We start from the raw sequence: 288,358 nt of genomic DNA, 5'->3' as shown, positions 1-288,358 counted from the left end.
AAGATACAAAAACTGGTTATTTTTAAGTTGTACTGAAATTTGAAATCAAGGTCTTTCACTAGCTAAGTGCTTTGTCACTTGAACAATGTCCCCCAAAAGACCTAGTCTTGAATCTTGAAAAGTTGTCTCTTCACAGAGAGAAATAGGACACCTTCAAAACAAAAGACAAACTTCACTGGGGGTAAAGCATTTACCAGAGGCAAAGCAAATGCAATTTATGATAACACGATTAGAAATCAATGATGAGAAGCAATTTTGACCTGGACTCCAATAGATAAGTGCAAATCAGAAAAGAAGAAATGTAGAACCTGTCCTTATACCCCAACAATGAGCTGCAGTGATGGCTTTACAGGACTATAAAAGAAGACTAGTTGTCATCGTACAAGACTAACCCATTTTCCAGGCCACCCAGAGCAAACTGGAAGGGTTGTGACTCTCATATTTCATAGGAATGTTGGGTAGTCGCAATGTCACACCTCAGAAAAAGTACTCCTTCATGTCCCTAATCAAAAGCATCAAAACTCACACTCATCTAAGAGTGTAAAAAGCACATGATTCAAATACGGTCCCTGCCCTCGAAGAGATGACAATCTAAAACCAGCAAGCTTGATTGTAATGAGCAGGTAGGATAATTAACACAGCTAAGGGTGAAGAATGCACTTTCTGCAAGCCTGCTGCCATCCGACAGAAAAATTTGTAATCATCACTGTTCTGAACTGAATTCAAATTGGTGACCCAAAGGCTTCACTGTCTGGGTGTTATTTTCAATCTTCTTAGCTATCTAATCTCCAGAAGTTTCATTTTTCATTCTTACTGTGCAGTCATCATCAACTACCAAAGGGAAAGACTGCAATCCAGACACACTAAAAATAGCATTCTTGCCTCCTAAAAGCCAGACTCAGATTTATGACAGTTTTAAAATTTGGTTCTTCGTCTTAAAAGTTCTACATTCTATAAGAACTGTGCCAAGCAAAACCTACCTGGTCTTTAGAGCATGAAACACCACAACTTGATACAGTGAAAGATCAGGACTTTATGTAATCCATTTACATCAGGGAGAGATAGCATTTTCTTCTGCCTGACAGGTTGACAGGCCTTCATGTGTTTTCCACTTAATCAGCAGAATCATTAAAGCACTGAGGGCTTTGATGGTCTCAATAAAAAGCATCTATTTCTGTAGAACCTATCCCTATAAATAATTTAACAAACATACCCCCCAAAAGACGATAAAAAAAGTAAGAATTATTTTTTCATACTTAAATCACAGACCATTCTGAAGTGAAGTCAAAGGGAGTACAGGTTTAAAGTAAGTGCAGAACAATGTCCAATAATAAATCCAAGAGCTAAATGAAAAGCAGGTTACCTAGAAATAGAATCCAAATTCTGTTTTAAATATGTGAGTATATATACACACATACATATTTGTATTTACACTATAATTTAAAAGTTCTAGGACACATAGATCAATATAAATGGTAAATCAACATTATTTACCCAAGGGGAAGTACTTTAATATCTTCTAACTTTTAAAAATAATTTTGTAATAATGGTATTTTCATTTAATAAATATGCACATTGTATGGGCTCTACACAGATACACAAATTTATACCAGTGTAAATCAACAAGGATTTCACATTTCCTCCTACCTATGAAGATCCAAAGAGTTTACTGTCAGGAATGGAGTAACATTATTCTAGGAACTTATGCTAAGGAATTAATCTCATTCTAGAAGGCAGAGGAAACTGGCTGAACTTAGAGCTTAAAAAGAATCCTTCTGGTTTTGAGATGAGTCCCCACATGTGTGGCCTGAAGTCTACACAACAGTGTCCAAGGAAGAGCTGATAACTGCTGCATCATACTTATGGGCTGAAATTTAGCATTGGTATGTGGCAATGATATGCCCCAGTTTCTAGATGCACAGCAGCATCTTGCTTTTGGAGTGAGTAGGAGAGGCATCCTCAGGTTGAAATAGAACCGTAGTGAGCTAGGGAGAGAGAGTAAGCAAGGTAGCAAGTCTAGCCCTGAGCAAAGAGTTGATCTTTAGGTAAGGCTCTCGTTTTAGTAGAGAATTAGATAGGATCCTCACGAAGCTTGGAAAAGGTAGGTGATGGAGATGAGTAAGGAGGCTGCAGTTAGGTTACACCTCCCAGCAAGGTCCACAGGATCAATTTTGGTTCCATATATTGGTACCAGTAGGGCAGATGCCTTGCAATCTCCAAGCTTAGTGCTCTTTAGTTTACAAACTGGGCTTTGGTCTTAATATCTAAATTAGTGGGCTACTGGCTAGGCAAAATACTACGACCAAGTAAGCAGTTTTTCTCACCAAGTTGAGATCTCTATTTCTTCTGTCATTAGTTGGAATGCAGGTCCATGAGAAGGTTTTCTGAAAGTTTATAGAATATTCTGTTGCCAAGTACAAGATTTCCCATTCAGCAGCTGAAGTACTAAATCTACTTTTTTAAAAAAAGACAGAAGCTGGGTATCAGTGACTCACATCTTTAATTCAAGCTACTCAGGAGGCTGAGATCTAAGGATCACAGTTCAGAGCCAGCCTGAGCACAATAGTCTGTAAGACTCTTATCTCCTATTTACCATTGAACAAAGAGCTGACATTCAGTTGGCAGTGCAAAAGAGCTCAGGTATAATTCCTGGGCCAAGAGTTTAAGACCCAGGACTGGCACATGCACACATACCCACATACATATGAAAAGACAAGACAAACAGAAGTCTGTTCCAAAGACTTAGGTGTTGTTACACCACAACATACACACACACACACACACACACACACACACACACACACACACACACACACACTATGAAAAGAGAGACAGAAGTCTGTTCCACAGGCTTAGAAGATGTTGTTAACTCTACAACATCCATCTGGAAATCAAGGTAACTGGCATGTAGTCTTTCTAGTCACTTTGAAAATTCAGACACCCAGAATAAGGATGATAAGAGATGAGAGTGTGGCCTAGTGGTAGAGTGCTTGTCTAGCATGCATTAAGCCCTGGGTTTGATTCCTCAGTATCACATACACAGAAAAAGCCAGAAGTGCTGCTATGGCTCAAGTGGTAGCCTTGAGAAAACTCAAGGACAGTTCCCTGAGTTCAAGCCCCAGGACTGGCAAAACAAACAAAAAAAAGAATAAGGACGGTAAATGACAGAGGTAAAATTGTTTCACCTAGTAAGTGGCCTGGTTTGTTCAAGGTTTGTCCCTCCCTCCTTTCTTTCCCCTCAAAGGCTCTTAGCATTTTTGTCTCTGCCTTTATCAGAATCAAGAAATCAAATTCATTGCGAATTAACAGACTAAAAATACATTAAGTAATGGAAAATGGAAGGGAAATTATTGTAAGTCTACAAGCACCCAGGGACTCATCACCAACTCATGCGTCAATCTCTTCTTGAAACACTCTTACAGACACACCCTGAACAATGCTTTCCCAGTTATCTAGATATCCGCTGGTCCTGTCAAGTCGATACCTAAAATTAATCATGGTACTGCCATAACTCTGAAAAGCCGTCGGTATCCTGCATAGACAAAATTCATACAACTGCATGAAACATCTAAAATAACTGAAGAAATGTGCCAAGAAAGCCAGGAACATGCTGGTCACCTGGGAATCTGAAGCAGCCAGTGACTGGAATCTTCTCTCTGTGAAATAGCTTGTGAGAATGGAACACAATCTTGATTCCATTCTAACAAAATACAAATATAGCAGGTATCCTAGAATGAAGGAAGTCAGTTTCCCTCACTGTCAATTGTGAGATGGAGAGCCTCATTAGACTTATAATGTTTAAATTTCAACTTGGATTGGCAAAAGTATTTAGTCAAATGCTATTGTAGATGTTTCTAAGCACATTTGAATTCACACACACATTTTGAGTTCACTAAATGTTCACAGTTTCCCAAGCCAATTTCCTAATATCTCTCTCTCTCTCTCTCTCTCTCTCTCTCTCTCTCTCTCTCTCTCTCTCTCTCTCTCTCTCTCACACACACACACACACACACACACACACACACACAGTTATGTGTGTAAATGTATAGTCTAAATGTTATTTTTCTCTGGAAAACCTGACTATATGAGAATCATCAATAAAATCACATTTACAGAAGGGAAATAGAAAGGGGAGTTAAGACATCTTGGTTAAACAAAACAAATTTAAAAAAAAAAAGACATCTTTGAAGAGAAATTTTATCTTGCTCTGAGTCCCAGCTCCCCTTCAGAGGAAGAGTTTGAAGTGTAGTCTCCTACTTCAAGTGAAGGTTTCCCATGGCATTCTCAATCAGCACTGAAATGTCTTCTCCGACTCAACCTGGCACCTACCTTTGATAAAGCTGATGTGGATGATACACTTGCATCTGGAACCTGATTCCTTTCCTCGGGGAAATTTAGGGAAAAGAAGAGCTGACTGAACAACAGCTTCCATGGTGGTCCTTGGAGAGGCTTTTGGATGTATAGAATAGGGTTGATCTATCCGAGTTTGTGTAGCATGGGAGGAGTGATGGTTCTCTATGGGATAAATGCAGACAGGAAGTAAAGAGCCTGCTTTGTATCCAGTAGGGACACCAAAAAAAGACTAGCAACTTAGCACTACATGTCAGGTGATGATATAAGAGTCACAAGAAATCCCTGAAAGGAAAGACCCTTCTTTCTTGAGTAAAGAGAATTAGAAGAGAGAAAACCCAGTAGGACTCCTCTGAGGATCCCAGAGGAGAAAGAAATTGGTACTGATCATCTGTTAGAAATGTCACATTAAATACCATCTAGGCCCACCAATTTTGGAGACAGTCAAGAAAGAATCTTATTATGCTGTGTCTTCCTTAGCTTTAGTTCTTTGGCAGAAAATGGTGGCTGGGACCAGGGAGAGTGGGGAGGCGAGGAACATCACGTAGAAAGGAAATAAATACATCAGGAGTTTTGATCACACTAACACAGCCCTTTAAGTTACTTAAAGCAACCTCTTACAGTTACTTAAGCTAACCATAAGGTTATCTATTATTTAAGAGTGAGTAGAAGAAATTTGGGTAGCTTCAACCAAGATTACATGAAGATTATTCCCCACTGGGAAAAAAAAAGTTTAACAAAGCAGTAGGAGGGAAAAAGTAAGTTGAATTATGATGAAAATCCACACACTGTGCTCCTGCAGCCTGCCAGCCCCATTTGCTTGCCCAGCTGGTGTAACTCTTAGAACAACCAGCCTCAGATCTCATCCTGTGTGAATGACAAGTGATTGAGATGAGTGCTTTTGCTTTTGGATATTCCCCAAAGAGGAAAATGCTACCCATTTGGTTTAGAGAGCAGAAACTTGGTCTAATACTAAAACAGAACCTAGTCTAATAGCAGAGGGAAGGAACTCCAGGCTTCATTTCATATTCTTTTCATTCTTTGCTGACTTAAACCAACACCAAATCATATTATAGTCATAAATGAGACACAATTTTTCTATGGATGAGCAAATTCGATTTGCCCATTTTATAACATTTCTTGTACCCTTCTCCTCTGTATTTTAGCACAGGATCTGTACTGGTGAGGAACAGAGCATTTGAGACTCTCAAAACAAAAAGAGCCTGAGAATCATGCTAAAAAGCAGGTAGATGATTGGGTGCGGCAAGAAAGAAGACGAAAGGGAAATGGTAGCAAGCCCAGTGGGAAAGAAGAAGGAAAAATAAGAGAGAAAAAAAATTCCTTTTACTTATTAGGTTTTTTCTTTTTTCTTTGTGTGTGGGGCTGAGGAAAAGGGGAGAGAAGGTCATGGCTTGCAGTCAAGGCCTGGGCATTGTCCCTGAGTGTTTCTGCTCAAAGCTAGCACTCCACCACTTTGAAATACAATCTCACTTTGGCCTTTCTGGTAGTTAATTGAAAATGAGAGTTTCACTGACTTTCTGTGCATGCTGGCCTTGATCTACAACCCTCAGATCTCAGCCTCCTGAATACTAGGAATTTAGGTGTGAGCTATAGTGCCCAGAGGAGGGGTCCCCCAAAGAAAACCACCAAGATCGAGGCATCCAAAATGCAACAGCAAGGTTTATTAGGGAATACAAGCCAGGCAGGGAACTCATCCGCAGGCACTCTTCTCACTGAGGCTGGGAGGAGTTGCTAGTCAGGTTCTACACAGTCTATTTAAAGGCAAAAAACACAAACAGTTGGTAGGAAAGTTGGGGGGGGGGCCATTCTACAGTTGTGAAAACCACAAACAATTGTTAATTATGGTCCAGATGGTCCTTTCAGATAAGCTGACTTATTAACTGCTCTTTCCTGTTTGTGTAGCCTCTGGGTTCTCAGAAACTTCTCTTCGAAACTCCTATCTATAAGTCAAGCTGAGTTTCTATTCCGCTTACTGGAAAGGGGAATAATTCTGAGTCTGGGGGTAATTGTTTTTCATCCCTCATGAGTCACCAGCACAAGGCAAGAAAAAGTTAAGGGGCTTACCACAGGCCACTTGTCACTCCACTTTGGATCCTGAAGTGAAGACCCTGTGTAACCTGAAGCTCTTTTTCCAAAGCAAAGTCTAGTCAGTAAGTTAAAACATTTAGAAGGGTGATTCTGTGATGAGTGGAGTCCAATTCTAGAGATGCCCTTAATTTTTATTATCCCAGTGCAAAGTATTTGGTTTCTTTTTAATGATTCTCTCTCTCTCTCTCTCTCTCTCTCTCTCTCTCTCTCTCTCTCTCTCTCTCTCTCTCTCTCTCATCTCTCTCTTTCTCTCTCTCTCTCCCTCCCTCCCTCCCTCCCTCCCTCCCTCCCTCCCTCCCTCCCTCCCTCCCTCCCTCCCTCCCTCTCTCTCTCTCTCTCTCTCTCTCTCTCTCTCTCTCTCTCTCTCTCTCTCTCTCTCTCTCCTCTCTCTCTTTCCTCAGTCATGGGGCTTGAACTCTGGGCCTGGATGCTGTTCCCAAGCTCTTTAGTTCAAGCTTAATGCTCTAACACTTGAGCCACAGCTCCACTTCCAGTTTTCTAGTGGTTAATGGGAGATAAGGATCTCACAGACTTTCATGCTCAGACTGGCTCTGAACCACAGTCCTCAGATATCAGCCTCCTGATTAGTTGGGATTACAAGCATGAGCCACTGCACCCAGCTCTAATTGTCTTTATCACACATGTCCTTCTTGTTGGTAATTTTAAATGTGTTTCTTTTCTAACCAGAGTGTACCTTTTTTTTTTTCATCAAATCTTTCTGTTATGGAACTGAAAGTGGTGGCATACAACTACAATCTACTCAGCAAGTGGAGCTTGGAGAATTTCAGCCCAAGATTTGCTCAGATGTAAACCTGAGACCGGAAGGAAGGAAGGAAGGAAGGAAGGAAGGAAGGAAGGAAGGAAGGAAGGAAGGAAGGAAGGAAGGAAGGAAGGAAAGGAAGGAAGGAAGGAAGGAAGGAAGGAAGGAAGGAAGGAAGGAAGGAAGAAAGTTAAATAGAACATTTGTCAAGAAAGCATGAAGCGCTAAGTTCATCCTCAGTACCTCAAAAAAATAATTATATTTTCCCCTCTACTTTGTGCTCTCAATTCTCAATGAACACCTAGCTAAACACAGCCAGCAGTGTTCATGCTACCAACCAGATGTTATGCTGTCTTGATATTTCTTCTGCTAAATTCATTAACCCATTACTTTTAAATTCAAACTCACTCAAAGTCTCAGAACACATGCAAAATACAGACAAACTTTTTCCAGAATGTGAGAGGAATATCTCTCATCCATTTCCAGAAGCTTCATTTCCACCTGCAATCTTACGAACACAGTTTTTACTATTTGCATTGTGATTCTATTTCATTTTCTGAGCCCACATCTATATTAAGCTCTGCTTAAAGAATATGAAGCTTCTCCAAACATTAAATTTTCTCCCATAAACTGGTCCCATGGCTTAATAAAACATGGTCAGATTTGTTCATAGCAAAGACTGTTATATTCTATTAATCAGACTTTGAATTTCTATGTCCAAATTCCTGATAGACAACATAAGGGAGAGAGGATTTATCTGGGCTTGTTATTTCAGGTGGGTCAGTTGGTGTGCTTGGACAGAAGAACGTCATGGTTGGACATGATGTAACAGAAGACCCTGAGTACATTTTGTCTATCCTACTTCCTACAGTCCCATTACCTCCCAAAAATAGTCCCATAGATGATGACCAATGTCCCACAGCTGAGCCAGTGGAGGACATTTTATATTCAAACCATAACACCATCCCTGACTTTATTACCTATACTCAAGATAGAGTAAAACAGCAATGCCCTGTAACCTAAATCACTTTACTGAAATTGGCAATAAGATAAGCTTTATTTCAGTAACAAAAAAAATATCCATCTGGTTAAGTCATTATACTATATTCTGATCAGGGCCACTTTACATGTATACATGAACACTTTTTGCTTAAGGTATTATTTAATAAAGCCTAAATTGAAATTGAAAGCACAATGAGGTAGTTTTCTTTTTTTCCCAAGTATTTATCTTATGTTCCTGACTGAAAGATAAATTTAGTACTTGTTTCTCAGGTAACTAAACTTTGCTGTCTGACAGGTTTTTTTTATGTATTTAATTTGCCTTTCAACCTGGATTCTGTGCAAAGTTCTATAACTGCTTTAAAATATGGGCTTTATAGGAAATGTGAAAACTAAGAATACAGTAATATTTTCCTCTTATTAACTCATCACACACTTCTCCAATGTGTGATGTCCATACCTAAGTACAACAGGGACAACTCTGAAAATGGTGCTCATTAGAAAAAATGTGGAAAACAACATTTACTGTATAAGATTATATGAGAGAAAGTGGGTACCTAGTATCTAGGTTGAGCCCTATAAATCCCAGAGTCTTCCACTTTCTTCAGGATCATGTACTGGATCGTATAGTTGTCTCCTCATACTTAACAAAGAGGTGCTGAGGAGCTGAACAGGGCAGTTCATTAGCACTCATCCTAGAGTTCATGCTGTCTATATTCTTTGCTCTAGTGCTTTGAACTGTGCTACACTTCACTACACCCCCTGCTGAAACCCTCCAAATGCTGAGAGCCAGCAACTACCATAATGAGAAGCTAATAGACACCACACCTCCCTTTCCAAAGACACCTTTCTCAAAATAGATAGCTGATAGATACATAGAGATAGCTGTTAGACAGATAAATAGATGATAGGTGATAGATAGATAGCTGCTGTAATGTCTTGAAATCCTCAAAAAACCAACTAATAAACAGAATATGACAAAATGCAAAACTTAATGAAACTCACATATTGGGCTGGGTGATAGCAACTCATACCCATTGCTCATAGAATGCTTCCAGGCAGTGACTTAGTACCACTAGTAGCTCCTGAGACACAGGACCCTTGAAATGGTTGCCATTGGGTAGAGACCACACTTGTACCTTGCTGAGCCTGCTGTCAGCTAATCTCACACATCACCATCTTTCCCTTTTCCATCTGGTGGTTCTCTCAGCCTTTCATCAGCTCAAGTTCCATTTTCTCTCACTTGAACATTTCTCCTCATAAAATGTTTGTATATTTAATCCAGTTTTAGTGTCTACTTCTCTGAAGACCAGGCCAATGCAATTATATTTGCTTCTTGTCCTTATTTCCCTACATAATGTATGCAAGTAGTTTTTACTCTACCATTATCAGCATTTAATAGCCTAAAAATATTTGCCTCCTTGAAAAAAGAAGAGAGACCTGAATGTCAGTGGCTCATGACTATAATCCTAGCTACTCAGGTGGTTGAAATCTAAAGATTGAGATTTGAAGGCAGCCCAGGCCAAAAAAAAACAAAAAACAAAAAAACTGCAGACTGTATCTATCTCCAAATAAACAGGCAAAGGGGCTAGACTGGATGCATGGTTTAAGAGAAAGACTTAACTGTTGTTGAAAAAAAAAAAGCTGAAAGATATTTTATGCCCTGAGTTCAAACCCCAGTACTACCACCAAAAGAAAAAAGAGTAAGCCACCTGGCTTGTAATCATAGAAATTGAGATCTGAGGATTGCAGTTCAAAGCCAGCCCAGGCACAAAAGTCCGTGAGACTCTTATCACCAATTAACCACCAGAAAATCGGAAGAAGGGCTATGGCTCAGGTGTTAGAGTGTTAGGTTTGAGCTGAAGAGTTCAGGGACAATGCCCAGGCCCAGAGTTCAAGTCCCACATACAACAATAAAAAAAAGGAAGACAACTAGTTTCCTATAATTTGCGATTTTTAACTTATTATTTGCCACATTTGGGCTTAAACTCAGGGCCTTATGCTTTCTCGGTTCACACATAGCTGACATTCTATCAGTTGTACTATGCCTCTAGCCCAGGTTTTTACTGCTTACTTAGGAGATAGAGTCTCATGAACATTTCTGCCCAGATCCTCCAGGTCTCATCTTCCTGAATAGCTAGAATTACAGGTATGAGCCACTAGTACTTGGCTAAAATCTCTATAGATAGACCAGGCTAGACTTGAACCTACTATTTTCCTGCTTCAACCTCACAAGTGCTAGGAGTAGAGGCATGTGTCAACCACTGGGTGAGGTGATTTTTTTATTTTTATTGTAAAGGTGATCTATAGAGGAGTTACATTTACGTGGTCAGGTAATGAGTGTTTCCTTTTGAACCGTGTCATCCATTCCCTTGTTTTTCCCCAGTTTTCTCCTCCCATCTCTCAGCCTCACAAGCTGTATACCCAGTTCATTTCCAACATACTAGTGATTATCACCATTTAACTGACTCACCCTTTGTCCCTCCATTTCTGTGTCTCCTCTTCCCTGCCCCAATTCAGAGAGACTCATATACAAAGAAGAATACATAAATCAAATACAGGGATAAAGGGGAATAAACCAAAGAAAAATGGGGGCGGGGTAAGAATAGAAACCAGAACAGAAAAAAAGTTTTTTAAACTTGTTTTCAGCATAACCATGTTCATTGCAACCTTGTTTACCATGGCTGTGATCAATCCAGATGCCCCTCAATAGACAAATGGATCAAGAAAATGCAACATATATGCATACACTCAATGGAATTCTGGGCTTCCATCAGAAAGACTGACATTGCCCTATTCCTAAGGAAATGGAAAGACTTGGAAAAAATTTATACTAAGCAAAGCAAGTCAGATCAAAAGAAACAGGCTGCATGGTTTCCCTCATTTGTAATAATTAGAATGTGCCTATAAATCTACAAGTAAACCCAATGATAGTATAAGACAAATAGTTACTCATAGTTACTCTTGGACATGATTAATTAAACAGCACTTTAAACATTCACACATTAAGACCAAAGGAGGATATTCTTTTTTTATTTTTTTATTTTTTTTTATTTTTTGCCAGTTGTGGGGCTTGAACTCAGGGCCTGAACACTATCCTTAGACTTTTCTCAGGGCTACAGCTCTACCACTTGAGCCACAGCACCACTTCCAGCTTTTTTATATGTATATGGTACTGAGGAATTGAACCCGGATCTTCATGCATGCTAGGCAAGCACTCTACTACTAGGCCAAACTCCCAGCCTAAAGGAGGATATTCTTAGGAGAGAATCACAAGAGCTCAATAGCTATGTGCATATGACCAAACAAAATGATGCTTATCAGAATGAACTCCAAGAGCTGATAATTTTTTAACTGATTAACAGAACTGAGTTCTGCTGGACTTCATTGCAAGTCTAGTATTCAAAGAAGTATTCAATATCTTGATCTGGAAATGTTTCCCAGAGTTGTACATATTTGGGGAAAAATACACCAAATGTGTATTTAGAGAAAAGGCATTTCACATACTATTAGAAGAATTTCGATCTGAATAAAGAGGAAGAAAAATAAATCAACTTCATTGTAATCATAATAAATAATAATAAAAGTCAAAGGACAGAGTTGCTCAAAGTGAGGCTCTGCAATTCCAAGTGCCTCTCTTTATGACAACTCTGCAATATAGGAATACCTACTTACAGAGACTAACTGGCCATCGAGAATATCCTGTGACCAAAGGTATGGCTCAAGTAATAGTACATTGCCTAAAAAGCATAAAACTCTTAAGTACAAACCCAATAGCACTAAATGAAAAAACTTTCTTGTGAAAAGCCAAGGAATCCATGAACCTTTCTCTTCCTTTACTTTTGTCTTTCCCCCATCCCTAACTTTCCATGGGCTCTTTTCTCCCTTCAGCTATATTCTCAACTCCTGTTCCTAGTCTAGACCTGTTATTGTCCCTGGTACTATTCATTATGGATCGAAATAACTTGATACCAGTCACTACTATTGCCAATGTGCTTTCAGGGAACTTGCTAGGATCCACTTGTCCTCTGCTTTATCATTTTAAAAAGATCTTATTTGCCAATCCTGGAGTTTGAACTCAGGGCCTGGGCACTGACCTTGGGCTTTCTCGAAGCTAGCACTCTACCACTTGAGCCACAGCACCACTTCCACCTTTTTCTGTGTATGTGGTACCAAGGAATCAAACCTATAGCTTTGTGCATGCTAGGCAAGCACTCTACCACTAGGCCACATTCCAAGCCCCTTCAAAAAGATTTTTAATCCAGAAAATACTTGGGTGACATCGGATCTTTTCCCTCCAATAAATACAAGCACATCATACGCTGACTCTTCCTTTCTATTCAAATAAATGCTGCAATCTGTCACTTGTTACATAACATTCACCCCTGACAGATGATGAAGTGAATTTTGAACTCAAATGAAAACGAAATTTCATCCGACTATGGTGTGTGTACTCTGGCCCGCGTCTGGACAAAATACAATTCTAGATGCAGATATGTAGCATGTGTAACTTAGAAACAACCTATAATTTTGAATAACCAACTCGTAAATGAAGGTTAACATTCATTTGAGAGGGTGGTGGCAGTTTTTCTGCCCCGATCTTAACGAATGCATCCAACAAATATCTATTTGGCAAGTATCCATGGTTAGCAAATATTGAATTACTGCTCAATGCCCATTCTTTCTTCTCTCCATACAGAACCTTTATTTTATTCTAGTTTGCAGTCTGCCTACACTCAAACAATAAATGAGCCATTTCATTTGCCATATACTAAATAACCCAATCTTCCTTTGCAGCCAAGATTGGCTATGGGATCTAGTTATGGCTGGGTAGATGTTTTCAAAGGCTTTATTTCTCTAATAAAAGAGAAAACTACAACTAGCATCATATCATTTCCTTTTTTTCATTAGTGCATATATGCTGTGTGGGGCTGCAGCAGTAATCTCTAAGACAATGAGGCAACTAGTGGGCAGTTCGTTGAACATGACACAGAAAGTGCAGATCACTTTCTCAGATGAGAAGCACAAGATTCAATTAGTAATATCAGAAGCATCCAGCAGCTGGCAGTGTTAATTGGACAGTAAAATAGAGAACCGAGGAAAAACGAATATGAGGAATTCTCAGGTGTACTGAGAAATCTGACAAGACTAGTGTTCATTTGGTACATAACTGCACCCTTTTTCAAATTTGGTAACAGTGTAAATTGCTGCAATTTGAGGAGGGCAACTTGGCAATCTCTATCAGCATTTACAACGCACAGACTCTTTAAACTAGCAATTCCACTGCTGGGAAATAATCTTATAGAAAAACACAGGTGCAAAAAGATACACACATAAGGTTGTTTATTGGAGCATTGTTTGAACTAGCAAAAGAAAAATTAGAAGCAATCTGAATACGAAATTGGAGAAATAAATTAAAATACATGCACACATACAATAAAATACTATGCGGCTATTTTTAAAACAATGAGGCAGAATACAAATAATGGCATGGAAATATGCCCAGGAGATTTGCTTTGGAAGAAAATACAACTAGTATGATTCTATTTTTTTCAAGGTATCAGGAATGAAAAACAGACATTGAAAATGCCAGACATAGGGACTAGGAGTTTGGCCTAGTGGTAGATTGAAGACCATGGTTTGATTCCTTGGTACCACATACATAGAAAAAAGCTGGAAGTGGTGTTGTGGCTCAAGTAGTAGAGCTCTTGCCTTGAGAAAACCCAAGGATAGTGCTCAGGCCTTGAGCCCAAGCCCAGGACTGACAAAAATAAAAAATAATAAAATGCTAGATGTAAATATTAATAAAGAGATTTCAAAGAATCCAGGGGGGAAAGTGCCAAAAAGATCAAATGGACACGGTGTGTTTTGTTCCTAGCAATTACAATTGGTGCAGAGAACAGGAATAACTCAGATTAACTGAGATTAAACATGAGACCAGGGAATAGAAATCTATGGACTTGAAGTAGCTCCCAAATAACAAACTTCTCAACAAAGTTTTGATAAGAGAAAGAAGTAATAATAACACATAATAAATACTAAAAGACAGGACCAATATAAAGAACAGGCCCTGGAATCATACTCTGCATCTACGGAAGATAGAAATACTCAGGACATTGTGCTGGGGAAGAAGAGAGAAAGCTCTGAGTTTATTTCTCCTAGCTCTGGTTGGTAGGAGCATGAGTGATGACATTACAGTCTTCCCCAAATGAACATGGCAAGCTACGTATGCCTTTGAACTTGAGTCTAGTTTCCTGTTCAGCCTGCTAATGTTCATTTCATTTCCATCATCCTTTAAATCTGTTTCACTCCTTGGCTGCTATGTTCTGTTTCCTCTTAGTCCTTTCCAGTCTGTTCTCCACACAGCAACCAAGATGACTCTTATAATACAGATCAAATTATCTTACACTTCTCAAATTGCAGTGGATTATCTTCCTGCTCAGATTAAAATCAAAATCAGTGCTATGAACTCCAAGACCCTGTAGCCTCTGACATTAGCTCCTCCCATCCTCCTCCCTTAGATTTCATTCCCATCACTCCAGCCATCTACTCCCTCTTCTGGTCATAGTTGCATCTGTCCTATTACCCTAACACACTAAGCACATTCCTGCTACATATGCATACATGCATATAAATATTCACATATACTTATATAATATACATAGAAGTATATATATATATATATATACACACACACACACACATATCTGATTCATTTGAAAGAAACTGCATACAGTATGACACTCCTGAACACTTCGGCATGAATCTCCTAAAAATAAAAACCTTCCAGATGACCACAATGCCAATACCATATTATCTGTTCCTCATACCATCTGAGCCCAATCAGGAGACAGAAACTACATCATTATTTAAAGCAGGAGACATTTTGCAGGAACTCTGAAAATTAATGCTAGAAAGAAGGAGTGCAGATGTCAGAATTCCTTTGCAGATCCCAGGTCTGAAGCAAACAGTGCCATTTTTTAGTGTCACATTCCAAGTGGTCTTGGGAGTGGTAGATTGAGCCTACAAGGTCAACAAGACACTGTGGCTCTGGGCATTCAGCTGACGAAGTTGCCACCAGATGTCCCCAGACTTATGCATGGCTTTCTGATTTGGACAGCTGAAGCAAATAAAATGAAGAAGCACCCTCTAAAACCAGAAGGAAAAGCCCTCTTCCTCCTGCAATGTCCCTCCTGCGCCCTCTATTGACAAAGTTGTGCATCACACTTAGTATGGAAGAGAAACGTTTGCAGAATCTGTCCAGCCAGTTATTGTTGAGCTTTGGAACTGAAAAGAATTGGAACGGAAGCATTAAGTGTGTGATCAATTGTTATGCAATTGTTACCAAAAAAATTCATAGTACCTCTCTGGAAATGACTAATTCCATCCATCCACAGATTTGTCCAGGTTCCTTGAAAGTATCGCACACCATTTGGTTTTCTGTTTTGTTTTTTTAATCAAGAGACAATTATTGTTTCTCTGGCAGTCATTTTCAGTATTTTCATTCTCATAGAATTGATCTGGAAAGGACTTAAGTCAACAGAGTCACTTTTTAGATTGTATCACTTTCTAGATTTGTCTAATTGTCTCTTGTGACCTGAAAGTTGAATCTGCAGTTTGACTAAAGTCAAGTGTAAAGTGTTTAAAGAATACTCGATTATATTGCAACTCATGCTACATTTCACTAGTGTCCTTCTGTGGAGGCACTAAACTCAAGTACTGGGGGCTAGAAGTCCTTGTTATAAAGATAATGAAAGAGTAATATGAGAATTCGTTTAGAATTTTAAGGGCTTCTGAATTTAGAAGTCCAGCTTGTCACAGGTGGGTGGACATTTTCTAATTGAGTCATTCCTTCTGTGTGTGTTTTTGTTTTTGTTTTTGCTGGCATTCTTCTGTAGAAAGCTGTGGTTGTTTGTTTGTTTTTTCAATCAGCTTGGTGAAAAGAAGAAATGTATGAGTTTCTATTTCCAGAGTAAAGAAAAGTGTTTGGATTGTCAGGGGGTGGGGAAAGTCACTTTGGAGGAGAGCCCAGGTTTGGGAGTGTGTCCAAGAATGGCAAAGGAGGCCAGCTTCCTCTGAAAGGAAGATAAGCTGTCACTTTTTCACTTTGCCTGAAAGGACCTGGAGTGGGGACCCCATGTTTTCATTCTGTATCTTAGCAGTCATTTCTAACATATTAGCTACAGACTGTTGTTGAACTTCAGAGAAGTGAACATTATAATGGTTTCAGAATCACCCAGGACAGGCAGGCTACCTGGAGTATTGAGTGTGAAAGTGCTCAGAAAAAGGACCAATAACAAACACATCTGAAACATTATTATGTGTTTCATTTATTTGAATAGTTGCTTCCTCGAGTACTTGACTGGAAAGAGATTTAAAGAGAAAGTTTTAAAACTACTATCTTACTTAAAATTTGAGGTCTTCAACTAAAAGCCAAAGAATCTGGAATTTTAATAGCAATTTCTTTGATGCTGGTGTATCTTCTACAAGGTTACCTTACTCACATTTATCTAAGAAAGCATGATGGTATGTAAGAGAACATTGGCTGACTTAGAATTTGAATTCTGGTACTAGCCTAAGAATAGACAGCCCTAAATTACTTAACCTCTTTCAGAATCACTTCCTCCATCTCTAAATCAAAGGTAAGGATTCTCTGCTGTTGTGAATGAAAGCATGGATTTGAGAAGCAAAATAATCTAATTTTGTAGCCTTAGCTTCCTTCCTTTTTGGTATGATACTGATTTAAAAACTAAACTTTAGAGATCTTCAACTAACGTTTATTTGCTTAAGCTTTATTTTAAAGTGTTTTTAGAAAATATGAGGAAGTACCTTTTTCCCACCCAAAAAATTCAAACATATAAGCTCATTCATTCATTTTATTTTATTTTTACTTTGATCTTGTTTTGTTTTTGTCAGCACTAAGGCTTAAACTCAAAGACAAGGCACTCTCCCTTAACTTTTCTTATTGTTGGGCTTTTTTTCCCCAGTACTCAGGCTTGAACTCAAGACCTATGCAGTATCTCTTAGTTTGAAACACAGCTCTATTTCCAGCTGACCAGGATTCTCAGATCTCTGCCTACTGTATAACTAGGATTACAAAGGTGAACAACAAAGCCAGCTAGCTCATCCATTTTAAATGAACAGCCATTCTAAAAGAGTAGACTATTCTTACCTTCTAAACATGAACACAGTCCTCAGAGTGCCAGGATGTGTGACATTGTTTCATCTATCACGATTTTTAGCTCAATTGCTTCACGTAGGAGAAGGGAGAGATAAAATTAGGTGGCCCGTCAGAAGCAAAACCATTCTCAAACGTAACTCTCCATATTTTCCAGTCAAGATGATACTGAGTTTTTCTTTGCTGGCTTTCTATATGTTTCCCCAATGTTCTCTATGGTGCCTTTTGACTTATTTCACAAAGGTGATTTTTTTTTTCTTATGCCAGTTCCAGGGCTTGAACTCAGGGTCTGAGTGCTGTCCTTGGCCTTTCTCAAGGCTAGAGCTCTACCACTTGAGCCACAGCACCATTTCTGGCTTTTTCTATGTATGTGGTACCAAGGAATCGAACCCAGGTCTTCGTGCTTGCTAAGCAGGCATTCTACCACTAGGCCAAACTCCTGGCCCCACAAAGGTGAATTTAAAAAAAAAAACAAAACATTTCTGTGAATATAGCATGATCTTGAGATATGACCTCTGGTATCTAAACACACTGGCTCCTATGTGCTTGAAATTTTTATTTTAAATTTTAATATTTGCATATTTCTTATTGTTGAGATAATGTATAGAGGTGTTAGTTACATTAGTCAGGTAGTAAGCGTATTACTTCTCACACATTCATACCTCCTCTCATATTTTTGTCCCCATTTCCCTGCCCCACCCCCTCCCAATCATCTTGTTTTCCCCCCTTCCCTTTCCTATACAAATAAACGTATATATGATATGCCAGGTAACAAAGTCAGGTACACTAACAAGATTAACCATAAGGGCAAAAAAAGAGAAGAGAAATAAAATAGTACATTAAGAACAACAATCACACAAGATAAAGCTTGTTTCCATAGCCTAGAGTTCCTTTCATTTAGTCTCATCCTATATGACCTTATGTATCTAGCTTTTGAGCTATTGTAATCCTCTGCTAAGAGAGTCCTAGATGTATACTAATTATTACAATTGAGGGAGATCTTTGGGTCTGATTTATTTCACTTTATATAATTTTTCCCACGTCTCTCCATTTCCTTACAAATGGAGCAATGTCATTCTTTCTGATGGCAGCATAGAATTCCATTGTGTATAAGTACCACATCTTCTTAATCCAATCATCTACTGAGGGGCAACTGGTTTGGTTCCATGTTTTCACTTTGGTAAATAGTGCTGCAATGAACATCTTTGTGCTAGTGGATTTAGTATGTCCTTGCTTCTGGACATTCGGGTAAATGTCGAGGAGTGGGATTGCTGGATCATAGGGGAGATGTATGTTTAGTCACTTGAGGAAGCTCCATACTCTTTCCAGAGTGGTTGAACAAGTTTACACTCCCATTAACAGTAAAGTAGCAATCCCTTCTGGCCATGTCCTTGCTAGTATCTGTTGTTACTAGATTTCTTGATCGTGTCAATTCTAACTGGAGTGAGGTAAAATCTCAAAGTTGTTTTGATTTGCATTTCTTTTATGGCCAGAGATGTTAAGCATTTCTTCATGTGTCTATAGGCCATTTTTATTTCCTCTTCAAAGAAGTCTTGCTTTAATCTTTAGCCCACCTTTTAATGGGATAGTTGTTTCTTTGAAGATTTATTTTGGAGAGATGCATTTTTTTTTAGCTGTAGGTATATTTTAGATATGAGGCCTTTGTCTGTTGTATGGCTAGTGCAGATCTTCTCCCACTCTGTGAACTTTCTATCTAACTTGCTAGCTATGTCCTTTGCCATACAGAAGCTCTGCAGTTTAATGCAGTCCCACTTTTCCAAACTTTTTTTAATTTGTTGTATTCCTGGGTTTTAATTAAGAAAGTTTTAACCTGTGCCATGGAGATCTAGTATATCTCCTAATCCTTCTTGTAAAGTTTTCAGGGTATCTGCTTTTACCTCAAGGTCTTTGATCCATTTGGAATTAATTCTGGTACAGGGTGACACAGAAGGATCCAACTTTAGCTTTCTGCGGGTGCTTAACTAGTTCTGCCAGCACCACTTGTTGAAGAGGCTGTCTTTCTTCCATCCTATTTTTTTTGGCTCTCTTATCAAAGATTAGGTGGCCATAGTAATTGAACTTTTGATGAAACTATCCATGGGTATTTGTAGATTTGACACCAAAAGAAGATAGAAGAAAAAGAACTCAAAGAAATCCAACAGCCCTCCAGTTGCAGGTGGCCTGTTCCCAGACATGTTTCATCAGGCCAGATAATCTGCATAAGGCAGTCTGACTCTTGGCTGAGCTGGTGTTCGACATAGATTCCAAACATGTCATCAAAGCCTCAAATCAGAAAAAGGAAAAAATATCATGCTAAGCCCTCTGTACACACCAGAGATATCCAAACGGTTTCAAATGAAGACCAACGATTTCATCACATTTGCTATGTGCAAATTACCGCCAAACAAGTGATTTAAAATTAGGGTGAACATTTCTTGCTCTCAGTTTCTGTGGGTCATCTCAGCAGCATGATTTGTAGTGACTGATGTCTCCAGAGGTTGAATTCAGTCATCAGCCACAGCTACAGTGGTTCCCTGAAGGCGGGGCCTGGGCTGAAGACCACACTTCTGCTGGACTCCCATTCCTCCAAAGCTGAAAGGCCATCAAAGCTCACTCAGCAATGATTTGAATGAGTTCCCTGGAAGCCATCCACTGCAGCACTCTCCAGAAACAAATTACTGAATTTATTCAGTAATGTGAAATAAATGTGGGATGAATCGGCTTCACAACTGAAAAGAAGCAATGTCAATTTAAGGACTTTAAAAAAAGAAATCATGGCAAAAAAATCATGTAGTGTAAGTTTTTTTTTACTCCTTTGAAGTGCAGTGTTCAAAAGTGCTAAGCATAATCACAGTGTTGTGCAATGGAAACCCATCTTACAAACCCTACACATGTATATAATGTCTTTTTACCCTCAGCCATTCTCTGCCAACTACCTTTCCACAACCTGTCTATAAATTTGACTACTTTAGATGTCTCATGTAGGTGGAAGTTACAATGTTTTCCCTTTTTATATTTTCACTTAACATATTGTCTTCAAGAAATGAGGCAGGATTTCCTTTCTATTTAAAAGCTCAGTGTAATTTTGATTTGCATCTCTTAATGACTACTGATGTTGAACATTTTTTTCATGTTTGCTAGCCATCTGCACATCATCTTTGGTAAAATGTCTATTCCAGCTCTTTGCCCAATTTTTTCATCAGATTTCATTGGTTACTGTTCAGAACACCTTATCTTGAAAGTGGTTGTGAGGGCCAGGAATTTGGCCTAGTGGTAGCGTGCTTGCCTAGCATGCATGAAGACCTGGGTTCAATTCCTCAGTACCACATACATAGAAAAAAAGCTAGAAGTGGTACTGTGGCTTAAGTGATAGAACTTTAGCCTTGAGAAAGCCCAAAGACAGTGCTGAGGCCCTGAGTTCAAGCCCCAGGACAGGGAAAGAAAGAAAGAAAGAGAGAGAGAAAGAAAGAAAGAAAGAAAGAAAGAAAGAAAGAAAGAAAGAAAGAAAGAAAGAAAGAAAGAAAGGAAGAAAGAAAGGAAGGAAGAAAAGAAAGAGGTTGTTAGCCACTCAGGAGGCTGAGATCTGAGGATTTCCGTTCAAAGCCAGCCTGGGTACTAAAGAATGTGAGGCTCTTATCTCCAATTAATCACTAGAAAATGGGAAGTAGGGCGATGGCTCAAGGGGTAGAGCTGAACAGCTCAGGGACAGCGCCCAGGCCCAGAGTTCAACCCTATGACCCACAAAAAAAAAGTGGTTGTGAAAACCCATTCATAAATTTCAATCACATTAATCATCACATAATGGTCATTCAAATATTAATTGACTTTTCATGTTTGTATAGTTAAATGATATTATGTGAATATGAACTCTCATGGTCGTATGTTAAATATTATGTTAATAATATGTATAGGGCCATTTGAAAAATTACAAGATGCAGCCAGATGCCAGTGGCTCATACCTATCATCTAGTTAAACAGGATTCTGAGATCTGAGGATCTAAGTGCAAAGCCAGCCTTTGCAGGAAAGTCTAAGAGACTCTTATCTCCAGTTAACTACCAAAACAAAGCCCTAAGTGGAGCTGTGCCTCAAATGGTAGAATACTAGCCTGGAGTCAAAAAGCTCAAGGATGATGCCCAAGCCCCAAGTTTAATGAAGTACAATGCAAATGTGAATTCATATTACAAATCCGTATGCAAAATTCTTTAACATTTTTCCCTTAGAATTTTTATGATTAAATGTCTTTCTTCTTTAAACTTCATTCTATGCCTTTTTATTTTTCAAGTTTTATCAGGGAAAAAAATAGCAGCCAAAACAAATGGGCAAAGAAGTAGAAACATAATTTTCCTAAAGGAGAGTCAGAAAAAGATTATTTAAAAATAAAATAAAGTACAAAGAAAAGCTGCAATGGATTACACTACTGAAAAAAATCCTTGGAGAACGAGAGCCACTATTCCTTCAGAGAATATGAGTGATGTTGAAAGATTAATAACGTTTGGATAACATTAATTACAGTGATGTTATAAACTCTGGTATTCCAGTTGCCATAACAACCTGCTATATGTTGGTTTTCTAATGACATTTTGAACAAGTGCTGTGGGGAACTGCATCATTTCAGGACTTAGATTGCTGTCACTCAATGATTTTTAAATTGAATTGTTTTGTTCTTAAAGAGTCAGAATATGTCACTGCCTTCAAAAATATTCTCAAAATTATAGAGAGGAAATGATATACATTGCTCTGCAATTACAGAGTATTCAAGAAAAAGAAATCTTTTTTGTTTTTAATACAAAATTAACAGATTTTCATAGGGAATAGAAAGAGAGAGGGGGGAGGAGAGAGAAAGAAGAGAGGCAGAAATAGAGATACAGAGAGGAGAGAGAAAAAGGGAGAGGGGAGACAGGGGGAAAGAGAGAGAGGAGAGAGAAGAAAGATCATGCTTCCCTAAAAGATGTAATACCCTCAGGGAACTACTTGACAATAAAATTCCTTCTGGAAGAGGTTACTTTCTCTTCCCCCCATTTTCTTTTTACTTCCCTTATTCTTGCTTCCAATGAATTCTTAGAAACTGTGATTTTATTCCATATCTTGAAGTGAAAGGAGTTCATTTCCTTACCAAAGCCTGATTTCTCTTTTCCCTACTGACCAGCCAGCCTACTCTCATCTTTCAGGCACAGCTCAATGGATGTAATGGAAGAAAGAGCACTGGCCGCTGTCTTCTAGTCTGCTGGATTGTAGGATTCCTTGGAGAATACGTAAATACCCACCCACCCACTAACAGGAAGCAAAGCATGGTTATAAGGGGCATACTTCTAAGTTCTCACTCTGCTGTCGGTGTAGCACCTGTCTCCAACCTCACAAACACAAACCCTTAAGTCAATCAGAGGTGAGCACCAAGACCAACTCGCCCAAGCAATTATATTCTCTCTCTCTCTCTCTCTCTCTCTCTCTCTCTCTCTCTCTCTCTCTCTCTCTCTCTCTCTCTCTCTCTCTCTCTCTCTCATCAGTCGTGGGGCTTGAACTCTGGGCCTGGGCACTGTCCCTGAGCTCTTCAGCTCAAGGCCACTGCTCTACCACTTGAGCCACTCCTGGTTTTCTGGTGGTTAACTGGAGATAAGAGTCTCATGGATTTTCATGCCCGGGCTGGCTTTAAACCTCCACCATCAGATCTTAGCCTCCTGAGTAGCTAGGATTACAGACATGAGCCACTGGCACCCAGCTTCTCTCTCTTTTTTTATTTCCCCTCTCTCTCTCCCTTATTCTCTCTGTCCCCTTCCCGCTCCCTTCCTCTTTTCATTCCCTTCTTCCTCTCCCTTCCACCTCTCTCTCTCTCTCACCTTCTCCAAAGTAAGCTAAAAGGAAGGCTGGCCATTTGCAATGATATGTAAAGCAGAGCAGTGGTGTTACGTAGCAAAGTTATACCTCTCGTGAGTTATGAATTCCCAGCCTCATGTTCCATTCCCTCCTACTCAGAGTCCCAGCAGCCTCTCAGTCTGCACAGAGTCCTTCCCAGTGGAGATGGCAAACTTCCCTCTGAAGCACATCCCATGCACTAGAAATCATGGGCCTGGGACAATTCATACCATCTTAAGATTTCTCTTACCCTCTCTCAAAACCACTGCTTCTGAAGAGAGGATTTCTGACAAGTGGACATTAACTTTAGCCACAAATTACATTCTATTCCCGAATAAACACAGAACTCTCAATATACCTTCCTCACCTTTAACTTCCTTGCAAAAACCCCTGCTTGCACCTCAAAACTCTACTTAGGCTTTAGTTGCTGGTGAAGCCTTTGCTGAGTTTACCCTTCTGGTCACCTTCCCTCTTGCCTCTCCAGCACCACTTCAGTTAAACTTTTCCATGGCCAGGGTCTGAGTCAGGACTCTGGTGATTCCGGTGACTGCATAGTTAGAAAGCAATAACGAGGCCCATGCACGTGGCTGAGCAGCTCCCCAGTCCGGCATCTCAGCGCCCTGGAGCATATTGCAGGGAACAGGAGGGAACAGGAGCTTCCTCTGAGAAAGACCGTTGGTCCTTCCTCCTGCGGTAGTGCCATGCTCACAACCCCTAACTTTGCCCTGCTACTCTGTTCACTTTTATTTCTTCCAACTCTACTCTGCTTCTACAATTTTCTGAGATTCTCACACTGGCAGCTGCCTATGAGATGCACTGAATCATTGAGTCACCTCCTCTCCTGGGCAGGACACCTACACCAATGTAGATAACTACATTATTCATGACTTTGCTCCAAACTCAGTGTGTATATACTTCCATTGCAGCACCTATTACAATATAGTATAATTATTCCTCCCTAGCCTAGTCCTCTACGAGGTAATAGCTCCTCCATGAGTCAGTAATGGTGTCTTAGCCTCTCCAGTACCCACATGGTACCTGATACATAATAGACTCTCTGTAAAGGTCTCTGTAAATTGAAAGAAAGGTCATCAGAAACACTGAATTGGAATTTTAGTATTACTTTCTATTTGATCTAGGATAACTTGATCTTTCTGGAGCTCCTTTTTCTCCTGAGTAAAAGTAGATACTAGGAAATATGCGATCCGATGTAGACATAAGCACCCTGTTTGTTTATACCACTGCTATACAATATTATGGCCAGATACATACCTTTTCGTCCAGCCAGAGAAAGGACAGGAAAAGGTCCCAACCTTACACACCCTAGCACTCACATCAAAAGCTCCAAATACTATAGATATTTTATATGAATAAATGATGTGGAGGGCCAACAAATTTAGTTACGATATATGCTTAAAATCTTTTTGTGTTGTGTTAGTACTGGGATTTGAACTTAGGGACTCAAGCTTTTGTGCTTGCTTAGCTTGTTCTCTATCACTTGAGCCACCTTTGTATTCTGGCTTTTTTTTTTTTTCTGATTATTTTGAAGATGGAATCTCACAGAATTTTCTCCCCAGAATGGTTTCAAATAGCCATCCTCTAGCTCTCAGCCTCCTGAGTAGCTAGAATTATAGAATCACTGGCTCCTAGCTATATCTTTATTTCTGCTCATTGGTCAGGACTTAAAAGTCAAGAAGAAAATATGAAGTATTCCATATACATTATATAAATAAACTTGTTTCAATAACTCTCGGTGCCTCACAATTCTCCTAGAGCCAAATGAAAGCAAAGTTGACTATGCTTCAGTTTTCCAGTGTGTGTCTCCACCTACTGTATTTATTGGAAAGCAGCTCACATACTGCTTCAGTGTAAATGCTCCTAGTGCTGTGGCCTGAACAATCTAAGTCCCACCTTGGAGCTGGAATACAAGGACATGGCCACCAGCACCACTAGAGGGCAGCCTAACGTCTACTTCAGGGCACTTCCCTGCAAAGCCAGCAAGTCTTGAGAAAAGACGTAAACCTGCTGCTTAGGTTTGTTTCTAAATGGAAAAATACATGTGGGCATGTCCAGATTTGCATTTTGTTTTCCTTTTATTAGTCATTCGATCTTTCAGCTCATCTTTCCTTTTATTTTCTATTTCCTCCTTCCGGATCTTTCTCTTTTGGATTGAGACAAATAAGCCCTTTCTTTTCTGTCAGAGGTTTAACCCACAAAAATAAATCAAGGTGAGATAACACAAATAAGCACTGCATACATAATAAAGTTGGTGAAGGTTTGATAGCTGAGATTTCATTTGGATTTATTTTTGAATAAAAGTTTTTTTTTTAAGGCTCATTTTCCAGCTTGCCAAGATGAAAAGAAGGGAAAATTTTGTGGAAAGAAGAAAACAGAAGACTGGAAAACAAAAGAGGAAGGAAGCAAAGGTGGGGACTAAATGACAGGGAGGTAGCAGAAAGAAATTTGCCTCTGGGAACTAGTGGGCCACAGTGAGTGGTCCTGGGCTCTGGCTCCAGCTGGACAGCTGCCAGTGTAGATAACCTCAGTTCTACTATTCTGTTCACAGCTCCTTTTCCTCATCCACAAGAACAATGATGTGAACTCGATGGTCTCTGATTCAAACATGAGCCTGTGCTGAATGAAAGACTGCATGGGAATAGTGTGCTAATGCTTCTATTCTGAGAATGATAAGCAGAAACAAGCAAGCCAGCAAATCTAAACTATGAAGCTGGGAGCTTTGGCAATCCACTGGGCTGTAGAAATTATATGTTTAGGTAGATTCCCCTTTGGACTATCTTCTCCTGTAGCCAGGGATGTCATACACTGGGCTGCCCACCTTGGCCTTCTGGAAAGTCCAGAGTCACAGAAGAAACACAGAGGCATTGGGAATGAGATGAGTGCAACCCAACGGACAAACTCATAAAATTCTGATAAGAACCTTCTAGCCTAGTTAGAGATACAAAAGAAGTGTGTACCTCTGGGACCTTGACACCTTCTGTCATGGCTGGTGTAAGCCTGGCTGGGTAACTCAAGGCTGGCTTTTGGAAAGGGCCATTGTCTTTCCATTTTTGCTCCAAGCTTATCTCAAAATGAGTATCACCTGGGCTGTGAGTTCAAAGCTATTACTGTTCTCCAGCTCTGTAATAGCATATGGATTACTAGTCACAAAGTTTTTGTTTAATATTTTTATGTTAGTATCTGAAATCAGGGCCCTGAATTTGTTTGACTTGCTTGATTACTCACAGTTGGTACACTACCACTTGAGCCACAGCTCTAGATTGGGTTATTGCTGGTTAGTTTTGGAAATAAAGTCTCAAGAACTTTTCTGCCCTCCTGGCCCATTGCCAGATTTCTCAGAGGTTAGAGAAAAACTTCAATTTTTTTTTGCCAGTCCTGGGGCTTGAACTCAGGACCTGGGCACTTTCCTTGGGTTTTTCTCAAGACTAGGACTTTACCACTTAAGCCTCCGCATCACTTCCAGCTTTTTTCTGTGTATGTGTTACCAAGGAAGAAAACCTGGGGCTTTGCGCATGCTAGGCAAGCACTCTACTACTTCTGGCCCCTTCAATTGTTTTTATATGATACTTTTGAGTTTTCCCAGAAATCACTGGAGAGAGAGTTTCCACCTCATAGTGGCTGTTCCCTTCAAATTTCCCCTACTTAACCAGATCTGTAAAACAGTATTATTTTACCTATGACATGCCTATGGAGAATTAAAGGTACACATTATATCTGTAGTTTCAAACTTCCACCACTAGAGGTGCTGCTCAATACTTTAAAATTCATTCTCAGTTTTGTTTCCTTGAAAGGGCTGTTTAGGTTTTTAGTTCTTTTCAACCTATTTGTTTTTTAGGAATGCAATTCTGCCAGATGCCAGTGACTCACACCTGTAATCCCATTACTCTGAGGCTGAGATCTGAGAATTATGGTTCAAAGCCAGCCCAGTCAGGAAAGTGAGTGACACTCTTCTCTCCAATTAATCACAGAAGAAACAGGAAGCAATGCTGTGGCTCAAGTAGTAGAGCACTTAGGAGCAAAAGGAGCTTGGGGAAAGCACCCAGCCAAGAATTTAAGCCCCAGGGCCACCAAAAAAAGAAAAAAAAAAGTGGGGCCAGGAGTTTAGCCTAGTGGGTAGAGTGCTTGCTTAGCATGCATGAAGACCCAAGTTCGATTCCTTGGTACCATATGCATAGAAAAAAGCCAGAAACGGTGCTGTGGCTCAAGAGCTAGAGTTCTAGCTTTGAGGAAGCCCAAGGACAGTGCTCAGGCCCTGAGTTCAAGGACCAGGAATGGCAAAAAAAAAAAAAGCAATTCTTCCTCTTACAAGGGAATATTAGGATCATTTCACAAAAACATCAGTTTTAGGTCTAAAACCACAGGCTCAGACTCAGACTCTTCTGAGTAAGAGATTGGAAAAGCTGTCTTTTCAATCAATCTCACCAGCTTTGAGACAAGCTGAGAGACAAGCTGATTGAGACAAAAATCAACTAAATCAATATAAACAATATCAACTAAAAGTTTTATAAATGATGTAAGTGCCCTGGATCTTGCCACAAAAGAAACAACTCTCAAAATAAAATCCAGATTTCTTTCAATCCCTATGAGAACATGCTCAGTCAGCATGCCTAGAGTCCTCAACCCTCTGGTTTAATGTCTTTAAGGAGACCTGAGGGCCTTTGAGCAAACTGTTCCACAGAAATTTCCAGAATTTGGGGCTGACTCCCTTGTTTCTTCTTTTAGATGTTGGTTCTCATGTCCCCTCATCTCCTTACTACCTATCACCAGCCCGTTTCAAGAAATCTAGTAATAACAGATGCTGGAGGGGATGTGGCCAGAGAGTATCACTACTACACTGTTGGTGGGAATGTAAACTCTTCTAAACACTCTGGAAAGCAGCATGGCAGTTTCTCAAAATACTAAACATAGAGCTCCCCTATGACCCAGCAATCCCACTCCTTGGCATTTACCCAAATGTTCAGAAAGAAGGCCATACTAAAGCTACTAGCACAATGATGTTCATTGCAGCATTATTTACCATAGCTAAGATAAGATTCTCTTAGCAAAGGATCACAATAGCTCAAAACCTATGTACATATAGTCATACAGAATGAGATTAAACAAAATGAACTCTAGGATATGGAAACAAGACAAAATTTTTTTAAGTCACTAATTGTGGAGGTCATGCAGCTAAGCCCCATGTTATTAGCTTCCCAGTAGCTTTGATGTAGATAAGCCTTGGATATTATGATAATGGTTGCCTAGGTTATTTGGGGGGGGACTTGAATGCCACTTTTGTTACAGTCAGTCACATACTCAAATTTGTATAGGTGTCTTGTGGATGGTCTTTTAATATCAAAGGGCCAAAAACTCAACTCCCAGATTGTTTCAATTTAGCCATTTTCTGAATATCTTTCCTGTGAAAAGCCATGACTGCGGAGGCCTGCAAATACCAGCAATCACTGCCAATCATCTTTCCTTATGTCTCAACCACCCCACTTCTTTTCTTCTGTCTCTGTAGTCCTATTCCAGAAGGCTTCTTTTGAATGATCAACATATCTTAAGTGACTACGTTTTAACCTTTTCTTTTCATTAGCTTCCCTTCTCATTCCCCTCAATTCCTGAGCTGCCGTCAACAGCAACTTCCAAAATGCTGACTTGCACCTTGGCTGCAGACAGTATTTCTTGAAAGACTTAGTAATCTTTATTTAAAAAGTCTTGGCTTTTTCTTTCAGCCTGGTCATATTTTAAGTATATGGTGCTTTATAAAAGAATCTGCTACCAAATATTCCTTAAAATGACTCTGGCACCGCACCTGTCACCCTGTTTATTCTCAGCATCCTAGGAGCAACACTGCTTTAGGCAAGGCTAGTCGTGTATTTAACCAACAAATATCAGCAACTGGGTAGCCCATAAATAGCAACAGGAAGGACAAACAGGATGAGTCATAAGCCCTCTGAGTCACATTGGCACAGACTGGCCTTCCTTCTTAATTATGGGCCACTAAACCTATCATCTCTGAAGTCATCTCTCTTACGAAAAAAATATCTTCCATCTAGTTTCTTTTGTAAATGTGCAATTTTCCTCCTCCCTACCAGCATTAAAAATTGCAGTGCCTGGGCAGACAGGACTCTTATAAGCTAACAATCTCTATCCTCAGCAATTAGCCCCTTTCTCTGTCTGATGAGGGTTCCTGTTAGCTGGTTTCAGTCTTGGTTTGGGCATGTTCAATCTATGAGACCAAACACATCATCTCAGCTCACTGCACTTATCTTCTTTATCATGAGAACAATCAAACTTGTCTAGCTACAAGTTTGTCATGAAATGTATGAAATCAATTTAGCCAACTACATGACATTCTGGAATAGGACGACAGAGACAGAAGTGGGATTGGGGAGGGGGAGATCAAAGTTTATGAGTGAGTGAATGGAGCCAGAGTATTTTTCAGGATGCTAGAAATCTTCTGTATGATTCTTTAACAGCAGATATGTGAACTATAACATATGTCAAAGCCCACAGAATGGTGCAACAGAACAAACCCTAAAGTAGACTGGAGTTTACATTTATCTAATCATAACACATCAGTATTGGGTCAATTGTTACCAATTTAACATTTTATTAGGAGGCAGAGAGAAAAAGATTAATTAATGTGAAACTCCGTAGTTACTGTGCAATTTTTCTACAAACCAAAAATTGTTTTAGAAAACAAATTCTCCCTTAGGAAAACAGTTGGTATAAGATGTGTGAAAGATCTTTTAAACTCAAAGAGCTAAATGAATAATAAGGTATAACATTCAATGATCCTAAAGAACTTAATTTTTCAAAGTTTATTCAGAAGTTTGTTGAGTCTGCTCTGCATCATAGGAAAAGGGCACAAATCAAACTCTTCTTTTTCTATCATGATTTGCAAAGGCTTCAACTGTTCATTTCTCACTACTACCAACTTATATGTTAAGTACCAGCTTAAATCTCACCCAGGTTTTTCAGATTTGACCTCTTTATTGCTAACTGAAAAGATTTCTGCAAAACAGAATCCATGGCATAAAGGTTTTACCTTCATACAATTACTGCCTGCTTAAAAAAAACTGCCCAAGAAATGCTAATATACAATACCCCTCAGCACTTTCCTTGTCATACTCTGCCACCTCCCTCTCACCCTGGGCAATATTTCACAGTTCTGTTGGGCTAACGTGGCTGTTTTCAGAGGTGAAAAAGCTATGAGAAGATTTAGGTCAGGATTAAAGTCTTCTCTTTATTTAAGTCAGACAATGTCTGAAATAGAGAAGGCTTCTTACAGTATTTTCCTGGGAGACAAAATGATGGGAAGGTGGCTGTGTCTGATGACCACTCAGCAAAGTTCTAGAAGTTACAGGGCCAGAAAAAGAATCAGTAGGGTCTGACATTTGCTACAGTCACAGGTTAACGACAAAACAGAGATTCAAACTGAAAACAGAAGAAGCTGGAGGCTGTTCCTCTGGTCTTGCCAAGTGAGATTAACTAGCTAATTTCAGCCAATTTATTCTTGGATAATGGTGGTCAATTGCATTCCTCCTGGATAATATACATACTTTTGACAAGAATCTTCAAAGCTTTTGACAAAGACCTTCAGTGTTTCCTGCCCTGTGTAGGAACTCTGTACCAGGAGCTATTAATAAATTGTGACAAACAGAAAAGGTTCTGTGGTCAAATACTAGGAAATGCCCATGATGAGACCCTTTGTGAGCAACTGGAATGCAGAAGAGAATGTGGAAGGCTCTGGGCAGTCTGCCACTAAAAAAATTACTTAGCTTCATTTAACACAACATGCCTCCAAATTTATTTGAGCACTGAGCACTTCGCACCATATGTTTATTAACATTTCTTTTAATACTGGCATGGGAAACTACCACCTCATACAGGTAAATACATCATAGCAGAAGACAGGTGCTGTGACATGATTCTAGAGGAAGTGATTTCATGTCATCACCTTTAACATCTATCAGGTAAATATGGCTTTCTCTTTAGGTCATGACAAGAAACACATTTGTCTACATTCTATGCTTGCCAATTCTCTTACAATTCCATGGTAGAGTTATTATCAATTAAATATGGAAAATACTCATAGGGGGTCCTGGCCTAGTGGTGCATCCTACAATCCCAGCTACTTGGGAAATAGATGTAGGAGACAAAGAGAAAGTCCCATCAGAGGCAAAGCAAATAGCACAAGGCCCTGTCTGAGGAACAAACCTAAAGCAAAAGGACTGAGGGCATAACTCTAGTGGTAAAGTGCTTGCCCAGGCCCAGAGATAAATCCTCAGTCCTGCCAAGACAAACAAACAAACAAAAAATCACTGTTAGCCAAGAAGCACATAGAGGTTAGAGGCTAATTCTGAGCTAATTCTAGACTGGTAAAGAAAAAGAATCAGGTATCTGAAAAGAAAATTAGAGTGTCAGGAAATGAAGAAAAACAAGCTGTGAATCTGACATCTCTTCCCTCCTCCCACTCACTATCTGAATATGTAGACAGAAGCATCTATGTATTTATAGAGATCAACATCTCAAATGAATGGCACTTAGAATTTAAGTCATTTAAAATACTAATCTGGACACAGGGTGTTTGCACAGAGGAAGAGAGAAAACATGAGAAAGCTATCTCTGCTACATATAACTATACGTGACTGTGGAAGCTACCATCTTTGGTGTGTAATAGCTGAGGTCAACTTTTAAAGCCAACTCAATTTTAAGATACAGAATGTCTTAGTTACATCCAAACATTTAGCTAAGGAATGCGACTAAAGCAGGAAAGTAGCCTTTGGGTTGTCCACCAGATGAGAGCATGTCCTATGTGGGGAAATTCATGCTCTTCTGCAGGTGCCTTGCAGCTGTCCCGGCTTGGTGCTGGCCTGTGGAGGCGCAGAGCCAGAAGGGAGCCTGCTATGAGTAGAATGAGGCTGGGCTGCCACTCCCTCAGAGCCTAAATGAGGATGAAGAATTTCTGAAGCAACCAGAGGCCTAAACCCATCCAAGAATAGAACCAGAGATGTGTAAGTTCCTCTATAGCAATCTAGATCCAAATACTGTTCCTAAGGATGCTATCATCTCCCAGGAAACATCCAGTTCCAAGACTTTTTTGCCCAAAGAGACTTCCAATAATATCAGTTGTGAGAATATTAAGTCTGAATGTTGAGGAAGAATAATTGACTCTCCCCAAACATAGATTGTCACAGGAGAAAGAGGTATTGGGAAGCCAGAGATGCCTCGAAGGATGTAGATTACCCAGAAAGAACAAAGCTCATAAAGGAAGTTCATTCTGCTCAGTGGTTGGGAACATGGGCTGCATATGATAAAACTGAGCAAGAATAGCCTCGCAACTTCTTAGCGTTGTGCTCTGGAACAAATCAATAAAGCTTGCTGAGCCTGAGTGGAAACTGAAGCTTGAAATCTCTTACATGGAAATTAAATGCAATGATACATATAACAAACCTAGTATTGTGCCTCACAATAAATAAACTCTCAATATATTATAGCCATTGTCGAGGTCAAATTTCTCTCCAGTTCCTGGTTAGGAGAGAAGAATAAACAAGCTCATAGAAGAAGTAATAATGGGAAAAATCAAAGCTTCCTATGACTTCATAGAATGTTCATGGGGAGCTGGAGCTCGAGTTCTATGGTAGAACTTTTGCTTGAGTTGAGGCCCTTTAATCCCTAGAGCATCCTATTTTTTTTTAAAGTATGGAAAAAGACAGACTAATGTTCCCAAAACGTTAAAGTTTGTCCTTAACATGACCCGAAACCAAAAGAATCAGAAAATGCTTGGGAGATATAAAGATGATGTGAGATTCAATTTGGTGGGAGTACTTTTGTCACTCTTTTATTAGCATATATTAATTGTACGAAGGAGTTTCAAATTGTGATACATCTCTATATTTGCATATGTTTGACTCAATTTCAGCCCTTTTATTGCTCTCATTAACCACTCTCACTTTTTTTTTTTGCCAGACCTGGGCTTCAGCTCAGGGCATGAGCATTGTCCTTGGGCTTTCTCAAAGTCAGAGCTCTACCACTTGAGCCACAGCACCACTTCTAGTTTTTTCAATGTATGTGGTACTGAGGAATCAAACCAGGGTCTTTGGGTATGCTAGCCAAGCACTCTACCATTAGGCCAGCCCCCCACTCTCCCTCTTTTTATCTGCAATTTCATTATTGTATTTTCATATACACACATTCATCCATGGCCCTATCCTCTCTCTCTCCCCTTCACTTCTTTCAATAGTTTTAGCCCCAACAAATCTAAGTTTATGAAAGAACACATGCATTATTTATTTAACATGATGATCTCCAGTTCCATCCATTTTCCTCAACATTATTTCATTCTTTATTATGACCAAATAATACTCCACTATGCATATTTTACCCCAGTTCATTTATTTCTTGGCTGATGGGTGACTAGGCAGATTCCATAACTTGGCAATGGTGAATAATGCTTCAAATAAACATGGCTGTGCAAATTTATCTGTTGCATGTTGACAACATTCTTTGGCTATGTGCCCAGGATTTGTATCATAAGATCATAAGGTAGTTTTATTTTTATGTTTTTGAGGAAGCACCATATTATTTCCCTAGTGGGAAATACTTTCACTAATTTATATTCCTCCCAAGAGTCTGTAGGGTTTCCTTTTCTCCCTTTTATTCTCATCAGCACTTGTCATTGTTTAGTTTTACGATGATACTCATCCTGATAGGGGTATTTTTGTTTGCATTTCCTTTATAGCTAAAGATGTTGAACATTTCTTCATGTATTAATTTTCCATTTGTACATTTTTGAGAACTGTTTAATCCATTTGTCTATTTAGTAATTGGATTATTTGCTCTTTTAGCATTTACTATTTTGAGCTCTGTATACATTCCCTTTAGTCCTTTGTCTCTCTGTCTCTCTCTGTCTCTGTCTTTGTCTCTGTCTCTCTCTCTCTTTGGTTATTTTTGGTTATAGAGCTAGAACTCAGGGCCTGAGCATTATCCCTGAGCACAAAAGCTCCACTTTGAGCCATAGCTCTACTTCCTATTAATCTTTTCCCAAATGGCAAAAATATTTTTCCAATGCTGTAGGTTGAATGTGGGGTGGATATTTTATTGGAGGAACAGTTTGGATTCTGAATAAGAGTGAAAAACTCATTCTTATCCCTGAAGTTAGTACTTCAAAATCAGCCTTTAGCTTCTAGTAGAGTTTTAAATAATTTCTTGGCAGTCCTACCCTTTACAACATGGTTCTTGGAAATGGAGTCAGAACAAAAGCAGTGAAGTCAAATGGTGTCTCTGTGTGTCTGCTGTGCTCCTAAAAAGGCTTGGATCCCCCTGCAGACAGGGACATTCTTTTTTTGCAATTATTATTTTATTATTAAAGAATTTATTAACATTGATTTTATATCATGTTTTAAATGACAAATTTAACAAACAAGTGTTCAAGGAGGGAATCTATTTACAATCACTGGGACTTAGTATTTAGAACTTAATCAAAATTAGGCTAAGGGTTTGTATGTCATAGAGACATATTAATTTATGAAATGTCATTATGTCTATCGAGTCATAGGTTTTTATGTCTATATAATTATGTTTATATTTCCATTACCATGTCCATAGCTTTGGCTATGCAGTTATTGAGTCCTCGTTCTTGTACTCTTTGGATTTAATAGCCACATATTAAGGATGCCATGTGCCTTTTGTTCCTTAGGTCTTGACTTGTCTCACTCAACATGATTCGCTCTAGATTCATCCACTTCCCTGCGAATGCCGTTGTTTTATCTTGTCTGTTGGCTATGTAGAATTCCATTGTGTATATATATCACATTTTCTGTATCCATTCATCTGCAGTAGGGCATCTGGATTGGTTCCATCGCCTGGCTATTGTGAATAGTGCAGAGATGAACATAGCTGAGCAGGTGTCTTTATCATATCTTGGGTTATGATGTTCAGGGTAGATGCCCAGAAGTGGTATGGCAGGATCGTGGGGAAGGTCTGTTTTCAGTTCTTTAAGAAACCTCCACACTGCTTTCCAGAGTGGCTAAACTGTTTACATTCCCACCAGCAGTGTAGTAGGGTTCCTTTTTCTCCACAACCCCGCCAGCAACTGTCATTGTCTGAGTTCAAAATCTTGGCCATTCTTGTTGGGATAAGGTGGTATCTTAGGGTTGTTTTTATTTGCATTTCCTTTATGACCATGGATGATGAACATTTTCTCATATGCTTTTCTGCCATTTTAATCTCTTCTTCTGATAGGTCTCTCTTTAGTTCCCTTGCCCATTTAGTGAATGGTTTATTGGGTTTGGGGGGGATTAGTTTCTTGAGTTCCCTGTAGATACTGGATATTAAGCATTTGTCAGATGTATTGTTGGTGAATATCTTTTCCCAGTTGTTTGGCTGTCTCTCTACTTTTGCAACTATGTTTTTGTCGAGTCTCTCTCCAATCTGTTGTGACCCTGGGATTCTGTTCAGGAATCTTTTGCCTGTGCCTATGAGTTCCACTGTCTCTCCTACTTTATCATGCAGCAGTTTCACGGTTTCCAGTCTGACGTTGAGGTCTTTGATCCACTTTGAGTTAATGCTTGTGCATGGCAAAAGGCTAGCATCAATTTTTAGTTTTCTGCATGTGGCTGCCCAGTTTTGCCAGCACCAATAATTGAATAGACTGTGTTTGTTCCACTGTATATCTTTGGCTCCTTTGTCAAATACAAGTTGCCTATAAGTATGTGGTTCTATTTCTGGGTCTTCTATTCTGTTCCACTGATCTTCTGGTCTGTTTTTGTGCCAATACCAAGCAGTTTTTGTTACTATGGCTCTATAGTAGAGTTTGAAGTCTGGTATTGTAATACCACCAGCATTGCTCTTTTTGCCTAGAGTTGTTTTGGCTATTCTAGGTCTTTTCTTGGTCCATATGAATCTTTGGATTGTATCTTCTATTTCCGTAAAGAATGTCTTTGGGATTTTGATGGGGATTGCATTGAATTTGTTTATCAATTTTGGCAGTATAGACATTTTCACTATGTTGGTTCTCCTTGGCCATAAGCATGGGATGTCTTTCCATTTCCTAGTGTCCTCTTTAATTTCTTTCATTAGGCTTTTATAGTTTTCATTGAATAATTCCTTTACATCTTTGGTTAAGTATTTTATTCTTTTGGGGGCTATTGCAAATGGGATTATTTTCTTGATTTGGCCTTCTGTTTGTTTATTGTTGGTGTACAAGAAGGCTACTGACTTCTGAAGGTTAATTTTGTATCCTGCCACTTTGCTAAAGTAGTTTATTAATTCTAGAAGTTTGGGAGTGGAGTTTGTTGGGTCACTCAAGTAGAGGATCATGTCGTCTGCGCATAGGGATAGTTTAATTTCTTCTTTCCCTATGGATCCATTTGATGTCCTTTTCTTGCCTTATTGCTCTGGCTAAGGGTTCCAGCACTATATTGAAGAGAAGTGGAGAGAGTGGGCATCCCTGTCTAGTTCCTGATTTTAAGGTGAATGGTTCCAGTCTTTCACCATTTAGTATAATATTGGCTGTAGGTTTTTCATATATGACTTGAACTATTTTGAGGAATGTACCTCTTATTCCTATTTTTTCTAATGCTTTCAACATGAATGGATGTTGTATTTTGTCAAATGCCTTCTCCACGTCCAGAGAAATTATCATATGATTCTTATCCTTAGCTCTATTGATGTGATGTATTACATTGATTGATTTGTGAATGTTAAACCAGCCTTGCATCTGTGGGATGAAGCCTACTTGATCATAGTGTATGATTTTTTAATTTGTTTCTGGATTCTGTTGGCTAATATTTTATTGAGGAGTTTTGCATCTGTGTTCATTAGAGAGATAGGTCTGTAGTTTTCTTTTTTTTTCATGATTTATTTTTTTATTGTAATTAGTAAAAGGGTTACATGATATTTGCCAGATAGAAGGTGCATTAATTCACATACATTGATACCCTTTCACATGTCTTGGTACCCATTTCCCCCCCCCACACCCCCTAGTTTTCTTTTTTTGTTGGGTATTTCCCTGGTTTGGGGATGAGAGTAATATTAGCTTCATAAAATGAGTTTGGTATTGCTCCTTCTGTTTCTACTTCTCGGAAGAGTTTCAAGAGTATAGGTGTTATTTCATCTTTAAACGTCTTGTAGAATTCCGCAGTGAAACCATCTGGGCCTGGGCTCTTTTTGGTTGGCATTTCCCTGATTGCTTCCACAATTTCATTGTAAGAGATTGGCTTGTTCAATTTGTTTACTTCATCGTTGTTCAGTGTGGGTAGCCTATATTTATTTAATAAATCATCCATTTCTACTAGATTTTCTTGTTTCTTTGAATACAGGCCCTGGTAGTACTTATTCATTATGGACTGAATTTCTTGGAAATCAGTTGTGATTGCTTCCGCGGGGTCTCTAATCTTGTTTATTTGAGTCTCCCCTCTCCTTTTTTGATTAATCTTGCCAGGGGTCTGTCTATTTTGTTGACTCTTTCAAAGAACCAACTTTTTGATTTATCAATTTTGTGTATAGTAGATCTTATTTCAATCTGATATTTCTGATTTTATTTTTGTTATTTCTGTTCTTCTAATTGTTTTAGAATTAACTTTTTCTTGCTCCTCTAGGTGTTTCAGGGTTTTTTTTTTAGTTTATTTACATGCTCTTCTTCTGTCTTTTTAATATGCGTTCCTAGTGCAATAAATTTGCCTCTTAGAGCTGCCTTTGCTGTGTCACATAAGTTCCTTTGTGATGTTTCTTGATTGTCATTACATTCAAGGAGGTTTTTAATTTCTTTTCTGATCTGATCTGTTACCCAGGAGTTATTCAGAAGTGTGTTGTTCAGCTTCCGTGATTGAATGTTTTTTTTTACTTTGACTGCATTGTTCAGAATTAGTCTGACTCCACTGTGGTCTGATAGAATGCATGGGATTATATCAGTCCTCTTGTATCTGCTTAAGTTTTCTGTATGAACTATTATATGATCTATTTTGGAGTGTGTTCCATGTGCTGCTGAGAAAAATGTAAAAAGTTTCGCCCTTGGGTGGAAGACTCTGTGTATGTCTGTTAAGCCCAGCTGGGCTATGGTGTTGTTTAAGTCAATGGCATCTTTGCTTAACTTTTGTTGAGTTGACCTGTCTTTTGTTGAGAGTGGTGTATTGAGGTCTCCCACTAGGATTGTGTTTGAGTCTATCTTGTTCTGTAATTCTAAGAGAGTTTGTTTGACGAATTTGGTGCTCCCATGTTAGGGGAGTAAATGTTTATAACTGTAATATTACGGACATGCATTGTACCCTTTACTAATATATAATGGCCGTCTCTATCTTTATGTACTGATTTTACTGAGAAGTTAATTTTGTCAGAGATTAAGATTGCTACTCCTGCTTTTTTGCATGGTGCATTGGAGTGGAAAATTCATTTCCATCCTTTCACTTGGAATTTGTTTCTATCTTTGGCAGTGAGGTGGGTCTCTTGAAGGCAACATATGCATGGGTGGTGTTTCTTAATCCGGTCTGCTGCTCTGTGTCTTTTGATTGGATTGTTCAGCCCATTCACATTTAGGGAAATTATGGAGAAGTGGTCAGTGTCCATTGTCATTATTTATTTTTACTTCTAAATTTCTTTCTCTTTTTTTCCCCTTTTGTGTTTAGTGAATTATAGATATTTGCTTCTTGATGGGAGTTCTTGATGTTCTACAATTTGTTCTCGATTCATTAATATTTTTTGTAACGCTGGTTTAGTGTGCTCGTATTCATAAAGCTTCTCTTTGGAGTGAAATATTCTTGTTTCTCCCTCAAATGTAAATGCTAGTTTTGATGGATATATCAGTCTGGGTTGGCAGTTGTTGGTCTTCAGGACATCAATGATGTTTTTCCAAGCTTTTTCTTGCATTTAGGATTTGCGTGAAGAGATCTGCTGTAATTCAAATTTTTTCCCATTGTAGTATAGCTCTTTCTTTGTTTTTGCAGCATTTAAGATCAATTCCTTGGTATTTGGGTCTAGTATCTTTACTATGATATGTCTAGATGAGTTCCTTCTAGGATCTTGCCTATTTGGAGTCCTGAAACCTTCAATAATGTGAGTATTTTCCCTTTTGAGATTGGGGAAGTTCTCTGCTATGATTTTGGTGAATAGGGTTGCATTCCTTTGTCCTGAAATTCGGCGCCCTCCTCAATCCCTATTATACGAAGATTAGACTTCTTTGCTGCATCTGTCAGGTTCTGGAGTTCTCTCTGGTGGATTCTGACTAATCTTTCCAAGGTAGTGATTCTCTGTTCCAGCTCTTGTGATTTATCTTTCGTTCCTGATGTTCTATTCTCCATCTCAGTCAATCTGCTACTTAATGCCTCCATTTTTGCTTGAAGTGTGGACACTGAGCTGATCATGTCTGCTGAGAGGGTATTGAACTTTTCTTCCACTTCTCTTTTGAATTCAAAGAGTTCTTTGGAAATTTCTTGCTTGTGTTTTTGGAATTCAGCCTTAATTTCATTAGTCATTTCTAAAATCATCTCCTTGATTGGGGTCATATTTCGTGTCTCTTCAGGTGTCATTTCTTGGGATGGTGGCATCTCTCTCGTCCCTTTGCTCTTGTTTCCTTTTGGGCTTTGTGTGGGACTTTGATTATTTATGTATGTCATAATTCATCTTTGCGCTCTCCTAGGCATCAAGAACTGTTGTTGTAGATTCGCTCTGTGGTCGGTAGGTGGCGGTCTTTACTTGGATTGGGACCGGTGGTTCTGGGAATATGTGAATACCTGTGGTTCTTGGCCAAATTGATTCCTCTGCTGACTATGTCAGAGTTTGCAGTTTTTGCAGGTGTTCAGCCTGTTCCCAGAGGCTGTGTGCTGCTGCACGACTAGCTCTCAGCCCAACCAGTGGCCTCACAGTGGACCGTGGGATGGGTCTGCATGCTTCAGTCTCAGCACACTGGGCGGATGGTTGGTTTTCCTGTGCTGCTTCCAGGGGCGAACCCCCGGCCATGGGTCTGGAGTTTGGGGGTTTCCAGGAGCTCTCAGCTGGACCAGCTGGTTTCTGCTCTGTTCCCGGGGGCAGGGCCCAGCCGAGGACGTGGGCTCCAAGGGCAGAGCTGCACCTTTCTGATTCTCAGAAGGTGAGCTCTACTGGTCTTCCCTTCAGATTCCTGCTGTGTTTCCGCCGCTTTGTCAGAGAGTCTGTGACTGTGGGGGGCCCCTCAGTGCTGTCTTGCTCAGGATTCCCAGCTGGAGGGTGCCCAGCTCAAGATTTGAGGGGGACAGATGCTGGCTCCTTGACTCCCACACACCCCACCCGCTGTTGGAAGGCAGGGTCTCAGCGCCCACCACTCTCCAGACCCACTGGCCTGGGAGAGGAACCTGTTGGGTGGGTGAGCTGGGACTGCTCTGCCCCCTTTGGTGGGGTGCTGGGTCTTAGCGCCAGCCCGCCTGTCAGTCTCCGGTCAATGGCCTGGGAGAGGAACCTATTGGACAGGTGGTAGCAGGGACACCTCCACCTCCCTTGTTGGGGTGCTGCATCTTAGCACCCGCCCGCCTGTCAGTCTCCAGTCAATGGCCTGGGGGAGGGGCTGTAGAGGGAGGGGACAGGATTCTAAATTCCTTGCCCCCCTGCACTTGCCAGTCTTTCTCTGGCGGGGTGGAGGGTATGAGTTAAGTTCTATAGCTCACCACCAGCTCTGCTTTCTTGATGGGTTTGGGGACCCGCTGGGCTACTCACTCCTCTGAGTTTGGCTGTGAGCTGCTCCGCAGTGTTGGGAAATCATTCACTCCCCTCAGATCTCAGCAGCCGCCTGTGATCCGCGTCTGGGTTCCGCTGCTTGCTGGCCGGGTCTATGATGGTTTCTGCTGTGGTCGGGGCTGCCCGGCCTGGCGCCCTCCGCTGTGGCCTTTTTGCAGCTTGAAGCCGGTGGCGAGGGGTGGGGGAGGGGTCCTCTTTGAAAAAGTTGGATGTGAGCTTTATCTGGATTTCTTTTCCGGTTTGAGTCCTTCTCGGTTGCTTCTTGAGTTTGTTGTTGTGGATTTCTTAAGGTAGTTGGCTCATGGGATTCCCTGGTTCTCTCTTTTTGTGGGAGAGAGCTAGGCAGCATCCCCTATTGTCTTGGCACCATCTTCCTCCCTCAACAGGGCCATTCTTAATTTCTCAATTCCCCTCATTCTCAGGTGCCACAGAGGCAGCTCACTACAATAGACTCCGACTGTGGCACACACAGGAAAAACTCAAGGTTATTTTTTATAAAACATGTATAAGATCAATGAAATGCTTTTGAATGCATGTTTGCTAGTAAGAATTTTCTGACAGTGAGATGATAGAGAAATTAGTTCCAATTTCCCTAAACAGATATTTTAAAGAAATTTGAGGCCTCTAAAATGTTCATCCTCCCCCCCACCAAAAAAAAGCATTTCTAAATTCTGAGAAAGAAGCAAAATTTTTGTTAGTTAAGTGCTTAATATTTATTACCACCAATATACTAGTTTTAAAGAAAATCTATGCCAGTGTGGAATTATATTTTCATGTAGTATGATGAGCATGTTTTACCAATCATTAGAGTCTCTGGTAAAAACCAAAATAGTGATACAGTAGTCCCATTTTATAAAAGCTACAGAACAATTTTATTGTTTTAGAACCTTAGATATTCCTGTCTTCCTGCACTGTCTGGAACCAGCCTGAAACATTTGCATAGTCTGTATACAGGAGTTGAGCAGCTAATGATGTGTGATTTCTCAAGTCTCTATCCCAGATCCTGTGGGTCACAACCTCTCTTTTCATAGACAAATATCATTGCCAACCTGACTTTCAAGTAGTGCTCCTACAGAACAATAAAACCAAGCCATGTTCTTAGAGCAGTGGAAATAAATCAGCTCACAAATCTGTTGATGGTGCAGGATTTGTGTGTGTATCAAAATATTTGTCTACTGGTAAATATCTAAGTCACTATCCCCCAATGGATCCCCAAAGCAAGGATGTGCAGAACTTTTCTGCAACATACACATTCATTTAACAACCACATCTCTTCTAAATAATCTAAACCATCCCTTACTTGTAGATCATTTTAATCAGATTTAAGAGTCTTTAGAACACTAAGTGCTTAGACTACTAAGAGCTTCATTATATGTTATCATTATAAAGCATCTTTTATTGCATAGTGTTATCTTATACTTTTATGGTTTCCAATTATATTTCACACTTTTTAAAAGTCCTTTAAGTAAATACAATTTTCCATAGAAATTGATTAAGAAACTTTCTAAGCTAGCAATGTTCTAAAGATCTTGTCTCTCATTTTCAAATGAGGAACTCAAGCCTTAGAGCAATGGCAGCTCTCACACTGGGTCATTGGCTTGTACATAAGTGAAAAAAGCACTCCAGTCACCCATCCTTTCATTCTCTTTCATATGTCAAGTGCTCTTTCTAGCCAGCCAAGTTGCCTCCACTAGCACATATACAGCCTTACAACATATGGTTTGAGATAGACAGGTATAGGCAAACAGAATAGGGATGTAACTTTGTAAATGAGTAGATCTAAAAGGACCAAATAAACATGTAATAACTTACCAAGAGAAAAGAGAATTTTCTGGACTAGAGAGGAGCAATCCCAGCCATACCAACAGATCTGTGGAGGACCAAGGCCTACTAGAGTCAAGATGACCAATACTCAAGATAAATGTACTGATCCAGGTGCCAGAAGCTCAAGCCTATAATACAAGCTACTTGGAAAATGAATTTGAAAGATGATGGTTTGAAGTCAACAAAAGCATACAAAGGCCATTCTCAGTCAATAGCTTGGCATGGTGATCGAGTGCTTCTCACCCTAGCTATATGCAGAGGCTGAGATGTGGGAAGATTGAGTTTCTTGATCAACCCAGGCAGAAAAGTCTCATGCCTCCAACAGAAGAAGCTAAACAAGGTAGCAGGTTCTTATCATCCCAGTTACAGCAGCTAGTAACAATACTTCGCAGTCTACACATGTAAGAAATCAGACACTAGCTCAGATGACTAGAACCTAGAAGTTCAAAATCCTGAGTTCAAACTGTAGTACAGCAAAAAAGACTTTAGAAAATGAGAAATAAAACAGATTAGAAGATTTTCTTTAAAAAAAAAATACACATACACTCACACACAAGACAGAAGGAAAAGATATAAATATTTTAGAGATAAAAGTATTGTATAGACTAGAAATGTTTAATGTTGTTGAACTACACACTTAAAATAGTTAAAATAATCAATTTGGAATCGTACATTTGAGCATGATTTTATAGATTTTTTTAATCCAGAGATAGGTTGGCCTAGTTCTCTGTATCTCAAGCAACTTTTGTTTTAAGTCAACAAAAGTCAAAGTCTACTAAAGCCATACTGTATCTGGAGTGAGTGGAAAAATATACACCTCAAAGGGGACATTTTGTGGATGTTTTGAGCTCTAACAGAATGGAGTACAACTGGTCAGGGGAAAGAGATTAAATGATTTGTGGGTAAATTATGCAAATGAAGAGTTGTCTTTGGAAGGAGGCAAGTGTTGAATTGTCATTCATGTAAGTAAAAAATCAGTTATAATCTGAGCCATGAACCTAACTCTCATTTATACATAAAACACAATGTACCCTGGGAGGTTTAAAATGTGCTTACTTTTCTAGGAATGCAGCTGCCATATAGATGCACGGAAAGTTGGATTTCTCTCATTCAGAACCTAACCCACAGTGGAGATTGTATTTCTAATGGTGCTGCCACTTGTGGTACTTCAGTCATTAGCACAACATTCCAGCATCATCTGCCTCTGTAGCTGTCATCACCAAAATTCATGTAAGCATCTGACTCTAATGCATGTTTACTATAGGGTGCTATTTTTTTCCCTTTAGTTTCTCTTTTCTTGGTGATACTGGTATTTGAACTCCAAGGCTCAAGTTTACTAGGCAGATCCTTAACCACTTGAGCTACATCTCCAGCCATAAAAGATGTTCATTATAAGTTGCTTACATTTCCTTTATGTTATACTTAGCCTACCATCTTTGAAAATGATATGGAGATAGGTTATATTTTTCTACTCAGGTTAAAATAAAAGAGAAGTGTTGAGACTGGTGAGATGTATCTATACTCAACCAAGATGGCTTAGAGTTTTCAGCTACTAGTGATTCTGCCTAGTGGGAGAATCATAAAAATCTATTGTCAGAAAGAGAGAACTGCATTTTATTACTGGCCTCCTATATACCCTTCCTTTCTTTCTCTTTCTTTCTTTCTTTCTTTCTTTCTTTCTTTCTTTCTTTCTTTCTTTCTTTCTCTCTCTCTCTCTTCTTCTCTGTCTCCTCTCTCTCTTCTTCTCTGTCTCCTCTCTGTCTCCTCTCTCTCTCTCTCTCTCTCTCTCTCTCTCTCTCTCTCTCTCTCTCTCTCTCTCTCTCTCTCTCTCTCTTTTCTGGTCCTGGGGCTTGAGCTTGACTTGAGCCACAGAACTACTTTCAGATTTGGTTTGGGTTTTGTTGGGGTTTTTTTTGAGTAGCTTATTGGAGTTTCCTACCTGGGCTGGCTTCAACCAGTGATCCTCAGATCTCAGCCTCAAGAGTAGCTAGACTTACAGGTGTGAGCCACCAGCTCCTGGATCCTACATCCCTTTTCTGATGCAATCAAAACTTGAGACAAATTCTTCCTTTTTTAGGAAAGGAGGATTTCAGATGCTTGCCTCATAGAGGCAGATAAAAGGCAAAGAAAGTAGACAGGAGAATACTAATGGGCAGCAAAAACTCCCAGGAAGAGAACATCACCAGTCAATAAAGGACAGTCTACCTTTCCTCTTTTTAATGGTTGGTTCTAAATTCAGGGGAAAATTTTAAAGATATGCAAAAAATTCATCACACGCAAGCAAAAGGAAGTTGAATGTAACTACAATTGCAATCGTTTACAAGGTTGATCAATTCCCACATCATTTTTGGAGAGCTGTTACCATTTTTTAATGTTGCTTAGGGATATATTGAGAGTCATTAAAGAAAAAGAACTCCATTAGTAAATGTAGACTCTTTCCTTTCTGAAAATAGACTGACTCAACTCAGAGATAATTTCTATGTTACCTTTTTAATAGCTAAATCAATTTCCTTTATAATTATTTCCCGATAATACACATCTGTATCATATATTTCCTCCTACCTGAGAATTAAAGAGCCTTTGAAAACAACCATTCTTTATACAACCATATCATAAAAACAAAGCATGTCCAAACTTGATCCCATAGTCCAAACTGCACTATGAAAAAGTCAAAGGTTAATTAGTCAATTTAAATTTTAATTGCTTCATTGCAGTCTTGTTCTTAGGAGTTAAAAATGGAGACCAATTTAATATCTATAACAGGAATAGTTCAATGAAATATATCACATTCAGAATGGAATTTCTTAAAGTTTTCAAAATGATTTTATAGAATTATTGTTATTGAAACATGCACATGACTTATTCAAACATGAAAGAATTGCCCAAGATCTTAGAAAAATGTGTGTGTGTGTGTGTGTGTGTGTGTATGTGTGTGTGTGTGTGTGCATGTGTAGAAAAATAAAAACTTGGGCCAGAAGCATGGCCTACTGGTAGAATACCTGCCTAGCATGCCTGAAGCCCTGGGTTCAATTCCTCAGTATCACATTCACAGAAAAAGCTAGAAGTTGTGGCTCAAATGGTAGAGAACTAGCCTTGAGAAAGCCCAAGGACAGTGCCCCGGCTCTGAGTTCAAGCCCCAAGACTGGCAAAAAAAAAAAAAGAAAGAAAGAAAGGGGGAGAGAAAGGAAGAAAGAAAGAAAGAAAGAAAGAAAGAAAGAAAGAAAGAAAAGAAGAAAGAAAGGAAGGAAAAAAGAAAGAACCTGAAAGCATATATACCAAAATGTTACAAATCATTGTAAGACTGTGTTTGGATAATAACCGTTCAGGAGACTCATCAACATTAAAAATACTTACATATACTTACCAAAATTAAAAATTTTATTTAAGACCCAGAAATAGAACCACATACCTATAGGCAACTTGTATTTGACAAAGGAGCCAAAGATATACAGTGGAACAAACACAGTCTATTCAATTATTGGTGCTGGCAAAACTGGGCAGCCACATGCAAAAAACTAAAAATTGACGCTAGCCTTTTGCCATGCACAAGCATTAACTCAAAGTGGATCAAAGACCTCAACGTCAGACTGGAAACTGTGAAACTGCTGCATGATAAAGTAGGAGAGACAGTGGAACTCATAGGCACAGGCAAAAGATTCCTGAACAGAATCCCAGGGTCACAACAGATTGGAGAGAGACTCGATAAATGGGACTACCTAAAAATAAAAAGTTTCTGTACAGATAAAAACATAGTCGCAAAAGTAGAGAGACAGCCAAACAACTGGGAAAAGATATTCACCAATAATACATCTGACAAATGCTTAATATCCAGTATCCACAGGGAACTCAAGAAACTAATCCCCCCCAAACCCAATAAACCATTCACTAAATGGGCAAGGGAACTAAAGAGAAACTTATCAGAGAAGAGATTAAAATGGCAGAAAAGCATATGAGAAAATGTTCATCATCTCTGGTCATAAAGGAAATGCAAATAAAAACAACCCTAAGATACCACCTTATCCCAACAAGAATGGCCATGAGTTTGAACTCAGACAATGACAGTTGCTGGCGGGGTTATGGAGAAAAAGGAACCCTACTGCACTGCTGGTGGGAATGTAAACTAGTTTAGCCACTCTGGAAAGCAGTGCGGAGGTTTCTTAAAGAACTGAAAATAGACCTTCCCCATGATCCTGCCATACCACTTCTGGGCATCTACCCTGAACATCATAACCCAAGATATGATAAAGACACCTGCTCAGCTATGTCCATCTCTGCACTATTCACAATAGCCAGGCGATGGAAACAATCCAGATGCCCTACTGCAGATGAATGGATACAGAAAATGTGGTATATATACACAATGGAATTCTATATAGCCAACAGACAAGATAAAACAACGGCATTCGCAGGGAAGTGGATGAATCTAGAGCGAATCATGTTGAGTGAGACAAGTCAAGACCTAAGCATCAAAAGGTGCATGGTATCCTTAATATGTGGCTATTAAATCCAAAGAGTACAAGAACGAGGACTCAATAACTGCATACCCAAAGCTATGGGCATGGTAATGGAAATCTAAACATAACTATATAGACATAAAAACCTATGACTCTATAGACACAATGTTTTATTTCATAAATTAATATGTTTCTATGACATACAAACCCTTAGTCTAATTTTGATTAAGTTCTAAATACTAAGTCCCAGTGGTTATAGAGATTCCCTCCTTGAACACTTGTTTCTTAAATTTGTCATTTAAAATATGATGTAAAAATCAACATTAATAAATTCTTTAGGCTGCAAGTTCCCTGCAGGGAAAGTATCTCTCTCTCTCTCTCTCTCTCTCTCTCTCTCTCTCTCTCTCTCTCTCTCTCTCTCTCTCTCTCTCTCTCTCTCTCTCTCTCTCTCTCGTGCCAGTCCTGGGCTTGAGCTCAGGGCCTGAGCACTGTCCTTGGACTTTCTCAAGGCTAGAGCTCTACCACTTGAGCCTCAGCACCACTTCTGGCTTTTTTCTCTGTATGTGGTACCAAGGAATCGAACCCAGGTCTTCGTGCATGCTAGGCAAGCATTCTACCACTAGGCCAAACTCCCGGCCCCTATCTCTTTTACCTGGACACACACTTGAAAAACCAGACTCTGGAGTCAATTCAGCCTGGGTTAGTTTTACTGCCATTGCTACAAGAAACTTTCAGCAGCAATTCTCTGCTTCCTCATCTTTAAAATGAAAGTAGAATCTATGTGTCCTGTAGTTTGAGCTGTTCTACTAATCAGACCTTGGATATGGGCTCTCAGTTGGGTAAGTTTTTCAATCAGAAGTAACATATTGAACCCAAGGTGTTGAGATTGATAAGCAGTATTTTACCTCTTCAGCCACACCCCCAACCCTCTGTGTTGTTTTTGTTGTTGTTGTTGTTTTGTTTTGAATGTAGTATCTCCTCACCTTTGTCCTGGCTTCCCTTGCATTTAGAATCCTTTGCCCCAGTCTCCCAAAGTAGACAGGGTCACAAACATGCACCACCCTGCTTTCCTAACTACAGTCTTGTAGTTTAACTTCCTAATGCTCATTTTTGTTGTCATTGTTATTTCCCAGTGTTAGACAGTATAATCCATTACTGACTGTCAAAGATGACTTGGTATCCTTCCTGGGATGTTTTTCATATACATCCCTATAATACACATATCACTGATGTCCAAAATACTTTCTAGAGCTCTCTGATCTTTCTCCTAAGGTAACTAACACCTTCCTGGACTCCTTTGCCTTGCAATTCAGCCATTAGAAAAACACAAACAGGAGAGCAATGAGTGGAAGGACAGAGTGGGAGAGAATTACTTTCTCATTGGCCTAGGCCTGGGTGGTTGATTCCTTCCATGACAGTGGCTCTTTGGACAGACCCCTTTTCTACAGCTCAGGCTTTCAACCGGGGTGCACACGAACACCATTCGTTTCTTCCCTTTCCCTTTTCAGGCCCGGTGCCTCTGTATTCTTTTTATTTCACTTATCTAACTAGTCAGTTTATTAAAATCTCTTCAGAATCCCAGTAAGTTGTGTTGTTTTTGTTTTTCTTTTTTTTGTTTCTCTAGCATCTTAACTGAAAGAACAGCTTTCAGGCAGTTGGTGTAACCTTATAAATTATCATCACCCAAACCAGGGCACTTAAGACAGTACAAGAGGTAGCCATTAACAATTAAGCACCACAATAGGTATAAATCCAAACTTTCTGGCAACCTGGAATAAATGAATGTCCCAGGTAAATGAGACACATAGACAGATGATTGTTATAGCGGAGAGAAAAACATTTCTGAAAGAGATAACATTACAGGGTAGGTTAAGCTAAGGGCCAAAGGGTGGAATAGGATTTCAATACTAGTGCCATTCCAAGAGAAGAGAATCATTTCTCCTGGGGGAAGACATCTGAGATCAGCTCAACAGTCCTTCTCCAACTAAATGAAGTCACATAGTCCACGTGCACTTGGCCCATTTTGTAGCTTTTTCTCTAAGAGATGGCATCCTTCTTCTGGTCCTACTTTCTCTTTTTACATCAGCATAACCCTCACCATTATGAATGTCTACTGCCTAGCTCTGGCTTCAAGAAAGCAATTTAATTTTAATTGTAATCAATTTTTCTGTTCAAGAAATATCAAATGTCCTTATGTACTGGCAAATCATTGGATAGCTGATTGTTGTAATTTTTGAGGAGGAGGGTACTGGTACTGGGGCTTGAACTCAAAGCCTAGGTGCTGTCCCTTTGTCTTTTTGCTCAAGGGTGGTACTCTACAACTTGAGTCAGGGCTCTATTTCTGGCTTTTATTGCTGGCTTATTGGAGATAAGAGTCTTGGAGATTTTCTTTCCTACTCAGGCTGGTTTTGACTAGGATTTTTATGACTCTTTAAATCATATTTTAGCTTATTATACAAAGGTTATCTGAGTGAGTTATAAGTTTTATTTGCAAATTCCAATCTGTTTACTAATAATTAAATCAAATATGTATCTAGAAATCGTTCTTATGTCTTTACTTGCAACTTAAACAAAGTGATTGACAACAAATAAGCTAAAGCCTTATTGCACCCATCGGAATGAAGCTAGCCCTATTGCTCCCCAACTTATACTTGGCCAGAAAGTGTTTCAAATTCTCATGTTGCTAATAGAAGCAAGTTGCCATGAACCCGTGTGTGTGACTTTAGGCCTGCCAAATCACTGTGTTTTTCAGGCATTTCATACTCATGAGAATAGTTCACATACCAAAAAAAGAAAAACAGAAACTACCCATTCCCCAGTCCAGGAACAGAAAGCAGTAATGTTGTAGACTGGGTCAGTCGGGGTTTCTCCTTTCCTAATCTCTGGCCAGCTGTACTGGGCAGGATTAGAACAGCGCAGCTGGGTTCACAAAGATTCAGAGATTCAAAAAGGCTCCTAAAGGACCAGACAGACAGCAAAGGAAAGAGTAAGGTGATAAAAAGCAGGGGCAGACCTGCAAATCATACCCTGGAAATGGTACAAATTGAGGCAAATAAGCAGGAGTGAAAAAAAAGGGTGGGGGGAAGAAATAAAAGCAATGACAGTCATGTGGGCAGCCTCTTATTCCAGGCTGGCAAATCTTAAGATCTTCAAGGAACAGTGCAAATGAGCAAGTTAGCAGGATCTGAGTTGGAGGTGATGAGACAAGACAAAGCTGTAGTACGCCTTGCAGAAACAAAAAAATTAGAAAAGACCTAAAAGGTTTTACAAATCTATTCAAATTCTTTTAAGGCATTTTAGGACCCCTGCCAACCAATCACTAGGGGCGATCTCTTGCTGCTGCCCTGATGGATGGAGGAGACTATCTCCTGTCCGTAAATGTATAATGTTCTGTAGGAGGGAAACGAGTACTAGAAACTCCCTGATGAGAATATTCTGGTCTCATATGGAGGGTAACATTTTATCAGCCTGTGAATTTTAAAAACCACCCTTAGGCCCAAAACGAATCCTTCAATTATGGGCCGTTGCCTGCTGTGCTTTGCATGCATTGTGTGAAATGGATTATACTAATTTTTCAAAGTCAACAGATTGTTATTTACCCATATGTTGACAACCAGTTTTCAGAGGCAGTAACTGTGTCTTCTACTCCATGGAATAGTTGCCCTTGCTCAAAAGTTCCCATAAGCAGATCAACACTTAAACATTCCATTAAAATTTTTTTATATTACATATAAAATATAATAGCATCAATAATGTACATGAACACTCTAATAGCACATGCACAGATGTGCTAATATCTATATTGCTGTAGCAATGTATATAATAATGTATAATAAATATAATTGTATGAGAGAGTTACAATGTATTTTATATAATGAAATTTACATAATGATTGCATAATGTACTTAATAAATACCATATGTCACAAAAATATGGAAAACTCATTTTATATTATATAATTTACATATAAATTCATGTTATATTACTTTAAAGTAAAATATAGATGCTGTTTATGTGTGGGTTTGTAAATTGTAATATTGATTTTAAAATTCTGAAAGGTTTTTGCAAAGGATCTACATGGAAAAATGTGTATGTGCATTTTAGTAATATACCATCACAATGGTTCCTTCAAAAGTAATACCATTTTTATATTCCATTTCCCAAATAGATTATGAAGTGTGTTTTCAAGATGTGCTATGCAATATAGCCTGGTACAAACTCTAAGGAGAAGCTTTTAAGGAGTATTGTACATCAATTTGAGAGAGCACGTCCTTTCGCAAAAGGATAAATGCCTTGATGGACAAATGTTTAGGTACCAGGGAAGGGGGTACAATCTGGGAAGCCTTTTCCAGAAGTGAGCTCAGCTGGGGCTCACTTTTGGAAGTTGAGTATGAACTAAAGAGAAAACAAGAAGGAGGAAGGATGTTCATTCAAAGGAAGAGGGACTGGCTTTTTGCTAAGAAAACAGAAGCTGATGTAATTATGACCAGAGCACAAGATAGACACTAAGTTACGAATGACTGACAGTGACACTACAGAGACAAGACACTCATAAGAACAATACATGTTCCGCTGGCAACCACAGGAGTTTTTAAACAGTCACACTGCAACATCAGATAATAAAAAAGAATGAGACTCAAGAGAATGATAAAATGATTCTAGATACCCCAAGTGACCCCAGGAAGAAGGAACCAGGGACAGGGAAAGAAAGGTGGGTTGATATGGGCTATTTAGAAAGGAGAACCTAAGGTCTCAGGATTGCTTCACTATGGAGCATTTGTAAGAGGAATAAATCTGGGCTTCAAGTTAAAATCATAGGGTTAGTAGCAGTGTCATCCATGGATATTTGACCATTGGTGGATAGACAAGTAGCTAATGGTTATTTTCATTTTGGGACATTTGGGGACCAAGTGTGGTGGTAAAAAAAAAACATTCCATTTTTCACACTCTTGAGAATCATAACTTAGGAGCTTAGCAGCAATGACTGGACTATAAATTATAAAACTGAGCATACTCAGTGTGTATACCATGTTGTGTTATTGAGCTTTCCATCGATATAACAAATATCTGAAATAAATCAGGTTTTGCAGAACAGTGGTTTATTTTGGCTAATGATTTCAGAGGTTTCAGTCCATGGTCTCTTGGCCCTGTTGCTTTGAGTGTAGTGTGGCACTGTACTTCATAAGAGGAGTGCATGGCAGAAAAAGTATATTTATCTCATGAGAGTGTCTGGAGTCTTAAGGCCACACTTCCTCCTACTGTACCCATACCCTAAAGTGCACCATGAGCTGTGTGAGGGGGCAAGGCTTCAACACATGGCATTTGGGGGACATTCAAGATCTAAACTATAGCACTTTGTGATTAAAGGCATCTGTGAAAGGGGAGTAATGTATTCATTATCTTACTTATGTAACTGTGTCTCTCCCCCCCATTCATTACCTTTACAATAAAGAGGACAGATAGACAGATATGTATGTGCGCGCACACATGCTTTTGCATACATATAATAAAGAAAATCGCAGAGAAAAAAAGGTAGCCAAGATAAAAGGGCAAAGGCAAAAATCTTAGGGTACAGTGTCATAAGGAAGATAAGAAACACAAACCATAAAGAAGTAACCAGACAGGTAGAAAAAAAAAAGGAGTATCTTTTTTTTTTCATTAAAATGCAACAGGAAACAGTTCAAAGGGAGAATGGCTTTACATTGTGGCCAAGAAAGATAAAAAGGGAGGGAGCCTATTGTTTCAACAATGTAATTTCAGTATGTTGAGAAATGAATTGTTTCTGGTGTATAATTATTCAAATTTTAATGTGGCAATTTAATATTGAAAGTCATGACTGAATTTTAGCTCAACATATATTCTCACACAATGGCTAAAGGTTGTGGTTCTGGAAAGGTAGGACTTCTATACTTGCTTGTGAGAGGCAGGGGATTTTGGCATACATCTATAAGTTCAGCTACTTGTGAAACAGATTAGAAGAGTCACTATCTGAGGCCAACCTGAACAAAAAGTTAGGCTGGCCTCCATTTCAACAAATAAGTCAGGTATGGTGGCAGATGCCTATCATGCTATCTTATGCCCAGAAGCTATGCCTAGCCATACACAGGAAGAGATAAACACTGAAAGGAAGAAGAAATAGACTAGAGCTCAGGGATCAGCTCTGACCCTCCAAATGGTCCATGTCGTATCTGAGCCTTATACCCTTGTCTTAGTCACTGGGGGTGGATTGCATCTAGAGGTGTCCCTCTCTTTAGCTAAAGCCAACCCTGAAAAGATCCTCTTTCAGCTGGGCAACAAGTCCATGCATGAAGGAATTCTGAACAGGGCACACTGTTTCATGTGGCTAGCAGTCAATGTCAAAAATCAGTGTTGAAACAGCAGAGCATCATCTACGAATGAGTACTGGTTGGCAAGGTAGCTAACTAATAGCATCTCTTATCTGTATCCTAAGCCATTTTTCTCTGTCATCAGAAATATGAAATGATTTTTGATGGTAAAAAGATATTAAATTATGGTCCTGTCGAATTGATTATAGGGGTAACAAAATATGGACTAGATAAGAACGTTGTAATTATTTTTGCTAGAAATATTTTACATCTTAAGAAAAAGGGGAAATTGTATTGAGGTATAAAGGAATTAAGTAGTTGAGCTGTTCCAATAGTTTAAAAAAAGTTGTAGTTATATAGCTGAGAGGACCATTATTTAATGATACTTTTTAAAAACTATTCTGTATTTGACCAGCCTTGAGAAAATAGAATGAGGCAATCAAATATGGTTATATGTTGCATTTATGCCATTTGACATCTCCTCCTTTGCAAAACAAATTTCTCTGTGCCAGCTGTAATTAGGTTTCAGATAAAGCTGCCTTAATATTCTGCATATTTGATGAGGGCTGCCAGCAGCTGTCAGATCACTGGCTCTGTTCTCATGTACAATGAAAACATCAAAGACATCTGTGGTTTGCCCTAAAATTAGTGCCAGCATTGGCCTTCTCCCTTTTATTGTATGCTGGCTTTGCTATTTGCATAACTAACCAGGAAACCTGCACAGCTTGTAGCTTGGTCTGTGAAGGAGCTCCACCGAAGGTAGACTTTGGAAAGTGGCTGCAATGTCTTGTCCTGCTTCAGCTCAAGCAGAAGGGGTTTGGAGTCACACAGACCTAGTACTTACTTGTTGTTCAAACTCTGAACCATAAATCTTTGTTGGTAAAATGATGCTGTTAATAGTATTCACTTCATAAAGTTTTGAAGAACAAATAGGAACATATGCAGCCAGGCATGATACAGCATTTGGGAGGACTAAAGCAGAAGGATAAAGAGTGACAGCCTACATAGTGAGTTTCAGGCCAGCCTGGACTACACAGTCTATAGAAGAGAGAAGAGAGAGACAGAGGGAGACTGAGAAAGACAGAGGCAGGCAGACAGACAGACAGAGGAAAAGCACTTAGCATATACCTTTCACTCATTAAATGTAAGCAATCTTTATTTCTTCTTTTAACACCTTTTCTGAGAAAGCAACAACTGCAGTGGATTTAAAACATCCATTTGCCAATAGAGCAAACCTATAGAGCAGACCATTGGGTTTAAAATCTTGAATAAATCACATACAATCACAATTGACTTTGGAATTCCTGAACTATACAAATCTCCTAAAAGTTTTCTGTAACAAACAATAACAGTCTTATTTTTTCGACTGTGCAGATTTTAAGCTTTCATATTCTTAGAACCAAGCATTTACTATGATGTCACTATTCTTCACTTAAAGTAACTCTTCGGAGAAAGTACCAGGTGGTTGGCCTTTAACCATAGGTTAGGAAGCTTGACCAGACTGTGTTAGGCTATAGGTAAGTCTTATATTCTCTAAGAAGCCTTCAGACTACCAGCTCATGGGCTGCAGTCCTGACTCAGAAACTCAGCAAAGAGTAGCAAACTTGTTACTGATTAATTTGTGTATGGTTATGTGAGTCTGTTCTGTAAACTGAGGCTTGAGAAAATAAAGGTTGGCAGGCTTCAAAGGAAGAATTCATGTTAACTCTATGTGGCAGCAATCTCGATGACAAAATCTTCAGGCAGAGGTTGGCAGACCAGAAAGCTTTCTTTGCTGAGTTTTTGAGTCAGGACTGCAGCCTGCTAGTCTGAGGGCTTCTTAGAGGAGATAAGACATGCCCAATGGCCTAATACAGCCTGGACAAGCTTCCTGTCATATAACCCTCCTGCTTCATCCTTCTGATTGCTAGGATTACCTACCTTTCCAAGAACTTTTCCAATAAACCGTTTAAGTTAAACCCAGGTGTTAGAATTAGTCTTCAAAAAAGTGAATATTTATGAACATATGCAAGATTGTGTTTTGTATACTTTAAAAATAAGATCCCTTAAGATCTCTCTAATTACAACATACATTCTATATACACATGACTATCTGCAAATTTTTAGAGGTTACAGGAGCCAGTGAGAGCTTGCTTTGTTGTACAGTAGTAACCTCTAGATTAGTTCCCCAAACAAAGAGAATAGGCCGGAACCAATCATGTCACCTCCCATCTGTGACTCACCTCCAGAAGTTGCTTCACATCCTTCTGAAATCGTACACATCAAATAATGAACTGAGGCTCCATTCACCTTTGCTTTGGCAGACTTATATTCCATTATCTTTCCCTCCCACTCGGGAGCAAGATTTAGTTACTCATTAATTTCGAGGGGATTTCCTAAGAGACACACAGAGTGATTTCCTGGTGATGTGGGCTGACAGCTATGGAAGCACTAACAAAGAAAGTCATACATTTCTTCCTTGGGAATCTTTATGAAAAGCAAACCAAATGGGTCTTGTTGGGAAGTATTAGGAATTGGAAGGGGACTTCAAAGAGGTGAGGTGTCATTTAATTTGTAGTAACAGATTGACTATTAATTTTAAATGAGAAGCAACAGTCAATTAGCAACAGAGCTGGTGATTCCCAAACTCCATGGGTCTTTTAACCATGGATTTATGCTAACTACATAATCACCTTCTTCAGGCTTAATAAGATTTCAACTTGAGATTGGTGTTGTATTCACCATAACCTAAACAAGTTACACTTTTTTGGGGGGGAGGGAGTGGGTCGGGGGCTTCGACTCTGGGCATGAGCGCTGTCCCTAAGCTCTTCAGCTAAAGACAACCACCCTCATGGTAGCCTCCTGTTCTACCATGGCCTCATGGTAGAACATATCCTACAAACACTATTGCTACTGTTATACCCCTTGAGCCACAGTGCCACTTCCAGTTTTCTAGTGGTTACTTGGAGATAAATCTCTTGGTCTTTAGTGTCTGGGCTGGCTTTGAACAGTGATCCTCAGATCTCAGCCTCCTGAATAGCTAGGGTTACAGGGTGAGCCACCACACCCAGCTTGCACATGCTTTTATTACACGATGATAAACTACTTCCCTATTCCCATGTAGTTTCCCTGTTGGATAGCACACAAAGATGTGGGTAGAAGGTGTGATTTGGTACTTTCTTGTCAAGTTTCCTTCTGCTTACTCCCTCTATTTTTCTCATTTAGAAAGAGGATGACCCATCAATATATATTGCCCAGGTCTCTCATTAGATCAGAGTTCAGTCTTGATGTCAATGTTCCCATATTTGAATTTTCCATGCAACCAACTATAGCAATCATATGTTGTAAGCAAACTGTTGCCTTCAATGAACACAGCAACAACCTTCATCCATACCTATGAATTCAAGTATTTTTTTCATTCCTATGTTTTACAGGTTTGATAATGGTAACCCCATCACCATAATATACAAAAATCCATGCAGAACAGTGTATCTATGCTTTCCTGTTAGTAAAGTTGTGATGTAAAGTTCTTGGCTAATGTGGTATGTTAAACAATTTTAAGTAATTCAAATAATAGCAAATATTTTACATTTGACAACTCAAAATCTTGAAAGATTTTGGCTACTTACACATTTAATTATTAGAGTTCTTCAGACTCCTAAAGTATGAAGATAAACATGTCCATCACCCGAAACCCCCAGCTCTTTCTTTTCAATATAGTTATAATCTAACCAACCAGATAGATAAATTTGAAATCTTTAATCCTCATAAGTCCTAAACATAGACAGGCATGTAATTTGATTATTATGACTAGTTTATTAAGCTATAAGTTTGTGGTTTATCGATGTATTGCTCATGTGTTTTCTTGGGGTTATAAATTTGTTTCCCTAAACAGAAATCAAAGTTACCCTTTAAGATCGTGATTCAGGCTATTTGTGGAATATAACCTGGACATCTCTTCTAAGACTGTGTTTGAAATTGAGCCCTAAATTTATGTCCCTCTAGATTAAATAACTACATTAATTTCTATTTCTTATGATTCTGTGATTTTTCCTAAAATATCAGACCTCAAAATGTTGAGGGCTTTCCAAGCCTTCATGTTTTGGTTCCTTTTAACTATATACTGTTTCATTAAGTCCTGGGTAGTAGTGAAAATTAATGAGCCTTCATTGCAGTCAGACTTCAATTTTCCTTGTTCCCTTTATCATTCTCATCAAACAACATCTTCTGGTTATTCTTCCCCTTTCTAACAGTCTTATAAAACTTTCTGTGCTTTCTGTAGCATCTCTTCTCTGGAAGCTAATTTCTAGTCACATCATTTAACATAGCAATTTATGACATTGTAACAAACCTTTCTCATTGCTAGAAATGTTGCAGTGGTATCAGCCTCTGTCCCTGGGAAGTCCTGTCTAGAGTTCCTCATGCAACTCTTACCCATCACAGTGTGGGCAGAACATAAAAATGCCATGAAATATTTCAAAGGTCATTGAAGTGACCCCAAACTCTCTGACCACTGTTTGTGAATATGAAAGGCCTGATCCTTCTGCCTAATTGTTAGAAACCAGCTCTCTTTGAAGTGTTCCCAGTTATTTCTGGCTTTCTCAATCACTGTATTCAGTTGTGCTTGAGAATATATCATTATGTTTGTGCTCTTTTCCTTTCCATCGTTCTACCACCTCAATGATAATGGCCCTTTGGAACTCATAGAGCTTCCTTACCACCAGTCCAGCCTCCAGAGAAGAAGATACCAATTTCATCTTTGTCATTACCTAGTTGCCCACATGTATGTGGAATAAGATGGAAAACAACATAGCAAGATTTTACAGTTTCCTTTAGGAGTGACAGCTACAGACCCTGGGGGGAAGGGGTCCTGCAAATTATTTTCTTATTGATTGCTCACTTCTACCTCCAAGAATTAATCCAAAGCTTTTCACAAATCCAATTCTAGACAAACCTCCAAAATCAAGGATGTAACAAGAATTTCTCTCTTACTTGGACTCAGATAGACTACCTAAACCTTCGTTTTCTGCCATAAATCTGGGCAGGTCTGTAATTGATCTACTCTTTACAAGGAGAACATTGTCTTTACAAATGATCTCCAAAGATACCACAACTACCACTGTCATCATTAGCCCATTCTCACATCAATGTACTCCAGTCCTAACAGAATAGAATCAGACGTACTTACATCAAGCTGTATAATTCTGAGACCTTCCTGTACAATACTGAGACCTTCCTGTATAACACTGAGACCCCTAGGAAGAAGTCAGCCCAAGTATATATCTCCTATAGTTGGGAGGGTTCCACTGCTGGTATCCAAGTGGAGTTACTGGGAAGAAAAAAAATGTATGGCTATATACTACTGCCATAAGAACAAGAAAAAGTAGACAAGCACTAAACTTCCAAACTCAAAGAACATAAACGTTTTAGAAGTATTTTTCTTATACTTATTAAAATACTGATCTGGGCACACCAAACAAGTCCCCATTCTATTAGAACTTTTGTGGCAGGGCCTAGGAAATCCACATAAGCCCATTTGGTAATTTTTCAATATCGATGTTTGAGTTACTTTTCTGAGGGCAGTCCCCCCCCTCCATAACATTTGTAGTGCCCAAGGCAAGAAACTCTGGTCTGCTCAGTTTCTCTTTCTGTCCAGCTCCATCCTACACCTCAAGAGAACTCATCTGTGGCCAGCCAAAGCTAATTACTTAAGCTCTTTCTTTTCACTGCCAATACTAGAATTCATACACTCAGTAAAGAGGCCTCGAAAGACTCAAAGTTCAGGATCAAATATGTTTGGTAAAAAAAAAAATAGTCTTTGATACACAAAACGTAGACAAGAAGTAGAAAAATAGGCTCCTGATAAAGCTTTCAAGCTGGGAGTGATGGAATAAAATGGAAGGTTTCAAAATGGACCCCTAAGTCCCATTTCCAAGGGAAAAAGTGGAAGTTTTCCTATGAGGTGTATTTGCTTACTTCACTACACAGAATCTGTCTCTAAGTTACTCCTCTGCATCATCTCCTCCCCCCTCCAAGAACAATAGAAAAATATAACTTTTTTGCAGGGGAGTTTTTTTCCCCAAAACAAAGGAACTACTAATTAATTGGAGTCTCAGGGTCTTTAGTGCCCAGGCTGGCTTTTAAACCTCAGTCCTTAGATCTCAACCTCCTGAGTAGCTATTATTACAGGCATGGGCTCCGGCTTTTTCTATGTATGTGGCACTGGGGAATTGAACCTGGGTCTTCATGTATGCTAGGCAAGCCCTCTACCACTAGGCAAACATCCTGGCCACAGTTTCTCTTTTTTTTTTTTTTTTTTTGTTGCCAGTCCTAGGTACTGAACTCAGGGCCTGAGCACTGTCCTTGGGCTTTCCTCAGGGCTAGTGCTCTATCACTTGAGCCACAGTGCCACTTCCGGCTTTTTTCTATGTATGTGGTACAGAGGAATCGAACCCAGGTCTTCATACATGTTAGGCAAGCACTCTACCACTAGGCCAAACTCCTAGCCAGTCTCTCTTAATTCTTAAAAAATGGTTTACAGCAGCTTCTCACCTGATGATTCATACCTATAGTTATTCAGGAGGCTGAGAACTGAGGATTATGGTTCAAAACCAGCTCACGCAGGAAAGTCCATGACATTCTTATCTCCAATAAACCGTTTTAAAAAAGCCAGAAGTGAAGCTGTCATTCAAGTGGTAGGCATTAGCTGGAAGCAGAAAAGCTCGGGGACAACACCAAGGCCCTACATTCAAGCGTCAGGATTGGCACAAAACATTTACAGCAGTGAAATAGCACATTTTTCATTCTCACACGGATTCCCCCCAAAACCTGGGCAGTAGATCCTGTTATCTGACAGAATCCTAGTCTGTAAAATTACACCTTCTCTCATCGAGATTTAATTAAAAGAAGCCATGGGAATAAGACAGTATTTTTCTTTGATGATATGAAGATACCTTGTTGATGCCCTGAACAGACATCTACCGAAGACTTCAGAAAAAAAAATGAAATTTGAAATGATTTTCAACTCACCGTTAGTATCCTCGCATTTCCCCCCAAACACCAGATAAACATTTCCAGAGTAAAGGTACTACCATTGCCTGGGACTCCCAGCATTTCCTCTTAGTTAATGGTACCCCAGGAGCCACACATAGGGTATTCTGACCAGACCCTCCTTTCTGGGAGTCTTTTCTTTTCCTTGGAGTGCTTCCAAAAGTCAAGTTTATATTCTATAAGCCAGCATCCTTGGCAACAGTTGCCTGGATTTGGGGCACTGACTCCATCTGGGTCGGCTTGAATGTCTGCACTGGGTATATTTTTATACCAAAGAGAGAGCTGGGACAATTCTAGTATACAATCTCATAAACATGTAATTTATACCTGCTGTGGTAGCTGCCTACAAGCTGCAAGGAGAGAGAATGTTTTTCTATGTAGTTAAACCCAAAGCCTGCAAATTTGGGAGACATAGGTCAGTATTAATTGCTCCTTGTAAGTTGGAAGCTAAGGAAACCAAATGAAACCAATGTTGAGAAGAGAGAGGAAATATTTCCTGTGCTAGACAACAGCTGCATTTCTGACTGTGGATTCTAGGGATCCACAGTTAAGCTTTTTAGGTAAGGCTTAATTTGTAGAGGTTTTTGTTACTTGTAGCTCAACTGTTCTACAAGGAAGGCATCCCTAATAATAACTATCTCCTTTAGGCCTCCATCCAAAAGTTTAAGGTTAATCTTATTTCCTGATGTCTCTTCATTCATCTCCTTCTATTTCTACTGCCATGTCGTAGTTCAAATACAAGCAGAAGCACAATTTGAGTTCAAATCTCCTTCTTGTGATTTATTCTGTGACTCTGAGCAAATTACCAAACATATCTAAAAATGGGGATAAGGCTATTGCCTCATGAGATTGTTGTAAATATCTCCTGTCATTATTGTGCCATAATTTTAAAATTCTGTTCTCTCATTATTAAAGGAAAAAATTCAAACTACTCAAAGTGTAGTTACTCCAGTTTAATTTCCCATACACCCAGTAATATTTCTTTTAGCAGTAGGTATTTATTTTATAACTATGATCATGTACATAAAAGAACTTTTGAGAAAAGGTATTAATGTATGTCAAGTAATGCACCTTCTATCTGGTGAATATAACATAACCCTTCTATTAATTACAATAAAAATATATGAAAAAATAACTTTTGTTTTAGTAGAGTATACCTGGAGTTATTTTAACTTTAAGTTTTTAAAAGGTATGAAAATATTAACGTTTATAGCATATCTAGTATACGCTATAAACTACAGTGTATATATGTATGTGCATTTTACATAATTCTCTTTGAACTTCCAAAAGTTAGTACTCTTTCTGCTTTAATTATAGAGAAACAATGTCTCACAGCATTGATTAACTTATCAAGAAATAGGGAAAAAGGAACAGATCTGGGGTTCAACTTATACAGGCTTTTGACTAACCAACTGAGTTTCTTATTTTTTTGTATACATTTTTATAACAGAAATCTGGGAGAATTGTACTATACATTCTTATAAGTGCCTACTGTGATAGCTCTCCAGAATCATTTTAGTAGTTCTCATCTGAGCATGTCGATGGGTCTGAAATTGTGCATTCTGGTCTCAACTCCCTTCACTCAATCTTGTACACCCTCCTGAAGTGACATTGCTAACCCCCTTGGTGGGTATTCAGGGTTGCTTAACTATAAGTGCGGTATTGAATTTCAATAACAAAAAAGATTCTACCAGCATATTAAATGTTTATTACATAGATGATAGTCTCTAAGACATCTACTTTCACGGTAGTTTTACAATGACCAATTAATATATTTATATTTATATATGTTTATAAATATTTTTGGTAAACATGCTTAGAACATTGAAATATTTTCCACATTTCTTTTTTTTTTTGCCAATCCTGAGCTTGAGCGCAGGGCCTGAGAACTGTCATTGGACTTTCTCAAGGCTAGAACTCTACCACTTGAGCCTCAGCACCATTTCTGGCTTTTTTCTATGTATGTGGTACCGAGGAATCAAACTCTGGGTCTTTGTGCATGCTAGGCAAACACTCTACCACTAGGCCAAACTCCCGGCCCCAGGTTCTTGGTTTTGATTAGAATATATATGTGGATTCTTGAACATAACGCTTTTTTTAAGTGTCCATGTTACAATCCAAGAAATAAAAAAAGAAAAAAATTAAACAAAGTCAAAGCTATTCTAATACAAATTATTTAAATGAAAGAACAAAAACATACTTCTCTTTCTCTTCTGTGAACTTTAAAAAGTATATTAATTGTACAAGTATCTGTAACATTTTAATACATTTATATAAAATACATTGCCATCACTTCTCCCCTCAGAAAACATTTTTTCACTATATCAAACATTTTTAATGCTCTATGACTTATAAAACAAAAACAACAACAAGAAAACGAGTTACACTGCAATGCAAATATTTGCATTGTGAATACAAATTCAAGTGATAGTCAAAAATAATGAAAAATGTGTGCGGGTTATATAAGATAATCAGCATGTTTAATAGTGAGAATTATTTTTTAATTTTATTATTCAGGTGGTGAATGAGATTTAATTATAAAGCTCATTTTATTCTTTAAAAATTTGACTAGTAAGCAAAGCTCTTGGCATTGAAGGAAATATGATTTCTTTTTTATTTTTTGTCGGTCATGGGACTTGAACTCTGGGCTTGGATATTATCCCTGTTTTTTAGCTCAAGGCTACTGCCTTACCATTTGAGCCACAGCGCCACTTCCAGTTTTCTGGTAGTTAATTGGAGAAAAGAGTCTCACAGACCTTTTAGTGCCTGGGATGGCTTTGATCTTGATCCTCAGATCTCAGCCTCCTCTCCCGAGGAGGTAGGATTATAGGCTGGAAGTATACTTTCGTACACACAGAGTTCATTTTGAGTCCTACAGAATGCCTGGGCATCAAAGACTACCATTTGTGTCTTTTTTAAACAGAAAATGTGTTCAAGAGGGCAATTTCATTGTAGTACAAAATAAAGACTTGGGAATATTTTAAAATAGTAAAGCATCTCTGGTTGAGTATGTTGATTATCTTGCTAACCTTATTTCCCCTCCATATGCTTTTTTCAGTGTACATTTTCTGCTAAAGCTGAATCAAAAAAGAATACTTCTGGTTCCTGCTGATAGCTTGAACTCAAAATACCAACCAATGAAGGCTAACATCTGTGAAAACCAAGAATAGTTACTCACTAGTAAGACTTCCAAAATGTTACTTTTACTCTCTGTGGTCTGACCAACCTTTCCTAATAAACATATTCTAATGATCTTGTAGGAAAACAACATTTATAGAAAAATAACTTTTCTAATTGAAGTGGAAGATAAGACACAGTCTACAAAAATTCTTCACTATAGGCATTATCATGAGAGCTAGTCCTTAGTTACTGAATCTAGTCATTGACAGATGTTTAGAACATGAGGATTTTGACCTAATCAATGGATTAATCCATTGGTGGATTTATAATTTGATGGCTATATTGGAAGTGGAAACAAGAAGGTGGCACCTAATTGTCAGAAGTAGGTCTTTAGGGGTATGTCCTTATAAGGTTGTATCTTACCCCTTGCCCCTTCCTGTCTGGATAACTAATTCCTGGCTGCCATGAAGTAAACAGCTTTCCTCAGCCATGCCTTTCCATCCTGATATTTCTGTCTTGCCACAAGCTTCAGAACAATAGTGAGCCAGCACATCTTTTTGGCTAGTTCTAAAAGCATGACTAGAACTCTTGAAACTTTGAGTCAAACTAAACCGTTTTTGTATGTTATTTTGTTACAGTGATTTAAAAAAAAGCCTAAAACTAATACAGGCATCACACAAGGCCTTTTGATTCACTGTATTGATCTTCAGATCTCAGCCTTTTATGTAGCTATGATTGCAGGTTTTAGCCACTGGCCCCCAATGAACATTTTATTTTATGAGTTGAAAAGGAAATCTTATGATTGTATCACACTTTTTAAAAAATATTTTGATAGCTTTGTTTGATATATTTAATTTCCTTTGAGTTATGTATCTTTTATGCATTTACATTATTCTAAGAAGTATCTATGGGCCTTACGAGACTGCCAAAGTGGCTCAGACACAGGAAAAATTTTAGAACCTTTCGATACAAAGTTCTATTATTCCATCTTATTTATATTCATTCATTTAACAAATGCTTATTACAACTTACTGTTTTCTACCGACAGACTTCTAACTCAAAAATTGTAAGAAGCATATAACCCATTAAAGTATTGATTTAAACTATCACAGAAATGTTGTAAAAATAATGAGGTAAGCAAAGCTGTAAATTTAGGGACAAATACATTTGAAAGATTTCTTAGCACTGTGTAATTTCTTACTGTTAAGCTTCAGATTACTATATAATCAGGCTGACAACTGACTAATACTGCACAGGTACAAACAAGTGAATCCTGATTTTGTTTAGGACTTTGACTCCCTTTCCTTTTTGCTAAGTTTCATGGGATTTTAATAGTCCTACCTTCCTTTGAGCTGTCTGTTCTTCTGTATGGCTGACAAATGCTTTGTAATTTTTCTGAATTGAAATACAGAGACTAAATGGAGTAATCACTGAGATGCTAAAGCACATTTACTACATCTATCATTGAATTTGTCTTAAAAAAACTTTATTCACAATAATGATAATGTATCTGAAATGAAATAGAAAATAGGGGAAAAATTAGATCTGCCAAAATTAGTAAGACTCACATTTATGAGTTGATTATTCATTATTAACCAGAAATAGAATTATAATTATAATGGACAGTGAAGCTGATATTAATGAAGTTGGTTGAAAAGATCATTATGTCAAAATCTGAACTTCCAAGTAGAGACCAAATGAATGAATGACAAGACTGCTGATGAGAGCTAGATCTTAATGGAAAGATCAGATGGCATAAATCACATTCCTACAATGTGAGAAGGCCTAGAAGGAAACCAGGAAGAAGTTAATGCAATAGGCAGCAAAGAAAGCTGGCATAGGTTTCCTCCTCAGAAAACCACTATAGGGCACAGACAGGCAAAGAACACTGTTGTTGGTAAGATCATTTTCCTCAGGTTCTAACACTGATTTCTCTAGTCCTATCTGAAAACTAGTATAATATACTAGGAACAATAGATTGCATTGTTAGAATTCAGGGACATTGATGAGGGGAATCCAAGAATATTCTTCCCAGAGCTTTCCCTGCTATCTCTGCTGACTAGAAGTCATTCAGTTGATGGTAACATTCTCAGAGATAATTTCACCCGTCATAATGTTCCTTCCGTTTAAAAACTAGGTCAGTAACATATTCTTTCACACTCTCAGTCAATGGGTTTTTGTTTTCTCTTTTACAATAAAAATATTTGTAATGGCAGTTTATAAGGAGAACATTTACCTTTGTTGCCAACATACATGAAATAAAAGAGTAGGATACATTAAAAAAAAAAAAGAAGGATTTAAACACTGGCATTAAACTTCCAGCTGCTGAAGTCTGTTATCAGCAAATCTACCACTGCTGTCACCAAGATCTTGGAAATGTAGGTGTTAGAAAAACATCTGAATCCTTATTAAAGCTACATAATATAGCTGAAGCTATAATACAGTGTTTCTCTTAATTAAACCTTTTTCATTAGATGTGGCAATGAAGACAATTCTCCTAAACTAACCAGAAAAAATGCTATATTAAAGTGCCTGCAACAGAAGAAATGCTACCCTGTCTCAGACCAAGATTCCAATGAAACATTTTTTTCAAGTGATAATAAGATGCCCACTGATTTTCTATGTCAAACTCTGGAGAGTGTTTATTGTTGAACCTTGAACAACCTTTGCATTTTATTAAGTCATCCTTGTGTTTTAATAAGTCATCCTTTAACTTATCTAATCTTTCATCAAACATACACTTATTGTTTTGTCTACGCAGCAATTATTTTCCAATTGCTTCATCCCATTGCCCAATCTACTCAGCTCAGAGGATTTGCAATATTCCAATCCAGGCTATAAATGCCCAAAGGCATGGCTAATCTGTCTTCAGGTATGTACCTGGAAATAGTGGGCCCCAGTGGTCCTGTCTTAAAACTAAAAAAAACAAGACCAAACAGATCACCTTGCCTACAGAGCTAAGCCACAAGTGCTAATCTGGGAACTATTCCTACAAATAGGAAATTTGGTCTATTTTGTAGCTGATTCTGAGACAGAGCAGAGGTAAGTGTCAAAACAAGCCAGACACTGGTGGCTCACACACATAATCTTAGATAAAATCTGAAGCTTGTGGTTCGAAGCCAGCCTGGTCAGTAAAGTCCATGAGACTATTATTTGCAATTAACTCCCAAAATGCTGGAAGTGAATCTGTGGCTCAACTGGTAGAGCCCTATTAGCCTTGAACAAAAAGCTCAAGGATAGCACCCAGGCACTGAGTTCAAAATCCAGGACTGACTGGGCCCTGTGGCTTACTCCTGTAATCCAAGCTACTCAGAAGTCTGAGATCTGAGGATCGCAGTTCAAAGCTAGCCTGGGCACTAAAGACTGTGAGACACTTATCTCCAATTAACCACTAGAAACCAGAAGTGGTGCTGTGGCTCAAGGGGTAGGGCGGTAGACTTGAGCTGAAGAGCTCAGGGACAGTGGCCAGATCCACGACTGACCAAAAAAAAAAAAAAAGGACTGGTACAAAATAAATAAATAAACAAAAATGCAGACTCCAGAGACCCATCCATCTCCAGAGATTCTGACTTATTAAGTCTTTGACAGTGCCTGATAATAAGCATTTTTAATAGGCTATGTAATGATTCCAGTCAGAGATGATCTAAGGTCACTTTGGAAAGTATCATAGTCTGATGAAGAAGGGTTTCTTCCTGACCCCATACAGAAATTTTTTAAACAAATCAGATGTATGAAGGGATTTCATCGTAATGTTTACATGCATGTACACAATGTAGTTTGATCAAAATTCACCTCCTTTATTACTTTTTCTAAGCCCCCTTTTCAAGAGGAACTCTTGACAAGATCTAAATTTTCCAAAGATCACTCCAGACATAGTATGACAAAATGGATCTGAAGAACATAAACCTGAATATAGAGAAATTTATTATTATAATAGTGATTTAGTGGTAGTAGTGTTCTTGTCTAAGGCAATAAAATAGCAACCAAATTATAGAAGGAAGTAAAACTCAGGGGAGAATATATCCTGGTGATTGGGATTTTCAAGAGACCAAAGAGGACTCATAGTGATTCCTTAACTTTTCCCTGAGTAGGTAAATGATAAGGTAGAAAGCACAGATGACAGAGTCTAAAGTAGTGATGTATTTTAAAATTTGCGTCTGTTAGAATAAATGTTAAATTCAATGTATCTGTAAGACATTTAAGTAGTGATATATAGTATGGTAGGAGTATTTTTTTCTCTTACACCTGTTGTTTCCATAATGGGGGAACTTCTATTAGGACAAAACTTTGGCTCTCATTTTTCTCCTCATTCACTACTTTCCATAGAGGAACCTACTAGATGAATTTGAAAGAATTAGTTCAGGTCTGTATGCCTCAACCCATTATTTCCTACTCCCTTCAGACAAACTGACCAGTAGAGAGTAAATATGAATGTGTGCTACTTACTAGGTACAGAAAACAGAATATTAAAGAAGGCTGAAGGGTGAACACAATAGAAGCTGTAAGGCTTTCTATGACGCAGCTATCTAAAGGAGGTGATAGTCTTCTAGAGATGCAAGTGCTCAGATGGTGTTCCCTTCAAACACCAGAGGGAAACAAGGTGCCACTGAGAAATTCCCAGAGAAAAATCTCACAATCTATAGGGCAGAGGCCATCTTCAGAAGACAAAACTAGACAGAGCCAGAGGGAGACCAGATATACAAGATAACCCCAGACTTCTAATCTAGTGATCTTTACACTCATAAGCCAGAAATGGTAGGTGAGGAAGATCGTAAGAGCTAGCTTTGAAAGTGCTTGGACCATGAAGCAAAACTCAGATAATAGAAAAGTGTAAATGTGATTAATTGAATTCTCTGGCATTTTCAGTCACTGAAAGACTTGACTAAGCTGTAGGATCTGACTAGTAAGGGACTGTTGACAGAGCATAGCTATAGACAAAGATAGAACATTTTTTTTTAGTATTGGGGTTCTGAACTCAGAGCCTCAAGTTTGCTAGGCAAGTGTTCTGCCTCTTAAGCTATGTTCCCCAACCCTTTTCGCATTGGTTATTTTTCAGTCTTGTTCTTTTGCCTTGGTCTGATCTTGAACTTCAATTTTCCTATCTCCATCTCCCAAGTAACTGGAATTACCTATTTGAGCCATCACCTCTGGTCCAACCTGAATGTTTTTACCTGCCATCAAGCTCATTCTGTTGAATAATTGGTAATGTTTACATGGGTATTACATGAGATTGAGGGCCATCATATTTCTAAGGAGTTATATGATCCAACAAAGGCAAATAATGTACTGAAAAGAGAGCAAAAGGAGAAAATGTAGAGCATACTAGCATTAAAAAGTCACAAATGGGAAGAAGAATCAGTAAAAGAAGACTGTCAAAGGAGGGAAGGGATTCAAAAAGAATGTGGTTCTATAGTGATGTATTCTATACACATAAGTGCAACCTAACGGATCCAAAGCCCCACTTGCCTGTGGATAGGCTATGTGATCACATTCTTCTCCAAATATCACAGATTAAACTTCTCATCTGTGAAATTACTGTCACCCTTCTCCTGCAAATCAATTCTTCTTTCCTATGAACCATTCAAGACAGTATTGTTTCTTTGCTGCCTCTTAATGTTCTATTTTCCTGAAGCTAAAAGGATTCAATTTCATTTATTCTTTCACATTCTCTTCTCTACTCAAATGATGACTATAGTAGTAGTGGAACTGAGAGATTTCCTTTAATATCTTTTTGTTTGATAATTCCAGATCTCCAGGAAAGTCTACATGGCTTAGCTTTTCTCAAAGCTATGTATGACCATGGAGCTAGATTCTTACAACAGACTGGGAACAGAAGTAGTGCATACAAGTACCAAGATAATCATTGTGGAGATCAGGCTGTGTTTTGCTCCAAAGTTACTCTATATTGTATGGAACAATATCATTTAGACAATGTTTTTCCCTGAGTGACACTATTTTATAAAACAGTGGTTTGTCCCATCTTGAGTGCAAATATTGAAGCAGAATAACTCTACATCTTGTTTGTGAAAGTAACAACCACCATGTATCCAGGACAAATCATGAAGCAGACTGATAAACAACTTATTAGTGCAGATGAAGGATGATCACTTATGAACTTATAAGGTTGAATCAGGAGCAAATGGATAGATAGGCATTTCAAAGTCAGATCAGAAGCTAGACTCATGAACTTTTCAAATCCACAAGACCAACAAATGGCATGGCCTCCTCATCAGGGCACCTAACACTGGGATATGGTAGCACCTGCCAACTTATCATCAAACTATTGCATATGTCACAGATCAACAGAGAACTGGAAACTGTCAACTTTATCCTCTGGGATTCTGTTAAGCACACTCCCTCTCCAATTATCTCTAGTATCCAGTAAGCCATGAATCAGCTCTGTGACAAGGTCATAATAATAGCTCATCTTTTGAAGGGATTCTCTTTGCATCTGTATCAACTGTCTGCTCTTCATTGTCAGCAAAACTCCTTTAAATTCTATACACATTTTAATTCTTTCTTATATACTCTGTAACCTACTTATTAAATTTGTGTGAATTGTATATGTATGAACTGAGAGTTAATATTAGTAATTAAGTTTGGAACAAAAGGGCCTATTTGCCAGTTGCTCATGGTTATCAGATGAAACAAGTCATACTTGACAAATGAATGCAAACAAAATCAACATAGCTTGGGGTGGGAGTTTAGCCTAGTGGTAGAGTGCTTGCCTAGCATGCATGAAGACCCAGGTTTGATTCCTTGGTACCACATACATAGAAAAAGCCGAAAATGGTGCTGTGGCTCAAGTGGTAGGGTTCTAGCTTTGAGAAAACCCTATCAAGCCTCCTTAATTTCCTTCAGTCTGTTTGATCTTTTTTCCCCCCATAAAGTAAATACTTATTTGCTTTTAATTTACTTCCTGTCTCCTGTAGTAGGATTTTAAGGTACTGAGGACAGTTGATAGTTTTATGTATGGCTGCATTCATATCTTTCAGTAATGCCTGGCCCACATCAAGCATTAAGTGAGTCTTCATTGAATGAAGGAAATGAATAATATTCCAGGAAGAAATTTACAGATATTCATTAATAACGAGCTTCAGTAGCAAAATAGCTTCAAAATAATTCTTTGGTAGCAGATTCACTGTTACATATTTTGTATTACCCAATAACAGCAATAAGATGTATCATGTATTTTGTATTATACATTATGTATTTATTATACTCTGACTCTTTCCTTTATAGTGTAAGATCCTTAACAGATATATACACACACACACATACACTCCCCTCAAAGTCTCTAAGTGTAAGTCTCTAAGTATTAAGATGCCTTACTTCACAGACAGAATCTATGATTTCTATTCTGATGACACATGAAAAGAGTAATTTTGGGCTGGGAGTGTGAGCTAGTGGTAAGGGTGTTTGCCTAGCATGCATGAAGCCCTGGGTTCAATTCCTCAGTACCACACACACAGAAAAGCCAGAAGTGGTGCTATGGCTCTAGTGGCAGAACATTAACCTTGAGAAAGTCCGAGGATAGTGCTTAGGCCCTAAGTTCAAACCCCAGAACTGGCAAAAAAAAAAAAAAAAGACAGAAAAGAGTAATTTTTCCCAGTAGAATAGGAAATTTAGAAAAGGCAAACCTGAAATTCTCAAGTGTAGTGATCCAGGACAGCTTGCTGGGTAACACTGTAGGATACAGTAACTTCTAACAGGAACTATCTGTTCTCAAGTACAATTCATTGCAGCCTAGTTGTTGGAAACTTTGTTTTGCTTCATATTACCAGCTTCTGAAAGAGGTCAGTATTTGTGAGGTTTTAAGATGTTTCCTTTGAAGTCAGTACTCCAGCAAAACCATGAACTAGATCACCCACGGAGTTGGCCCAGGGAGTTTTTCTTGAAGCTATGAATACTCAGGGGACTTTCCTCTCCACAGCAGGTCTTCTCTCATTATTTATTAGTAAAGGTTATGTAAATGGCATTATGTGAATTAGAAAGACAATCATGATAGTATAGTTCAGCATTATTTAAACCAATCATCTTTTTTTAAAAAGCAAAATGATTCCAACATATTTACAAGTTAAAGAAATCATTGGACTGACTACAAACAAAGCATTTATCATTGTGTATTAGCTATTAGTTACTTCTGAGTTGTGGTAAAATACAGATGTTATAGAATTATTTTTAGGCTTTTTGATATGTTAATAACTTCAAGGGGAAAAGGCAGGTAATCCATCACTGATCTTTTCTCACCCTTGCAGCAATATTACTCTCAATTAATCTCCTGTTTACTCAGACAAGTGAACAGAGAACAATTGTAAAACATTAAAAATTAAATTCCATATGGAGTTTGTATTTGGATAACTTTGTGTGTGTGTGTGTGTGTGTGTGTGCACATGTGTGTGTGTGTGTGCACATGTGTGCAGAAATGTTGGTCCTGGGTTTGAACTCAGGCCTATCATTGAGTTATTTTTTTGCTCATGGTTAGCATTCTAGCAGTTGAGCCACAGTGCCACTTCCACCTTTTGTTGGTTAATTGGAGATTAGAATCTCTTGTACTTTTCCTGCCCAACTGGTTTCTAACTGTGATCCTTATATCTCTGTCTCTTGAGCAGCTAGGATTGCATGTGTGAGCCACTGGCAACTGACTTGGACAATTATCTTCATCCCTTTAGTATATTATTCTGCCACAAGTAGAAAAGACTTATTAAGAGGAAGATTATCTTCTTCAAATAAAAAAAAGATGTTTATTAAAAAAAAAAAGATTATCTTCTTCAAAATATATTAATAGGGGCTGGGAGTTTGGCCTAGTGGTAGAATGCTTGCCTAGCATGCATGAAGACCCAGGTTCAATTCCTCAGTACCACATACACAGAAAAGCCAGAAGTGGCGCTGTGGCTTAAGTGGTAGAGCTCTAGCCTTGAGAAAGAACAAGGACCATGCTCAGGCCCTGAGCTAAAAGCCCAGGACTGGCAAAAAAAGAGAAAAAGAAAAAACAAAACAAAACAAAAAACCAAGAAAACAAAATGCATTAATAATATTCAACAAACCTCAATCCATTTTGATTATGTTGGCCTCTTATTGGTTTTCAGTACCATGTAATTCCTGTTATCAAATGGGTAATCAGAAAAATTTCCAGAACGACCCTGGGAATCTTATTTCACAAAGTTATAACTGGTGACTTCAAAATCTCAGAGAAGATTCTTTGGGTTCTTCCATCTACTATCTTCTGGTATCCTTATATTATTTTTTCAAGATCCTTGGCATGTAATATGGATTTTACTTATTCCTTGACCTCAGTAGACTCTTCAATCATGGATCATAAATAATACACTTCTTTCATAAGTTACAAAATGTATTAGCACTTTACCACTTACAAACCAACTTCTGAGGTATTCCTCAGGTGGATATGCACTGCACTGTTTTTCTAGTTTGGGAGTGTGGGCTACTGAGGGCTTACAGCTGAGTTCCTCGTTGGGAATTTCTTCATTCCTCTCTCTGTGAGTCTCCTTGTCCATAAACTGGCCTATGTGCCCGAGTACAATTGTTCCACATCTAAACCTGAGAAAACTTTGAAAGAACATCCTAGCTCTAAAGCTGTCCACGGAACTGGCTCTGGACTTTGTTGTCACTGCACCAAAGTTGAATCACTTGTGTCCAGTTGTATCCAGTCCTATTGATTTTTACTTTCTCATAGGGTTTGATTCCAAGGCCACTTCCCAGTGAATTTCCTGCAAGCGCATCTCCATGTCAGTGTCTTTTCCGAAGGAAGCATGACCTATGAGCTATCTCCTAGTTAGAATAAAATGACAATTTCAATTATCTTTCAAAAATCTAAAATTTTAAAGCCAGGTGTGGTGGTGGACATCTGTAATCACAGATATTGTAAGGCTTAAATAGGAGGATCAGATCTATTTGAAAAATAACTAAGGCAACCAAAGAAGGGTGGAAGTGTAGCTCACTTGGTAGACCACGCTCCTAGCAAATGTAAAGTCCTGAATTCAAACTCCAGTGCTGCCAAAACCTAAACATTTGGTAACAATCTGCATGTTAGTCACAGTAGATTGACTTTTGAAAGACATACTTGCAAAACGTTAATGGCTTTACCATTAAAATTTTGATTCTTAGTCAATCCTATGGTGCCAGAAAAAGGAAAGAGGCAGTATGGTAGAAGGGTGGCTCTGTCTCATCATTGAGGAACCCAGACTCAATCTACCCTTTGGATCCATAATTTTCCTGGAGTCTTATCCATCAGCTGACAGATGAGGAATGAAAATGACAAAAGATATAGATGAAGGGCTTACCTCAACTCTAATAACATTCCATTGACCAGAAGTACTTATTCATAATTACATTAAAGCAAGCAAGGACGCTCATTAGCAGCATCTGCCACATATATAAAATACTTGTGAATTTTGAATTTCTCATTATCTGTGACTTACAACACTCTTACTACCTAACTTGTGATAACTAAAATTCTGTCTTTGTTAAAGATTCAACAAGAGTCACTACAATAGGCATCTTCTTCACTCCAATAAAAGTATCCAGTGTTGGAAGTTTTATTGCTTGTTGTTATTGTTCTTGAGTCTTTTTGTATCTCCACCAAATTCAGCTATAAAGAAACAGAACCACAATGTCATTATTATCATACATAATCAAATTGATGACAATTCCTTCATATGGGTGCATGAAGGAATTCATACAAGTTGCTCTACCTATACCTAGTAAATCCTTTTTTTAAAAAAATTATTTTAATTCCAGGCACTTACTGAGGGCTCTTACATATACTCTCCATATGCTTCTGTTTAATCTTCCTACAATTTTCTGCTTCTATCATGGCATACCTGATAATAAGTAATGTATAAAGATTAGAGTTGAGGGGGGAAGGGAAATGGGGACCATGACATGTGAAAGGGTATCAATGTATGGGAATTAAGGCACCATTTATCTGGCAAATATCATGTAACCTTTCTATTAATTACAATAAAAATATATATATATAAAAGAAAAAAAAGATTAGAGTTGATTTCCGATAGTTCTGGAAGCTGAGAAGTCCAAGAACAGGGGACTAGCATCTGATAAGAGACTTCTTTTCTGAGGGTATTTCATGGCAAGGAAGTATGTTCCTCTTCCAATCTTATCACCAGGGCAAAACCTACAAGACCTCATTAATCCTAGTTAACTCTCAAGGGTCCATCAACATACAAATTTAGAGGGTAAGTTTCTTTTTCTTTTCCTTCCTTCCTTCCTTCCTTCCTTCCTTCCTTCCTTCCTTCCTTCCCTTCCCTTCCCTTCTCTTCCCTCCCTCCCTCCCTCCCTCTCTCCCTCCCTCCCTCCCTCCTTCCCTCTCTTCTCTCTCTCTCTCTCTCTCTCTCTCTCTCTCTCTCTCTCTCTCTCTCTCTCTCTCTCTCTCTCTCTCTTTCTCTCTGTGTGTGTGTGTGTCTCTCTCGCTCTCTGTGTCTCTCTCTCTCCCTCTCTCTCTCTCCCTCTCTCTCTCTCCCTCTCTTTCTTCTTTTCTTTTTTGCCAGTTCTGGGGCTTTAATTCAGGGCCTGGGAATTGTCCTTGAGCTTTCTCAAGACTAGTGGTCTACCACTTGAGCTGCAGCACCACTTTGGGCCTTGTCTGTGTGTGTGGTACCAAGGAATGGAACCTAGAGTCTCATGAATGCTAAGGAAGCACTACCACTAGACCACATTGCTGGACCTGGAGATTAACTTTCTAATACATAAACTTTGGAGGGCACAGTCAAACCATGCTGTTAGGGTTTGAATGTGAAATGTCTCCCACAGGGTCATGAATTCCAAGTTTGGTCCCAGCTAACTGTGCTATTGTGGAGGTACTAGAAACAATGGGAAGGAGGGCATGGCTAGAGATAACTGGTATGTGCCTCTGAAAACTTTTTTGTCCCTGGCCTTTTTACTGTTCTCTTTTCTTTCTTTCCCCTCCCCACCTCTTTCCCCTAACTTCCCATTTTACTGCAAGGCTATTGTGAAGTGAGAAGCTCTGCTCCACTATGTCCTCTTCGTCCTCATGCTCTACTTTAATCTGGGCGCAGCAGTAAGGTGAAGTGACCAAGTGATCTGGCAGGAAATCCTAGAAACTATGATCTTAAATAAGTCTTTCCTTCCTTATGTATTTATCACAATAATACTAAATTGACTAATGCACACAACACACAAACCCATTGATTAGATTTTTAATAAAAATTGATTTGTGATAATAATGCTATATAGTTCAAAATTATAAACCCTCATAGGCTCCTGAAAATCACCTGGTGGCTTATTTGTATTTTCTTCTCTGCATTTAACTGTATTCACTTTAGCCATTACATTGGCTAGCCTCTCAAAAATAGTGAGAAGCAATAAATAAATAAATAAATAATAGGAGCTGTGGTTGAAATGATAGGGCACCAGCCATAAACAAAAAGTCTAACAAGAAGTCTGCATTTAATCCCTGGTACTGGCAAGCAAAGAAATAAAAATATAAAGCCAGGCATTAGTGGCTCAGGAATACGCAAAAGAGCTCAGGGACAGTCCCACAACTGACAAAACAACAACAAAGTAATAAACTAAAAAATGAAATAGCTTCAAAGAACTGGGTTTTGGTTTGCATTCTGTGAGTATGAATTTTTGAAGAAGGTGTTGGTGAAGATAAACTTTATTAAACTTTTGTTACTGGAAAATTAATTTCTTCAGCTAAGAATGAAATGTAATTTCTCATGTTGCTGTGTCATAGTGTTAGCAACCATAATAACTGTTTCCAATAAAATTTTTCTATATAACGTTGTATGCTTGTTCTCAATGTTCTAAATCATTTTTTGATTTCCATGTTGCTTGGTTCTTACTTTCTAACATTTTGTGGTGATGCCAATATAGATTACTTCCTATTCTTCTGCACCCTGGAAAAATTCTAATATCTGCAAATAGTGATTTTAAAACTCAGAGGGCTGCATATACCACTTTTCTTTATCTTTTATATTTCATATCTCCTCAGTTCCCATTTGTGATTGTTGTTACCTTTGTAGGTGTTCTCTTTATTCCTATTACTTCACTATTCGCTCTTCAATAATTTCATGTGGATTTCTCATGATTCTTTTTTTTCCTGATCATCCTGATATAAAACTCTCCTTCCACCTCCTTCCCGCCCTTGGACACTTGTGATGCTTGAACTCAGGTCCTGTGCACTGCCTCTGAACCTCACTGTACTCAAGGCTAGCCCTCTCTCACTTGAGCTATAGTGTCAATCCTGGTTTTTGTGTGGTTCATTGGAGATAAGAGTCTCAGGGACTTTTCTTCCTGGGTTGTCTTCAAAATCACAATCCTCAGACCTCAGCTTCCTGAGTAGCTAGGATTACAGGTGTGAGCCCCTGGTGCGCAGCTTGGTAATTTAAGATCTATATTAATATTATTCCCCAAATTACTGTAGCAACTATTTTCCAAAGAATTTCTTCATGCCAAGACCTTTATTATTCTGACAAATTCTAATTCCCATTTTATAGATGAGAAAATTGAGACTCAGAAAATGTAGTGTGTTGCCCAAGGCCACACACATAACAAGCAGTAAAACTGGTATTGGAAACCAGGTCAGGTGCACTTCAAAGCCTGTGCTTCTTCTACCACATCATGCTGTTCCACGACTTCACTTCATGCCTGTTCTCCAAGGAGTTTTCTGCTGATGCCCCTATCAAGGGCAAGCATCCCTCCTTGGCTTCCAAGGTCTGCTGAATTTATAGTCAATCTAAAGATTTTTCCAGCTAGTTTCAATGGATACAGCTCTCATCAGATTATCTCGCTCCAATCTCCCTTCTGTAAACCAGCCCACATGCATTATATCCTATATTTCTGAGGAAAAGAATCATGACTTTAATAACACTAATTTAAAGGTTGAATAATATAAAGGTAACAAAAATAAGAAATAGAAACCTATCATGTTTGAAGGGAACATTAGAGATGAAATATAGGTTATGGATGTCTGCTTACATATATATTAGTTAAAAAGGAAATGGTGGTCATTATATTTTGACCAAATAGTCTAGCTGGCACCAAAATGGCCACATCAAAGTGGCCATGTAAAAATTCCTTGCTTCAAGTTTTTCTTGCTATGCCTGCTTTCTTTTCTGCACTCTGATTACTTAGATTACAGTCATCTTTCATGGTCCAGTTGAAGCCACAGGAGTAAGGACATCTGGTTAAAAGTGAGCTTTGCTTCTCATTTAAAAAATAATAAAAAAGCTAGAATTTAATACCAAAAATGTCCCCTGACGACTCTAGTTCTCACTGACTTTCTTCTATCTCTAGTTAAAGTCTGTAACGTACAATCAGTATTTAATTACATATTGTTTGTGCTAAATGTATTAAAGTAGGTGACAAGAATGTGGGTGGAATTAGATTATGGGGCTCTGGGATAGGGCGGTGGATTCACAGAAGTGATGGGTAAAAAGGAAGGCAGGGAAGTAGCTAACTCTAGGAAATTAAAGAAAATGCTAATGTGAATTTAGAGCAGAGGTTTGAGGAAAATACTGAGACAGAGTTTATATGTGACAAACAAAGCATGATGTCTAGGTCAATAACCTGGTTAGAGATTATCTTCTTTTGTTTTGTGTTGCTATACCAAAATAACTGAGTCATCGGCTTTACAAAGAAAAGAGGTTATCTTGACATACAAATCAGATGGCTATGAAGTTCAAACAACTTGGTTCTCGATTCTGATAAGTAATCTCCCCTCCCCTCTTCCTTGTGGCAGAAAAGTAAAAGGAAAGCAATGCAGAAGGGGCCAAGCATGGGGGTGAGGGTGGCTCTGTAACCCCTCTATATATTATCCCAACAATAAAATACAATAAAAAAAAGAAACTAATCTAGTAAAACAAAACCCAAGTTACTCTCTGGAGATGGGTATTAATATACCTCCTGAGCATGGAACCATTATAATCCAATCTCCCCAAACTAGGCCTAATCTCAGAGTCTTTACAACCTCTATAAATTACACTGAGGACCAGTCTCTCACATGAAGCATTTGGGGCCAAGCCATACCCAAGCCATAATAGAGAAACATAAATCTACAAGGAATGGCGGAGGATATAGTAGGATATGGACTAATAAAAAACAGATAATGGTGATAATTCTCTGCCTACTTCTAAACGCATATGAAAAATTGTTTTTCAAGCACATAAAATTTTACCAGTTGAATCAAAATGGTCTGAAGTATATGTTAAAGTATATATTCTTAGACTTCAAATTTGATCTACTAAATGATAACCTCTAGTGACAAGACCTAGAATTTGTTCAATAATCTCCCTCAATCTTGTGGACAATCAAGTTTGAGAACAGCTGGATTAGTGGATAATTTCTATGAAATGGAATTTTAAAGGCAAAGAGGATTTTTAAAAAATTCCTTCTTAAAAAATTCCTTTTAGTTTTTATACTATTTTTTAATTTGGTTTTCAGGAGGGGGGCAGTACTAAGTTTTAAATTCAGCTTCAAGTACTTGCTAGGAAATGCCTTGTCACACCTCCACAGCCTTTTTGCTTTAGTTGCTTTTCAGATAACGTCTCCAGTTTTATACTCAAATGGTAATTGCCAATGACTTAAGGTAAGTACTAGGTATTTTGGTTTTTTTTTGGATGAGATCACTTACAAATGTACTATGCTTATAAATATCAAAGTATTATCCCATTTTGTTTCATTTGTCCTCATAAACACTTTGTGACTGGAGAATGGAAGTTATGATTCCAGGTTGATCCAAGGAGTAACTGAGATACCAAAATGTTTAAGAAGTTAAAATTAATAGAAGAAACATGAGTGTCTGCTATATAATCCTAACTGCAGAAGTTGTTCTTAATAGGATTATATGCCTTGGCAATTAGTTCTTGGTCTGGGTACTTGCTAACAGTAGTTCTAGTTAGGATTGTATTTCTTGTTAATGCTTGAAGCAGAATCAGGATGTTGATGTTGCACATTTTATGGTTATACTCTTCTGAAGGTCACTTGTATACAAAGCTCATGATCTATGTTATGATTAAATACATGTGCTGGGCTACATACCTAGGCCTGTTGGATATGACTTATACAGGAAAGGTTTTTCAATTTGTTGGTGTCTCATATATTTTTATGGAGCCGCTGATGTACATATTTCTAAAATTCCTTTGTATATGGATAAAAGGTTAAGACTTCTTAATTATATAACTCAGAGGGTGCAAGGTGTATGTCAGTAATCATAACATACTTTATGAAGCAATTACTTAATAGCTGTATAGCTTGGTTTCTTTGCATTTGTTAAAGAACTTGTAAGCAACTAGATGCCTTCTTAGTCACAGTGACTTAAAAAAAATGAGCGCTTCTACAGAAGCAGCTCATAATTCAGATACAACAATGTCCAGTAAAAGAGTCCAATAAACCCCTCCTGGTTCAAACTTTACTTTGAAAAAGAACTTCAAATGTATAAGAAATGATCATTTCTAGAATAAAAGCCAATCCAGTTTTTTTTTTCCCCTCATAGAAATGCCTACTTTCATATGGATTTAAGAGGCTTTCTTCTTCGACTGGTATTCCACCAATAACTTCAAGTTACAGAGTCTTCTAACAATTTTTTAGGATCCATTTGAAATGAGAAACTCTAGGCACGCACGTATGAATTTTACACACACACACACCCCTCCAGTTCCCACTCTTGAATTATCTTTTTAGTCTTACAGGGAATTAACCATGACTAGGGAAGATGGGTCATGAAATCTATTTCCTCCGTATCAAGCCTCAGGTTTGGGGACTTTTTTTTTTTAGTTAAGATCTTTTATTTCTTCCATAGATTTAGGAACATAAATATCAGAAAATCTCAAGTGTAGATTATTATGAGTTATTGTATATTCCCATTCACAATCCATAATGCAAAAGCAAATTATTTCAGTGGAATTTTTTTTTTTTTGCCGGTGGGGTTTGGGCATTTTTTTAAAAAAATTATTTATTTTTACAGTCTTGCTCCCCACATTGCGATTGCAGTCCGACCAGTCAAGTGACTGCGCAAAAGGCACATCCCTGGTTCAATCTGATGTCTGGACCTCTGTCCTTGAGTCACAGGCGCCGGCCATACTGGACGAGTGAGCCGTGAACCCTACCCGGGTCGACGCCCGCGCCGAGGGTCATAAACCCAGACGGAGGGCGGGGAGGAGGCCCCTGAGAAGTGGGTCTTCCTTCCGACCCCAACGGTTCTTCATCCCCCCTTTTCCAGCACAGGATGAGGAGCCCGAGGCCGAGAGGCACACGGTGGGGGAGAAAAGGGGAGCTGCTGCTGTCCAAGGCAGACACCACGCCGTTTCCCGCGTCTTCCAGGGCGCGCGCTGGAATCAAATGCGCGACGGGCGGGCGCGTCCGGGGTCAGAGTGCGCGCGCGCGCGCGCTCCGCTCCCGCCACCCGCCCGACTGGGGCGCGGGGCGGGGGAGGCGGGAGGGCGGGCGGGCCTGGAGGACGGCGCCGGCCGTGTGTTCTGCGCAGGCGCGCGGCGCCCGTCTCCCAGCGTCGGCTCCCGGGCGGGCGGCGCGCGGGCCCTCCCACTCTCCCCCGCGCCGCCTCACAGCCCCGGCCCTCGCTTCACTCCGACGCCCCGGAGCGCTCGTCCTCTCGTCCGCCTGCAGGTCCTGGGACCTCCTCCCGCTTCACCGCCGCTTCTCCTGGCCGGGGGGCCTCCCCGCTGGTGCTCACGCTGTCTCCCGGGCCGGCGCGGCCGCGGGCCACCGCTCCCCCTCCCGCGCCCACCCCCTCCCCTCCCCGCCTTTTCCGCCCTCTGGTCCCCCTCCCTCGGCCCGCAGCCGCCGCTCCAGATGAGGTGATGGCAGCGGCCAACTTCGGCAAGATCCAGATCGGGATTTACGTGGAGATCAAGCGCAGCGATGGTGAGCCGCGCCGCCGGCCCCGCCCGGCCCCGCCCGCCCCAGGCCCCTGTGCGGTTGCGAGCGAGCGAGCAGCGGGGACGCGGCCGCCAGCCGGCTCGCTGATTGCTCCGCGGGCCGTGGGGGCGGAAGGCGGCGGCCGCGGCGCTTTTGTGTGTGTGGCGTGTGTGCGAGCGAGGCCGGCGTGGGGTCCGCCCGGCGCCGCTGCAGTGCGGGGAGCCGGGCCGCGGGGGAGGCCGGGGCCCCGGCGTCGCGGCGGGACCCTGTGGGGGGCAGGGGAGCCCGCTCCCCTCCCGCGGCCTCCGGCCTCCCGGGTGGACGTCCGGCGGGCCGAGGGCGGGCGTCGTTGGGGGCCGACCCCCGCCGCGCGCGCCTCCGGGCCTGGGCCTGGTACCCGCCGGGTCCCGGCTGGGGGGAGGGAGGAGCCTGGAGACCCGCGGCTGCAGTCTTTAGGGGAACCCCTGGCCCGGCCCAGGCACGGGTGGGGGGGCAGCCCCGCCGGGTGGGGTCGTCCGGCCCCGCGGGATGCGGTTCCCCCGGCACGCCGCTGCTTTTTTTTTTTTTTGGTAATCCCTTCCTGGGGAGAAGGATGTGGAGAATGCGGCGCTCAGCCATGAATAGGGGTGGGGAGCCCGGGAAGAAATGTATCGGATGGGCTTCTCCAAGGTGATGACACTTGAATGGGAAGGAGAAGAGACGAACATAGTCCACGCGAGGGCGGGGGCCGGAGACCGGATGTTGATATTTTCACACATTCTGGAGAGGTAACTGAGGAAAGTGAAAGGGGAGGTAAAGACACATTTTTTTTTTTTTCCTTTTCTTTTAAAGAGCCCTGGGTTCATGTATGTTTTCCGTGGGTTCCTCTTGAGGAAAACGATTTATGTCACTAGCTTGGGGATGCGGACGTCATTTATATTGTAAAGGAGAAAATGTACAGAGGAAGATAGGTACATTTATTTATCCCCATCTTCGTATTGATAGGGATAGACGTGTGCAATACATAGTAATTAATGTTTAGAATACATAGGGCTTGAACATGTTAATGTCTTCATCTCTTCTAGACCCAGTTTAAAAAACTCAGTTTATGACATATTCTTCCTTTAGGCTAGTTAGTAATATGGGTAGCTTCACATCCACATCGTCTTGGTTTCTACCAGGTTTGACCAAGTTATATGAATTGACATGTGCGTTTCCATATTATCTATGAAATTTCAGAAGATCCTATAAAAAATGCTCTTTTTCCTTTATTGTAGTGGAGATAATTGGCGGTAACAGCTAGAAGCAGTGTCTTGTACATGAAAAGATAAATTATACCACTTAGAGCGTTAGAAGTTACCAGTAAGTCTAGCGAAAAGAGGCCTGTCCCTTTACTTGGAGTTTCTTTTTTTGTGCTTCTCTTCAGATAACTGTCTTGAAAGAGTTCTCTTAATGCCATTTTCAAGTGACTACACGCTCCTTGTTTATCAGCAAAAGTTAGATTTTTACTATTTGAAGTATAGTAAAATGTAGATTCTTTGCAATCTTATAAACATTTATGATTTTAGATTTCAACTGAAATCTTAAAATAGTATGATATTCAAAAAGTATATTTAGGGGCTGGCAGTTTGGTCTAATGGTCGACTGCTCTCCTAGCGTGCACGAAGGCCCGGTCCGTTTCCTTGGTACCACATACATAGAAAAATTCAGCAGTGGTACGGTGGCTTAAGTGGTAGAGCTCTAGCCTTGAGAAAGCCCAAGAACAGTGCTCAGGTCCTGAGTTCAAGTTCCAGGACTGGCAAAAAATATATTTATCAATTTTTCTGAGCCAATAGCTTCTATTTAGATGTATTGGACTTAATTTTGGTGTTTCTAACATACAGGCTTCTAATACTCCATCGGCCTATACCTTGAGCCCATCCTAGAATTACCAAACATACAAGAGCTATGTGCCCCAAACTGCATTTCAGAGACAGTTTCTTATAAGAAATAAAGGGAGTTCTTCCAGTGCACTACACTACCAGTGTATGTAATTAAGTAGCTTAGATTCTAAATAAAGCTGTTGAAAGGAAAAAGTAGTAACTTAAAAGGAATAATTGCATTGGATGATAATTGCCTTTCACAGTTAATATTGATGTGTAGGAAGACTCTTCCTCAAGCTCCACCCTTCCCCCCTTAAAGAAGCTGTTCTGCTTCCTCCCATTTTGGTAACAGATTTGTATTGGTTAAAACACTAGTGGCAATTGTAAGAAAAACAAACTTTGTAGTTGAATGAACAGTATGGAGTGTCTTGAGAAACGTAAAGGAGGGGGTAAGGAGTTTGGCCTAATGGTAGATTGCTTGCCTAGCATGCATGAAGACTGAGTTTGATTCCTGGGTATCACATATTTAGAAAAAGCTGGAAATGGTGCTCTGGGTCAAGTGGTAGAGTTCTGGCTTTGAGAAAGCCCAAAGATAGTGCTCAGGCCCTGAGTTCAAACCCCAGGAATGGCCAAAGGGAAAAAAAAAGTAAAGGCTGCTGTTAACTGATGATTTGATGTTTTTCTGCTTGTTTAGTAATGGTGAACTTTGCTCATGATTCAGATTTTCATGCTTCCCCTCTCCCCCAACCGTCGATACTTACGAATAACAATATCAAGGCCAAATGCTAGTGTCTCATGGATGTAATCCTTGCCAGTCAGAAGGCTGAAATCTGAGGATTGTTTTTTGAAGTAAAATCTGTGAGACTTTTTAATCTCTAATTAACTTGCAAAAGTCCAGAAGTGGAGGTGTGGCCCAATTGGTGTAGAGCACCAGCCTCGAGGGAAGAAAGCAAGCAAGAGCATGAGGCCCTGAGTTCAAGCATCATCATTGGCAAACAAGTTCCGCAAACAAAAGGATGAGGCAAAAAAGGCTTACTCATTTCTTTCAAGACCCCGCAGAAATACTTATCCCACTTAGTCCATACTGATTACTAAAACCAGATGAGTAGTAGGTTTCTGAATTCCCTAATCCTCCATTCATATGTATAAATCTTAATATATTATCATACTATACTGGGAGAATGTATGGGATAGAAAATGCCATGGAAGCCCAGCGCGGTGGCTCACACCTGTATAGCACTCAGGTGGCTGAGATCTGAGGGTCAAGGTTCAAACCCCGGGCATAAAAGGACCTGAGACTCTTCAGTTAACCTCTAGAAAATGGGAAGTGGGGCTTGGCTCCAGGGGAGGGTGGTAGCCTTGAGCTGAAGAGCTCAGGGTCAATGTCCAGGCTCAGGGGTAGGGCAGTAGCCTTGCGCTGAAGAGCTCCAGGACCGCGCCCAGGCCAAGTTCAAGCTCTATGACCCACAAAAAGAAAAAAGAAAATGCCATGGAGAAGTGCCTGACTACTGTATTGTTTCAAATAGATTAAGTATGTTATGTGAATAAAGTATTTAATAGGTTCTTACATTGCTTGCATTATTCTATTCCCCTTCACTAATCATATACCTAATAGTTAAGAATTATTCACTATTGAATTTTTGTTTTTTAAGCATTTAAATTAACCATTTAGCTGAAATCTTACTGGAAAGTGATACTGTCCTGACTGATAATTCACCTTCTGATTGTGGACCTCTACTCTGATGGCCTCATAGTTCAGGATCATCCGATAGATTGAATTGTTAAAGCCAGTCTAGCTTTTTTCCTGGTGTTTTAGGAGGAGTTTAATTTGAACTCTATAGGTTATATACAGTCACTAGAGATAAGCTGGTATAAAAATTGGAGTGGTTTCTGGAAAGTCACTTTTCTCCCATGTATTTTGCTATTGGAACCCAGTGACTGTAAAGATTACACTCATAAGATTAAGTAGCTTGATTATCTTTTTTTTTTTTTTTGCCAGTCCTGGGCTTGAGCTCAGGGCCTGAGCACTGTCCTTGGACTTTCTCAAGGCTAGAGCTCTACCACTTGAGCCTCAGCACCACTTCCAGCTTTTTTCTATGTATGTGGTACCGAGGAATCGAACCCGGGTCTTCATGCATGCTAGGCAAGCACTTTAACCACTAGGCCAAACTCCAGGCCCTAGCTTGATTATCTTTGTTTTAGGATTGTTTTTAAAAATCTACACTGTGAAATATACCAGTTACGTGGTAGCTGTGATTATCCTTCGGGACTGAGGGAGGGGCAAAAAATATTGAGTATTTGAAAGCTCCTACTAGTAAGGCATTGGTCTTTGGGATTTTTTAGTCACAATGTTAATATATGTGATCTTCTGAAGGGAATCTTAGACTATTTCAGCCTGGTTTAAAAGAATTTTTTTTATTATCTATTTCTCATTTTTATAAATGTGGAAACTGAGTCCTAAGTCAAAAGAATCTGGCTAGATTTATTTAGCTTGGCAGTAGTGTTCAAGAACTTCCCTTGTATAGTGTAGAAAGCAGCTGTCTATAATTATGACAGGAATTGTCTATTCACAACGATATGCAGTTTTCTACCATCTGATAAAGATGTAGGAAATTGCTTCTCACTCATGGGAAAGGCACCACAGAGCATTATTGTAGAGCCACATTGTAATGATCCCTGATACGTTATAGTTGCTAGAATGTCTCCAAACCTAAAATTGTGGGAGGAAAATATTGCTTCTTAATTGAAGGGGGGGAGCATAATTAAAACATTTGAAAAACTAGAAGAAATTGAAGACTTCAAAGAACCCATCAGGAATTTTGGAAATTATGGAGCGCAATCTTTAGCAAAGATGTAATAGCCTAGCTCTTTGCACACTTTGCCACATTTTTATTCTACTAGTTCATCTTTACATGCTGAATGTAAGCATGTTACCTTTCTAAATGTTAGCAGACGTTTTCTGTTGTTGTATGCTTATACTTTGTATATATACTTGTATATATTCATTTTTGAGATGCACAAGTACCTGTAATAAAATTCTCTCTGCTACTACTGTGGAAAAAACCCAGAAAACTACCAGTTTATACATAGCTTAAATTTGCCAGAGTGGGAAAATCAAATTATTCTGATAGATTTTTTTTTTTTTTTTTTTTTTTTTTTTGCCAGTCCTGGGCTTGAGCTCCAGGCCTGAGCACTGTCCTTGGACTTTCTCAAGGCTAGAGCTCTACCACTTGAGCCTCAGCACCACTTCCGGCTTTTTCTATGTATGTGGTACCGAGGAATTGAAACCAGGTCTTCGTGCATGCTAGGCAAGCACTCTACCACTAGGCCAAACTCCCGGCCCCAGATATATATATATATATACACACACACATATATTATCAGTTATAAAGGTCTTTCAGGAAGGTAAGGCTTTTTGAGAAGCTCTTTTCATTAGCCATTCACTTGTTACTTCAAGTAGTATCACAAAAAGCCAGTAGTCTGTATTCATTGTCTAGCCACTTGATTTCTAGGGAAAGGCTCTGTGTCACTTTTTCCTTTTTTTTTTTTTTAAGCTGTGGCCTGGACTTAGGGCCTAGGCACTGTCCTTGGACACTTTTTTCTCAAGGCTAGCACTCGGTCACTTGAGCCACAGCACCATTTCTGGCTTTTTCTGTGTATGTGGTACCGAGGACAAGAACCCAGGGCTTCTTCATGCATGCTAGGTGAGCAGTCTACCACTTTTTTTTTTACAAGCATAATTTAAAAGTTAAACCTGTGTCTATTTAAATAAAGAAAGGTGTGTGTGTGTGTAAAATCCCTAATAGGATGGAAGACCCAGATCCATTTTCTCTAATATATCTCATATATCATACATGTATGTATACATATAGTAGGGAACAATTAGCATCAGTGTTTCATTCTATTTGACTTCTGACTTTAGAAAGTCAATCAGTTGTTATTTTGGGGTGGGCAGTGCTGGGATTTGAACTAAGGTCTCCTGGATGTTATGCAGGCACTCCACTGCTTAAGACAAGCCTCTAGCCCATATTGCTTTGGTTATTTTTGAGATATGATCAGCTTTTTGTCTTGGCTAGTCTGGACTACAGCCTTCCTTCCAATGTTCTGTCTAGCTGGCATGATAAGCATATATCATCACACTCAGCTTTTTTTTTGAGATGTGGGCTGATGAACTGTTTTTGCAGAGAATGTCTTGGAACTTTGATTCTCCTTGTTTTAGCTTTTTTCATAGTTGAGATGACAGGGGCAAACTACCATACCCAACTGTTAGTTGAGATTTGTCTGACAAACTTTCTCCTGGCTGGCTTTGACTTGTGATTCCTCTGATATAGTTAGGTCCTGAGTAGTTAGGGTTACAGGTGTAAGCCACCATTACCCAGCCGTTGTTGTTCTTGATACCTGAAGAAATTTAAAATGTGTGTTCTTTATAAGTTAGTTGCTTTGCTAAATGTATACAATACATAATGTTTTGATTTTTCATGACACCCTATAAGGTGTCTCTATTTTATAGAAGAGAAACTTTACACAGATTCCAATGTGAGCCAGCATTGTAATTCATTGTTTTAGAAAAAATAGCATCTCTTAGTGGTTGACTTGACAAGACTTCTCATGGAAAATGAATTATAAATAGTGGGAGGAAGATCACCAATGCATCAGTACCTTGAGGGGTAGGTGTGGTACTTGGGCTTGTGGCACAACTTGGAAGGAAGTTGCTAAGCTGCAAATAAAGGCCTGTGAGGTGAAAGTTATAAAAAAGGGTAAGAAGTTGACATACGGAAAACTTGGGGAAGACGGATAATCTTGGTTACCTTGTTAAGACTTGGAAGCAATGGTAATGACCTTGGAATTAATTTGTAGGACACCTGGAAACCACTACAGGACTTAATCCCCTAAAAGCAGTAATAGAAGTTAGCCAGTGATTCATGATAGATTAGAGAGAGAATAGTACACTGAAAGTAGAGTAGATTCCCCTATGACCCAGCAATTCCACTACTTGGCATTTACCTAATCGTCCAGAAACTAGGGCATACTAAATCCACTACCACAACAATGTTCATTGCAGCATTATTCACCATAGCAAAAATATGGAACCAACCTAGATGTCCCTCAGTTGATGAGTGGATCAACAAGTTGTGGTATTTGTACACAATGGAATTCTATGCTACTGTCAGAAAAAACGGCATCGCCCCATTTGTTAGGAAATGGAAAGTCTTAGAAAAAATCATATTGAGTGAAGTAAGCCAGACTAAAAGGAAATTAGGCTCAATGGTTCCCCTCATTTGTCATAATCAGTAGAAACATTGGACTCTACTAGCAGAGATCTGCAATAGAGCAAAACCTTGATACATAAGGCCATATAGTATGAAGCTAATTGAAAAGACCTCCAGGATATTGAAACAAAAGCCATACAATGAATGATTATTGTCCTTAATGTACTATGTTATCTCTCATCTCTTTTGCTGTCCCTTGGTTATCTCATATTGTTACAGTATCTCACGTTGTTATCTGATATATTGGATTTATTTGTATTTGGTTATTTGAAATTGGATAGGGGTGGGGGGTGGAGGGTGGAGGGGAGGGTAATGGGGACCAAGACATGTGAAAGGGTATCAATATATGTGAATTAATGCACCTTCTATCTGGCAAGTATCATGTAACCCTTTTATTAATTACAATAAAAATATAAAAAAAAGAAAATAGAGTAGATTGTGTAAGATTGCTCAGCATAGAGGTGAAAAATAATTAGGAGCAGATGAGATGTTGAACAGTGCAATAGGAGTGGTGTTATATGGCATTGTATCACTTGTGCTGCATAGACGGGCTAACTGTATTCATATCATACCAAAAAGACCATCCAGTTTAGGCTTTTTGCCACTAATATCTTAAAAATAACTTTTAGGTATGAGACACTTGGAATAAAATGTTTACATGTAGCACAAATTTACTAAACTAACTTTTGTCTTAAGACTGAGCCAATAGTCAGAATTCCTGGAACAGAATGGGAAGGAAAAACAGTACTTAAAAGAATCAGGCTTCAGTTCTTTTAAGAGTTGCAATGTTTTGATTCTTGAAATGGAGCTGGGAGCTGAGTGTATAGCTAAAATGGTAGAACATGTGCTTAGCATGTGCCAGACCCTGGGTTATCAATGCCTAGACCTGGTTGCAATTTCCTCATGCCCTCTTCCTCCCAAAGTGCTGCCTTTCCTTTGCTCTTATTTGGGGCCCTTTCCTCCCTTCTCTTGTATATGCTTACTATTCTAAATTTCATTTGGGGTTAGACTCAACTACTATTTGCACTTTATGACTTTGAAAGATAGTTGAAGCATGAATAGGCAGAGCACAGGGAATTTGGAGCCAGTGAATTTCTGTATATAAATTCTATAGATACACATTATCCATTTGCTCAAAGACACAGAAGTGAACCCTAATGTAACCCAAGGACTGTGGGATAATCATGTGTCAGTGTAGCTTTATCAGTGGTAACAAGCATACTTGATAGTGATAGTGGGGGTGACTGTGCTGGTGGGAGGTAGGGAAATCTCTGGATGTGCCACATAATTTTGCTGCGAACTTTAAAAGGAAGGGGAGGATGTTAGTCTGACATTTTTAGACGTTTTAGATGGGGGCTTATATGCTTGCCTAGCATACATGAGGCTCTGAATTCAATCACCATTACCCCCCCAAAACCTAAAAATAATGGACCAATTAATGATAAGAGTTTATAACATATTAAGAATGAAGTTCAGCCATGTAATTAAAAGTAAAATTTTGTTCTCTTATTATTGTCATGTGGAGTTTATTTGCCAATGTAAGAGGTTTTGGTGTGCTTAATATGACTCATTTTTAAAATTTTTGTGCCAACTCATGGATTGAATTAGAACCTCTCACTATCTCTTGGCTTTTCCTGTCAAGACTAGTGCTCTACAACTGGAACCACAAATCTGCGGCAGCTTTTTGATAGTTTAATTAGAGATAAGAGTCTCATGGATTTTTCATGCTGGGATCCTGAGATCTCAGCTTGTGAGTAGCTAGGATTACTGATGTGACCCACTAATGCCTGGCCTAACATGTCCTCTTTCCCTCCCACCCCCCAGTCTTCATGTACTATGGGCTGTTCAGGCTTGGGAAGTCAAATAATTTATTATGTAATACTTTGTTTTTGTGTAAGATAGTTTGTTTTAGGGATTTAAAAAAAATTAATCCAGGTAGTATTTGCTGATGACCATTATGTGCCCTTTCATCTGATGTCTACAAAATACCAAATAGCTGTATTTGTTTTCTATGTCTCCAAAGACACTCTAATGCTAGAGATGTAGCTCATTGATGAGAAGCAGGGTCCTGGGTTTTATTCCCAGCACTACAAGAAAAAACAAATAACAAAGGAAAATGATTGTCTTCTCCAATCATTTATGCCATTATCTTAAGTTTAGGCTCTTCTGCTCACAAGACTTTAGACAAGGAAGATATGTTATCACATGAAAGAATTTTCATGTTACTTGTGCAAGTAGTATTGCTGGGAAAATGTTAAGATTAACTTGGTAAGAGTCTGTTTATGTAATGTATCAGTTTGAGGGCCTCTACATTTAGTGGTTGTGTGTGCTTGTGTACATCCTGTATGTATGTGCATGTGTGCATACATACATATTGCTCACATATGCTGCTAGTTCCACGTTTGAGTTCAGGACCTTTCGTTCTCACTTAGTTTTTTTTACTCTAGGGTAATGCTCTACCACTTAAGCTATACCTTCAGTTCAGTGTTGTATTCTGATTAGTTGGAGATGTCTCAAAGACTTTCCTGGCCATGCTGTCTTCAAACCTAGACCTCCTGAGGAGCTAGGATTATAAGCCTAAACTACTGGCCTTCTGCTGATCTTTGTTTTTTTTTTTAATTAAATTTCTTCTTTTGGGATTATATATGGGTTATGTTTTTACTTCTTTTTTAAAATTTTTTTTATTGTTATTAGTGAAAGGGTTACATGATATTTGCCAGATAGAAGGTGCATTAATTCACATACATTGATACCCTTTCACATGTCTTGGTACCCATTTCCCTCCCCCCCCACACCCCCTGTTTTTACTTCTTCAATAATAGCTTATAATGGAAGTTGACTGCAAATGATAATATACAGATTTTTTTTCTTTATGTTCTATTTGTGTTATAGTCTTATTAAAAGTGACACATTGCTTTTAACTATAGGATTCTAGTAAAAGTAAGTTATGACTGTATTCACAGCTGAAATACTAGTAAGTCTAAAGACTTAGAGACTTCTCTGAAGAGGAAATAAAAGTGGCCAATAGACATATGAAGAAATGCTCTACATCTCTGGCCATAAAAGAAATGCAAATTAAAGCAACTTTGAGATTTCACCTCACCCCAATTAGAATGTAACAAGATTTTTAAAATTAAAGTGCAACAAGTATAGGATAGGGCTAAGCTACCTGGCAAAAACAGTTCTCACAGAATTTGACAGAAAAAAAGGGTCCACTTTGATAAAAAGTAGTACTATTTTGTTATTTGATCCAGACTTACTGAACTTCCTTAGAGCACTCTACTTGGGTAAAGCTGTTTCTCGTTTTGGCCTTTGTTTAGTATTCCATTCTTCCTTGATTCCTAGACTGGGAATCTCCCATATTCTGTCAAAATGAGATGGTAATATCTATCTGTATAGGCTCAAGTTCTACTATATCCTGACTTCCTAGTACAGGGCCCTGTTTATAGGTTTTCTCCTCCCCTTTTCTTTCTGTATATATTTTATTTATTTATTATGAACTAACATTTTACAGTAGATTTTTATTTCCACACATGTCAATACATTTTCAATATATTCCTATGAACCTTGCTCCTTTTTTATCCTTTCTGCATACTTTTCAATTATTTATTTCCTGTTTGTTTCCTGTTAAGAACTAATAGCTTTGTTCTTTTACTCCCCTCTTCAAGTTTTGACTCTCTCTCTCTCTCTCTCTCTCTCTCTCTCTCTCTCTCTCTTTCTCTCTTTCTCTCTTTCTCTCTTTCTCTCTTTCTCTCTTTCTCCTTTCTTTTTATTCTTTTTTTTTTTTTTTTTTTTTTGCCAGTCCTGGGGTTTGAACTCTGGGGTTGGCTGGTGGACACTGTCCTTGAGCTTTTGTGGTCAAGGCTAGCTCTCTGATATTTGAATCACAGCTCTACTTTTCATCTTTTTGTGGTTAATTGGAAGTAAGAATCTCACAGACTTTACTGTCCAGGCTGGCTTTGAACTGTGATCCTCAGATCTCAGCCTCCTGAATAGCTAGGATTGCAGGTTTGAGGTACCAGAGCTTAGCTAAGTTTTGACAGTCTAAAAAAATAATTTGTATAGTTTTATCTCCAGGCATCAGAGAAAATGTGCTCTTACAATGTACTTAAAAAATTTAATAAACTATTTTGAACACTAATAAAACCCCCAGTACTAAGCAGTTATGTAGTAAAAAGCTACACATAACTGAAAAGTCTCATGCCTGTGCTTGCCCATTCCCTAGTCACCAGTTTCTCCTTTCAGGAGACAATTTATTTAAAAAAAAAAAAAAATTGGAACAGAGGCTAGGAGCGTAGCCTTGTGGTAGAGTGCTCACCTAACATGCACGAAGCCCTGGGTTCGATTCCTCAGTACCAAATACAAAGAAAAAGTCAGAAGTGACGCTGTGGCTCAAATGGCATAGTGCTAGCCTTGAGCAAAATGTGTCCAAGGACAATGTCCAAGCCCTGAGTTCAAGCACCAGGACTGGCAAAAAAAAAAAAATTGGAAAAAAATTTCTTTTACTTAAATATGTTTGTCCATGTAGTGTAGATATTTGGAAATATGTACCTCTTTACAGGTATCCTCTGGTGTCTGTTAATCTTAACCTTCTGTCTTTATGAATTTACCTGTTTGAACATTGCATGTAAAGGAAACTAGGAAGTGGAAATAGAATAGCTCTATTGTATTCATGTGTAATTCCCTTTTGAGTAAATTAAAATTTATACTAGGGAGCATTGCTTGATGTATTCAGCAGAACAATTTTGAAAGGCAGTTCTTCAGAACTTGGGGCTCTCAATAATGTGCTGCTTTAAAAACACCAATGTAAAACACTGTGGTATTCTAAACTTATTTAATAATTAATACGAACTTAAATATTATACAAGAAAATATATGTATATGAAAATCTTTTAATTAAACTGTGTTTTAGTCAATAAGCCTTGTGCCATCAATTTTTACTGCTGTGTGTCAGTTTTTACTAGTTCTCTTAGAATCAGTCATTCGCACATAATTTTAGTGGGTTTTTTTTTGAACATTACTTTTTTTTTCTTTTTTTGCCAGTCCTGGGCTTGAGCTCAGGGCCTGAGCACTGTCCTTGGACTTTCTCAAGGCTAGAGCTCTACCACTTGAGCCTCAGTACCACTTCTGGCTTTTTTCTATGTATGTGGTACCAAGGAATCGAACCTGGGTCTTCGTGCATGCCAGGCAAGCACTCAACCAGTAGGCCAAACTCCCGGCCGAGCATTACTTTGACCACTTAAAAACTTTTACTCTTATCCCAACCACTAAATATGAAAATAGTACTATGATAGACTTATTTTTTGCCAGTCCTGGGCTTGAGCTCAGGACCTGAGCACTATCCTTGGACTTTCTCAAGGCTAAGCTCTACCACTTGAACCTCAGTACCATTTCCAACTTTTTTTATGTATGTGATACCGAGGAGTTGAACCCAGGTCTTCGTGCATGCTAGGCCAGCACTCTACCACTAGGCCCAAACTCCTGGCCCTATGATATACTTTTTATTATTATATTTTCTTACTACCTTATGCAAACTCAGAATGGAACTTTAAAAAGCTGTCCAGTGGACTCGATAAATGGGACTACCTAAAAATAAAAAAGTTTCTGTACAGATAAAAACGTAGTCACAAAAGTAGAGAGACAGCCAAACAACTGGGAAAAGATATTCACCAATAATACATCTGACAAATACTTAATATCCAGTATCTACAGGGAACTCAAGAAACTAATCCCCCCAAACCCAACAAACTATTCACTAAATGGGCAAGGGAACTAAAGAGAGACTTATCAGAAGAAGAGATTAAAATGGCAGAAAAGCATATGAGAAAATGTTCATCATCTCTAGTCATAAAGGAAATGTAAATAAAAACAACCCTAAGATACCACCTTATCCCAACAAGAATGGCCAAGATTTTGAACTCAGACAATGACAGTTGCTGGCGGGGTTGTGGAGAAAAGGGAACCCTACTACACTGCTGGTGGGAATGTAAACTAGTTCAGCCACTCTGGAAAGCAGAGTGGAGGTTTCTTAAAGAACTGAAAAAAGACCTTCCCCATGATCCTGCCATACCACTTCTGGGCATCTACCCTGAACATAATAATGCAAGATATGATAAGGACACCTGCTCAGCTATGTTCATCTCTGCACTATTCACAATAGCCAGGCGATGGAACCAATCCAGATGCCCTACTGCAGATGAATGGATACAGAAAATGTGGTATATATATATATATATATATATACACACACACACACACACAATGGAATTCTACATAGCCAACAGACAAGATAAAATAATGGCATTCACAGGGAAGTGGATGAATCTAGAGCGAATCATGTTGAGTGAGACAAGTCAAGACCTAAGGAACAAAAGGCGCATGGTATCCTTAATATGTGGCTATTAAATCCAAAGAGTACAAGAGCGAGGACTCAATATTTTTCATACCCAATGCTATGGACATGGTAATGGGAATATAATTATAACTATAGACATAAAAACCTATGACTCTCTAGACAATGTTTTATTTCATAAATTAATATGTTTCTATGACATACAAACTCTTAGCCTAATTTGGACTAAGTTCTAGAAACTACGTCCCAGTGATTGTATATAGAGATTCCCTTCTTGAACACTTGTTTGTTAAACTTGTCATTTAAAATATGATGTAAAAATCAATGTTAATAAATTCTTTAATAAAAAAAAAGAAGAGGGGCCGGGAGTTTGGCCTAGTGGTAGAGTGCTTGCCTAGTATGCACGAAGACCCGGTTTTGATTCCTCAGTACCACATACATAGAAAAAAGCCAGAAATGGTGCTGAGGCTCAAGTGGTAGTGCGCTAGCCTTGAGAAAGTCCAAGGACAGTGCTCAGGCCCTGAGCCGAAGCCCAGGACTGGTTAAAAAAAAAAAAAAAAAAAAGAAGAAAATCCTTCCACTTGGGAATGCATGGATGGACCTGGAAGATATGATGCTGATTGAAGCATTCCGGGGACAGAAAGAGAATTTTGTGATTGTGACTTTGAAAAAGTGAACGTCATAGATACGGAAAAGAGAATGCCAGTTATCCCGGGACTGGAGAGGGATGTAGGGAAATGAAGGAGATGCTGGTTGAGAGGCACAGACTTTGACTTTTAAAATGAGTCAGTCTAGGGAATCTAAGAAAACACATGATGTCTATTGTTAATGGCACTGGGGCATTGACATGAAATTTGACAAGAAAGGAGATCTTAGGCTCTGTCAGTACAATGTGCTCACACATAGATTGGTAACTGGGTGGTGATGGTAAGTCAATTTACTAGACTATGGTAATTAGTCTGCAATGTATATATATATGTATACACACATATGTGTGTGTGTGTTTATCAAATGAGCCTGTTGATACTTTGAATATATCTAATTTTAACTCGTCAATTAAATATTTTCAAATAAAAATTGCAAAGCCAAAAAAAAAGCTGTCCAGTGAGCTACTGATGATTCTACCTATATTGTTGGTGGATAGTGTGATTCAGTCATCACTAAAAACATCGTATCAGATCGAAAGTTTCCCTGATACCCCAGAGGAATTGAACAGTATTTTTACATTCCTTTTCAATAGATTGAGGATGAGGTAAGAGTGAAAATTTGTATTTGTGTGCAATCTGAATAAAATTTGTCCCATTTTTCAAGTTGTATTTTCTTCATGAACATTTAAACTGTACTCTTCCCTTTTCTCCTCTGGTTTTAAAATTCCACCTTAAGGTCTAAGAAAAAGCTAGAGATTTTAAATTTAATCATAAAAAGTAACATGAAGAATGATGTAAAACAGAAAGGTCTCTAGGTTTGGCAAAGTCACATTCCCCAGGAATTTACTAAATAGCAACAACACTGTAACCAGTGTCAACTGATGTCCTTCTCTAATGGCTCCTTGATATTGAAGGTGTAATTTTTATATAGGCCTCATTAAAGATTCTTTTTATTACTGTTTAGATTAGCTAACAAAACTGGGTATCAGTTTGCCAGCCTGACTTGTGCTGGATCTGCTACTCATCTCAGTTGTATGATCTCTGACAAATCTGTCCTGTTTTACTAGTCTGTGACATCTAGGAATAGAGTTGATATTAGAATACAAAGTATTAATTATCTTGAAGTAATTAATTAAGCCACAATGTGTGTCTGTTAACTGTATAGTCATTCATTTTTTTTTTTAAATTTAAAAAATTGCATTGTGAAGCAGATGTACAGAGGGGTTACAGTTACATAAATCAGGTAATGAGTGCATTTCCTTTTGGATAGTGTCACCCCCTCCCTCATTCTCTTCCTTTTTTCCCCTCCCAACATCCATTTCTGACCTGGTGTGTAGTGATTGTCACTGTTGAATTAGTTCACCCTTTGTTCCACTGTTTCTGTGCTTTCCTTTCTCCCTCCCAAATCTGATAAGCTTACATACATGACTATGGGTACCGAAATTTAAGAAAGTGACAAAAAAGAAAAAAAAAGAAGAAAAAAGAACTGCAAACAGTATAGTAAAAAACCTTTCTATTTCTTGGATTCTTGGAGTTCATTTCTATAAGCATCATTTTAAATGATTGCAGCACATGGCTATTTAGCCCCTGTGATCATCCTAAGAATGTCCTTCTTTGGTCTTATTGTGTGAATGTTTAGACTGTTGCATAATTAATCATAACCATATGTAATTATTTGTCTTTCACTATCCATTGGGTTTATTTGTAGATTTACAGGAACATTGTTGTTATCCTATTTGTCCAGTCTTTGATTTGTTGTTACTGTGATCTTAGGAAGTTTCAACCTGTGCCAAGGAGCCCTAGTATTTCCCCTTTCCCTTGCTGTAATATTTTCAGGATATCTGGTCTTATAGTGGAGTCTTTAATCCATTTGGAGTTTATTCTAGTACAGGGTGATATATAAGAATTGAACTTCAGTTTTCTCTATGTGTTTAGCCAATTCTGCCAGCACCATTTGAAGAGTCTTTCAGCCTGTGTTTTTGTCTCCCTTTTCAATTATTAGATGGCTATAGGTCTGCGGCTTCATTTCTTTTCTTTTCTTTTTTTTTTTTGTAGGGGTCATGGGGGTTGAACTCAGCCTGGACACTGTCCCTGAGCTTTTCAGCTCAAGGCTACTGCTCTACCCCTAGGCCTGGGCATTGTCCTTGAGCTCTTCAGCTCAAGGCTACTGCCCTACTCTGGAGCCAAGACCCACTTCCCATTTTTCTAGAGGTTAATTGGAGATAAAAGTTTCAGGTCCCTTTGTACCTGGCTGGATTTGAACCTTGATCCTCAGATCTCAGCCTCCTGAGTAGCTAGGATTACAGGGAAGAACACTCACCTGGCCGTTTCTGAGTTTTCTACTCTTTATTTCATTGGTCCTCAGGCTTATTCTTTTTTTAAATATATTTTTTGTTGTAATTAATAGAAGGGTTACATGATATTTGCCAGATGGAAGGTGCATTGATTCACATACACTGTTGCCCTTTCACATGTCTTGGTGTTCAGGCTTATTCTTTTGCAAATACCTAGCTGTTCTTATTACTACAGCTTTGAATAGAGTTTAAAGTTTAGTGTTTTTTCCTCCAGCACTGTTATACCATGTGAATTTTTGGATTGCAAGCCTTTCATTATTTAAATAACAGTTTTTGTAATATTTTCTTATGTATTTTCCTTAAAATAATGTTTCATAATCTCTATAGTCCAAAATATCCTCAGTTTCAATCCTTTTGTCTCAGCCCGCCCAGTGCTGGACTTATAAACTTGATTTTTCATGCTTGGCTAGTTGTTTATTCTTATATGCTTTAGTTTTGCAAATTTTTTTATGTTTTTAATACCTTAAAGGTGAAAAGAAAAAACTCTTAGATCTTAAGAGGTACTGGTAAAAATAATGTTCATCATTTAGAAAGATTCTAGTGCCATGTTTCTGGTCCTAACTTTTTGCTGGTTAACTGGAAACAAGACACTGATTTTTTCATTGAACCATATCCCTCAGGTTTTAGACTTTTGAGTAGCTAGGATTATAGCTGTAAGCCATTGATGTTCACCTAGTAGTACATCTAGTTTTTTAAAAAGCCTTTAGTAAACCCTTCAATTTTCAATCAGAAAACAACTTCATAATTTGAAAGGATTTGTGCAGAGAATTCAAGAATTATCCTGATATAATCTAGTTATAGCCTTCTGTACCTATCATGGACTATGAAGAACAGCACACATATATTGCTATTCTAAGAGCAAAAAAGTACATTTTTCTCTTTACTGTTTCATCATCATCATTATATTATTGGTGGTACTAAGGCAAATACTTCACATTTGCCATGCAGGCACTCTTTACCATTAGAACCACACCTTCAGCTCCCAAAGTAAATTTTATTATAAAATTGTGTAATTTTTCTTTTGTCAGTCATGGGGCTTAAACTCTGGGCCTGGGCACTGTCCTTGGATACTTTTTGCTCAAGGCTACTTGAGGCATAGCACCACTTCTGGCTTTTTCTGTGTATGTGGTACCAAGGAATCAAACTCAGGGTTTGTGCATGCTAGGTGAGCCCTCTATCACTATGCTACACTCCTGGCTTATAAAATCCTGTAATTTTATAACTACATATTCAGACCAAGTGCCTGGCATAACAGCTTTGTTTCTAGAGGGTGTGTAGAATACACATGCTTACAAAATAGTTGATAAACAGATACCTGGTCACTTCCTATCGGAAGAGAATCCTGATAAATCACCATAGAACACAATGACCTCAAACTTCTGCCACTTTATATCATGCAATTAAAAACTGGATTAAAAGCTGGGCACTGGTGGCTCACACCTGTAATCCTAGCTAAGATCTGAGAATCAAGGTTCAAAGCCAGCCTGGACATGAAAGTTCATGAGATTCTTTTTTTTTTTTTTTTGCCAGTCCTGGGCTTGAGCTCAGGGCCTGAGCACTGTCCTTGGACTTTCTCAAGGCTAGAGCTCTACCACTTGAGCCTCAGCACCACTTCCGGGTTTTTTCTATGTATGTGGTACCGAGGAATCGAACCCGGGTCTTCATGCATGCTAGGCAAGCACTTTAACCACTAGGCCAAACTCCCGGCCCCATGAGATTCTTATAGTGCAAGAGCACCAGCCTCAGGTAAAAAAGCTGAATGAAACCCTGTGTTAAAGTCCCAGTACCAACCAGCACAAAACAACAACAACAAAATAGATCCACTTGGGAACCTTAGGTTTATTGCTATCTAAATGATATTTGTTCATTACATGGATATATATCAATCACTAATGACATGTTTCAAAGCATGTGTAAAAATGTTACTGAAATACACATCCTGCATGTATGTGTGTATGAATAATTTGTATCTATCTATCTATCTATCTATCTAGTGCTTGTACTAGGTAGGACACCAACTGGGTCTCAAGCTCTGCCTTGATTTCTTTGCTTACAGTTGATACTTGAGTCACACTTCCAGTTCTTGCTTTTAGCTGGTTAATGGGAGATGAGAATCTCTTGAATTTGTTGGCCCCACACCAAGATTTTCGCTTCTCAACTGAATGGCTAGAGTTATAGGTATGCTACTGCTGCCTTCCTTTTTCCCGTATTATTAAATTTAAGATAAAACCAGTAGATTATAACATTTCCCAAAGATTTGGATCTTGTCTCTCTCTCTCTTTCTCTCTCTCTTTCCTTTCTTCCTTTCCTTTGCCAGTACTGGGGCTTGAGCACTGTCCCTGAGCTTCTTTTGCCCAGGGTTAACTAGCAATCCACCACTTGAGCCACAGCAGCACTTCTAGTCTTTTCTCTTTATGTGGTGCTGAGGAATCAAACCCAGGGTTTCGTGCACACTAGCCAAGCACTCTTAATACTAAATTACATTCCTAAACCGCATTCTTTTTTTTTAAACTCTGGGCCTGGGCGCACTGTCCCTGAGCTCTTCAGTTCAACGTTAGTGGTCTACCACTTGAGCCACAGCACTGGAGATAAGAGTCTCACGGGCTTTCATGCCCAGGCTGGTTTTGAGCCACAATCCTCAGATCTCAGCCTCCTGAGTAGCTAGGATTACAGGCATGAGTCACTGGCTTGGCTCCTTCACTGTATTAGAATTAAGAATCTCTATATAACCTAGGCTTGCCTGGAACTCTGTATAGTCCAAAATAGCCTCAATCTCAATCCTTTTGTCTCAGCTCTCCCACTGTTGGGCCTATAAACTTGATTTGTCATGCTTGGCTTAGTTGTTTATTCTTACATGCTTTAGTTTTGCAAATTTTATTATGATTTTAATATCTTAAAAGTGTGAAAAAAATTTCATAGATCTTTAAAAAGGTACTGGTAAAAATAATGTTCACCTTTTAGAAAGACTTATTTGTTTACTCATATCTCTACCCTATAATTAGAGTTTAGAAACAGGAAAAAAACTGAGTTTGTAATCCTGGGTATGTCAGTAACAGCTGCAGTGTTTGAAAAATAACTGCTTGATCTGAAAAGAATTGATTTTTAAAAAATATTTGTCCTAATGTAAAACTGTTCTTTTTGAAGTAAAAATGCATGTATGTGTTAGGTGTTAAATATTCTGATTCTTAATGCAGTTTTATTAGTATTCTTGAGTAGCTTATTTTGGCTTTTTTACATTTGTAGCCAATTATACTTTATATGCTAGAGAAGGTTTATGCCAGCTTAATTGGTTGCTGGCATTTCTTAGCCTCACAGCTGCTGTGAATTCAGCTGTGAACTGGGAAGCATATAATAGGATCCTGTTTTCAGAAACCAAAAAAACAATTGTCATTGTGTAAAACTTGTTTTTGACAGCTCAATAAATATAGAGGTTCTTGCAAATTAAATAATGCTAATATCAATAATAATCATAATTAATTTTGAAGATCATAATTAATTTTAAAGTCCTGAAATACGGAATTCATGTATTTGTTTTCCACTCCTACCCCCCAAACTGGGACAAAGATAGCTTGAATTTTTCTGATCACTTTATTTGTATTTTTCTTTAAAAGGAATTATTTGTCTTACTATTTGTTAAGAGATATGAACTGTTCTTTATTTTTATTGCAAAAAAACCCCATAAGATGTTTAAATGAACTGAATGTAAAATTACATAAAGGCTATGCTTTCAAAATATTTGATTTCATGAATTAAATTTTCTATAATTGACTTATATATTCATAAATTACCTTGACACCTAAATTGGAGATGGCATTTACTTTTCTGTTAACTTGAACCATACGATTTCTTTGTTAAGGTCAGATGGCTTGAGTTTAGACTTGGTGATTTTTATTCCTAGAATTAGAGTGGTTTAAAATATGTAAAAATTGGTTCTCAGCAGAAGCCTATGAGGATTTTGTTTGTAGACAATAAAGTGGTATTTACTTGTAAGCTGTTCCCCAAAATGACTCATTGTGTGTAAAGATGCTTACTGGAAATTTATTGCCTTGATTTAAAATGAGGGGAAAATCAATCTATTAATCATCACTATAGTTCCTGAATCAGTTTCAGAAATGTAAATCTGATAATTGAATAACCTACATAGAAATAAAATATTGTCATATTTAATCGGCTAACAATAAATGAGATCAACTTACATTTAATGAATGTCCTTTGCTCATTATCAGAGATTTCTTCAACATTTTCTTAAATGTTTTAGGAGTCACTCAACAGTTTGCAAAGTAAGAGGCTAATAAGTATATAAGAAATTGTGACAGTACATATAGGGCAATTATATCTTGTCAGAAATAAGCTTGCCTTGAGTATAATTGGTCTGTTGTCAGTTGCTAACCAAATACCTGAGATTGGATAATTTTTTAAAAAGATTCATTTAGGACCAGGAGTTTGTCATAGTGGTAGAATGCTTACACAAAGACCTGAGTTTGATTCCTTGGTACCATATACATAGAAAAAACTGGAAGTGGTGCTTGTCTCAAATGGTAGAGTGCTAGCCTTGAGAAAGCCTATGGACGGTGCCTAGGCTCTGAGTTCAAGCCCTAGGCCTGGCAAATTTAAAAAAAAATCATATCACATTCTGAGTCTGGAAATCCAAGATTGTTATATCTGCATGGCTTCTGCCTAGGGTCTCATGCTGTTCCATACCTGTCAGAAGTAGTAGAGCATGTGGGCTCAAGAAAACTAGAAAGTCTTAACTCTGTATCAACCTGCTGTAGCAATGGCTAAGTCATTTCGCAGGAGACTGTTAGTACCCACTCTTAAAGGTAATACCTTCATGGCCCCAACACCTACTACTAGGTATATACCTTTGAATGCTCTGTATTGAGGAATTAAGCCTCAACATGAGTTTGGAGAGTGGGGGGAAGACAAACTGTACCCAAATATCATAACATTCTAGGCTCCTGACCATTCAAAACTTGTCCTTGTAACATAGTCATTTCATCCCAATAGTCTCTAGCTCTGATCCTTTTACGGTAAAGCAAATCATCTATTCCCAAGACAGAAGGTTGATTCAGTCATTCATAGGATGAACATTCTTAAGAATATGATCAAGTGAGGAGGAGTAATTTGCACAAAGCAAGTCCAAATGCAGCAGGGTAGACAGTCTTAAAATGCAAATAATATTTTACTTCCTGGACATACTGCGTCAGTGGCCATAGGCCTTAAGCAAACCAGCCTCCAAGTTTTGCTGGGTTCTACTTATATGACTGCTTCCTTGGACTGGAGTTGCCTGAAAATGACTGCGGCTCTCCGAGGTGGCCCTACCATTCTTAGGATCCTGGCAAGGGTTTCACTTCCAAGCCTTAGAACCAGTGCCCTAGTGGAGACTCCTTAGTAGTTCTATCCCTATGCCTGGGCTTTCATGCATTTAAAAATAACAATTATGAAAACTGCTGCTGTAGTTCCTGCATAATACATATACTATCAAGGCTTCTAGCCTGTGCCCTTGGGAATGGTAGTCTTAGGTACATGTGGAGCTCCTGATGGAGTTCTGAGAGCACATTGTTGAAGTAGCTTTGGCAAACAGTTCCTTTCTACTCAAAGGCCCAAACATTCTGATCCCATGGAGAGGTGGCGACATAGTTCATCTTTCAAGACTAACAAAAATACACATAAGAACTTAGAAGGTGTTGCTAAAGCAATTCATGAAGAAAATGTGATTTTAATCATGAGAAAAAAAGAGATAAGTTTGAGAGAAAAAGGTAGGGTAGTACACACCAAGAATATCAAGCCCTTGAGAGGTGGAGACAGGAGGATTGCAAATTCAGAGCCAGCCTGGATTACCTAGTAATTCTGAGCTACTTAACCACTGTGTTTGAAAAAAAAGAAGGAAAGGAAAGGAATTAATCCTAAAAATTTAAATGGGAAATCCTAAGCAGAATATGCCCAAAATGAGTTGAAGGAAAATAAAAATAGGAGCAGAATAAATTTTTAGTAGCAAATATTTTAAAAGGAAAACATGTAAACTGGGCAAATCTCTATAAGATTGATCAAGAAAAAAAGTTTAAAAATTGGGAATGATACACATAACATGAACAATTTTATATCAAAAATGTGAAAACATAGGCAATTTCCAGAATAATAGCAGCCTAGTCTAGCCAATAATAGAAACCTACAAATTCTAATTACTAAGAAATTTCTTCTTACATAACATTCCAGGTCAAGATAGTTTTAAGTTGAAAGTACAATTAAAAGCTTAAGATTAGAAAGGGGGAAAATCTGCCATTGAACAATTACTTTATAAAACTAGCATACCAAAATCTACAGATTGTCTAAGAAAAGAAAATTGTGACCAGTACCCTAAGAATATTCCATGCAATTTCAAGCAGACTCTCAATTTGGTATTGTTAATTTTATTTGAAGAGTATGGCAAAGAGATTCTAAAAGGCAAAGAAATTCTTTTAAAGAACTGTGAGAAGGGCCTTTTCTGTCAAACATTAGATTTAATATAAGCAGTGGTTAAGTGTACTTTTTTTTTTTTTTAAGAGGACAAAGACGAAGACTCATATATACTTGTAACAGGTTCTATTAAAGTTACCTTGAAGTTACATAGGTGAAGAAGGGACTTTTCAGGAAATGATACTGAAGAATTTGTTTTCCTAGGGAGGAAAAGGAAGTTGTGTTACCGGAACAAATATCTAAATACTTAATGAATACATGAATATGGTAGGTTTTGTAAAGGTTTACACAAAAAGGCATCATTAAAATATGTATTTAACTACTTTAAAACTAAGTTCATCATCTATGGTCGCAGAAAAAAAAACAAGTTCATCAAAGACTCCATAAATAATAAAAAAGGGCCTGGTGCTGTGGCTCAGTCCTATAATCCTAGCCACACAGGAGGCTGAGATCTGAGGATTGTGGTTCAAAGCCAGCCCAGACACTAAGTCAGTGAGACTCTTAACTCTAGTTAACCACCAGAAAACCAGAAGTGGGCTGTGGCTCAAGTGGTAGAGTGCTAGCCTTGTGCTGAAGAGTTCAGGGACAGTGCCCAGGCCCAGAGTTCAAGCCCTATCTATGGCTGTGTTGCCTACAGTTTTGGAGTGCAGTAGTGATGTTAATATTGAAGCCAACACAGAACTTGCTGCTTTTTTTTTTCCTTCAGTTTTTTTTTCCTTACAGACAAAAAGAATAAAGAAAGAATAAAAAGGTATCCCACAATTTTGAAAAACAATATTTACAGTACATAAAAGATTAATGACAGTACCAGAGATTTTTCTATAGAGAAACAGCAAGAAAATGACAACACATAAAAGGCCTGATTGGCTTATCAAAACAATGATAGATACACCCTTATTAAATCAGAGGATCAGAACCACAATATGACACTAAATCTGCCAAATGCTAGCCATTATGGTGGATGTGAGGTAACTGATTACAAATCAAGTACTGCCACCATGGGAAACAGCATGACACTGCAAAATTTTTGTTATGTGTGTTCACAGTCTATTCTATATTTCTTCTATATATGTTCAGAGAAATTCTTGAACATTTGTGCCAGTATATCTGTGTGTGAGTGCGTGTGTGAATGTTCTTGCACATGAGCACACACTAATGCTTGAACTCAGGGCCTAGGTGCTGTCCCTGAGCATTTTTACTCAAGGCTAGCAGACTTGAGCTACAGCTGCACTTCTGAGATAAGATCCTCAGATCTAAGATTTCTGAGTGGCTAGGATTACAGGTATGAGTTACTGACTACATTATTGTTTTTAATGCAGAAGTTTCAAAATTGATGAAAGAAATTGTCTATTTTTACCTTTGTGATATGATCACATGTCTGAAGGTTCTTTGGGACCATGTTAAAGGGGTTGGGGAGGGAAAAGGCAATATTTTGGTGTATTTATGTCGGAAAGAAAATATGCTATAGTAGTAAAATGAGTTTACATATTGTGTATACAAGTATATACAGCTTAGATGTTAGAAAATCAGTATTGCAAAAGAAACATTTCAAAGTATTATTAATACATTTACATGCAGTTTTAAAAATGATCTTTATGTTTTGTATGGATGTTGTATTTAAAAGTGATACAAAGAAAACCTGAGTATGGTGATCTTGAATGTCAGGGTAGCCGTCCCCTCTGGAGATTCAGTTAGAGAAAGAAGTGGGTAGGTGGGGGGAGAGGATCAGCACACGTGGTTTCAGAAGTATTACTTTCTGCCCGGGTGGTGACACTCTGACTTAAGCATGATAGGATGATTCCTTATGTCTAAGGGTTCCAGGTCGGCCTAGAAACACAGCAAGAATTCATCTCCAAAAAGAAAAAAAATTGTGTGTGTGTGTGTGTGTATATATATATATATATATATATATATATATATATAAATCTTTGTAACTTCGTTGGTGTCGAATATACCAGTGTTTGCAGGCATACACATACAAACATACTCATTGTATAGTTTGGTATGATAAGTCACAATAAAGTAAATGGGAAGTCAGAGTGAAGACAGCACAAAAATTTTCTTAAATGGACCAGAGAAAGTAGGTGGTATTGGAAGGCCATATGGGAACATTTTCTAAACTTTCAAATTCTAATTTGTTTTAAGCTATAGTTCTCCTATTTATTGTAGTTTTATTTATGTTAGTACATGCTTGCTATTTACAACTGAGACTTAGGATAAACATCCCATTGTAATTGAGGCCTGCGCAGGCCCCAGCCTGAACATTGTGGCTAGGGGCTGCTATCTGCCTCATAAAGCAAATGGATGATTGTCTTTAGGGAAGACAAAAATTGTCTCTCCTTTGAAAAGTCTCCTTACATAGTTGAATTTGAAATTGGTCAGAAACAGAAAGAAGATCAGGGATAGAGACCATGTGAATATGGATTTTCACTTGAAATGGAGAGAAGACAGGAATTAATACCATAAAATTTAGAATTGGGTGTAGTTACCTCTTAGGAATTCACCACAGTAAACTCAGTCTGCTCTTTATCATAAAAAGAAGTTCCTTAAGAAAAAAAAAAAAACCCCAGCAACAACAACTATAAAACAAACACAGAAACCTAGTTTACAAAGATGTCCTGTCCTTTCTCCTTGTTCCCCATTCCATTTTCTCCCCTTTTAATATGACCACAAAGAACTTACAGGCATAAAATCATAACCACAGTGTAGAAATAGACAATTTCTTCTGTAAATTTTGAAACTTTGTTTTCCTTAAAATATAGCCTATCTTAACTCTTGGGTGAATCTCTCAGGGAATGACATATCTTCTCTTTAGGCTGTCGATATCTCAGTGCAGCTGAGAAAAACACTCTTGCTTGGAATGGGTCACAGGGGTCCAAATGCTCATTACTATGGCTAAAATACAGAGCCTTATTAAAGGGAAGAAGAGGATTCCAGGTTCGTGGCTGACAAAATGGCTTTCCTCATGCCTCAAGGTCTGCTTTCACATTTCTGGACCTCTAAACCAAAAATTTTGAGCTCTCTCAGATCCACTTTAAAAAAATTATTATAGAGGTCTCCCTTTATTATTCTGAAATAAAATTTATACTATTTAAACATATCTATAACATAAGAAATAAAATGAAAATATTTTGTTAATTTTTTTGGAGGGGAACTTGAACTCAGGTCCTGGGTATTGTTCCTGAGCTTCTTTGTATTCAAGGCAAGTGCTCTGCCACTTGGGCCACAGTGCCACTTCTGGCTTTTTCTGGAGAGTTGATTGGAGATGAGAATCTCACAGACCTTTCTAAATCGGCTTTGAACTGTGATCCTCAGATCTTAGCTTCCTAAGTAGCTAGGATTACAGGTGTGAGTCACTGGTGCCCAGCTTCATTAATTTTAAAGTTATCTCGGTTTGTAGTATCGTCATTTGCCTTGTTATCTAAGCTTGAAACTTTTATCATACCGTAGTTTTTTGGACTCAGATTCCTTTTCTTGGTAATTTGTCTGTTTGCATAATATATTATTGAAAATAGTTTTTATATTAGTGAAATATCCTTTATATGAATTTGTGTTCTATGTTTGATAGTCAAATTTTGACCTCTTGTAAGGAAAAGTTCTAGTGGTTAGAACTGCTTAAATAGTATACAGTTTCAGGCCTTCTGTATCACTTTGACAATTTGTCAAATATACTGGCAAAAAACTTTTTCCCCATCCATACTTTGAGTTCCTAGATTTGACAAATAAATTGATTTTGTCACCCCCATGGACAAAGTTTATGGTTTTATAAACTTAAGTTTTATTCCCACTTAGGCCGAATACACCAAGCAATGGTAACATCTTTAAATGAAGATAATGAAAGTGTAACTGTTGAATGGATAGAAAATGGAGATACAAAAGGCAAAGAGGTATGATGATGGGACTAAAATTTCTAGTGCTTCTATCCAGATTCTAAATGTGAAGCAGCATAGAAAGCTACATAACATTTATATTGTATGTGTGTTCTTTATAATTTTTTGAAAAAAATAACAAAAATGCAGCTCTTACAAATCTTGATTGCCATATATCAGTCCTGTTACTTAGATGAAAATATGCTGTTGTTTTATTTTTTGTTCGGTTGTAGGACTTGAACTCTGGGCCTGGGTGCTGTCCTTGAGCTCTTCAGCTAAAGGCTAGTGCTCTACCACTTGAGCCACAGCACCACTTGTGATTTTCTGGTGGTTAATTGGAGATAAGAGTCTCCTGGACTTTTGTGCCTGGCTGGCTTTGAACTGTGATCCTCAGATCTCAGACTCCTGGGTAGCTAAAATTACAGGTGTCAGGCACGGGGTCCCAGCAAAAAATGTGCTGTTATTTTAACCCAGCTCACAAAACTTGAAAGTTGTTGTAATAGTGAATTCGTCACTCACTGATACTAGCATTTCATGTAATGAAGGGTATGTAATGTTATTTTAAGAGAAAATTTAAAATATAGTGGTTCTAAAATCTTAATTTTGAAAGCAGTGTCATGTCATTCATGAGGTTGAAACTACTTAGAAGTTTTCTCTTTACATTTATTAAGAAAAAATAACCTTAAAAATATATGTGTATTTTTTAAACAGATTGACCTGGAAAGCATCTTTTCACTTAACCCTGACCTGGTACCTGATGAAGAAATTGAACCCAGTCCAGAAATACCTCCACCTACAACATCCTCAGCCAAAGTAAACAAAATTGTAAAGGTTAGTGATGGAAATGTAGAGCAGAGAGCTGTGCATGGTAGTACACACCTGTATGCCCAGCTAAGGAAGCAAGAGGATTGAAAGTTTGACACCAGCTTGACCTACATTTGTCACAGAAACAAAATGTAGAGGACCAGAAGTTTGGCCTACTAGTACAGTGCTTGCCTAGCATGCACAAAGACATGGGTTCGATTCTTCAGTAACACATATATAGAAAAAGCCAGAAGTGGTGCTGTGGCTCAAGTGGTAGAGCTCTATCCTTCAGAAAGTCCAAGGACAGGGCTTAGGCCCTGAGATCAAGCCAGGACTGGAGGTGTGGGGGGGGGGGTTTGGTTTACAATTGGTAAATGAAAGTACATATTAAGTATTGAATAGTTTGCCTTTTTAAAAGAAAGTATTTCTTCCATCTATGTACATGTAAATACAAATTTTTATGGATTCAAGTTGTTTGATTCATAATTATCTAATGATACCTAATTTCTTGGTCATGGAAATTGCTTGCCTAATTAGATTTTCTTGATATAGAAGAAATGAGAGACTTCCTGATGCCAGTAACTCATGCCTGTAATCTTACCCACTCAGGAGGCTGAGATCTGAGGACCTCAATTTGAATCCAGCCCAAGCAGGAAAGAACATGAGAATCTTATGTCCAATTAACCACCCAAAAGCCTGAAGTAAAGCTGTGGCTCCAGTGGTAGAGTGTCAGCATTGAATGAAAAAGACATAGCATGCAGATATACTGAGTTGAAGCCCCATTACCATTACACACAAAAAGGAAAAAAGGGAACTCAACTATTTTCTTGTCCATATTTGTTGAATAAACATATGACACTTGATGGAAATGAAAATGAAATGGCTATTTTAGTTTATAAAAAGCTTGATATTTTGTAGGGAAGACATACATAAACATCCATATATAATAGAGATGACAGTATTAACAAAATCCTGTACTTTGTAAACTATTCATGGACATAAGACAAACTTTCAGTTCCTATGACTTACACTGAGTCACTGTTTGGAGGACATGGTTGTCACTTGTAATGGACTGTTTCTCATATTCATCTTCAAAACCTTGGAAACTTTGCAGTTAGTTTCATTTCTAAAACCTCCATTCTGTGATAAAACTCAGGTCAGGCTTTCTGCACGTAAATTACATCCCCAGCCCTATCTTTCTTTGTGTATCATTAGGAACTCTTGCTTTGCATTAAAGTAACTTGAAGAATTTTTCTAAATACTGGCTTCTGGGCCCCTTTTCCAGAGATTCAATTTTAATCTGTTTTTTCGCTGGAGTTTGTTGTGTCACTATCCTTTCAATAACACTTATCTGTTTGAATGTGTAGTCACTATTCAATATAATTGTGTTGTTTAATTCTTTTAGAAAATAAATAACCGGACCTAAAATATGCTCCATTAATCTATTCTTCCAAGTCTTTGAAACTATCAATGAAGCCTTTTTACTGTGTTTTATAGTGTTTAGACATTTCATTTTAACAAAGGGAATCTGCTCTGTCTAGAACTGCTGTTTTATAATTACATTGTGATTTTCAAAGATGAAACTTAGTCCCTAACCTCAAAGTTCAAAGTACACTAAAATCTAAAAGTCTATCAGCACCAACTTGTCATTACAAGCAGAAAATTCTATAGCTACCTTTTATGGTAGGTTTCAGTCAGAATAAAGATGTTACCAACAACATGGTATCAAATTGCCTTTGTGAGTGTAGGAATATATCTGAGTGGCAAAGCCCTTACCTAGCATGCCTAAGCCTTGGATTCAATACCTAGTGCTTGGAAAAAATCATCTTGTTTCATACATGAAACAATGGATGTATATATTAGACTCATCACATTCCAAAGATATTATGTAAATGCAGACATTTCAAAATTGGATACTCTTCTTGCTATAAGCATTCCAGATATAGCATAATTACTTGTACATTGTTTTGGCAGTGTAGCTATACTGAAGATAGTACTTAACCTCTTTTTACCTTAATTTCCACATGGCCAAAATGGGAAAAACAAGAATAATGACTTTGTAGGGTGTAAAAAAGGAAAATGGATTGATACATATGTCCATAAAGTAATGCCTTGCTCATTAATTCCTGAATATTGGTCTGCGAGGGAAGAGTTGGTTGATATATCTCATAAGAGAACTTAAATACTGGTAACGGTATTTAGTTTTGTGTTGCTGCATTTTGATCCATTTTTGTTAATTAAAAGAATCTGAAGTCATGATATATATGTGAAGAAAAATATAGTGAATTTTTTTTTTTCTCTGTAGAATCGACGGACTGTGGCTTCAGTTAAGAATGATCCTCCTCCAAGAGATAATAGAGGTAAAGTAAAATTTTAACTCTTAATCTTCCCTGAAGTTTTTGGGTACTGGTACCAGTGCTTGAACTCAGGGCTTTATGCTCTCATTTGACATTTTTGCTTGCAGCAAACATTCTACCACTTGTGCCAGATCGCCAGTTCACTTTTTTTCTCCCTTTTTCTGGTTAATTGGAAGCCAGCCTTGGTTGATTCAAATCAAAATACTTGGATGTTCACTTATGACCTATGATTAACCTAGGATTATGCGTGTGAACTACCTATAAATAATTTGAAATAGTTTTTGAAAATGTGTATTGATAAATATAAACTGCTTGCAATACGTAATTTTTTATTCATCTAATTTAGTTTTTGGTTTTGTTTTTCGATCCTGGGCCTGGACATTACCCTGAGCTCTTTTGCTCAAGGCTAGTGTTCTACTATTTTGAGCTTCCAGTTTTCTGGTAGTTGGGGATGAGTCTCATGGAGTTTCTGCCCAGGATAGCGGTGAACTACCATCCTCAGATCTTAGCCTCCTGAGTAGCTAGTTTTTCAGGCCTGAGCTCACCCAACTAATTTTTCAAAATTCAGGAGAGTATTATGAACAAAAAGGAAAAGTCAGCTGAGATTTCACATGATAATTTGGTTATCAGAAGGTTTGCCATAATTTTTTGACCAACAGGCTTCCAAAAAGTATATGTTAGATTTGGTGTCAGGAAATGGAAAATTGAATTGGTATAAATTACAGTTACTTTAAGCCAGAAGATGTTTCACCTAGATTAGTTTCTAACTGCTCAGTAGTTCAGAACTTCATTGACTTTTTAAGTTGTGTTTCTGTGTGTTGGATGATGGGAAAGGATGGGCTGAAGTAGAAGGAGAGTAGAGACATTCAGTCCTTCCTTTAAATAGTCCCCTTGGAGAGTAAATTTTGCTGTTTATTTCCTTTTCTAGTTCTGTACTATCTAGTAAAGGAAATTTTCTGCTTAAGATTGGAATTTAAAGAATAATAATGGTTGGAAGAATTTGTACATTCTTGTTTGCTATATATCTGCATAGTTACATATTTTTCAGAATAAGAGTAGTTTTTAATTTTTTTTTCTGTCAGTTCTGAGCCTTTGAATTCAGGACCTCAGCACTGTCTTTTTGCTTTCTCAAGGCTAGGGCTCTACCATTTAAGCCACAGCACCACTTGTGGCTTTTTCTATGTATGTGGTATCGAGGAATTGAACCTAGGTCTTTGGGCATGCTAGACAGGCACTTACCACTAGGCCAAACTCCTGGCCTCTGGTTTTCAATAGTTTTTTAAGTGTTTAGATATAACATCTTTTTTATATTCACTGGGACAAATTTATACTTAAAGATTCCCCTGTAATTGAAAGTTCAAGTAAATTGTAGTCTAAAGATATTAAAGGTGGAATTCCAGTACCCTTGTTTAGAGTTGTAAGAAAAACAATGTAGAGTCTAGTTTTATTCCTTAGTTGGTTATTCTGTTCAGTCTCAGCTCAGTACAAAACATGCTTTTACATATGTTTGTGTACATATATTTTAGAGAAAATTCTTTGTTGACCAAAATCTTAAGATATAGAAGTGTTTACATTCATGCTTTTTAATTTTATTTTCATTTTTACTTTTGTAGGTCATGGGGTTTATTTTTATTTTTGTAGGTCATGGGGCTTGAGCTCATGGCCTGGCCTCTGTCTCTGAGCTCTTTTACTCAAGGCTTGCACTCTATCACTTTGAGCCATAGTCTCACAATTTTCTGATGCTTAAAGTCTCAAGGGCACTTTTCTACCTGGGCTGGTTTCAAACCATGATTCTCAGCTTCCTGGGTAGCCAAGATTATAGGTGTGAGCCACTGGTGCAAGTTTAGTTTTGGTTTTATGTAAACTACTCAGATTGAGTTTTATAGTTAAAATTACATTAGAAAGTAAGTATGCATACTGCTTTGGAAATGTACCTGTGTAATAGAAATCATTAAATTTTATATTTTGTTTATACACATAATTAGAAAACTTTGGAAGTTCTCAGAAAATTACATGTAACAGATTTTTGAGGTATCCTTTTTTAGTTAGTTTCTTTTTCTTTTTTTGCTAATTATATGTTCTGAATTTGAATGTTTTTGTTTTTGTTTTTTTACTTGCAGTGGTTGGTTCTGCACGTGCACGGCCTAGTCAGCTTCCTGAACAATCTTCCTCAGCACAACAGAATGGTAGTGTTTCAGATATATCTCCAGTTCAAGCTGCAAAAAAGGAATTTGGACCCCCTTGTATGTAAATCATGTATCAAGGCTTTAGTCATTTCAGGCATACATGTATTCTCTCTTGGTAATCCTTCTAAGTCTCCAGTTAATTTGCTACTATGGAAAATTACATTTTGTTCTTCATGCTTTAGTCTGCTAATTGAGAATTGTAATTATATTTTTGAGAAAGCAAATTTTGTGAGGTTCTAAGTGAGTTTTGTCATTAAAATTCTGACCCTTCAAATTAAAAAAATTATGATTCTAAACCAAGAGATAACATGTATCAGTATGTTTGAGTCATTTTCTTGACTCGTTTGTAGATTGTCCTGTTCCTAGTTTTGTAAAAGCAGCTCATACATATATTTCACATAAATGTTACAGACATGTTGCTTTTTGTCAGTGTACCTTTTTTGTGTATGTGGTGAAATTATTCATAAAATTTTTGCGTATGTCGATAATACTCTAAAAAAGAAAAGTATTTTTTAATAGCTTATCTTCTTTCAGCTCGTAGAAAATCTAACTGTGTGAAAGAAGTAGAAAAATTGCAAGAAAAACGTGAGAAACGGAGACTGCAACAGCAAGAACTTAGAGAAAAAAGAGCCCAGGTTTGTAATATCAGTGCTCTTTCTTTACAACTAAAGATTTTATTATTATATTTTATTGCAGTATGGTGTTTTAATCAGAGCTGGTGTTTCCTAACCAGAACTTGTACCACTGAGCTACACTTCGAGCCTCTCTGCCCCTGCCCCGCCCTCCTCGTGCCTCCCACTCTAGCCCTGATTTTTGCTGATTATTTTTGAGGTAGAGTCTGGTTTCCTGTCTGGTACTCTTCTTGGTGATTGTCATCTATATTAGTCATTCTAGTAGCTAGGTTAACAAGTGTGTCTTACCATATCCAGCTCTTCAAGGGAAAAGGTCTGGTGGACTTTTCTGCCTGGACTGCCTTCAAACTTCTCTATCTTCTGTATAGTTAGGATTATAGCCATGAGCCATTAACACCTGGCTCCACCCCATGATTCTCGAGACTATATCATTGAAAGTTATTGTAGGGGCAGGTGGGGGGGTGGGGCACAAAATAATGGAAAGGCATCATTCATTTCATAAATTTCAAGAATTACTTAAATTTGCAAGGCACCAGTGGTTTATCCCTGCAATCCTAACTACACAGGAGGCTGAAATTCAGAACTCTTGGTTTGAAATCAACCAAGGCAGGAAAGGCCACAAGATTCTATCTCCTAAGTATTAGCAAAAAATAAAAGTCCGGCTGGAAGTATGCCTCAGGCTGTATCTTGCCAGTTTAGTAAACAGGCTAAAGAAGTGTGAATCCTTGAGTTTAAACTGTGGTAGACAAAAGAAATAAAACAAGAACATTTCTTAAGTTAATATTGTAGAATAATAAATTCTTGAAAATATGTTGCCATAACAGACTTTTCATGCTTTTTTAATGTGTTAGTCCTAGAGTTTTGATTTTTGAATAATAGGCTATAAACCTATGTATAGATTTCTTAACATTTACTCATAGTAACATTTTGATATGTTGTGAAAATGCAATTTTGAAAGAATACTCTTAATGGCACACAAATTTTCTATCAAGTTTTATTGCTTTCCATATGTAATTTCATCATGGAAAGTGAAATTCTTGTGCTTTGATTTATACTGAGATACCAGTCTTTATTATGTCCCTCTCATTTCCTTTAGATGGTAGAAAAGCTATTTGATAAGAATATGAAATTGTTCTTTTACTCCTTTATAGATTCTTCCTAATTAGAAATTTCATTATTTCATCTACAATTTTTCCATTGTGCTTATCTATTTTAATCTCAGAACTTGTTTTGTATAATAAAATGTAAGGTTGTTTATTTAGTATATGAAAATGCCCTTAATCTTTTACACAGTCAATTTATATGTTGTATTGTGTGACTGAGGATTCAGTATAATATTCAATCTAAGTAGATCAGATTGCTAAAGTCCCTACAAGACACCTAGTAGAGTTTTGAAAGAAATAAAACACAAAATAGGTACTTATGGGAGCATAGATGCCACCTGGTGGTTTTTTTTAGGTACTTCATGATATTAATCATCTGTAATCTCTTTTTTTTGTTTTTTTCTTTTTTTTGTAATCTCTTAACCATCTGCTTCTCAGTTGACATGGTTGATATTATTTTCTAGAAGGGTAATTGAAAAATTATTGTAACATTTAATGTTTACATTTAAAGCAAATCTGGACATGATTTATGAAAAAAATCAGATTTTTTTTTTCTGGGTCAGTTATGGGGCTTGAACTCTAGGCCAGGATATTGTCCCTGAGCTTTTCAGCTCAAGGCTGGCCATAGTGCCACTGCTGGTTTTCTGGTGGTTAATTGGAGTTAAGAGTCTCACAGACTTTCATGCCTGGGCTGGCTTTGAGCCCATATCCTCAGATCTTAGCCTCTTGAGTAGCTAGGATTACAGGCGTGAGCCTGGCCAGATTTCTTAAAATGTTTAAAAGATTTATTGTTCATAGCTATGAGAGCATGCTAATTACTATTGTTATTTATAACTTAATCTGAACTTTGTTAATTTTATAGCATAAAAATAATTTGAATCTTTGAAAAATGAAAAGTAATATTGACTTTTGATTCCTTAAGTTCTATATCTTAGTGATATGTAGTTGTCTTGCCGTGCTTTAGGATTTTGTTTTTGCTTTTGTGTTTATAAAAAGTAAATATAAATGAGTCCATTTTTTATTTGCTGACACATTAATTAGAGTAATTTGAATCTAGGTTGCATTTGTATACAATTTCAGCTACTCTAAAATTTTCGCTGTTCTCTTACATGAGTGCTTGCTTCTCTTTTGCTCTGTTTTCTGACATAAAGCATATGTATAATAGATGGTGTTTTAAGTAGTTAAAAGATAGTGTTATTGAGGAATTCTTATAATTAACCAGATATATGTAGACTATATTTTTAATCTGGTAGGTGGTATGAATATATTAAACCTGAACTCTGAAACTGTTATACTTTCAGTTTGAATACAGGCTTGGTTATGACAAATGACACTAATGGAATTGCAATTTTCAAACCACGTACAACATAAACACAGCATGTAGTGTTACAATAATTGGTAACTTTTTTTTTGTTTTCTGATAGGATGTTGATGCTACAAACCCGAATTATGAAATTATGTGTATGATCAGAGACTTTAGAGGAAGTTTGGATTATAGACCATTAACGACAGCAGATCCTGTAAGATTCTTTATAAACTATTGAACTGGCACTACTTATTTGTCCTGTAAATGAAAACATGTAGATGTCTATTAAATTCATACTGTATTTAGTGATATGGTTTTTCTTTTACTATTTATTTATTTATTTATTTATTTATTTATTTATTTATTTATTTATGCCAATTCTGGAGCTTGAACTCAGGTCCTGAGCATTGTCCTTGGATTTTCTCAAGGCTAAAAGCCCTACCACTTGAGGCACAGCATTACTTCCAGCTTTTTCTATGTACGTGGTACCAAGGAAATTGAACCTGGGTCTTCGTGCATGCTAGGCAAGCACTCTACGACTAGGCCAAACTCCCTGTCCTGGTTCTTTATGAGGGCACATTCCTTATATTTTAAGAAGAAAACCAAGAAATCATCTACTTGTGCTCCTCTCCCATAACTTCAGATACTGGAAATGCTGCTCAGGGAGATGTCCTTTACCATGCAAGGCTTTCCTGTCTGGAAGGACAGAGATCAGTTAATACAGTGATGTAAGAAGACTCAGTTCATTTCCAGTTGCCAATTAGGTTTGTTCTCAGTTCCAAGTTCATTTCTTCAACTTAAACTATTGATAGAACTGTCACTCCTATTTATTTATTTATTTATTTATTTATTTATTTATTTATTTATTTATTTATTTGCCAGTCCTGGGCTTGAGCTCAGGGCCTGAGTACTGTCCTTGGACTTTCTCAAGGCTAGAGCTCTACCGCTTGAGCCTCAGCACCACTTCTGGCTTTTTTTTTTTCTATATGTGGTACTGAGGAATCGAGCCCGGGTCTTCATGCATGCTAGGCAAGCACTTTAACCACTAGGCCAAACTCCCGGCCCCTCACTCCAATTTATTATTCATCTTTTATTTTTAAATACATGTATTCTGGCTTTAACCAAGTGATGGTTCTTGAAGTCTACAATAGACCAGAAATATAGCGCTGAAGGCATTGTGTCATCTTCAACTCCTTTGCTGTTCAAAAAGGAGAATTTGGGCTGGGTTGCTGGTGGTTTATGCCAGTAATCTTAGCTACTCAGAAGACTGAGAGAGTTACCTTCAGCAAAAAAAGCCAGAGATAAACCGTAGTCAAGTAATAGAACACCAGCCCTAAGTTCAAGTTCCAGTACTGGAAGCAAAAAGAGAAAATGTAAAGAGAATTAGTTGCTCAGAAAATGCTTTGTGAATAATGTAATTTGTATGACCTAACATTTTAAAAATGTCTTGGTTACAGAAAGTAACTTTGTGTTAGGTATACTACATGGCTATAATAGAATTTAGTAAGCCTGGTAATGATAGTAAAAAGTTTTGGCTTTTAATTTTAGCTTCATGTTAACATGTTTATTTCAAGAAAGAGAATATAACTTTTTTTTGTCAGTCGTGGGGCTTGAATTTAGGTTCTGAGCACTGTCCTTTTTTTCTCAAGGCTAGAACCCTACCACTTAAGCCTCAACACCACTTTGAGCTTTTTTCTATGTATATGATATTGAGGAATTGAACCCTGGTCTTTGTGCATGCTAGGCAAATACTCTACCACTAGGCCAAACTCCCACTCCAAGAATATAACTTTTATGAAAAAATATTTACATTGTAGGAATTGTTAGTGGACTAGAGGAGTGGCATAAGTGGTACAGCGCCAGATATGAGAGAAAAAGCTGAGCAAGATGTTGAAGTCTTTGTTTCAGACCCCAGTACTGACACACACAAAATTTTAATATAAAAATTTTTCTAAACTACTTTGCCTCAATATCCTGAGAGTTCTGGATTTTAGTAGCAATAATTTTAGCCAACAATATTCTTGATAATCAACCTGTATATACGTAACACTTTTTAGACTAGAAAGTTTTATTTATTTTTGTGTATATATCATAACTTCAAGTACTATAATATCTCCTGCAAAAATTATTTCCTCATAATTATTTTCCAAGGTTATGCTTTACCAGAACCTAAAGTAGCATGTTTCCATTATACTCCAGAAATAATTGTGTTTTGACACCCTTTAAAATGTATTCAAAGCTAATTTATATTTTAAGGTTAAATTAAAATGTATGAATCTTTAGAAACTGAAGAAATATTTATTGTTTTTTACATATTGCTGATAATCACTGAATTAAAATATTTCTTATTCCTAGATTGATGAACATAGAATATGTGTGTGTGTAAGAAAACGACCACTGAATAAAAAAGGTACAATGCTTAATAAATTCTATAAAAAGTTGAAGTTCAACAAGTTGACACAGGCCAACACTTAGGAGTATGGCTAGTTTTGTGCCAGTCTGTCCTATTTCATGAAACCTTGTCTCAAAAAAACCAAAAAGTTGAAAATTTCATGTAATTAGTAATGTTATTTTGATTACTACATAAGTCACACTGGCTTAGAAACTTAAATGTGAATCATTTCCTTTCATTTGTGCATTAACTTAGGAAAATTTCCATGGGTAGACCTGTTGGATTGTTACTGTTCTTTAAAGCATTGCCATTCTTGATTCTTACTTCACAGAAATGAATCTTGTTTACTTTTTAGTTGACATAGTTTCTTTATTGAATGGCATATTTATTAACTATTTCCTTTAAAGATCTTTTGTGTAAACTTATTAACATTAATTTTTATGCATTCAAATACTGTGGAAAAAATACAGGGCACTGATTTTTCATTTGTTCTTTTAGAAACTCAACTGAAAGATCTTGATGTGATCACAATCCCTAGTAAAGATGTTGTGATGGTACATGAACCTAAACAAAAAGTAGATTTAACAAGGTACTTAGAAAACCAAACATTTCGTTTTGATTACGCCTTTGATGACTCAGCTCCTAATGAAATGGTTTATAGGTAGGTAATTTGTTCTAAATTAGAGTATTATTATTATTATTATTATTATTATTATTATTATTTTGTGTGTGGGGTGGGGGGTCATGGAGCTTGAATTCAGTCAGCCTGGGCGCTGTCGTTGAGCTGAAGAGCTACCACCCTACCCTGAGCCAAGCCCCACCTCCCCTTTTCTAGAGGTTAATTGGAGATAAGAGGCTCAGGTCCTTTTGTGCCCAGGGTGACTTTGAATCTTGATCCTCAGATCACTGCCTCTTGAGTAGCTAGGATTACAGACGAGAGCCACCACGCCCAGCTAGAGTGCTGTTTTTATATTGTGTTTATAACCTTGTTCTTATTTCCACTCTCCAGAGCTGTAATATGATTTTTGTTTTATTCTGAGTTTCATAAAATGTGAAAAATTAAAAAATAAATATTAGTACTTGCTCTCCGTTTCTTGGAAAAATTATAGTTTCAGTGCCAGTTAATAATTAACTGGCATATGTATCACAGACACACACATGGATAACAAATTCCTGTAAAGGGCCGGGAGTTTGGCCTCGTGGTAAGAGTGCCTGCCTAGCATGCATGAAGACCTGGGTTTAATTCCTTGGTACCACATACATAGAAAATGCTGGAAGTGGTGCTGTGACTCAGTGGTAGACCTCCAGCCTTGAGAAAGCCCAAGGACAGTGCCTCAGGCCCTGAGTTCAAGCCCAGGACTAGCAATAAATAAATAAATAAATAAATAAATAAATAAATAAATAAATAAATACACAAACAAATAAAAAAGAAATTCCTAGAAAATGTTAATGTAATCTACAGAATCTACAGGATAATGTAATGTGAAAAACTTAGATTTTTAGATTATTATCTTTAAGTTGGGTATGGTTTTAGTACTTGAGATTCCTATCTTTATGTAATCATTTTACACAATTTAAGCTTTCATGTGTTAAGTATATAGACTCTGCAGACTTTGTCAGTGTTTGATGTTCATAGATCACTTTACAAACTTACTTATCTGCTTTTGAGCACTGAGGCTCAAACCACTTTGTAGATTTGTTAGACAAGCACCCTGCTACTGAGTTAAACTACATCACTAGTTCTAAACATACTTAGCTCTAATGAGTTTTGCACCAATTTCAGTGTACAGTGCTGTTTTATGTAGAACTGAATTTTCAGTTACTGGAATGTTAAATTTTTTTACCTTTTTATTTTATAAATTTACCTAGAAGTGTAAGTTTAGAATTAATAAGACTCCTAACAATTGTGTTACAAATGAAATGTGAAGACCAGCATCATTAATTTTTTTTAGCAAGTGAACTGAATGTTCTTCTATAAATCAAAAGGAAATAGTGTTAATTTTTTTTTTTTTTGCCAGTTCTGGGCTTGAGTGCAGGGCTTGAACCCTGTCTTTGTGCTCTTTCAGGGCAAGAGCTCTACCACTTGAGTCACAGCACCAGTTCTGGCCTTTTCTATGTATATGGTATCTAGGAATTGAACTTGGGTCTTTGTGCATGCTAGGCAAGCACTCTACCACTAGGCCAAACTCCGGGCCCTAAATTTGTTTTTGTTTTTTTGACTGGTCTTGGGGCTGGGTGCTGCCCCTAAGCTTTTATTGTTCTCAAGAATCTAGCTTTACCACGTTAGCCATAGCTCTACTGCAAACAGTACTCCTCTTCTTCACTCCCTTCTATTTTATCCTTATTAAAGTTTTGTCTGTTTGACCTTTATAATAACTACCCTATTATGCTTAACTTTTATGCATTTAGGAAGCTTACATTTTGGGGGCTACTCATTCTACATGTTTATTCTTAGTGCTGCTAACTTTTTCCTATGCTTTTTGTTCTGTACCTTATTATTCCCGCCCCCCCCCTCCCCGCCCCCAGTCCTGGGGCTTGAACTCAGGGCCTGAATTCTGTCCTAGGGCTTTCTCAAGACTTGCTCTCTACCACTTGAGTCACAGCACCACTTCTGGCTTTTTCTATATATGTGATACTGAGGAATTGAATCCAGGTCTTCATGCATGCTAGGCAAGCACTATACCCCCAGGCCAAACTCCTGGCCCCATAGATTTGTTTTCTAACATACTTTTTAGCAATCTGCTTAATGAAGTATTTCTCAACACCTTCTCATTTGGTGGTGGGGGCTACACCTTTATTGGGGCCAGGACTTGGGCTGGGCACTGTCCTGAGCTTTTGAGCAAAAAACTTACACTCTTAACAAGCCACATCTCCACTTTCAGCTTTTTTCTAATTAATTGGAGATAAGAGTCTTACTGACTCTTGCTTCCCAGGCTGGCACTGAAATATGATTCTCAGATCTCAGCATCCTGGGTAGCTAGGATTGTAGGTATGAGTAACTGGTACCCAACTCCCACATTTTTGGTTCTTTTTTTTTGGTTTGTTTGTTTTGTTTTATTTGGTCTGAACTCTGAGCATTGTCTCTGAGCTCTTCAGCTCAAGGCTCCCTACCCTACTTCTTAAGCCACATCACCACTTTAAATTTTAATTCTAACAGTGGAATTTTACCACTATTTTTGAGAAATAATCCAGGTTATAATATTTTGGCATTCTCTTTTTGTATGCAGTCCCTCAACTCAGATTGTCCTTCAGATTTAACTTTTGTTCTCTCTCTCTTTTTTTTCCCCCTAAGTATATTATCCACATTCAAGGTTATGTTGTTTTTTTACTTATTTAAAAGGTCTAAAAATAAGCCAGCATGGTGGCTCACACCTGTAATCCTAGTTACTCAGGAGGCTGAGATCTGAGGATTGAGGTTCAAAGCCATCCCAGGCACTAAAGCATCTGAGACTCTTATCTCCAATTAACCTCTAGAAAACAGAAAGTGGGGCTTGGCTCAAGAGTAGGGTGGTAGCTTTGAGCAGAAGAGCTCAAGGACAACACCCCAGGCTGAGTTCAAGCCCCATGACCCACAAAAATAAATAATAAAATAAAAGATTTAAAGATAATATTTTTACAGGTTTTAAACTTTTGATTTTTCTTTATTGTTAGTATCATGCATTTGATTGTATTTCTGCTGAAATAATTTACTTTTGGCTTTGATGTCTTCATTTTTATTATGACCATTCTTTTTTCTAGAATTATTTGAAATTAATATTTAAATAACTTAAGTACTTTAGAGATTATTTTTAAAATTTTTCCTTTTGTCTTATGTGTAAGTTTATCTGTTTTGGGAGAGGGTAAGAAGAAGCACAAGAAGCCCAGAAATAGTGGGACAAGCAGTGAGCAAATAGTATAGTCATACTCACTAGACACAGTGTTGAAAATTAACTGTACAACTTGTGGGTAAATGGGTTTGGAAGGGGAAAACTGACACTGTTAGAAAAACAAATGTACTTATTATCTGATTTAGGTAACTGTAATCCTTCCATACAAATAACAAAAAAGTGTATAGTTAATAAGGTCTATTATATTATTGGGTATTACTATCCTTAATTGCTTAACAAATATTTATATAACAACCACATTTTATTTTGAAGGTTTACTGCTAGGCCATTAGTGGAAACTATATTTGAAAGAGGAATGGCTACGTGCTTTGCCTATGGGCAGACTGGAAGTGGAAAAACCCATGTAAGTAATTATGTCCTGGTATCCGGGTGTGGTGTGCCAACTTCTTTTCCTATGAAATTCTGAGATGTACATTCTTAAGATCTACTTTTACATAATGTCTTTTTCTCTCCCCCAAACATAGACTATGGGTGGTGACTTTTCAGGAAAGAACCAGGATTGTTCTAAGGGAATTTATGCATTAGCAGGTAAAAGTCCTTTACCGTGTAATTTTTAGTATTGTTGGGTTAATAGGGTGATTTTGAAATAAAGCTGTCTCCTGCCAGGAATTTAGCCTAGTGGTAGAGTGCTTGCCTAGCATGCATTAAGACCCGGATTTGATTCCTTGGTACCACATGCATAGAAAAAAGCCAGAAATGGTGCTGTGGCTCAAGTGGTAAAGCTCTGGCCTTGAGAAAGCCCAAGGACAGCCCCCAGGCCCTGAGTTCATGGCCCAGGACTGGCAAAAAAAACAAATGCTGTCTGGCTATATATATAATATATCCAACTTGTATATTATTAGATTGTTTAAAAAACTGTAAAGTTAACTTTTGGTAACAAATTTTTATTTTCCTTGTATGATAGTATTATTAAGACAATATAACTTATTGATGGCTACATTGTAAAAAGCTTCTGTGTTTTGTGCCTGTAATCCTAACTACTCAGAAGGCTGAGAACTGAGGATCACAGTTTGAAGTCAAATTTAAGCTCCAAGACCAGGAAAACAAAAACAAAAACAAACAAACAAAAAACAACTGTGGGGCATGGCCCAAGTGTTGACTGAGTTCAAATCCCAGTGCCATCCAAAACATTTTTTTTTCCTTTTTGTCAGTTATGGGGCTTGAACTCATGGTCTGAGTGCTGTCTGTAAGCTTCTGTTGTTCATGGCCAGTGCCCTATCACTTTGAGATGGTGGTGAATTGTAGATTAGGAGTGTTATCGGTTTTTCCGTCCGGGTTGTCTTTGAACTGAGACTCTTAGATCTCAGCCTCCTCCTTAGCTAGGATTATAGCCGTGAGCCACTGGTACCGGGCCCCACATTTTTTCATCATAAAAATAATTAAAGCCTATTTGGTATGGAATGATTTTATTCTGACCACTTATGTTATTTGTAAGAATAAGTGATAGGATCCTTTTTTTGGATATAAAACAGTAGTTTCTGTTGCAGCGTGTTTTTGTTTTTTGATAAAATTAATAGTAGTTTGTTTTAGAATTAATGTTATCATTCTAGGTAAAAATTAGCTGATTCCCATAAAACTAGAAAAATTAAACTATTTATAAACATTTGTTGCATTTTAACAGTTTTTTTTTTTTTGGTATGAATTTTTGATAGCTCGAGATGTCTTTTTAATGATAAAGAAGCCAAATTATAAGAAACTAGAACTTCAAGTATATGCAACTTTCTTTGAAATCTATAGTGGAAAGGTATGTGGATATAACTTTTTTTTTTTTTTTTTTAACGCGTGGCTGGGCATGGTTGTATGTTCCTATAATGGTTGCTACTCAGGAGGTAGAAACAGAAGGATCAGGATTCTTACACTAGCTTAAGGAAAACCATCAGAAAGAGCCTGTCTCAAAATAAGACAGGCATAATGGCATATATCTATAATTTTAATTATTCAGAAGGCTAAAGTAGATCACAGTGTGAGGCTACTTTGGCTAGAAGAGCTAAGAACATAGATTAAGTGGTAGCACACTTAACAAGCATGAAGCTCTTCCCCCAAGAGGGGAGGGATGTCAAAATATACACAAATTTTAAACATTTTCAAGTGTACAGTTGAGCAGCATGAATACATTCCTATTGCTTTCAATTTTCACTACGATACATTTTATTTATTTAAAAAAATTATTGTCGCGGTGATGTACAGAGAAGGGGTTACAGTTCATTAGGTAGTGGGTACATTACTACTTTAACATTGATACTGCTTCCCATGTTTTTCTCCCACTTTCCCTTCCTCTACCCCTCCCACTCATCTTGTTTTTCCCTTTTTCAAATAAACAAATCTATACAATATACCAAGTACCAAAGTCAGATACAGTAACAACATGACATAAACCATAAGGGGAAAAGAAGAAGAAAAGAAATAGCTTTATATAGTACCTCTAGAACAGCAATCGTAAAGATAAACCTTTTATTCCATATCCTGGAGTTCATTTCATTTAGCCTGTTTGTATATGGCCATATGTACATAGCTTTTGAGTTTTTATGATCTTCTGCCAGAAGAATCCTAGATGTATACTAATTGTTTCAAATGAGGGAAACCATGGAGACTATGTTTCTTTGGGTCTGGCTTACTTCACTTAATATGATTTTTTTTTCCAAGTCTTTGCATTTCTTTATGAATGGGGTGATGTTATTCTTTCTAATGGCAGCATAGAATTCCATGATTCACACACACACACACACACACACACACACACACACACACCTCTGCCCCACATCTTCATGATGGGTCTGGCTTACTTCACTTAATATGATTTTTTTTCCAAGTCTTTGCATTTCTTTATGAATGGGGTGATGTTATTCTTTCTAATGGCAGCATAGAATTCCATGATTCACACACACACACACACACCTGCCCCACGTCTTCATGATGGGACATCTGGGTTGGTTCTATATCTTAGCTATGATGAATACCCAAACTAAACCAAGAAAATCTAAACCAACTGAACACACCCATTTTGAGTAATGAAATAGAAATGGTGATCAAAGGCCTTCTACCCAATAAAAGCCCAGGACCTGATGAATTCACAGCCGAATTCTATAAAGCCTTCAAAGCACAACTCACATCAATTTTTCTCAAGCTCTTCAATGAAATTGAAGCTGAAAGCTGTTTACCAAACTAATTCTATGAAGTCAGCATAACCCTTATCCCAAAACCAGATGGACTCATCAAAGAAGAGAACTATAGATCCATTCTTTTGTTGAACATTTTATATTTATTTGTAGTACTTAGAGTTTACTTTTGTCATGAGGTTTAAAAAATACCATTTGGCAGTCTGGACAGGAAAAGTGTGTAAGACTCTTATCTCCTGTAAACTGCTCAGAAAAAAACTGAAAGTGGTGCTTCAGCTCAGGTGGTAGAGTGCTAGCATTGAGCACAAAGAAGCAGCATTGAGGGACAGCAGCCAGAGTTCAAGCTCCTGGACTTGCCAAAAAAAAAGTAAATATCATTTGAAACGTTTTTTTTGTCTGTTGTGGGACTTGAACTCTGGGCCTGAGTGCTATCCCTGAGCTCTTCAGCTCAAGGTTGTTGCTCTGTCACATGAGACATAGCACCACTTCCAATTTTCTGGTGGTTAATTGGAGATAAGAGTCTGACAGACTTTAGTGCCCAGGCTAGCTTTGAACCGAGATCCTTAGATCTCAGCCTCCCGAGTAGGATTTACAGGTGTGAGCCACCAGCGCCCAGCTTGAAGCTCTTAATGGTCTAACATTATTCTAATATTGACCAGTCATTTTCATCTCCAACAATTTTCGGACTCTTACTCATTTTTGTACAACAGATTTTTTTCTTAACCTAGTTCTAATTTCAATATGGTTTTTCATAGGTATTTGACTTGCTAAATAGGAAAACAAAATTAAGAGTACTAGAAGATGGAAAACAGCAGGTTCAAGTGGTGGGATTACAAGAACGGGAGGTCAAATGTGTGGAAGATGTCCTGAAACTTATTGACATAGGCAACAGTTGCAGGTAAATCCCAAGAGAGGGAAATTGTGGGTACTACATAAAAATGAAGCTGTAGTTTTTCTCCATGTATTTTGAAGTAAACATTGTTCAGCCAGCTGCTGGCAACTCAAGCCTGTAATTTAGCTACTCAGGAATCTCAAATGTGAAAATCACTGTTCAAAGCCAGCATTGGCAAGAAAGTTTGTGAAACTCTTATCAGAGAAAAGCTTAAATAAAGCTGTGGCTCAAGTGGTAGCGTTCTCACCTTGAGCACAAAAGCTCTGAAGCCAGAGCCCAGGCCCTCAAGATTTGCACACACATATAAACAAAATCATTGTTCCTAACATCATTTGTTACTTTGTGATTTGAGTGATGCCTATTAATACCACACTGTGATTGTATTGAAAGAATACGAGAGTATATGAATTTCCTTATCCTTAAGAGTTAAATTAAGAGTGTCTCTTCTGAATTTAAATCATTAAAACTAGTTAAATAGATTTTTTGTTTTTGTTGCTTTTTGAATGAAGGTACCATGGTTAATATGATAGAATCATAGAATTCATATGTATCAGGATGTCTTTAATCACTTTGTAGAACATCTGGTCAAACATCTGCAAATGCACATTCATCTCGGAGCCATGCAGTGTTTCAAATTATTCTCAGAAGGAAAGGAAAACTGCATGGCAAGTTTTCTCTCATTGATTTGGCTGGAAATGAAAGAGGAGCTGATACTTCCAGTGCAGATCGGCAAACTAGGCTTGAAGGTGCTGAAATTAATAAAAGCCTTTTAGCACTCAAGGTAAATAAACTGTGAAATTTAATTATGAACGGTATTTTACTGTTGACCTTAACTTTAATTGTAAAATTCTGTTTAATTTTAAAACTGCTTTTAACCTACTAAACAAAGAGGGATTTTCAAAGTCTTGTTGTTATATTTGACTTTATAGCTTTTGTTCATTGTACCTAGAATTTTTCCTTATATACATCATTCATTCTTCCTAGATGGGGTAAAGGATAGGCAAATTTGCAGGCCTCTTCTGAAGCTGCCTAGATAGATTGTAAGAACTGTAATCAGTTGTGATTTCTTCAGGAAGACAGCCACAAAATTGAACTACTAAGTAATGTCTTAAAAAGAAGTATGGAATGTCTTTCAAACGTTTGGCCAGTTTACTTTGTCTTTTCCTTTACTTAGAAGTGTAGAGGGGTGTAAGGATTACAATAGAAGATGCATATTTTTTTCTTTCAGAATGCCACTTTAAAATTTAACTTTTACAGTGTTTCTATTGCCTGTCACTTTTGAACATTTCTCATAGTTTTCAGTTATATTTTTTGGAATAATGAGAAAGCCTAATCTATAATACCTTAATTTCTTAATTTTCAGGAGTGCATCAGAGCCTTAGGTAGAAATAAACCTCATACCCCTTTCCGAGCAAGTAAACTCACTCAGGTGTTAAGAGATTCATTCATAGGTGAAAACTCTCGTACCTGCATGGTAAGTACCTTTTTGTTTTTCTTAGTTTCTTTAATGCTGAAGGTATTATTGTTCAGTATCTGGAAGATTTAAACCTATATTAATTTCAGTCATTTCAATCCTTTTATTGTGAGACATAAGGATATCTAAGATGATACTGTTCCTGCCAAACAGATAGAAGTGATTATATTGCAGCTGTAATGCATTGGATTGATTCCACTGTCTGAGAGATTTTGTGTGTGTGTATGTTCATATGTGGAAAATGAATACATTGTGGAGACTTTGAATTCTGTTTTTTATCCTGGAGATTTGTTTTGGTTAGTCTTCTTTAGCAGACATTAACTACAAACTCTTTGTTTCCATGGTATGTGAGCAGCAAATGAAAATGTAAAACTTAGGTACTCAGGAGGCTGAGATCAGAGGATCAAAGTTTGAAGTCAGCCGGGGCAAGAAAGTCCTTGAGACTCTTGTTCAGTTAACTATCAGAAAGCCAGAAGTGGCGATGTGGCTCAAATGGAAAAAGAAATCTAAGAGCATTGTAGGCTTGAGTTTAAGCTCCAATGCCAGCACCAATGAATGAATGAATGAATAAGTAAATAAATGTAATTTCTTTTAGGTTTAGCTATATTGCTTAATAGTATTGTATTGTGTACAAAGCACAGGACTAGAAAAATAAATAAATAAACAAAAATAAGGTAAGGTAAGACTATTCAGGGGTGTTCCCGGAATTGCCAGTCTTTGAATAGTTTGCTGGTTGCCTTCAGAGAGTTGTTTATATTTTATAGGTTTGATTTTATAGGTTTGATTTTATAGGTTGATTAGGGATCAGATATTACTAGTAAATATTTTAAATAACCTTTGTAAGGTAAAAGCTAATGGTATAATTAGTTACATTTATTTTCTTGCTTTCTTGTGGTATTTTAACTTCGGTTTTCTTTTTCCTCTTAGATTGCTACAATCTCGCCAGGAATGGCATCCTGTGAAAATACACTGAACACATTAAGATATGCAAATAGGTATGAAAGTTATTTCTTGGATTTGAAATTTGAATCTAATATATTAGAACAATAATTACCATGATTTAATATCTAATAGGGAAATTTGACACTGAAGTTCTCGCCTGTAATTTTAGCATTGGAGAAGCTTGGGCAACAGAATTTCAAGTTTCAGGCCAGCTTGAGGGACATAGAGAACTAAATTAAAAACAAAACTTCTTCCCTTCTTGAATACTTGTTTGTTAAATATGTCATTTGAAATATGATGTAAAAATCAATGTATTAATTCTTTAATAAAAAGAAAAAAAACAAAACTTCTAGGTGTTAGTTGCTAATGTGTCTAATCTTAGTTATACAGAAGGCTGATGACATGTAGAGGATGGTAGTTCTAAGCAAGCCAGGCAGAAAAATCTTGACATTCCATCTGTAATTAACTGGCAAAAAGCTGATTAGGAGATATAGTTTAAGTGGTAGGGCAGCAAGCAAAGCAACCTGACAAGAACTAGAAGTTCTGAGTTCAAACCCTAGTACTGGTAAAAAGAAAGTGAAACAAGCAAAACAAACTTGATAGGATAAACTATTTCACATTTTTGAATTTTCAAAATAAAATTTTACATGTTACTTAGCATTTAGACTTTTATAAAGTGGTAAAAATAAGTGGAAATGTTTTGTATAATTGGAGAAGAGCCTGATATTTTTATGTACCTTTATTTCTTAGAACATGATTACATTTTTACAAATTAGAAGGTTAATATAGTTTACTTACATATATTTGTATAATTACATTTGAGGTATGCTAATTCTTAAATTAAGACTCAAAGGGACTTGGCACTGGTGGCTCACATTTGGTATCCTACCTACTCAGGAGCCTGAGATCTTAGGATTGTGGTTCAAAGCTTAAATAAACATCAGAAAACCAGCAGTGGTACTGTGACACAAAGTGGTAGAGTGGTAGCCTTGAGCAGAAGAAGACCTGAGGGATAGCTCCTGGACTCTGAATTCAAACTTCAGAACCAACAACAACAACAACAACAAAAGACTAAAAGGGGTTGGGAATAAGGTTCAAGTGGTAAATCTTCAGAGTTAAATTCTAGTACTGCCAAAGAAAAGATTATGATATATGTGAAAATAAAGGAACTAATCTGTATTTTTCAAAATGGCTCTTAATTTCGCAAATTCTTGATATTTAGTGCTACATATAGGAAATTTAGAGATTGAGAAAGAAATACGTTTTTTTTTCTGGTCTATGTGGATGTCAGTGCTTCCAGTTTTGGTAAGCAGATGAATCATTATTGATATGATTAAAGCAGTTTATTCCTGTAGTAATGAATAGTTTCAAATGCCCATGGAGTTTCGGGTTGATACAGGCACATTTATTCCATATATTTTATTTTCCCACTGTTGCTGTTTGAATGAATTTATATAGATTTAAACTTCCATTATGGCATGTTAGGTTCATAATTTTAGAATGATCTGCAACCTCTTTCTAGTGTGGAGAATGCCTTTGCTTCTCCTAAAATATTTGTTTTATTTCTTCACTTTGTTTACAATTTTCATTTTCAAGTTTTTCTTAAAATCTGAAATATATGCACATAAAAAGTATCTAGAAATATTCAAGAATTCTTTAACTCATACTTACAAAGTGAAAAGCTTATTGTCAGGAGATAGAATATTATGAGTCCTGAAAAAAGTTTTCTGTTCCTTCTGTTCTAAATTGTAAATAACTATCCCAGTCTCATTAACTTGTACCCTAAGAGAACTTGATTTAAGTAGAATAATTCTCTCTCTGTCTGTCTCTCTGTCTCTCTGTCTGTCTGTCTGTCTGTCTGTCTGTCTCTCTCTCTCTCTCTGTCTCTCTTCCACCAGTTCTGGGGCTTGAACTCAGAAAAGGCTGGAAGTGGTGTCTTGGCTCTAATGGTAGAGTGCTAGTCTTGAGAAAGCTTAAGGACAGTGCCCAGGCACTTGAGTTCAAGCCCCAGGATTGGCAAAATAATAAAACAAAAATAATTAAAATATATGACTACAGCAGTGGTGTGTGAAATCCTTTTTGAAACGAAACAGTACTAATTAAAAAAACTTGAGCTGTGTATTGCTGTCTTCACAAGAGCATTTCCTTTTCATTTGTTGCTGTTTTGGCACTGCAGAGTAAAGGAGTTTGGAATTAGTCCATCAGACATTCCCTTCTCACAGGGTAGTGGCAATCGCCCTGATCTCTCTCCTTCTTATGAATATGACGACTTTTCTCCTTCAATTACCAGGTCTAGTTCATTCTACATATAATGTTTATTTAATAGTTTCTTTTGAATTGTCCATGATAAAACATTTTATTTTTGTGTGCTGCGCAATTTTATTTTTATTTTCATTTCATTTGGCAGGTGGTGGTTGTATTGCATGATCTACATTTTCATGTCTTATTCATTCCTTTGCTTTAAAATGTTGATTTAGAATTTGAGCTTCATATTTTTAAAGGATGATGTCACTTTCATATATTTGCCACTAAGTGATAAATTGTCTTGCTTAAAATAAAGAACTTAAGCTTTATAATCTTAGAGTTCCTTCTCTACAAGAACATAATAAGAATCCTCTTGATTCAGAGGATAAATAACCTTTTCCAAATGTGTAAAATCAAATATGAGTAAACATTTAAAAAAATAGTAGAAATTAAAATCTTAGTCTTCGTACATTAGAAACAAAAGTTTCCTATTTAGCTATCTTAATATTGAACATTATGACGATCAGAAGTTCGATAAATCAAAGTTTACCAAATTTCCAGATTTTAGCATGACCAATTTGTAGATCTAGATCCTATTTTTAATGTTGTGCCATATAAATGCAATACTGTTTTATTTCTTTTGAATGTATCTGCTTAGTGCTAATTTTTATATGCATACAATTTAACATGAAGTTATTGTAAAATTTCTTAAGTAAATCTTTGATTTAAACAACCAAACATCCCCGTAGTGTTTCTACAGATTTTAGATAAATCTGATCACAAAGGTGACATGATTCATCAGTTTTAGTTTGTGAATTGTTTTTATGTGGATGAAGTTGGGTTTTTTGTGTTTTTCTTAGTGGGTCTTTTTAAATCTTAGATCCTCTTATGTATTTATAGGGTGAAAGAACTGACGGTAGATCCATCTGCTGCTGGTGATGTCCGTCCCATAATGCACCATCCACCAAACCAGATTGATGACTTAGAGACACAGTGGGGTGTAGGGAGCTCCCCTCAAAGGGATGACCTAAAACTTCTTTGTGAACAAAATGTGAGTGATTTAATATAGTTATCACTGACGTAAGTTTTTAAAATCAGTAGCTGAACATAATTATAAACCTTTACCTAAAGCAGGGACAAGGACAATCAGTATATTTTCATGTACTTGCTTTTAACCCAGTGAGGCTAAGGCAGAAAGGTTGTTGGAGTTTAGCAGTTAGAGACAGCATAGGTTTAAAGTTAGCCAGGGGAGAAAAGTTCATGAGACTTATCTCCAATTAATCACTGGAAGGCCAGAAATGGAACTGTGGATCGAAGGGTACATTTCTAGCGTTGAGCAAGAAAGCTCCCAGATAGCTCCCAGATCCAGAATTCAAGCTCTAGGACTAGAATGTAGGCACACACAGCAAACAGTGTGAATAAAAATTAGTGATAGTACGAATTGAACCCTTCAAAACACAGTCTGGTAATTTATTTTAAGGACATCTAAAGCTATTTTTGAATCTCTTTTAAGTAACATTAAGTCCAATGTGGCAGTATCCCAATAGGATCCCAACAGGAATGAGGATCTGGGCAAGATGTTTTTTCAGAACAAAAACATTTGAAGTCTGGTATTGCAATACATACTTCTTTCATGCCATCATAAAGTTATCACATTATGAACTGAACTATGCCTAAGTCAGAGACTTACATATTTGTATGTAAACTAAATTGTTAATGAAACTGGTACTGCTGGGCAATGGAGACATATGCCTGTAATCCTAGCTAATGTAGAGGCTAAGAGTTGAGAATCATTGTTCAAAGCCATTTGGGACAGACAAATCCAATACTCTTTAGGTAGCCAGAAAAAAGGTTAAAAGTGAAGGTATGTGGCTTAAGTGGTAAAGTACCAGCATTGGGCAAAAAAGTATATAAGGCCCCGTACCAAATTACCCATATACATACAATCACAGAAAGGAAATATAAGGAAATATATACAAATCAATTACAATGAAGTATTTCAGTATGTTTGAGACAAATGTATATTTGGCTTATTCCAACAGAGATTGCTTTTTAAGGTAAAGCAATCAGTAAAGCTTAGGCTAACTGAAAATTATTATTATTTGTTAAATAAGGTTATCTCTCAGTAAAGCTTTCTTATTGAGATTTACATTATTTTGATCCATGGAAAGACATTGTGCTTTTTTTCCTTTCATGTGTATTTAATCCTTCACCATTACAGCTTCCTTATTCTTAAGTCATTGTAAATGACACTGAAAAAATCTACTGTAAGAGCTGTAGCTTGTGGGTCCCCAGGTTAAGTCTCCAGAATCAAAACAAACAAAAAGATCATACTTTCATAAAATAAGCTTTTATTACAATTGTATTTTATTGTCATGGTAACATATACGGTGGTTACAGTTACATTCGTCAAGTAGTGAGTACTTTACCCCTTTTCATGTTTTTCTCCCCCTTTCCCTCCCCACACCTCTTAATCATCTTATTTTTCCCCTTCCCTTCCCTATTTCAAAAAAATAAACAAACATATACTATACCAGCTAACAAAGCCAGATAGAGTAACCACATGAGATTAACCATAAGGGGAAAAAAAGAGAAAAGAAATAACATAGTACATTAAGAACAACAATCACAAAGATAAACCTCGTTTCCATATCCTAGAGTTCATTTCGACTGACCTGATCCTATATGGCCGTAGCTTTTGAGCTATTATGATTCTCTGGTAGTAGAATCCTAGATGTGTAGTAATTGTTATGAATGAGGGAAACCATGAAACCTATGTTTCTTTGAGTCTGGCTTACTTCACTTAATATGATTTTTTCCAAGTCTTTCCATTTCCTTATGAACGGGGCATAGAATTCTGTTGTGTATAAGTACCACATCTTCTTAATCCAATCATCTACTTACTGAGGGGCATCTGGGTTGGTTCCATATCTTAGCTATGGTAAATAATGCTGCAGTGAACATCATTGTGCTAGTAGCTTTAATATGCCTTTGCTTATGTAAATACCCTTGTTTAATATGCCCTTGTTTGCATTTAGGTAAATACCCAAGTGTGGGATTGCTGGGTCATAGGGGAGCTCTGTGTTTAGTCTTTTGAGGAACTGCCATAGTGCTTTCCGGAGTGGTTGAACAAGTTTATACTCCCACCAACTGTGTAGTAGCATTTCCTTCTGGCCACATCCCTGCCAGCACCTGTTGTTAGATTTCTTGAAAATGGTCATTCTAACTAGAGTGAGGTAGAATCTCAAAAGTTATTTTGATTTGCATTTCTTTTATGGCCAGAGATGTTGAGCACTTTTTCATGTGTCTAGGCCATTTTTATTTCCTCTTCAGAGAAGTCTCTTAAGTCTTTAGCCTACCATGTAATGGGATGGTTATTTCTTTGAGGATTTGTTTTTGAGATTCAGTTTTTTGAGCTGTAGGTATATTTTAGATATAAGGCCCTTATTTGTTACATGGCTAGGGAAGATCTTCTCCCGCTCTGTGGGCTATTTAACTTGCTAGCTAGCTATGTCCTTTGCCATACAGAAGCTCTGCAGTTTAATGTAGCCCTGTTTGTCCAAACTTTCTTTAATTTGTTGTGTTTCTGGGCCTTTATTAAGAAAGTTTTGACCTGTCCCAGACAGACCTAGTGTAGCTCCTATTCCTTCTTGTAAAGTTTTGAGGGTATTTGTTTTTACCTCAAGGTCTTTGATCCATTTGGAATTAATTCAGGGTGACATATATGGACCCAACTTTAGTGTTCTAACCAATTTTACCTGTTTAACCAATTTTACCTGCACCTAAAATGATAAGTGTTATGTCATATTTTTTTAAACTTTCTATTTTAAGGAAGAAGAAGTTTCTCCACAATTGTTTACTTTCCATGAAGCTGTCTCCCAAATGGTAGAAATGGAAGAACAGGTTGTAGAAGATCACAGGGCAGTGTTCCAGGTATGAAATGGCAACGTGGTCTGAAACTTCTGTAACTCTCATTAGACTGTAATACTGGTCTTAGAGTATACTTGTTGACATTTATATGTATATAGCATATTTGTAGAACATATAATAGCATTTTTTTTACCCTGTAGGACATTTGCTTAGTAGGATGACCAGTGTCTTCAAACATCTTTCCACCATATGAAAAGATCTGTTTATTAACCTTTCTGTCTCCTTTTTTTGGCCAGCTGTCCAATTTTAGAGAAAAGTAACATGGTAAGATGAGGACAAAGTCTTGTCTATAATCTGATCTCTTCTACTTTTAAAGTTATCAGTGTTTATGATGATTACACCTTGATAACTTTAATCCTAATCTATTTTCCAAAAAGAAAACAAAACCTCCAAACACTGTAATTGCTACTGTTTTTTTTTGGTTGGTGGTATGGCTTGAACTTTGGGCCTAGATGCTGTTCCCGGGCTCTTCAGCTCAAGGTTTTAATGCTCTACCACATTGAGCCTCAGCAGCACTTCCCCATTTTCTGATGGTTAATTAGACATAAGAGTCTCATGAACTTCCATGCTTGGGCTGGCTTTGAACCACAATCCTCAGATCTCAACCTCTGAGTAGCTAGGATTACAGGAATAAGCCAAATGTCCACTTCTTTATTATTATTATTTTTGTAGGTCATGGGGCTTGAACTCGGCTTGGGCCCTGGGCGCTGTCCCTGAGCTCTTCAGCTCAAGGCTACCTCCGTACCCTTGAGGCAAGCCCTACTTTCTGTTTTCTAGAGGAGATAAGAGTCTCAGGTCCTTTTGTGCCCAGGTTGGCTTTGAACCTTGATCCTGAGATCTCAGCCTCCTGAGTAGCTAGGATTACAGGTGTGAGCCACCACACCCAGCAATTTCCACTTGTTAATACCTATGCTGATTAAACTCCACAATGAATTTGAGAGGAGACAAAACCATATTTAAACTGAAGCATAATCAATTGGATATGATATATTAATCCAAACAAGTGGCTTTTAAAGTCTAGGCTACCATAGTTCCTATCAAATGTTTAGTGACTTTATTATACTCATTCTTACCCTATTCTAAAGTCAGCTGTTGAGATTTTGACAGTTTGCTTAATGTTTATTTGTTGATTCATTCCCTCTACAAAATCCTCACTGAAGGTAGAATAAGAAAAATGATGCCATCTCTTCTTGTTCATCGTGTTTGAACTTAAGGAACAGTTTTATAATTTTGCTATCTGTAAAGATGTTCTATGTTTATTAATATTTTAGAGAATATTTCAGATGTTTCATTACATTGAACAGAATTGGTAAACTGGCATGGTATGTTTTACAAAGAGCTATACAGGATGACTGAATTTTTTTTTTTTTTTTAGGAATCTATTCGCTGGTTAGAGGATGAAAAAGCCCTTCTAGAGATGACTGAAGAAGTAGACTATGATGTGGATTCATATGCTACACAACTTGAAGCTATTCTTGAGCAAAAAATAGACATTTTGACTGAACTGCGGGGTAATTGTTTTCATTTTAGTGTTTGGTACAAATCTGCCTCCCCATGATGTATATTTAGTGGGAAATTTCTATTATTGCAAGAGGATTCTTAACATTAATTGCAATTCTCTCGTTACTTTTCTTTCATCTAGAAAATATATTCTAAGATTTTTTTCTTGATTATATCATTTAGCTTTGATTTTTCTTGTATTTCTTAGAGTCTATGAATGTTGAGCTAATTTATAACTGAAGAAATTAGTATCTACATTTTGCATTTTTCAGTGTAAGAATTTAACTGTCCAGATAATTAAGTTTTAAAACTGTCTTTTAAAATGCACTTGCTGGGGCCGGGAGTTTGGCCTAGTGGTTAAAAAGTGTTTGCCTAGCATGCATGAAGACCTGGGTTCAATTCCTCGGTACCATATACATAGAAAAAAGCTGGAAGTGGTGCTGAGGCTCAAGTGGTGGAGCTCTAGCCTTGAGAAAGTCCAAGGACAGTGCTCAGGCCCTGAGCTCAAGCCCACGACTGGCAAAAAAAAAAATAAATAAATAAAATGCACTTGCTTAAAAAAGATAGCAAAGGAATGGGGAATAGAATTTTCTTAGCACCGAGAGAAGAAATACCTGTCTTGTAGTTTAATTAAGGACAATGTCCTTTTTTAGGTACAACTATATTATGGCTCAGACTAAGTTGCCAACATAGGTATATAGTGTGTGTGTGTAAAAATTTGCCTATCCTAGAAAAATTCATACTAAATCTCAACACTGTATAAAGTGCCTGACAGAACCCAGTGGAAACACCTAGAAAAGTCGGCTTCTCTTATAATACAACTTAACTATTGTAAAAGTTAAGCATTGTTCTTAGATTCAAAATGAACAAAGGAAATAATAGTGAGTTACTGTTATAAAAATACTAATTTTGATAGAATTAGTAGTTTTATACTACACTGCATCTAAATAAAAACTTGCTTTTCTTTTTTTTCCAAGATAAAGTGAAATCTTTCCGGGCAGCACTACAAGAAGAAGAACAAGCTAGCAAGCAAATAAACCCGAAGAGACCCCGTGCCCTTTAAATTGGAATTTGCTGCTAGAGAACCCAGATCCCTTGCAAATGTTACATACCGTGGTTCAGCTGTAAGGGCCATTTGAGAATCTGAAATTTCAAGTGTCTGTGGCAGATGTATTGTCTTTTACCTGAATGACATTTCAATTTTGTGAAACTTTTTTTTCCCCTATCTACAAAATGCTTCTAGTCCAGGAGAAACAACCAAGAATTGGGATTAGTGAAGGATTTTGTTTCATTTACCCAGATAGTGATTTACTTTTGGAGATTTTACCAACTTTATTTTCTATTTGATGAAATAAGTTTGTGGATGATCCAGAGGTGGAGAGTAGAGAGAAGACACAGCATTTCCTATTAACTCAGTTCAATTTCGTAGGGAGACTGAACAGTTTTAAGTACTTTGAGTGCATGCATACCTCATCTGTGATTGTATATACCTTACCTAATTCCTAGAGACAGCTGTGCTCACTTCTTGCTCTGTGCCTTGAACAAGGCTATTGACCCTAAGTTTCTTAAACACAGCCAAGATAAACTACATTCCTCATTTGTCATTGTAAATTACCTTTATTGTGTGTACATTTTTACTGTATTTGAGACTTTTCTGTGTGTGACTAGTTAATTTTGCAGATGTGCCATATCATTGAACGGAACTAAAGTCTGTGACAGTGGACATAGCTGCTGAACCATTCCATCTTATATGTAAAGAAATCTGGAATTATGATTTTTTAAAACCATAATAACGTGATCATAATTTTCTTAGCATTTTCTTTGTAAAGAACTAAAATACTAGTTGGTGTATAATAAAAAGTAATGAAATTCTGAGAAGAGTTTTATCTTAGGATAATACATATATATGCAGTGTGCTAGTGTGATATTAAAAAGACTAATAGTGCAATTTGATCTTTACCAATGCCATTATTTAAGTTGAAGTGTTCATTAGCACCCCAAATTTATCTATTTAATGTGCTGTTAAAAGGAAATTGGCTTCTGATGCATGAACATGTAAATGTACATTGAAAGTAGAAGTTAGTTAAAACCAAATATAGACAGACGGTATATAACTCCTTTGATAAAGAAGAGTTGATGTTGCCTTGAAAGGCGGGTCTCATCCAGATTCCATCCGGTACCTAATGTGTGACGTTTCACCATTATTTGTGACAGTAACTGCATTCTTACCAGTAGACTAGTAGGCTACTCTTTAAATGGTAGCACTTATTTTTACAAATTGCTGAGGAAGAAAACTGGCCATTCTTCATGTAAATATTTGTGTTTAAAGATTTAATATATCTCTCTACGAGTTTTCCTTGGTTCCCATGACACAATCCAGGAGTAGATTAACAGTCTCCCAAGGATATCTTGTTTTGACTTATTCTAAGGAACTACTAGCTCTTTCATAGACCAAAGGGAAACTATGAATAGAGAGTCACATGAGCCAGATTCTCTACTTCACTGGTGAACTCAAAAGTAGCTGTGAGAATTCTTAATACCATGGTGGAAAGCTCTGTGTACATGAAATCTAAAACAAATGTAGATTTTTCATAATGATTATTAATAAAATCTATGGACTGAGTTTACATAATATACTTCAATACAGTCACATTTATTTCGGAAGGAACTCAGGTTTCTTGTAGTCAAGACATTCTGTGTTTATTGCAAAAACAAGAATGGGAAACTTTCTGTGCTGCATTAAAAGTGAGATTGGTCTTCAGAGGGTACTAGACTTGTGAAAAATGCTCATTTTAAGCACAACAGATTAACTTTATTTGTATTGGATGGGCATTATCTTTGGAAGGTGTTTTTATAGATATGCATGCTGCCTTAATACTATGATGGTGATCAATAGACTAGTTATTTCAAAAATTTGTAACAGACAAAATTTTGAGAGGTAGTATAATACAGTCCTTCAGCTTTATAGGTGGAAAACTAGCCAGAAAAGGAACTAAACTTAATATATTTAGGGGAAAGGAAAACAACCTTAGAAAGTAGAATTGGATCTTAAACTAATCCGATAAGAATCAGTTAATTAATGGATAAAACACTTTCTCAGTACTTTCTCAGTTTTGAAAGCTGATGAAGAAAACACATTAATACCTGGGTGTGTGGCCTAGTGGTAGAGTGCTTGTCTAGCATGCAAGAAGCCCTGGATTCAATTTCTTGGTACCCCATACACAGAAAAAGCCAAAAGTAGAGCTGTGGCTCAAGTAGTAGAGTGCTAGCCTTGAGAAAGCTCAAAGACCCCGTGTTCAAGACACAGGATTGGCTAACAAGAACAACAAAAATATTAATTATATAGTAGCATTTACTATAAGTTGGGAGCCACATTTCAAAATCAAAAGAATATGCCTTTACTAAAATAATCAGAAATACCCCTATATTAAGCTTTAGGTATAAAGTCACGTGAAGATACCAATGAAGCTATTTAAATTATTTCTTCCATAAAGGAAATAGCACATTTTGGACTTAGTAGCATATTTATTTAAATGTAGCAGCTAATAAAACTTGACACTATATATACTAGAAATTTTAATTATCTAGAAGTCATAATACCAGAGCACTCCAGTTCTGCAAAATTGCTGAAAGCAGAGATTTAAACTCAATTGACTTGTAAAAACCCTTTGAAACTTTTCTGCTTAGCATATGACTGTCTCCCTAAGAAAGAGCACATACTGTCATTAGTCAACTTCTTTCAAGTTGCGTGTCCTCACTTTATGTAATTGGCATGGTTTGCCACTGCGAGATGGCAGTGGATTAGGTTTTTCCAGAGCCCTGAAACAGGTTGAGCTCTAACAAGAGGTAAGCGATCAAGAAATTATACTGGATAATCGGGGGAAGGAATGAGAATATTAAAAAAGTTTTATTGTACATGTGAATAGTAAGAAATTACACAGGACTATATGGCTGCTTGAACCTATTTTAACTTAAAGGAATGAGCAGAAGGCCTAAAGAGGGATTCACAGTACAGAAACATAGTAAATAGTACTATCTTTATACAATAACTGTAAGAAACATGAAGGTTGTGCGTATCTGCGGCTATTGAGCTTGAAACTGACATAAGATTGGATGTATAGTATACTCAAAACCTAAAGAAATTGATACTAGAACTGACTGCCTTAAAATATACAAAACAATCAGTGGTACAAGCAGTGATTTTAAATGAAAAACAGTCAAGCTCTTTGCAGTGACATCTTCTCATTGCGCGCGTGTGTGTGTGTGTGTGTGTGTGTGTGTGTGTGTGTGTGTGTGTGTGTGTGTATACATATATACAGCCTTGAAGAAGCTTTCCCAGTAGCTATGAAAAGTGGATACCTTCTGAATTGAATCCATGTAACAATCTAGAAAAAAGAAAAAAGAGAAGGGGTTGGAATTGAAAAGCTAATTTGTGTCACTTGTGTCCTCAATCTTGAGGCAAAGAGATGTTATGTCAATGTACTCAAGCACTCAGCTAACATTAATTTAAAGAAAGCTTACCTGGGGGTGTAGCCTAATGGTAGAGTGCCTAGCATGCAGAAAGCTCTGGGCTTGATTCCTCAGTACCACATACACAGAAAAGCCGGAATTGGTGCTGTGGCTCTTTTAGAGTGCTAGCCTTGAGAAAGCTCAAGGACAGTGCCCAGGCCCTGAGTTCAAAACCCCAGGACTAGCGCCCCTATCCCCCCCCAAAAAAATTTTCATAAGCCTGTTTGGAGAGTAAAACTTCATCTTTGCTAAAACCAAGTCATGTTGGTATTCGCTTTGTTATAGACTACACAGTGGACCTGAGAAATCTTTCCTTAGCCCAGGCCTCACAACCATCAACATGTCTGGAATTTGAGCTTCATAACTTCTATTTCCTGCGTGGGGAGCAGGAAATGTTTCTCTTTTTCCTACATGCACATTCTTTGAAGTTATGCTGATGTTCAGTTGATGTTCAATTGAAACCTTAATTAATACCTACATAGACTCTGACTTTGGATATTAAACTACTCAGGAAATACAGTAAGAATGAATACTTGCATTAAAACCTTGATTATTTTCAGGCTGATTTATAGGAAGAGGTTCAGATGAATTCAATCATCGAAAAGTGTAAGTTCTTGTAAGTGTTTGACTCAGTATTAATAAAGACTGAGTAGTTCTAGTCCATCAATAAAATATAAACTTCATTGTCTTAGTTATCTCAAATTGGGTTTTCTGCTTAGGAATCTACCCTCTTTTATTATTATCAAGTTTGTAGAATACAGATGGTTTAAAACTAGCTAAAAAACGGAAAGTTATATCCATGAGCAAAAATACAAGTTAATATAATCTATAATAACTGAAGCCTATTTTCATAGTTCTTAGCAAGAAAGTAAATTTAGTCTAAATGTCCATATCATTAAAGACACCTTTATACTCAACAAGCTGGATACCAATGGCTTACACCTGTGATCCTAGCTCTGCGGAGGCTGCAACAGAGAGGATCAGTCTGAGGAGCTTGATAACAACAGCCAATGCTGAGAATAGTGGAGTGTGCTTGCCATACAAGCTATGGTGGGAGTGTGAACAGTATTACTGTCTAGGCCAGCCCAGGCAGAAAGTGAGACCCTTAAAACCAGAACAAAAGAGCTGGATATATGGTTCTAGTGATAGTGTACGCACTTAAGAATAAATCCCCAAATTCAACTTCCAGTACACCCCCCTCAAAAGCCTCCCCCCCCCCCAAAACAAAGTATACCCTCCCCTTCAGGCTACAGACTATCATAAAGCAAGTCAAGCATATTACAAATGAAGTTTCATGCTTAAGGTATGTTTAATGAGGACTAGAGATAAGGCCCAGGTGGTAGAGAATCAGCTCTCCCTTATGAGCATCCTTTAAATGTTAAAACCATGGATGAGCTTGGGGTCAGGGAAAGGGGGGGGGGACGCATATTGATAGGTATTCTTATGGCTCTGACTGTTTACTACTGTACTTGAAAGAAAAATGTTAATTCTGCTGCAGCTAACTAGCCTCCATCTTCTACACCAAATACTATTCCATGCCATGGAAGTGCTATGCAATAATTCTCCCAAGTAGCACCTTACATCTCTGATCTGAAGGTATCACAGTAAAGATATGTAAACACTTAGGACAACAGTAATGTACTTACTTGATAAAGTCATCTATATCCATGGAACGGGCCCGTTTGTCACTAAAACCTGTGCTGGTTAGGATTTGCTGTATTTTATCTGCTATGCTGAAATCTTCTGGTATTATCTATCAATACAAGATTCAGAATAAATGAACAACGTATCTTTAATGAAGTTACCTTGGCTCTTTTTATTTTTTAGTTTAGTATAGTGGTCTCCCTTCTGCATAACTCTATTACATAAAAGTAAATCCTTAATGAAACTTCTAATTGTTATATGAGCAAGATACAAGGAAGATCATGATTCAGACAATAGCAAGTCAGTTATTTTAAGCTGCGCAAGCCACACATCAATTTCACAGAAATTTTAACTTGGCTAAATATAATTCTTGTTCAGGTTAGTAACAAATTCAGAAAACTAGGAAATTTAAAAAGACTTATCACTGAAAACCAAGAACAAAGTTCTACTTACAATATTATGGACTGAACAGTGAATTCTATAGTTCTTTTCCAATAGCTGCTGTACCGCACTTGATCTAGAAGGAAGTGATTTCGGTATTCCAAAATGAGATCAGACAAATGAGATCAGACTTAATTTTACATTGTTTCAGTTTAGACGAAATTCTTAGGTTCTGCTTGGTGAATTTAAGGAATTTTCTGAAGCACTAAATATTTAAACTTAGAAAGCAAGCACTATTTAAGTTTTGATAACCGGGCATGGTGGCTCACACCTGTAATCCTAGCTACTCAAGAGGCTGAGATCTGAGGATCAGGGTTCAAAGCCAGCCTGGGCACAAAAGGACCTGAGATTCTTTATCTCCAGTTAACCACTAGAAAACAGGAAAGTGGGGCTTGGTTCAAGGGTAGGGTGGTAGCTTTGAGCTGAAGAGCTCAGGGACAGCACCCAGGCAGAGATCAATCCCCATGACCCACAAAACAAAGTTTTGATAAACATCTTTAAAATTTCCTTTTAGCTGGGTGCTGGTGGCTCATGCCCGTAATCTTAGCTACTCAGAAGGCTGAGATCTGAGGATCAGTTTTAAGTCAGCCCTAGCAAGAGAGTCCCTGAGACTCTCATCTCCAATTAACCACCAGAAAACCAGAAGTGGTGCTGGCAAAAAATAACAACAAAAAAACACAAAAAAAACCCTTTTTAGAACGTAGCACTGTGGCTCAAGTGGCAGGGGACTAGCCTTAGTCACAAAGAGGCTCAGGAACAGCTCCCAGGCCCTGAGTTCAAGTCCTAGGACTAGAAGAAAAAAAACCAAAACAATGCAGTCTCAGATTCCTGAGTGGCTGGGTATATAGAAATGTAGCGCTATCCAGTACCCTGACTTCTTAAATTCTAAAGAGAAGTTGTAATTGTTTTATTTAGGCTCCCCAGAAAGCACTCCATTTATTTAAAATAAGAAAACAAATCTCCAAGCTATGTTAAATCTTGTTCCTCTTTACATATGGATTTCAAGTTGTGTTAAATTTCCAAGTTAATAAAATGGCACAGATCCTTCACAAATTTGAAAGGAGTTAAGATATATGTAAGAGATTTGGGCTTTTACCCTGATTTACAAAAGCAAGCAAAAATCCAAAACAAATCCTAAACAGCCTCCTTAGTCTAGGACCTTTCAAAATTAAAATCTGCCTTTCAAAGTACTAATAAAAGTTTCTCTGGAAAGGAATATTAATATTATGCTTCAGGAAAAGTATCAAATTCTAGCATGGTATGTGAAATGCTGGGAAACATTAGAAATTAGTACTCTAGGGAATAGTTGATGCTGGGGGAGTTGCGAGAGAATGACTGACATAGGTTATAGGTCATGATACATCATACTTATCAACTGACACACTGAACTGAAACCCCTTTGTACAACTAAAGATAAATGAAAAGTGAAGAAGGAAGTTAGTATACTTACTTAAATGCAGCAGACAGTGTCTTGTTTTTCCTAACAAAGGTGATTCTTACTAAGCCATCCCATTCCTGAAATACAAGGTGGACACTTTCTTGAAAATACCAATCTTATCTATGCATGCAAAGTATTGTTGTTTAATAGATAAAAACTGGAGGAAAAAATCTGAAGTGATGAAAATGACCTAATCACAAGCTTTTGGGCTCAGTTCAAGCCTTACACTGGCACAGACCCACATACTTGTTCATATACACAGTGTTCCCCACTGATGAAAAAAAAAAAATCCCACAGGTGCTAGAGATATAGCTTAGGGGCAGAGCACTTCCTAGCGAGATGAAGGACCTATGGTTTCACCACCAGGACCAGAAAAGAAAACAAAAGGTACATAATATTTACTCTAAACACAGCCATTTTGCATTTTACATCGGGTTCTAAGTTTTTATTAATATAAACAAGGTTTTTGTAGCTACAAAACAATTTCATTCTATTTTTTTTGCCTTTTATAAACACTTCTATGTATATTTTTGGCCTTCATATCTAGAGTCTAACCTTATTACCAGGATATAGTTTCTTTCACAACTTATATAATTTTCTGGGAAATGGCTATTGCTGAAGACACATCTTTAGGTAGCCTTTTCTTCCCTTTATTATGAAGAATCTAGAATTTTAGCCTCACCTGAAAATTGATGGGTGGTGGTGGATTCTTAGGTTCTATCCTTACAACACTGGATTCCACCTTGGGTGGTGGTCTGAAGTTATTCTTCCCAACCTGTTAATCAAGAAATGCTTTATCCTTTCAAAGGCAACTTTTAGATAGTCATCAAAGATGCTTTACACACAGAAGGCAAAGCTACTCAAGAATGATTTAAGCTGGATTATTTCAATAACAAAAATAACTTACTTTCATTAGATGGTCTACACGGGCCAACAGCTGTGTATTAATTGAGAGTCTGCAGTATAACTTATCACCAGGCTTAGCAACCAATCTGAGAGCAAATTCTCTTTGAAACATAAGTATAGCACATCTAGAGAGAAAGCAAGAATTAGGAAAGTCATTTGGAGTGTGTTTTAACTGTAATACATTTTAATGTAATGGAATGACAGTTAATGAGGATTAGATGGCTGCTTTTGTTTTATAATGGCTGTACCTCTCAGCTCTGAGGAGTATGGTGTGTCTTCATTGATGATATTTCAGAGCTGCCCTAAGATACTGACACTTCTGGGTTGTGATGTTCTGGGTGATATGGCTAAACAGTTTAAAGAATGTTGCTGGGTGCTGGTGGCTCACACTTATAATCCTCAGGAGGCTGAGATCTGAGGATCAAGGTTCAAAGCCAGCCTGGGCATGAAATTTTGTGAGACTCCTATCTTCAATTAACCACCAGAAAACTGGAAGTGGTAGAGCGCTAGCCCTGAGCTGAAGAACTAAAGGATAGTGCCTAGGCCCTCAGTTGAAGAAGAATCAGAATTTGTTATTCAGACAGCAATAAGGAGGAAACTTGAGGTTAGAAGGTAAGTGCACCTTTTAAAACTGCACTTCAGGGCCTGGAGTGTGGCCTAGTGGTAAGAATGGAAGAGTGCTAGCCTTGAGCAAAATAGCTAAGTGAGGGTGAAAGCCCTAAATTCAAGCTCTAGTACTGGTGGGGAAAAAAGTTTGAAGCTGGTGCCGAGCTGCTAAGTAGAAGCTTAGTTCAAAGATAGCTCAGAAAAGTCAGCTAGAGCCATCTTTAAAATAATCAGCAAAAAGCAAGGCTGGAGGCTAGGCCCAAGTTTTAGAGCGCCAAGCAAGCAAATAAGCTGAATGAACTCAGAGTCCTCAGTTCAATCTCCAGCATGATGAAAAAAAAAGGTAGATATAAGTTTAACAATGCAAAAAAGTCTGAATATATGCTTATATACCTCAAAGAAAACCAAGAAATAGTTGCCTAGACCATGCAATGCCTTCCAGCCTATTCCAGAAAAAAATAAAGAAAAAATGGTCATGATGCCCTTAATTTATGTTATAACCACTAAAGAGATGCTTGACTTGAAATCTGAGAGCTTGTAGTATTCTACAGTAGTATACTAGTATTCTATACAACAGACTAGCAACAAGACTGATCTAGGCTAGTAAATGTAGTAGAGAGCTACCAAGTAGGGAAAGCTGTGTAAGTACACCAGTATTATATATGCATGCACGCACACATGCACATGCACACACACTCCTCTGTAAACTTGTACAGACTTCCCATACATATCAATATTTTTCTATAAAGCTTTCTAGCAATCTTTCAAATGACTTTCTGGCTATTCTCTGGGCCTACATTTGTTCAAATTCTACCATTTGGCAGTTACTCTGTCACAAACCTGAAGAATGGTCGGTGCAGCAACAACTTGAAGACAAAAGGAGAAGAAATCTGTAAGAGAACCACTAGTTACTTTGAGGAAAAGCACCTCAAGAGACACTTACCATAGTTCTGACAGGCTGAGAACATACCTGATAAGGCAAATTTGCAACACAAGCATCAAAGAATGGTAAATCAGATTTTAGCACATCACCCACCAGTACTTGAAGTTTGCTAGCCAAAGGCCTGAAGGTAAGAAAAGAAATTTAGTTACAATGTACTAAATACCATGAAACTAAAATGTACTTTAATGTCAATATGTATACTTACGTGCCCTGAACTCTTTTGTGAAGTTCAGCCACTAGCCTTGGGTCAAGTTCACAGGCAACTACCTAATCGAACAGCAACAAAAGTTTCTTTAGGTTCACTATGGAGTAAAAATCTTATTATACAAAGAATAACTCATACTTGCCCAATTCAATCATCACCATCTCTTCAATTGTATTGTATCACTCAGAAAGAAAACAAGATTATTGAGAGTTCTATGCAAAGAGAATTCATGCTACATAACTGCACAGAGAAAACAAACAAGATGAATTATAGTCAAGTGTTCCTGGACAGGAGCTCACAGGCAACTACTTCTAGAATGATCACTTCATTCTTCAACACTTTTCCAGTAGGCAAGGTATAGTCAACTCAAGGAATGCAGTACAGCTTTCTTTTGCTTTTGGGGAAAAAAGTGTAAGTAAGAGGATGGAGCACTTACATAATACATGAAGGCCCGAGGGCAGGGAAGGGGAAGGTGCCAACATTATTAAGTGCCCATAATTGAAAGGTTAGGTATTTATTTCCTAGTACCTGACTGTACCTTGTAGAAGTTTTGGTGATAAGTATGTTCTGCTATGAATGGCTCCTCCTCAACAAATTCTATTTCCCTTGAGTTCTGACAACAAACTTTTTCTTCCTTTTCTTCTGAGATTTCAGGTAGTAATTGCTTCTTATGGCTAGTCCCTAAAATTTCTCTAATCCATACTGATTTGCTCGAACTCCAGTTCCCACAAAACTCTAATTGTTTTTCATTAAACAGTCTTTAGAAAAGTTCTTTAAAATGTTATTTGTTTCTACTAAGGAGACAGCAACAGTTCCATTTAATCCCAGCTATGTAAGCATATGTAAGATGAAAGTCTAAGGCAAGCCCCAGACTGGAAAATCTGAGACTCTGACAAATTACCAAAAAAGCCAGAAGTGGAACTGTAGTTCAAGTGGTAGAGCACTGGACTTGAGAAAGAGAAGAATAGGAACTGTGCCTAGGCCCTGAGTTCATGTTACAGGAGTGGGGGAAAAACACTGGAAGTAAAAAGGACTTGTGGTGGCTCAAATGGTAGAGTGATTACCTAACAAGTACAAGGGAGTTCAAACCCAAGTACCCTTCAAATTAAAAAAAAAAAAAAAAGTTTTGGCTTCCAGTAACTTCAACTTCTTTTTCTGTTCTTCCAGGCCTAAAATTAATTAGATGTTCTTTGCAGTTATTTTTGGGTTATCTTGGTGCCATTATTTTATTCTCTCTTCTAACAAGTCTATGACCAACTCCTATATGATACTCCCTGTCAGTATACTCAGTGTAGTCTGTTCTCCTAATATATCCCTTATTCTCTAAGATAAAAATTATATTAAATCAATTACTATCAATAGCAATGAATTTAAACAGATTGGTATTTGGAAAGCAACTGAGCTTCCTTAGTCAATTCTGACATAGAAATGTGAAATTTTCTTTTTACCTTTTTTGCCTTTTCTAATAACTTTACAGTCATGTTGCCAGTTCCAGGCCCAACTTCCAGCACCACATCAGTTGGTCTTAGAGCTGCCTAAAAATAAGCACAATCCTGAGTGAGCTCCTGGTACATTTGAACACAGAGTTTATATCTAAACATCTTTGATCATCAATGCTCATTTAAAAGACCTCACTGTATCAGAACTTAGAAGACAGAAGCAGGAGGATCTCGAGTTAAAGGACAACCTGGCTTTCTTAAAAAAAAAAAGAACAAAAATAAGAGATCTTGCTGGGCACTGGTGGCTCATACCTGTAATCCAAGCTACTCAGGAGGCTAAGATCTGAGGGTCATGGTTTGAAGTCAACCCAGGCAGTTAAGTCTGTGAAACTCTTATCTCCCATAAACTACTCAGAAAATGCCAGAAATAGTGCAATGGCTCAAGTAGTAGAGCACAAAGAGGCTCAGGGACAGTGTTGATGCCCTGAGTTCAAGCCCTAGGACAGTCAGAAAGAAAAAAGAGGAAAGAAAATCTTACTATGATGACTGGCTTCCTGCTTTCTACCTTGGAAATTATTCCATAGTTGTTAATTACCAATTCTGTTAAGTTCAGGTTGATGAATTTTCCTGAGAGTACACCAAGATTCTTCAAACTAGGTATAGTTTCAGAAATGAGATAATGGAATCATGTCACAGCTATCAACACTGATAACTACATAAGATCCTCTGACTGTACTGTCTACAGCGTCAGAACATAACCTTTTTAAAAAAAAATAATCTGTACCACCTATATTTCATGCCCTGGCACTCACTCATCTACAAAGAGGGAGTTATGATTAATCCATATAGGAGAAATACTTGAAATAATATGTATGTTTTCCTGGGGAACCAAGTAATGTGTGGTTTACACATACTTTAAACTGGCATAAGTGAAAAAATAACAGCAACACGATATTTTAGAAAGTGACTGGAAGAAGAATAATCTGGGACTGAACAAGCAGCAAAGTCCACCCATATAGAGGTCATTCCAGAGAAAGACACAGGATGTTGAGTCCCAAGAAATCTAGGACTACAGAATGAAGCATATAGTACACCCTTGGCAATTCTTAACTCCACAATTACTTTCAAAGCACTTGTTATTATGGCCCAAATTTAGTATGTAGCCCACGCTGGCCTCAAACTGGCAATCTATAACACCCAAACTAAACACGTATTTGTTGAGCACATCTGAGGAGATTATAAACTGCTGTAGCCTCTGAATATTCTATAAACAAGACACACAATGCAAGCAAGACTTGCTCTTATGATACTTATGCGACACCACAGAAGGACAACACACAAAGTATTTATGATTAATGTCGAACAGACACTTAAAAGTAGGAGACTAGATTGATATTCTAACCTCCAGTGAGGAGGTGACATGTAGGCTGAAATCTGAGGTCCAAGGAGAAGCCAGCCAAACAAGTTTCAAAGGTAAGGAAACTTGGGGATGAACTGCTAACATTAAGGCTTTAAAGTCATCAAAACATTTCGTTTTTCATTAGTTCACAAGCCAGCGCATTGAAGTTGAGGTTAGCTGACTGCTTTCCCAAGCGCGCTCATTTACAGGTTGGTTACTCATTCTAGGGCCAAAAAGAGCAGTCCCCCATTTTTGGCAGTGACAACCTTTCAGAGATTCAGCAGAGCCTGCTGTAAACTTTAACTTTGGGTCACTTGAGGCTGAAGTGTATAATTCAGTGGCTGAGGTATGCTTTAAGAATAAAATTAACTTGTAGAATTCAGCTATAATTCTATCGAAAAAAGGACAAGATGAATAAATCCACAACTCTTCCCGCTCCCCCCGCCCGCCCTCTCCCACACCCACCTTATCGATAATGCTGTTAACAATCAGAGGATTTTTCAGAATGTGCTGCCCAATCCCCGTGTTGAACATGAGTCCTGGAAGAAAACACGAAACGGCGTGATTTTCCAGCTACCAATTCAATTTCCAGGAGGAGACAGCGGGACAGGAAGGGGGACGGTTTTGGCGCCCACCAGGCCTCCGAACCTCGAGCTCCAGGCCGGGGCCCAGGAGCAGCTTCAAGCCCACTCCTCCAGCCGCGCCTCCCGGGTCTCAGAGCGCCCCGGCCCGTCGCACAGGAAGCCCGGATTCGAGCCCTGCGTCCTTCCTACCGACCATACCTCCAGCCCGCTTCAGCTCTCCGCGCTGCTCCTGCCGCGCACGACGGCGACTGCTCGCACCCGACTTCACCTTTGGCATCTCGGCGGGAAATGGGCCTCCGGGGCCCACGGAGTCGAGGAGTACAGAGGTGGACTTAGCCACTTTCACCTCACCGGACCACGTGGGAATCGGGACACGAGGCTCCACCCCGCGCCGGGGGCGGGCGGAGAGGCGGGGAAAGGGGCGGGGCCAATCCCTGCCCACTCAAGCTCTAGGCTACGTCGGAGCCCGATGGCCGCCGGGAATCGTAGTCTCCAGCTAACCAATTAACTATTCATTGTATGACTACAGTCCTTACAGAAGACATCTCGTATATGTTGTTTCAAATTTTGTTGGTTTTAAACAAACATGTCAGCCATATGTTATATTTGCAAGGGCAGATGAAATCATTTCTCAAAAATGCAATCTCCTAATCTTGTATGTGGTAAACCCGTTACAGTTTAATTTGTGAACATCTAATGAGCTTTATTGTAAATTTGAATGGTCCAAGACCTAATTTTACACAAGTTGCAATAGTAAAATAAAGTGTAGCGAATTAATTTTCCTAGGATTCTGGAGACAAAAGCCAAAATTATATTCAGGAAATGTCCTTGACATTTCCAATTTCCTGACTCATTGCATCGACATTACTTGAGCAAAAATTTCAGGGATAGGTCCAGGCCCAGGATTCAAGCCCCAATTCGGGCATACACACACACATTGACAAGAAGTGAGGCAGGCTCCGTCGACTGTTCAGATGCCACTGAGAGGGAGATTGCTAATGAAGTGGTTGAAAGTTGTTTGCATCCAGAAAAATAGAACATTTAAAGTTGTTGAAACTTTTGGGAAGGAGAGGGGAGTGTGACAGAGAGACAAGAGAGCTGTGTTTGATATACCATATGATCATGGGATAATATGATAATAAAAAAGTAAAAATAAATCTTTCCATTCTTGTCATTTCTTATTGCTTTGGAGTAGTAAACCCAGTAAGTTCAAGAATTAAGAAGCAATCCATTAATATCCAGAACAGTGAGGAAAGATTGGTTCTGACTTCATTTTCAGTCAACTCAGGAAAGGCTTGATTTTCCCGGCGATGGCTTGACGCGGATCGGGGGTTACCATGGTTACAGATCCTGGTAAGGTAGGCTGCAGGCTTTAAGAAAACGCAAGCGCACTCAGATTCTGAGCGCCTTTGATTCGAACAGGAAGCCCCGCCTCCCCTCCTCGCCATTAGCCTATCGTTTACTTCCATTGCCAGCCCCACGTGCTTCAGGAAGCCTTTGACGTCATATTGGCGCGCCCGTGACGTGAGGGGTTGCGACGCGGAACATGGCGCGTTCCTAGAAGCTGTTTTCGGCATCAGTAGGCGGCAGCGTGTTGACTGGCAGCGTGGGGCGCGGGACTAACCGACGCCAGTTCGTGCTGAGGAGTGGAAACGAGAGGACTTGGCCATTCCGGACCGAACCAAACGGTGAGGCCCGGCCGCAGAGCCGCAGGGCGCGTGCGAGTGGAGGCGAGGAGTGGGTCGGGCAGCGGAGACCCTGAGAAGCGAGAAAGGACCCGGGGGGACCCGGGAGGTGAGGAATAGCCCCGAGGAGGCCAAGGCAGCCTTTAGTGTCGGGCCTCAGTGTAACTTCGGGATCCCCGGCAGCCAGGCTCCGCGATCAGCCCGCAGCGGGGAGCAGGGTGTGGAGGAAATCGAGGTGCGAGGAGTCCGTGGTGGTTTTCCCTGCTGAGCCGATCCCCGGCACTCTTTGTGGCTCCGCTTTTTAGGCCTGGGTGGTGCATTTGCCCTTGGGAGGATACATAGTGCAGATTTTGCGAGAACGTTCTTTTGAATGTAAAACCGATGTGTCGTTACTGCATTATTCCCCCCCCTCCCCTCCGCTCCCTACCCCGGTCTTGCTTCTGAGAGCCATACTGTGAAAGCTTTAAACGTCAGACCATTCCTGGCCTTCATTGCAAAAGTAAATAGGGAGTAGACCTTTTTCGGAAAGGAGCTTCAGGCTGAGGTATGGCCGCCAGTGTTCCACCTTACCGACTCCTGCAGCTTTCGTGTTTGGGGATATTTGTGATTCAGCAAAATTATTTTGAGGCCCGATGCATTTGTCATTTTTCGCAGTTCTTTTGTGACATGGTGGTGTCAGTGATTGGAGTAAGTAGCAGGACTCGTAAATTTCCTGTTGGTGCCAAGGCTGCAACCAACAAGGTTGTACCTTCCCGGTACAATTGTAGTGATCTCAGTTATAGGGTGGAAGCGTCTTGAGACTGGATTATTCTTCAGAAGAGTGAGGAAGATCAGTCTGCAGCCATGATGGCCCTCCTTCATGTCCACATATTTGCAACTTGTCAGTACAGAGACTCAGGTTAAGAAAGAGTGACTACACCTACACAAGGCAGTCACTGCCTGCATTGCTTCTTATCTCTTCACTGGGGATTATTTTGGAGATTTAGAAGTCTTTTTCTTATCTGTTATCGGGTCCCCACCCACCCCTCATGCAATTTAGCACCAGGAATAATGGAAACAGTTTTATTGTAACAATGGTTTGCGGTCATATATTAGAGTCCCTGGGAAGAGGGATGTACTTTGCCCTGGTTTTACTTTTTAGAAAAAAACCAAAGAGAATGCTTACCACAAATGCAAAGATTATTTGGCAATAGTAGACAAATCTTAAGATTTTTGTGGTACTATGACTGTTTACATTCAGAATAAGCAAGAATACCAAATCCTGTCACTACAAGGCATTTAAAACATAAGAATATTTTTCCAGATGTAAAAATTTATTCATGTGCCTTTCATCATACAAAATAATATCTATTGAAATGAACTCCAGGAAATGGAAACAAGAGTTTTTTTCTTAATTGATATTTTTGTTTTATTTTCTATTTTATTATGTTTATTTGTTTTGGTGAGGTGAAGGGGAGGTAGAGATTCTCTGAAATGAAGGGAGGAAGAGTAACCAAATGCAGCAGTTATACTCATTAGTTACTATGTTGAAAATGAACTATACAATTTATGGGTGGGATAGGAGGGAAAAACTGAAAGAGCAAGAAGGGGTGACATTGTCCAAAAAGAAATGTACTCTTTACCTAACATGAAACTGCAATACCTCTGTATATCACCTTTATAATACCAATTTAAAGAGATTTTTAAAAATCAATATTTTGAGAAAGCTAATGTGTTTAGTTACATTTTGATGTTTGTATTGCATGTGTGTATGTGTGGTATATATAAAGTCTGTTGGCTTCCCCACACCTTTGTGCTTTGCACACACACTAAATCCCTTTACTACTGGCCATAGTTCCACTTATTGTTTTTTTTTTTCTCTTCTTCTACATCTGATGGAGATTTCCAGTTAATTTCAAGAGTGTTTGAGGGAATGGCTGGACATATGTATGCATGCATATGTATCTGAAATCTCCTTGTTTGATTTTCTCAATAAACAGGTAATTACAGATAAACTGGCAATTTTAAGTTTTGTAGAGCTTAAGCTGGATCGATTTTCTACATCTGGCTGCTCAAAATCTGGTATATGATATCACCTGGGAATTTCTTAGAAAATTGCAGTTATATGTTTAAAATTTGAGAGGTACTAATTTGATAAAAGTTGAAGAATCTCAAGGTCATGCACAAGCATGCAAAATATACCATCATTTATTTTAATCAGAAGTGGTCTTGGGTTCATTATCAAGTCTTATTCATCTGCTTGAAGAAACTGAGGCTCAGAAGTGATAACTTTCATAAGGTCATACATATAGATTCATAAACCAATATCAGAACAATATTAGGGCTCTGCCTCTTCATTCCCTTCCTTCCTCTCCCCCTTCTTCACTCTCTGTTTTCTCTTCTCTTTCCTCCTCTTCCAACCTTCTCCCCACCCATTCCCTGTTCCCTTTTCCTCTCAGGACAAAAGGATCTAAGGATCCCAACATCATCTCCTGTATGCATGCACTTCCAGTACCCAGTGCTCTTATTACAACACCAGTTATTGGATTAGGGCCCAGTTCTAATGGCTTTCCTATTTCTTTTTTTCATTTCTTGGTGCATACATTCATTTAACAAATGCTTTTCCTTAATCACCAAGTTTGGATAACTAAAGAGAGAAATTTGAAAGCTTTAAAAAAATATTTGTGGGGCCAGAGTTTGACCTACTGGTAGAGTGCTTGTCTAGCCTGCATGAATACTTGGGTTGATTCCTTGCTACCACATCCATACAAAAAGCCGCAATTGATGCTGTGGCTCCAGTGGTACAGCTCTAGCTTTGGACAGTACTCAGGCCCTGAGCTCAATCTCAGGACTGGCAGGCAAAAAAAACAAAAAACAAAAAACAAAAAAAAACATGAAAAGATACTCAAGGAGCCAGTTGCACTTTTGGTAATATAGTATTTTGTTTATTTTTTTAAATCATTAGTCCTTTTTATATTGCAAAATTTACATGTATTTTCTATTGCTTGCCCATGTGAGTGGTAAGTTCTAATAGACTAAGTAATTAATCAAATTGTATTTTAAAGCTATTTCGAGCAGTGCAGAGATTGCAGAGAATACAAACCAGCTGAAAAATATACACCATGCTGCAGCAGATTCAAAGCCTGAAAGTAAGTGGAAGTTATTATGTGATATAGGTGATTAGAAAGTATTGATATAAACAAACATATTCATCAAGCAGTCAATTAATAGGAATTAATTACCATTGAGTGATTTCTTAACATTTGAAAGCATCATTCCCTCAATGGTAAGTGGGAATCTAAGGAAAACTTCCATGGTTAAAAAAAATGCATTACTGTGTTTTAATAAGGGAGAGAAAATAATGTTATTGATTGTGGAAGAAGGCTCTCCACGTGTTTATATAGGACAAATATTGTGGGGAAAAAAAAGGTGGATGGAAAAATGTGAATCATTGTTTGGAGCCAGGTTCTAAAGAAAAGAATAATGCCAACCTTGTGTGGCTTACACCTGCAATTGTAGTTACTCAGGAGGCTGAGATTTGAGGATTGTGGTTTAAAAGTTAGCCCAGGCAGGAAAGTCTATGAGACTGTTGTGTCCACTTAAGCACCAAGTGGTATAGAGCTGAGTCCAAGTTCTAGACCATCACACACACAAATATTGAACCTTTAAAACAGCTTGTTTTTCAGGTTTGCAGAATAAAAGGACTAATGATATAGATAACAGTGGCCTGATGTTAAACATTATGCCACAAGCCTTGGATCTTAGTCACCACCTTAAAATTCTTATTTCCAAATACCAGGAGTACTTGGATTAGTGTTTCAACATAGGAATTTTAGAAGAATGTTTCAGTTTATAATACTCAGTTGTAACTAAGTTGTTAGGATTTAAACATTCTTAAACCTCTCACCTAAGCTGGGCACCAGCAACATGCATTTGTAATCCTAGTTACTTAGGAGTCTGAGATCCAAGGATCACAATTGGAAGCCAGGAAGTCCATGAGATTTTTATATTCAGTAAACTACTCAGAAAAAAGGCAGAAGTAGAGCTGTGGCTCAAATGGTAGGATGTGAACTTTAAGTATAGAGAGTATTAGGGACAGAGCCCACGCCTTGAGTGTTTCTCCCTCTCTCTCTCTGTCTCTCTCTGTCTCTGTCTGTCTGTCTGTCTGTCTGTCTCTCTCTCTCTCTCCCCCCCCCTCTATCTCCCTCTCTCCTCTAACCTTCCCTTTCTCATTAGGTTTTGGTGTTCATTTGTTTGTTGTTTGATTTTTGGTTTTAGATTCAGAAACCTGCCTTTGCTGGGCAAGTGCTATACCGTTTGAGTCATGACCTTTTTGTTCCTACTTACTTTTTAAATAGGGTCTTGCATTTATGCATTTTCTATTTACACTTCTCATATGGCTTTATGTAGGTGCCCTGGAGTTGTTTTCTTCTTCTTCCATAGCAATGTATAATTTTATTGTATATTTTAATTGTTGGTTGCCTTTGTTTTGTGGAGAATTGAATGAAAACACATTTTTCCCCACAGTCTGTAACTAGCAGAGGCTGTTTCACTGTCCAATACTATAAATGTAAATTGAATTTCCATTTGTAAGAAGGTGAAATGTTACATACTCTGGAAGTGAGACTGGGTAGGCTGGAAAAGTGAAACGTTTCCATGGCTTTATACAATTTTTAAGTGGAGATTGGGTTTTAGTTATACAGTTCATTTAACACCTATTTTTTAAAATCATTTTTTGTTTAGGTACTATTTTAGATTCTAGGACACAACTCTGAACAAATTGAAGTCCCTAGATGTTAAATTTAGATGAAGAAGCTGTGCCATTATTACCATAAACATACTACAATGTCAGATAGTTACTGGCTTGATGCAGAAAAATTAAAGAAGCTATCAGAATCAGTGTGAGCCATTATAGAGTGGCAAGAAAAAATATTCTTTAAGTACAGGACTTGAGCAGAGACTAGAATGAAATTAAAGGACAAGAGTTGCTTATAATTAGAGTCAGGAGCTTTCTAGCTAGTGAACTAATTCACAAGGGAAAAATAACATTTGACGTATTTCACTGAAAGTAGACACATATATTCTCCACTTGTTACTATGGACAAGTCCAAGATTGATTACTAACCTTACCCTCATCTCCTCCATTAAGTAGTTTGTTTGATTTTAGCACAAATTGTGAAATTGTGTAGTTTTAGGAGGTATACATAGGCATATATGTTTTGATTGCAGCTTGCTAGAAAATATGTTCTGCAGGACATGATTTTTTTGTGTGTATGTCAGTTGTGTATAGTGATAACATTTGTAGGTATACAGTGCATATGGAATGAGTAAAGAAGACAAGTCTGATGTTAAACCCCTAGCAATATCATTTGTTGGAGAGCACAGTACTAGATATAAGTTGGTTGGAGAGCACAGGGTTTATTTAATACTCCCAATGTAAAGTGTTGCTAACTTTTGTTGGATTGTTATACTCCTTACTGCCAGCATGCTGTCCTGACATTTTTGACTCTGTCACTTGAGCCATAGCTCTACCATTGGCTTTTTGGTTGTTCTTTGGAGGTAAGAGTCTTATGGGCTTTTCTGCTCAGGCTGGCATTGAACCTTGATCCTCAGATCTCAGCCTCTTGAGTAATTAGGATTTTAAGCTTGAGCCCCTGTGCCTGACCACTTGATTTTTTGTTGTTGTATTTTTTTTAGCTGTATTGTTCACTCAGTCTGCTCTTCGATGTCAAACAGTTCTCAATTCCTTTATTAATATTTTTATCCCTGACTTCTTTCTTCTCACCTTTCCTAAAAGTCTTCCATTGACTCTTACAACTTAATGTTTTGTTCATTTCATCACAGCATTTACTGGATCCATTTTTTTTTTTTTGCCTGTCCTGGTGCTTAAATTCAGGGCCTGAGCACTGTTGTTGGGCTTTCGCAAGGCTAGAGCTCTACCACTTGACCACCACTTCTTGCTTTTTTATGTATGTGATACCAACGAATTGATCCTGGGTCTTCGTGCATGCTAGGCAAGCACTCTATAACCACCAAACTCCTAATCCCATTTGCTGTATCCTTTATATATATATATATATATATATCCTTTATTTATTAAGTGAACTTGGGTATTTACAGCTCAAATTATTGTAGATCAGATACAATTGAGCAAGGAAACCTAAAAATAAGGTACATACTAGGCATCTTTGATAAAGGAGTTCTTTACTGTTAAATGTAGTTATATGTTTTCACAAGCAGTAATACCTGCTGTAATAACTTTTAATGGTCTCTGTCTCCATTAGCTGACAACAAAAATACATTAAAAGTAGACAGAATTGTATAAGGGAGCTTCATGTCTACCCATTGTCCAGCTTAATTATCAGTTGTATTTCATTGTATCTGGCACCACCTCATCTCATTCTAGTTAGTTATATACTAGAGGATATGACAGTTGGATAGATTTTAACTTAAGTATTTTTTTCCCCAACAAGATTTATTTATTTATTTATTTTTTGGTCAGGATAATGTATAGAGGGATTACAGTTACATGTGTCTCGAACATTGATACCTCTTCCTATGTTTTTTTGGTTGTTTTTTCCTTTTTTTAAAAAATGACCAAGGGGTCTCCCTGTAGCCCAGGAAGTCTTGAATTCATTTTTTAGCCCAGGCTGGCCTGAACTTCCCATTCTCTTGCCTTAGCCTCCCAAATGCTGAAATTACAGTCATGCATCACCTTGGCCAGCTAACAGTTTTTCTTTTGGAATTTTGATTTCTTAGAATAATAAAATGTCCTTTCCTTTAAGTTTTCTAAAGTGTTATCTTTTTTATTTAATAATGTTTGAATTCTTTCCTTCATAAAAAATTTATTAAGTTTTCCATTTATGTGTCACTGTCTTTTTGTGTGGGGGGGGTGGTGCTGGGGCTGGTACTGGTCTTGAACTTAGGGCCTTGGTGCTGTCCATTCACTGCTTTTACTTAGGCTGGTACTGTATCACTTGAGGCACAGCTCCACTTCCACCTTTTTGTTAGTTTAATTTGAGATTCCTGTGATAACTGTCTGTTTTCCTTAGATCTCAGCCTTCTGAGCTCCTAGGACTGCAAGTGTGAGCCACTGACCTGCTTGCTAGTCTGTGTGTTCTAGATCCAGTTTCTGAGTTGTGCTTACTTCATTGTTATTACATTGTGTTTACTTCCTTGTATTATATTTTGTCAAATTCTTTCTTTAGATAAATGTAAAAAACACAATCCTTTTTTTTTTTTTTTCCAGTCATGGAGCTTGAACTCAGCTTGGGCACTGTCATTGAACTTTTTTGCTCAAGACTACAGCATTCAACCATTTTGAGACACATTACTACTTTGGTTTTCTGGTGGCTAATTAAAGAGTCTCACAGACTCTCCTTCCGAGGCTGGCTTGGAATTGTGATCCTTAGATCTCACCTTCCTGAGTAGCTAGGATTACAAGAGTGAATCACTGGAGCCAACCTTGATTTTTTGTTTGTTTTTGTTTTGTTTTGTTTTGGTAGAGTTGCTAGAAAGTTCTTTGGTTGTAATGTTTTGCCTCACAGTGAGGTTTTCATTTTCATTTTGAATCCTACTTTTCTTTAAATTATCCTTAAAATGCCATTTATTTCTTCTCAAGAGTTCATTATTCTTTGTGCTGTTCTTCAGAATCCTGAAAACTCCACTGCATTTTCAGATAGTTTTCCTGGCTAAATGACTACTGAAAATTTCATGCTTGAAGGGAAGGAGGTTTGGCATGTAATCTTCTGGGTGTAATACTTACTGCTTACCACTAGATGGGACTGCAGGTTACTCATTTTTATTTCTTTTTAAAAAGCCATCTTTAGGAAAGATAGGTCTAACAACGCATTATTTGATAGTGAAAAAAGCTGCAGGAAATGGCATAAGTCTTCAGCTGGGTGCTGAAGACTTAAGCCTATTACTCTAGCTATTCAGGATGCTATCTGAGGATCAGTTTGTGTTAGCTGAGGCTGGAATGTTCCTGAGGCTCTTATCTCCAATTAATGATAGAAAAAGCTGGAAGTGGCTCTGTAGCTTAAGTGGTAGAGCACTAGCCTTCAGCAAAAAGAGCCCAAGGACAGACCTAGTCTGAGGACTAACAAAGAAAAAAGGGGGGTGGAATATTTGGAAATGAAGATAAAGGCATGATTGCTAACATAAATGCATTTTCCTTTTATGTGCTGGAAATTTATTGTATATAAAGGAACCTTAAAAATAGGAAAGAGTTAGTTTAATTTTTCTAACCATGTTAGATTATTATTCTTTATAAACATCAAATGGTATGATATAATGTGCTTCATCCAACAGATTATTTGCAATTAAAATTACTGCTTGAGTGTAAGACTCAGAACCTCTGAGTGAGAAAATTCCCTTCACAAATCCAGATATTAGGATGGGATTGTTGCTTGTGTACATTTGGTACTGAAGACCAAGTTTTTAAATTCTCTGTCATGAAGGCTTTTGAAGAGAGTACAATTACTGACCATATCATCTATTCAAATATGACATATTTACTATATTGCCATACATTATTTTTTGTCCTGGTACTGGAGCTTGGACTCAGAGCCTCATGGTACTAGGGATTGAACTAAGGGTCCCACTAAGGCTTATTTTACTCAAGACTAGTGTAGTACTACATGAGGTACACCACCATCTATGTATGTGGTACTGAGGAATTGACCTCGGTTTTTAGCATGCTAGGAAAATTCTCTACCAATAGGCCAAACTCCTGGCCCAACTTCTGGTCTTTCTGTTGATTAATTGGAGATAGTCTCTTAAGTTTGTTTCCCCAGGCTTGCTCCAAACTTAGATCTTGAACTCCTGAGTAGCTAGGATTATAGGCATACACTGGCACTTTGACCATACTTTCTTGATATGTGCTTAATAAAAGAAATGTATGGCTACTGGTAGCTCTTGAGAAGTTGGATATTTTAGGAGTAGGGAAGAGAAAAAGCAAGGAAGAAGGTCTTCCTTGATGTTATGTATGTTTTGTTAAATACTTTTTTCCTTCCAAATTGACCAGTTTTTGACACTCTGAATGAATTTAGCTTGACTGTATTGGGAATACAGTATATGGCAACATCTTTAGTCAGTCCCTAGGAAGTGTTACTAATTAGCACATTTTTTTGTAGTGATGCAGGGATATATAATGCAGAGAAGATTTTTTGTCCAAATTACTAAAAAGTCTTTGCTGAAAAACTGAAATAAATGTAAATACTGCAACCCAGTTTGAGTGGCCCACCTAGACAGAGCAAGGTCTAGTCTTAAAAATAAAAGTCTTCTGCCCTCATCTTGCTTTACTTTCTTGGATAAATATTGTTCTTTACAATTAATTTGGTCTCTGAACTTTTTATCAAGGCTACTACTGTTCTATCACTTGAGCCACACCTTTACTTCCAGCTTCTCTATTTCTTTTTCTTTCTTTCTTTCTTTTTTTTTTTTTTTTTTTTTGTGTGGTTCATTGGAGACAAGAGTTCTGCTGGGGTTGGTTTCAAACCAGGATCCTCAGATCTCATCTTCTCTGAGTAGCTAGGATTACTGACGTGAGTCAGTGTATCTGTTGTGGATACTAGCTATATTTTCATGTCTGGATCACTTTTCCTTGATTCTTGCTGGTTTTGACTTTTACATAGTCAATGCTCTTGAAAGACAGATATAAAAAGCTGTAATTCACAGACTGTACAGTTCATCTACTGAAAGTGTGTACACTTTCACTGGTTCATTGTATTTATAGAGTGATGTAACTGTCCATTAATACTAATTTTGATACATTTTTAGTGTTATAAACAGAAACCATTTCCACCAATAGTTATTGAGCATTTTCCTTTAGTCCCTCATCCCTAGGTAACTCTTTACTTATATTTTGGTTAGATAAGTTTGCCTGTTACTTATATTTCATATAAGTAGAATCACATTGTGTGTGTATGTGTTTGTATTTGTATTTGTGATTGGCTCCTTTCACTTAGCTTAATGTTTTCAGGATACATTAATGCAATTCTAATATAGATTTTGTTTTATCGGTCAAACAGTACTCTACTGTATGGAAATACTACAGGATGAACTACTTGTTCATCCTATGTTTAAGTTGTTTTCACTTCTGGGCTAGTATACCCAATGCTGCTGTGCTCATTGTGTACACAGTTTGTGTGTGTGTGTGTGTGTGTGTGTGTGTGTGTGATACATATTTGTCTTCAGTGTATTTCTAGAGGTTTTATATTTCTGTGTTTAACGTTTTGAGGATCTATCAGATGAGGATGTGCCAGTTTATATTCCCACCAACTTTGCTTCTATATTTCTTATTTTAGTTTTCCTTGGGCTGTGCAAGGCATTGAACCTAGTGCCTTGTGATGGTAGGCAGACATTGTTAATGCAGAGCTACCCCTCTTGCTGATTTTCTGTTGTTGTTGTTTTTTTGAGTCAAGATCTCACATTAGAGCCCACATTGAGCTCACATTTAATTCTTGACCCTTGTGTTTCCTTCTACTAGGCAGTCACTGTGATTTTTACTGTAACCATTGTAGTGGGTAGAAATTAACTTGTGTGTATGTGTTTTTTAATGATTTGCTTTTCCTTAAGGACTAATGTTGAATATCTTTTCAAATGTTTATTGGTGGTATTGTATCTTTTTCATGTTGCTGGTCAGATTCCTTGCCTGCTTTTAGATTGATTCACCTTAGTATTACTGAATTGTTAAAATTCTTTTTAAAATTCGGATTATATCACCAACTGGGAAAAGATATTACCAACAATACATCAGACAAATGCTTCATATCCAGTATCTACAGGGAACTCAAGAAACTAATCCTCCCCAAACCCAACAAGCCAGTCACTAAATGGGCACGAGAAATAAAGAGAGACTTATCAAAAGAAGAGGTAAAAATGGCTGAAAAGCATATGAGAAAATGCTCATCATCCATGGTCATAAAGGAAATGCGAATAAAAACAATCCTAAGATGCCACCTTACCCCAATTAGAATGGCCAAGATTCTGAACTCAGACAATGACAGATGCTGGCAGGGTTGTGGAGAAAAAAGAACCCTACTGCACTGCTGGTGGGATTGTAAGCAAGTTCAGCCACTCTGAAAAGCAGTGTTGGAGGTTTCTTAAAGAACTGAAAATAGACCTTCCCCATGATCCCGCCATACCACTCCTGGGCATCTATCCTGAACATCATAACCCAGGATATGATAAGGACACCTGCTCAGCTATGTTCATCTCTGCACTATTCACATTAGCCAAGTGATGGAAACAACCCAGATGCCCTACTGCAGATGAATGGATACAAAAAGTGTGGTGTGTGTGTGTATATATATATCTATATATATATACACATATATATATTGAGAGAGAGATAGATAGATAGAGAGACAGACAGACAGACAAACAGATATACAATGGAATTCTACATAGCCCACAGACAAGATAAAATAATGGCATTCTCAGGGAAGTGGATCAGTCTAGAGCGAATCATGTTGAATGAGATAAGTCAAGACCAAAGGAACAAAAGGCCCATGGTATACTTAATATGTGGCTATTAGATCCAAAAAGTACAAGAGCAATGACTCAATATTTGTGTTCCCAATGCAATGGACATGTATTGGAAATATAAACACAACTACATAGACATAAAAATTTATGATTCTATAGACATCATGTTTTATCACATAGATTAATATGTACCTATGACATACAAACCCTCAGCCTAATTTTAATTACGTTCTAAAATCTAAGTAGCAGTGATTGTATATACGATGTAAAAATCAATGTGAATAAATTCTTTAATAAAAAATTATCTTTTAAAAAATTTGGCTTGTATCAGTTGTAGAGGGGAAGAATTTCGTTGTTACATTCCCACAATTTCACACTGCGTTCTAATCAACTTCATCACTTCTGTTCTCTCCCTTATCCATCTCCCCACCCCAAACAAAAAACAAAACAAAATAGCATCTCCAACAGGTTTCCCTACATCTCTGTTCTCCCAGTCAGCACACTCCTCTCGCCTTGATCCTACTCATCTGCAGTTTGTATTTCTTGTCTACCCCATCCACCTATTGATCATCAGCTTTTGTGAGTTTCTTGATACTGTTTACCTAAAAATAATGTGTCACAGTTATTTGTTTTATGTTACATTCTCCCTTTTTCTACTCCTAAGTAGTCCCTTTAGCTTGATTCATGTTCTGTGTTCAACCATCTAAGCAATTAAGTATGTATGTACATTTTTACACTTACGTACATAGGCTTGTCTTAATATTATGTTTTCTAGTTATATTTATTTTCCTACAAATGACATGATTTTGTTTCTTTAATATCACAGTAATATTACATACATATAATAATATATGCATGTATATATGTATATACACACCATGTTTTCTTTATATATTCACATATTTGATACAAGTCCTCATTAGATAATTTGATTTGTGGCTATATTTTCATTTTATACTTTCTTGGTGATATCATTTTTAAATTTTCATGAATGTTTTCCTTTAGTTTCTTGTATTTTAGAATTGTTTTGAGAATGCATGCCTAATGCTTGCCTTGTTTTTGCTAGCTTGGGTTTTTGCTTGTGGCTGGCTTTCTACTACTTGAGCCATACCTCTATTTCTTATATCTGGACTATTGTTTGTTGTCACATCTCTCTGTTTTTGTGCCAGTGACTTGATTATCTTGATTAATTTTGAAATTAGGGCATGCAGCTCTTCCAGCTTTATTTTTTTTCAAGTTTCCTCAGCTTTATATATATATATTTTTAATTTTTTCCATATATTTTTTATTGTAATTAATCGAAGGGTTACATTATAGTCACCAGATAGAAGGTGCATTACTTCACATACATTGATACCTTTTGTTATTTCTTGGTCCCCATTTCCCTTCTCTCCCCCCATCTTGATTTCCCCCCTTCCCTATCCAATTTCAAATAACCAAATATGCATGTATACAATATATCAGATAACAAGGTGAAATACTGTAACAATATGAAATAACCAAGGGACAGCAATAGAGATGAGAGATAACATAGTACATTAAGGACAACAATCATTCATCATATGGTTTTTGTTTCTATATCCTGGAGGTCCTTTCATTTAGCGCCATTCTCTATGTACATATGTATATGTATATGTATATTCTTATGTATCTAGGTTTGGTTCTATTGTAAATCTCTGCTAGGAGAGCCCAATTTTCTACTGATTATGACAAATGAGGGAAGCCATTGAGCCTGTGTTTCTTTGAGTCTGGCTTACTTCTCTTAATATGATTTTTTTCTAAGTCTTTCCATTTCCTTATAAATGGGGTGATGTCATTCTTTCTGACAGCAGCATAGAATTCCATTGTGTATAAATACCACATCTTGTTGATCCACTCATCAAGTGAGGGGCATCTGGGTTGGTTCCACATTTTTGCTATGGTAAATAGTGCTGCAATGAACATCGTTGAGCTGGTGGATTTAGTATGTCCTTGTTTCTGGACGATTATGTAAATGCCAAGTAGTGGAATTGCTGGGTCATAGGGGAGTTCTATGTTCTGTCTTTGGAGGAGCTGCCATACTGCTTTCCATAGTGGTTGAATGAGTTTGCATTCCCACCAACAGTGTAGTGATCCCTCCTGGCCACATCCCCTCCAGCATTTGTTGTTAGTAGATTTCTTGATCATGGCCATTCTAACTGGAGTGAGGTAAAATCTCAAAGTTGTTTTGATTTGCACTTCTTTTATGGTCAGAGATGTGGAGCATTTCTTCATGTGTATATAGGCCATTTTCATTTCTTCTTCAGAGAAGACTCTCTTTAAGTCTTTGGCCCATCTTTTAATGGGATGGTTGTTTCTTTGGAGGTTAGTTTTGGAGTGACTCAATTTTTTGAGCTGTTGATATATTTTAGATATGAGGCCTTTGTTGTATGGTTATTGAAGATCTTCTCCTACTCTGTAGGCTTTCTAAGTTAGTTTGCTAGGTATGTCTTTTGCCATACAGAAGCTCTGCAGTTTAATGCAGTCCCATTTACCTAGACTTTCTCTGATTTGTTGTGTTTCTTGGTCATTATTAAAAAAGTTTCGACCTGTGCCTAGTGTATCTCCTATTCCTTCTTGTCAAGTTTTCAGTGCATCTGCTTTTATCTCCAGGTCTTTGATCCATTTGGAGTTAATCCTGGTGCAGGATGACAAAGAAGGATCCAACTTTAGTTTTCTGCAGTTGCTTAACCAGTTCTGCCAGCATCACTTGTTGAAGAGGCTGTCTTTCTTCCATTCTGTGTTCAATTTTTTTTTTTTAACTTAGTACCCTTGCATCTTTACATGAGATCTGAGGATCACAGTTAAAAGCCTGGGCTGGAAAGTCCATGAGACTTTTCTCTCCAATTAAGCACCCAAAAACCAGAAATGGAGCTGTGGCTTAAAGTGGTAGACTACTATCCTAGAGCGAAAGAGCTCAGGGACGCTAACCAGGTCCTGACTTTAAGCCCAAGACTGACAAATATTTTTTAAAAGGCAGGTAGAGCCGGGCCGGGTATGGTGGCTCACTCCTGTAATGCTAGCTACTGAAGTGGCTGAGATCTGAGGATCAAGGTTCAAAGCTAGCTAAGGCACAAAAGGACCTTAGAATATTATCTCCAATTAACCTCTAAAAAATGGGAAGTGGTGATTGCTTAGGGTAGGTTGGTAGCCTTGGGCTGAAGACATCCCGGGCCCAGGGGTAGGGCGCTGGCCTTGTGTTGTAGATTCCAGGCTGAGTTCAAGCCCCATGACCCACTAAAAAAAAAAAAAAGATCGGCAGAATGTTAATAGGAATTATGTTGAATTTGTAGATAAACTTTTCAAAAAATAATATTAAGTGTTTCAGCTAAGATGACATATCTTTTTATTTTTTTAGGATTTTGATTTCCTTCAACAGTTTTTTTGTCCTTATCAGAGTACAACTTTGTCCTTTTTTTTTTTTTTTTTTTGCCTGTCCTGAGTCTTGACTCAGAGCCTGGGTAATGTCCTTGGGCTTTCTCAAGCATAGTGCTCTACCACTTGAACCACAGCACTGCTTCCAGCCTTTTCTGTTTTTGGTGGTTTCAAGAAATTGAACCCAGGGCTTCATGCATGCTAGGCAAGTACTCTGTCACTAGGCCACACTCCTGGCTCTGTACTTTTTTTTTTTTTTAAAGGATTTTCATAAGTATTTTATTCTAAACATATTTGTAAATAGAATTGTTTTCTTGATTTAATTTTCAGATTATTACTGGTATAGTGAACTGATTTTGTATTGTCTTTTATACAACAATTTTGCTGGAATTGTGAATTAGTTCTAACAGGTTAATGGATTCCTTGCATTTTTGTAAGTACAAAATTATGTCATAGAATTTTTTGCTTTCTAATTTTGCATTCTTCTTATTTACATAGCAAGATCTTCTAATACAGCTTTGAACATGTAATGAGGGAAGGGAACTTTGTCTTGTCCTTAAAAATCATGGTGTTTAACAATTATTAGGCATGACGCTAATTCTGATGAGTTTTTCTTAGATACTAGTTATGAGGACACTCAGGAAGTTCCCATGTAGTCTTAGTTTATTATGTAGTTTGTTTGTTAGTTCAGTTTTGGGGAATATGTGTTTTTTCTGTGTAGTTCAAGCTTGCCTCATTTTGTCCTTGAGGGCTGGGATCACAGTTTATATTTTTAACATTTCTTGAGTAGGCTTTTATCTTTAAAAAGTCAGTGTCTTATACCTATAAACTGCTCCCTAGGAAGCTCAAAGGAGCCCCAGTGGGAAAATCTTCTAGACTTTTATCTTCAGTTGGCCACCAAAAAAACTGGAAGTGGAGCTGTGGCTTAAGTGGTAGAGTGCTAACCTTGAGTGAAAAATCTCATGGATAGCATTGAGGCCCTAAGTTCAAGCCCCAGGACTGGCCGTGTGCGCGCGCACGTGTGTGTGTGTGTGTGTGTGTGTGTGTGTGTGTGTGTGTGTGTGTGTGTGTATGTGTGTGTGTATACACATACATATATACATATATATTTGTTTACTCTTGGTGGCAGATAAGATGTTAGTCGGTTAATTGACAATAAGTAGAAGCATTCCTTTTTCTGTTCTTTACTGCTATTACCCAAAGATAAAGTTGGGTACTAGTATCTTATTTTATAATAAAGACACTATAATAGACAGGTCAGTGGTATTTTGTTTTGGGTTGTGTTGAGATAGTATCTCATTATGGACTCTAGGCTGACCTCTGTCGCCCAGGGGAACTTGAAGTTGTCCTTTAGAGAAAAAATGAATTTTAGGAATCATTTTACATTTCAAAATGATTTTAAGTTTAGAAAGATTGTGGGTGGTACATAGAAAAGGTAGTAATTGGTCAAAACAAGAGTAAATAAAAGAAATGAAAGATTATTCAAGACAGAAACATTTTCTCTTCATTTGTGTTACTGATCATTTTTTATTATGTCAAGTGTATATTTAGGTATGTTCACGTGTCATTGCAGGTTTCCATGGATCTCAACAGTGCCAGCACTGTAGTTCTTCAGGTCTTAACACAGGCTACAAGTCAGGACACCTCTGTTTTAAAACCAGCTGAGGAGCAGTTGAAACAGTGGGAGACACAGCCAGGTTTCTATTCAGTGTTGCTGGTAAGTTGTTTTAAAGTTCTTTATTTTTAATATGAGGAAACATATTTTTTTAAATACTTCTGTAACAGCCTAGATTTGGTGATACTTTTCTTTAGTTAAACTGATCCAAGTGTTTCATTGCCATTGACACTACCATTGTCTTTTCAATTTAGAATATGGCTTGGTGAGAGTGTTTAAGAAAAGTGTTGGTGGATTGACATTTAGAATCTTTCCTTTACCCTGTATTTTAATTATGAGTCTTGACAAACAAAGTCATTTCCATTGGCTATATTTTTTTATGGGTTAGTGGCTTTCATACTTTATTTGAATGTTACATTTATTCTGGGTAAATAATTGAACAAAGCATTTGTAGTATCTGTTCAGATAGAAGACCCACTCTAATGTTTTTTCAGTTTTAGCACATGAATGCTGACACCAGAAAATTGGTTGTGCATTTCCATATTTTGTCCTTATTCCAATTAATTTATATTATCTGTGTTGTTCAGGTCTCTATTGCAGCATCAGGCTCAGAATATCATGCTCAGTGTTTTGGGTTGTTTTTTTTTCTCATTTTTTTTTCATAAGTGCTGAGGGTCAAACCCAAGGCCTGGTGCTTACTCTGCAAGCACTTGCCACTGAGCCATGATTCCCCTTCTCATGATTGCATTTAAAACATTATATTTTCTTCTACCACCGAAAACATTTTATCTGCTAACATACTAAAACTTTTCCTGGGTGTTATAGGAAATAAACCTAATTATTAACAGTAAATACTTTAGACTGTTCTTATTTAAAGTCTTTGATTAATTCATCAAATGTAACCAATGTAACTCACAAGACAGTATGCTGTAAATAAACTTTACAAGGTTGGGGTAGGGGGAAGGAAAAGTGAGAGAAAAACAACTACCTTACATATGTAACTAACTTCTCTGTACATCACCCTGACAATAAATTAAAGTAAAAATAAAAAACAAGACTTTTTTTTTTAATTTAATTTAATTTATTTATTTATTTTTGCCAGTCCTGGGCTTGAGCTCAGGGCCTGAGCACCATCCTTGGACTTTCTCAAGGCTAGAGCTCTACCACTTGAGCCTCAGCACCACTTCCGGCTTTTTTTTTCTATGTATGTGGACCGAGGAATGGAACCCGGGTCTTCATGCATGCTAGGCAAGCACTTTAACCACTAGGCCAAACTCCCGTCCCCAAGACTTTTTATATTGAGAGCTTTTCCTATTAATTTCTTCTGAAAATTGAGAGCCTTGATCGATGCTTGAGATTTGACTTTTGTTGAAGACAAAGACACATGAGTTAAAACTGACCCTGGATTTATGTCTGGGTCACAGATTCAGAGCAAAATTGTTGACAAGTAAAATGAAATAATATGGCCTAGTCGCTAACATACATGTTTTGAATTTTTAGCTGAGAAGTTTGAATTATTAAAAATTTAAAAAGGAGGGCTGGAAGTTTGGTCTAGTGGTAGAGTGCTTGCCTAACATGAAGACCTGGGTTCAATTCCTCGGTACCATATACATAGAAAAAAGCTGGAAGTGGTGCTGTGGCTCAAGTGGTAGAGCTCTAGCCTTGAGAAAGTCCAAGGATAGTGCTCTGGCCCTAAGTTCAAGCCCCACAACTGAAAAAGAAATTTAAAAAGATACTTACCATGACTGTGGGGGAAATGTAGTGTGTGGAATAAAGTAAATAGGCAGATTGATTTTAAATGACATTGAGAAAGTATCATTATTCTTTCCTCCATAATCTAGCATCATGTTTGTAAATTTGAATACATTTATTTATTTATGTATTTATTTTTTGGTCAGTCATGAGGTTTGAACTCGGCCTGGGCGCTGTCTCTGAGCTCTTAAGCTCAGGGCTACTGCCCTACTCCTTGAGCCACAGTACCTGACTGAATCCTTTTACTCTCTACCCTTTTATTTAAATGAATATACCCTCTGGGTTTTTTTTGTTGTTGTTGTTGTTGTTTTTTTGTGGTTCATGGGGCTTGAACTAGGCCTGGGCACTGTCCCAGAGCTCTTCAGCTCAAGACTACTGCCCTACCTCTGGGCCGGGGTGTTGTCCCTGAGTTCTTCAGCCCAAGGCTGCCACCCTACCCTGGAACCAAGCCTCACTTCTCATTTTCAAGAGGTTAATTGGAGATATGAGTCTTTTTGTGTCCGGGCTGGTTTTGAACCTTGATCCTCAGATTTCAGCCTCCTGAGTAACTAGGATTACAGGCGTGAGCCAACACACTCGGCATAAATATGCCCTCTGGATGCAGGAGTCTCTTAAGTGTTAGCCATGGGTGAAAGAAACAGGCCTGGAGTTCAAGCTTTAGTACTAGCATATCTTAAATAATAAGAAGACTGAATATGCTGTTATTAGTCTTGTATTTTTTCATGGTCTGTCATGGTATTTGAACTCTTGGTCTGGGCGTTGTCCCTGAGCACTTCTGCTTAAGGCTACTGCCCTACCCCTTGAGCCATAATACCACTTCTGGTTTTCTAGTGATTAATATGAAATAAGAGTCTCATGGAATTTCGTGCCTGGGCTGGCTTTAACTGCCATCCTCAGATCTCAGCCTCTTGAGTATCTAGGATTATAGGCGTGAGCCACCATGCCTGGCCTTCATTTTGGTATTTTAAAATTAGTAGACATTACTTTGTTTGCTCTTTGGGTATATATAGTATATGAATTTTTAATAATTGCCAATATTTTTCTATATTCTCTATGTATTTTGTTTGGAGGTACTTACACATATATTAATAATACATTTTTTATAAGCCATGTGTGCTTTTTTGTGTAGACTTTTTTGTAAAATATTGTTATGTAACTATTTTGTTGTTGTTTGTGCCAGTCCTGGGGTTTGAACTCAGGGTCTGGGTGTTTCTTCCACTACTGTTGGTGGTTAATTGGAGATACAGTTTCAGGGACAGCTTTTCTCGAACTGGCTTTGAACTGCTGTCTTCAGATAACAGCCTCTTGAGCAGCCTGAAAACACTTTAATTTTTGGAACTGGGGATGAGAGGGTCAGTCATGGGGCTTGAACTCTAGGTCTGGGCCCTGTCCCTGAGCTTTTTAGCTCAAGGCTAGTGTTCTACCATTTGAGCCATAGTGCCACTTCCGTTTTTCTGGCAGTTAATTGAAGATGAATGTCACAGACTTTCGTGCTTGGGCTGGTATTGAACTATTATCCTTAGATCTCAGCCTCCTGGGTTGCTAGGATTAGAGGTGTGAGCCACTGGCACCTGGCTTAGTTTTTTTTTTTTTTTTTGCCAGTCCTGGGCTTGAGCTCAGGGCCTGAGCACTGTCCTTGGACTTTCTCAAGGCTAGAGCTCTACACTTGAGCCTCAGCACCACTTCCAGCTTTTTTCTATGTATGTGGTACTGAGGAATCGAACCCCAGGTCTTCATGCATGCTAGGCAAGCACTTTAACCACTAGGCCAAACTCCCGGCCCCTGGCTTAGTTTTTAATACTGTAATGTTTTAAATTAAAATTCTAATTTGGGTTTTACTGTTTTCCTTGTATATTTAGAAATAAAGTTTAAAAAAATGTTTTGACTAACATTTTTTTTTTTTGCCAGTCTTGGGCTTGGGCTCAGGGCCTGAGTACTGTCCTTGGACTTCCTCAAGACTAGAGCTCTACCACTTGAGCCTCAGCACCACTTCCAGCTTTTTTCTATGTATGTGGTACTGAGGAATCAAACCTGGGTCTTCATGCATGCTAGGCAAGCACTCTACCACTAGGCCAAACTCCCGGCCCCCATTTTTAAAGGTTTTAAAAAATTCTCATTGATTATTAAGGTTATGTTGCATGGTTTGGCTTGCATAAGTTTTTGCCAGTCCTGGGGCTTGAATTTAAGACCTGGGGCACTATCTTTGAGCTTTCTCAAGGCTAGTGTTCTACCACTTGAGCCATATCACCACTTCTGGCTTTTTCTGTGTATGTGGTACCAAGAATTTGAACCCAGGGTTTTGTGCATGCTAGGCAAGCGCTCCACCACTACGCCATGCTCTGGGCCCTGCATAGGTATTTTCCTAGTCCTCCATTGCTATGTAGAACTGGTACTGTGTGAATTAATTATTTTGGTGAACTTTTTTAGAAGTGGCTAATTTTGGATGAAAGTTATTTACATCCAGCTTTATATCACTTACTTCTTTCAAATTTATTTTTAAATATGAATGTTTTGGGTAAAAGTATAGTTTTGCAGAATAAGTGTATTTCCTCATATGTATTAACCCAGAGCTTTCCCAGACTCAGCACTGGGTCTTGAACCCAGGTCCTCTTCTTCACTGTTTTTTCCCTGTTTTTTCCCCATGACTCACTGGAGATGCCTCTATTTTTGGCTTGTTGACTGTGTTTTGTGTGTGGTGTGTGTGTGTGTGTTTGTGTGTGTGTGTGTGTGTGTGTGTGTGTGTAGGATTATGTTTGCTTGTTTCTGAGTTTCATTTTTTACTAGACAAATTTTCAACCATACTTACAAGTAGAATAGCATCATGAGCCCTCCTGTTTATTAATTATTCCACAGACTACTGATTAGGAATTCATCCTTCCTCTTCCTTCAGTAGAGACTTATTCAGACTGTCCTTGAACTCATAATGTTCCTGATTTATCTTCCTCAGTTCTTAGAATTCAGGCATCGCCATCATAGTTGATTGAATAGGCATGCTTTATTGTATGAATCATAGAAATATGTGCATTTAGAAAATATCAATGTGATATACATATGTGTCTATATATATGTATATATATAGTGGTGAAAATTTTTAAACTGGTATTGGGTTTAAATACAATGGTTTCAAGCTAGGTTAGCTTGTTTCCTCATCACTGGTGTTCTACATTTAATTAAGGTTATTCATGCTTCATAGTGGGTATATTAATTATACTTCAAAATGAGTTAGTGTTTATTCTAGTATTATTTTGTATTTACAGAACATTTTCACCAACCATACTCTAGATATAAATGTAAGGTGGCTTGCTGTACTATACTTTAAGAATGGAATTGATCGTTACTGGAGACGTGTAGCACCTCAGTAAGTTCCAATAGTCCCCCATTATATTTCTTTCTAAACTCAAGAAAGTAAGAATGAACCCACTCATGGGAAAGATAGTGCTTATTAGTTATGTGTACTCCTTCACCTTGCTTATTGGCTTTATACCACTTGAACGATGCCTCTATCTCTGCTTGTTACAGGTTAATTAAATCTGGCAGACATTTTTGCTCAGGCTGGCATCAATCTGTTTTGTTTTTTTTTTTTTTAAAAACTAGTCCTGGACTTTAACTCAGAGCTTTCTCAAGGCTAGTGTTCTGCCACTCTGACTTTCTTTTTGGTGGGTCATGGGGCTTGTATTCAGCCTGGGTGTTATCCCTGAGCTCTTCAGCTCAAGGCTACCACCCTACTCTTGAGCCAAGCCCCACTTCCCATTTTCTAGAGGTTAATCGGAGATAAGAGTCTCAGGTCCTTTTGTGCCCCGACTGGCTTTGAACCTTGATTCTCACATTTCAGCCTCCTGGGTAGCTAGGATTATAGCTGTGAGTCACCTGCCCTGCCTGGCTACCACTCTGGCATTTTATGTGTATGTGGTACTGAGAAATTGAACTTCATGCAAGCTAGACAAGCACTCTACCACAAGGCCATACTCCAGACCCCAATCTGTGTTCTTTTTTTTTTTTTTTTGGCCAGTCCTGGACTTGTGCTCAGGGCCTGAGCACTGTCCTTGGACTTTCTCAAGGCTAGAGCTCTACCACTTGAGCCTCAGTATCACTTCCAGCGTTTTTTATGTATGTGGTACTAAGGAATAGAACCCGGGTCTTTGTGCATGCTAAGCAAGCACTCTACCACTATACCAAACTCCCGGTCCCCAGTTCATGTTCTTTTGATCTCACCCTCTTGAGTAGTTAGGTTTATGGGTCTGAGTCACTAGTGCCTTCCTCTCTTTTTATTTATTTGTGAAAGAATTATCCTCTTTGATTACCAAATGTTCAAGTAATAAAGTGATTTATAGGTTTGCCCAAACCAATTAGTCACATATTTAAAAGTGTTATTATTAAAATTCATAGAAGTGCTATTTTGCATTTACTACTAGGTGACATTTTTTTGTAATAAAGTTAACTTTTTTTTTTTTATAGTGCTCTCTCGGAGGAGGAGAAATGTACATTGCGTGCAGGGCTCATCACCAACTTCAATGAACCAATAAACCAGGTTAGTGACAAAATGAATTATTATCCTTTCTCTTAATTTTTGCTTTTTTTCTATATCTACTTTGTTTCATGATATTAACCTATGAAATCTTGACTTCATTACTTTCATTTGTAATACTTACACTATGCCTTCTGATCTTTGAAATGTTGAGCTGCTATGAACTCTGGTTATCTGGGTATGGTAGCTTATATCTGTAATCTTAGCAAATATGGCATTTCTAGGCCAGCATGGGGAAAAAGTTTACTCGACTTTATATTGATGGAAGGGAGTTGGATGTAATGGAACATGCCTGACATCTTGGCTACTGGATAAATCATAAAATAAGAGGATCAATGTCGAAATATTAGTCCAAATGAAGACTATGAGTATCTCAAAATAACCAGTAAAAATGGGGCTGGAGGCCTGTCTCAGTGGCGCAACCATAGAGCCTTGAGTTCAAAGCCTGATACTATCTTATCCCCTTCTAAAAAGTATTTTGGTTAGATTTAGCTGTTTATTAATTAAAATCTAGAAGTTATTTTGCAGTGCATTTGTAAACTTTTAATTTTCTCTCTCTTTTTTCGTTATTGTTGTTGTTCTTGGGTCTTGAAGTCAGGGTCTGGGTTCTGTCCCTGAGCTCTTTTGCTCAAGGCTAGTGCTCTACCATTTTGAGCCACAATCCCACTTCCTGTCTTTCTGGTGTATAATTGGAGATGAATGTCATGGACTTTCCTTCCAGGTCTGGCTTTGAACCGTGATTCTCAGATCTCAGCCTCCTGAGTAGCGAGGATTACAGACATGAGCCACTGGTGCCTGGCAACTTTCTCAGTTTTTAGGCTGGTATTTCAAGAAAATCTTCAAATAATGACAGTCTTACTCAGAAATTGATTTTTATTGATCGTTCCTGATCTAGTACTTTAGTTTCTTATATTTATTTTTCCCCCCCTCTAGATTGCAACTCAGATTGCAGTACTGATTGCAAAAGTTGCTCGGTTGGATTGTCCTAGACAATGGCCTGAACTGATTCCCACTCTTATAGAGTCTGTTAAAATCCAAGATGATCTTCGCCAGCACAGAGCATTACTTACCTTCTATCATGTTACCAAGACACTGGCATCTAAACGACTGGCTGCTGATAGAAAACTGTTTTATGATGTAAGTTACTTAACATAGTTACTTATTTTTTAATGAAAAGAAAGGGGTGTTTATTTAATTCATAGTTTTGGAGGTTTAATCCAACTGAAGTAGCTCCATTGCAGGCCAAGTGGATATATCATGTCTGCAGTATATGTCAGAAGGAAATGTTCACACCTCAAGCCAGGAAGCCTAGGTCCATCATCTCCTTCAGTGACAAAGCACTTCCCACTAGGCCTCACCCTGTGTGTGTCTGTATATGGGTGTATGTACTCTGGGTCTAGGCCCTGCCGCTGAGCAGTGTAGTTAAAACTGTTTGTATGAAAATGAATACAGCTTTGCTTCTCTGTTAATGCTTCATTGGATGAATTCTTTCTATTTGTAAACTGTGAGGTGATTGATTGATAAGAAACAGTTCGAAAGCAAAGAGATTGTTTAAAATTACTGAAGCACTTCAGATAGGATAATCTCTTAAACTAGTGTGTGGTGAATGGAATAATAAGTAGAATTGATGAGCCATACATTTTTACTACTGGTGTGTTTGAACCAGGAATATGAATATCACAGATTGTATTTTGGACATTATCTCTTAAAAATCTTTTCAAGTAGTGTTGTTTTGTGTGTGTGTGTGTGTGTGTGTGTGTGTGTGTGTGTGTGTGCGCGCGCGCACGTGCGTGCGTGTGTGAATGTGAATGTATGTGTGTATGGGTATGTGTATATATATATTCTTTATACCACTGGCTTGAAAAAACTAGGTTTCATATGTTCTGGAGGGTCTTCTGACGCTTGATTGTGTATTTGCTGATTAGATAAAGACTAAATATAACTTACTGTATTGGTACTAGTTACATTGCATGACTGATTAAAAATCTTTTGGTGTTAAGTTAAAAATATTTAAGGATATCTGAAATGGTGATATAAATCAAACTTAATTACATAGTTTGGTTTTTATACAGTCTGAAGTCTTTTTCAGTTAAGGCTACCTGTCAGTGGGTGGCACTGTTTCTCCTGGTTTAGAAATAAGAACTGAAGTATTATAGGCTTACCAAGAGTTTTGTCAGTATATTTACTTATTATTTTATTGACTTTCTCTTATTGATAGCTGAAATGGTAGAAATATTTTCATTTCTTCTCCTTGCTTAATTCCCCATTTCTTTTTCCATCTGAGGCATTTATTAGCATACACGTTTAGGTTTTTGAGGAACATATAAAAGTTATGCATATCTTTGTGGAGATGTAGTAATTGACAATGATTTCTTTATTTCACCAGTTCTTTTTTAATCTGTTTAAGGTATTAAAGAAAAAACGCCTTTGCAAATACTTGTTAAAGGTGATAAGAGTAGATTCAGATGGGATTGCTGCTCTAATAGTGTTCAGCATCAGGGTAGGGGGATTGGGCACAGTTCTGAATAAAAGTGAATATGGGAAATTATAGAAAGGAGTTACGGGGTGAAGGTGTAGGTAGGAACTGTTGGTAGATGGAAAGTTATTTAACAAGCATCACAAGTGAAGAGTTCCTAGCTAAGTGGACCCAATAAACTTAAGACCAGCCAGGGTAATGAGACATCCTCTGGAGCATTATGGAGTTTTTGAACTTGATTTGATATTGAGAGTAATCACATAGCTGAGGGGCAGTCTGGCTATTCCAGTTTAGTAAGATTCTTTCTAAAATTAAGTGATAAAAAAAAAGGGAAGCCCCCTTTTCCCCTTACATAGAAGATTTAGAAAAGTCAAAACAGTTTGACCAGGAAGAGATTCTTCATCAAAGAATGTAAATATTCTTAATTGTGTAGTAAGCTACAAAAAACCTTGTGGATTAGCTTAAAAAAAAAATCTTGAATTGTAGCTTTAAAAGATGTCTGTTGTTTTTATGTGGATTCTTAGCTCCAGAACAAATAGGAAATAAAAAACATATATATGGATCATACTACTGTTTCTTTATTTCTATATCAAGTTCTCTAATTTATTGAGAAATATGTTACGTACCATCATGTTTACACATTTTTCTTATCAATTCTTTTTATCCGAAGTACTACTTTTATACTAAGAATTATTTTCAGGACCAATATGAGAATCTAATATTACCATTAATATTTTTAACCCTTTGATTATTTATTTATTTATTTGTGGGTCATGAAGCTTCAACTCAGCCTGGGTGCTGTTCCTGAGCTCTTCAACTCAAGGCTACTGCCCTACTCTGGAGCCAAGCCCCACTTCCTGTTTCTTTCCCTCCTTATTTATTTATTTATTTATTTATGAATGTATGTCTTTGTTTATGCTGTTCGATTTTTTTTATTTTTTATTTTTTATTTTTTTTATTGTAATTAGTAAAAGGGTTACATGATATTTGCCAGATAGAAGGTGCATTAATTCACATACATTGATACCCTTTCACATGTCTTGGTACCCATTTCCCTCCCCCCCCCCCGCCCCCCACACCCCACACCCGTCTTGGTTTTCCCCCCTTCCCTATCAAATTTCAAATATCCAAATACAAATAAATTCAATATATCAGATAACAAAGTGAGATACTATAACAATATGAGATAACCAAGGGACAGCAAAAGAGATGAGAGATAATATAGTACATTAAGGACAACAATCACTCATTATATGACTTTTGTTTCTATATCCTGGAGGTCCTTTCATTTAGCCTCATGCTATATGGCCTATGTATCTAAGTTTTACCATATTGTAGACCTCTGCTAGGAGAGCCCAAGTTTCTACTGATTATGACAAATGAGGGAAGCCATTGAGCCTATGTTCCTTTGAGTCTGGCTTACTTCAGTTAATATGATTTTTTTCCAAGTCTTTCCATTTCCTTACAAATGGAGTGATGTCATTTTCTGACAGCAGCATAGAATTCCATTGTGTATAAATAGCGCATCTTGTTGATCTACTCATCAACTGAGTGGCATCTGGGTTGGTTCCACATTTTTTGCTATGGTGACTAATGCTGCAATGAACATCATTGTGCTAGTGGATTTCCACTTCCTGTTTTCTAGAGGTTAATTGGAGGTAAGAGTTTCTGGTCCTTTTGTGCCCAGGCTGGCTTTGAACCTTGATCTTCATGTCTCAGCCTGTTGAGCAGCTATAATTACAGGCGTGAGCCACCATGCTTGGGCCCTTTTATTATTTTTTGATATTGAGATGCTGTTTCTGTCTGTGGCCAAAGGCTTGAAATTGTGATCTTCCTGCCTCAGGTTGGGATACAAGCTAGTGCCACCACACATAGCAGGTGTGTATGTATGTGGGTGGGAATGTGTGTGTGTGTGTGTGTGTGTGTGTGTATACATATATATATATATATATTTCTTTTTAAATAGGGATGAGCTGGACATTGGGCTTGCACCTGTAATCCAAGAGATTGAAAGCTAGAGGATTATAATTTGAAGTCAGCCTGTGCAGAAAAGTTTACATATCCCTTCTCAGTTTATAGCTGGTGTCATGGCACATACCTGTTACTATTACTACACTACAGGGTAAGATTGAGAGGATTCAGATTTCAGGGCAGCCTGTACAGAATGGAGGGCAGGTGGATCTGATGGCATATGGCTTTATACCTAGCAACAATGGAAAGCATTGTAACTCAGATGTTTGCCCTGGTGAAAAGACCATCCTATCCTAAAAATAATCAATGAAAATTGTGCTGAAGGAGTGGCTCAGCAGCATCACACAAGCCTAGTAAGCTGGAGGTGCTGTGTTCAGATCCTAGTCCTGCCAAAAGAAAAAGAAAGGAATGAAAATTTCTAATACTGAAGAAAATTGCTTAAGTTACCAAACTTACACTGTTTTTAGAATAAAATGACAAGGATATTATAAAACAAAAGTGTGCTTTCTTATTAAGGAACTTTAATTCTGTTATGTAAAAATTGTTGTATGGTAGATCCAGTAGTGAGAACACAGAAGCCACCACTTACAAGGCTAAATCTGGGGTCTTTACTGGACTTGTGGCAGGGCTTTATGACTGGAGTCCCCTTGCTACCTGCTAGCCCTCTAGTAAAGCCTATAAATTTGGTCTTTTTAAGTGGTGCCTTCTTGGGTCTCGTGACTGGATCTACCATATAACAAATTGTTTCTTTTATTGTAATCTTGTGACAAGTAAGAGCCATTTCCACAATATTCAGAGATTTTCTTTAATATTTTTTGATTATGATTTTATATTCAGTATAAATATAATTTTTATCTTCTAATGTGTACTGTGTGTATACAGGTAGTATAATTCTGTAAAGCAATGCTTTCCTGGTACCTCAAGTAGTTCCTGAAAAATGACAAGAGTTAAAACATTTTTGTCATTTTATTTCATTATAAAATATTTTTAAAAATAAGCCTAGCTGAGTGAGGTGGCCTATACACCTTCAGGAGGCTGAGATCTGAGGATCAAGGTTTAAAACCAGCCTGGGCACAAAAGACTGTGAAGCTTATCTTCACTAGAAAAGGGGAAGTTGCCTGTGGCTCTAGGGGTAGGGCTGGTGGTAGCCTTGAACAAAAGAGCTCAGGGACAGCGCTCCAGCCCAGAGTTCAAGCCCCATGACCCCCCCACACCCAAAAATGTAAACCTGGCATGATTTAAAAATATCGTGGCTGTAAAAGATTTAAAGAGAGTCTTCTATAGACTCATGAAGAAATGCTCAACATATCTAGCCATAAAAGAAATGCAAATCAAAACAACTCTGAGATTCCACCTCACTTCAGTTACCAGTTAGAATGGCCATGATCAAGAATACAAATAATAACAGATGCTGGAGGGGATGTGGCCAGGAGGGATCACTACTACACTGTTGGTGGGAGTGTAAACTTGTTCAGCCAGTATGGAAAGCAGTATAGTGGTTCCTCAAAAGACTAAACATAGAGCTCCCCTATGACCCAGCAATTCCACTACTAGGCATTTACCCAAATGTCCAGAAACAAGGACATACTAAATCCATTAGTACAACGATGTTCATTGCAGCACTATTTACCATAGCAAAGATATGGAACCAACCTAGATGTCCCTCAGTTGATGAGTGGATCAACAAGATGTGGTATTTGTACACAATGGAATTCTATGCTGCTGTCAGAAAATGACATCACCCCATTTGTAAGGAAATGGAAAGACTTGGAAAAAAATCATATTAACTGAAGTAAGCCGGACTGAAAGGAACATAGGCTCAATGGCTTCCCTCATTTATCATAATCAGTAGAAACCTTGAGCTCTCCTAGCAAAGGTCCACAATATGGTAAAACCTAGATACATAAGGCCATATAGCATGAGGCTAAATGAAAGGACCTCCAGGATATGGAAACAAAAGCTATATTTATAATATAGCTGGTCATATTGGAATCATGGATATGATGCATGAATTCATAGAAAAGTAAGTGTTAAAGGGTTTTTATGACAAGATTACAGGTTTTTATTAATGTGTGATTGTTGTTAATGTACTATGTTATTTCTCATCTCTTGTTGTGCCTTGGTTATCTCATATTGTTACAGTATCTTGCCTTGTTATCTGGTATATTGTATATATGTTTATTTGGTTATTTGAAATAGGATAGGGCAAGGGGAAAAAAGATGAGGGGATGGTGTGGGGGGAGGAAAATGGAGACAAAAATATGAGAAGGGTATCAATGTTTATGATGTAATGCACTTTCTATCTGGCGATATCTATATTATATATGTAACCCTTCTATTAATTACAATAAAAATAGGAAAAAAATATTGTGGCTGTGATATGGCATACAGTTTCTTTTTCTTTTTGTCATGATAGGGAAATCTTGTATAGTTATTCCATGCAAAGAATAGAATAAAAAGGGCATAGGTGGAGCTTCCAGATGAATTTGTTAAAGAATATACTTTATTTTGTATTTTTCATAGTTAATAGAAGGAAACATCACAATTCAATCAATTATATATCAAGATTTATTGAACTAATTGTACTAATTGTATAGTATCTTTATCCTTATAGTTTATATTTTTCATTATACACATATATAATCTCTTACTCAATTGTTGTATTTAATTACTAGTTACTCTATGAGAAGGCATGTCATGGACAAGTTTCTTAACCATTTTATGTCTCAATTTTTTTCCCCCTTTTGAGACAAGGAGACCCTGTGTAGCCCAGGCTGGGTATTCATCAATGTAAAATAAACTTACTACTTAATTATTACTATGCATTATGTCTAAAAATGTTTGAAACAGAGCTATATATTTACTTCTTTCAGATCTCATTGGAAATGTGTTCTTAATTGTAAAGCCAAAATGTATTGTTTTGTAGTTCTAATTTGTTGCTGAAATGTATATGTTGTGAATGAATTTGTATTGTTTCTTTGCAGTTAGCTTCTGGAATTTACAGTTTTGCCTGTTCTCTGTGGAATCACCATACAGACACATTTCTGCAACAAATTTCTTCTGGCAATGAAGCTGCAGTTCAAAGTTCATTAGAACGAACATTATTATCATTAAAAGGTATTAGTAAACTATATAGTAGTAAGTTTAATCCAGAAGTCACTAAATACTTCCTTTGAGTGGATTTCTGTTTTGATTTCACTAGAAATAAGGGTTTAATTTCTCCCCCAAAGACAAAAGCTTTTCTTTTTTGAGGATAGTTCTTTTTCTACTCTGCTTTAAGATAGAAAAACACCAACAGTCAGTTGAAGTGAATAAGTTCTATTACCCACTTCATTATCCTCATAGCTCTAAATATGTACTTTTTGTGTGTCTTCACACACACATCTTTCCTAATTTTAGGCATTTACACTTATCATTGTCCTGTCATGTGTCCTAAAATCCTGGAGGTTTGACTGAACTCTGGTCTTCCAGCTCACCTTTCCCCATGGAATATTCATGCTTGTGTCTTGGCTTTATGAAATGACATCTTGGCCTTTGCCTTTCTGTATCATTTAAACTATCATTCCATACTACAGTACTTTCATTTCACCTTCCAAGAGTTTGTGTGTGTGTTTGTGTGGGGGGTGGCAAGGGAAGTACTGAGGCATGAATTCAGGGCCTGGGCACTGTCCCTTAGCTTCAAATCCAGCCATTTGAGTCACAGTTCTACTTCTGACTTAAAGATGATTAATTGAAAATAAGAGTCTCATGGACTTTTCTGCCCGAGGTGGCTTTGATTCTTGATCTCAGCTCTTTCTGATTAGATAGGATTGAGACACCAGCATCTGGCTTCTGAATTACTCACCCTGCTGAATAAATTCTGATGTTCCTTTGATTTCTAAAGTATACACATTCTCTCTTTCTCTTAGTTCCTGTTATAGAATCAGTTCTATTTGCTAAGACTTATTTTTGTAATATTTTTTAGTCTTGTGTAACCTTTCTAGTATGGCTCATTTTGCATACTTCATGTTTTTATTTATAAATAAAAACTTTTTATCATCCTTACTGTTAACACCTTGGGATCCTACTACATATTGTTGGCATTAGCTTAATATATTTCTCGTATTAACTGCAGCAAAATTTCTATCCTGAGAGTTTTCACTGAATAGAGATTTTGTTGTTGTTTTTGTCAGTTATGAAATGAGAAGAGTAAGGTTTCTTAGATTTTGTGATTCAGGGATTTTATTATAATTGTAATTTTAGCAGGACAAAATATGAAGAAATAAGATTTAAGTAAAGCTTGCCTTTACTTTTCAGTGCTACGTAAGTTAACTGTTAATGGATTTGTGGAACCTCATAAGAATATGGAGGTGATGGTAAGTAATGGAAGTAATTCTTTGTACTTTGGGGCAGTGTTTGATAGTTTAATGAATTTTTTTCTTCCATTCTGTTTATGTTATAGTAAACTTTTAATTTTCTGGTTTGTTTTTACTAATCAAAGTGACTATTGTATAAGGAGAAAACATAGGCCAAGGATAGCTTTTGAGATACTATGGTACCTTGGGAATATTAATTTGAATTAAGCGTAAATTGATTTACTGTGAATTTTAGTTTTTGAGGTACCTCGTGCTACCTTGGTAATATTAAAATTATGTGTAAATTGATATACTGTGAATTTGAATGCCATTTTAGCATAATAGGAATAATTGTATTCGTATCATTGATGTTTTCCTTTGTTTTACATATTTAAGAAGGAAAAAATTTCCCTCTGATCATAACTAATACCTATTCTTTGTGAGTGGTTTGAAAAATAAGAATGTAGCATAGCTCAGCGGTAGGATTTTTGCCCTATCCCCATGTGAAACTCTGGTTTTGACCTTCCTCTCCCTCAGTTCCATGGAAGAAAAGCCTCAGATAAGCTGATACACACTGAGGTATAGTCATTGTTGTTGTGTAACCAGTTACTGTTTTTCCATGCAGAAATACATACCTGCATTTTCTACCCTAAATGAAAATAAGATTTCTATTTACTCATATATTTATTCCACAGTGAGTTTTTCTGTTACTTTTTGTGGATTTCATTGGGGTTGCACAACAGTTGAGGAAGAAGGTGCATCTAAGCACTTTTTGGCCTTATAAAGGAGATTTGATCACTTAAGTCACTTAAATGATTTGTATATTTTATGTATTTGTATGCTTCCAATTTACACGACAGTTCTATTGTTAAAAAGAACTTAAAATCCACAGTATCATCTGTTTCATAAACATTTGTGTGCTCATTTAAAAAATGTTTAACAAAGGAAGAAAAAGTGAGACATGAAAGTTGAAAAGCATTGGTAATCGTACTCTCAAGTGGTCTTGTTAAAATATGAAAGCATCCTTTAGCACATCTTTTTTGGTTCCAGACGTCCTTTAGCTCTTCCTCAGTTTTATGTAAATGGGACTATATATTCTGCTTCCACTTGAAAAATTTTAACATACTTGTATTTTGTGTGTGTGTGTGTGTGTGTGTGTGTGTGTGCGCATGCATCAGAGAGACAGACAGACAGAAAGAGTGTATACACATGCATACACTATCTTGCCAGGACTAGGAATTCAACTTGGATCCTTGCGCTCTTGCTTGGCTTTTTGGACCACAGCTGGAGCTCTTACCACCTGAGCCATGCATGCCTCTAGTCCAGCATTTTGCTGGTTAATTAGCAAGAGTCTCACAGACTTTTCCTACCTTAGTTGACTTTGAATTGTTACCTTCACATCTCAGCCTCCTGATTAGTGAGGGTTATAGACATGAGCCACTAGTTTTTGGTACAAACTTGAATTTTATGGTTAGTTTTCTCATTTTACTACATTGTTGTAACTCATGATTTTTCATAGTTGCAGGGTAAATCTATATAACTGTCAGTGGATTAGTTTTTTAAGATAAATCAATACAGGATTTTTATTAGTAACTTTTTATAAACATACGTTGATAGACTTACATGTTTTCAGTTTTTTGTTGTTGACAAAAGGTTCTTAAATATTTGGGTACCTGAGTCAGGTATCTGGTAAGTTATTTTCCTAGAAATGATTGCATTATAATATTGATACATATGGCAAATTGCTGCTATATATTTCAAGATGATATATCAACCTTAATTTTAAACATTCATATATATATATATATATATATATACTTAAAAATAAACTAATTGATGACTCCCCTTCAGTTCTCCCACTAGAATCTACATTTATGAAGGTAGGTCTTTGTGTTATTCACTGTTCACCCAAGAGCACAACATTCTTTTCTATGCAATAGTTACTTAGTGGTTCTTGTTGAATGAATGCATATATGAGATGGAGCAATGTGTGAGTAATTATATGTAATGTGGCTGAATGTCATAAAATAACAAATACTCATAGTGTATCTTAAAATAGTGATTGTATGGGACCGGGAGTTTGGCCTAGTTTGGCCCAGGTTTGATATCTCGGTACCAGATACGTAGAAAAAAAGCTGGAAGTGGTGCTGTGGCCCAAGTGGTAGAGTTCTAGCCTTGAGAAAAGTCCAAGGACAGTGCTCATGCCTTGAGTTTAAGTCCCATGACTGGCAAAAACAAACAAAACAAACAAAAAAGCAGTGATTGTATGGCAAATAAATTGATTTGAATGATAATTCCATTAATGGGAAATAGTGGTTTTCAGTGAATATTATCAGTATCATGTGAGCTTTCTATTTTTCTTGAGTCTGTCTTGTGCCTCCCTAATTATATATCAGTCTTCATTGTCATCCTTATTGTGCACTTAAGGTGAATTGACCTGTTGAAGAAAGGACATACTCATCAAACTTAGGACTTCTTTTTTTTTGGTCTTACAAATTTTGGGCCTGGGCGTTGTCCCTGAGCTCTTTAGCTCAAGGCTACTGACCTATTCCTTGAGCCACAGGGCCACTTCCTTTCTTCCAGTGGTTAATTGGAGGTAAGAGTCTCAGACAAACTTTAGTAGTGCTTGAGCTGGCTTTAAACCATGAGACTCAGACCTGAGCCTCCTGAACAGTTAGTATTACAGGCTTGAGCCACTACAAACCCTATAGGAGTTCTACAAAGGTCTGAAAAGGTGATTAGGAAACAAACACAATAGTGGTTAGATTCTTTGCTCTTAGACAGGCTCATTTGAATTTAAATCTTAAATTGGTTATTCTCTGATAGTATAATCTTGGGTTACATGTTCATCCTTTTTTTGGTAATATGGAGATGAAATAAGAGCACCTTTCTCATTTGACATTGTGGAGACTTAAGTGAAATAAGTATAATGACCTTGGCAAGTAAAGTGATCTGAATTACATTTTAATGGTTTTTTTTTTTAAATTTGACTTTTTGTTCTATTCTTGCTTAACATTACTTGTTACTTAGTTCATTTGGACTGTGTAGATTAGACAGCTGTCTATAATTCTGTGTTTTCCTGATTCTCTCCATTAACTTACTACAATTTTCTACTCTAGAAATTTTTTTTGGAGAGTGTTAGAAATTATGTTGTTGCTCTTCATTTTTCAGTTATTCACAACTGTTCTTTAAGACAGAAATGCAAAAAGTTTAAAAGACCTATGTCAGCAAAACACTGTGAATGATGGTTTGCTCCTGTAACGTCAGTAATCTGAAAGGTATAAGTAGGAGGATCTCCATGCAGGTCAACCTGGGGCAGAAATTCACTCTAGTGGATGAATAAATAAATCAATTAGTGAAAATCTAGAATGTAGCAATGAACCAAGCATAATTGTTCCTCAAGAAGCTTACATTCTAGTGTGAGCCAGATAAACTAGGCAGACAATATATTAAAGAATAAGACCAGTGAAAAAAGGTTAAGCAAAGTAAGGAGGATAGACTTCTCAATGGCAGAATGATGTGTGAATAATTTTATATTATTAAAGGGTTATTTATGTAATTAAAATGAGATAAGGAACAGATAAAATGCTACAGTTATTGTGGAAAATATGCTTAAAATGAATTGCTGCTAGTATGGTGATATGAACCTGTAATCTAAGATCTTTGATTCAGGGGGCAGGAGTTTCACAAGTTTTAGGTCAACTACAAAATTTCATGAGACCTTGTCGCAAAATAAAATTGTCTAGGACTACTATGTATGAGGCACTGGGTTTGGGCTAGTGCTGCTGGTTAACAAAAGAGAAAGACTTTTTTTTTTTTTTTTTTTTTTTTTTTGAGACCAAACCTGTCTGTTTCAGTGTGTAGTTTGAGTATGTAGGGTGAGTTTGGAATTCATCCTTTTGCAGCAGTTTTTGAGTACTGGGATTATAAACCTTTGCTACCATGATTTGGCAGATACAGTGTAGTATTGCTGGTGAGTGTATGATAAATGTAACAAAAAATTAAGATGCTTTAAACTGTGTTCTTTTCCAGGGTTTTTTACATGGAATATTTGAACGTCTAAAACAGTTTCTGGAATGCAGTAAGTACATTCATTGCAATAGGGCTTATTATAAAATTACCATTTATTGTTAAATAATGTCTGATTGATGACAATGTAGATAAATAAATTTTGTTGTTGTTGCTGTTTTGGGGGAGGGAGCATGGGGCTTGAATTCAGGTCCTAGGCCCTATCCCTGAGCTTTTTGCTATCATTCTACCACTTGAGCCACAGTGCCACTTCTGCTTTTGTGGCAGCTAATTGGAGATAAGAGTGCTAGGGACTTTTCTGCTTGGCCTGGCTTCAAACCATGATCCTCAGGTCTCAGCTTCCAAGTAGTGAGAATTATAGGCATGAGCCACCAGCCCCTGGCTATAACTGAGCTCTTTTTTTTTTTTTTTTTTGTCGGTCATGGGGCTTGAACTCTGGACCTGGGTGCTGTCCCTGACTTCATTGAAGCTCAAGGCTAGTGCTTTACCACTTGAGCCACAGCACCACTTCCAGTTTTCTGGTGATTAACTGGAGATAAAGAGTCTCACAGGCTTTCCTGCCCAGGCTGGCTTTGAACAGCAATCCTCAGATCTCAGCCACCTGAGTAGCTAGGGTTATAGCTGTGAGCCACCAGCTCACATAAACGAATTCTTAATAACTCAAACTTTGCACATGCAGATCTATCCCAATCATTGGATAGTCTCAATGAGCTCTGGGCAACTGGACAGATTATGTATATGCCTAAAATTAGTATCATACATCTTTGTGAAATTGGTTCATATTAGTGATATTAGTGAAAGTAAAATTTAGAAGTAGCACTGTGAGTCAGAATGGTAGAGCACTGTCGAGTGAAAAAGCTCAGAGACAGTGCCCTGAGTTCAAGCATCATGACATGACTAAAGAAAAAAAAGTAAAATTTTGTTACTGTTCCACTCACGTTCACACTGTGAACTGTGTTCTGATCAATTTTTTCTGCTTTATCATATTCCTTGCTTTCTCTTCCCAAATAGCATTCCTAATGGGTTTCCTTATTTTATTTTCATAGTTTCAAATAACCTGTTTTAATAGTATTCAGCTGAACATCTGGTTCTTTGATGCAGAGAATTTGTAAAATTCTCCTAAGCAGGGTGCTGGTGCCTTATACCTATAATCCTTCATCCTGAGGTTATCTGAGGATCGTGGTTGAAGCTAGCCTGGGAAGACACATCTGTGAAACTTCATCCCCACTTCACTAGCAAATAATGAAAATTTGAGGTGTGGCTCAAGTTAAAGAGCACAAGCTTGAGTGAAAAAGCCAGGCAAGCATGCAAGCAAGCCACAGTATGAGTAAAAAACAAAACAAGACCAAGACAGTATTTAAGCTCTTATTATTTCCTCTATCCCAATCCCTTCCTGCTAGTACCCATGCACCTGGGGTCTTAATTCTCCTTCACAGCTCTTCATGGATCAGCAGGGGTTTTTTTTTGTTTTGTTTTGTTTTTTTAGTTTATCCATTGACCTCAGTTTGCACAGTTTTTCACTCTGCTTGTTTTTCCATTTTCTTTTTCACTTCATCCTAACTAGTCCTTAGCTTGCTTCTTATATTATTTAACCATGTACATAGTTATATATTTGGATATATATATATTCACATGGCTGTGAGTGTGTGTGCCTTTTATGTCTAATTTATGATTAACTCTGCAGTCCACAGATCTCAGCCTCCTCAGTAGCTAGGATTACAGGTGTGAACCATCATTGCCTGGTGATTTTTTCATTTTTGAGTTTTTTTTTTTCCTCATCTAGTATAATGTCCTCTAGTTGCCCCTGTTTTCCTGCAAAGGACATGATTTCATTTTTCTTCATGGTGTTGTAGTATTCTGTAGTGTGTATTGGTGTGTGTATGTGCATATAATACATGTGGTAGATGGGTGGATGAGCCTGGATTAGCTTCAGATCTCAGTCCTCAGATCTCAAGAGTTCTGGATAGATATAAATAAGAATATGAGCCACTGGCATCTTGCTATACATTGGTTGGCAGTTCCTTTTCTAGCCTGTCTTTAGGTCCTTTTGTGATTTTTCTTTCCCAGTGTGTGTGTGTATTTATTAGGTTTTATTGATGATTTCTGTTTTTTTCTCTCCTCTCTGATGATAAGAACTTTGCTTAGTATGCTTACCTATATACTTGTGTATAATTGGTCATGTCCATGTGGGTGTGTGAATTTGGGGACTTCTTACTTTGAAGAAGTAATTTAATCTTTTATGATCTGCAGATTGTTTTATAACAGTCATTTTTGGTTAAGTCAAAACATTACTGAGGCTGTTGTTGGGTACTCTCCTGAGTATTATGCATTCAAAAATTTATAAGACAGTTCAAGTCATGTATTTAATTTGAAAAGGAAGACGATTTTCTCTAGCCATAATCATGGGGATAGCAAAATGAAGAGTTGAAGTCAGAGTTGAGTGAAATAAATGACAAAACAGATAATGGAAACTATGATGACTGATAGACTGATGGGCATTTATCAATATACAAAGAAATTATCAAGAAATTTGACATTAGAAAGGAAAAATGATACTAAAGGTGTTATTCAATTGCTTAGAGTTGCTTGGAAAACATTTCAGCTTTGAATTAGTTTTGAGAAAGGTTTTATCCCTAGAAGTATTACTTAAAAGTAGTTTATTTCTTAAGTTAATTTTCTACAAGGTAATATATATCACATGTTATATGTAACATAATATATAATAATAACATATTAATGATGATTTCCTGGTCTTATTAAGTGAAAATCTTATATTGCTGTTTAAACAATGAACTTAAAATGTAAAGTATCAAAGAATATAATCTCACAGTCATTTTTGTGAAGTGTTAATGTTCTGTTTGTGAATTTATAGGATATTTAAAATTTGTCCTAATATTTGAAATTATTTTTAACAGGTAGAAGTATAGGTACAGACAATGTTTGTAGAGATAGATTGGAAAAAACCATCATTCTCTTTACTAAAGTGGTAAGTTGTTTTTATATCTTGGATATATTTTCTTAAATGTAGTTCATATGCTGAAATTTAGAAAGGAAAATATGTTTGTAAGCAAACAGTTTACTTTATTGTAAGCCAACTTACCTATCTGATGATTTAGGAAAGCTAAAAAGAAATCTTTTGAATCTTTAAACTTTTAGAAAGTATACATATAATAATTTAATTAACGTACCGTATATTATACTGTCATTTTATAAATATTAGAAGTTGGTTATTCTAAAGCTCTATATTCTTAGATCCATGAGAGAAAGCAGAAATAATAATGAAGCAGAAATAAGTCAGATAGATCACATCTAGGCCTGGGAATGTGACTCAGTGGTAGAGTGCTTGCCCAGCATGTATGAAGTCGTAGGTCCTGTGGATTAAGCTTTAGAGTGCTAGCCTTGAGCAAAAAAAGCTAAGCTTAGGGACAGCACCCAGGCCCAGAGTACAAGCCCCAGGACTGGCAAAAAACAAAACAAAACAAAAAGAAATTGATCAAATCTAGCAGGTGCGATATCATTAGGAAGTTAGTATATTGAGAAAAACTATCAGATTTTCATCACAAATGTGATACATTTTTAGGGAAATCTTATAGGGTCCACTGTATTAGGCAGTTTTCATAAAGTTAATATATTTTTAATAAATTTTGGTTTTGGAAAACTAGGAGTCTATTCATTGAAGGGAGAAACAGCTGAAACAAATTTTTATATTTGGGTGTGCAGTTCATTATTGCTGTGGATAGATCATTAAGGGATGTACATTTATTTTGCCAGTGGTTTCAGAGATTTCAATTCATGGTGCTGAGGAAGAATGGTAGAACTGAGCAGCTCAAATGATAGTGGCTAGGAAAGAGGATAGTGAAGGTGAAGGAGAGAGAGTAAGAGAAAGAGGTAGGAAAAGGGAGGAGAGAAAGAAAGCTTGTGCAGCTGCCTTCTTGCCTTCACAGATACACTCATAGGTAAAATAATCATTGATATATCTCAAAGCAATCAACTTGACTATCAAGATTAGCCATCACAGTACCTTTAGTTTTAGTTGTCTTCATTTTTCTTTCTGTTTTCTTCTTTTTTGAGGAAATCTGATAATTTAATAAAATAAAATCCTTATGTAAAACTGTTTCGGGAAATTTGAATCTTGAACTGTTGTCACTATTCACATTTTAGAAATAAATGTTATTACCACATGAAAACACATTTAAATTTGCTTTTAGATTATGTATTTTTTCAGTTTAAAAAAATAAATTCTGACTGAAAAGTTATGGAAAGCAAGTTAGGTAATATTCTTATAGATTAATCCCCTAAGTAATATGCTATGTTCTAAGAAAGAAAACCAAAGACAAATGTCACAGTCCTGTCGTTCAGAAGTGTGTAGTCGAAATTATTTCAGTTTTGTTGTCCAAGTGATCAGATTGAGGGACTAACACATCTAGGCCAGTGTCCTACTACTGAAGAACACCTCCAGCTCTATTTGGTCTCACAACATTACACAGTTATAATGGCTGGGCACCAGCGATTCACACCAGTACTCCTAGTTACTGAGGAGGTAAGATATGAGGAGAGCAAGAAAGTTCATGTGACTCTTATTTGGAGTTAACTACTAAAAAAATCTGGAAATGGGACTGGCTCTAGGATAGAGGACTGGTCTTGAGGTACAAAAGTCAGGGGGGTCGTGCCCAGGACTTGAGTTCAAGCTCCATGTCTGCTTCCCTCCCCCAACCAAAAAAGTATGTGTGCATGTTTTTCATTGGTTTAAGTATTTTACAATTAATGTTTTAAATATAAGAATCTAAATTGTTAACACTTTATATATAAATATTTTCCTATTTATTTAAACATGTTTATTGTTATTATTAAGGTGTTGTACAGAATGGTTGCCATTTTATAAGTCAGGTAATGAGTTCATTTTGTTTTTGGAAAATATCACCTCTTCCCCCAGGTGACTCCTGGCCTTTCCCACAAGTTCATTTTACATATAATGTATTACTGAATAGTATGACTACATCTGTTCACCGTTCTCTCTTTCTGTACTCCCTTTGGTCCTCTCTTAAAAGACAAAAATACCCAAAACAAAAGCAAAAAACGTAGCCATCACCACCACCACCACCACCAACAAAACACCCACCATGTTCCAGTTCCTGGAATTAATTTCAATATAGTATTCTAAATGTTCAGAGGATTTACACCCTTGAATTCCTCCTTTAAGAGTATCCATCCACCTTTAGTGTGACTGTGAATATGTAGAGTCCTGTAGAAGTTGTTATCGTTCCTAGATATATTTTAGATCTAGCCTACACAAATGAGAAAAACAAAAACACCATTTGTCTCTTTGAACCTGGCTTACCTCATTTAGCATGATTTGTTCTAGGTCTATCCATGTGCCTGCAAATGACATAATTGTTTTTGCTTTTGTTTTGGTAGTGGGCACGGTCCTTGAGCTTTTTTGATCAAGGCTACCACTCTAGTTCTTTGAGCTATATATAGCTCCACTTCTGGTTTTCTGGTGACTAACCAGAATTTGTTTCTTTCTTTTTTCTCCTTCCTTCCTTCCTTCCTTCCTTCCTTCCTTCCTTCCTCCCTCCCTCCCTCCCTCCCTCCCTCCCTCCCTCCCTCCTTCCTTCCTTCCCTTCCTTCCCCCATGCATGCTAGGCAAGTGTTCTACTACTAAAGCACAGTCCCAGCCCCAAGTTGTCTTCATTTCTTAAATTCCAAACAGTCTCTGCAGCAAATACTAACCTAACATTCCAATATTCATTTAAAAAAAATTCACCTAGATCCTTAACACAAAGCAGAATGAAACAGGGTAATGAAGTTAGTCAATGGGTCTGGGCAAAGTGTAGTATATATCTGGATATCTGCCAACAACAGTCCCTACTCAGTATGTCAGATATGTAAGTAACACTTAAAAATGATTATTTAGATGGTTTCTTTCACGGAGAAAAAAAATCAACCATATTATTAATCTACTGAATTTTCTAGTGTTTTTTTTTTTTTTTTTTTTTTTTTTTTTTTTTTCTGGTCATAGGACTTGAACTCTGGGCCTGGATGCTGTCTCTGAGCTCTTTAGCTCAAAGCTACCACCTTACCCTTGAGCCACTTCTAATTTTTTGGTGTTTAATTGGAGATAAGAGTCTCACAGACTTTAGTGCCAGGGTTGGCTTTGAACCTTGATCCTTAGATCTCAACCTCCTGAGTAGCTAGGATTACAGGAATGAGCCACTGCACCAAGCTAGTTTTCTCTTTTAACTCTGAGATTATTTTATAAAGCACTTGTATTAATTCAAGTGTTTTACCACTTGAGCCATGCCCCTTTTGGTCCTTACAGTTCTTTTTTTTTTTCTTTCAGTCCTGGGCCTTGAACTCAGGGCCTTGGCACTCCCTTTGGACACTTTTTGCTCAGCACTAGTACTCTGCTATTTGAGTCACAGCACCATTTCCAGCTTTTTCTGTGTGTGTGATACCAGAGTCCAAGCTGGGGCTTCATGCATGCCAGGCATGCACTCTACCAGGAGGCCACATTTACAGCCCTTATTCTTTTTTTTTTTTTTTTTTTTTTTTGCCAGTCCTGGGCTTGAGCTCAGAGCCTGAGCACTGTCCTTGGACTTTCTCAAGGCTAGAGCTCTACCACTTGAGCCTCAGCACCACTTCCGGCTTTTTTCTATGTATGTGGTACCAAGAAATCTAACCCAGGTCTTCATGCATGCTAGGCAAGCACTTTTAACCACTAGGCCAAACTCCCGGCCCTTTTTTTTTTTTTTTTTTTTTAAGAACAAGTCGACAGCAATAATTTAAATAGCTTGTATTCTTTTATAAACTGTAGAATTTTATTTTGGTGGGACTTGGGGTTGAACTCATTTCCTTGTGCTCTAGACAGACACTCCACAACTTGAGCCATGTCACCAATCCTTTCTTTTTGTTATGTTTCTAATATAGTCTCTTATCTATGTTATGGGCTGGCAGGAGGAGATCCTCCTATTTATGATTCCCAAGTCTCTGAAAATAGATACATGCCACCACACTGCAATTTATGTTTTAATTGGTTGAGGTTGGAGTCTCAAAGACATTTTGTGCATGTTAGCCTTGAGCTGTGATCCACCCAGTCTCTACCTCCTTGTGATTACAAGCCTAGTTACTGAAACTCTTTGTGGGGTTTTTGTTTTGTTTTGTTTTGTTTTTTGGTGCCAGTCCCAGGGCTAGAGTTCAGGGCCTGAGCACTGTCCTTGGACACTTTTTGCTCAACACTAGTACTCTACTACAGCACCACTTCCGGTTTTTTTTTTTGTTTTTGTTTTTTTTTCAATGTAATTGGTACCAAGGAATTGAACTCGGGTCTTCATGCCTGCCCAGCAAGAAATCTACCACGAGGCCAAACTCCTGAAACTCTTTAAGCCATGGTTTATGATAAATACATGTAATCCAAGCACTCAGAGATGAAGGCATAAAGATTATAAATTCAAGACTATCTGGGCTATGTACAGCAATTCTGTCTCCAAAACCAGGGGAAAAGCCAGCTCTTGTGCCTTATACCTGTAATCCTTGCTACTCAGAAGGCTGAGATCTGAGGAATTCTGTCAAGACAGCCTAGGCAGAAAGTCCCTGTTAGACTCTTACCTCCAAATAATCACTCAAAAACTGATAGTGGAGTTGTGGCTCAAAGTGGTAGAGTGCTAGCTTTGAGCAGAAAGAGCACAGGAAACAGTACCCAGGCCCAGAGTTCCAGCCCCATGACTGACAAACAAAAACAAGGGGGGAAAGAACTACCCCCTAAAAATTGAGATACTTTAAACATAGATCCAAATAGAATCCATTAACTTAGAACCTCCAGGGCACTTACACTCAGCTTCAGCAATTATCACATGTCCATGGACAGTCCTCTTTTATCTGCATGCCACCTTCCTTTCCTATTTTAAAACAACTCCTAGGTATTATATTTTCTGTGAATATTTGTATATCTTTATTACATTGAATAATAGACATTATTTCTTAGTATCCATTAAATATATAATTGATTTTCAGATTTCTCTGAAATCTGAAACTTTTTATGGTTGGTTTGTTTGAGTCAGTATTAAGTAGTGTCAGTTACCTTTTCACTTCCCCTCTCCCTGAGGTAATGGTAATTTCTTGGAGCATTTTCTGCATTGTAGATTTGACTTTTTATGTCTGCCCTTTTGTTACCATACTCTTTCTCTCCTTGTTTTTCTTATGCATTTATAGTTAGAACTAGAAGCTTAAATGTTGTATGTGTGTGTGGGGGGGGAGCTAGCGATGATAAGAATATTTTTATAGGTTATGCTGTTTATTTCTGTGGATTTTCTCTTGGACCTTCCTGCTCAGTTGGCTTCTAACTGTGATCCTTAGATCTCAGCCTCCTGAGTAGCTAGCATTTTAGACACAAGCCACTGGTACCTAGCTTATTATTCCTTTTTTTTTTAATTAGCTGGAATTCTATAAAGGAGAAATCTCATTCAGCAACTGATACATTGGAATAGAATTTATGCCAAAGATTATTTTGTAATGATTTCCTTCGTTATCTTAAAATCTTATTTTCTTTTCTTTATTAAGGACTAGAGGTGGGGCTCAAAATGGTAAGACACATGTGTAGCGAGTGCTAGACTGATTCAAACCCCAGAACAGTCCCAAAGAGCCAACATTTTATGGAGTTAATTCCTTTTATATCACATTTATTTATTGTCATTAAAATTATCTTGTTCTGTTTTGATCCCTCTTTTGGAAATATTAGAATATTCCTATGTGATGTAATTTATATTGTACGATACTCTCCAAAGAAAAAGGGTTGTTATGAACTTAAAATTGCATATATAGAGAATCCCCACCAATTTAAAACTTGGTAAATATTAAATAGTAAAATTTAAACTTGAACGATAACCTCCATTATTAATTTTAACACAATATATCTTATTTTTTTTCTTTATAGCTTTTGGACTTCTTGGATCAGCATCCCTTTTCCTTTACTCCTCTAATTCAGAGATCACTGGAATTTTCTGTAACCTATGTTTTTACTGAAGTTGGTGAAGGTGTTACATTTGAACGATTTATCGTGCAATGCATGAATCTTATTAAGATGATTGTCAAAAATTATGCTTATAAACCATCCAAAAATTTTGAAGGTAATACACTTTCTTACCTCATCTTTTGTAGTTCTTTATGTGAAATAATACTATAGATCATTTTCTTAAAACTCATTTATTTTAGTTTGAAAAATTAAGTTGATGTGTCTGGCAGAAATAAAAAATAAGAATTTGTCTTTAATATATCAACACCAGCTTTGAAAAACTTTATAGAGCACTTAGTAAGTAATTCGTTGAAGCTTAGAGACTGTAAAGATTCTTCATTCCTGTTATTTGTTGAAGTATATAAAATTCATTGGTTTATGGGGCAGGCACCAAGGTAAATGAGTAGTATTTGGGAGTGGGCACCATGAGTGCAAGTCAATTTAGTATGTTGTTCTAGTGTAGCACAATAAGCTGCAATTTGAGAAGGTAAGACAGTTGTACTGTTTTGTGTGTATATTTAAAAGGAAAGATTGTCATGAAATATGGTTACAATAAAAATACCCAAAAGTATCTTTTCCTCCAAGAGCATATTTTTTTGTTATACAATTCAACTTAGAATGTTTAAGCTGTAATTGAGATACTTTCTTTTTCTAGATAGCAGCCCTGAAACGCTTGAAGCTCATAAGATTAAGATGGCCTTCTTCACATATCCCACTTTGACAGAGATATGCAGAAGATTAGTCTCGCAGTACTTTTTATTAACTGAAGAAGAGCTGACAATGTGGGAAGAAGATCCAGAAGGCTTTAGTAAGAATTAAGTTTTCTGTTTATCATGGCTTGTCTCTCTCCATAAATATATGTTTAAATGATAGTATAAACTTTAATATAGTAGTTGTGACCTAGGTATCTTAGGTCTTTAAAATTAACATTTTTTGAACAATTTTGAACAAATTGAAAAGCAGAAAATGAATTTTTTTTCAAATATGAAGCAAAATTTTGTCTAGAAATTAATCTTTTTAATTTTTCGATGCCCTTTCAAGTGTAAGTTAAAACAAAAAATATAAAAGTACTGTTTCTCTCTACTATTAAGTTTTTACTAATAAGTTTACATTTTATCATTCATTCCACATTATTTTTTTATTTCTGGAAAACTTTGTTTTTTCTGGGTGGATAGGGTAAAGTATGTGTATAAGCTTGAACCCAAGGCAAATGAATGCTACCTAAGCTAGAGGCTTTTTTTTTTCCGGGTTATGGGGCTTGAACTTGGCCTGGGCACTGTCCTTGAGCTCTTCAGCTCAAAGCTACCACCCTACTCCTGGGCCTGGTTGCTGTCCCTGAGCTCTTCAGCTCTAGGCTGCCACCCTACCCTAGAGCCAAGCTCCACTTCCCATTTTCTAGCAGTTAATTGGAGATAAGAGTCTCAAGTCCTTTTGTGCCTGTGCTGGCTTTGAACCTTGATCCTCAGATCTCAGCCTCCTGAGTAGCTAGAATTACAAGCATGAGCCACTGAGCCCAGCACTAGAGGTTTTTTTGTATGCTTAAAATGAGTGCTTTATTTATCCCCCTTCATGACAGGAGGTCTTTTTTAAAAATCTGTTTAAATTTTTGTAGTGGATAGATTACTTTTAAAATGTCAGGCCCCATGCCTAGAAGAGTCATGTGTCAAATGCCTTTCATGTGAATTAGTGGTGCAATAGAACAATGGCTTCTACTTAGCTTCACTAATGTAGAAAAATCAAGTACAAATGACAAAAAAAACCACATTTGACATTCTGTTAAATGTAGCAGAAACTAGCATCTGCTTAGTCCTTTGGTTGGATGCCATTGTGTAGGAACAACGTGTTTCCTAATACTTTAACAGTGCCTTAACACTTTTTGGAAGGCTTGCTCTTTTTCATTTGGAATTACTTTAGTTTACCTAGAAGATACAGTATTATACTGTATAATATATTTTATTCTATTTTTTTCTAGCTACAATTATGTATTTCAGTTGGTTTTCTTTATGCAGCATATATAATATACCATAAAAAACTGCTCAAGTCCTTGAAATTTTAAAATTGTATAATAGTTTACATTCACTATAAATAGAAGGCCTTTATGGAGGGTAATTTAATTTGAAAAGCATGATTGCTATATTGAAATAAATTTTAGGGTGGTAATGGTATAATATTAAGTAATATCTGATACTTGGGGACAACAGGTACTTTGCACTTGCTTCCTTAAAGAAGTTCGGTGTTTTTTTTTGGGAGGGAGGTTCCTCTAGGGCTTGAACTCAGGGCCTGAGCATTGTCCTTGGGCTCTCCTCAAGAACAACATTCTATCACTTGAGCCACAGCTCCACTTCCAGCTTTTCTATGTTTGTGGTACTGAGGAAATGAACCAGGGTCTTCATGCATCCTAGACAAGCACTCTACCACTAGGCAAACTCCTGACCCTATCCTTAAAGAAGATCTAGTCAAAGTGAGAATGCTTTTGGATTTAATGTACCTGATAGGTATATTGATTCTATGATGTGGCCTATAGTGAAGAAGTTGGTACAAGGACCATGTACTGAAGGATTTCCATTTAATGTTTAAAGGTAGTCACTGAAACATTATGTTGATACCATTCTAACCTTTGCACAAAAATTAGATTCTGGAAACACTATTATAACGTTTCTGGATAACATCATTTGTCTTGCTTTTAATTGCAGCAGTGGAAGAAACAGGAGGAGATTCCTGGAAATACAGTTTGAGGGTAAGTACTAAGTGAAAGAAAAATCAACAGAGATAGGCTTAACCTTTGTAAAATTCATAGTAGACAATACTATATTAAAGATCCCAAACATTAACTCAGATTTATAATTTAGACTTATTCATAATTGCAGAAGCTATATATCGGAAAGGGAATTACTAAATTAAATTATACATTTTAGTAGGATTTTTTTTTCTTTTTATTAACATGGGGTTGGTACACAAACTTTCTTCATGTGTTTGTAGTTTGACAAATAATTGTCACATAAGTGGCAAATATTTATGGAAGTGCAAACTGTCACTTTTTGGTTAAAATGATCCTTCTTCCCACCTTTAGGTCTTCCCTTTATACATATACATTCATATACATATACATACATGTGAACATATGTACTTATAAATGCATATATACGTATATACATACACATTGCTGATTAAGGGTCTTAAACTCAGGATCTAGATGTGTTCCTGAGTTTTTTTGCTCTATTACTTTGAGCCATAGCTCCACTTTCAGTTTTTAAGTAGTTAATTAAAGATAAGAAAACTCATAGGGACTTTTTTGATCTGTTTCTTCAGCCTCCTGATTAGCTAGGATTGTAGGCGTGAGCCACCTGCACCTGGCCTTAATAAAAAATTTTGGCATCTATTTATTTATTTATGTATTTATTTTTGGTGGGTCATGGGGCTTGAACTTGGCCTGGGAGTTGTCCCTGAGCTCTTCAGCTCATGGCTACCACCCTACCCTTGAGCCAAGCCCCACTTCCCATTTTCTAGAGGTTAATTGGAGAAAAGAGTCTCAGGTCCTTTTGTGCCCATGCTGGCTTTGAACCTTGATCCTCAGATCTCAGCCTCCTGAGTAGCTAGGATTACAGGCATGAGCCACAGAGCTTGGCTCTGTGACATATTTTGTTGTTGTTTTTAAAAGCATTTATGGTTTTCTGAAAATATATCTTAAATGTTTAGACTCGGAAACTTGTAGTTGTAAATCAAGGATTACACTGATGTAATAAAAATGGAAAAACTTTATGGTAGCCTCAAACAGACTAAAAAGCGTGCTGATGTCTAATCAACTTCTCATGGTAACTAGTTTGTCAGTTATCAGGACTAATCTCCCCACTCCAAGTTTGTTAAGCAGATTTCTGCTATGGTATATCTTACATATGGTATCATCTTACATATATATATATTTCTTTTTTTTTTTTTTTTTTTTTTTTTTTGCCAGTCGTGGGCTTGAGCTCAGGGCCTGAGCACTGTTCTTGGATTTTCTCAAGGTTAGAGCTCTTCCACTTGAGCCTCAGCACCATTTCTGGCTTTTTTCTATGTATGTGGTACCCAGGAGTCTAACCCAGGTCTTCGTGCATGCTAGGCAAGCACTCTACCACTAGGCCAAACTCCCGGCCCACTTGTATATATTTCAATATGTAAATCTACATAGTTCTTTTTTAAACATAAAGCAAAATAATGTAGACGTTTAATTATAATGCCTTTATATTATGAACCATTTCCTGATTTAGCACTTTTAAAAATCAAGCTAATCTTTTGTTCTTTTTTTTTTAACAATAGCTAACTACATTTGTTACTGTTTGTGTTAAAAGATTTGCTGATTTTTTATGGTGTTTTAAATTTATGAGTTGTTTTCTTGGTTGTTATGTTATTGATGACAGTAATATAGAATATAGTACTGAACTAGAGTGAACCACTGCTTTGCAGCATACTACCCTGGGTGAGGTCTCTACCTGGGTGAGGAAGCAGGGAACACATTTATTTATTTGTTTGTTTGTTTGTTTATCCATCCATCCATCCATCCATCCATCCTTTTGGTGGTACTAGAGTACCAGTCTGCTGAGCAATTGCTCTACCACTTGCTTTAGGTGGCCTTCCTTTTCCCCAGGTAGTTCTATAACTTTCTACCTGTTTCTACTAATATTGGCCCTGTGATTTTACCTGTTTCTTCCTGGGAAGAAACACTATTACTAACATGCTTGACTTGTTGCTAGAGATAGCTTCTCAATTTCTTTGTGTGTGTGTGTGTGTGTGTGTGATAGTAGCTTGCCTCAAACTGTGATACACTTATATCTGCTTCTCTTTTAGGTATGAGCTACTACACCTGGTTTATGGAATGCATTTTGAGTTATAATTAAAAATTATTTTTGGGGGCCAGGAGTTTGGCCTAGTGGTAGAGTGCTTGCCTAGCATGCACGAAGACCCAGGGTTTGATTCCTCGGTACCACATACATAGAAAAAAGCCAGAAATGGTGCTGTGGCTCAAGTGGTAAAGCTCTAGCCTTGAGAAAGCCCGAGAACAGCGCCCAGACCCTGAGTTCAAGGCCCAGGACTGGCAAAAAAAAAAAAAAAGAAAAGAAGGAAAGAAAGAAAGAAGGAGAAAAAGAAAGAAAGAAAGAAAATACATTTTGAATGCAAATGCCAAGTGATTGAAATAAAGATGGTTATGCATTAAGTTATTATAACTTGCCCTTATTTTCTATTGTATTGATTCCAAAAAAGTAATTACCTTTTCATTGCTGAAGATTGAATCCCAGGCATCATATTTGCTAGGCAAACACTCTACTATTGAGCAGCACCCTCAACCCTGGGGCTATTATGTTGAAAACGGAAATATTTCAGTTTTAGGATTCCAAGAATGGGTACTCTTTGCTTAATTTTAATAGTCAGTACATGTCTTTAAAAAAAATTACTCTTTTTTTCCTATCCAGCCTTGCACTGAAGTATTATTTATAGATATATTCCATGAATATAACCAGACTCTTACTCCTGTGCTTCTAGAAATGGTAAAATCACTTCAAGGTAAGGTTTATTTTGTGATAATCTTACATAGCCACTTAATTAATGATCAGAATAGCCTGAGTACTATGTATAAGGTACTATATCCTAGGTCATATATTGAATATGAATTTGAGAAAGACTGAATGTCTTCTGAAAGTTTGGTGTTTGATATGTCTTGAATTATAACTAAAGAATCGATGGTTTTTCCTGCTGTTAAGCATGATAGCAGCAAAAGCAAAATGGCAGCCATATTGTATAGGGAAATAGTCTTTCTAGAGCATGTTGTGATAAGTAGTGAGAAAAGGTTAATCATGATGTACTGTCTTCACAGTTGTACTTTTGTGAATAGAAAGAATGACTGATTCAAAAGAATAATAAAATGAATTTTAGATACATAATCACTGAATTTTATGTATATGTAATTAACTATTTTACTATTAGTTACCATTAATTTATACTTTCTGACTTCTCCTAGACTATAAGTTTCAGGCCACATTGATCACCACTTGTATTTGTTCTTTATTCTTAGTAGCTTGAGTACTCAGTGTTTCTTAGCTAACTGACCTCACCAGATTGAATGTATTGGAAAAGGGAAAGTGGCTACAAATGTTCTTGAGCTTTAGACTCTTTATAGCAGAGAAAACTCCTACGTTATTAATACTGATTGTAGACAGAGCTTGTGGTGTATATGTGTATAAGGAGTCTTGGGAGAGAAAAGTGCTTCAAAGCCAGAACCTAAGATTTTCAACTTAGGAAGTAAAATAACCTACAAAAAAGCTTCATAAGAAAGTATTAATGCCAAGAACAAGGGCTCATGGGTGTAATTGTAGCTATTTAGGATGTTGATATCTGACGAACACAGTTCTGGACAAGAAAAAGTCTGTGAGATTTTTAACTCCAGTAAACTACCAAAAAAAAATGAATTGGAGCAGTGGCACAGGTGGCAGTGCACTGGCCTTGAAGGGGATGGCCAAGGGAGGGGAGAGCTCAGGAACAGTACCTGGGCCCTGAGTTCAAGTCCCAGGAATGGCACACACACAGAAAAGTTTCTGTGATAAATACAGTTTATATAGTTGTACATTCCAAAACTGAGGAAAATTTCATTTGTCATTACAAAAATATATTTGCAATGATAGAAATATTAACCAGTTTGATCTAATTATACCAAATTTTGTTCATAAAGTCATAACATGTTTTGTACCTCATACGTTTATAAGTTATCAAAGGTAGTAAAAGTGAAAAAAATCATTACTGCGCTGTGTGTGTGTGCACATGTGTGTGTGTGCGCACGCCCTGGTGCTGGTCCTGAAGCTTGAACTGAGTGCCTGGTCACAGTCCCCCAGCTTTTTTGATGAAGGCCACTACTCTACTACTCTGCCAGTTGAACAACAGCTCCCTTTCTGGCTTTTTGCTGGGTAATTGGAGATGAGTCTCATGGACTTTCCTGCCTAGGCTGACCTTCAAACCATGAACTCAGCCTTCTGAGTAGCTAGGATTACTACAGCTGCCTAACTAAAAAAGTATTATTTTAAAAATAATTTTTATACATAAAGACAAGTACTGCATGATTTTTTTCTTGTGGAATATAAAAAAAGTTGATTTTGTAGCAGTTGCAAATAGAATGTCAATTACCAGAGGTGGGGGTAAAAGGGAAGGGATGAGGAAAGATGGATAATTTTGCATTAAGTTAAGTTCTGTCATGCTGTTGCACAGTAGGGTTACAATATTTAACATTATTGTACTATGTATTTGGAAGAACCAGAGAAGCTATTTTAAATATTTTAACCACAGGACCGGGAGTTTGGCCTAGTGGTAAAGTGCCTGCCTTTGCATACTGAAAGACCCGGGTTCAATTCCTTGGTACCACATACATAGAAAAAAAAAAGCTGGAAGTGGTGCTGAGGCTCAAGGGATAGAGCTCTGGCCTTGAGAAGGTCCAAGGACAGTGCTTAGCCCCTGAGCTCAAGCCCAGGACTGACCAAAAAAATATATGTATATATTTTAACCACCAAACAATGATATAGATTAGCAGATAGATATACTTAATCTGGTTAAGACATTGCACAATGTGCCGTGCATCAGAATATCATGTGCTATTGTATTAATGTGTAATTTTTATATACTGGTTAAAAACTAAAATTGAAAATTAGTTTTATTAACTTTTACTGATGTGTGTGTATATGTGTCTGTGTATGCATGTATCATAAATATATATAATTTTGTTTTAGGACCCACCAATGTAGAAGATATGGAAGCATTGTTAATCAAAGATGCTGGTATGCAAAGCTGAAGTAATTTTAAAATATATATTTATCTAGTTCTTAGATGGTCTGTGTTGTGTTCAGTATTGTGTTGGGAGCATAGATACATAATAGTAAAATATTAACTGTGGTAAGGGAGATCACCAGTGAAACAGAAAGTTAACTATAAAACTGTGGGATGTTTAATGCTAAAAGTAGATGGTAACCTTGAGGTGGTATGCTATACCCAGAAAAAGATTCCTGAAGAACCATATTGTATGACCACAAGGAAGTAGCGGTTACTTACACAAGGGTTAGATGCCTGAGTAGTGTTCTAACAAGATTAAGCTATATGTGTAGGGCATTTTAAAGTAAGGAAGACAAACATACAGAAGTTGAATTGTAACTAGACATGAAGTAGTGTGAGCCAGAATACTAAAGATATTACAGACCATATTTTATAATGTGGTCTCTATATAGAAGCAGATCATTTTTGTTTGTTTTTTTGAGACAAGGTCTCATGATATCGCAAAGGTTGATCTTAAACTTCTTGTAGCTGTTTATTTTTCTGCCTCAGCCATTCAGGTGATGCTGGAGTACACACTGATGTCATAAGTGGTTAGATACTATTTTGCAAATTTGATCCAAATATTTGAATGAGTTTAGTTTTCTACTTAGAAGTACTGCAAAGTTTTTGGGCAGAGCATGGAGTAAAATTATTTAAGCCGTGGTCTAATGATTTCCCTTGGTTACCATGTTGTATATTTCCATGAACTTACTACCCTCCTGCCTTGACCTTTTTTTTTGACTAGTCCTGGGGCTTGAACTCAGGGCCTGAGCACTGTCCTTGAGCTTTCTCAAGCTAGAGCTCTACCACTTGAGACACAGCCCCACTTCTGGCTTTTTTCTGTGTATGTGGTACCGAGGAATTGAACCCGGGTCTTCATCCATGCTAGGCAAGCACTCTACCACTGGGCCAAACTCCCATCCCTGCCTTAATCTTTTAAGTGCTATATTACAGGTGTAGGCTACCATGTCTGGTAGTAGTTACAGGTTTGCACAAAAGATCAAATAGTTGGGCTGGGAGTTTGGCCTAGTGGTAAGACTGCATGCCTGAAGACTTGAGTTTGATTGTTTGGTACCACATACATAGAAAAAGCTGGAAGTAGTGCTGTGGCTTAAGTGGTAGAGCATCAGGCCTTGAGAAAGCCTAAGTACAGTGCTAAGGCCCTGAGTTCAAGCCTCAGGACTGGGCATTAAAAAAAAAAGATGAAATAGTCTGAATTTTTTCTTTCTGTAATTTTCTTTTTAGTGTATAATGCTGTTGGATTAGCTGCTTATGAACTATTTGACAGTATTGATTTTGATCAATGGTTTAAAACTCAACTTCTTCCAGAATTACAAGTCAGTCACAACAGGCAAGTATAATTTCTGTGTTTATTATACCTTTATTTTGCTTTCATTTTTTTTTAAATGAAGGAAAGTAAGCAATAAAATAGCTTACAATTTTGAAAAGGCTATAGTATGACTGAGCAGTTAATATGTACTGTAAAAAAAGACTTCTGCAATTTATAACTGAAATACAGGTAAAAGACTACTAGAGTTCTATGTTACTTTTAAAAATAATTATATGAATTGTGTTACATGTGAAGTATTTCACATATATGGTCATATAGGAGAAAAGAAATAGAGGACTATGCAAAGGTTTGAGAAGATAGGTCTCTAATCCCAGATATAAGGTGAACAAAGAGGAAAGTCAGTAAACAGGGACTGTAATTGATATTAGAAATAACACCCATGAAAAGTGTCTGTCCTGGGAATTCCTACAGAGCCATGCTATAATTCTTTGAGGAGACAGTAGAATAGAGTTTAAAGGAAACATCTTAGAACACATTTGAATCCACTTTACACTTGCTGTAGTGTCTACCTCAATCCATATGACATTTGTTGCCCAGTTCTTTGTTTTACATGTAAGCATTTGCTTATCTAAATTTTCTTGTTGAATGAAGGAGAAAAGTCTATTAAAAATTCCTTTTTAAAAATTAAAAAATTATATGATGTAAAAATCAATGTTAATAAATTCTTTAAAAAAATTAAAAAGCTGTTAAACGTTGATTTACAGACTAAAAACTTACTTTAAGTGTGTGTGTGTCTGTGAAGGATGCAGTACTTTTTGAGTTACTTCTGTGTCTGTAGTTCCTACTAGAAGGAGGTATATATAATCACAGATTAGTAAATTTTTGTTGACTAATTACTGAATAACTGTAGAGCCACCTGTATGTGGTTCAGATGGTTTAAAAGTGTGTGTGTGTGTGTGTGTGTGTGTGAACAAAAACATAAGAAGGGGTATTAATGTATGAGACGTAATGCACCTTCTGTCTGATGAATGTAACTGTAACCCCTGTAACTGTAACCTCAATAATAAAAAATAAAATGAGAAAAAAAGAAATAATTAACTTTTATATAAAATTAACTATATAACTGAATATAAATTAACTTTATATAAAATTAACTTTTATATAGTGAAATATATTAAATCAAATAGACTTCTTAAAGTGTAGATTTCTGTAGTAGCCTCCTTTAATTTCATGATTTTTCTCTACGTAGGTATAAGCCCTTGCGGCGCAGAGTGATTTGGCTCATTGGTCAGTGGATTTCTGTGAAATTCAAGCCTGACTTAAGACCCATGCTTTACCAGGCAATCTGTAACTTGCTTCAAGATCAAGATTTAGTGGTATGTCAGCCTCCCTAATGACCATCTCAAGACATCAGAAGGTCCTATGAAATGTTTAAACCTTTTTTTTTTTTTTTTTAAATGGCATGAAAGAGGAAAGTAGTTCTGTTACAGGTGTGGCAGTTTAGCATACAGCTCTTTAGCTAGGAAGTAAGTTTTATATAGATTATTTTGTGCACAAGAAACTAGACTTGAGTCTTGGCTTGATTTCCTGTTAGTTGATCTTGGAAACTATGAGTATGTTACCCTTTTCCAACTCAGCTGAATAGTTAATCAAAGCTTGAGCAGATAAGAGGATCAGATTGTAATGTTATGATTTACCTAGAAAGCAGGTTGAACTACAAAACAAAATTTGGGAGTTTGTATTTGTGCACTTTGGGATTTAGAAAATCCTTGAGATTTAAGGGTTTACTGTATTGTAATTAGGAATACAGTTTGTGTTGTTCTTTTTCTCCTTCCTTGTCTCCTGCACCATTCACTTAATTGTCCTCCAATTTGCCCAAATGCTGTTTTTCTGCTTCTGTTTTCTTTTTTCTTCTGGCATCTCTTACTTGTCACAGACCCCTAGTCCTCTGCTCTCTACGTGCCTTAATGCCCAGCATTCTTTCTTTTTGTAAGCACTCACTGGATTTAAAGACTGTCCTTAGGCAAATAAGAGAAAACTGTAAGGTTCACAAAGATTAAACAATGAAGGAATATCCTTTTATTTCTGCATATTAAGGAGACCTATGATTTTAATGTTAACAAAAAGAATAAACTGGTATCTTACCGATTTTTTTTGTTAAGTACTAATGGTGTTTAATAGTACTAGAATAATAAAAAAAAACTCTTGTTATACTTTGTTTTAGGTTCGAATCGAAACAGCTACAACTCTGAAGTTAAATATCCTTCTAAAATTTCATTGCAAACTATATCATTGTGAAGTATTTCATTGCAAAGAAGATTGTTGGCTTCATTCATGGATTTCATTCGTTCATATATTCATGCCTGGGTCCAAAAATCTATAAGACTTTCAAGTGGACTGGAAGTTTGGCCTAGTGGTAGAGTGCTGGCATAGCATGAACAAAGACCCGGGTTCGATTCTTCGTTGCCACATACATAGAAAAAAGCTGAAAGTGGTGCTGAGGCTCAAGTGGTAGAGCTGTAGCCTTGAGAAAGTCCAAAGACAGTGCTCAGGCCCTGAGCTCAAGCCAAGGACTGGCAAAAAAAAAAAAAAAAAATTTTTTTTCAAGCGTAATTTTGAATGACTAAATAATATTTGTTTTAGGTCTATTTTAATTTTGATAAACCTCAACTATTAGTTCTCAGTATTCCTTAACTGCCTTTTTACCTGTTGATGATTTTGAATTTAGAACAGATCAGTTTCTACCGGTAAGAGTATTCATTTCCAGATTTTCTAACAATTTTTGTTAGTATCTTTTGAACACAAGTACTTTTGTATACATTTGTTTATGTATGTATTTATATTAAAAGTGGATTTAAAAGAATTTTGGATTATTTTGATGGACTTCACTTTTATTTTATTTTATTTTTTTGTGGGTCATGGGCTTGAATTCTGGGCCTGGGTGCTATCCCTGAGCTCTTAAGCTCAAGGCTACCGCCCTCCCCCTTGAGCCATGGCCACACTTTCCATTTTCTAGGAGTTAACTGGAGATAAGAGTCTCTAGTGTCCTGGCTGGCTTTGAACAGGAATCCTCAGATCTCAGCCTCCCAAGTAACTAGGATTACAGGCATGAGCCACTGTGCCCCGTTTGGATATCACTTTCTATTCTTGACAGTATAGAAGTTTAAACTGAGGGACTCATGGTGCTCTTCCATTTGAGCCATACCCCCAGAACTTTTTTCCTTTATTATTTTTCCAAATGAGATTTTATGTTTTGTCTATGCTGAACTGCAGTCTTCCTATTTGTGCTTTCCACATAGCTGAAATCACAGGCATGTACCACCAGACACAACTTACTTGTTAAGACAGATCTCTACTTATTTATACTTACATTCTTTGTGTGCTTATATGTATTGTATTATTAGGGCTTGAACTTGGGGCCTTGCTCTCACTTACCTTTGTTACTCAAAGCTAGCACTCTTATCACTGAAGCTGTAAATGGTGATGGCGCTCAAGTGGTAGAGCACTAGCTTTGAGAAAGCCCAAGGATAGTGCCCAGGTCCTGAGTTCAATCCCCAGGACTGGCAAAAAGAAAAAGAAAAGAAAAAAGTCCATAAAATAGAACCAAATGACCAAATGAGGTCCTCCCACGAACTCTCCCCATAACAAATTAATCTGATATCTGATTAAACAAATGTATATTTTATCAAAGTTGCTGTGATTTTTTTTTGTGTTTTATTTTTAGTTTTCAGCATTTTTATAATTTAGATCAAGTGAGATACAAGGTATTCATTTTTTATTTTCTAATAAACTACCGTTTTTAACATAACACATATATGTAAATATAGACACACAAGTGTATAAGTTTATGCAAAATATGTTAAAGGTATTAATTGATACTCTGCTTTAATATCTTGCATTTCTATGTGGTTGGCAACATACGAGGAAGAATAATGACAAGGCATTGTGAACAGCTTAGTTAACAGAATAAAATTTAAATATAACTTTGTTTAGACAGTCTCTTTTAAACATTACCTGGTTTATGGATGGTTAAAACTCTGAAATGAACCTAGTGTAGCAATAATAAAAAATTCTGTCTGACACAGTAGCAGGTTGTTTACATATCACTGAGGATTTGGCATTATGTTTTTCTTCATTGTTCTGGCACTGTGGTGTATCTCCATCTGTGTGTGGAGGAGGTCTTCACATTCTCTTCTGAGCCTTTTCTTTTGTTTTCTGCAGTATTTGGAGAGCGTGTTCACACTCCTTTTTCAGTTACTGCAGCAAGTTACAGAATGTGACACGAAGATGCATGTTCTACATGTTCTTTCCTGTGTAATTGAAAGAGTTAACATACAGGTAAATTGATTGTAAAACATGAAAATGTACATCAGAGTTGAGTAAGATATGTGTAGAATTTTGTTAATATATTAATTCAATCTTCAGGTTAATGTACATTGTTTAAAGGGCAAGGCATTCTTAAGCTGTTTCTAACATAAAAGTTGTGGTTTGAGTTCTTTATTCAAAGTTGACATTTATATTTAAATTTTTTTAATGACTAAGATAGAGATCTACAATAGAGCAAAACCTTGATACATAAGGCCATATAGTATGAAGCTAATTGAAAGGACCTCCAGGATATTGAAACAAAAGCCATATAACGAATGATTGTTGTCCTTAATGTACTATGTTATCTCTCATCTCCTTTGCTGTCCCTTGGGTATCTCATATTGTTACAGTATCTCACTTTGTTACCTGATATATTGAATTTATTTGTATTTGGTTATTTGAAATTTGATAGGGAAGGAGGGAAAACCAAGACGGGGGGTGGGTGGTGGGTGGGGGGGGAGGGTAATGGGTACCAATACATGTGAAAGGGTATCAATGTATGTGAATTAATGCACCTTCTATCTGGCAAATATCATGAAACCTTTTTATTAATTACAATAAAAAAAAAAGAAGGAATACGATTTCTACAATGGTTGGCAAGGTTTATGGTTGGGGGTTTATTAACTCACAGAATGGTTCTGAGACTAAAGTTGATGTAAAAGTTAAAAAAAAAGAAATTTAAAGTAGTAAAATCATATCAACAATTTAGAGATGTTTAGAAAGTAGAATTAATTAATTAGTTAATTAATTAATTTTGCTGGTCCTGTGCCTAGAACTCTGGACCTTGGCTCTGTCCCTAAGCTCATTTTGCGCAAGGCTAGTAGTACTTAATCACTTGAACCACAGCACTTTTTCTGTGATTAGTTGGAAATAAGAGTTTTGAAGACTTTCCTTCCCAGATTGGCTTTGAACTGCAATTATCAGATTTTAGCCTTCCGAGTAGCTAGGATTACAGGCATGTGCCACTGGTGCCTGACTAGGAAGCAGTATTTGGGATAATTTAGTGCTGGGGCCAACTGGCAGCAAACCAGGGTTCGCAGATTGGGGTTCCTGAAATAGGGGGCAAGGACTAGGAAGAAATAGAAGAGAGACAGACACACTGGGTCCCGGATGTCTGCAGTCCAGGTAAAGACTGCTGCGTTTATTTTTCACTCCAGCTTCTTCCCTCCTTGAGACCCAGGGAACTTCCAGGTGTTACATTCATATGGTAAATCTCAGGTCATTTAAACAGAATAAGGCCAGAAAACAATAAGACAAGAAAGCCATTGTCTGATACAAATCAAGGTACAGTTTGATTCCACTCTGGCTCCCAACAATTTAGAAGCTCCAATTTCTGCTTACTAACCTTGAAATTCAGTGATGGATGGCATAGTTTCAAGTACCTGTTATAAACGCAAGTTTTCTTGGGAATCTGTTCTATAAAAAATTGTTTTCTATTCTAGTATGCATATGCCCACACTTGATTTAACCTAAAATGTTTAAAGTTCTTAATAGCTAATTATTTAGCTTCTTTGTTGCTGTTGATTTTTGTGAAAAACTGATACCTCAGGAAACCAAATTATAATCTGTAACCTTTCTTTCTTTCATTTTTTCTTTCTCCTTTTTTTTTGTCTGTTGTGGGGCTATCTGTAGCTTTTTATATCCTAATTCACCACTATCTATACCTTTATTTGAAAATCACAGAAGTAAGGAGGATGAAGCTCAGTAAAGATGAAGAATACTTGTTTAGCATACAAACCCTGGATTCAGTCTTCAGCTCCACAATTGAAGAAAGGAGAGCACATTTCTTTCCAGGGTATAGATCAAGTGGTTAGAGCACTAATCAAGCAGGTTCAGGGCTCTGAGTTTAAACTCCAGTACAGTAAAAATAAAACAAGAAGAAAAAACTGAAGTAACTCTGTGAGTTATTTGGACAAGATGAGTGATCTGGAGTTCACAGGCATTACTTTACTCTTAGATCTGCTGTTTGTGTATTTTGATCCATTGTGTTTGTTTATTCTTACTGATAAGAATAGCTATCAAATACCAAATAATGACAGTTCATTTAATCGTTTTTTTTTGTTGTTGTTGTTGTTCTCTATGAGACTTGAACTGGGGGCCTGGGTAATGTTCTTGAGTCTCTTTGCAATCAAGGCCATGCTTAATTGGACATAAAGAGTCACTTGGATTTTTGTGCCCGTGTTGTCTGTGAACCATGATCCTCAGATCTCAGCCTCCTGAGTAGCCAAGATTACAGGCATGGGCCACTGACCTCCAGCTAGTTCATTTAAAATTATGTGTCAAGTGCTTGACACATATATCTCATATTCTCCTTATAGAAATCTTGGAGTGGGACTTAAAATTTTTTTTTCAGCTCAAGGCTAGCTCTCTCCCACTTTGAGACACAACACTACTTCCAGTTTTCTGGTGGTTATTTGGAGATGAGTTTCACAGATGTTGGTTCTCTGAGCTGTGTTTGAACTGTGATCCTCAGATTTCAGCCTCCTGAGTCACTAAGGATTACAGGCGTGAGCCACCAGCACACAGCTTACAATTTTTTTTTGACCAGGCTATTTAGGACTTCTTTTTCATTTTTCCATATGGCAGTTTTTCCACATCCAAATGTGGAAGGTTGTCACAGGCTTTTAAAATATGTAGACAATAAGAAATGTTTTAATAAAACATACCAGATATCAGTAACAAGTGAGATACATTGCTTTGCTGAAGGATTATGATACAAGGCCATTAACATAAAATGGCACAAACTTGAAATTTTTTTATGGGACCATTATACTTGAGAATAATTGAAGAAATTGATCTGTGGTGAAATCTGAGATTTTAGCCTCTGGATGGGGTTGTTATAGGAGGCTGATTTTGTAACATGAGGTGCTATCCCAGTAACTGAAACAACTCCACAAGGAGACAGTTTCTTACTGGTCTTAGATGCCTAAGGCAGTGTTATCAAGCCTGTACTGACAACATATTGTTTGGGACTTAAAAGAGCTCTGTCTGGGTCTCAGTAAATTGGTGTTTTACTAATGGAATTATTTGCTTTCCCTTCTGTTATAGATACGGCCATATGTAGGATGTTTAGTGCAATATTTACCTCTTCTTTGGAAGCAGAGTGAGGAACACAATATGTTGAGATGTGCTATTCTGACAACACTTATTCATCTTGTTCAGGTAAGTTCCTTAGTTTTCTTATTCTTTACTTAAACATTTCATTGTCTTGATTTATTTTACTGATAGTGAAAGTTTCATATCTTTTAAAATGCTTCATCTAAACAGTTTTAAGACAACTTTTGTTTACATGCACACACACACACACACACACACACACACACACACACACACACACACATATTCTCTCCTCAAATGTTTTTGCTTTAAGCTAGCACTCTACCACTTGAGCCACAGCTTCACTTCTCTTTTTCTTCCTTGTTTTTTTTTTTTGGTAGTTAATTGGGTATAAGAGCCTTGGGACTTTCCTGCCCAAGCTGGCTTTGCACCTTGATTCCTACATCTGATTAGCTAGGATTACAGACATGAGCTTAATTTTATTTTTTGTGTACAATCTTCCCCCTTTAGATTTGTATTAATAAGTTTATTTTCTTAGTATATATGTTTATATATTTTTTGTACTCAATTATCAGAAACTTTAGTAGCTTAAAAAAGCATCCTTTTATGGATGTATTGAGTCATGTCTATATCTTAGCTATTTGGGAGGCAGAGATAGGAATTTCAAAATTTGAGGCCAGACTGTGAAAATGTTATGAAAGACCCCAAACAAGCTGAACATAGTGGTGCATGCTAGGGGTCCTAGATACTTTCAAGGCCAAGGTAGAAGGATCATAGTATAAGCATTGTCTTGGAAAAAGTTCAAGGCTTTTTCAAGTCAAGCATGAGGGCTTGAGTTTAATTCTTAATACTGCCAAGACATAATAAAACCAAAAACGTTTAAATCATCTGTCTTATTAAGCTCATGAATTTTTAAGTCAGAAGTCTGGCATGCCATGTCTGATACCTGTCGTTGGTGTTTAGCAGCCTGAAATTGAGGGTATGCTAGTGTTCCCCTGGAGTCTTTGGGGAGGGGTTGATTTGAACATTTATTCAGCTTTCTGGTGAAATTCAGTTCCTTGATTGGTTGGGCTGAGGTCATAATTTACTTGCCAACTGTTCCTTAGAGGCCCCTCTTACTTATTTTGATGACATCTTTGACAGGTCAATAAGGAACATGTCACATCTCCTGATTCCTTGTATTTGGGGACTGCTTCTTACATTACTAGCTAGAAAATACTCAAGGATAATCTATCATCTATCTTCTAGTAGATTGATTTGGGACCTTAATTATAATCTCTTCCGGAGTATCTGGAGTGTTTGATACATAATTAGGGAAAGGGTGTATACGTGAAAGGAGAAAGCATCTTAGGTGATCACCTTAGATTTCTACCGAGTATACCTATTTTTCTTTATAATTGGACCTGTGCTTTTCACTTTTTATCTAAACAATCCCTCATTATGGCCAGATTTAATAGGTACTTTGCTACTTTTGTTGTTTTAAATAAATAAGAAATCATACTATGTTTTTGTTTGGACTTATTTACTTTATGCTGTGAACAGCTGATATAGCTTCATCCTTTTCACTGCCATGAACAGGATTCTTCTTGCCTCTCCATGCTGCCTGATTTCTGTCTCATGTCGTTGTCATCTTGTTTAATTCCCTGTTTCATGTAATACCCATGAATGGCACTTATGCTCTGCAAAAGTGCGGTGGGAGGCAGCTTGTTGGGAGGGGAGATTTTTTCATATATTAAAATGTCATTGTTCTACTTGCACATAAAAAGTACTTTAGCTACTTACAAATTTAGAGGCATTTTTCTTTTGCTTTATAGTTTTTGAAGGTGCTATAAGGAATCTTAAAGACATTGTAATTTTTAATTGTAGTATCCTTTCCTCTTTATGGCAGTTTCTGCATTTATCTCAAGTGTTTCTGTTCTCATTTTCATGATGATGTGATTGTGATTCCACATTGGTAGACATTTTAAACTATAAAGTCACATTTTTTGTTTGATTGTTTTCCAGTATTGGGCCTTGAACTCAGGGCCTGAATATTGTCCTTGGACTTTCTCAAGGCTAGGGCTCTCCACTTTTGACTTTTTCTTGTGTATGTGGTACTGAGGAATTGAACCTGAGCCGTCATGCATACTAGGCAAGCACTCTACCACTAGGCCAAACTCCCAGCCCTAAAATTGCTTATGCTTAGATAAACTTTTTTTTTTTTTAGATTTTTAAAATTTTATTTTATTGTAAAGGTGATATATAGAGGGGTTACAGTTACATACATCAGGTAATAAGAATATTTCTTTTTTCTTTTTTTTTTTTTTTTGCCATGCTGGGCTTGAGCTCAGAGCCTGAGCATTGTCCTTGAACTTTCTCAAGGCAAGAACTCTACCACTTGAGCCACAGCATTATTTCTAGCTTTTTTCTATGTATGTGGTACTGAGCAATCGAATCTGGGTCTTTTTGCATGTTAGGCAAGCATTCTACAACTAGGCCAAACTCCCGGCCCCAAGAATATTTCTTGTCAAGCAAAATTATCCCCTCCCTCATTTTCTCCTAGTTTCCCTCCCCCTGACTCTCCTCTCCCTGCAAGTTGTAAAGTTCATTTTCAACATAGTTTCTTATAAGTATTGCTGATGCATTGGTTCACCTTTTGTCCTTTGTGTCACTATTTTGGTGTTCCCTGTCCTTTCCCCAAATCAGATAAACATATGTACAAGACACAGGATGCCAAAATAAAATACAGTGACAACAGATAAACTTTATTGTATTAATTTTTTTTGGTTTGTTTTTTGCTAGTTTTGGCCTTGAACTCAGGGCCTGGGCAATGTCCTTGAGCTTTTTTTGTGCAAGGATAGCACTCTGCCACCTGAGCCACAGTACCACATCTGACTTTTTCTTTGTATGTGGTACTGAGGAATTGAACCTAGGGATTGGTGCATGCTAGGCAAGCACTGTACCATTAGGCCAAACTCTAGGAGCCTCATTTTATGTATTTTACTTTGGTTTTATGACTTCAGTACTTTGTTCCACCAAGTATATTACTAGTGATAGGTTTTTCCAAGCTTTCATTTCTGCTTGATCTGATTTATTCAAGATACTTTGTTGTTCCCTGTTTTTCTTAATAGATGCTTTATTTCTATCTGTTAATTTTTGTCTACCTGCTTTTATTTACTTTCTATTATGAAAAATTTGAAGTGAAAGAAGGAAGTATAATATCTGTAAACATTTCCATACTTCAACAACTTTGAATATTTTGTCAATATAACTTAGTAGTGGTCACTAAGAAGCTGAGTGGAAAAAAGAGTGAAGGATAAAGTTTGCTGATTTGTAGCTTTGTTTCTTTTTTTAAATTTATTTTTAATTTTTTATTGTAATTAGTAGAGGGCTTATAGTTATATTCATCAGATGGAAGGAGCATTACTTCACACACATTGATACCCCTTCTCATGTTTTTGTCTCCATTTCCTTCCCCCCACAACCTCCCCCATCTTGTTTTACCCCCTTCCCTTTCCTATTTCAAATAAACAAATAAATATATATACAATATACCAGATTACAAGGTAAGATACTGTAACAATATGAATATAACCAAGCGACAACAAAGGGATGAGAAATAACATAATATATTAAGAACATCATTCACTCATTATATAGTTCTTGTTTCCATATCCTTGAGGTCCTTTCATTTGTAGCTTTGTTTCTTTAGGATGGTTTAGCTTTGCCTTTATTTATTTTTTTATAATTTTTTTATTTCAGTGGGTAGAGGGGTTACAGTAATATTCGGCAGATAGAGGGTACATTACTTCTCACACATTGATATCCCTTCTTATGGTTTTGTCCCCATTTCCCTCCCCCCACCCCTTCTCCTCATTTTTCCCCTTCTATTTCAAATAAGCAGGTAAACATCTATATAATATACAAAGTGGGATACTGTAACAATATGAGAGGCAACACAAGAGAAGAGAGAAAAACAATACATAGAGAATAGCAGTCACTTATAATTAAGCTCTTGTTTCCATGTCTTGGAGGTCCATTAATTTGGCCTCATCCTATATGGCCTTATATATCTAGGATTTGAGCTATTGTAATCCTTTGCTAGGAGAGTTTTAGAGGTGTACTAATTATTCTAGATGAGGAAAACCATTGAACCTATGTTCTTTTGAGTCTGGCTTACTTCACTTCATACGATTTTTTTCCAAGTTTTTCCATTTTCTTACAAATGGTGCTATGTCGTTCTTTCTGACAGTAGCATAGAATTCCATTGTGTATAAATACCACATCTTGTTGATCCACTCATCAACTGAGGGGCATCTGCATTGGTTCCATATCTTCGCCATGGTAAATAGTGCTACAGTGACCATCGTTGTGCTAGTGGCTTTAGTATGTCCTTATTTCTAGACGAGTGGGTAAATGCCAAGTAGTGGAATTGCTGGGTCATAGGGAAGCTCTTTGTTTAGTCTTTTGAGGAACTGCCATACTCCTTTCCTTAGTGGTTGAAGGAGTTTGCACTCCCAGCAACAGTGTAGTATTGATCCCTCCTGGCCACATCCCCGCAAGCATCTGTTGTTGGATTTCTTGATCATGGCCATTCTAAATGGAGTGAGGTGGAATCTGAGTTGTTTTGATTTGCATTTCTTTTATGGCCAGAAATTGTCGAGCTTTTTTTCATGTGTCTATAGGCATTCTTATTTCTTCTTCAGAGAAGTCTCTCTTTAAGTCTTTGGCCCATATTTTAATGGGATGGTTGTTTCTTTGGAGATTTGCTTTGGAGAGATTCAATTTTTTGAGCTGTAGATATATTTTAGATATGAGGCCTTTGTCCATTGTATGGTTAGTGAAGGTCTTCTCTCACTCTGTGGGCTTTCTATTAGCTTTGCCTTTATAAAAAACTGTTCCATGTTACTATTTTGATTCCTTTCCTAAGAGAAGTGCACTTCATTTTCCTACCTGTTACAAGTTAATCTGAATTTTTATCATGCCTTATCTGGTATTTCCTTGTCTTAAGGCCATCTGCTTATCCTAAAAGAAAATAAACAGTTATTTTATGCTTGTTCTGAGGTGGGAAGTTACTTTGTGCTTTTGGATATACATGCTAAAAGCTAGCATCTGAAATACCTTCTGGTACTGATATCTTGTAGCTGATGATTTAAATGTTTGATGTTTAGAAAAGTTAATTCTTGAGACATAGTAGACAGCTAAAGACTGTGAGAGAAAGACTAGTATGTAGAGGATGCTCGTCTTATTTTTTCTTAAAATTTCACAGATCCCCTTAAATTTTATATAATCATAGTAGAATGTATAATTCTTTTGTTTCAGTCACTTCTAATAGATCAAAGAAATTATAGTAAATGTGATGTATAGAGGGGTTACAGTTATATAATTCAGGTAATGAGTACATTTCCTTTTGAATAGTGTCTCCCACTCCCTTCCTCACTCTCTCTCAGTTTTTCCCCTCCCAGTTTCCCTCTCCCTGAAGTAGTTCATTTCCAACATAATGTCTAGGGAACCTAGGGCCCAGGTAATGTCCCTGAGTTTTTCAGACAAGGCTGGTACTTTACCACTTGAGTAACATGTCCATTTCCTGCATGTTCATTAATTGGAAATAAGAGCCTCAGCTGGCTTTGAACTGTGATCTACAACTTTTAGCCTCCTGGTCATCTAGAAGCCACAGGTACCTGGCTCTAAGAATTTTCTTAATAACTGATGAATTTTATTCTCTGTAGTGTTCATGGTATCCTATGTAACATCTAATATTGACTGTGAGCTCAAACTGCATTCTAGTTTATTTAAATCTATATATTGACTGTCACATTTTTTCAGCCACTAGATTACAAGGTATGAAATTTCTTAACTGAAAAATCTTATATTGTTAGCAGGTGCTTAGTTTAGCTAATGTTAGCAAATTTTGCCTGTTTGAGTTAGTGCATTCTAATTTTCCCAGGAAAATTTCTGTCTTCTTGTTAGTGTAAATGAACTTGACTAGTTTTTCTTAATTCCCTCCATCCTTTCTTCTCTCCCTTTATTCTCTTTTGTAAATATAGAGATGTGGTGAATGGCATTTCACTGAGTTTTAAGATACTTTATACTTCTTTATTGACATTTTAATTGTGAAAAATCTCTTTGCTAAGTTTGTCCAAATTACTATTTTTTTTTTTATTAGAGAAGTAAAAATAAACGTCTTGGATCCAGAAGGGTGACCTAGTGGTAGAGTGCTTGCCTAGCATGCCAAGCCCTGGGTCGATTCCTCAGTACCACATAATACAGAAAGAAGCCAGAAATGGTACTGTGGCTCAGTTGGTACAGTGCTAGCCTTGAGAAAGCAAAAGGACAGTTCCCAGGCCCTGAGTTCAAGCCCCTGGACTGTCAAAAGGCATAAAAATATAAAAATAAACTTCTTGTACTAATTTATACTCCACAGATAAAGATAAACTGATAGAAAAGTGCTGCATGATCTCATACATGAATCTGAAAAAGTGGAACATAGTCAAAAGCAGAGTGTTAATTGCTGAAAGTCAGAGAAGGGGCAATGTGAAGTGTGCAGAGTTTTAGTACAACAGGAGGAAATTATGGGAATTCACTGTATGGCATGGTCACTGTGGTAAATAAAAATGTATTATCCACTCAAATTGTGAAACAAACAAATGGAATTTAGTATGCAGATGTTACCAAAGGAGTTATATGTATTTATTCTGTGACATTATAATTTGCTATAAACTGTGTTGACATTTAAATTACTTCTTACATTAAGAGATATGTAATAGTTCACTTGGTTTCTTTTCTGTGTTTATTGTTATGTAGATTATTATGGCATAGAGATAGATTTTTAGTCCCTTTTACTTCCTTCTGAAATATCCCTACTTCTTCACACCTAGTCAGTCTCTCGTAAAACAGCAGGAGGCAAACTGGAATTTTCGGTTAAACTCTTTTGCTTCCTCCATCTTTGTATACTTGACTCATTAAAATATAACATGTTAATTAAAAATAGTTTACCCATTTTTAAAGATAACACACAAAAATTTATTGCTTCTTCATCTTTCTTCCTTTTCCTATATATAACTGGTGCTATGGTTTTTCTGTGTGCTTTCGGAAAAAATGTTATGCATACACTATATACATGTTAGGTACATTTCTGTATATTTTGTGATTATTTTTTAGAGTTTTTTTTTCTCATTCTATGCCAAATTCTTTTTTGTGGCTACTGATACTCTGAAATAGGATTTGCCATAATATGATTTTTTTCATTGCCATTCATTGGATTCATTTTCCATTAGTCATTTAGATAAGAATTTTTTTTCTTTTTTTTTTTTTGTGGGTCATGGGGCTTGAACATGGCCTGGGCACTGTCCCTGAGCTCTTCAGCTCAAGGCTGTTACCCTACCCTTGAGCCAAGCTCCACTTGCTGTTTTCTAGAGGTTAATTGGAGATGAGTCTCAGGTCCTTTTATGTCCTGGATGGCTTTGAACCTTGATCCTCAGATCTCAGCCTTCTGAGTAGTTAGAATTACAGGGGTGAGCCTCATCGCCTGACTTAGATGAGAATTTTTATACAACTTTAAACACCAATTTTAATACCTCTTCTGTAATCACAAGGAGGGGAAAGACGTCTTCATGTGCCAAATGTTGCCAATCTGAAATTTGAAATGCTTCAAAATATGAAACTTGTTTCATTTACATGATACCCCACAGAAAATTCCGTCTTGCCAGGTGTGGTGGCTTAAAGCCAGCCCAGGCACTAAAGTCCATGAGACTCTTATCTCCATTTAACCACTAGAAAACTGGAAGTCACCAGTATCCTGGAGTTGAAGAGCTCAGGGACAACGCCCAGGCCCAGAGTTCACACCCCACAACCAACAACAACTACAACAAAAAAGAAAATTCTGTCTTACCTGATGTTATAGGTTACAGCAAAAAGTGGAGGTGCACTATCAGTATTATATACAATTACCTTCAGGCTATATGTACAAGAATTTTTATATGAAGCATAAGTGAATTTTAAGTTTAGATTTGTGTCTTGCTCCCAAGATACTTAATTATGTTGCAAATGTTCTAACCCCTACCCCCCCAAAAAAGTCAGAAACAAGAATCACTTTTGATCCCAATGATTTCATATAAGGTATACTTAACCCTGTACATGGATGTGATTGAAATAGCATATATGTGTAGCCTTGGCATGTATTTTTTTGCTACCATTAGACAGTTGAACAATATTTTTTGATTCTTACTTTCTGGTAATCAACAGAAGTAACTTTGTTTTATTTATTTATTTTTTTAACTTTAACCCCCCACCCCCATCAACTTTGTTTTATTAGTGTTATAATCAAGACCATCTTAAAGATAAAACAGTCTATTTTAGTTTTTGTAAATTGGTTTCAGTTCTTTTCTATGTTAGATATTTTTTTGGTGTGGGGGAGGGACCATTCAGTGTCTTATCATAAGTTGTATTTATACTTCCCATAGGGATTAGGAGCAGACAGCAAGAACCTGTACCCTTTCCTGCTCCCAGTTATCCAACTGAGTACAGATGTTTCCCAGCCTCCACATGTCTATCTTCTGGAAGATGGTTTAGAATTATGGTAAGAGGAAATCCTTGATACCATGGATCTTTTTTTCATATTCTTCTTTTCCTGGCCTTCTAATAAAGGTCATATAAAGGCATTAAATATTCAGCACTTAAAAAAAGTAGTCAGATTGTATTCCTTAAATGGTAAATGACATCTCCTTTGGCAGCTGCCTCTCAGAGCAGGCTTATGATAGACAGTGTTAAATGTGAAATTGTTTGTAGGAGCAACGCTGCGTTCCTTCTTTGGGAATTTGGTGTGTAAAATGGGCATCTTGGCAACTTTCCTGAACAGTTGCCTTAAGATTTTCAGTCTGTGAAATGAGATGTTTTGAAGGATATTGAGTTATTTTTCATGTTCTTAACTATCTCAGTCCATTAAGTATTTAATGGATTTGCTATTCAGCCCCAAATGCTGGTGCTGCTGACACTGTGGATTTATTATTATAGTACCTAATGTTTAAGGTTTTAAAATAGAAAATTAAAAGCCTTGCTTTTGTGGCAGCTTAATGCTATAAACATTTACTGACTGTCCACCATGTGTTCCACAAAGTTCCTTTAGCTTTATTAAGTTCGTCTTGCCTATGGAAGTAGTTTTCTTCTGAGACAATCTTTGAAGGGTATTGGGCTTGAATTTAGGGGCTCATGCTTTGTAGACAGGTACTCTGCTACTTGAGTCATGCCCTCAGTACATTACTGCTTTGTTTTTCCAATAGGGATTTATGTCTTTTTTTTTCTTGAAGTTGGTCCAGATCTTGATCTGTTTTTATTTCCCCATTTAGCTGAGATTATAAGTTTGAGCTACTTTGCCTAGCTTATTTATTGAAATGGGGCAATTCTTGGTAACTTTTTGTTTAGGGATTTGGCCTGTGAGTCTCCTAGTTTCTGTTTCCTCATTTGAACCACTGTGCCTGGCAAGAGAAAAATCTTTTAATAATATGCAAGAAATTTAATAATTGCATTATAAAAATAGATTGTTATAATGTAATATTTTTTAAATCACAGAAATGAACCATAGTAAAAATAAGAGAATTTTTTGTTTGCTCTTACTTCTCCCTCTCCTTTCCTCCCCTCTCCCCCTCCCTTCCCCTCTCTTCTCCTTCCCTTCTCTTGCCTTTTCTTTCCTCCCTCTCTCCCTCCCTTCCTTCCCTCCTCCCTCCCCCCCCCCCCCCCTCTCTCTCTCTCTCTCTCTCTCTCTCTCTCTCTCTCTCTCTTTCTTTCTTTCTTTCTGCTTTTGCCTAGATTTCCAAGAATTAGGATTTTGATTCTTGAAAATTGTGTTGTATGCAAATCACCATATTATAAATTATCTATTAATTTTAAGTCGTAACTATATGTGTATATATGACAACTGAGGAACCACAAGACCCTGAATTCAAACTTTGTTACAAAGATAAAAAGTAATGTAGAACATAAGGCTGATGTAGAGAATGTCAGATTTAGAGGAAGACTCAGGCTGAACTGAGAGAGAGGGCTAATTGAATGAGGCAAGAAGAGATGGGAATCAGCTCAGGCAGAGGGGCTGAATTGTGTTAATACCAAGTGTATTTCATGTTCATTGGTTAAAGGAAAGGGGATTTTCACATTTTGTAGTTCAGTGCCACAGGAAGATATTTGGTGTGTTACCTTGTGTTTTCTCACTAAACTAAGGAGCCAAGCACATTAGATGGCAGTTAGAGGCTGAAATAGGAATACAAAGATACAAATCTGTGAGGGAGAAAAGTTATAAAGAATGAGAATTTGAACTTATTTTGGACAACGAGTATCACTTTTTGTTTGTGATCATGGGTATAAAATGAAACTCTCAAATCATATGTGATTTTTTTTTTAAAAAAACAGCTTTTTATTTTCCTCTTGATCTCTTCCACTTAGAGATTTGTGAAAGAATCAGTTTTTGGCTTTTATTCTCCATTTTCCATTTATTAATTTCTGCTGCAGCTACAGCATTTATTTTTTTCCTCTTTCTCCTTGCTTCCATTATTATTTTTGTCATTTTACCTACATTTTAAGAATTAGTTCCTGAATATATTTATTTGTTCTCAATAGCTATAAATTATTTTTTTAGCATGAGGTTCTCTATATAATTTTTTGTATTACTAGGTTTTTTGTTTGTTTTTTAATCTCTAGAAAAGACAGTGAGGTAATGAATACTATAAAGCAGTAAGCAATGTTAGGAATCTAACATTAAATTCAGTATGATCTTCATCATTTACAAAAGGAACAGAACAATTAACTTTTTTGCTATATGTATTTTTCTTTTAAAATTATACTTTTCTTTTAAAACTGTGTGTGTGTGTGTGTGTGTGTGTGTGTGTGTGTGTGTGTGTGTGTGTGTGTGTGTGTGTGTGTGTGTGTGTGTGTGTGTGTGTGTGTGTTGAGTCATGGGGCTTGATCTCCGCTTGGGCACTGTCCCTGAGCTCTTCAGCTCAAGGCTATCATCCTGCCCCTAGGCCTGGGCGTTGTGTCTAAGCTCTTCTGCTCAAGGCTACTGCCCTATGCTGGATCCAGGCCCCACTTCCCATTTTCTAGAGGTTAATTGGAGATAAGAGTCTCAGGTCCTTTTGTGCCTGGGCTGCCTTTGAACCTTGATCCTCAGATCTCAGCCTCCTGAGTAGCTAGGATTACAGGCATGAGCCATCACATCAGCTTCTTTTAAACCTTTTAGACTCTTGATATCCTAAAGTAATTTATTTGATAATTTTATTTTTTTCTCTGTCATGCAGGTAGACCTATAATCTATCCTTTGAGATGATGCTTGATTTATATCAGTTATTTATTTAATATATTTTTCTTTTTAACTGACATTTATTAAATTTACCATAGCAAGGGTTTCACCTAGACATTTGAATATATGTATATAATCTACTTTGATTGAATTTCCTCCTCCTACTACTTTTGTTATCACCGACTTCCTTCCCTTTTCCATTTTTCTTCTACCTCCCTTGTTATTTTGTTTTGTCTTTTTTTTGGAGGGGTAATATTGAGTGGGGTTATATTTTGTTTTCTCTTCATTTCCACAAATAGAAGAAAATTGTATTTATCCTTGTAAGAATGGCTTATTGACTTAATATAATGATCATTTGTTTTATCCTTTTTTGTGCAAGTAGTACACCATTGTTCTAAATGTCTTCAGTACAATTCCAATGAATATATGTGTACTGCATTTCTTTATCCATTCTTCTTTTGATGGGCAACTCTGTTCATTTTAAACTTCAGCTATTGTGAATAACACCTGTATAAACATGGATACATAGTTGTCACTCTAGAATGGTGAGCGTGATTTTTCTGCATAGTTTCCCAGAAGTGGTATAATTTGATTATATAATAGATCTGATTTAAATCTTTTGAGAAACTGCTATATTTATTTCCATAATAGCCAAACTAACTTGCATTCCCACCAGCAATGAAGCAGTTCCTTTTCTCATAGTCCTAATGATACCTTTTCTTGTAGCCTATTATGAAAAAAAGCAATGATTTACATTATTTTAATTCTTTCACATTAAATTTTATCTGCTATTAACACTATGGTTTGTTTAGATTTGACTTAAATGTCTGCTCATTGTTTATATTTTAATCTTTATTATTATAAAGAACAATTTTTAATTGTGTTTTACCTTTACTAAAGATGTTTAACTTTAATACCTTTGAGTTGATAGTCTTTTTATTTTGTTCTATTTTGTTTTGGAAGATTGGCATTAGATTTATATTTCTGCAGTAAAAAATGTTCTTAAATGTAGCACTCCCTTTCATCAAAATGGTAATTTTCATTTTATTTTAATGGTAAGGGGTAATGTTTTGATTATATTTGCTCATTTTCTAAATCCTCACAGTTTAATCTGAAATTGCTTACCATGTCCTTTTATTTTTGGATAGTTTAAATTCAAGTCTCCCCCACTTGTATTTTCTTCTGGTGGGGGTATCAGTCTGGGCCTGGGCACCGTCCCTGAGCTCCTCAGCCCAAGGCTAGCACTCTACCACTTGAGCCACACCACCACTTCTGGCTTTTTCTATGTATGTGATACTGAACCCTGGGCTTCATGCATGCTAGGCAAGTACTCTACCACTAGGCCAAACTCAAGATCCCTCATTCACACTGTGAAAGCTTTACTGCAGACATGATGTAACAAGTAAGGAAAGAGCAAGCTCTAAATAGAATCTTGGTTTGGATCTATTTAGAGGAAAGTGCTGCTTTTTCTGTTTTTTTGCTAAACCCATTACTATGGTATTATAGTAAGCCATGATTTCTGCTTATACATTTTTTCTTCACCTGTACCCCAAGTGATACATAATATTTTTTTTTCTTAAAAAGTTTTTGTCTGTTCTTAGCCCTCCAGATCATTTTACCGTTGGTTTGCGGTTTTCTAGATGTAACACCTATATGGATTGCTTTAAAAAAAATGTATTGATTCTGTTTTCCAATTTAAAGAGCCTAGGCATACTTGTGCTGTTGGATTTCAATGTGACTTAACCGTTCTGTTTATACAAAGTTTCTCACTTTTTCTCTTTATTTAATAGTCTTGTGGAACGCTCAGTACCTTGAGTTATTAGTTAATTCTTTCTCTTGTCTGTGTCTTGTGATTAAAGACTAACATATTTTTCTTTTACCTTTTTAACTTTTTTTTTTAAACTAACTTGGTATGTAAGAAGCCTTCCAAACATAACACTGAAGGTAATGTGGAAGTAGACAAGGTAAAACAAACTGTTCCTAAAGGCTTCCTTCTGCCTCTGAGAGAATCACTTCAGTGAACCATCAGTAAATGTATTTCTGTAGGTATTTGGTATAGTTACTTTTTTGGTAGATACTGACTAGATTAAAGAAGTTCCTTCCTCTCCTTTTTTTTTTTTTTTTTTTTTTTTTGGTGGGCCATGGGGCTTGAACTCGGCCTGGGTGCTTTCCCTGAGCTCTTTAGCTCAAAGCTACAGCCCTACCCATGGACCTGGAATGAATGAATGCCTGAGCTCTTCACTTCAAGACTACCACCCTATCCTTGAGCCAAACCCCACTTCCCACTTTCTAGAGGTTAATTGGAGATTCTCGGGTCATTTTGCGCCCAGGCTGGCTCTGAACCTTGATCCTCAAATAGCTAGAATTACAGGTGTGAGCCATAGCCCTGGCATTCCTTCCTATTCTTAGTGAGACAAAAGCCTTTGTTTCTGCTTTAGCTTTCTGTTACTTCAATTTCTTGAGATCATTAAATTATTATTACTATTATTATTATTACTATTATTGCCAGTTCTGGCACTTGAACCCAGGGCCTGGATACAGTCCCTGAGTTTTCTCAAGGCATGCACTCTACTATTTGAACCACAGCACCACTTTGACCCTTTTCTGTGTATATAGTACCAAGGAATTGAACTCAGGGCTTCATGCATGATAGGCAAGCACTCTACCACTAGGCTATACTCCAGGCCCACAATCAATAACTCATAAAGGACAAGGCTTGTCTTGGGCTCACAGTTTTGGAGGTTTCAGTCTTCACTGATTTTTCCCATTACTGAGCGCCTCTCTGGTGGCACAGTATATTATTGCAAAGGTTGTGTGGCAGAGGAAGCCAGTTAACTTCATGGCCAATTGTGAAGGACAGAAATTACTGCTAACTCACAGTCCCTCTCCTTTAAAACCATAACTCCAATGTCTTTAAACCTCATAATAGGTCTCTCCTCTTTAAATATTTTTGCTACCTTTCAGAAGTGCTGTATCGGGGATTGAGCCTTTATTTAGCACGTGCATCTTTGCAGGTATTCCAGATCTAAACAGCAGCACCACCAGTATTAGATTTTGAACAGCTTCCCCTCCCCCCTTTTTCTTGATGCTATTGTGATAGTCTCTGTGTTGTCCCTTTTTTCTTGCATTAGATGAGGTTTTTCTGTATTTCATGTTACTGTGTTAATGGCATTAAAGCACTGAAAGTGAATTATCATGTTTTTTTCTTCCTAGGTTAGTTACATTGGAAAACAGCCCATGTATCACACCAGAGTTGCTTCGGATATTTCAGAATATGTCACCTCTTCTTGGTATGTGTGAATACATAAACTGCTAATGTTCATTAATATAGCCACACTTTGGGGCTATTATAGCAAACTAAATTTTACCTTCCATTTTTATAAAAGTCAATTAATTATTCAATTATTCAAATAATTTTAATAGTATTTTGATAGTTCCTAGAATTTTTTATGTAATCTTTTAGAATAAAAATATTAGTCCTGGTAGAAATTTTGTTATAAAAAAAATCTTAAGAGACTGATTACAAATTACGCTTGATTTTTGCCTGTAAAAGTTGTTTGAAGAGTTCCATATCCTGTTTAAAAAGTATAAAACTATTTCTGTACAGCATGATTTTATTCAGCTTGTTATACAGAGTACAAAAGTACTTTTTCAAAAATAAGTTTTGTATATACTTCCATATTTGCCAAGGAACCACTGAAATTAAATAGTAGAAAGGATATACATATATATATATATGAATGTATATTGATATGGATATATGTAGTTTTAAACACCATTTATGAATGAGTTATGTAATCAGAAAGCTTAATGCACTCCCCTTCTCTATCCTCACCATATACTCACATGGTAGGCATGTGTTCTTTCACTAAGCTGTTATGTAATATGCTAGACAATAGCTCTACCACATGAACCATGCCACTGCTTCTTTTTTTTTTCTCCCCAGCATTACTGTGATGAATCTCAGCCTCATTAAGCAGGCATACTTACTCGAGTCACAATTCCAGTCCTTCTAGATTTTTTTCTTTTGTTTCGGTGACAGTCCTGGGGTTTCAACTGAGGGCCTGAATGCTCTCTCTGACCATCTTCTTGCTGAAGGCTAGCACTCTTTTTTTTTTTTTTTTTATTGTCAAAGTAATGTATATAGGGGTTATAGTTACATTCACCAAGTAGTAGGTGCATTATTTCTCACACACTGATACCCCTTCTCATGTTTTTGTCTCCACTTTCCCTCCTCCAACCCCTCCATCTTCTTGTCGTTCCCCCATTCCTTTCCTATTTCAAATAAACAGATAAATGTATATCACAAATATATCTAGGTAACAATATATCAGATACAGTAACAATATCAGATTAACCAAAGGGCTAAAAAAAGAGAAGGAAAATAACATAGTACATTAAGAACAACAATCACATAATACACATCTGTTGTTTCCACATCCTGAAGATTGGAAGTAGCGTTTGGCTCAAGGAGCAGAGTGGTAGCATTGAACTGAAAAGCGTAGCATTGAGCTGAAAAGCTCCAGGACAGCACCCCCTGACCCAGAGTCCAAGCCCCATGACTGACCAAAAAAAAAAAAACCACACATCCTGAAGATCCTTTCATTTAGCCTCATATGGCTTTATGTATCTAGGTTTTGAGCTATAGTCCTATGCTAGGAGAGTCCAAGGTTTGTACTAATTATGACAGATGAGGGAAGCCATTGAGCCTATCCCTTTGGGTATGGCTTACTTCACTTAATATGATTTTTTTTCTAAGTCTTTCCATCTCCTTACAAATGGGATGATATTCTTTCTGATGGCAGCATAGAATTCCATTGTGTATAAATACCACATCTTCAAATGGGGGCAATATCATTTTTTCCGATGGAAGCATAGAATTCCAATGTGTGTGTGTGTTATTCTACTTTGGAGTTTCACACAGGTTCTATGTGAAAAGATTTATTCAATACACTTAAGTTTCTGTGTGATGTTTGTACTAATTATTACAAATGAGGGAAACCATTGCGCTTATGTTCCTTTGGGTCTGGCTTACTCCACTTCATATGATTTTTTTTCACTGTTGGTGGGAGTGTAAACTCATTCAACCACTATGGAAAGCAGTATGGCGATTCCACAAAAGATTAAACATAGAAGTCCCCTATGACCCAGCAATTCCACTCCTTGACATTTACCCAAATGTCCAGAAACAAGGACATATTAAATCCACTACTAGCATGATGATGTTCATTGCAGCACTATTTACCATAGCAAAGATATGGAACCAACCCAGATGCCCCTCAGTTGATGAGTGGATCAAGAAGATGTGGTACTTACAGACAATGGAATTCTATCCTGCCATCAGGAAGAATCACATCGACCCATTTGTAAGGAAATGGAAAGGCTAGGCTAGCATACTTTATCACCTGAACCAGAGTTCCACCTCTGGCTTCTCTGGATGATAGGCAATAAGACTTTCATGGACTTTTCTGCCTGTGCTAGCTTACAACCTCAGTCATCAGAGTGCAACCTCTTTAGTATCTAGGATTACAGATGCAAGCTACGGACATCCAGCTAACTTTGGTTATTTTTTAGTTAGGGTCCTGCCCCTTTGCCTAGGCAGAATTGGAACTGTGATCCTCCTATTTTCACCTTTGGAATAGCTGAGGTTACAGGACTACATTTTGGCTCTTTGTGCTTCCTAAGTCATTTGAGCAAGCACCTTTGACTGGATACTAAATCCTTTACTAAATCCTTTGAGATTTAACTGGATTGTTTTTCCCAGTCCAAACAAGTATTCTGATGGTAGATAATAATCTTTTTTTTTTTTTTTGCCAGTCCTGGGCTTGAACTCAGGGCCTAAGAACTGTCCTTGGACTTTTTCTCGAGGCTAGAGCTCTACCACTTGAGCCTCAACACCACTCCCACTTTTTTCTATGTATATAGTACTGAGGAATCCAACTTGGGTCTTCATACATGCTAGGCAAGCCCTCTACCACTAGGCTAAACTCCCGGCCCAATAATCATTACTTTTTAAATTTTTGCTTATTAACTACTATTCTCTAGTATATAAAAACTTGGTTCCTTCTCCACCCACCCCTCACACCCTTGTGATGCTGGGAGTTATCTCCAGGGCTTTACTGTATTAGACTTTCCCACTAAACTGTATTCCAAGACTTAAATTATTTATTTTTTTTGACAGTCCTGGGGCTTGAAGTCAGGACCTGAGCATTGTCCTTGAGCTTTCTCAAGACTAGAACTCTAATACTTGAGCCACAGCACCACTTCTGGCTTTTTCTATTTATGTGGTACTGAGGAATCGAACCCCAGGTCTAAGTGAGCACTCAACCACTAGATCAAACTCCTAGCCCCATATTCTGGATTTTTAAGTATCACTTTGGTGGTAGAGTTGTTATGTATGAGAGTTTATCACTACAGCTTCACACCTAAATTTGGCTTATTCAAAATGCAAACGAAATGCATTCTAAGGCATTTAAGTAGAAAAGCACAAGAGAAAAATGATGTAATTATTAATAGCAATATCTGAATTTTTTGTTTGAGAGCTTAATTATATTGAGAAACTTTATCAAACGCAAAAATATTACTAAGGTTTATTGACACTTGGAAAAAGCAGAGCCACTCTTTAGAATTATTAGCAAATGAGGATTAAGACAGTTGTAACTGAACAGAAAACCTTGTCATCATTTGTTAGATTATCATGTCTAGATAATATGATTAATCCTTAATATCTTCTTTGAGGCTCCTTTTTAAATTTTTTTATTGTAATGTATAGAGGGGTTACAGTTACATTTGTCAGAGAGTTACAGAGAGGTTACAGTTACATTCGTGCATTACTTCTCACACATTGATACCCTTTGAGGCTTCTTTTCTCCCTCTTTCTCCCACTCCTTTCTCCTTTCCTTTCTTTTTCTCTTCCTGTTCCCTCCCCTCTTCATTATTTGTTGTGGTATGTGTAGTTGCACCAGTAATATTTTAAAAATTATAAATCATATCTCTTTATTATATGTTAGTATCAGTGTTATCTTCATTTTTCAGTATTGTATCAGTAATTGTTATCATTTGCAAAGAAGCTTTTTACATACACACGATTGCAGACATTTTTAATACCTGTTTTTATTATTTTTAAATAGTTGTACAAAGGGGTTGCTGTTGAACATACAGTTTACGAATAAAATATACCTTAATAACATCCCTGTCAACCTTTCACCTACCCCTCCCTACCCAGTCTTTCCATTACTATAAAATGACATTCCCTGACATACCCAACCAAGTGAAGCCATTCTTGGCTCCCAAATTATAAACTTTTTTTAATATATTTTTTATTGTAATTAATAGAAGTGTTACATGATATTTGCCAGATAAATGGTGCCTTTTTTTCCCACACAATGATACCCTTTCACATGTCATGGTCCCCATTTCTCTTCCCCCCTCCCCCACCCCTCATTTGTTTTCCCCCGTTCCCTATCCAATTTCAGATAACCAAATATAAATATATCCGATAAACTAATTATAAACTAATTATAAACAAATTATAAACTTTATACCTGGCTTATCACAGTGTTTGGCCAACAGTCAGTGGTTCAGTGTTGGTCTGCAAAGAAGGAAAGAAAGAAAGAAAAAAAGAAAGGAAGGAAGGAAGGAAAGACAGACAGACAGACAGACAGGAAGGAAGGAAGGAAGGAAGGAAGGAAGGAAGGAAGGAAGAAAGAAAGAAAGAAAGAAAGAAAGAAAAGAAAAGAAAAGAAAAGAAAAGAAAAAGTCTAGACCTTACTGGAAATGTTCCTTGAGGAGAAAAGGATAAATCTGAATTTTTCAGAAGGATAACTTTATTCAATATAAAGACCTCTTAAACATGTTTTTGTTATTGGTCATCATGTTATGTCCCTTTTCTCTGTAAAGCTGGTCTTAAGTGACATTTTGAGTTAGACATAGAATTGCCATTGTTTAATAAACAAACTGAAATTTTACATCTGAGTAGAAAACCTAATCACTTTTTTATGTTATGAGTTATGAATCCAAGAACAAGGCTAGTGTATTTTCCCAGAAAAGGCTTTTATGAGTTCTATTGTAATAGAGTGCGGCGCCCGGCACCCCTGACCAGCAGGGAAGAACGGACACCACCCGAGGATCCTTCTCGTATCACGCTTTATTGAAGAGTAACTTGATTGAAGGGAGAGCTGAAGCAGAGGGGCCCGGGGCAGGGAAATGCAGCTGCTTATAAACAATCAAGGAACACGGGGCTTTTGCCATTGGCTGCTCTGTTGCCAGGGTCATTTTAAAACTCGGGATTGGTCAGGCCTCTGACGTCATACGCGCAGACTCAGTGGAACGAGCAAAGGCTCCGCACTCACATACCAAATAAGGAGAACTAAGAAGTTGTTCACAAAGAGCGAGGCAGGGGACAGGCGCCGTCTTGTAATGTCAGCCGCTCCGGCTCCCCACAATAGAGTATCTAAAATACTTGTATCAAAGAATGACAGATTTTAGACATAACTGAAAATTCAGAGTCATGTTCTCATTAGTATAATATATAGGCTGTACATTCTCTTTTATCATTACTGTGTATATTGTACTGTATTACTGGATAAGAGGTAAAATCGGGTTTCATCAACATTACATTTAATTTTAACAATAGTTTGTACACTTGAAATGGAATGGCTGAATACATAGCCTTTTCTTATTCTGGAATTATGTAGCTAACATTTTCCTTTGGGTGTATAACATTTTTCTCTGTGTATATGCTTTTATGGGGAAGTAGATTTGAAGCACCAAGTTCAGGAATTGAGAATCTTCAAACATAATTTTTTGGATATCACAATATTTTTTATAAGACAGATCAGTACAAATGTTGAAAGATGTCATATTATTTGTAATATTAACAGTAAAATTTTAGTTAGAAATGAAAAGTTGAATAAAATGATTATCTTTTTCTTTTCAAAAGGAATAATCCTCAGAAAAAAATTGTAAAGAAAGTATGGCTATGTATGGTGACTCACTTGTTTAGTCCCAGCACCTAGGAGACTAAGCAAGATCCTTAGAAAGACCTTCTCTGAAAAGAAAGAAGGTTATCTAACTTCCTTTTTTAAAAAAATTGTTTTCTGAGTTTTGTTTGGTGCTGACAAATGGCTTGAATGGAGAGCATCCATTTGGAATCTTACTCCTTTTTTGCATTCATAGCTCCTATCATTCAAGTCATGCCTCCTGTTCCAACCTTTTGCTGATGAATTGGAGAGTCTCAGGATTTGTCTGGAGTTGGCTTCAATAAACACCATCCTCAAATCACATTCCCCCCTCCCCCCCAAACAGGGGGCTTGAACTTGGCCTGGGCACTGTCCCTGAGCTCTTCAGCTCGAGGCTACCGACCTACCCTTGAGCCACAGCCCCACTTCCCATTTTCTAGTGATTAATTGGATATAAGAGTCTCAGGTCCTTTTGTGCCTGGGCTGGCTTTGAACCTTGATCCTCAGATCTCAGCCTCCTGAGTAGCTAGAATTTCAGTCGTGAGCAAGCAGTCTGGCCTAGATCATATTTTTCTGAGTAGTTAGGATTATAGACTAGAGCCACTGGCACCTTACTTTGTTGTTGTTATCATTTGTTTGTTTTGTACAAGTATTTCACCAAGCCCATGATAGCCTCTAACTTCAGACTCCTGAGTACTGGGAGCATAGGTATTTACTGTCATGCTTGACTGTAACTTAGGTGTTTTGTTTCTTAGATTTTGTTTTTGTGCAGGTGTTGGGGCTTGAACTTGGGGCCTGAGCATAGTTGCCTAGTTTTTTGCCCAAGACCAGCACTTCACTTGAGCCACAGCTTTACTTCTGGCTTGTATGCCCCAGCTTGGCTTCAAACTACAATCCTCAATCTCAGGCTCTTTAGTATCCAGGTTTATAGCTTGGAAGTTTGTTTTATCTAAAATGAATCACTTCATGTAAACTTTTTTTAAAGTACATGTTGGAAATATTTTTAACTCATTCACAAATTAAGGAGATCACAATTTTTTTTTAAACTTTGTTAAAGTAGAGGCAGCCATATACTCTGATATCTGGACACTTTAGAAAATCATAAATCACACATAAGGTAAAAGAAAGATTACAATGGGTATTAAATGTTTAGAAAATATGATAGCTCCTGTAATCAAAGATTATAAACTGTGGGAGTAACATACAGTGATCATTAATAAAAAAAGAAAACAAGGTATAATGTTTGTAATATCCTTACTTAAATGCTTAACATTTTTATATTCTTATTGATAATATATTATGGCAAGCTATTCTATGCAGAAGCATCAGAAAGTGTTAAGAAAACATGTTTGAGAACCCAGGGGAAACGAATTTTTAACAGTGATTTCAGTGAGTTAATTTTATCTTTTTTATTACTGTTTTTACAGAATTAAGTTCAGACAATCTCAGAACTTGTTTTAAGATCATCAATGGTTATATTTTTTTGTCATCAACAGAATTTTTACAGGTATGTTGTTGTTTTTGCATTGTAAGAAAGTATGTGATTATTATTTTGGCTTTTGTTGAAAATCTAGCCTCAATTATGCCTTTTCACAATTGTAGATTGGTTTGTTATTTTGAAGTTGGGTGTGGATTCTCATTGAGCTTTCCTTACTCCTAGGCATGTGTGATCAAAATGAACTTTCATTTTATTTAATTCATAAAGTACCGTGGGTATAAATATATCCTTCCTTAGCAGCAAAACTTATCAGCAATTTATTTTTGTTAGGCTAAGTCTTTTTCTTTAGTTTTTAACTCTTCTCAGAAATTGTAACTTAAGATATATGTTTATACTTTTAATATCTGTATGTATGTAATGTAAATTATTATACATCCTGTTAAGTTTTTTCTTTTTTGATATAGATTCTATAGATTCTAATAGATATATTTGACTTTTTTGAATTTCAGACATATGCAGTAGGTCTTTGTCAGTCCTTTTGTGAGCTCCTACAGGAAATTACTACAGAAGGTCAAGTTCAAGTGCTCAAGGTATTGTTTTTTATCATCGACAGACTATTAAGGAATCCTATGTTAAATTCATTATCTTTGAGGTATGTTTTGGTTTGTGGAGCTGGAACTTCATTTGGAGTTGTAATGACATTTGCAAAGAAAGGACTTGATGTAGCAGTGGAGAGGATTTTTTTTTTTTTGGTAACGCTATTTAATTGGCTTAGTATCTTTACAATGGAGGGTTGCAGTTTGAATGTGCATATGTACATTATCTGGAAATCTTGTCAAAATGTAGTTCTGACTTCTAAAACTCAGTGATTAGGTTGCAGTACCAAGTTTGGTGAGATTATATTTCATAAAGAACCTATTCAACTATGGTTTCATAAATCATTATGTATTTATAAAGATACAAATCATTCATGTATATTGTAAGTTGCATTGTGAATTGAAAGAGAACCCACAGACATTGTTTTATATAGTGCATATCCAGTAGAAATTCAATTTCTAGCATACCAATACTTTGTCATTCTTTCCTTGCTTTGGTTTTCAAGCCAGCTGTGCTCTTTAAAGCACTTGAGTTCATTCTGCACTTTAGTTATATAAATCTGTTATATAAATGGTACATGAAAGGGTTGTATTGTGTGTTTGTGTGTGCACATGCATACACACGTATGTGTTGAAACTGAGACAAACTCAGGGCTTCAATTCTCCCTCTGCTTTTTCATTCATGGATGGCTCTACTACTTGAGCCAGACCTCTGCTTCTGGCTTTTTGCTAGATATATGGAGAGAAAGAGACTCCAGGATTTGTCTTCCTTAGTGGCTTCAAACTATGTTGCACATCCAGGCCTGGTAACTAGCTGGGATTATAGGCCTGAGCAATTTTTACCTGGAATATTAAGTAAGGTCTAACAATTGGTTATATAATATTTGAAGTCCTCTGTGTTCATTGTAATACATGTAAGAGATTAAGAAGAAAGGTTGGTATATTTAAACAATGTCAAGACTAAATGAGAATGAATCAAAAGGCTTTTTGCAAAAATGACTACAAATTTTTGAAAGATGGCTCATGAAGTATTTGGAATAGGCATCAGAAATGAGAAGATGTTCTAAAATAAGAACACTTTTTTCTTCTAGTAACTTCTGTTTAATTGTAGTCTCACAAAATGGTGGGAATATTAGCATAGCGTAAGAATAAGAATTGATATGGATTTCCAGGCTAGAATATAAAGCTCTGTGATGTGGGCAAGTGGTTCTTTCTGACTTTCCATGAGAAAAATGAGTGATGCCATTACTACTCCCTACAGTTATTTTAGCGTGCGTGTATGTGTGTGTACAGAGTCTGCCTTTGGCATGAAACGTGCTAATATACATGTATACTAAGGTTGGGAGATCTTTGGTTGTAGAAAAATGAAAGTAAATTGATCTAACATATTTTTCCTAAATAAGAGGTTATTTAAAATGAATAGGACATTAAGTTTGCCTTTAAAGATAGATGAGTTATACAATGGTCGCATATTATTATTGAGAATGGTGTTTCTTATCTGGCACTCCAATTGTATTTATTAATTTATTTTTACTTCTCAGAATAACGCAATTAAAATTATTATAATAAATTTAAAGCTTACATGTTAGTATCTTTAATAATATTAGTAACAGAGTTCTATTTCTGTGGGATGCTGATTTCTCATGAAGATCAGAGTTTGAAGCCAGCCTAGGCAGAAAAGTCTGGAGGAACTCTAATTTATATCTAATTAAGAAAAATCCTCCTGTTAGCAAAAAGCCATAGTAGAGGTATAGCTCAAGTGGCAGAGAAACCAGAGGTAGAGTTCAAACCCCAGAACTGGTGTACACACACACACACACACACACACACACACACACACACACACACACACGCAGTTTGCTTTTTATTGTATTTTATTATTGGGATAATGTATAGAGGAGTTACAGTTACATTCATCAGGTAATAGGTGCATTACTCCTTGGACCTTAATACCCCTTCTCATGTTTTTGTCCCTCTTTCATTTCTTTTTAATTGGAAAAGTGATGTTTATCTCCCTCATTTGTACTTCTTTTTTTTTTTCCTTGCCAATCCTTGGGCTTGAACTCAGGGTCTGGGTGCTGTCCCTGAGCTTTTCCCCTTACTTCTGCTTTTCTGATGGTTAATTGAAAATAAGAGTCCCTCATTGACTTTCCTGTCCAGCCTGACTTAGAACTGTGACCCTCAGATCTCAGCCTCATGAATTATTTGAATTAAAAATTGAGAATAGCTGGAAGTTTGGCGTAGTGGTAGAGTGCTTGCCTAACATGCCTGATGGTTTCAAGCAAGCTGATTTCACTAGGGGCGGAAACATTCTTCAGTTCCTGGGCATTAAAAATGCTCAAGATCAGGCAAAAAGCATTCTGCCGATGTAACTGGGGACTAGAGATTCAAGACTGGAGTGGGAGTCAGCTGGGTTCCCACAGTAACATGGATGTTAATGCTGAGTAGAGCACAGGGTTTTTTGTTTGTTTCTTTTTTAGGATCAAGGTTAATTTAATAATAGAGATACTAGAAATTTACATTAAATTAGCTGGTCACAAACCTCCACATGTAAAATATCTAGACATACTTAGTGTTTTCAGTTTTTGTTTTTGCTTTTTTGCAAGTCCTGGGCTTGAGCTCAGGGCATGAGCACTGTCCTTGGACTTTCTCAAGGCTAGAGCTCTACCACTTGAGCCTCTGCACCATTTCTGGCTTTTTTCTGTGTATGTGGTACCAAGGAATCAAACCCTGGTCTTCGCGCATGCTAGGCAAGCATTAGGCCAAAATCCCAGCCCTTTTTTTAATATTTCTTTCTTTTCTCTCTTTTTTTTTTTCTTTTATGTTGGTCGTGTGTTTTGAACTCTGGGCTTGAGCGCTGTCCCTGAGCTCTTCAGCTCAAGGCTGCTGCACTATCCCTTGAGCCACAGCACCACTTCTTTAAATCTTCTATACCACATACATAGAAAAGAAGCTGGAAGTGGTACTGTGGTTAAAGTGGTAGAGCTCTAGCCTTAAGAAAACCTAAGGAAGGACAGTGATCAGGTCCTGAATGTTCAAGCCCCAAGACTAGCCTCCCCATCCCCCCAAAAAATGAGAATGTAGCTGGGTGCTGGTGGCTCACACCTATAATCCTAACTACTCAGGAGGCTGAGATCTGAGGATCACAGTTCACAGCCAGACTGGGCATGAAAATCCATGATTTTTTTTTTTTTGCCAGGCCTGGGGCTTGAACTCAGGGCCTGGGCACTGTCCTTGGAACATTTTGCTCAATGCCACTTGAGTCACAGTGCCATTTCTGCCTTTTTCTGCATATGTGGTACCAAGGAATTGAACCTAGGGCTTCATGCACACTAGGCGAGCACTCTACCACTAGGCTATGCTAGGCTATACTCCTGGCCCCTGTTTTCAGATTTTTATGACATTGTTTGATAATAATGTGACACAAGTAATAACTGAAATTACTAAGAATTTAGCCTGGCTTGCTTTTAAGTAACAAAACTATTATAGATCGGACTTTAAAGAACTTTTATTTGGATCAAATAAAACAGATGAGATAGCACATACTTTTAGTCCCAGCACTCTGAGGCAGTAGTAGTATGAATCTGAGGCTAACCTGGACTAGGAAAGAAGACACCATCCCAAACAAAATTTTTTTTGTATTATTTTTTTATTAAAGAATTTATTATCATTGACTTTTACATCATATTTTAAATGATGTACTTAACAAGCAAGTATTCAAGATGGAAATCTATATACAATCACTGGCACTTAGATTTTAGAACATAATTAAAATTAGGCTGAGGGTTTGTATGTCATATATACATATTAATCTGTGTAATAAAACACTATGTCTCCAAACAAAAATTTTTAAATAAATATATTAACATGAAAATACAGGCTAACTCATTTGTCATAATCAGTAGAAACCTTGGGCTCTCTTAGCAGAGATTTGCAATAGAGCAAAACCTTGATACAAAAGGCCATATAGTAGGACACTGAATGAAAGGATCTCTAGGATATAGAAACATAAGCCATATAATGAATGATTGTTGTTCTTAAGGTACTATGTTATCTCTCATCTCTTTTGCTGTCCCTTGGTTATTTCATATTGTTACAGTATCTCACTTTGTTACCTGATACATTGGATATATTTGTATTTGGTTATTTGAAATTGGATAGGGAACGGGAAAACAAGATGAGGGGTAAGGGTGGGGGTGGGGGAAATGGGGACCAAGACATGTGAAAGGGTATCAATGTATGGGAATTAATGCACCATCTATCTGGTAAATATCATGTAACCCTTCTATTAATTACAATAAAAAATATATGAAAAAAAAAAAGAAAATACAGGCTAAGCATTCCTAATCTGAAATCTTAAAGACAAAATACTTCAAAACCTGAAAGTTTTAGAATGCCAAAGTGACACTGCAAAGAGAAAATTCCATACCGTAAGATATTTTCTAGCATAAAATTATTAAAATAATAGATAATATTAACTTCAAGCTACCAAGCACAAGGTTTTGAGTTTCAGTTTACCTTATAGTTACAGTTTCTGGAAAATTCCTTGTGTGTAAAGATCAAGCAAGTTCTGGGCATGCCAGCTTGAATTAGTCTAATAATGTCAGGTTTTAGTTAACACATTGATTCTCCCTTTGAGCTCTTTATTCTCCAAATGTGCATGACTTTTCTTTAGTGTTCTGAATTGATGTAATATTGTACTTCTGTGTGGCTTAATGTAATTCATTATATGTGACATTGATTGTCTCCTGATTTTAGAAGCAGTCTCTTTAGGCTGTATGAAAAAGTATATGAATGTTCTTTTCTTGTAGGTAAAATAAATTGTTCAAATAAGATTAGGAAATTGGCATTTTAATTTCTTAGGTAGACATGCAACCAACCTTATTTTCCTTCTTTTCAGACTTTAAGTTTTAGTGTCTCCTTTGTTCTTTGTAAAGGTATAGATGGTTCTGCTATTTCCTGTCTTTTTTTTTTTTTTTTTTGCCAGTCTTGGGCTTGGGCTCAGGGCCTGAGCACTGTCCTTGGACTTTCTCAAGGCTAGAGCTCTACCACTTGAGCCTCAGCACCACTTCCAGCTTTTTGTCTATGTATGTGGTACCAAGGAATCGAACCCGGGTCTTCATGCATGCTAGGCAAGCACTTTAACCACTAGGCCAAACTCCCGGCCCCTTTCCTGCCTTTTTTTAGGAAGAGAGATGGGGAGGTAATATGAGAGAATCTTGTTGCTTCTCCGATTTCTTCATTGCTACATTAGGATTCTGCTTTTTTTTTTTTTTTTTTGCCTGTCCTGGGCTTGAGCTCAGAGGCCTGAGCACTATCCTTAGACTTTCTCAAGGCTAGAGCTCTACCACTTGAGCCTCAGCACCACTTCTGGCTTTTTTCTATGTATGTGGTACCAAGGAATCGAACCCAGGTCTTCGTGCATGCTGGGAAGCATGCCAAACTCCTGCCCCCCCTTTTTTCCTACTTGCATCTTTCATTCTCCTTGTCTTTTGAAAACTGTATACCCCGGCGCCAAAATCGGTATGTTATGTTCTTCCTGGGATTTAAGGAGAGAATGGAGTTAAATTTGTGTTCAGCAATCAGCAGGTGACCTTATATTTTATTCCTAGATAGACTGACTGCTGAAATTTACCTTTGGGACTTAGTCTACTAGCTTGTCTACCTGTTGTCCATATTTATATTTCTTTTCTCAGTTCTTTTTTTCCAGTCCTGGGGCTTCAACTCAAGGCCTGCACTGTCCTTAGGCTTTCTCAAGACTACCAGTCTTCCACTTGAGCCACAATGCAACTTCCGGCTTATTTTGTGTATGCTGAGGAATCAAACCGAGGGCTTTCTGCGTGCTAGGCAAGCAGTCTGCCACTAGGCCATGCTCCCAGCCTCAGTTCTTTCTTTTTTTTTTTTTAGTTAGCTATTGAAGTTAGACTTCTTAATGCTTCTTGATATTAATAAGCAACTGGCTTTTTTTTCCTAAAAAATCCTACTTCTTACTAGAAAATACAAGCTTAGACTGTAGAAAAAGATTTTCTGTATTTAGTAGTTTTTGGCAAAGGGACATTTTCTTCACTGCTTGCTTCATGTTAGGGAGATTGCTGACCAGCCATGTATACTGGAGACGTTTTGTAAATTCAAGAACACATCTTTGATTATCATAGTGTTTGGAACATGCTGTTGTCCCATAGTGAGCCTTTCAGCCTAAAGAATGGTTGTGCACAGTAAACAGGATATCCTCAGACACACCATTAAAATTCAGAAGGGAAATCCAGCTCTGTCCTCAAGTTAGACCCTGCCTACAGCCGTCTCAGATGATATCTTTTATTTCCTACCTCTCAAACCATTCAGCTAAAAGCATAGATTACTTTGTCCTTCTTGCTCGCCTTGCTGCTTTCTTCCATACTGAGTTCATAAATAAAACAAAAGCAACAAAATGAATTTCACTACATTCTGAATTTCATACTTTCTCATCTTTGTTACATAGGAGACATCTCACCAATGTGAAAGTAATTTCTATTTCAAGTTTTGTTATGTAACTATGAATATATAAGGCTAGTTATTTAATGATAAATACAATTTGTAATTTAATTTAGTTTTTCAGATTTAATAAATTTACTAGATTTACTTTTTGACAGTCAGTGTTATATTGTAATTTACCATTTAACTATTTAAAACAAGCTGGATGCTGATGGTTCTTGTTTGCAATTCTACCTACTTAGTAGGTTGAGATCTGAGGTTTGAAGTTCAAAGCCAGCCTAGACAGGAAAGTCTAGGGAGACTATCTCCAGTAAAAGAGCAAAAAACCGAAGTAGACCTATGGTTGAAATGGTAGGGTGCTGGCTAGCCTTGAGTAAAAAATTTCAGTAACAGTGCCCAAACTCTGAGTTTAAGCCTCCATGTGCGTACACACACACACACACACACACACACACACACACACACACACACACGCAGGCACGCATGCACACACGTACATGCATGTACATAGACTCGATACCTTTCCTGCTTCTGTTAGGACAGCATTTTCTAGGGATTATTCCTTTATAGTATAAGGGTAAGAATTACATTAATTGGGTATTACACGTTATCACAGTGTGATTAAATATAATTTCCTGCAAATATTCTCAAATTGCAGTTTTTATAGATCATTTCTTAAAAAGTGTATCTAGTATTAGTGTTCTGCATACCTAATGTACTTTTATGTAGTCTCACGTTTGGTGTGTAATACTTAATTTAGTTCATTTGTTTATTTTTCTTAGTGTTTTGTGATAAACAATGACTTGCTCTGCTTAATATTATCAATCTGTCTTTCTGCTTTGTAGGTTGTGGAAAATGCGCTTAAAGTGAATCCAGTATTAAGTCCACAAATGTTTCAACCAATTCTACCCTGTGTTTTCAGAGGAATTATAGAAGGGGAGGTAAGAATTCTTTCATAAGTCTGTCGGATTCTATTGTTCTAGTTTAAGTATTTATCATTGCCAAGACTATGCATCTTTAATTGATAAATATAAAACAAAAGCTATTATCATTTTGATTGTCTTAAGTTTTCAGAATAGTTATGTAAACCTTTTCCCCCTTACACAAGAGTATAAATTTCATTTTGATATCTTCTTTTACTCACATGTCTGTATATTTATATACTTCTGATTTGAAGTAGTATTTAATGATTTAATTCTAATACCTGACTGCTGAGAACATGAGTGGAGAATATAGTCTTTCATGCTCTCTCTCTCCTCCCCACCCTCTCTTACTCCCCTCCCCCCCAACTAGGCCATACTCCCAAGCTGGGAATATGTATATTTTTGTAGATTGAATGTATGAAACTTGGCACAGGTTTGGGGGATTTTTTTTTTTTTATTTTGGTTTTGTTTTCTGGCGCTATAGTTTGAACTTTCTGCGTGTTAGTTATACAGTCTTTCACTTGAGCCACTTTCCTAAGCCTGACTACTGGAGGTTTCGCAGTCCATCTGCTCTTAAGATTTATCTAATTGTATGTGAGGAGTAGTCAGTTTAAAACAAGCTTGCCATTGATAAATAGTATTTCCTTTCTGCTAATGACATATATAACATAAAGATTCACATATTACCCATGTAGCATATGAACTTACTAGAACTCGGGTAGTATTGATGAGTCAGTCGGAGGAAAAGGAACATCAAAGAGAATGATATTTTATATTATTGCTAGTATGTTATTAGTGATTTGATTATTTGTTCTTGTGCCTTAACACAATTTTACATGTGGTATGTTTTAATTGTACCAGAGGTATCCTGTAGTGATGTCCACATATCTTGGAGTTATGGGTCGTGTCTTACTACAAAATACTAGTTTCTTTTCTTCACTTCTTAATGAGATGGCACATAAGTTTAATCAAGAGGTAAGAATCCATATTTGAAGAGGTTTTTCTTTGTTGTTGTTTTCAATGAACTCTAAGAATTTATTTATTTCTTCTTTCATTTTTTCTCCCTTTGGTTTATCCCCTTTTGTCACATATTTGATTTTGGTGCCCTGTGTCTTGTATGTACATTTATCTGATTTGGAGAAGAGAAGGGGAACAACAAAATGAGCAGACAAAGGACAAAGGGAGAACCAGTGCCACAGCGAAGCCCACAGGACAATATACTGGAAATGAACTAACTTGGGGAGAAGAAGGGGAAGAAAAATGAGGCAGGAGTAACAATGTTTGATAAGAAATGTACTCATTATCTTACTATGTAATTGTATCCCCTCTGTACATTACTTTGGCAATAAAATTAAATTTTTTAAAAAGTAAAGTTAAAAAAGAATTTATATTTCTTGGATATTCAGGAAATAAATTTGAAGTAGTATATAAATTTGAAATAGTTGATGAAATCAGGAATCTGAAGTTCTTTTGAGGCATTTAAATCATTAATAATTTGAGTTGTACCTATTACTGAGAATAGAAGAAAGGAAGAAAAGTCTGTAAATCACAGTAGACAGTTTCACATTTTGCTCCCACTCAGATGATTTTATTTTGTTTATAAAATAGAATTTTTAATTGTTTTGGTTAATTTCTTTTCTCTCTCTCTCTCTCTCTCTCTTTCTCTCTCTCTCTTTCTCTCTCTCTCTCTCTCTCTCTCTCTTTCTCTCTTTCTCTCTTTCTCTCTCTCTCTCTCTCTCTCTTCTCTCTTCTCTCTTTCTCTCTTTCTCTCTTTCTCTCTTTCTCTCTTTCTCTCTTTCTTTCTTTCTTTCTTTCTTTCTTTTTGCCAGTACTGGGCCTTGAATGCAGGGCCTGAACACTGTCATTGGGCATTTTCGTCAAGGCTAGCGTTCTACCACTTGGGCCACAGCACTTCTGGCTTTTTTCTATATATGTGGTACTGAGGAATAGAACCCGGGGCTTTGTGCATGCTAGGCAAGCACTCTACCACTAGGCCAAACTCCCAGTCCACGGTTAAATTTTTTTTTTTTAATGCTGAATCTATTTCGGGGGAGAGTGGCAATCTTGGGACTTGAATTCATTGCCTGGGCATTGTCCCTGAGCTCTACTGATCAAGGTTAGCATTCTGACCTTTGAGCCACAAGATTATTTCTGGTTTTCTGGTTGTTAATTGGAACTAAGAGTCTCATGGACTTTCCTACTGGAGCTGGATTTGAACAATAATATTCAGATCTCTACCTCCTGAGTACTAGGATTACAGGCATGAACCACCAAACCTTGTGTTACTTGCTTTTATAACAGTGTGTTTCTGAATCTTTCTTAGTAGCTATTTATATCATCTATATCCATGCTTTCCAAATTAAATTTGAAAGGAGGGCATAGTGGTATAAATAAGATGTGAGCAAACTGAATTGATTCATGATATATTTAGTATCTTGTACCGTGGCCAAAAAATAAAGAACCAAAAACCCAACAAATAGTTCTATTTATAAGGTAGTTATGTGTGTGCAATATAATACGCTGCTCTGATCTGTTAATAGTTATTGAAAATAATACACACAAAATTTTATTTCATTCTTAAGTTATAACTATCAGCTACTAATAGAATATATATATCTGTTTGGCAGGACTCAGATTCCCAAACCTTGAAATGATATTGTGCTTTTTTCATAGTAGTTGCAAGTAATCTACTGTGACAGTATTCAAGTTTATTCTTCCTTGTTAACCAAATCCCGAACCTCCTCTAGTAATCTCTTCCCTCTATGTAGATCTGTTTGTCCTACCACCCCTTATTAATTCACAATTTTCACTATTGATTGATGATTTATTACATGAAATTACTGCATAGAGATTTTGAATCGTTTTTTTTTTTTTTTTCTCCCAGTCCCGGGGCTTGAACTCAGGGCCTGGGTTCTGCCCCTAAGCTTCTTTTGCTCAAGGCTAATCACTTGAGACACAGTGCCACTTCTGACCCTTTCTTGTTTATGTGATGTTGAGGAATTCAAACCAGGGCTTCATGCATGATAGGCAAGCACTCTACCACTGAGCCACAGTCCCAGCCCTGAATATTTTTTTCTTATCTAGTGCAAATTCAGGTATTCATTTCTGTAGTTTGCTGTAGTTAACATGGGAAGTTTTGGCCTTTGACAGTCATTATCCATAAGTAAAAAGTTTCAAATATTTTGAGATACCCTCTTTTTTTTTCAGATGGACCAGCTTTTAGGAAACATGATTGAAATGTGGGTTGATCGGATGGATAACATTACCCAGCCTGAAAGAAGAAAGCTTTCAGCTTTGGCTTTGCTTTCCCTTCTGCCATCTGATAATAGGTGAGGAAATATTTTCTTAAATTAGTTTCTGTAAAGCATCAAAATATCAATACAACCTTTAGTTATCAGTAATGCTGTTTGGCTTTGGGCAGTGTTGCTTTTGTGTAGGTGCATGCTAATTTTGTTCATAGATAATAATATGGCAAGTGTTGATCTTGTTCTAAAAATGAACTTAATGGCATACTTACTCTTTAGTGATGTAGGCTGTAATTTAACTTGGTTATATTTTCAACTTACTTTTATTCAAATACCTATATTTTGTAATGACCAGATTTAATTACCTTAAGTTTTTTTTAAATATTCAGTACACTTCCTAAACATATAAAATATGGTAATCCAAACATATTAGTTAATTATTTTACCTTTTAATTTGTTTTTTTTTCTTTTTTTATATATTTTTATTGTAATTAATAGAAGGGTTACATTATATTCACCAGATAGAGGGTGCATTACTTCACATACATTGATACCCTTACTCATGTCTTGGTGCCCATTTCCCTCCCCTCACCCCCACCTCTCATCTTGTTTTCCCCCTTCCCTATCCGGCTTCAAATAACCAAATACGCATATATCCAATATATCAGGTAACAAGGTGAAATACTGTAACAATATGAGATAGCCAAGGGACAGCAAAAGAGATGAGTGATAACATAGTACATTAAGGACAACAAAGAGGAATCTTAAAATTTTACATTATAGGCCTGGAGTTTGGCTGAGTGGTAGAGTGCTTGCCTAGCATGCAGGAAGGCCCGCGTTCGATTCTTCAGTACCACATACATAGAAAGCTGGAAGTGGTGCTGTGGCTCAAGGGTAGAGCTCTAGTCTTGAGAAAAGTCCAAGGACAATGCTCAGGCCCTGAGTTCAAGCCCCACAACTGGCAAAAAAAGAAAAATATTGTCTGGGTATTTTAAAGTTTTTAATTGGTGAAGTAAAAAATCCATTTAAATATATGTATTTAAAATAAAAATGAAAATCAAATATCTCTTTAATCCTCTTCTCCAAATGACTTTTTATTCCATAATAAAATATGTTAAATAGGGAAACAAGTTTATTTTAATAGATTTGCTTTTTATAAAAAGTTAATTCCTAAAAAAGTCATATTAAGTGAAGTAAGCCAGACCCTAAGGAACATAGGATCAATGGTTTCCCTCATTTGTAACAATTAGTACACATCTAGTGCTCTCCTAGCAGAGGATCACAATAGCTCAAAACCTAGATACATTAGGTCGTATAGGAAGAGACTAAATGAAAGGATCTCTTTACCTTTTAATTTGAATTACCTATAAAACAGCTTGAATTTCTTTTTCTTTATATAGATAAAGTCATTGTGCTATACAAATTTGCTTAAATGTTTATTTCTGTAACAAATGCAAAATGCTTTGATTTCAACATTTAGATAGTGAATAATCCTTTTCATTTTTAATAGATGTTTTTGTATTACCCATTTAAGCTTTTGTTGTACTTTAGCAAGTTTGTAATTTGATTTGTTAGTCAGGAATTTTCATCTGTTTTGTGTAGATTTTTGAAAGTTGTGATGGATGACAGTTATATCAAGGTTGTTTTGAGCAAGTTTATTAGGATCTTGTATGAAACATTCCTCTTAAAAATATATTTTCCTTTTTTTGGTCAGTAAGCTTCATTTTATCAGTGTACCCTATACCTGTCTTATTCATTGTAGATTCCAGATTTCTTTTTAAAAATATTTGTTTATTTAGTGGCAGTCCTAAGTCTTGAATTCAGGGCCTAGATGTTGTCCAAGAGTTTTTGTGTTCAGGGCTGCTGTTCTACCATTTGAGCTGTAGCTCTACTTCCTGCTCTTTGGTTGTTACTTAAAGATATATTTCATAGACTTCCTTGCCCAGGATGGCTTCAAACCTCAGTCTTTAGATACAAACCTCCTAAGTAGCTTGGATTACAGGTGTGAGTCACTAACACCTCGCTCTTTTTTTTTTTTTAATACTTTTAGTTCGTACATGCAAACAAAAATTTACAAATTAATGGGGTACCATGCAGTGTTTCAGTGCATGCATAACTTAGTATTTACATTAAGTCATTAATTCTTTCTGGAGAAAATTCTTATAATCCTTTCTTCTTGAAGCCCATTCCTCGTTTGTGTTTGTGAATATTAATGGTGCATTCTCCCATTGACTTTTTCTTTTGCTGTCCTTATTTGTAGGAGGCATTCTTCCAAACCCCTGTTTTTTGTTCCTGTATTTAACCCAAAAGCATACTTGAAGGCAGATATTGTGTGAAAATATATTACATTAGATTTTTAAATCTTAAGAAAACTTTAGAACATACATTTTTTTAGTGATAGATTAGTGGTATATGTCCAGTTTGATTTAGAAATTATTTTCTTAGTGCGTTATAATTTACAAAACATAGGTAATCATTTTGTCTGTGCAATGTAACAGATAATGATTATCATGTACTTTAAATTTATTGCTCATTTAATTCTTGAAACAGTTGGATGGGTTATAGGCATAATGACCTCTTTTTTTTTTTTTTGTCAGTTGTAGGGCTTAAACTCAGTGATTGGGCACTGTCACTGTCACTTGATCAAGGCTAGTGCTCTGTCATTTTGAGCCATAGCCCTGCTTCTGTTTTTATTTTTCTTAATTTTCTATCTATCTATCTATCTATCTATCTATCTATCTATCTATCTATCTATCTATCTATCTATTTTTGCCAGTCCTGGGCTTGAACTCAGGGCCTGAGTTAGATCTCTACACTTGAGCCTCAGCACCACTTCTGACTTTTTCCTATGTATGTGGTACCGAGGAATGGAACCTGGGTCTTTGTGCATGCTAGGCAAGCACTCTACCACTAGGCCAAATTCCCGGCCCCTGCTTCTGGTTTTTGAGTGTTAATTGGAGATAAGGATCTCACTTGGACTTTTCTGCCCTGGCTGGCTTGGAACTGCAATCCTCAGACCTCAGCTTCCTGAGTAGCTTGGAGTAATTATAGACATGAGTCACTGGCGCCTGGCCATGGTGACCACTTTATCCTAAGCAAACAAGTACTTAAAATGTTACATAACATTTCTCAAGAAAGAAAAATACCATACACTGGCCCTATTTATGCCAGGACATCTTAAGCCTCTTCTCTAATATAAAGTAAAAATATTAGGATTATTTAGAGAAAGCTCAAAATGGAACAGGCGTGGAAGTGAAGAAACAAAGGATTAGGTTATGTAGTTCGGTACTGGAGTGCTATCCTAACTTGTTCAGTGCCTTGGGTTTGTGATAATTTTGGTTAGTTTTCACATAAGAGATCTTATTTGTAAGAAATGTTAAATATAAAAACTATAAAGATTTTATTTCTAAGCAGTACTTATTCATATTAGGAAAAGTAAAAAAAAACATTCTGCAATACTACTTTATGAAAAGCTACCTTTAGAGATCTATATCCTAGTCATCTTAGGTTGAACTTTTTATCCTTCCTCTGCCGTTTTCTTAGTAATAGAACACATACCCCCAACTCGAGCACATTCTCTCTCTCTCTCTCTCTCTCTCTCTCTCTCTCTCTCTCTCTCTCTCTCTCTCTCTCTCTCTCTCTCCCCCCCCCTTCTCTCTCTCCCTCTCTCTTTCTCTCCCTCTCTCTCCAATAAATAAAAGGCTTTTTCCACTCTACCAAACCTTTAAACCATTTCAATAATTTATGTACAACTATATATCATCTACTCAGAGCATATTTCTTGATGTGTTACAGTAGTCAGTATTTTCACTTTTTCAGAACTATTTGAAACTTTTAAAAGTATACAATGTAGCAGTATTTGTGTTCATTATTCTAGATGTTTTATTTTACCTTTTGTTTTAAAAGGAATAAACCCTAACTTTGAAGTTCCCAATATATGTCCTAAACAAAATAAATTTTTATACATTAAAAATGTTAATTCATATTATCCTTACTTGCTTTTAATTTCAGCTTGCTTTTTTCCAATCAGTAATCATCTATTATTGATGGCTAGGGCATCTTGGTATTTAAGTTTTCAAATACAGTTTAAACTTTTTTTCTTACTTTTCAATTATAGGAGGTATTTAAGCATAATTATTAGGGAAACTAAACGCATTCTGAAAAACGGGTTGAGATTTCCTTTCAACAGTGCTTTTGAAACACAGATAAAGCTACTTCCTGTCTCTCAGTTTCCTGTTTCTATGGCAACCTCTGTTTTATACACTGCGTATGGAGGAACCAATCAATGTGAAGAGTGGTGTTTCCTGAGCAAATTGTGACTTTTAAAAAAAAGGTGGAGGGACCGGGAGTCAGCAGTGGCACAGAAAGAAATGGAGTTTATACCGCTCTTCAGATTTTAAAAGAAAACCTTTACTTGAATCAACAAGTGTTAATATGAATTTTCTGTTCTTGGTAAGATTATTATTTAATAACAGACTGCTAGCTGGAATGAAAATATAGTTGAATTTTTTAAAAAAAGATACAATTTACAAAGATTGCTTTGTTCTGTAACATGTTTGTCATTTTATAAGGTATACTATTATTTGATATTAGACTTTAGGGTTATAAAAAAGACATAAATTCACAGATTTTCAGCCGTACATTATTTGTCACCTGTGTTACAATTAACTGCAGTAATTTATAAAATATTTCACATTTTTAATTATTTTTCAACTGTGTTTATGGGTTGGAGATGTTGGTAATTTTATAACATTTTAAATAATATTCATTTTAAGAACTTTCTGATGATTTAAAGTTTAACCTTCTCTTATTCGATCTAATTCTGATATGAACAGAGAAAACCAAGAACAGGGCTGTGTGAAATAGTTTCCTCTATCTTGCTCCAATTGTTATCTTTTATTACTGTCTCATAAGGAGATATTTGGATGTGTGTCTGTTTACCACTTTTGTATGGAGAGACTACTGCTGTAACTTAGGCATTTCACTTTTCCTGAACATAGTTTTTTGTATCTGATTTGAAATAATATTTCTTACAAATGAAAGTTCATTAATAAGGCTTAATTCTCTTGTTGAATTGTATTTGGATATTTCTAGTGTTGTGTATTTACCAAAGCTTTTGTTAAATTGGGATATTTTTATTTTCTGCATGTAACTAATAATTTTATAAACACTTAAATCCTGGAATATTTAAGGGACTTTCAAATCTTCCCAATTTATATTTATAGTCTAGTCAAAAATCTTTTGTTGCAAGAGGAGTGTTTGTTATGATGTTAATCAGCATTTAAAACATACAGAAGCAAAACATGACTGTTCTTGAGACTGATACCTCTTTTGATATTGATTGCTTTTATGATACTTATCAGGAAATGAAGTTTTGAAAATCCTAAACTCAGGCTTTCTTTACCTTGGAAACCTTGAGTATTACTTTATAGATGTAAGCCCTAATTGTAGCCACAAAGTAATAGGTTAACAAAATTACCAGCAAATACATTTGAAGTAGGTAAGAATCTGGTAAGATTTTGTCTTATATACTCTATTATTATAAAGTAATATAGCTCTTTGCTCTTAAAGAATTATGCTTTTCTGCTGTTGAAAAATTTAAAATTAATACTGTTAGTAGGGATATACACTGATGGCCAAGACCTGTAATCCTAGTTACTCAGGAGGCTGAGATCTGAGGATCACGGTTCAAAGCCAGCCCAAACAAGAAAGGCTGTAAGACTCTTATCTCCAGTTAATAACCAAAAATAAGCTCAATATGGAGTTAAGGTTTGAGCATGTAGGCACCAGCCCATGAACAGATAAGCTCAGAGACCACACAAGCCCCGAGTTCAACTCCAGAATGGTCACAAACAGAAAATGTTAGTAAGAATGTATTTAGTAGAATCAATAACATTAAACATTTTAAGCCATTTAATTTAGAAATTGAAATTGTTACACACTTAGTTTATTTTAAATTAGAAATAAAATAATCAGCACTGATAATGATATATTTGAAGGCAAAGGAGCATCTCTGAAGGTTCTAAATCTGTCATTTAATAATCTTACAGACTTACATCTAAGGGTCCTTAAGCCATTGTCTTCATTGACTCATCTCCAGGCAAATTCTAATCCTTGGGAAAGTAACTGCAAACTATTGAGCCTCCAAGACTGTGGTTAGCATCTTCAGCCATTACTCTAAGCATCACTTGTCAAAAATCCCCTATCCATGCATGGCAAAGTAGTATGTTATATTAAGTGGACTGACTTTACAAATTGCATTACATCTTCAACAAATGTATCCAGAATTTGGGCTGTAAAATCTCTTCATATTCATCACAAGACCACTGCGTTTATGATGGCCTGGCTTAAAGTAATCACAAATGGGAAACATTTGGAAAATACTGAAACAGAGAGTGTTACCTTCTGGGAGCGAATTCGTACTTCACCTACCAGTAGATTTTTTCAAGAGAATACTTTTGGTAATCCTCTAGAAACTCCTGCAGTATTGCCTGTGCAAATACAACTTACTTCTTCTGTTAACCTCAACTTGGACAAAAACAGTGCCTTACCTGTTGATGCTGCTTCAGTGTCAGGGAAAACATCTCTAATTTGTTCCCAAGAAGTTGAGAACTTAAATGAAGCTTTTGATATTTTGCTAGCCTTTTTCATTTTAGCTTGTGTTTTAATCATTTTTTTGATATATAAAGTCGTTCAGTTTAAACAAAAACTAAAGGCACCAGGAAACGCAGGGGAAAATAGACTGGAATATTACAGCTTTTATCAGTCAGCAAGGTATAATGTCACAGCCTCCATTTGTAATACCTCCCCTAATTCTCTAGAAAGCCTGGGTTTGGAGCAGATTCAGCTTCATAAACAAATGGTTCCTGAAAGCGAGGCACAAGTCATTCTCTTTGAACATTCTGCTTTATGATTATATATTGGCTCCAACAAAACTATAAAACCACATGAACACAAGATTGAATCATTCCTGTAGAATTATATATTTGTTTGGAAATAGGATTGTATGAACATAGCATTATTAAAATGTCTTAATAATTTGTGAAGTGTAATTATTCAGCAAATATTTTCTTTGGTACTACAATATTGATTGCTAACCAAGCACTGTGTTAAAAATGCTTCTCATACCATATTTAATCCATTAATAGTAATACTATGTATATTTTTACAGTAAAGAAACAGAAGAATTTAAGTACTTATAGTCTCATAGCTTTTAACACATTTTAGGTCTGCATGATGCTTTTTAATATCTAATGCTGCCAGGTATTAGGATTATTTAGACATGCTTTGTGTTTTTGATAGAGCATAAATCTAGAGCAATATGTGTAGTGACTATACAGTTAATAAGAACTGTACTGACTATTGGGTGTAACATGTGGAGGTGAACAACAGCTTTGACATTAACCTAGATCATGAAGAAGAAATAGAAATTAGCCTAATGAAGGGAACTGAGGAACATTGTATCAGAAGGGTTAAAGAAGGAGAAACAAAATGCTGCATTTCAGGAACTAAAATTCTGTACAGCTAGAGTTCTGTGAGTGGTATGAGACTTGAAGCTAGAGAAAGATTTCAGATGATGAAGACCATTGTCATTGTATGCTTTATTAGGGAGACTGAATGTTTCAAGCAGTGGAAAGATAGCATCAAGTTTACCCTTTAAAAAGTTCACTCATTGTGGAAGGAATAGTAATGTTGGAGCCTAGATCAGGATGTGGCAGATGAATGTGTGCATGAAAAGATGCTTTTGAAATAAATTGAATTGTGTTGGTGATCTGTGGGCTCATGCCGGGGTTGGGTAGGTGAGGGTTGATAGGTTTATGGTTTAGACAGTTTTATGCTGTATTTATTGAGATATGGATATAAGAGGAGTGGAAGTACTGTGAGACAATATAATGAATTTGACTTTAGATAGATGAATTTGAGATTTATGTCAAGTATCCTTAAGGAAACATGTAACAAGTACAAAAAGGTAGAGAAAGAGGTCTGTATGATCTTTATCAGACAATGTAACCATCCATTACATTGGAAGAATATATCATTTTACATTCTTTTACAGTAACCATGAGGACTTATGCTGTGGCTTTTAAATAGATAAATATGAAATATTAAGACTTAGTAGAAAATGCAAAAGCCCTCAGGAGATGTGGGTAGCTTTAATTAAGACCATTTAAAGTAGATGATAATTGGAGTAATATAGCATTTTTCTCTGTTAGCATAATTTTGTCTATTCTTTGTATATTTTTATTTTCTATTTTTGTTTGTCTTTTTTGCCTATTTTTAATTCCTATTTTTTATCTTGAAGATGATATATGGAGCGGTTCCAGTTACATAAGTAGGGTAATAAAGACATTTCTTTTTGAACAGTGTTGTCCCTTCCCTCCTTGCTCTCTACCAGTTTTTCCCTTGTGTCTCCACCTACAAGTTGTAGGTGAAGAGAAATACATTGGTCAACACAGCATAAATAAGAGGCATTTATAGTGTACCTACCGCTGACCCAGGTACTTTGTTTCATGGTATCTGACTCTTGAGGGATCATAGGACACAGCATTTGGATACTGTACTTAGTAGCAAGTAGTTTTCTTACTTGACTAATATAGAGAGACCTCGTAAATATGTTAACTTCCTTTTTATTTTTTCCTTCTTTTGTTTCCATGCTCCTCCTTTCTGAGTCCAAACTAAACCCTAGCTTGCTTTAATTTGGATCTTTGTGGAAAACTGTGATTTTTGTGAGACAATTTCTCTGGTATTTCTTCTTCTTGCCTTAATATGAAGGCTTACATTTCCCTTGCATTTTTCTTTAAAGCAGCAAGGCACCAAAGTTGTTTTAGTTGTTTTTTTTTGTTTTGTTTTTTTTTTTTTTTGGTGTGTGTGTGTGTGTGTGTGTGTGTGTGTAAGTGAGTGAGTGAGTGTCATGGGGCTTGAACTAGGCCTGGGCGCTGTCCTTGAGCTCTTCAGTTCAAGGCTACCGCCCTAACCCTGGGCCTGGGCACTGTCTCTGAGCTCTTCAGCTCAAGGCTATCACTTTACCCTAGAGTCAAGCCCCACTTCCTGTTTTCTAGAGGTTAATTGGACATAAGAGTCTCAGGTCCTTTTGTGCCCGGGCTACGACACCAAAGTTTTTATGTTCAAGTGCTGTTTCTTTGTGCTTTGGCCTATAAAGTCACTTTTCCTCAGTAACCTGCTTCTCATGTAGGAAAGCCTTTTGAACTCCCAACTTCCAACATTAGAACCGAGCCCATTTATAGTTTTATTCTTACTGTAACTGTATGTAACTCACCAGTTAAATGTCGGCAGTAGAATTTTCAGCAGATGGAAAGCTTCAAGTTAGAAAGTGTTCATGGAGGAAAGCTGGTCAAGCCTGGAAACTGGAGACATGGCTCAAGTGGTTGACAGCCTGCCTTAGAAGTGCCACCATCAGTATCCCCTCCCTCCCCCCAAAAAAGAAGAAAGAAATAGTATGCATGCATTCATTAGGGTTGAGTGTTGAGATTAAGTGTAGTTGAAAGTTATTGAAAAGAATAAAACCTTAAAGCATGAGAATGTTTATAGTTAGATTTTGTCAAAGAGCACTTTAGTCTACTCTGTAGAGAATGGATTAAAAAGAACTGATGGTAGGTTTCCCTGTTTGGGAAATTATGCAGGAGTTCAAACTAGAGACAAAACTGGCACTGTATTACAGAAAGAATCTAGAAAATGAACTTCACCACTTGGGAGGAGGAAGGGAGAGGGAAAATAGAAGAAAAACATGGGGAGGGCTAACAATGTTCAAAGAAGTAATATACTCACTACCTTACGAATGTAACTAATTCCTCTATACATCAGCCTGATAATAAAATTTAAAAATTAACCATTTTAAAGAAAAATCTAGAGAAATAGCAACAAAGAAGTCTTTCAGAGGTAAATGTCAAAGATAAGTGAAAACTGGATTCAGGGGACCAGGAGCGTGGCCTAGTGGTAGAGTGCTTTTGACTAGCATGCACAAAACCTTAGGTACCGCATACACAGAAAACACCAGAAATGGTGCTGTGGTTCAAGTGATAGAGCCCTAAGCTTGAGAAAGCTCAAGGATAGTGCCCAAGCCCTGAGTTCAAGCTCCAGGACTGGCAATAAAAGTAAAGAAAGAAAGGAAGAAGGAAAGAAAGAAAAGGAAGGAAGGAACGGTATTCAACAGAGATATTCTTTATTAAGTAAGCTAAGGAGAACTGGAGAGTGCCTTTTTTGTTTTTGTTTGTTTCAAAGACATTCATATGTTTAGTGTTGGATAACTGAGGTTTGAGATGTATGTGTGATTTCCAAGAATTGATAAGACATGATGCAGATGTCCTTTGGGTTCCTGAGCCCAGGGAAAGGGTCACTGTGCTTGTAGTGTGTAAGAAAATCTGTCTGGAGCCTGCATAAGGCAGGCTTAAAGATGAGGAAATTACCTACTTTCAATAATACATTATTTTACAAAGATATATTTTTCTTATTTCTAAGTAATTTATATGTTATAAAAATTTATTATATAAACATACAAGTAAAATCTGTTGTAAATACAAATACATATACATTATCAAATAATGCTTACATACTATACAAATTTATATTAATGTATATAATGCTTATATTTTTATGCATATATAATATGTAAATTATAATTTTATCCAAATGCTTACCACCTTTTTAACTTTAAAGCTTTGCTTTATTTTTAAAATTTTAAACTTTAGGGGCCGGGAATTTGGCCTAGTGGTAGAGTGCTTGCCTAGCATGCACAAAGACCCAGGTTCCATTCCTCGGTACCACATACATAGAAAAAAGCCAAGAAGTGTTGCTAAGGCTCAAGTGGTAGAGTTCTATCCTTGAGAAAATCCAGGGACAGTGCTCAGGCCCTGAGCTCAAGCCAAGAACTGGCAAAAATAAATAAATAAATTAATTAATTAATTAAACTTTAAAATAATCATCTATTTTATTGACAGGTAATTTCTTACTAATTGTTGTCGTTATCCTAATTATTCAGAGTCCTCTTGTAGTTGCATAACATTGTTCTATGCAGCACATTATATTCATTTTAATCTGAGCCATATGACATGTGGAACTTCCCCAGGAAGCTCATCCTGAGCTTCAAGTTCATTTTTATAAAACTTGAACATTAGCACAGTTGGCTTTTTTAAATTTGTTCCGAAGTCATGTTTTTATGATTATGTATTTGTTGTATAATTTTGTTTTCCTTGATTTCCATTATTCACAGTGGTCAAGTTAACATAACAATCAAAATCAATGTTAAATTCCTTTATACCCTACAAAAAAACCTCAAGTAACAATTTTAAATATGTAAAATAAATATTGGTTTGTTTTCTTTTGTTTTTTACATCCTTCCTCAACCTAATGCTTTTTTCCAAATAGTTTTAGACAAGACATCAAATCATCTGCTTTTCATGAATTTTAGAATCTCCTCAAATGGTTTCTATAGCCTGCGTAAGCATTTTCTTGAAATTCATGTAGAATTGAAATTTCAATATATCTGTTTAAATACATAGTCATCTTAATTATTACAGGCTTTGAAGATAATGACTTTTTTGGACACAGAGGATCAATTTGTCTATGTACTCAAAACTCAAAAACCCTGAAGTAATTGGAAGACTGATTTTCTGAAAAACCTTTTAAATTACCATTTTTGAGTTTAAAAACATCTTTGATTTTAAGGTAGTAAATTTCCACTATGACTTTTAGTTTGCCTTGTTGCTGGTATTTGTCAGGACAGCTAGATTTATTAATATGCTTTCTCATGGCCATGTGGAGAATTACTGTGTAGAAAGGATACAAGTTTCCATTTATCTGACAAAAATGTTTTCAGCCTAGGTCTTGGAAAATATCTAGCAAAAAGACAAAAAGCTATTTTCAGTGTTAATGTCATTATTTTAAAAATTCTGAAATAAGACTGGTAAATAATTTTCTTGGTTTGATCCGGTTAAATATTATAAGCCAAGAAATATAATTAAGCGTGTTTTATTTGGTTATGGCTTTCAGTGTTTAAAAACTTGTCTGCTTTCTTAAGTTGCCCTAACTTCACTTATTGCTCATATTTATAAATGCAAGAATGGCCTCAAAATTTATGTGCAATTTTTTTTTGTTGTTTTGTTTTGGTTTTGCCAGTCCTGGGCTTGAGCTCAGTGCCTGAGCACTGTCCTTGGGTTTTCTCAAGGCTAGAGCTCTACCACTTGAGCCTCAGCACCACTTCCAGCTTTTTTCTATGCGTGTGGTACTAAGGAATTGAACCCAGGTCTTCGTGCATGCTAGGCAAAGCACTCTACCACTAGGCCAAACTCCCAGCCCCACTTATGTGCAATTTTATAATTGGTGTAAGGTATCATATAGTTAAATCAAAGAAAATTGTAAAGTTATTAAAGTTCTGGTTCTTCACTAGTATGAAGAGCAATCGCAATATCAGTTTCTGCTAAAAATTGTTCTAAAAAGTTAATTTAACATATACTCTGCATTTGGGCTTGCTTCTGTTTTCCTCCTAAGAATTAATGGAAATGAAGATGTGATGTGAAAATGTGAAGCCATCACTTAGAGACAAACGGAGTATAAAATGCTCACTGCAGAAATAGCAATAGTTGAGCATAGTAGTACAGGTGCTGGGAGGCTGAGACAGGAGGATCATGAGTTAGAAGACAGCTTGGACTCTATAGTAGGACCTTATCTCAAAAAGAAAAAAGAAAAAATTGAATCAGATACCAGTTGCTCACACCCGTGTCCTAGCTACTTGAGGGACTTTGCAGGAGGATTGTGCATTGGCAGGCTTTTCTGTAAGATGCCGTTATATTTATGTATAACCTATGTACAACCTTCTATATATTTTAAAATCAACTCTAGATTCCCTATAAATACCTAATAAAGTGAATGTTAAAATAAGTAAATGCTGGGTAACTAGTATTATATTGTGTCATTTAGAGAATGATAACGAAATCCATAAATACTTAGTATATTTTTCCCACATAATTTCAGTCCCTGTTTGTCTAAACCCATAGTTTGAATACATAGATATAGAGCCTACAGATAAGAGAAGTGAATGTGAAAAACAAAGCAAACCAGTTTAGAAACATTGTACTGACAGTAGGGTGAGCAGGAGCTCAAATAATAAGCAGTCATTTGCATCTTGAGAGTCCCTAATTAGGGGGGGAAAAAACAAGCTTAGAATCAGGGTCCACTTATTTAGCGTTATGAAATGAAAAGCTGTGTAAAATTTGAAATTGTTGTTTAACAAGATAGTAAACCTTAATGCAGTCACGTTGGTTGAGTTCATTTTCAACTTAATGCAAAATGAGTTTTGGTTTGCAACTTTTGGTAAAGTGATAGTTGAGTAGTTTCATTTTGGGCCAGTGATATAAATGTAATTTTTTGCCATGTCCAAGGAACATGATAGACTTAACTTTAGTTATGTGTCAGTCAATGAATCAGAAATATGATTGTTGAGTTAAATGTAGCTGATCAGGATATTATAGAAAAAAATGAACATGTAACTTCATTGCTTAGTTTCTTAGCTCTTCATTCAAATTTGCAACCTATTTCCTGGTATGCATTCAAAACTCTACACAATAGACTTTAAGCTAGTTTTTGAGTACCTTTTTTTATTCCCAGAACCTGGCATGTTATCTGACTTCTTTCCTGGGCTCACATAATGTTGACTTAGATAAATGAGTTAAGCACAATGATCATTCACCAGAAAGAGTGGCTAGAATAAATAGCCTAGACAATACATTATGACCATCTGTTCTCATCACTGACTTCTTTGTAAATTAACTGGATGAGATTGCCTTTTCTTTATTGGTATTCCTATGTATGGTTGTAGTGTAATTTGCTACCTACCGTAGAATATTCCCTCCCTACCCCCAGAAGAATCAGCAATCATTGATTTTTTTTTCCTGCTTAAAGTCAAATGTTGGTTTTTCTAGTAGAGTGCTGTGTATTAAACTAGCATAAATCTTAAGCTAACCTTTCAGAGATTTCAGGTTCCTGTATCTAGTTACTGTGAATGTCACTTCTCAGTAAGTAGTAGGCTGATGGGTTAAGGACTGTTAGAAGAGTCTAACTCCCATTTCCTGCCTGGTGAGCAACTGGAAATGTTTCTTCTTTTATATTTCTGCCTACATTAACCTGTAAACTAAAATAAATCTCTTCTTAAGAAAAAACAAAACATATTGAGATCCAAGATGACATGGTTTCCTCAAGCTGCCTTCAGTTCTTCCACATTGTACCTGATATCAGATTTGAATGTATGAATATGAGAGGACAAGGAGATGTCATACTGAGAAATCTAATAAATTCCTACATGATTCTGGCATGATGCAAGTATAAAAGAGAAAACAGGGCAGTTTTCATCAAGACAGAAAGTCATACTGAGTTATTGACTCATATTTAAGGCTGTAACATACATGAACTTTAAGTACAAGCCTCATTTTTTTCTTCCTTTAAACTCTTTTCCTTTTGTTCTAGGTTTGCAGCTCTTTTTTTTTTTTTTGGTTCTTTCCACTTAAAAGGTCTAGATCATTTAAAAGCATAATTGGGGAAGATTGTATAACAATAAACAAGATTGATTTTTAATATGTGTACAAGTTTGAGAGAGTGCTGAAAGAATCAAAGATGAGCCAGTTTTCACTGGCTTATGCCTGTAATCCTCTTTATTCCAGAGGCTGAGATCTAAGGATTGAGGTTTTAAGTTATTCTGGGCAGACAAATCAGAGAAACTCATCTCCAGAAAACCAGAAAAAGACAATGGCATGGCTTAAATTGGAGAGTCCTCATTATGAGTGGAGAAGCCAAGAGAGAATGATGACAGGCATCATACAGTTCAAGATGCATAATACTCAAAACCTGACATGTTGAATATCAGCAGTGAACCCTTTTACAGCTATTAAGGATAATAAGTAAATAAAGCCAAGGGCCAGGAGTGTAGACTAGTGGTAGAATGCTCACCTCACATGCACAAAGCCCAAGTTCAGTTCCTCAGTACCACATACTTAGAAAAAGCTGGAAGTGGCACTGTGGCTTAAGTGGCAGAGTTGTAGCTTTGAGCAAAAAGTGTCCAGGGATAGTGCCCAAACCCTGAATTCAATCCCCAGAAAGAAAAAAAGGCTAAATAAATAAACAAAGCAGGCCCACATGAGAGCTCAAGACCCCGAGTTCAACACTCCTAACCTCTACCCCATACTGGCGGGGGGAGGGGGTGAATGAAATAAACACAATGCTGAAATAACTTGTTACTAGAAGTTTTTATAGGAATACAGTATATCCGATCTTTTAAAAAGGTGCCATTATAAATTATTCCCATTGAGGGGAATGATTTTATAATAGATACAATAGAGAAAAAGTCTTAAGTTTTCATAGTCTGGTGTGTGTGTGTGTGTGTGTGTGTGTGTGTGTGTGTGTGTGTGTGTGTGTGTGTTGCTGTTGTCCCTTTATGCCAGGTGTGTGTGTATGTGTGTGTGTGTGTGTGTGTGTGTGTGTGTGTGTGTGTGTGTGTTGCTGTTGTCCCTTTATGCCAGGAAAGTACAAACTTACTCTGTTCTCTGTGGGGACAGTTTCTCCAAAGTGCTTAATGGGCATTAATTAAGGCTCATCCTTTTGATGATTATATATTTAAACCTGAGTGCTTTAAAGGTAATTATAGAATAATTAATATAATAACCTTATATTCTTTCTTTGTTGAATATTGCCTGAATAGTTCCCTTTTGCTTTTATTTCTTCCTCCTGCCTAGAGCCAAATCTTCCTATTCAAAACCAGATTGCATGTTTTCCCTCCTTTGGGCCATAGTTATTTTTCTCATTTCTGAATTTCAAATTTAATCTGTCTCTGACACTTAATAGATACTCCAGGGTAAGCATTATTTTCCCTCACGAATGGAACTACTTTTTTTTTTTTCCTCCTGGTCTTGGTGCTTGAACTATGGGCCTATGTGCTTGTCCTTATGTTCCTTTTGCTCAAGGCTAGTGCTCTACCACTTGAGCCACAGTTTCACTTCTGGCTTTTTCTATGATTAATTGGAGATAAGAGGTATTTGGCTTTGAACCCGATCCTCAGATCTCAGCCTTCTGTGTAGCTAGGATTACAGGCATAAGGCACAGGTGCCCAGCTGGAACTATTTAATATTCATGCCTTAACATACTGCACTTGGCTGGCAAATGGCTTTGGGAAAGTTTATAACCAGTATTTTGTTTATAACAGTATTTTGAAAAAAATGCATGGCATTAGCAATTCTATTGATACCCTATGAAATTTACGGGTTTGGGTGTTTTATTTTCTGGAAGTTATAAGTTTGGTGTTTCTAGTTGATGGGAAAAGAAAAGGGAATTGACGGGATTGTCTCTCAGTAATACAGAAAGAAATGCCTGGTGAATGTTCTGTATGCTAATCTAGAGGCCTTTGTTAAATAATATCAATGTTGCGAGCTGTCAGAAGGCTAAGGTTAAGCAGTCTCTACCTGCCTTTGTATGCCATGATGACTTAGTGATGAATTCTCCAATGAGAAAAGAAAATGGAAAATGTCTGTCTTGTGTGATGCATTCATATGTTTTTTGAGACCTAAAGAAACATACAAATGGATCACACAACTGAATTTTTAATTTTAAGAAATCTGAGCTTTCTATTTTTTCAAGTGTGTTTCTCCACAGACCAAATAAGATGTAGATTTATATGTTTCCTTAGATTTTTTTTTTTAGTTCTTACCCAAGGTAAATATGACATAAAAATAGATCCTTATGGAAACAAGGTGATTAATGCACAGATAAAAGTGTATCAAATGGGCTGGGAGTTTGGCCTACTGGTAGAATGCTTGCCTAGTATCCACGAAGACCTGGGTTTGATTCCTCGGTACCACATACATAGAAAAGTCAAAACTGGTGCTGTGGCTCGAGTGGTAGAGCATTAACCTTGAGGAAAGCCCAAGGATGGTGCTCAGCCCTGAGCCTGAATCTTACTACGTATGTTTGACATGTTCAGTCCCCAGGACTGGCAAAAATGTATCAGAATATCTGCTAGTTTTTAGTTAGCCCATTTGGTTATTTAGTTCTCAAAACCTAATCACATTTGAATATAGAAAGACAAGGTTTCAGCTCTGCAAAGGAAGGACATAATTCAAATTGAACTGGCCTTGGCAATTACTAAATATATAAAAAGGTAATTATACATGTTAATGAGGTGTGAGAAACAGAATTTCATACCTTGTAGGAATGACGCTGTAAATTCCCTAGAGGAAAATTATAATTTGTTTAGAGAATGTGAGGCCTTGACTGTCACACACACACACATGAGATATATATATATATCTTTCATGCCTAGTCTGCCCTTTCTATATTTAAACACACTAGTAATGTTATGAAAGAAATTTGTAATATCATGTCTAAAGGTATAATTTTTATTTACCTTAAGGATTATATTTTGAAAGTTTCTTTTGTGTTCCAGAAATAAAATTTTTCTTTATATTCAAGATAGTATATAATTATTTAAATTACTTGTTCAAATAGTCCAGCAACTCTGTTTTGTTCTTTTATTCTAGTGTTATCCAGGATAAATTCTGTGGGATTATTAATATCTCAGTGGAAGGCCTCCATGATGTCATGACAGAAGATCCTGAAACAAGAACTTACAAAGAGTGAGTGGACGATTTAGTTAATCATATTTGAGGTTGTCGAACAATTAAATACATGCCTCATGATTTTTGTTTACCGTCAATCCTATGTACAATATGGAAACTTGGTGATTTTGTCTTACATTAAAAGTTTTTGTTAATTAGTTTGCCTATAGAATTTAATATTTCATCTTAGAATCACCTTTATATAATCATCATATTCTGAATTGGACTTCTTGGATATAGTTGTTGTTTTATGATGTCACATTAGATTTTTAAGAAATTCCAAGTGTATTTATTTTAAAAGATATTTGGATGTTTTTCCTTTTTTAATCTTAGAATGTTTATTTAGCCTTAAAGAAGCAAAAAGAGAAATGGAATTGGGTTGTTTTGTATATTCATTGAAGCCTCTCTGGTACCATTTAGGTATAAAGGGATCATATAGTAATTGACTAGTTATAAAAAGTAATAGATTAAAGCTGGCACTGGTGGCTTATGCCTGTAATCCTTGCTACTCAGGAAGCTGAGAACTGAAGATTGCGGTTGAAAGCAAGCCCCGCAGAAAAGTCCATGAGACTGTTATCTCCAATTAACCACCATAAAACCAGAAGTGGCACTGTGCTGAAGTGGTAGAGTAGTACCTTTGAGCTGAAGAGCTCAAGGACAGTGCCCAGGCCCAGAAATCAGGTCCCACAACTGATAAAAAAAAAGGGGGGGGGAGGGAGGGCCAGGAGTTTGGCCTAGTGGTTGAGTGCTTGCCTAGCATGCACAAAGACCCAGGTTTGATTCCTCGGTACCACATACATAGAAAAAAAAAGCCAGAAGTGGTGCTGAGGCTCAAGTGGTAGAGCTCTAGCCTTGAGAAAGTCCAAGGACAGTGCTCAGGCCCTGAGCTCAAGCCCTGGACTGGCAAAAAAAAAAAAAAAAAATAGATTAAGTAAATTGTTCTTTGGATGAGTAATTATTTACAATTGTGTTATGTGTTATCAGGAACATTAATAATCTGTAGTTTTATACTCTCCTTTTTTTAAATCAAGCATTGTATCTTTTTTTGGTTAGAATTATCACTCATTTCTATTTACTAATATTAATAAAGAAAATACCTCTTGTAATGGTCATCAAGTCTGGATGGAATTCTAAGTGCTTCTCTTAACAACAGTGGACCAGTTTTCTTCAGTCATATTGAAGCTTTTTATGGCAAATGAGAAAGATGGTCAGTTCTATCCTCTTTTGTTGAAAAATATAGAAAGCAGATACTTGTCCTTGAATCTTACTATATATGTCTGACACGTTAATTAACTTGGGGGAAAACAGCAGCTATATGAAGTAGAAATATCAGCTATGTGTCTATAAACCACAATATTTGATATAAACGAATTAGAAGGTGAAAGATTTACTCTTAAGTTTTGAGGATTTAGGCCATGGTTGCTTAGTTTGTGTGCTTTGTCAGAATATCATGGTGTTGGGAATGTGTGGTGGTCACAAAGCATAATGGACATATAGGGAAGGACCAAGGCAAGAGACAGCCCTAGGGACATTACTTCCCCCCCTCCCCAACCATGACCTCTCTAGTGAGCCCCAAAATAGCACCACAGGCTGGGGACTGATGTTCCATGGACTGGCCTATGGGAGACATTTCATACTCAAACAAAAACAAAAGTGATGTATGAAGGCAGTTTTTTATTTGTTTAGCATTTTTTTCCTGGAGTTTGAACTCAGTGCCTGAGTACTGTTACTGAGCTTTTTTGCTCAAGGGTAGCACTCTACCACCTGAACCACTTAGCTTGAAAGCAAAATGTTTGCATAAGGAAAGCAAACTGTGGAACCAAGTGGAAAGTGTTGGTATTCCTGGGTAACTAGACTACATGACCATAGTTACTAGACCATGCAACTACCAACTAGGTTCTTTCTTCCCCACAGTTGTTTGAAGATTGGTTTTTGTTTGTTTGTTTTTTTATTAAAAGATTTGGACACTGATTTTTTTTCTTGATTCATTTTAATATACATATTACATATGCAGATAGACGTATATTTATCCTTTAAAAACAAAGAAACTGATGGACCAGTTAAGTAACACCTTTAATAAGGTTTTTTTTTTTTAACAGTAAGAAGTATCTGTGTATTACCATCTCACATTAGAGATTTCAACAGAAGAATTCCAAAGTGCTAAAGATGCTGGAAGGTGTCCTATACAGTCCAATTTCATGTAATTCCATAAAAAGTGCTATCTGCATATGACAAAAAGAAATAACTACAATCAGGGCTGAACTAATCCACCAAAACCATGACTATTAAAACATTTTATTGGCACTGATTTCAAATGCCAAGTTTAACAAACAAGTATTTAAGAATGAAATTTCTATATGCAATCATTGGCACATAAATTTAAGAACAAAATTAAAATTAAGCTGAGAGTTTGTAAGTCATAGATACATATCGATCTATATAATGTATCAATATGTCTATAGAATATTATCCCATCATAGATTTATGTCTATATAGTTATATTTATATCTCCAAGTTCTTGCCAATGACCTTGAGTACCCAAGTATTGAGTCACTGCTCTTGTACTGTTAGGATCTAATATCCACATACTAAGGAGATCATGAGTCTTTTGTTCCTTTGGTCTTGACTTATCTTACTCTATATGATTTGCTCTAGTTCCTTCCACTTCCCAGTGAATGCCATTATTTTATCTTGTCTGTTGGCTATGTAGAATTCCATTGTATATATATATACCACATTTTTTATAGCCATTCATCCATAGTAGGGCATCTGGGTTGTTTTCATCCCTTGGCTATTGTGAATAGTGCAGCAATAAACTTGGCTGAGCAGGTGTCCTTATCATATCCTGGGTTATGATGCTCAGGACAGATGCCCAGGAATGGTATGGCTGGGTCATAGGGAAGGACCTCCAAACTGCCATCCAGAGTGATTGTACTAGTTTACATTCTCACCAGCAGTGCAGTAGGGTTCCTCTTTCTCCACATCCTCACCAGCATTTGTCGTTGTCTGAGTTCAGAATATTAGCCATTCTGATTCGGGTAAAGTGGTATGTTAGAGTTGTTTTTATTTGCATTTCCTTTATGACCATCGATGATGGGCATTTTCTCATATGTTCCTTTGCCATTTTTACCTCTTCTTTTGACAAGTCTCTCTTTAGTTCCATTTGCCCATTTAGTGATTGGTTTGTTGGGTTTAGGGGGGATTAGTTTCTTGAGTTCCCTGTAGATATTGGCTATTAAGCATTTGTCTGATGTATTATTAGTAAATATCTTTTCCCAGTTGGTTGGCTGTCTTTCTACTTTAGTAGCAATGGCTTTGTCTGTGTAGAAACTTTTAATTTTTAGGTAGTCCCATTTGTCGAGTCTCTTTTCAATCTGTTGTGACCCTGTGACTCTGTTCAAGATTTTGCTGAAGATTGGTTTTTAACCCTGGGATGGTATTATGTATAGATGTATGATGGAAAAACAAGTTATCTTTCTTTTCAGAATCTCAGTTTCTGTTTACCTCCTCTGTTCTATGAATTACATAGTCTCATAAGAATACCTTCTCTGGGGACTGGGAGTTTGGCCAAGTGGTAAAGTGCTTGCCTGGCAAGCATGAAAACCTGGGTTCGATTCCTCAGTACCACATATCTAGAAAAAGCTGAAAGTGGTGCTGTGGCTCAAGTGGAAGAGCTATGGCCTTGAAAAAAATCCAAAGACAATGCTCAGGCCCTGAGTTCAAGCCCTAGGACTGGCAAAAAAAAAAAACAACAAAAAAAGAATGCCTCCTCTGTTGTTCTATGAATTTTACATAGTTTCGTAAGAATATAGGTATAGACTTTCAGAAAGTTTATATGAGAAACATGTATTTAGTTACATAGTTACATAGCTAACTTGGCTTTCAGCTTCCACTTTGTGTTTATTTGAACAGTTCATGTCATCCAAATAAAGCTAATCTTTTTGGTTCTGCTGAATTGTTATTGTAGTCTCACTTGAGAATGAATTAGAACAAAGGATAAAAACTATTTTCTTTACCAAAGTAGTATATTAAGATTTTTTTTTTTGGTTAGTCTTGGGGCTTGAATTCTGGGCCTGGTAGCTGTCCCTGAGCTTTTCAGATCAGGGTTAGCACTCTACCACTTTAGCCACAGTGCCACTTCTGGTTTTGTGGGGGTTAATTGGCGATAAGAGTCTCATGGACTTTATTGGCCGGTGCTGGCTTTGAACCACAATCCTCAGATCTCATCCTCCTGAGTAGTTAGAATTACCACTGTCAGCCTGGCTGAAAATTAGTGTTTGAATCATGGGGAACGGAAGTGAAGGATATCCAAGTCCACTGTAGAAATGAGCCTGATCCAATTTCTGGCATCAGCACCTGCATTTAGCTGTAACTTTAAAGTAATTTAAGTAGAAGTGCCCTCCACCTGTACTTGATACAAAGTATTAAAATGAAAAATTCCCTTGCCATAGTTTGTTGGTTAGGAAGCTATGACTAATATATTGTTGAAATCTCCTGTTCTAAATTGGGAACCCATGGGGCTTGTTCCGTCCGTGTGATTCACTAGACAATATTCATTTCTTGTCTTGGTATAACCAGCATTGACTGAATTGGAAGCTGTGTTTCTATTATCTCTACTAATGGTGGAGCGCAGTGGTGCAGATAATCAAAATAAAATGATTTGTATTTGTATTGAAGGTCTTTGTGCCACCAGGGACAAGTTACTCATAGTCTTGTAGTGTCATTTGGAGCACAAAATATATTGGTACGTATTTAATAGTGATCTGATGGTAGTGTTATTTAGATTATTGCATGCCATATATCTCCAGACATGGGGGAAAGAAGCTTGTGTTCCTAAAATATCATTTTTACAGAAAGATACAAAGTGTGCACCTCTTTCTAATCTGTGTCTCCCATTTGGAACATAGAGACATTCCTGTTCTCAGTGATGCACAGGACTGGTTTTGCTGCTATACTTGTATTTACTTAAAACATGAATTATTTTTAAAATTGCAGCTGCATGTTAATGTCTCATCTTGAGGAACCAAAAGTAACAGAAGATGAAGAACCACCCACAGAACAAGATAAGAGGAAAAAGATGGTAAGTTACAAAACCATCGTCTAAAAATTAAAATCTTTTATCACCATTATTCTTTTATAAATTTGACAGTTTCCATTGATCTGTCTGTATCAACACATATTTCCATGCATACATTTATCCATGCTTACTGGAATTTTGAAACTTGGAATGTACTCTAAAATAGGTAAGTTAATGTTCCTAGAACAGAAAGTGGACTTGAAATAATAGCTGCTTGTCTTAGAAAAACTGAAGCCTTACTTTAACTTAATAAAAATAAAACTCTCGAGCTTTTAAAATGTTTGATCTTCTGATTTGCGGAAATTACTTTCATTCTTTACTGGTTTTTTGGATCTCTGAAGTGGACTTTTCCTGGTCTAAATCCTACTACAAAAATATCCTTAAATAAACAGCTAGCTTGTTTTGAAAGCCATTCATTTGTACTAGATGAATCATAATTTAAAAAAATAGGAAACATTAAAATATATTGCGTTTACAAATTATTTAAAGCCTTTGTTTAATACTTAGTTTGACCAAAGTATACTAAAATATACCAAAGTAAGTACTACTTACTTTAATATAAAGTAGTACTTACTTTGGTATATTTTAGAATTTCTTGCCTGTGTTATGACTTCCTTTCTTGTTTGTAAATGAAAACAGCAATAGAACCTACCTCATAAGTAAAATTCATAAATGAATACATAAAATGCTTTTGGAATAACAGTAGACACTAATTGCTATCTGCTTTTCTCATTGTTTTTCTTTGGTCAATATATTCAATCCTTGAATCACTTAATATACTAACCCTCGACATATAGCTAATATTAATGACTCTAATAGCCTTTTTTTTTCTTTTGGGGGGGTAGATAGAGTGCTACTGGGGTTTGAACTCAGGTCTTCAAGTTTGTCAGCTTGATTAGCCAGCATGCTATCACTTGAGTCATGCTTTCTGGCCTGACGTTTTGCTGGTTAGTTGAAAATAGAATATCCTAAACTTTTTTGCCTGTGCTAACTTCTAACCATGATCTTAGCCTCCTGAGTAACTAGGACTACAGGTATGATCCATCAGTGCCAGCCTCTCATATCTTTTCAAGTATGTTTAATTAATTAAATAATTTATTATTTATTTATTTTCTGGGGGACTGAACTCAGGGCTGAACTTGGGCTTTCCTCAAGGCTAGTGCTCAACCACTTGAGCCATAGCACTATTTCTAGCTTTTCTATGTATTTGGTACCAAGAAATCAAACCAGGGTCTTCATGCATGCTAGGTAACCACTCTGCCTCTAGGCCGAACACCCAGCCCCTTATTTTATTTTTGTTTCTATGCTAGCTATCATCTCTCTAGTATGGAGGAAATCATTCTTTTTCCCCAAAGATGGGGGAGGGGGAACATTTTCTTAAATAAATTTTTTTTTTGTTACTGGTGTGGTACAGAGGGGTTACTATCTCTTAAATCAGATAATGAGTATGTTTCATTTGGAGACAGTGTCACCTCTTCCTTCCCTTTCCCCCACTTTCTTCTTCCATTCCCTGCCCACAAGTTGCATAGCTCATTTTCTACATAATGTTTGGGAAATAGCAAGATTGCATTTTTATAAATTGTATTTTAATTGTTCAGAGGAGTTGCACCTTTGAAGAGGGGCATTAGGAGATCAAATTCTATTCCTGTTTGTGCTGTTATCTGTGACCTTGAGCAAGCCACATTGTCTTCATAGAGCTGTTAAATGAGAGAAAAAATGGATTAATGGATTTCCAGAGTCTGTGACCTAAACTTTTAATCTTTTTCAAAGTCCTGAATTCCATTTTTATTATTTTCCAATGAATAATGTTCATAGTATACTTCCAGAAGATTCTCTCCATTGAAATGAGACTTGTTAATATTGTATTCTAAATTCATGGCAAGCGTAGTTTCCTTATGTGCATTTTCTTAACTTAGTAAGATTCCCTCTCACAAAACCAAGAGCTGTAGATGTAGTTCAGTGATAGAACATTTGCCTACCATGTGCAAGGTTCAGCATCACAAAAGAGGAAGAAAAGGTGTCAAATTTATCCCCAAATCCTAGAAATATCCTGTTGCAATGGTTAATTTTAACTATTAAAAACTGCAGTTTTGCAAGTGACATTAACACAGTTTAAGATATGAAATAATGAAATAGTCCAACTGATATGCAGTAAAGACATAAATGGATAACCAGGCATTCTCCTGTGGCAGGAGTTCTTCCTGTGATAGAACAAAAATGTTGACCACAGAAGATAAGACTTGTTACACCAGGTGAATTCATAGTAATCAAGACAGTCATGCCGGGAATGTGGCTTAGTGGTAAGGTGCTTGCCTAGCATTCCCTGGTACCACATACATAGGAAAAGCTGAAAGTGCTACTATGGCTCAAGGGTAGAGTGCTAGCCTTGAGAAAGCCCAAGGGACAGTGCACAGGCCCTGAGTTCAAGCCACAGGACTGGCAAAAAAAAAAAAAAAAAAAAAAGACACTGGAAGAGAAAAATCTATTACAAATGTCTTTGGAACTAAATAAAGTTATGACTGAGGTTTTTTTTTGGTTTGTTTTTAATTGAGAATTCAAATTAATTGCTTGGTGGCATCAGTGTCCTTACTGAGTATTGCAAAGCAAGGAAACTCAGTGTTGTTCCTTACTACTTGAATTGTTACTAAAAAACCTTAATCCCAGAGTCTAGTAACCCTGCTGCTATTCACTTGGAAACTTTGGCAATGTGGTATTTGCTGATTGTAAATAAAGTCAGATCTATAGAGGAAGAATCTGGCCAATGGGGAAATTTACCAGAACATTTTGTGGCAGTTTTCGATATTTTCATTCCTGCTTTTTCTCAATAAACTACCAATAATACTGTGGGGTTTTTTTTTTCTAAGAGGCCTGTTTTTCAGTGTAGGCAAAATTGAATATCCCTTTTTAAGGAATTATACTATATATAAAAATAAAAGTTACCATTTCGAAGAATATTTTAGCCAGCCTGTTGTTAATTTTGAAACCACAAACGATTATATGATATTAAATACCCTTTCCTCAAAAAAACTTTTGCTAATATATATATTATATAATAAAACATATTCTTCCTAAGGAGATTCCCGGGCAGTTGTGTCGAGTGCTTTTTAACATGTTTTGTGCCTTTTACGATTTTATTTAGCTTAAAGGGATGAGCTATTGGCCCATGAGAAACTAGGCTAATCAAAACCCTAATCAGGCCCTGTGTTCAAAAGGCCATAGAAAACTGAGGCTAATCATTTAGTCAATTCAATGAGATCTTCTGCCCTGAGATTATTTTAGAATCCTTTTAAAGGAATGGGGGGCAGAAGCAGTGTTGGGGAAGAGATTGCAAAGCTGCACATGGAGGAATTGGTTTTGCTCGTCTAATTGTCTGGCACTTCTCTGCATCCACAGCTGGCCCTAAAGGATCCTGTGCACACAGTGTCGCTGCAGCAGTTCATCTATGAGAAGCTCAAGGCACAGCAGGAGTTGCTCGGAGAGCAAGGCTTCCAGTCCCTCATGGAAACCGTGGACACCGAGATTGTCACCCAGCTGCAGGAGTTTTTGCAAGGATTCTAAGAGCACATGCCACATGGCTGTCCTGCAAGCCGAATACCCCAGCCCCCCACCTGTATGCGAGAGCCTGCTGAAGTGAAGCCGCTAAGGAGGTGAAGAAGGGAAGACCACACATTTTTTAACTACAGAGTATAAATGTAAATCCCTCATAACTGAAACCACAAACCTATTCCTTCAAAGAATTTAATTTTATATTTATAAAGGGCCCCATGTTTATTAGAGGTACATTTCATGGCAATAGCTGCTTAGTTTCCTGGTAAGAAGAAAACTGTTTGATTACCTTTAATCATGTACTTTTAACACAAGAAAGTAAAGATTAATGTCTGAGATGTTTTATGCAACAGATTGGTTAAATTTGACTGCTTTGTCCTTTTTTTCTAAACCGATGAAAACAAATTGAAAAATGACAAAGCTGTTTAAAAAGCGCAACTGAAGAAATCCATGCACCAGGCAAAAATACATACATACATAATGACAAATATACATACATCACTAAAATGTCTTGCAAGGGAGTTCTTGTCCTCTAATATAGAACACATGTTTTCTCAGACAAGTGCTTTTATTTTCTTTCTAGTACTATGATAGAGAAACTAGTAAAGGCACTTTTTTTTCTCATTTTATTTTCAGTAACTGTATTTAGTATGTGCATGTACACTGTAAGGCCCCCAGAAGTGAAGCTGTAGTATGCCAGTGGCAGGTAGGAGACCTCTGGTCCAGGCTTTGTCCTCATTCCTTTGTTATTCCCTAGTGCAGCCCTGTATGCACTGAGAATTGCTTGGCAGCCCCCAGTCTCCCATGAGCTTATGACAAGCAGTCTGCAGGGCTGTCAGGTTTCACTGACATGGGTCTTAGAGGGTCCTACAGCAACCCTTGGGCTGGCAAACACTGATATCACCAGTCTTCCTTCCTTTCTCCATCATGCAGTACCTAGTAAGGGGAAAAGGAGAAAATAGAGCCTTACTTTGTTTCACTTGCCATTTGTTGTATTTTAAAGTATTTTTAGGAAATATTTAAAAGCAAGATTGGAAAATGTCTTATCTTTCTACGGAAAGTTAGATAAAGTATGTAAGTGTGGGAACCCCACGGCCCCTTTGTAAGCTGTGGAACCCAAAATGTCGGGGGATATTTGATGTTTTCAGAAAGAGAAAGAAAATGTGGCCCAATTAAATTTTCCAAAGATACCTCACCTTTGACTGTTTTGTCTGATTATTTTTCCTGCATAATAACTGCCTAGTGAATGAGAAAAAGAGGCTTCTGTGCTCTGTTCCTGCCCTTCACTGGTAGATTTAAGCTCCCTTCATGTCTTCATTTAAAAGCTGAGTGCCCCTTTCATGCGATATGTGATATGTGCTTGCTATTGTTTAGTCCCTAGTACTGAGCTAAGAATGACATCTTCTGGTAGGCTTACTTTTATTGAAAGCATTATCTAGCTCCTTTAACATCATCAGAGATTCCCAGACATGCTCTGGTTCTTCAGTTTTAGTAAAATTACCACTCTCCTAATTTCTGACATATTTCATTATAGTGCCATAGCAAATTTATTAAAGCAGCTGCTTTGAAGAAAATGGGGGCTAAAAGTAAAAACATTATCGTAAGGGAAGAATTTGCTTCATTAAAAAAAAAAAAAATGTGTAGGACCAGGAGCATGGCCCAGTAGTAGCGTTCTCACCTAGCATGCAAGAAGCTCTGTGTCAGAAAAAGCCAGAAGTGGTGCTGTGACTCAAGTGGCAGAGTGCTAGCTTTTAGCAAAAAGTGTCCAAGATCAGTGCCCAGGCCCTGAGTTCAAGCCCCAGGATTGGCAAATTAAAAAACAATTGGAAGCTAAGCCTGCCAGATTATTACAACAATAAGCTTTGTTAAAAGCTTAGAAAAGGGCTGGGAGTTTGGCCTAGTGATAGAGTGCTTGTCTAACGTGCACGAAGACCCAGGTTCAATTCCTCAGCACCACATACATAGAAGAAAAAAGCTGGAAGTGGTGCTGTGGCTCTAGTGGTAGAGCATTAGCCTTGAGAAAGCCCAAGGTGAGAGCCTGACTAAGTCTCTCATGTCTTTGTGGGCTTAGGACTTTCATTTGTCTTAGAAACCTTAGCCTGTCCTCCTGGATAAAACAGGAAGGGGAGAAGGAGCTGGTATGTGGGGAATACCCTTGCCCCTCCTGTCTTGGGATCAGGCTTTAGTCATGGAGCAAGTTCTGGGCTTATTTCAACGGTGGTAGTGGTACTCTTCTCTTTCTCACAGAGCCCTGTGGGGATCCTTCTGTGATCTTTGTCATGAGAAACTCATGGGTTCCTGCAGAAGTTCTGCATAGAAGTGAGGGGCTTGCCTAAGACCAGGACTGTGATCCTCCACATGACCTGCCAGGCTACTTGCCAGAGCTCTCCTTATCCCACCCCCCAGTAAGTAGTGGCTGTCACAGGATTTCCCATTATGCCACAGTTTAGGAAGACAATTTGCCTTGCAAATCAGTTCCCTAATGAGTCTAAGAAAACTTGCTGATTTTCAGTCTGTCCAGTTTTTCTGGTAAGGATGTGAAAAGACTCCAAGTTCTTTGTATGTTGGAGCTAAAACAAGAAATTTAGTCTCCATATGCCCTCCTGTATATAAATATCCCAACTTGGTCATTAGTGAAGTTAAATGACTCAAAATTATTTCTCAAATAATTTGGAAGTCGCAGTGTAAAAAACATGAGAACTGACCTTCTTACGTGGCCAGTGGCCTTTTCTTGTTATTTTGTGTCCTTTAAACTCAGGCTGGTGTTGTATTATTGCTCCATATAACCTTTGCCTATTTTCCTTTTGGTTATATTTCAGGTAGGATCTCACTTTCGTGTGGGGCAAAAAAAGGAACCATGACTGTGATATTCATACCTGTTACTCCATTGTAGCTGGGAGTAGAGATATGCACCATATGACCAGCTTGTTTGTTGAGATGGAGATTTCATTAACTTTTTGTCCAGTCTGTCCTTGAATTGCTATCCTCTAATCTGTGCCTCCCAAGTAGCTGGGGTTGCAATCATCAGCCACTGGGCTCCACCTTGTTTGAATTTTGGACAGTCTTACTATCTGGTCCAGGCTTAACTTTGAACTCTAGATAGCCCAGGCTGGCCTCAAATTCTCCACCCTCTCCTGCTTCAGTTTCTCATTTCTCTACTTACTGTGTTAAGAACCAAAATCTCACAGAATTCATCTTCCTCTTAGCTACACCTAGGGGATCCTTATCCTGCCTTTGCCTTTAGTTTGGCACAGAACATTCTTGTGACATTTGAATATTTAGGTGTTAATATGTTGAAATTTTTATCCTGCAGGAGATGCTGTTAGCTGTTGGGACTTTTGAATGGTGACCAGGTCATAAGAGCAAGCTATTTTTGTTTTGCAGGTCCTGGAACGCAGGGCCTGGTCACTATCTCTGAGCTTTCTTGCTTAAGTGTAGTGTTCTACCACTTGAGCCACAGCTCCACTTCCAGCTTTTTGTGGTTAACTGGAGATAAGTCCAATGGAGTTTTCTGCCTGGGCTGGCTTCAAACTGGGATCCTCAGATCTCAGACTCTGTGTAGCTCAGATTCAGGAATGATCCACCAGCACCTGGCAAGAGGAGGGTCCTTGTGACTGGTATTAATGCCCCTAGGAAAGACACCTTAGAAGCCTTACTTGCCCGCTCTACCATATGAAGAAGAGGGCCCTTGTCAGATACCACATCTGTGATACCTTGGTGTTGGCTGCTGCAACTGTGAAAAATAAATGTCTGTTGTTTAAAGCCTTTTTATAAGCCACCCCCTTTATGGTCTTTAATTGTAGGAAATGAAAGACATAAGCCACTGGGTGGGTCTGATTATTTACATCCTGAATAATTTAACTTTACAGAGTGCAGTTTTCTCTGTATTAAAATGGCAACAATGGTTTCCTTTCCTGCTGGTTGTGAAGATCAAAAAATCATTCCACTTGCACTTGAACAAATGTTATTGAATGCCTATATCAGCCAGTGTGAAGTACAACATAGAAACATAAAAACAGACAGCACTGGTTTGCTTAGAGCTTTGTATTTTCTCAGAGAGCCATCCATCAAATCGGTCTGCAAACACAGGTAAATTGGGCCCATGACCTGGAGCTCTGAGCCTGGCTGTTGCAGATCTGACCTTAGGCAGGTAAAGTCACAGCTGTGCTCTGGAGGGAAGGGGTGAAGGAACAGGTCACATAGGTATGCCACAGAGCATACCCATCTTGTTAGAGGAGACAACACACAGGCACAGCGGCAGGTAGGATGAGGAACAGTAGAGGGCGGAGAGGGTTTTGTGTCTGGTAGAGCAAGAACAAGAACATGGCAGGCATTAGACCTCACTCTTGGAGTCTGGAAGGGCAAGTGAAGCCTAAACCACAGGATGTGGAGTGACACAAGATGGGGAAGTGACTGGAGTGCCTATGTCAGAGGAACAGTGACCAAGTGGAAGAAAGGAGTGACTGGAGAATCCCTGAAGAGATATTGATGGCAGGAAGTGAAGGATATCGAGTAGGATGAACCCATCCTTGGTGCAGCACTGCCCAGTAGTGTTGTGTCACACAGCTGGGGCCAAAGAGGTCAGGCTTAGTCAGATAGATGGGGCTACTACAAGGCTGAGGACACAAGTTGAGGACAGATAATGGACAGCGGATACAAGGCTGCAAAGTAAAGAGAAAAGGCAGCCTTGCAGGGTGAAAGCAGAGGGGACACATGTGGCTGACTGTCAGATTAAAAAGACTGACAGGTAGTGCGGCTGGGACAGAGGTGTGGAGTTCACGGAGGTGTGGACTGATCTCTGAGGATAGGGTGTGGCTGTGACTGTGTGAGGGAGACTTTTTTTTTCCCTGTCGGTTATAGGGCTTGAAATCTGGGCCCAGGTGCTGTCCCTAAGCTTTTCAGCTTAAGGCTACCACTCTACCACTTGAGCCACAGTGCTACTTCTCGTTTTCTGGTAGTTAATTGGAGATAAGAGTCTCACAGATTCTCATACGCAGACTGGCTTTGAACTGTGATCCTCATATCTCAGCCTCCTGAGTAGCTGGAATTACAGGTGTGAGCCACCCGCACCCAGCAAAGGATACTTCATTATGCTGTTATTTATCCTTCACTCCACTCTCTCTTCACAACTAGTACCCAAATGGAAGAGGAATTTTTGTGGTGGTGTTTTCTTTCCTAAGAAAAGAAACAGAGAAGAGTGCACAGCTGGTATATAAAGTGCTAGCATAATGTCTGCCTGCAGAGATGCTTCAGGAAAGCCTCATCAAGGCACCTTTAAAAAAAAAATTATTGTCGGGGTAAGGTATAGAGGAGTTACAGTTACATTCACCAGGTAGTAGATGTATTACTTCTCACCCACTGATACCCCTTCTCATGTTTTTGTCCCCATTTCCCTCCCCTACCTCCTCCCAATCATCTTGTTTCCCCCCTTCCCTTTCCTATTTCAAATAAACATATATACAATATACCAGGTAACAAAGTCAGATACAGTAACAATATGAGATTAACCAAAGGGCAACAAAGGAGAAGAGAAATAACACAGTACATTAAGAACGACAGTCACACAAGATAAAGTTCTTGTTTCCATATTCTAGAGATCCTTTCATTTTAGGACTCTCCTAGCAGAGGATTACAGTAGCTCAAAACCTAGGTACATAAGGTCATATAGGATGAGACTAAATCAAGGCCCCCTTTAACCTGGATACAGCCCTAGGCTACCTTCTGGACAGACTTCTTGAGAAACTAGGAAATGTTCTATAGGCTGCTCTCAGTTCTATAATGGGTAATGTTTGGCAAAACAGGAAATGCTTTAATTAACCTTATACTCAAAACCATTCCTTCTCGGAGGCTGTGTGTACACGTGTGTAAGCCACATCCTGACCATTGTTTGATCTGTATTTCTCCACCTTTCCAGAAGAACATCCATGTATTCTCTCACAGCTCTGGTGACTAGGTAAGTGTTAGCAGGATTTTTTCCTTCTGTGACCTGTAGGGACAGCCTTCTATGCCCTGTTCTAGATCTTCTGGTGTTTGCTGGCATTCCTTTGTGCTTCTTGTCTTGTCTCTGCCTCTAGTCACATGATGATCACTCTGGTGTCTCCTCTTTATAAAGACACTGCCAACATATTTGGGCCCAGCCTACTCCAGCATGACCTTATTTTAAGGGATGGCAGCAGCAAGGGTCCCACTTTTAAATAAGATCACATTCCAAAGTGTAGGAACTTGCAGGAGGGGCAGAGAAAGCAAATTTATAGAATTTTATAGAAGCCAATTGACGTTCACATTTTCTATTCATATTTTCCTATCAGTATGTCTGACAGCTGAAAACTGTCAAAAGGGCTAGAGTATAGTTGAAGTGAAACTGTCCAGTGAGCTCAAGGCTCTAAGTTCAAACCCAACATCACCAATAATACATCAAAATAGTCTAGGCTGGAAAAGTGGCTTAGTGGTCGAGTGCTTACCTAGCATGTATGAGGCCCTGGGTTTGATTCCTCAGTATCACATAAATAGAAAAAGCCAGAAGTGGCATGGTGGCTCATGTGGGAGAGCACTAGCCTTGAGTACTGAGAGGCTTAGGGACAGAGCCCAGGCCCTGAGTTCAAGCCTGGCAAAAAAAAAAAAAAGTCTAGGTCTACATGTGCTAAGTCAGTCAGGGTGAGTTGTTTGGCTTAGGGGTTAGACCCGGGCACTCAGGTGGTCTGTGTAAGGGCTGGGATCTGAACGGCAGGTGAACGCGGACTGCAGCGTCTGCAGCCCTCCAGCCATGGAGGTGAGTGTTCCTGACTCATCTACTGATCTTGCCTCTGCATAGTTGTTCAAAAGTATAATTCATTTCCACATTATAATGGTGTTCACTAATACCTATCTTTTGTGAGAGGGAATGTGTTGGGGATTGAACTCAGGGTCTTAAAGATTTCCGGGCATGCACTATACATACCACTTGGGCCACATCCCAGCCCTTATTTTTAAGTTCTGTTAAAGAATGACCAAGAACCAGGACTTGAGTTTCATACATCACATTGCAGTGCAGTGTTACAGAAGGGTTTGCCACCAAACCAAGAAGGTATCCTGGGGAGGAAACTCCTACATTACTGTACTTTTAAAATGTCCTTTTGTTTTCAACTAAAACTTGCGCGGAATTCAAGTCTGCCCTGAGGCATTTCTGTTCACAATTTTTATGGTGTATTACCAAAAGCATGCTGGTTTTGTAATGATTTGAATATAGAATGTCCCCCAGAGGCTCAAGTCCCCCGGCTTGGTCATCAGACAGTGGCACTGTTTCATAAAGTTCTAGGAACTTTAGGAGTTGCAGGAAGCACATCGTTAGGTACACAACTTTGAAGATTGTATCTGGTACCCAGAACTTCCTTGCTCTTTGCTTCCTGTCTTCCATATGGTAGTCAAACTCTCCCCAGGTCCCTACATCCACTGTAGGAGTGTTCTGCCTCACCATAGGTCCAGAAACACCAGTGCTAAATACATCTTTCATCCTTTAAGCTGATGTCTCAGGTATTGAGCCACAGCTAATATAACTAACAAAAGTAAATTAACACAATAACTGAGCTGAGCATGCTCCAAAATACACCTATTGCATGTTCAACAACGTGCTCCTTAACTGAGCTGCTTAGAAATGAACCTACACCTAATGTGCTTTCCTAGTAGTGTGTATAAGCTTCCCAAACAAAACACTTCCTTTGCTTAGGACACTGCTTTGGATGTAACACCCATGATTTCTCCTTACTTGATGTAAATGTTTTTCTGCTTCTTTATGGATTTATGTTCACCAAGATATGAACTCACTGCACTGGGTCACAGGACTGGATTTGGCAGAGTCTAAATAGAATGTAAAATGATTTGCAATGAGTTAAGTACACTGAATTGTAGTTGGCCAAATTTTAAATGATAATGGAATTCAGGTTGCATACAGCTGCACTGAACTTTTACTTCATTTATGATTTGGCCATCAGAACGATGTAGCTGCTGTTTCTAATGTGTTGTGAAAGAACACAACAATCAGATAGACCTGACCTTGATTTTAGGCTCCAAATCCTCATTTCTCCAAATAATACTCCCTCCCTAATCTATGCCCTGTTCTCAAGAAACCAAGTCTTTTCATTTACATGGCAAAAGGAACTTTGCAGAGTTGAATAAGGTACTGAGTCTGTGATGGAAAGAGTATCATATCCACTGTGGGTATGATACATGGGTCCTTAAAAGCAAAGAACATGGGCCAGGAGTTTGGCCTAGTGGTAGAGTGCCTGCCTAGCATTCACAAAGACCCGGGTTCAATTCCTCGGTACCACATACATAGCAAAAAGCTAGAAGTGGTGCTGAGGCTCAGGTAGTAGAGTAGCCTTGAGAAAGTCCAAGGACAGTGCTCAAGCCCTGAGCCCAAGCCTAGGACTGGAAAAAAAAAAAGCAAAGAACATTTCTCAGCTATGGTAGAGAGAAAAATAACGAAGGTAAAGTGTCATCGGGATGAGTTGTGCTGGCTCTGAAACTGATTGATGACGGGACCACAAGCCAAGGAATGCAGTCTCTATGAGCTGGAGAGACAAATGAACCAAGTTCTTCCAGACCCCCTCACCCCCCCAAGAATGCAGCCTTGTCAGTGCTTTGGTTTTAGAATATCTCATCTGCAGAACTGTAAGATATGCTTTCTTGTTTTAAGTCATTAAGTGTGTCACCATTAGTTAAACCAGCAACAGGAAAGTAAGGTACCTTCTTACTATCTGCGTGACTTTCTCAGTCTTGGTTTTCTCATCTATAAAATATGATAATATTGATTCTTGTAAAGAATATACATGGGCTAACTGGGATGAGGTATAGAAGATCTTTGTTAGAAGTCCAGGTCTGAGGAGTCTGATTATTGTCCCCTAATGCCTGGCCTGCAGTGGAAGTCTAAATGACATCAGGTGAGTATCTGAGCTGATGGTGAGATCTATGGTCTGTTCTTCCATGCACCAGCATGCATCGGCCTTGTCTTGGAACTCATTAGAATCACCAACTGATTTAGTTCATTTTTAACCAGATCTCCAGGTGATGTGTGCGTGCATGTGTGTGTGTGTGTGTGTGTGTGTGTGTGTGTGTGTGTGTGTGTGTGTGTGTGTGTGTTTGGAGATGTAAGAACCACTGAACTAGACGTTCTGTAGTACCAGAGGTCCAACAGAATAGATTGCTAGGCCCAGGATTTATGGTCCTGGGCCTTCAACATTTGTTTTGTTTTCTGTTTCCAGTTATTTTCAATATACAGAGGGTTGAGAGCCCCTGAAATAAATACTTAGAGATGCCCTTGAGTATACCTTTTCCTCTAAAGAAAACAGCTAAGCTATGGCAAGTTCTACTTAGGATCATAGTTTTACAAATTACTTAATAGAATAAACATTAAAGCAAAACAGAAAAACTCTCAATGGCCCTTAACTGTCCAATTCCCATGCAGGCTTCCTCCTGGCACCCAGCACCTGCTTCACTTAGAAGAAATCCTTAGACAACTCTCAGACTCCCTTGCCTTGAAATCTGGGCTGTTTGCTCTTTCAGAAGAGAAACCCAACTGCAATCACAACTTTCAATGATTAGATAACAGATGAGTGGTTTTAGAAAGCACTCTATTCCAGGAGTATTGCATCCTCCCCCAGTGTTGAGCACAATTATGAGAAAGCTCAGCAGTTTTAAGTAGGGCAGCCCAGCCATGTCTGCAGGTGGCCATCATCTTTGAATTGTACTTCAAGAACCAAAACTAAAGCAGCTGCTCTGCTCTCCAGGACTCCCGGCACAGAGGTTTGGGCTCTAGGCAGAATCTGCCAACTGTACACTCTTTGTTGCTCAGGAGCCCAAACAGATGAAGGCTCTGGAGGGAAGTCTACATTGAGGATGGGAAGCTGAGTGCCCACAGGGTAGAGAGCAGGAAGGGGAGGCAGGGATGAAATTCCTGAGCCTCAGGCAACTTTGAGACATTTGCAGCCTACCGAAAAATATACCAATGCGGCCATTCAGGGTTCAAAAAGCATGTGTGTTTATGGTAAGGCCTGATAAGTAGAAAGATGGATCCCCTGGCGGCCATAGTCCACCCATCTCTTGTTTGTCCCCTTTGCAGTTCTCAGATTATCTAAGATGCCACCTCCTCACGTAAGGAGAGCATCTTAACAATTCAGGTGCTTTCTTGCCTTTCTGGTCAGGATGTTCTGTTATACTTATATCCACAAACGTTATATGGCACCCAGGGAAGAGGGCTTTCAGGGTTCCTGAGCTGTGATGTTTTTCCTGGTCAGACTGTTTTTTCCTGGACAACTTATCTCCTGAGGCTGTCTGTAGATCTGGCCTTCTCTTTATCCTTCCTGCCCATTTGTGAGTGACGGGTCTGCCTAGCCTGACTTGCTGTGGAAGCCTTCTATCTCAGCAGACTCATATGAGTATAGAAAGCCTTTGCTCAGGTAAACCAGGCTCTTTCTAGGTGGCTATGATTCCTGTGGATTTACCAGGACAGCTTCTTGGTGGAGCTAGAGCCTCACAGGTTCTGCTCAGAAGATTCAGAATCGGAAAACACACACACAAAAAAACAAAAAACCACCCAAAACAACAAAGAAAACACCTTGCAAAGCCAAATTTCTGAAAAGTACGTTTGGTAACATTTCTGGACTCAAATCATAGGGTGTTACTGCCCTCACCTCTTCGACCGAACACCTGACAGGAACAGCATAAAGGAGGAAAGACTTACTTGGCTCTAGTTCATAGCATGTGGCCCCATGTGCTTAGGAAGAAAATCATTGCAGCAAGAGTTTGTGAGGTTTTACCTGATGGCAGACAGGAAGCAAAATGTAGGGACAAGATATCCGTAGAGAGCTCCTTCCTCTCCTTCAGCCCAATCTCCCACCCTATTTTTCACTAACTCCCAAGAATATAATCCTATTATGAATCCAACAATGTATGAAGTCATTGATTAAGTGAGAGGCACTCATGATCTGAGTCTCTGGGAATATTCTCCCAGACACCCAGAGATGGGCTCTCATTATTCCTTACCATCTTTCAATCCTGTCAAGTTGACAAAGAAAATCAATCATCACAGATGGTTTCCCTGAGCTTTCCAGGCCTCTGTCCTGTTAAGAAGACTGCTTAAGTTTTCAGGAAAGCCTCATAGGGGTACAGTAGAAATGGATGAATACGTTATAGCTAGGGCACTTGAACTCACTGTGGACAGTAGTACCTAATCTCTAGAGATGAGTCTTGTTCAGCCAGTGATCAGGCTGGCACTTAGGTTTCAGAAATTACTCTAAGGGCCTTATATGTGTTAGCTAGCTTTTCATAAGATCACACTCCCCTAAAGAGAAGAATTTGTAATACTGGAGATGAAATGCCTTTTTCTTGGTTAATACTTCAAATGGTACGAAGCAGTTTCATGCTGTCTTGTTCACATGGCTGATCATGAGTTAAAGTATGTGTGCCCCAACCAGGAGTGGATGAAAGCATGGAGCAGACCAGAGAAACCATCCCACCTGCTGGCCTTCCCAGGACAAGGGCTGCCTCTACAGCTTCTGCTGGTGATAGGCAGGAAAGGCAACCAGGGTACTGGAGAAATCAGAGTTCAAGTACCTGGGAGAGAGGCCACCTCCCCAGGGTCAGGGGTACAGTGGCCTCTGGAAGCAAGTCTGGTTAACTGCCTCTCATCTGAAGTCACATGACAGTAAGCTAGAACCAGCTGCTTATGTAGATGAACTCTTGCTTTCCAAAGCAGCTGAGGTTTGAACTCAGGACTTTCTGCTTACTAAGCAAGTACATGGCTACAGTTGAGCCATACCTCCAGTACTTTTTGTACAGGAAAATTTTGAGGTAGTCTTACCTCTTATCCTGGAAGCATATCCAGACTATGAACCACCTCTTTTTTTTTTTTTTTGCCAGTCCTGGTCTTGGGCTCAGGGTTTGAGCACAGTCCTTGGACTTTCTCAAGGCTAGCACTCTACCACTTGAGCCTCAGCACCATTTCTGGCTTTTTTCTATGTATGTGGTACAGAGGAATCGAACCCAGGTCTTCGTGAATGCTAGGCAAGCACTCTACCACTAGGCCAAACTCCCGGCCCTGAACCACCTATTTTAAGATTCCCCTTGTAGCTATAATCAAAGATGTATGCCATCATACCCAATTTCTTTTGTTGAGATAAAGTCTTAAAGACATTTCAATTAGGTCTGGCCCGGAACTGTGTTCCTTCTAATCACAGATGCCCAAAAAGGGAGGATGAGTCACCAGTACCTAGCTTCTTTTGTTCTTACTCTTTTCTTTTTTCTTTTTATGTGGTACTGAGGAATTGAACCCAGGGCTTCAAGCATGCTATGTAAGCATTCTACCTCTAACCCACATTTCTTTGATTCTTATTGGGCTTAACACCCAACTCTGAACCAATCACTGTGGCCAAAAGACTGGTATTCAAATGGACTAGGCAGGTCTGAGTCACATGCCCAACTTTGGAACTGGCCATAGATTCCTAAGTGTGTAATCTGAGTATAGAGGAGGAGAGGGTTAGATGATTGCTACATGGTGAGGACAATAATAAATGAAGTAAAAGGGATTCTTTATCCTGAAGCTATAGAGTAGTTGAAAAAAACGAGATTTGGTCTTTGGAATGTAAGCCCAAGTGGTTATTAGTATCACAGAGAATTATGTCTGCAGCAGCTTTCTCAGTGGATCCATCAATCTTTGCCATGTTTACTTTACTCGCTTTTTTTTTTTTTGGCCAGTCCTGGGGTTTGAATTTGGGGCCTGGGCACTGTCCCTGAGCTCCTTTTGCTCAAGGGTAGCACTCTACCACTTAAGCCATAGCACCACTTCTGGCTCTTCCTGTTTATGTGGTACTGAAGAATTGAACCTATGCATGCTAGGCAAGCACACTACCACTAAGCCACATTCCCAGCCCATAAGTTTGTTTATTTTAAGCCTATTTGTTGCTGTCTACCTTACATACGCTAGACTCCAACTTCATTCTGCATTTGAATTGATAAGACATTAGCTTTACTAGCTTGCATTTTTTTTTTTTTTTGCTGTGGGATTTGGTAGGGTCTCCCTTCCTCTTCTGCATTGTCTCATGAGGAAGCTGATCTCCAGTGAACCCATCCCATCCAGCCATTACTTTAGGAAGCAACTCAGGATGTTACCTCTCCTCTCCCATCTGGGTCTGTAGATTTTGTAGATAAACTTCTATGATCCATGACTAAGGTGGGTGACAGAAACTCTTGTCTTTAATTCATAAATCCTCTTACATGGGCTTTCCGTGGGGGGCGAGCATTTTTATGTAGGATTAAAGATTTAGTGAATCACTTCTGTGGAAGTCCAAATAGGAGATAGTCAATGGTGGGCATCCAATACCAGGCCAAGTATATGGACTCCTTGTCTTGTTGACAGTGGAGAGGCATTGAATATGTTTAAGCACAGGGAGCACACTGCTTATGAACACATAGTAAATACCAAGCCCTTTACTATCTACATGTCCCTACATAAACCATCTTATTTCATGGCCACATTATCTTGGAAGAAGAGTCCCCCCTTTAAGTTGGCAATTACTCATCTAAATTCTTGTCATTCTTGGCAGAAATCCTCACAAATACCAAGGATATCCAGAGAAATGACCAACTACCAATCTAACTTAATACACTTGGCAACTGGTGTGTTGGCATTTTGTTTTTCAGAGTGAAAGCTTGACAGAGTGCTCATCTTTCCACTCATTGGCAGAGTGACTGAGGAAGACAGGAAGTTGGAATAACAGTGAAAAGGAAATGATGCAGTTCCCTCTGCAGTCAGTCATTTCCCCTCTGTGCCTCTTGCTTTCCCAGATCGTTCAGATCTCCACCTCTGCATTTCCTTCCTTTCTCTTGGCTGGCAGTCTTACCACCCTGCCATTGATTGTTTGCCTCATGTCCTTTATATCCGCTCTCCTCCAGTTGGCTTTCCTCCCTTTCCTGGCCTTTCCCCCACAGAATGGTTCCTTAAACTTGCTGGAGGAAAGCCCCCTGCCCTCTGTCTGTTTACATCACTTTATCTGTCTGTCCTCAGTCTTAGAGGCTTCTGACTAGTGTCTCCCTTGTTTATTCCAGTTCTTGTCCTCTTGTCTGTTTTGACTGATTAGCTTTCTAGTGGAATATCACTTCCCTTCTGCTTATCTAGCCTTGTCCAGCTTTCATTTCCGTCAAGAACAGCAGTCTGTGGACCAGAAAGACATACTTGGTTTTTTTTTTCCTCTGATTTATCTTTTGTGTCTTTCTGTGTTTGTGATTCAGCTCTTCTATCCTCTAGCTATGTGAATCTGCAAGCTTCCTTTACCTCCCAATATTGCAGTGTCCCTCTCTGTAACCTGTGGTGCTGTAGTTATTTCTCCTATAGGATTCTTAGGAAGATTTGATGAGTCCTTTAATATATGGAACAGGTTTGGGAAATTGCCTGGCACCTAGTAGTTATCTGGTATGTAGCTCTTGTGATGGTGTTGATGGTGGTATTTTATTCTTCTGACACATCTCTTCAGAGGAGTTCCTTAAAAACAGCAGATGCAGAGGCAGATTTGGTGGACAGAGAAAGGTGTGGGTGACTGGGTGGGAGGACTGAGCACATGCCCCATGTCAGCTTAGGTTCTGATTCCTTTCATGGATGTGAGAGGGAAGCTGCCTGTCCTTCAAAGCAAGGAGCAGACAGTGTTTTTGCTTAGTGGATAAGTGATTACATGAAGAATAAAGTCATTTGGGTAAACATGGACTTGGTTGAAATTTCTTTTAAAACACAATGAAACAAAAACAAGCAATGCTCAGTAGGATTGGCACTCCATCTGTTTTGTTCCTTTCTGATGCTCCATCAAGTTTCCTAAATGCAATTCAGCTTTGAGAACATCTGGAATCAGCCAAGCATGTATTTTAAGCATTGACATTATAATCTGTATTTCTTGCTGCTTAGTTATGCCTGTCAGCTATTCATCGACCCTCAAAGATGAGGTTAGCCAGTGAGTTCCATTCAGATAGGGTTGTACCTCAGAGTGTATTGAGCATCCTGTGGGAACATTGTGTATGTGCACCTTATCTTTTTCCCAATTACAATGGTAATAATGTTCATCACGGAAAGATTGTAAAATAAAGGGTGCAGAAAAGCAGTGACAGTCATAATTCACTTCCCACAAATAGTAGCTCATAATATGTAATATGTATGTGTGA

At 37.5% G+C, this 288,358-nt stretch overlaps 4 protein-coding genes across 16 annotated transcripts; 3 read left to right on the top strand and 1 right to left on the bottom strand.

Moving 5' to 3' along the window:
* Window positions 1–81,258: 81,258 nt before the first annotated feature.
* Window positions 81,259–141,398, top strand: Kif2a (kinesin family member 2A). 6 transcript variants are annotated; one of them, XM_090331887.1, is made up of 21 exons: window positions 81,259–81,589; window positions 108,296–108,390; window positions 109,084–109,203; window positions 111,482–111,536; window positions 113,654–113,719; window positions 114,254–114,354; window positions 116,879–116,974; window positions 119,116–119,170; window positions 119,651–119,813; window positions 123,292–123,382; window positions 123,504–123,567; window positions 124,692–124,783; window positions 126,911–127,053; window positions 127,624–127,828; window positions 128,411–128,521; window positions 129,449–129,516; window positions 131,640–131,753; window positions 132,608–132,758; window positions 135,539–135,640; window positions 137,013–137,148; window positions 138,115–141,398. In XM_090331887.1, exons 1-21 carry the CDS (start codon window positions 81,526–81,528, stop codon window positions 138,198–138,200), a joined length of 2,178 nt encoding a protein of 725 aa, XP_090188013.1. In that variant the 5' UTR covers window positions 81,259–81,525; the 3' UTR covers window positions 138,201–141,398. The 6 variants fall into 6 exon arrangements, with proteins under 6 accessions (XP_090188013.1, XP_090188012.1, XP_090188017.1 ...); XM_090331886.1 differs by having other exon boundaries at window positions 113,654–113,776; XM_090331888.1 differs by lacking the exon at window positions 81,259–81,589 and adding an exon at window positions 82,090–82,350 and having other exon boundaries at window positions 113,654–113,776.
* Window position 141,399: 1 nt separating this feature from the next.
* Dimt1 (DIM1 rRNA methyltransferase and ribosome maturation factor) lies at window positions 141,400–151,615 on the bottom strand. 2 transcript variants are annotated; one of them, XM_090331892.1, is made up of 12 exons: window positions 151,450–151,615; window positions 151,133–151,206; window positions 149,278–149,364; window positions 147,830–147,891; window positions 147,652–147,745; window positions 147,522–147,571; window positions 146,077–146,200; window positions 145,852–145,944; window positions 145,182–145,246; window positions 143,744–143,807; window positions 143,293–143,399; window positions 141,400–141,522 (listed from the first exon to the last, which is right to left on the bottom strand). In XM_090331892.1, exons 1-12 carry the CDS (start codon window positions 151,526–151,528, stop codon window positions 141,480–141,482), a joined length of 942 nt encoding a protein of 313 aa, XP_090188018.1. In that variant the 5' UTR covers window positions 151,529–151,615; the 3' UTR covers window positions 141,400–141,479. The 2 variants fall into 2 exon arrangements, with proteins under 2 accessions (XP_090188018.1, XP_090188019.1); XM_090331893.1 differs by lacking the exon at window positions 151,450–151,615 and having other exon boundaries at window positions 149,278–149,360; window positions 151,133–151,196.
* Window positions 151,616–152,788: 1,173 nt separating this feature from the next.
* Ipo11 (importin 11) lies at window positions 152,789–274,376 on the top strand. Of its 7 annotated transcripts, XM_090331879.1 has the most exons (32): window positions 153,025–153,045; window positions 154,825–154,915; window positions 155,981–156,064; window positions 169,372–169,515; window positions 174,423–174,523; window positions 175,621–175,693; window positions 176,624–176,827; window positions 183,122–183,254; window positions 184,434–184,492; window positions 188,504–188,552; window positions 191,416–191,486; window positions 197,430–197,622; window positions 198,163–198,315; window positions 200,201–200,244; window positions 202,955–203,045; window positions 205,253–205,300; window positions 206,577–206,682; window positions 207,872–207,998; window positions 208,847–208,880; window positions 209,329–209,369; window positions 210,844–210,960; window positions 214,039–214,152; window positions 222,489–222,604; window positions 228,527–228,603; window positions 235,701–235,780; window positions 236,221–236,301; window positions 243,624–243,719; window positions 244,563–244,676; window positions 246,909–247,030; window positions 264,481–264,576; window positions 269,554–269,638; window positions 273,029–274,376. In XM_090331879.1, the coding sequence occupies exons 3-32, from the start codon at window positions 156,038–156,040 to the stop codon at window positions 273,191–273,193; spliced, it is 2,961 nt and encodes a 986-aa protein (XP_090188005.1). In that variant the 5' UTR covers window positions 153,025–153,045; window positions 154,825–154,915; window positions 155,981–156,037; the 3' UTR covers window positions 273,194–274,376. The 7 variants fall into 7 exon arrangements, with proteins under 7 accessions (XP_090188004.1, XP_090188007.1, XP_090188008.1 ...); XM_090331878.1 differs by lacking the exons at window positions 153,025–153,045; window positions 154,825–154,915 and adding an exon at window positions 152,789–152,939; XM_090331880.1 differs by lacking the exon at window positions 154,825–154,915 and having other exon boundaries at window positions 153,007–153,045.
* Window positions 253,144–253,930, top strand: Lrrc70 (leucine rich repeat containing 70). Its single transcript, XM_090331885.1, has one exon. The coding sequence runs from the start codon at window positions 253,155–253,157 to the stop codon at window positions 253,857–253,859; it is 705 nt and encodes a 234-aa protein (XP_090188011.1). The 5' UTR covers window positions 253,144–253,154; the 3' UTR covers window positions 253,860–253,930.
* Window positions 274,377–288,358: the final 13,982 nt, after the last annotated feature.

This window comes from Megascapheus bottae, chromosome 4 (genome assembly GCF_031878675.1).
Source record: "Megascapheus bottae isolate mThoBot1 chromosome 4, mThoBot2.hap1, whole genome shotgun sequence".
Taxonomy (NCBI): Eukaryota; Metazoa; Chordata; class Mammalia; order Rodentia; family Geomyidae; genus Megascapheus; species Megascapheus bottae.
Note: the sequence above shows the minus strand (reverse complement) of the source record. Positions and strands in the feature narration are given on the sequence as shown.

Coding starts and splice junctions, on each gene's coding strand:
- Kif2a (XM_090331886.1), top strand. CDS start 81,526: ATGGCAGCGGCCAACTTCGGCAAGATCCAGATCGGGATTTACGTGGAG. Junction 113,777..114,253: donor AAAGGAATTTGGACCCCCTT/GTATGTAAATCA, acceptor ATCTTCTTTCAG/CTCGTAGAAAATCTAACTGT. Junction 129,517..131,639: donor ACATTAAGATATGCAAATAG/GTATGAAAGTTA, acceptor TTGGCACTGCAG/AGTAAAGGAGTTTGGAATTA.
- Ipo11 (XM_090331878.1), top strand. CDS start 156,038: ATGCTGCAGCAGATTCAAAGCCTGAAA. Junction 214,153..222,488: donor CACTTATTCATCTTGTTCAG/GTAAGTTCCTTA, acceptor TACTTCCCATAG/GGATTAGGAGCAGACAGCAA. Junction 247,031..264,480: donor CTTCTGCCATCTGATAATAG/GTGAGGAAATAT, acceptor CTTTTATTCTAG/TGTTATCCAGGATAAATTCT.
- Dimt1 (XM_090331892.1), bottom strand. CDS start 151,528: ATGCCAAAGGTGAAGTCGGGTGCGAGCAGTCGCCGTCGTGCGCGGCAG. Junction 149,365..151,132: donor TTAACAGCATTATCGATAAG/GTGGGTGTGGGA, acceptor GCTTATTTTTAG/GCAGCTCTAAGACCAACTGA. Junction 147,892..149,277: donor TATTAGAAAAGGCAAAAAAG/GTAAAAAGAAAA, acceptor CTGTTCGATTAG/GTAGTTGCCTGTGAACTTGA.
- Lrrc70 (XM_090331885.1), top strand. CDS start 253,155: ATGCATGGCAAAGTAGTATGTTATATTAAGTGGACTGACTTTACAAAT.